Below are 216,551 nucleotides of genomic sequence, written 5' to 3'. Positions count from 1 at the left end.
TGTGTGTGTGTGTGTGTGTGTGTGTGTGTGTGTGTGTGTGTGTGTGTAGATTTGAAAAAAAATCCTTCTCTATCCTCATCTACTTTGAATTAACAGTCTCCACGTCTGGGTGAAAGGCTACCTCTTTGTTTTCTTCTTCCTCTCAAAAGCACCCCATTGTCTGTCCTGAGATCTGTCACAGTGGGACTCTGGTTGGTTGCTCTGAATTAGGTATCAGGCCTTCTGTACTTCTGGCTACCTAGGTCAGCTGTCAGTGGGTCAAAGGAAAATTATGATTTGTTTTCCCACTTCTGGGACTTGTCAAATGCCTCTAGGGACTGAGCATTTTTACTTCTATTCCAGTTAGTTTTACTCCATGAATCGAACGTATTGGGACAGTTTAAATCAACGGTTATAAAGGCCTTTCCTCATATTTGGAGTTAGGATCCATGTTCATTATCCTTTGAGTCCAACAGTTTTTCTTGAGCTGTTGGCATTATCCAGCCAACATTTGCTTCATCCAGCCTGTTTGTGGCTCACTAATCTACTTTGGCTTGTCTCTTGATCATCTGGGCCCCTACATGCTGTTGCACTGAGAGGGGCCTGAACCCTCTATTTGGGGAAGAAGTGTACCCTATACCCACCCTTAGAAAACCAGATCAGAACTAGAGAAATGGAGGTCTGTGGGCTGCAACTCCAAGACTTCCAGAGAATCTCTCTTTTTCTATTTTTCCTTTTGGGTTATCATACCTCCTTTCCATGAGTGGTGGGTCCAGGGGAATCGGGCCAAGAAGATGATTTTGCCAAATTTCTCTCCAAGCCACCCAACTTGCTTCTAGCCTAGACAAATGGACTCCTTTAGGTCTTTAGGTATAAGGGTGTAGAATCAATAACCAGTTAGTAAGAAAAGGCAAGTGTATGTTTAGAGTCATCTTCATTTTTTCCTCCAGCATCTGTGGTCAGTAGAGATGTCAGTAATCTGGGATCATCAATCTTCAATCCTCTACCATCTTTCCCCCTTTCCCTCTTCTTTTCTCTCCCTCTCCCGTTTTCTTCTCCCTCTCTCTCTTTCCTTCATCACTTAGAAACATGGCTCACCCAATGTATCATAATCCTTCCCAGTCGTGCTCCTCCTGTATTGCCTGTCACAGTAAATGGCACCACCCTTCTGCCCAAACCAGGCCCTGCATATTATCCATTCCTTTTCCCTGCCCACGTCTTACTCTTTAATCATCAAATCTCATCAATTTTACCTCATCTTTAACTCTTACACCCTATACCTCTCTCATTTCTACCAGCTCCCATTTCTAGTTCATTTTCTCTCCCGCCCACAATAGCTTCTGTCCTGCCCTGCCCTTACTCATCCTTCAGGTCTCCATTACTCAGGAAATTCATCCCATTCCTGCAAGACACTTAGGGGACTCTTGTCTGTGCTTCTACAACATCCTGTACTTATTCATTTTATAAGTAGAGTTTCTTCCCCCACTGAACAGCAAGCTCTTTTTTTCTCCTTCACCCTTGTATCCCTAGTGCCCAGCCCAGATCTGACACACAGTAGATGCTCAATAACTCTTTGATAAGTGAATGAATGAGATATATAAAAGAAATTTGGAAAGTTGTGCTTTTAACTGCAGAGAGATATTGAGGCTAAGATAGTTTGTAATGTTTTTCTTTGCACAGATTTTGAGACATTATTAGCATTTCTACCTGTCTTTATTTTTTTTCCAAGTTTTACACCATTGTATGGAACTGATACTTTTTTATACTTATGAAGTGCTTTGTTGGTTGTTTTTCATTCTGTAATCCACATTTTATTGAAAGAGACACTTGGAAAGAAAGCATGTGTTTTGAATTCCCTTGATTCCCATGTGACTTTCATGCTGTCTTCCGCAGTGCCAGGACCAAGGCTGGCTTGATCAGATCTGGGCAGTGGAGGAGAGTTGGCTCTTGGAGGAATTAGCCAGCTTTCTGGATTCACTAGGTGAGAATGGTTCTTAGTAAGGATGCCAGTAAATGTTGGAAAAAGATCAGTGCTGTGGAGCCAAAGTGGAGACAGCAAGCCAGGAACTGGGAAGGAGATGGACCACCTCATGCACACAAGGCCTCTCAGAGATTCGGATTCAAACAATAGCAGCAGGGATTATATGACAGGGTCAGTGAAAGGATCTCATATCTGAACCAGGATTAGGCTGTACACTTTGATGCTGGTTTATGCAAATGCTAAGGAGTCTTTTAAAAGCGTGGCCCAGGGAAGCCTGCCTGGCCCTGTCCAGTCTTAAAAGAGCCTATTCTGAGGATGGCCAGGGATTTCCAACAGGTCTGTACAATTTGTTCTATTTTATTAGATGCCATGTTCAGATCTGCATTTATACTGATTTATTTTTTATGATATACTTTCAAAAAAGGATTTGAGGTGGCTTAGAATAAAAGCACAAATACACTAAGACAAACAACCAATAATACAGCTTAAAAGGCAGAAATACAAGTAAGAGGGGGAAAATTAATACTATATTAAAAAGTTGTGGCTGAAGAAAAATGACATCATTAAGATCAAAGTTTGGCCCTGAGCTTTTTTTTTTTTCTTTTCCCTTCCTTTTTTTTTTTTTAAAGCTATTGCATTTTTGGACTTCGCTGGTGGCGCAGTGGTTAAGAATCCGCCTGCCAGTGCAGGGAACACGAGTTCGATCCCTGGTCCGGGAAGATCCCTCGTGCTGCAGAGCAACTAAGCCCATGCGCCACAACTACTGAGCCTGTGCTCTCTAGAGCCCGTGAGCCACAACTACTGAAGCCCGCACGCCTAGAGCCTGAGCTCTGCAACAAGAGAAGCCACTGTAATGAGAAGCCCAAACACCACAACGAAGAGTAGCCCCCACTCGCTGCAACTAGAGAAGGCCCGTGCACAGCAACAAAGACCGAACACAGCCAAAAAATAAATATAAATAAATAAATAAGCTATTGCTTTTTTCATTTATTTATTTATTTAGGCTGCGATGGGTCTTCGTTGCCACACGTGGGCTTTTTCTAGTTGTGGAATGAGTGGGGGCTACTCTTTGTTGCTGTGTGTGGGCTTCTCATTGTGGCGGCTTCTCTTGTTCAGTAGTTGTGGCTCGCGGGCTCTAGAGCACAGGCTCAGTAGTTGTGGTGCATGGGTTTAGTTGCTCCACGGCATGTGGATCTTCCTGGACCAGGGATCAAACCCTGTCCGTTGCATTGGCAGGCGGATTCTTAACCACTGCGCCACCAGGGAAGTCCCTGGCCCTGAGCTTTCTAGTAGCTGCAACAAAACAGGAACTACATGGATTTTGTATTTTAAATTGTTCTGAAATAGCACTAAAGTTTTGTATAACTAAAAAAGAGTATCTGTTCATCAGGAGAGGAAATTCTGTCTTGGGTGTGAGCTCTGAGAGGAATTTGCCATGCAAATCTTTAAGAGGCACTGAACGATATAATAAATTATTCGTATATAATACATGCAGTATCCTTATTAATGCTCAGTCTTTTTGAGAGTGTTCTGAAACCAGATGATTAAAATCTTGGCTGAATCTTGATCATGGTTACATTTCTACTTTATTTTTATGTTTTTACTTTAGGTATTTATTACTATATTTGCAACATACATTCAGGATTTTTTTTTGCATTATTTATTATGGCTTCTATTAGTATTAGGTCCTTATTTATTGCGCTAAGTGCTGACTCTCAATGCTTTTTGCTATAAAATTGACATTATCAAATATGATAATTAAACCCTTAAATTGTCATTATGAGTTTGCTTAAGTTAGCCATGTTTTACGTAATTATTATCACAAATATTTGCTCAGTTGGTTTGATTCTCTTCTGTTCCTCCCATCGATGTTTTTAGATTTTATACCGTCTTTATATGTACATTGCTATCATTCATTCCTGCTGCACATTTCAGGTTTATGAACTTTTAGTGGCTCTTGAACTATGTATTTTCTAGATGGACTCTGCCAGTTAAACTAGGATTGTATGTACCAGCTTCAGGCAAAGTTAATTTAGAGTGAAGCTCTGAAATTCCTCTTCTATTCTCCTTGGTTTATATATGATCTGAAAAGTTGATGCTAAAAGTGAACTGTGTTTTGTAATAACTCCTATTTGCCACCGCTTCTACAAATGCCTCACCAATGAGTTTTTCAAACCTCTGGCTGCTAATATTTAAATTCCTAATTGTAATCATTACTGGAGACCTCATGCATTTTGTTTAAGATCCTTTGGAACCAGAAGTCTCTGCATCTTCTCTGTCAACAAAAGTGTGTGATGAAATCACTTTATTTATAAATAACTGGTATCATTTTACAATTCATTTCCTTGCGAGTCTTAAATATACTTTTTCAACTTTATTACTGCTCGATATTGGGAAAGGGAATGATTTTGACATCAGTAGCAAAGCTATCAAGATCTTGTATAATTTATTCTTGTATTATCAGGCACAAGTCTCACTGAAATGTTGATAGTTATATTTTATATACTGCAACCAAGATGTGGAATTAACTTTAGCTCATTAAATGGATATTTCTGGATCCATACTCAGATCTACAGGAACATGTGAAATCAGACAAAAACGGAAGTGATAATAGGAAATATTCAGTAATTCAAGGTAGCTGATGATAACATCTGGGCCTTTGGAGGAAGGCCATGGAGGAATGTTTTATTAGGCTGAAGAAATATAGGTAATGAAAATGTGAATGGATATAAAGACCTTCCTAATAATGAAGGTTGTTAAGTCTTAAAATCACTTTTTAAGTACTGATGTAATTTTCTTTGTTAAAAGGATAGATACATAACCGGCCAGGATGAGTCTTAGGGAGTTGCTACTCAAAGTGTGGTCCACAGACCAGCAACACTAGTACCACCTGTGAACTTGTTAGAACTGTGGATCCACCACAGGTCTACCAATCAGAATCTGCATTTTAACAAGATGTCCAGATTCTTTGTATGCACATTAACATCTGAGAAGCAAATTGCCTTGGAGCACTCTTCCCAAACTTTGCTGCATATAGGAATAAACTGGGGAGGTTTAAAAAATACTTATGCCGGGACTTCCCTGGTGGCACAGTGGTTAAGGATCTGCCTTCCCATGCAGGGGACACGGGTTCTATCCCTGGTCCGGGAAGATCTCACATGTCACGGAGCAACTGAGCCTGTGTGCCGCAACTACTGAAGCCCATGCGCCTAGAGCCCATGCTCCGCAACAAGAGAAGCCACTGCAATGAGAAGCCTGTGCACCACAACAAAGAGTAGCCCCTGCTCGCCACAACTAGAGAAAGCCCGTGCACAGCAACAAAGACCCAATGCAGCCAAAAATAAATAAATAAATAAATTTATTAAAAAAAAAAAAAACTTATGCCAACCTCCAGAGATTCTGATTGACTAGGTCTGAGATGTGGTCCTGACAGTGGGAATTTTAAGTGTTCCCCAGATAATTCTAATGCGCAGCAGTTTCCACTGCCTTAGAACTATTTTAGTGGCATATGGAAATTCACTGAAACCCTGGACTCAGACATACTAATTTTTTTTTAATTGTGGTAAAAAAATACATAACATATAGTTTACCATTTTAAGTGTAAAATTCAGTGGCATTAAGTACCTTCACAGTGGTGTGTAACTGTCATCACTATCCATTTCCAGAACTTCTTCATCATCCCAAATAGAAATTCTCTACCAATTCAGCACTTATTTCTCATTCTCACCAACCCTTATTAGTCTTCTGTCTTTCTGTATTTATTATTCTGGAATGTTTCATATAAATGGAATCACACAGTATGCAGCCTTTGTGTTTGACTTATTTCACTTAGCATAGTGTTTTCAAGGTTAATCCATGATGTAGCACATACCAGAATTTTGTTTCTTTTTATGGCTGAAGGCCACTCTCCCCGCTTTCTGATAGCAGTGTTCTGAACCTCCACAAGGCTGAGGTTGCATGGGAATTTCTTTAAGGTTGGAGACTGCTTTACCTGGTTGGGGCCCAGCAGCCTGTGATGCAGATACAGAGTGATTGGTCTTTTGTTCACAAGGAGACTCACTTGAATTATCACAAGTAAGAAGGAGGGCATTTTAAGGACACGAGAGATTGCATCCTTCACCATTCAAGGGAAAACAAGACACCTTGATCCTTGGGGAGACAAGAGCTTTGGGTTGGTTCTGCATCCCGAGAGGCTCTGGAGACCTCTCTCTTGAGTGAATGGAGCTTTCCTCTGGCGTGCCATCATCAATGGATCCTAGCTACTCTTTGTATGCCTGCTTCTTTCACTTGTATTCTTTCATTTTTTGATGACGATATTTCCTCTACCGCAACTTCTGCTTCTTACAAATTCATTTTGCATAAGGCTTACCAAGGCTTCTTTGAGCTCCTACAGCTGCCATTGCTAACCACCTCGTTCTCTCCAGCAAAATTCTCTAGGGATACCAGAAATCTGATTGGTCCAGCTCAACTTTCTGTACCAGATAATGTCCATCACTGTCAAGCAGTGGTCCTTCTGGTCCAGTGGTTGTTTCATAGTCTCCTTGGGCGGGGGTGGGGTGGGCTGTATAGGGCAGTTGTACTTGGAAGTTGCTGGGGTGGAAAGGCAGACACTATTGGTGTGTCTAGAATAGCATGTGACTCGGAGTTGGCCTCTCTGTACTTATCACTTGTGTGCTCAGGTTGTTAGTGAACATATTTTTACATGGGAAAGTACTGGTTAATCATGAAGCCTGACTTTCCTACCCAGTTGTAAAGGCAAGTGTATTCTTGAAAACATATTTAAGAAACAGTGAAAATAAGACACAGGACGCTTCGTTAAATTTGACCTTCAGGTAAACAATGAATAAATTTCAGTTGAGCAACATCAGTGTTTGTGACATACTCACACTAAAAGATTATTCATTGTTTTTGTTGTTGTTGTTTTCTAAATCAGGCAACCCTAATGACAGATTTTTCAAAGGAAAAGCTATTCCTCAGGTATGTTATGATAAAGTCTGAGAATTAGGAAATGGTCTGTGTCTGAGATATTCCAGCTACGTTCTGCAGGTAGGGGAATGTATTGCATTACACTGTGTAGTTTGCAGTGTCTGTAAAATTCATTGGGTGCTTAACTTTATGCTCCAAATAATCTTAACTATGGCTGCTGCTGCTGCTGGGGTTGCTACTGTGGTTCCCTGGCTATTTTATCACATGATGCACGCCAGCTGGGTAATCTAATGAGCGTTTAACAAAGGGGCTATTTACAGTCCTGTGGGAAGTGTGTAGGAAACCACGAGGGAGACTGCAGTAACCCCAGGCAGGCACGGTAACCTCATCTAGGCCTGATGGCTGTGTGAACAGGACCACTTCATAGGCTTTGTGGCCACCTGTCAAGGGACCTCGACAGCCCCATGGCTACCCTGCAGGTAGGGACCTGGAGAATATACATCTCACCTTCACTCTCCTTCCTTCCTTCCTCCCTCCGTTCCCCTGCCAGGGCTCTCAGGTGACTAAATCCAGGCAGAAGGCACACAGGCCAGCCTCCCCAGTGCACAGGGCGGGTGGAGAGGAGCACAGAGTGTATGGAAGGGCAAATGGAAGACTCAAGCTCAAATGCTTCCTCTGCACAGACCCTGTTAATCATTTTACGTAGTCACCTCACTTGATCTCACAGCAGTTTTATGATGAAAGTACTATTAGTGCCCCTGTTTTACTGATGTGGTTAAAGGATTAGTAATATTGAATAACTTGCTCAGGGTCACATAGCTAGTAAACAGTGTGAGAATCTAAAACTATCTATTCACCTCCATTTCGCCGTACAAGACTTCCTGGTGACATCTTTTCATTGTTATTCTTTTTTTTTTAACTTTCATGGTGTTTAAAATTTTCATTGTTCACATGTCATGTTGCCAACTATTGAAAAATCCCCCCAGATCTAGTTTAGCAGCTTGTATACAAAACGTGGTCACTCAATGTTTGTTCATTTTCTGTTTGACTTCTGGTTTGGGGTGGCAACAGAATCAGGGAGCCCAGGTTTAAGAGTTGGGTCAGTAAGTTGTTTACTTGCAGGAAAGCTGATAAAAGAAGACACCTGACTCAGAATCCATGGTTCCTGTGGCACAAGTGAAGTCCTGACAAGTCAAGACTCTCAGACATCCCAAAGAGTAATTTTACAGAATCTTAGGTTTGGAAGGGCCCTTAGAGGTCACCTACAACCTCGACCTAATGTGTGACTCCTATTCAAGATTCAGTCCATCTCTTCATCCCTAGGGTTGTCCTCTAAGTAAACACATCAAGAGAGTGTCTGACCAAGAGATTTTGGGAAGAGTCCATAATTCCCTTGAGTGATTCTTTTTTTACTACCTAAGAGTTCCATTTCACTGCTGAACTTTGAACCTTGGTTTGCCCACTGATAAGACAGTGGTGGGTAATATAAAATATAATAATCTCCTTAGTCTCCTTGAAAATTTGCGGTGCTTCCTGAAGAAAGTGCCAAGTTGTGCTGTTGAAATAAGTAGGAGCAAACTTAGACTCCCTAAGTTAATTTAGCTAAATTCCTGATATATAAAAGTCAGGAGAAGGAAATGTGGGTTCGAATTTTAATTATGAGACAAAACATGAAAGATGATTCAGTTAGTGTATAATGTAATTCAAAAAGTGGAAATAATGGACTAGAGACAAGTGTTTACTTCTGGAAAGTGAAACAGAAAGAGATAAAAGCCAAATGACTTTTTTTCTGTAAAAAGCCAAGCCCATTACTCTCAAAAGCTGAAATCTTCCCATTTATTTGGATTTTTTTTTGTTTGTTTTTTGGGTTTTTTTGCGGTACGCGGGCCTCTCGCTGTTGTGGCCTCTCCCGTTGCGGAGCACAGGCTCCGGACGCGCAGGCTCAGCGGCCATGGCTCACAGGCCCAGCCGCTCCGCGGCATGTGGGATCCTCCTGGACCGGGGCACGAACCCGTGTCCCCTGCATCGACAGGCGGACTCTCAACCACTGCGCCACCAGGGAAGCCCCGTATTTGGATTTTTGAATCATTACACCCCTAGAGAAATAGTTTTTGAGTTTGCAGTTCCCATAGGATTGCATAAGTTATTTACACTATTAAATTTACTTTAATTTTATATAATTTATATATATATTTTTTCTTCCAACTTGTATGTTTAGGGTTTTTCTAATAGTCAAAGAAGGTAGTTTTAGTTTAAAACTCGGTTTCAGAGGAAGGTTAGGTTAAGTGGGGAGAATTCTGCTGTTAGGATATGGCTTTCTCGCTCAGTCTATTATAGGAGCACAGGTGTCGTGGGCCTAAATTCTGTGTTTGCCGTGACTATCCTGCCACTCCTGACTTCCCTCAGCTACTATCTACCGGGGTTCCCCCTTTCTGCTCCTGTGACACCTTAGGCATGCGTCTTTATGGTACTTGTATAGGTCCTTGTACTTGTACAGTACTTGTAGAGGGTCGTGTGTGTAGAAAGGGCATCTCATTGATCTTAGTAACCGCATGTAGTAAATGCTTAACAAATGCTTGTTGAAAGAATGAATGGATTCTTTCACTCTCTAATGAAGCCTTCCTACCTGCAGGAGCTCCACAGTACCCTCTGCATGATTGCGGGGGGTGGGGTGGGGGTGGGGGAGGTAGTTGCCTGAGTGAACCTGGGCCACTGCAGATTTTCTGCTGCCAGTACCTGTGCCTGAAATTTCTCCCTTTGTTTCTATTTTCTTTGACTTAAGACAAATAGAAGCTTTAGTCCCACTTAAAATGCATATGTCCTTTGAAGAGGTAACTCTTTAAACTTTATAAAGATGTAAACCTCATTCTAAACCTTACAATTTAGTGTAAGTCCACTTGTGACCTCCAGTTCCTGGAAGAGGGTTTGTTCTAGGAGACAGGAGAGGTAGAATGAAGATACCAACAGCCTGAAGAGGGTACAGAGAAGGGGAGGCTGGGGATACAGAGGGAAACCTCTAAATAATTTTGTGTCATCCTCACCAGACTGGTTTTTTATGTTTTTCAAAAGGTTCTTTGGGTTATGCGATAAGAAGAAAGTCCTAAAAGCATCTTCCTTTCCACGTTTGGGCTTTGTAGCAAAGTCCTTCTAAAGATAATGCCTGGGCCTTTGATGTCTAATTCTAGTTGAAAAGAAAAATAATGTAAGGAATGACTCTAATGGGTGGAAATTGCATGTCAGTAAAGAGGATAGTGCTATTAGAGTCTGGGGTAATTTGGGAGACAGAAAGGCCTTTCTGATAGCTCTTAAATTGTACGAAGTCAATGGCAGTTAGCTTAATCTGCCTGCTTGTAAGATCGGCCCTGGATAATGCCGTGACTTATTGGTGGGAAATAAGTAGAATTGTCTTGGCTTGTCTGGGACTGTCTCCATTTTAGCACTGAAAGTTTTCCGTATCTTGGGAAACCCCCAGTACAGGTCAAACCACAGCATTTGGTCACTCCAAAGGACTCAAATGTGAAGGTGCATTATGGTCTCTTAATCTTAACATTAATACAGCTTCTAACTTGGTCTCCAGTACCTGTGGGAAGAAGATAACATTTTTAAATAAGTAAACAAGTCACACAGTTTGGGAGGATGTCAGCTCTCCTATCTCATTTTGATAAGGCAATCTCATAATCAGCAGAGAACTCCCAAATGTGGCTATAAAAATAACAACAGTTACATAATTATACTTACCTGGTTTAAACCACTAATAAAACATTGCCAAGTTTTAGCTTAGTGTGTGAAGAGAAATATTTTTATCTGCAAAGATAAATGTCTGCAGATGATACACCTTCATCTGCGAAGATGTTGCATTACATGCACAAGAAGAGCTTTATTTTTCTGGCTTAGCATACTTTTGTTTTAATTATGGCTTCCATCATTTTTCACCACATTAACAGAACACAGTTGATTTATTGTTGCAGGATATAATTTCAACGGACACCTATTGCTTTTGTTTACTGAAAGCACTATACTGTGTTATTTATTTTTAAAATATATTTAATGAGGCATCCTCTCATTTATAGATCACCTGTACTTAATATAAACTTTTAAGAGTTAGTGTCATTTACAGAGCTCTAAATATGTAGAGAAGAAATAGAGAGGGGAGAGAGAGCCACCAGATGCCTGCTGCCTTCTAACACCTAAAGTGCTACATTTATTTATTATGTGAATATAGAGACAGTAAGACTATTCATGAATCACAAATCAATAGTATCCACCAAAGCCATGCATTAAAAACAAATTGGGCTTCCCTGGTGGCGCAGTGGTTGAGAGTCTGCCTGCCGATGCAGGGGACACGGGTTCGTGCCCCGGTCCAGGAAGATCCCACATGCCACAGAGCGGCTGGGTCTGTGAGCCACGGCCCCTGAGCCTGCGCGTCCGGAGCCTGTGCTCCGCAGCGGGAGAGGCCACAACAGTGAGAGGCCCGCGTACCGCAAAAAAAAAAAAAAATCAAAACACATTAGTAAATAACTCTTGGGTTAAGGAGAAAATCAAATGGAAATTAAAAATCATGTAAAGATGAATGGACACAGAAGCATTACAAAATCTGTGTAAAATCTTTACAAAATCTGTGGTTTATAGTCAACATGCTACCCAGAAGGAAACCTATAGTGTTATGTATATAGAAAATAAGGGATATTGAAAATAAATTAAGGGGACTTCCCTGGTGGCGCAGTGGTTAAGAATCCGCCTGCCAACGCAGGGGACATGGGTTCTATCCCTCGTCCAGGAAGATCCCACATGCCGCAGAGCAACAAAGCCCATGCACCACGACTACTGAGCCTGCACTCTGGAGCCCACGAGCCACAACTATTGAGCCTGTGCACCACAGCTACTGAAGCCCGTGTGCCTAGAGCCTGTACTCCGCAACAAGAGAAGCCACCTCAGTGAGAAGCCCACGCATTGCAATGAAGAGTAGCCCTCACTTGCCGCAACTAGAGAAAGCCCGTGCACAGCAACAAAAGTAAAAAATAAATAAATAAAATAAATAAATTTATTTAAAAAAGAAAATAAATTAAGCAAACTTTCAAATCAAAAGTTAACCTCCCAATTCAGCAGTCAAACAAACAAACAAAAACCCCAAAATGAACACAAAAGAGAATGGAAAAATGTAAAAAATGTAATGGCAGAAAATAATGCAATAGAAAATGATAGTAGAGGCAGCTGAAATTGAGAAAGTTCTCCTTTTACATTAGAATCTCAGCTGCCTGTTCTCTGATTTGGATACTCACCTCCCGGGCCAAGGAATATGGATTATGGACATTGAAACAGAAACAGAAGAAAGAGAGCAGGAAATCCATGATTACCTTTTTCTGGGAGACTGCAGAGGGGAGAAGAATAACTAACATTTACTAAGATATATGTCAAACATTATGGTATGCAGGTTATCTTACTCATTTACAGATGAGATGAAGCTCAGAGTGGCTTAGTAATTTCTTCAACTTGACCAGACAGTAAGTAATGGTGCTTGAACTTGAATTCTAGAAAGGTTATTAATTGGAGTTTAATTTACCAAGTGTTGTCAGTTAAAGATGCCATTGGTTTTAGAAACACCGTGTTTTGAAAACTCATATCTGTCTGGGAAGGTCATGGGGCTACCAGTCATTCACATTTTAGAGTGAAGTGGTTTAAACAAATTGCTTTCCTCTCAACACTTAGCTGAGGTTAGCTTAGCTGTATTAAAAGAATGGGACATTTGAAATGGTTGGAGAGGGAGGAGTAATGAAGTAGGAGTGGTCCTGCTTGGAGGCTGAGGTCTGGATGAGACTGTAAGCAAAAGTACAGAAAGGGAAGTGGGAAGATGCCAACGATAGAGTCTGACTATTTCAAAATTCTGGCTAGGGTCAGCCCCACCCACAAGAAGAGCAAGATAGGTTCTTCCTCTTCTCTCTCCTATACAAATCAGTCCCTATTCCTGGGACAAGAGGTCCAGGTCCAAGGGCTGCTCTAGGGAAAATAGAGTCGGAATGGACTTTAGAGGCTATGCATGCTACTCCCCATCAGGCTTCCCCCACACCTATACAGTACCGCAAACTATCCCAGACATCCTTGCTGAACAAGAGTGATAAGAAACTTGCTCCCTCAGAGGACAGCTCATATCCACTTTGAGTTTGAGTTTATTGTTAGAAAATCCTTCCTATCATTAGCAAAAATCTTGTCTCCCTTCAGCTTCCCCTCATTGGTCTTACTTCTGCCCTCTGGAATTGCCCAGTCTGTGTGGTATTTGTTCAAATGGAATTTGATCTGTCATGTACTGTTGTTTTTGGCTGATTTGCTAAGCTGATTAGATTCCTCTATAAACTCAATGTTTCAGATCAAGGTAAATGTGGTAAAATGTTCTAGCAATTATTTTTTCAGAAAGACTGCCACTGCTTTCTTAAAATAAGAATGCTCCCAATTTACAGATTCATTTTGTGAGAACAGGCTTATATACAAATCCATAGACTAACCCACATAAAGCATCCACATAAAGAAACAATCAGTATATTTTTCCTGTTGATAGGCACTGCCTGAAAGCTACCCCTGTTCTTGTGTGGCAAGGTAAAATAACTAGATATTGAGAAGAGATCATCTAGTTAACCAGCTTGGGAAAATGTTCCACTTCACTTTTGATTTTAAAAAGTAACAATTAAAATGATAATGAGGTACCTTTTTTCTTCCATTCATTTAGCTACAAAACAAAGCAACACCCATAGTAATATTTAATATTTGTTGGGAAGAAGTAAAATTAGTACTCTCATCCATTACCATTAGTATTGTAAAAATCTTCTAGAAATCAATTTAGTAATATCTGTGATTTAAAAATATCAGATCCTTTGGCCCAGTAGAATCTTCTGGGAATTTGTACTAAGGAAATAATCAAAAGATTTAAAAATATGTGATGAAAATTTGCAATCTGTTACAGAACAATTATTTGTAATGGCAAAAAATGGTTCACAACGTAAAAATCCAACAATAGGAAATGGTTAATTCGATTATGGCACATCCGCTCAGTGGGAGATTAGGCAGCCATTACAAGTAATGATTACAAAAACACCACTTGGTGTAATCCACATGGTCCTAGAGGAAAAATCTTGAGTAAGTCATTGGGGTGGAAGCAGAAAAATGCTGAGACTCACTAGTTTGTAGCCACATAAAAAATTCTTGCAGTATATAAAAAATCATGTATACAAAGAAATACACTGAAATTATTTTTATGATAGAAAGATGAGAGAAGAGTTTTATAATTAATCAAGATAATGACCCAGTGCCTCATTTTTAAACCAAAAAGTGCTGTATAAATTAATTTTCATCTGGACTGTTGCCAAGAACTGCGTCACTAACCTTGAGCAGCAGAAATATATAACTATTACTATAATCTTTTGGGGGATGTGTCAAGAATATAAATGTAAAAGCCTCTCTCTGAAAATAAGCATCTTAGGTATATACCCAACCCCTTATTTCTTCCTGTGCTACTCCTCTAACAAAACTGGAGGAGACCACAGTTTAGAAAAGGAGCTTTTCCAGAAGCAGAATTTTGAAGTATCAATAAGATGCTAACAGATAAACCCCTTCTCCTCTTCTCTAGGATACCCTGCTTACTGCCCTGAGCTCTGGGAGGAAAAAGTACTAATGTGGCTAGTTACAAATGAAGGAGAGGAAAAGGGAGGAGTTGCTGGTAGAGTAAAACACTCCGGGTTCTCTGACACCCAGAGGAAAATTCAGAGCTGGACTACATTGCTGATTCTTTGGCCAGTGGAGCGGAAGGCAGATTGCTTGGTTAAATACAAACTTTCTTTCCTGCTCTTGCTGTTTCTATTGGACTTTTATAGAAGCTAGGATTTTTGCACATTTTGGCTGACTTCTTTATTCTGTTTTTCTTCTCCAACTTTATTATGGAAGGTTGTCTAGTGTTTCCTGTTTGTCTGAGGTCCCCATTGGTAGTAGTAAGAAACACTAGTTATTGGGATGTGCTTGATTATTTGAGTCTCCAAAGCTCCTGGTCATTGCAGATTGTGGGACCAAGAGTTAACACAAGGATATGACTGTCAGTCAGTTTTCAGATACGTGTGTGCCACTGGGCACGCCAAAATGTGGGATATATTAGTCAGCTGTTGTTACACTAAAGCTGAGTAACAGCCTCACAACTTAGTGGCTCATAAAAAACAAGAATTTATTTTCCTTGTTCATGGCTCATAGATGAGCTAGCACTGCCCTGTTTCTGCAGGTCAGCTAGGCTTGTATCAAAGCTTCAGGTTGGGATCAACTGTGCTCCATGTGTCCTCAAAATCCCATTAACTACATGAGGTACATTCTTTTCCTGATGGATCACCAAGCACAAGAGGCAGGCCAAGTCAAACCACTCATTTAGGGCCTGTACTCACATTTGCTGTTATTCAGTGGCCAAAGCAAGTCACATACATGACTATACCCAACGTCATTGGGATGGGGAAATAACTCTCATTAGATTTTCATATGGCAGAGGGAGGGGGTGAAGAATTGAGAACAATTATCTAATTTACTATAAGGAACAATGTGTAAACAGATTAATTCAAATACTTCAAAAGGAAAACCCACTGACTTGCAGAATAAATAGCATTATTGCCATGTGTGAAAAATATTCCATTTTTCTAATTAGACTAATGAAAACAATAAAATATCTCAGTTACCTCATATTTCTTTTAAAGAATGTACAGGCTCACTACATTTTAATGACTATTCCTGCTTATGACTATGTTGGGTGTCTGGCTAAGTAGGAGTTGGTTCACTTGTAGGTGAGTTTCTGATTTTCGATTTTACACACACCAACCCACCCACAAACACACACACACACACACACCCCACTTGTTTTTAGGAGTTTGTAATCAGTGAGTAAAATGTGCCCTGAAAGGAAATCACTTGGTAAGAACTGCTATATGGTAAGAAAAGGTGACTCAAGAAAGGAAGTTCCTTGTGGTTGTAAACTTTACTATGTTGTGGATCTCTACAAAAATAAGCCTTCTTTTAAAACAGAAGCTGATTTAAGGCAAAAGTTTTAAACTGGAGGTTTCTGTTTTAATTTTTCAAAATGAGAACACTTCTTAAATTTTTGTATTTGTTTTATTGTAAAAAGCAAAGGCAAGGGATAAATAAAATCTGAGTTCAAGCTAGATAGGTTTCAAAAACAACTATATTTATTATTTTTTTGAAAGCTAAATTCTTTTAAGATATTTTATTTGTTTATTTATTTATTTATTTATTTAGGTTGCGTCGGGTCTTAGTTGCAGGCACATGGGACCTTCGTTGAGGCATGCGGGATCTGTTTGTTGTGGCGTGCGAGCTCTTCCTTGAGGCACTTGGGCTTCTCTCTAGTTGTGGCGCATGGGCTCCAGTGCACATGGGCTCTGTAGTTTGCGGCTCTTGGGCTCTCTAGTTGAAGCTCAGTAGTTGTGGCACACGGGCTTAGTTGCCCCGTGGCATGTGGGATCTTAGTTCCTGACCAGGGATCAAACCTGTATTCCCTGCATTGGAATGCGAATTCTTTACCACTGGACCACCAGGGAAGTCCCACAACTTTAAACTCTAGGGAAAAAGAGCTGATAGCTCAGAGTAAAAGCAAGTAATAGATTCAAGGAAAACGGGTTAGGGAATTTTTTTTTTGTCTGATTTTTTTAATTAACAGTGGCCTTTCTCCATATTTTTCCTGTTTTTTTAGATTCAGATTAGAAGTTGTATAGATATGAAGGATTAGAGAATTGGTCAATAACAGAGAAAGATGGAGTAATTTCAGTTTCAGAAAGTTCATCTAGCTTTGCCTAGATGGATAAATGGGGCCACTAAAGCATGAGTCTGACATTTCTTGTCCCAGCTTAGTGGACTTCCTCCTGAAATGGAACTGGCACTTTAAAGCATATCTCTTTGCCTTTTTTCTAAAGAAAAAGGAAATTACATATTCTAATTAACCAGCAATTATCCCTCATTAATGAAGAAAGCACAATTTTCAACACTCCCGCTACTTGGCACTCTGGAAGCAATCAAGTGAGGCAAGACCCCTATAGCCTTAAGGGCTTTTTTTTCTTGAACAGACAAAACTAGGGTAATTTAACGAGTAATAGCAATCATTTTTTACAATCAAAAGGATTGCAGGATTTAATTAATTCTTTGACTAATGCATAAAAGTAATATTTATGCTTTTCCAAAGGCCAGTATTCAGCATGGACTAAGAGAGGAATGTGTTTTAATAACGTCTCAGCAGAGTTTTATGACTTTAATTTTTTAAAGTGTCTTTATATCCATCATTCTATTTTATTTCATAGTATTTTGGAAAGTGAGTCAGGCATTTTAATAGCCATTTTAAAGATATCTCTAATAGGTTACATTTTCTAAATAAAGTGGCAACTGCTTAGTATTAGCGCCATAGTCGGAATGTGAAGCTCTTGAGGACATCTAAACTCTGACCCCTGAAATTCATATAATGCCCTATGACTGCTCAAAGAAAATGTGCTTCAAGTAATTTATCCTTATTAAAATGATTTAACTGTGACAATAAAGTTCATTTTCTCATGTCTTTAACATTTAAAATGGATTAATTGTTTAACTAGAAAGTTGTATTCCCCTGATTAGTATAGGATGAAAAAAACACCTATTTGTTTCTTCCTCAAGGAAATGTAGGAAGTTTTAAAAATACGAAGTACATTTTTTTGTTTAAGATTAATATGCAACGTTATAAATAACTTGAAGAGTCTTCCAAAGTTGCAACATCTGAATTCAATTGTGTGTTTCCTATCAGACTTTTTCATACATAGTTTTTTTCCAACATTTTATTAGGAAAATTGTCAAATATACTGAAAAACTGAAACATCTACATGGTGAATTATATATACTCGTCAACTAGATTCTACAATTAGTAGTTAATTTGCTTTATCACATATTTATCCAACCATCTATTTATTGATCCCTCCATCCATCAATCTATCTTATTTTTTGATGCATTTCAAAATAAGTTTAAACATCAGTATACTTCAGCTAATACTTCAGCATACATATTATTAATGAGTTCAATATTTATTTATGGGGTTTTTTTAGCTAAGATTTACATATTGGGAATTCACCATCTTAAGTGTACCACTCAATGAATTTTGACAAATGCATATGCTTGGGTAACCTAAACCCCTATCAAAATATAAAATATTCCCACCTTACCAGACAGTTCACTCATGTTTCTTCTCAGACAATCCCCACATACCTATCCCTCAAAAGGCAACCACTACTACGATATTTTTCAACACAGCTTAGTTTAGTAGCAGTATATAAGCGTTTCAGTTGTTATACATCTTCACTGATATTTGGTATTGTCAGTCTTTTTATTTTAGCCACTCTTATGCATTTAGAGCAGTATATCACTGACTAATGATTTTGAGCACTTACTCATGTATTTATGGCATTCCTATATCTTCCTTTGTGAAATCTCAGTTTAAATCTTTGGTCATTTTTAATTGGGTTGTTTGCTTTTTTAATATTGAATTGTAGGATTTTATATATTTTGGATAAATCTTTTGTCAGATATATAATTTGCACATCTTTTCTCCCAGTCTGTATCTTGCCTATTCATTTGCTTAGCAGTGCCTTTTGATGCAGAATATTGGTTTATTGATTTATGTAGATCTTTCAAATGTTGACACATCTGATTATACAAAATTTAAAAGATGACATTTATTCATAGTGCTATCAATCTTATCAGAAAAGTTTTTAAGTATTGAAAAGCTGTCAAGCTAATAATGTTGGCAGATACTAGGGTTCCAAAATTCAAGAAAATGTCTGCCATTACCCAATTCCAAATAACCATAGTTTATTAGTCATTCATTTTTTTATATACAATTTTATTTTATTATTATGTTTTTGGCTGCGTTGGGTCTTTGTTGCTGCGTGTAGGCTTTCTCTAGCTATGGCGAGCAGGGGCCCCTCTTCGCTGTGGTGCACGGGCTTCTCCTTGCAGTGGCTTCTCTTGTTGCCAAGCATGGGCTCTAGGTGCGTGGGCTTCAGTAGTTGTCCCGCACGGTCTCAGTAGTTGTGACATGCGGGCTCTAGAGCACAGGCTCAGTAGTTGTGGCGTACGGGTTCAGTTGCTCCGCAGCACGTGGGATCTTCCTGGGCCAGGGCTGGAACCCATGTCCCCTGCATTGGCAGGTGGATTCTTAACCACTGCGCCACCAGGGAAGCCCTGATTTCTTTTTTGATGTAAGCATTTACAGCTATAAATCCTACCCTAGGTCGGGCACCCGCTCTGTGGCTGCTCCCCCAAATCCCAGGGAATTCCTAGCTACCAGCCAAGGTTCTGATGGCCTTGGTAGGAGAGGGATACAACTATTTTAGATTGACAGAAAAATTGAGTGGAAAGTACAGAAATTTCCCATACACCCCTGTCCCCATATAGGCACACAAAACCACCCCATTATCAACATCCCACACCAGAGTGATGCATTTATTATAATCAGTGAGAATACATTGACACATCATCACCCAAAACCTATAGTTTACCTTAGGGATAACTCTTGGTGTTATACATTCAGTGGGTTTGGACAAATATACAGTGACATGTATCCACCATTTTAGTATCAAACATAGTTTCACTGCTCTAAAAAAAATCCTCTGTGCTCTGTATCTATTCATCCCTCCCCCTACAATCCCCTGGCAACCACTGATCCTTTTATTGTTTTGTCTTTTCCAAAATGTCATATTGTTGGAATCATACAATATGTAGCCTTTTCAGACTGGCTTTTTTATTAGTAATATTCAAAGTAATAGTAATTTCATTAGTAAAATTCATTAGTAATATGAATTTAAGTATCCTCCGTGTCCTTTCAGGGCTTGATAGCTCATTTCTTTTTATCACTGAATAATATCCCATTGTTCCAATGTACCAGTTTATTTATTTATTCACCTACTAAAGGACATTTTGGTTGCTTCCAAGTTTGGGCCATTATGAATAAGGGTTCTGTAAACATTTGTGTGCAGGTTTTGGTGTAAATTTTCAACTCATTTGGGTAATACTAAGGGTCATGATTGCTAACTATTTGGTAAGGGCATGTTTAGTTTTGTAAGAAAATGCCAAACTGTCTTCCAAAGTGGCTGTTCCATTTTGCATTCCCACAAGCAATAAATGAGAATTTCTGTTGCTTCACACCCAGTATTGGGTGTTGTTAGTGTTTTGGATTTTGGTCATTCTAAAAGGTGTGGAGTGGTATCTCATTGTTGTTTTAATTTGCAATACCCTAGTAAATCTATGTGTCTTTGGATTTAAGATGGGTTTCTTGTGGACAGCATACATTGGATCTTGTTTTTTGGTCCACTTTGACACTGTCTATCTTTTTAATTGGTATATTTATACCATTGATGTTTAAAGTTATTTTTGATATAGTTATATTAATATCTACAATATTTGTTACTATTTTCCATTTGTTGCCCTTGTTCTTTGTTCCTATTTTTGTCTTCCATTCTTTTTCTGTCATTTGTGGTTTTAACTGAGCATTTTATATGATTCCATTTTCTCCTCTTTCTTAGCATGTAGGTGGAACTTTTTTTTTAAACTATTTTTAGTGTTTCCCCCTAGAGTTTGCAGTATACATTTACAACTAATCCAAGTCCACTTTCGTATAACATACCTCTTCATGTGTAGTACAAGTACTTTGTAATAACAAAATAATCCTAATTCCTCCCTCTCATCTCTTGTATCATTGCTAGCATTCATTTCACTTATACATAAACATGCATAAGGATATACATATATATGTCCATATATTACATATATGGACATATATATTCAAATACACTGTTGCTATTTTTATTTTGAACAAATTATCTATTAGATCAATTAAGAATAAAAAAATTAAGTTTTTATTTTATTTTCACTTATTCTTTCGCCAGTGCTCTTTCTTTCCATATGTAGATATAAGTGTCTGACATATATCATTTTCCTTCCCTCTGGGGAGCTTCTTTTGACATTTCTTGCAAGGCAGATCTGTTGGTGAAAAATTCCCTCAATTCTGGTTTGTCTGAGAAAGTTTTTATTTCTCTTTCACTTTTGAAGAATAATTTCACAGTGTACCAAATTTTTAGCTGGTGGTTGTTTTCTATTAACACTTTAAATATTTCACTCTACCCTCTTCTGCTTCAATGGTTTCTTTGGCAAAGTTGTATATAATTTTAATATTTGCTCCTCTCTATATAAGGCATTTTTTCTTCTGGCTTCTTGTAAGATTTTGTCTTTATCTTTGATTTTCTTCAGTTTGAATATGATATGCCTGGGAGTAGGGTTTTCTTGTTTATTTACTTGTTTGTTTTGGCATTTACCCTGCTTGGTATTCTCTGAGCTTCCTGGATATGTGATTTGGTATCTGACGTTAACTGAGGAGAATTCTCAACAATTATTGCTTCAAATAATTCTTCTGTTTCTTTCATGTGTTATACCTTTTATAGTTGTTCCACAGTCTTGGCATATTCTGTGCTGTTTTATTTTTTCCAAATCTTCTTTTTGTCTTTGCTTTTCCATTTGGGGAGTTATACTGACATATCCTCAAGCTCAGAGATTTTTCTTCAGCTGTGTGCACCCGACTAATGATCCCAGCAAAGACATTCTTCAATTCTGTTACAGTGTTTTTGATCTCTAAAATTTCTTTTTGATTCTTTGTTACATTGCCCATATGTTCATGCATGCTGTCTACTTTATCCCTTGGAAAAATGCTGTCTACTTTATCCTTAGTGTATTAATCATAATTATTTTCAATTCCCAGTCTGGTAATTCCAGCATCCCCACCATATCTGAGTTTGGTTCTGATGCTTGCTCTGTCTCTTCAAACTGTGTTTTCTGTCTTATAATATGTCTTATAATTTTTTGTTCTTGTTGTTGACAGCCAGACACAATGTATTCGATAAAATAATCTCTGGTAAATAGGGCTTTAGTGGTGTGGTGGTAAGGTATGGGAGGAGGGGAAGCATTCTATAGTCCTGTGATTAGGTCTTAGTCTTTTAGTGAGCCTGTGCCCCTGGACTGTGAACCTCACAAATACTTCCCAGTCTCTCTCCCTACTCCTGCCATGTTAGGTGGGACAGGATGGCTAGAGTGAGCTAGAATTGGGTATTTCCTTTCTCCCACGTGGAAGGCTACAATGGATTGGAATTGGGTATTTCCCTTCCTCAGGTCAGTTAGGCTCTGATAAAACCCCCGTAGTTTAGGCTCTGGTAAAATAGTTCCTCTTGAGGGTAGGCCTTGTTAGGAACAGTAGAATGCTGTGCCGTATTTGAAAATGGTTACTTTCTACCTGCCAGAAGCTAGGGGGGACTTTTCTCCAATATTCGCTGTGAGAACAAAGTTAAGCTCTTGGAGGTAAAACTTGCGAAAATGTGGTGGCCCCCTGACTGAGTTTTGTCTCTCAGGCTTGTTCACACCAAACCTCCAGCAATTTGTCAGTTACAGTTTAGGTTTTCCTAACCTGGCACTGGTTCCCTTGAAGGTTTCTACTTGAGAGTTTCTTCTCTAGTAAGCTTTGATTGTCTGTATCTGCCACTCTGTCACTCCAGTGTTTTGGGTGGCAGTTTGCTCTGTGAGTTCACTTCTCTGATGGGTCAAAGAAGAGTTGTTGGTCTTTTGTTTGTTCAGCTTTTTACTTGTTGTTAAGATGGAATGAGGACTTCCAAGCTCCTGGAAGTTTCTCTTTCATTTTTGAAGCATAGTTTTGCTTTTTCTTCCTTTCAGCACTTTAAATATGTCATCCCACTGCCTCATGGCTTCATGGTTTTCAGTGGAAATCAGATTATCAGATTATTATGGATTCCTTGTACATAATGAGTTTCTTCTCTCTTGCTGCTTTCAAGATTCTCCCTTTATCTTTGGCTTTTGACAATTTGACTCTAATATGTTTCTGTATGGAACTCTTTAAGTTTATCCCACCTGGAGTCACTGAACTTCTTGGATGTGTGGATTCATATCTTTCATCAAGTTTAGGAGGGTTTTAGCCATTACTTCTTCAAATATTCTTTCTGCACTTTTCTCTCCTCTCACTCCAGGACTCCTATTATGTGTACACTTGATGCTCCACAGGTCCCTTAGGTTCTGTACATTTTTCATCATCCTTTTCTCTTTCTGCTCCTAAGACTGGATAATTTCAAATGACCTATTCAAATTCACTAATTCATTCTTCTTCCAGTTCAACTCTGCTGTTGAACCCTTCTAGTGAATTTTTCATTATGGCTATTTTAGTTTTTAGTTCCAGAATTTTAACTTATATTTCTGCTATGAATTGAATGTTTGTATTCTTCCAAAATTCATATGTTGTAATGGAATCCCCAATGTGATGGTATTTACAGGAGGGGCCTCTGTTAGGTAATTATGTCATGGGAGTTGGGCCCTGTGAATGGGATTAATGCCCTTATTAGAAGAGGCCAGATAGCTTGCTCACTCTCTTTCTATCATGTTGAGGATACAATGAGAAGTTGGCAGTCTGCAACCTGGTAGAGGTTTCTCACCAGAACCTGATCACGCTGGCACCCTGATCTCAGACTTCTAACCCTCAGAACTGTGTGAGAAATAAATTTCTGTTGTTTATAAGCCATCCAGTCTATGATACTTTGTATAGCAGCCCAAACTGACTAACACAGTTTCTTTTTATAGTTTCTACCTCTTTATTGAGAGTCTCTGTTTGGTGAGAAATCATTCTCCTAGTTTTTTTTTAGCAATTTGAGCATATTAAGATGTTGATTTAAAGTCTTTGTCTAGTAAGTCCAGTGCCTGGGCTTCTTCACAGACAGTTTCTATTAATTTCTTTGTTTCCTTGAATGAGCCATACTGACTTGTTTCTTTCATGCCTCATAATTTTTAAAAAATTAATTAATTAATTTATTTTTGGCTGCATTGGGTCTTTGTTGCTGCATGCAGGCTTCCTCTAGTTGTGGCGAGCAGGGGCTACTCTTCATTAGGGTGCACAGGCTTCTCATTGCAGTGGCTTCTTTTGTTGCGGAGCACAGGCTCTAAGTGCACAGGCTTCAGTAGTTGTGGCACATAGGCTCAATAGTTGTGGCTTGCAGGCTTTAGAGCGCAGGCTCAGTAGTTGTGGCACACGGGCTTAGTTGCTCCGTGGGATATGGGATCCTCCTGGACCAGGGCTCGAACCCGTGTCCCCTGAGGCTTCTTACTGCATCTGTGAGGTGGAGGTGGGAGAGAGGCAGGTGTGTCTTTGGAAGGCACTTTTGTCCTCTTTCCCTTGGAATTAGGATGGGAGGGGAAAGGAGAGGATCCTAAATAATCCCTCCCAGTTTGCTGTGGAGGAAGAGCAGGCTCTTTTCCAGCCTCTTCTCCCAGGCCTCAGGGCCTCAGCTTCTGATTTTTCTGGAACTCACGCATGCCACATAATTTTTTTTGTTGAAAACTGGACCTTTTGAATATTATAATATGGCAACTATAGAAATATGATTCTACCCCCTCTCCAGGGTTTGTTGTTGTTCTTTGTTATGGGTTGTTGTTATTTGCTTATTAACTGACTCTTCTAAACTATTTTCTAAAGTGTGTATTCTTTGTCATGTATGGCCACTGAAATCTGTGTTCTGCTACCTAGTCATTGGTTGTGTTTTTACAGAATTACCTTAAGTGCCTGGAACCAATGAAAGAAAAAAAGAGGGAAAAAGTCCTCTTCTAGTCTTTATAGATTGGCTCTGTGTTGGGGCACTCTGTCAATGCCTTGCCACATGATTTATAACCCTGCCTTAGCCTTTAATTTTTGCTTGCATAGAATTTGCAGGCCAGCTAAATGTGAAAGCTTTGGATCTTCTTGGGCCTTTCCTGAGCATGTGTCTTGCCCTGTGTATGTTCATGGTCTTCCTGATTCCCCAGTATACATGGGAGCCTTTACAATCCCTATTCTCCTATGTATCTCCTTTCCCAATCCCTTTCTTTCCATGGCTCTCATTCTATTTCTTACCCCAAGTGTTGTCCCTTTCTCAAGGTTGCTGTGTCTAATACCTTTGACTTTAAATGCTTTCAGCAAAAACTGCCCACGAAGTGGCCCCAGCCCAGGGAATGCTCTGAGTAGGATGAAACAAAGGGAAGCCTTTGTGTAGGTCCTTGATGGAGCTATCAGAGAGGTCAAGACCAATAACCATAGAAGTTTGAGAATAAGGTTTATACTGCTCCCTCTGGCACTAGCAACCTGCCATCCTCACCACCATTTTTCATTTGTTTGTTTGTTTTCTTTGTGGAAAGACTTTTGAACTCCAGATTAAATTTTGTATGGACATTGGACTATTCGGTTTACTCCTTCTTGAGTGACTTTTGGTAATTTTTTCTGTTTCATCTAAGTTATCAAAATTACTGACAGTATGCTGTTCATAATATTCTCTTAATACCCCTTTAACTATATGGTATGCAGTGATGTCCCCTTTCTTATCAAAATATTGGTAGTTTTTGTCTTCTGTTTCTTCTTTTTTATTCAGTCTAGCTACAGGCTTATCAATTTTATTTATTTTTAAAAATAACCAGCTTTTGTGTTTATTGGTTTTCTCTGTAGTCTTCCTATTTTTAATTTCATTGCTTGAGAGTCTTATCTTTATAACTTTCTACCTTCTGTTTGCTTTGATTTTAATTTGCTCTTTTTTTCCTATTTTAATAAAGTGGAAACTTCTATTATTTTTTATTATTTTTTTAAAACTATAATTTTTCTATTCACAATCAGATTTTTTTAAAATAAATTTATTTATTTTTGGCTGTGTTAGGTCCTTGTTGCTGCACATAGGCTTTCTCTAGTTGCAGCGAGTGGGGGCTACTCTTCGTTGTGGTGCATGGGCTTCTCATTGCAGTCGTTTCTCTTGTTGTGGAGCATGGGCTCTAGGTGCACAGGCTTCAGTAGTTGCAGCACATGGGCTCAGTAGTTGTGGCTCGTGGGCTATAGAGCACAGGCTCAGTAGTTGTGGTACATGGGCTTTGTTGCTCTGGGCATGTGGAATCTTCCCTGACCAAGGCTCGAACCCGTATCCCCTGCATTGGCAGGCAGATTCTTAACCACTGCACCACCAGGGAAGTCCCAAAACTTCTGTTATTTATTTGAGACCTTTTTTCCCCCTAATATAATCAACTGATGGTATAAATTTCCGTCTAATAACTGCATTCGCTGTACCCCACAAATTTTGATATGTAATTTTAATTTTCAGTCATTAGGTTATTTTCTGATTTCCCTTGTGATACTTTTCATTGACCCATAGATGTACTTAAAATTGTGTTTGTTGATTTCCAGTTCTTCAGTGGTTTTCCAGATAGTTTTCCGTTACTGATTTTTAGTTTTAATAGTTCAAAGCTTATTGATTTTTCTTTATATGAGAGAAGGGTGTGGGTATGTAGGCACGATTTCATCTGTTCACAGGGGATGCCGATCACCATGTACACATCTATCCCACCAAGGAAGACTCTCTCAATTTCCTACTGATCCTCAATCATTTATCACTGTTATTCTGGGGCATGGGGTATGGTTGATGGGCAATTTAAAACATTGCAGCACTCTCAACATAAAGGAGCAACTTTTTTCTTCACTAAGTTTTCTGATTGTTGTAAGTTTTTGACTAGGTTACAGAGTTCTGCAGAGGTTGATTATGACTGTTATTTTTTTAAGATTTATTTTTTACTGAGGTAACATTGGTTAATAACATTATATAAATTTCATGTGTACATTATATTTCTACTTCTATATACACTACAGAATGCTAACCACCAAAAATTTAGTTTCCATTCATTAACATACAGTTAGTCCCCTGTACCCCTTTCAACCTATCTCCTCCCCTGCCCCTTCCCCTTTTGTTCTCTGTATCTATGTGTTTATTTTTGTTTGGTTTGATTAGTTAATTTATTTTGTTTTTTTGTTTTTATATTCCACATATGAGTGAAATCGTGTGATATTTATCTTACTTCATCTGACATTTAAGTTAGCTTAATACCATCAAGGTCCATTCATGTTGTTGCTAATGGCTGAGTAGTATTCCATTGTATATGTATACCATATCTTCTTTATCCATTCATTTATTGATGGGAACTTAAGTTGTTTCCATATGTTGGCTATTGTAAATAACACTGATGAACATATAGGAGTGCATATATCTTTTCAAATTAGTGTCTTTGTGTTCTTTGGATAAATACCCAGAAGATAGTGGTCTAGTTCCTTCCATCCATCCTTCCTTCCTTCCTTCCTTCCTTCCTTCCTTCCTTCCTTCCTTTTTTTCTTCCCTTCCTTCCTTCCTTTCTCTCTCTCTCTCTCTCTCTTTTTTTTTTTTTTGGTATGTGGCTGTCAAGATTTTCAACACCATTTACTGAAGAGGCTATCCTTTCTCCATTGCATTTGCTTTGCTCTTTTGTTGTAAATTAATTGTCCATGTATGTGTGGGTTTATTTCTGGCCTCTCAATTCTGTTTCATTGTTCTGTATATCTGTTTTTCTGCCAATACCATGCTATTTTAATTGCTATAGCTTTGTAATATAGTTTGATTCAGGGAGTGTGATACCTCCAGCTTTCTTCTTTTTTCTCAGGATTGCTTTAGCTATTCAGGGTCTTTTGTGGTTCCATATAAATTTTAGAATTTTTTGTTCTGTTTCTGTGAAAAATGTCCTTGGATTTTGATAGAGATTGCATCATATCTATAGATTGCTTTAGGTAATATAGACATTTTAACAATGTTAATTCTTACAATCCATGAGAACAGAATATCGTTCCTTTTATTTGTGTCTTCTTCAGTTTCTTTCAACAGTGCCTTGCAGTTTTCAATATACACGTCTTTACCTCCTTGGTTAAATGTATTTCTAAGTACTTTATTCTTTTTGTTGTGATTGTCAGTGGGATTGTTTTTCTAATTTCTCTTTCTGCTAGCTCATTGTTAATGTATAGAAATGCAACAGATTTTTGCATGTTGATTTTGTGCCTTTATTATATGCATTTATTAATTTCTAACAGTTTTTTGATGGTATCTTTATGGTTCTCTCTATATAAAATCATGCTATTTACAAATAGTGATAATTTTACTTCTTCCTTTCCAATTTGAGTGCCTTTTATTTCTTTTTCCTGCCTAACTGCTCTGGCTAGGACTTTCAATACTAGGTTGAATAAGAGTGGCGAGAGTGGACATCCTTGTCATGTTCCAGGTTTTCGAGGGATAACTTTCAGCTTTCACCATTGAATTTGATGTTAGCTCTGGGCTTGTCATATACGGCCTTCATTATGTTAAGGTATATGTCAAACTTTGTTTTTTTAATTAATTAATTAATTTTTGGCTGTGTTGTGTCTTCGTTGCTGCCCACAGGCTTTCTCTAGTTGTGGCAAGTGGGGGCTACTCTTTGTTGCGGTGCATGGGCTTCTCATTGCAGTGGCTTCTCTTGTTGCGGAGCACGGGCTCTAGGCACACGGGCTTCAGTAGTTGTGGCATGCAGGCTCAGTAGCTGTAGCTCATGGGCTCTAGAGCACAGGCTCAGTAGTTGTGGTGCATGGGCTTAGTTGCTCCTTGGCATGTGGGATCTTCCTGGACCAGGGCTCGAACCCGTGTCCCCTGCACTGGCAGGCAGATTCTTAACCACTGGGCCACCAGGGAAGTCCCTGTACTCATTTTGTTATTGAGAGTTTTTGTCAAAAATGTGTGTTGAATCTTGTGATTCTGACTGTTTTAGCCAGCTCATAAGTTGCTTTTGCAGAAGGACAGAATCCTGGAGTTCTCTACTCTGCCATTTTCACTCCATGATATATATTTTAATGAACAGAATTTTGGTTGTTGAATAATATTCTATCTGGTAGATTGCCATAATTTATTTATCATTATTCTATTATTGGATTGGACTTTTAATTTGTTTCTAATTTTTTGCTGTTTTAGATATATCTACAAGGAACATCTTTTGTACATAAAGCTTTTATCATTTCACTGGATTCTTTCTTTAGGATACATTTCAGAAGTGTAGTTACTAGGTCTGCAAGTATAACCATTTTAACATTCCTGATACTATTACTAAATTGTCAAAAGGATTATACTAATTTGTACTCCAACCTCATAAGTAATTTTAAACTTTGAATTTTTCTGCAGTGGTTCTGTAACTGACAAAAGACTTTTCGAGAAGTAATATATACTTTTACTTTCTCTTAATGTTTTAGAGAAGTGCTTCTCAAACTGCAAAAATGTGCCTAAAAGTTACCCCCAGATCTTGTTAAAATGTGAAACCTGATGCAGTACACCTGTGTGGAGACTAAGACCATGTTTTTCTAACAAGTTCCCAAGTTGTTCTGATGCTGCTGGTCTGATCCCACTGTGAGTACTAAGGCTTGAGGCTTAAGCTGTGACAGAAAAGGAAGTAGGAGAGCCTTTCCTGAGTTTTAAAAAATAACAAGTTTGAAAAATCTCATTTAAGAAAATGTTCCAAAGAAAGTAATCTCCCCAAATTATCTAAATTAGTTTGAAGATTAGGAACAGGATGAAAGTTTGTTATTGATATTAGTAAAGGCAAAAGAAAAAAGAAGTAAAATTAGACACACTGCCTGTGGTTATGACTAATAAACCCAGCTTGAGAGCTCCTCTCTTTAAGGAGTATGTTGAGGCTTAAAGCCTGATATTAAAATTAACGTTAAAGATAGTCTTTTATCCAGATAAGCAATATTTTCAGTTTTGTCATTCATGTGCATAGGCCTCTTTGGTATCATGGATTTCTCTGCAGAAGTTTCACGTAGTATACAAATGTGTCTAAGAATATCTTTTCCATATTAAACATGTGTTCATCAACACCTTTTTTTTCATTAGGTCAATTTTAAAGATTACTGCTAGTCTAAATAAACTCAAATTTCTTAATAGGTATTTAGATATTTACTCAAGGTATACAACCCACCCTCACTCAAGACATTGGATAATTCAATCATTTACTTAATGTCCTGGAAAATAAAGGATAAAAGTATGTAGAAAATTATTTTAAGTTTATATAATTAAGCCTCATAATTTATTTATCCATTATCATCATTAACATGATAGAGGAACTTTCTTTTTTGTCCTCCCTGATGGGAGTGCTGGAAGAGTCGGGTAAAAGAGTTCTGGACATGCCATTTGGCTTTTCTGTATCTCAAGTCAATTCAATAAGTATGTATTGAGAGAGTGTTTATTGTTCTAGCTCTGTGAGAACTACAACAACTATAAGATAAAGTCCTATTTTTCAGTTGCTTCCAAATTACTTTGTGAAATAATTACCATGTATTCTTGTTCAGAGAGGAACTTGGCAAACAAATCGCTGTGACAGTCCACCTTTCAGTATTCTACAAGTTGTTTTAGGTTGGGATTTATATGAAGCACTAGAGATTTCAAGGTGAAAAAAAATTGAATGCCACTCTTTACTAGCCATATTTCTGATCACAAAAACAAATGTCAAATGTTCATTCAAGAAACAAGAAATCTATTCTGAGAAATGTCTATTTAGGTCTTCTGCCCATTTTTGGATTGGGTTGTTTGTTTTATTGTTATGAGGTGCATGAGCAGCTTATAAATTTTGGAGATTAATCCTTTTTCAGTTGCTTCATTTGCAAATATTTTCTCCCATTCTGAGGGTTGTCTTTTGGTCGTGTTTATGGTTTCCTTTGCTGTGCAAAGGCTTTGAAGTTTCATTAGATCACATTTGTTTATTTTTATTTTTATTTCCATTTCTCTAGGAGGTGGGTCAAAAAGTATCTTGCTGTGATTTATGTCATAGAGTGTTTTGCCTATGTTTTCCTCTAAGAGTTTGATAGTTTCTGGCCTTACATTTAGGTCTTTAATCCATTTTGAGCTTATTTTTGTGTATGGTGTTAGGGAGTGATCTAATCTCATACTTTTACATTACCTGTCCAATTTTCCCAGCACCACTTATTGAAGAGGCTGTCCTTTCTCCACTGTACATTCCTGCCTCCTTTATCAAAAATAAGGTGACTGGGCTTCCCTGGTGGGGCAGTGGTTGAGGGTCCACCTGCTGATGCAGGGGACATGGGTTCGTGCCCCGGTCTGGGAAGATCCCACATGCCGCGGAGCGGCTAGGCCTGTGAGCCATGGCCGCTGAGCCTGCGCGTTTGGAGCCTGTGCTCTGCAGCGGGAGAGGCCGTGGCGGTCAGAGGCCTGCGTACTGCAAAAAAAAAAAAAAAAAAAGATAAGGTGACCATATGTGTGTGGGTTTATCTCTGGGCTTTCATCCTGTTCCATTGATCTATCTTTTGGTTTTTCTGCAAGTACCATACTGTCTTGATTACTGTAGTTTTGTAGTACAGTAAGAAGTCAGGAAACCTGGTTCCTCCAGCTCCATTTTATGTTCTCAAGATTGCTTTGGCTATTTGGGGTCTTTTGTGTTTCCATACAAATTGTGAAATTTTTTGTTCTAGTTCTGTGAAAAATGCCACTGGTAGTTTGATAGGGATTGCATTGAATGTGTAGATTGCTGTGGGTAGTAGAGTCATTTACACAATGTTGATTCTTCCAATCCAAGAACATGGTATATCTCTCCATCTGTTTGTATCATCTTTAATTTCTTTCATCAGTGTCTTATAATTTTCTGCATACAGGTCTTTTGTCTCCTTAGGTAGGTTTATTCCTATATATTTTATTCTTTTTGTTGCAATGGTAAATGGGAGTGTTTTCTTGATTTCACTTTCATATTTTTCATCATTAGTGTGTAGTAATGCCAGAGATTTCTGTGCATTAATTTTGTATCCTGCTACTTTACCAAATTCATTGATTAGCTCTAGTAGTTATCTGGTAGCATCTTTAGGATTCTCTATGTATAGTATCATGTCATCTGCAAACAGCGACAGCTTTACTTCTTCTTTTCCGATTTGGATTCCTTTTATTTCCTTTTCTTCTCTGATTTCTGTGGCTAAAACTTCCAAAACTATGTTGAATAAGAGTGGTGAGAGTGGGCAACCTTGTCTTGTTCCTGATCTTAGTGGAAATGCTTTTAGTTTTTCACCATTGAGGACGATGTTGGCTGTGGGCTTGTCTTATATGGCCTTTATTATGTTGAGGAAAGTTCCCACTATGCCTACTTTCTGCAGGGTTTTTATCATAAATGGGTGTTGAATTTTGTTGAAAGCTTTCTCTGCATCTATTGATATGATTATATGGTTTTTCTCCTTCAATTTGTTAATATGGCGTATCATGTTGATTGATTTGCATATATTGAAGAATCCTTGCATTCCTGGAATAAACCCCACTTGATCATGGTGTATGATCCATTTTTTTTGTTTGTTTTTTGTTTTTTGTGGTACGCAGGCCTCTCACTGTTGTGGCCTCTCCCGTTGAGGAGCTACAGGCTCTGGACGCGCAGGCTCAGCGGCCATGGCTCACGGGCAGAGCCGCTCCACGGCATGTGGGATCTTCCCGGACTGGGGCATGAACCCGTGTCCCCTGCATTGGCAGGCGGACTCTCAACCACTGCGCCACCAGGGAAGCCCTATGACCCTTTTAATGTGCTGTTGTATTTTGCTGAGGATTTTTGCATCTATGTTCATCAGTGATATTGGCCTGTAGTATTCTTTCTTTGTGACATCTTTGTCTGGTTTTGGTATCAGGGTGATGGTGGTCTCGTAAAATGAGTTTGGGAGTATTCCTCCCTCTGCTATATTTTGGAAGAGTTTGAGAACTATAGGTGTTAGCTCTTCTCTAAATGTTTGATAGAATTCGCCTGTGAAGCCATCTGGTCCTGGGCTTTTGTTTGCTGGAAGATTTTTTAATCACAGTTTCAATTTCAGTGCTTGTGATTGATTGGTCTGTTCATATTTTCTATTTCTTCCTGATTCAGTCTTGGCAGGTTGTGCATTTCTAAGAATTTGTCTGTTTCTTCTAGGTTGTCCATTTTATTGGCATAGAGTTGCTTGTAGTAATCTCTCATGATCTTTTGTATTTCTGCAGTGTCAATTGTTACTTCTCCTTTTTCATTTCTAATCCTATTGATTTGAGTCTTCTCCCTTTTTTTCTTGATGAGTCTGGCTAATGGTTTATCAATTTTGTTTATCTTCTCAAAGAACCAGCTTTTAGTTTTACTGATCTTTGCTATTGTTTCCTTCATTTATTTTTCATTTATTTCTGATCTGATTTTTATCATTTCTTTCCTTCTGCTAACTTTGGGGTTTTCTTGTTCTTCTTTCTCTAATTGCTTTAGGTGCAAGGTTAGGTTGTTTATTCGAGATGTTTCCTGTTTCTTAAGGTAGGATTGTATTGCTATAAACTTCCCTCTTAGAACTGCTTTTGCTGCATCCCATAAGTTTTGGGTCGTCGTGTCTCCATTGACATTTGTTTCTAGGTATTTCTTGATTTCCTCTTTGATTTCTTCAGTGACCACTTCGTTATTAAGTAGTGTATTGTTTAGCCTCCATGTGTTTGTATTTTTTACATATCTTTTCCTGTAATTGATATCTAGTCTCATAGCGTTGTGGTCGGAGAAGATACTTGATACACTTTCAATTTTCTTAAATTTACCAAGGCTTGATTTGTGACCCAAGATATGATCTATCCTGGAGAATGTTCCATGAGCACTTGAGAAAAATGTGTATTCTGTTGTTTTTGGATGGAATGTTGTATAAATATCAGTTAAGTCCATCTTGTTTAATGTATCATTTAAAGCTTGTGTTTCCTTATTTATTTTCATTTTGGATGATCTGTCCATTGGTGAAAGTGGGGTGTTAAAGTCCCCTACTATGAATTTGTTACTGGCGAATCCCCCTTTTATGGCTGTTAGTATTTGCCTTATGTATTGCGGTGCTCCTATGTTGGGTGCATAAATATTTACAATTGTTATATCTTCTTCTTGGATCGATCACTTGATCATTATGTAGTGTCCTTCTTTGTGTCTTCTAATAGTCTTTATTTTAAAGTCTATTTTGTCTGGTATTAGAATTGCTACTCCAGCTTTCTTTTGGTTTCCATTTGTATGGAATATCTTTTTCCATCCCCTTACTTTGTCTGTATGTGTCTCTAGGTCTGAAGTGGGTCTCTTGTAGACAGCATATATATGTGTCTTGTTTTTGTATCCATTCAGCCAATCTGTGTCTTTTGGTTGGAGCATTTAGTCCATTTACATTTAAGGTAATTATCAATATGTATGTTCCTATTCCCATTTTCTTAATTGTTTTGGGTTCATTTTTGTAGGTTTTTTCCTTGTCTTGTGTTTCTTGCCTAGAGAAGTTCCTTTAGCATTTGTTGTAAAGCTGGTTTTGTGGTGCTGAACTCTCTCAGCTTTTGCTTGTCTGTAAAGTTTTTAATTTCTCCATCAAATCTGAATGAGATCCTTGCTGGGTAGAGTAATCTTGGTTGCAGGTTTTTCTCATTCATCACTCTAAATATGTCCTGCCAGTTCCTTGTGGCTTGCAGAGTTTCTGCTGAAAGATTAGCTGTTAACCTTATGGGGATTCCCTTGTGTGTTATTTGTTGTTTTTCCCTTGCTGCTTTTAATATGTTTTCTTTGTATTTAATTTTTGACAGTTTGATTAATATGTGTCTTGGTGTATTTCTCCTTGGATTTATCCTGTATGGGACTCTCTGTGCTTCCTGGACTTGATTAACTATTTCCTTTCCCATATTAGGGAAGTTTTCAACTATAATCTCTTCAAATATTTTCTCAGTCCCTTTCTTTTTCTCTTCTTCTTCCGGAACCCCTATTATTCGAATGTTGGTGCGTTTAATGTTGTCCCAGCAGTCTCTGAGACTTTCCTCAGTTCTTTTCATTCTTTTTTCTTTATTCTGCTCTGCAGTAGTTATTTCCACTATTTTATCTTCCAGGTCACTTATCCGTTCTTCTGCCTCAGTTATTCTGCTATTGATCCCATCTAGAGTATTTTTAATTTCATTTATTGTGCTGTTCATCGTTGCTTATTTCATCTTTAGTTCTTCTAGGTCCTTGTTAAATGTTTCTTGCATTTTGTCCATTCTATTTCCAAGATTTTGGATCATCTTTACTATCATTATTCTGAATTCTTTTTCAGGTAGACTGCCTATTTCCTCTTCATTTGTTAGGTCTGGTGGGTTTTTATCTTGCTCCTTCATCTGCTGTTTGTTTTTCTGTCTTCTCATTTTGCTTATCTTACTGTGTTTGGGGTCTCCTTTTTGCAGGCTGCAGGTTCGTAGTTCCCGTTGTTTTTGCTGTCTGTCCCCAGTGGCTAAAGTTGGTTCAGTAGGTTGTGTAGGCTTCCTGGTGAAGGGGACTAGTGCCTGTGTTCTGGTGGATGAGGCTGGATCTTGTCTTTCTGGTGGACAGGTCCACGTCTGGTCGTGTGTTTTGGGGTGTCTGTGGACTTATTATGATTTTAGGCAGCCTCTCTGCTAATGGGTGAGGTTGTGTTCCTGTCTTGCTAGTTGTTTGGTATAGGGTGTCCAGCACTGTAGCTTGCTGGCATTGAGTGAAGCTGGGTGCTAGTGTTGAGATGGAGATCTCTGGGAGATTTTTGCCGTTTGATATTATGTGGAGCTGGGAGGTCTCTTGTGGCCCAGTGTCCTGAAGTTGGCTCTCCCACCTCAGAGGCACAGCACTGACTCCTGGCTACAGCACCAAGAGCCTTTCATCCACACGGCTCAGAATAAAAGGGAGAAAGAATAGAAAGAAAGAAAGAAAGAAAGAAAGAGAGAGAGAGAGAGAGCGAGGCAGGGAGGAAGGGAGGGAGGAGGGAAGGAAGGAAGGACAGAAAGAAAGAAGAAATAAAATAAGATAAAATAAAGTTATTAAAATAAAAAATAATTATTAAGAAAAAAATTTTTTTATAAAGAAAAAAAAAGGGCAGATAGAACCTTGGGACAAATGGTGGAAGCAAAGCTATACAGACAAAATCTCACACAGAAGCATACACATACACCCTCACAAAAAGAGGAAATGGGGAAAAAATCATAAATCTTGCTCTCAGAGTCCACCTCCTCAATTTGGGATGATTCGTTGTCTATTAATGTATTCCACAGATGCAGGGTACATGAAGTTGATTGTGGAGTTTTAATCCACTGCTTCTGAGGCTGCTGGGAGAGATTTCCCTTTCTCTTCTTTATTCTCACAGCTCCAGGGTCTCAGCTTTGGATTTGGCCCCGCCTCTGCGTGTAGGTCGCCTGAGGGCGTCTGTTCTTCGCTCAGACAGGACGGGGTTAAAGGAGCAGCTGCTTTGGGGACTCTGGGTCACTCAGGCCGGTGGGAGGGAGGGGTACGGAGTGCGGGGCGAGCCTGCGGAGGTAGAGGCCCTCGGGACGTTGTAGCAGCTTGAGGCATGCTGTGTGTTCTTCCGGGGAAGTTGTCCCTCGATCATGGGACCCTGGCAGTGGCGGGCTGCACAGGCTCCCGGTAGGGGAGGTGTGGATAGTGACCTGTGCTCGCACAGAGGCTTCTTGGTTTAGGCAGCAGCAGCCTTAGGGTCTCATGCCCGTCTCTGGGGTCCGGGCTGTTAGCCGCAGCTAGCGCCCGTCTCTGGAGCTCCTTTAAGCAGCGCTCTTAATCCTCTCTCCTTGCGCACCAGGAAACAAAGAGGGAAGAAAAAGTCTCTTGCTTCTTCGGCAGGTCCAGACTTTTCCCCGGACTCCCTCCTGGCTAGCTGTGGTGCACTAATCCCTTCAGGCTGTGTTCACGCTGCCAGTCCTCTCCCTGCTATCGGACCAACCGAAGCCCGAGCCTCAGCTCCCAGCCCCCGCCTGCCCCGGCGGGCGAGCAGACAAGCCTCTCGGGCTGGTGAGTGCCGGTCTGCACCGATCCTCTGTGTGGGAATCTCTCTGCTTTGCCCTCCGCATCTCTGTTTCTGTGCTCTCCTCCACGGCTCCGAAGCTTCGCGCCCTCTGCCACCCGCAGTCTGCGCCCACGAAGGGGCTTCTTAGTGTATGGAAACCTTTCCTCCTTCACAGCTCCCTCCCCCTGGTGCAGGTCCCGTCCCTATCCTTTTGTCTCTGTTTATTATTTTTTTTTTGCCCTACCCAGGTACGTGGGGAGTTTCTTGCCTTTTGGGAGGTCTGAGGTCTTCTGCCAGCGTTCAGTAGGAGTTGTTCCACGTGTAGATGTATTTCTGGTGTATCTGTGGGGAGGAAGGTTATCTCCGCGTCTTACTCTTCTGCCATCTTCCCCTCCAGCACTGATATTTTTAAAAAGCTCCTAAAGTGACTCTCACATGCAACCACACATTAGGAACCTTTAATTTAGAGAAATGATTCTCAAACTCAGCTGCACATTAGAATCACCAGGGGAATTTAAAAATATCCAGATACTCAGGCTTCATCCTGGGCCAGTTGAGTCAGAATCTGTGGGAGTGAGACCCAGGCATCAGTATTTTTTTTTTGCTCTCCCCAGATAATTAAAATGTGCGGCCAAGTTTGGTGACCTTTTGAAAACATCCTCCTCTTCTCTATATAAATTAGTTCACGCCTAATATGGATATGCTCTTTGCTCTGAATTAATTATATCAGTGCTTCTCAAACATATATGTTCATACATGTTTGTTCATATGTTCATATATGTTCACATGTTCATGTATATATACCTTGGGATCTTGTTAAAATGCATATTCTGAATCAGCAGCGGTGGCCCTGAGATTCTGCATTTCCAACGAGATCCCAGGTGATACCAGTGCTGCTGGTTACGTGGACCACACTTTGAGTAGCAATGAGTCTTGCCATTGTATGGACATCTGGATGAAACTTCAATCAAAAAAATAAAAAGATAGAATATAGGATTTTATATAGAGGTCCATACTTTAAGATAGTTAATAATAATTAATTAGCCTACACTTAAAATTCTGGTAAATGATATTTTATTTGGGAAACTTAATTAAACAGCTAGGGAAAAATGTGTTGTCCCAGATAACATTGAAATATTTCAGATAGAACCACTTGTCAGACAGGTTTTAAAAAAGATTCAAGCATTGGGTGGTTCACCGTACTAGAGCAGTGGCAAAGTTCTTTAAAAATTTATCTGCAAAACCCATTGTATAAAGCAGACATAATAATTATACAAATTTTACAATGCTGTTTAAATTTTTTTTCTTTGATGGGAAGATATGCCACTGTTTCTGGAAAGCCTGAACCATTTCCATACAACCTCTGATCCCTCTGAGCACAGACTGGAATCCTTTGATTCAGTGTACAGCGAATACAAGAAATCTATTCTGAGGAATTCAGTTAGGCTTAAGTGGAGCATACATTTGGAAATCTTCATTTATATAATAGCTTGTAGCCATTAGGTAAATTTAGTTGTTCGTGATTTATTAAAAAAACTTTCATTGTTGACTTTTTATGAGTCAGCCATAATTCTATGAAATGGAAATACCAGTGAGAAGATCTATTCAAAATTAACGGAGAAAATAATTTTTATTCCCAAATTGAAATATATGTGATTATGCAAAAATTCAGAAGAACTTGCATTAAAGTACAAGGTGAAGTAGAAAGCACTGATGTAGAAGCTGCAGCAGGTTATCCAGATCTAGCTAAGATGATGGTGGCTACACTAAAAAACAGATTTTCAATGTAGATGAAACAGCCTTACTTTGGATGAAGATGGCATCTAGAACTTTCATAGCTAGAGGGGAGAAGTCAATGCCTGGCTTCAAAGCTTCAAGGACAGGCTGACTCTCTTGTTAGGGGCTAATGCAGCTGTTGACTAATTTGAAGCCAGTCTTCATTTACCATTCTGAAAATCCTAGGACCATTAAGAATTATGCTGGGGACTTCCCTGGTGGCACAGTGGTTGGGAATCCACCTGCCAATGCAGGAGACACAGGTTCAAGCCCTGGTCTGGGAAGATCCCACATGCCGCAGAGCAACTAAGCCCATGTGCCACAACTACTGAGCCTGTGCTCTAGAGCCTGCGAGCCACAGCTACTGAGCCTGTGCGCCACAACTACTGAGCCTGCATTGTAGAGCACAGAAGCCACAACTGCTGAGCCCGCATGCCACAAATACTGAGGCCCGCATGCCTAGAGCCCATGCTCCGTAATGGGAAAAGCCACCGCAATGAGAAGCCCATGCACCACAATGAAGAGTGGGCCCCACTCACCACAACTGAAGAGGGCCCGCACGCAGCAGTGAAGACCCAACACAGCTAAAAAACAAATAAATAAATATTTATCTCTCAAACCTATACACTTAAAAAAAAAAAGAGTTATGCTAAATCTACCCTGTCTGTGCTCCATAAATGGAACCACAAAGCCAGAACAATAGCACGTCTGTTCACAACGTCATTTACTGAGTACTTTAAGCCCTCTGTGGAGACATACTGCACAGAAAAAAGATACCTTTCAAAATATTACTGCTCATTGACAATGCAGCTGGTCACCCCAGGAGCTCTGAGGTACAATGAGATTAATGTTGTTTTCATGCCTGCTAACACAACATACATTCTGAAGCCCATGGATCAAGGAGTCACTTTGACCTCAAGGCTTATAAGAAATACATTTTGTAAGGCTATAGCTACTCCTCTGATGGATCTGGGCCAAGCCAACTGAAAACCTTCTGGGAAGGATTGACCATTCTAGATGCCATTAAGAACATTCATAATTCATGGGAAGAGGTCAAAATATCAATATTTACAGGAGTTTGGGAGACGTTGATTCCAACCCTGATGGATGACTTTGAGGGGTTCAAGACTTCAGTGGAGGAAGGAACTGCAGATGTGGTGGAAGTAGCAAGGGAATTAGAATCAGAAGTGGAGCTTGAGGATGTGACAGACATGCTGCAGTCTCATGACAAAACTTTAATGGATGAGCGCTAGCTTCTTATGGATGAGCAAAGAAAGTGGTTTCTTGAGATGGAAGCTACTCCTGGTGAAGGTGCTGTGGAGATTGTTGAAATGACAACAAAGGACTTAGAATACTATACAAACTTAGTTGATAAAGCAGCAGGGTGAGAGGATTGACTCCAATTTTGAAGGAAGTTTTACTGTGGGTAAAATGCTATCAAACATCATTGCGGGCTACAGAGAAATAGTTCGTGAAAGGAAGAGTCAATCAATGTGGCAAACTTCATTGTTGTCTTATTTTAATAAATGGCCACAGCTGTGCCAACCTTCAGCAACCACTACCCTGATCAGTCAGCAGCCGTCAACATCGAGGCGTGATCCTCAACGAGCAAAAATATTACGACTTGCTAAAGGTTAAGATGATGGTTAGCATTTTTTAGTGATAAAGTATTTTTTAAATAAGGTATATACATTGTTTTTTTAGACATAATGCTATTGCATAATTAGTAGACTCCAGTATAGTATAAGCATAACTTTTATATGCGCTGGGAAGCCAACAAATTTATGTGACGTGCCACCACAGCCAAAACCTCAACATCTTAGAGGTATGCCTGTAATCGTGAAGCAAAAATATGAGGAGGGACTGTGTGAGAGAAGACTTCTCGTGGCTGCTGAACTCAGACTAGGTCAGCAGACGATAGTCCTCCAAAGCATGAGGCACAGGCAAAACCTGTTTGGAGTATAGTCGGCCCTCTGTATCCATCGGTTCTGCATCCGTGGATTCAACCAACCGCGGATTAAGAATATTAGAAAAAAAATACCAGAAAGTTCCAAAAAGCAAAACTTGAATTTGTCACATGCAGGCAACTATTTACATAGCATTTACACTGTATTTATAACTATTTACATAACATTTAGATTGTATTAAGTATTATAAGTAATACAGATGATTTAAAGTATACAGAAGGGTGTACATAGGTTATATCCAAATTCTATGCCATTTTATATAAGGGGCTTGAGCATCCACAGATTTTTGGTATCCGAGGGTGTCCTGGAACCAATCCCCCTTGGTTACTGAGGGATGACTGTAATAGGAATAGAGCTGGAAAGCTGACAGCAGAAGCTTCCCTGAAACCCTACTACCTTCTGTAGTTCCACCTCCTCTGTTTCTAGGTCACTCTCTCAGGTACCCTAACTCCAAGAGTCCTTCCAACAATCCCCTACTGGACAAACCACTAATTCTTTTCTGTTGCTGTCACCTACCTCATATCTTCACTTCCTTGCTTACCGAATTAAAATTCCATGATCAACTATTATAATCAGTTATTTGCATACACCCTCAACTTCCTTGCCTCTTTTTCACTTCCTCTTACTCATCCAGGAAAACTTCAACACTGTTTTAATTAAGCTTTCTCTATTCTGAGCTTTGTCTCATGCAGCTGAATGTGGGTGGAGAAAAACCCACAACCATGCTGATGAGTCTAACTTTGAATTCTTGCCGTCTAGTGGGCTCTTAACACTGCCTGGTTCTCAAACTACATCTCCTTGGTCTTTTCATCCTTCTATTCTTGCAGATAACTTCTTCATGCCTTCTCTTTTATCTTCAAACCTCAACATCTCTACCCCCTCCCACCCAAATTCACTGTCGGTTGATGATCTTGCTTCCTATGCATAGGAAAAAAAAAAAGAGAATCAGTTGGTGAACAGAAGCCTCAGCTGTCCATATTGTACCCATGTAACCTGCTTTCTTTTACTTTGGGCAGCCATGGAGGTGCTCTGCTGAAGGGAACCTGCTGGGAGGTGTGGAGTTGGCTTACGGCCTCCAGTTGGTCCACTTTTAGTTTTACTGCAGAGTTGACACTGAGAGCCCTCCCCCCAAGCTCTCTCAGGCTTCTCCTAGCCAGTGACTCAGCATGGTAGGAGTACCAGAGATGGGTCATTTTTGCTCCACGTGCAATTCCTCTAACAGGCAGTCTCTGCTTGAAGACTCCCTATTGACCCGGTCAAGACTTTCTGAGTGGTACTGCAGTTTTGAGTCTTGCTACCCAATCCTCTATTTTTCTTTCTCATTTAAAAAATCTTTATGGGGCTTCCCTGGTGGCGCAGTGGTTGAGAGTCCGCCTGCTGATGCAGGGGACACGGGTTCGTGCCCCGGTCTGGGAAGATCCCACATGCCGCGGAGCGGCTGGGCCCGTGAGCCAAGGCCGCTGAGCCTGCGCGTCCGGAGCCTGTGCTCCGCAACGGGAGAGGCCACAACAGTGAGAGGCCCGCGTACCGCAAAAAAAAAAAAAAAAAAAAAAAAAGTCTTTATGGAGATATAATTCCCATACCATACATTTCACCTATTTACAGTGTACAATTCGATCATTTTCATTCTATTCACAGAGTTGTACAACCATCACCACAATCAATTTTAGAAAATTTTCGTTACCCCCCGCAAAGAAACCCATACCCTTTAGCTGTCACTCTCCAAATTCCCCATCCCCCACAGCCTTAGACAACCATTAATTTACTTTTTGTCTCTATAGATTTGCCCCTTCTGGATAATTCATGTAAGAGCAGTCATATACTACGTGGTCATTTGTGACCGGCTTCTTTCCCTTAGCATGTTTTAAAGGCTCATCCATGTTGTAGCATGTAGCCATACTTCCTTTTTATTGCTGAAAATATTTAATTGTAGGGATGCACCACAGTTTATTTATTCACCTATCAGTTGATAGACATTTGGGTTGTTTACACTTTTTGCCTATCATGAATAATATTTTTGTGAACATTTGTGTACAAGTTTTTGAAAGGATATTTGTTTTCATTTCTTTTGTGTCTATACCTAGGAGTGGAATTGTTGGTCCATATAACTCTGTGTTTAACCCTTTGAGGAACTACCTAATCCTCCTTTATTCCTTCTATTTTTTTTTTTTTTTAAAGAGAGTCATCAGTAGTGAATTCCCCTCTTTATTTTATTTTTTAATTTTTTTATTATTTTTTTTTACAGAATGGTTTTTAATTTAATTAATTAATTTATTTATTTATTTATTTATTTATTTATGGCTGTGTTGGGTCTTTGTTTCTGTGCGAGGGCTTTCTCCAGCTGCAGCAAGTGGAGGCCACTATTCATCGTGGTGCGCTGGCCTCTCACTATGGCGGCCTCTCTTGTTGTGGAGCACAGGCTCCAGACGCGCAGGCTCAGTAGTTATGGCTCACGGGCCTAGTTGCTCTGCGGCATGTGGGATCCTCTCAGACCAGGGCTCGAACCCGTGTCCCCTGCATTGGCAGGCAGACTCTCAACCACTGCGCCACCAGGGAAGCCCCATATTCCTTCTATTTTTCACCAGGTCTCAGGCTTTCATCATTGTCTGAAGGCTCTTCCCATCTACTCCTGCTCTCTTTTCCCTTTACCCTTCACAAATGTTTCTCCTAATAAATCTCTTGCACATCTAATTTTATCCTGGCATCTGCTTCTCATAGGACCCTAACTTATATATCCTAGTTCCCCTGAGCCCTTCTAGGGTGTTTTTTTTTTGACCACACTGCACAGCTTGCAGGATCTTAGTTCCCTGACCAGGGATTGAACTAGGCATCAAACCTGGGCCCTGGCAGTGAAAGCACCAAGTCCTAACCACTGGACTGCCAGGGAATTCCCTCCTGAGCCCTTCTAGAAGAAACTGAAGGATGAAGTGAGAGATGAAGAAACTATAGCAGAATGAGTGATGAATGTTGAATCTCTTTTACTGTAGAACTAAGAATAGAGTAAACATGAAGGTTATAGCTACAGAACATAATGTAAATTTTTAAAAGAAACAATATAAGTTATGAAAATAGTCCAGTACTACCCACTTTTTAAGCTCAAATGACATCCAGTTTAAGAGGACATCTTTGTGAGGAGGCAGAGCTAGCTTCAAATAGCAACTTTAATATTGGGTTGGCCAAAAAGTTCGTTTGGGTTTTTCCGTAAGAGGTTATGGGAAAACCCGAATGAACTTTTTGGCCAACCCAATACTTAGTGGTTATGTTGCTTTGGGCCACTTAACTTTGCTGAGTTTCATTTCTTGTCTGTAAAATAGAGATATTACTTACCTAATAGAATGTATAGCAAAAATATACATGAATGAAAAGTCCACTCATTCAATAGATATTTATTGGCACCTACTATGTACCATGCACTGTCCTAGGTGCTAAGGCATATAGTATGAATATAACAGACATGGAACTCACTTTCTACTTGAGGGAAGACAGACAAACAAATAAATGAAATATATTGTATGTGAACTGGTAATGAGTGTCATGGAGAAAAACAAATCAGGGTACTGGTGTAGGGAGTGCTGGGGGCTGGGAGATATTGCATTTTCAATTACATCTCACCTGAAGGACATGATGGAGCAAGACATGTGGATATAGGAAGGTAGGGAGGGGCTCAGGGAAGGTCACTACCCCGATTCCTGGCTGCAGCTATGGTTACTGTTGTAGCTCTTGTAATGACCCATTTTGGCTTCCCTGAAGCAGCAACTCTGACTTCTACAACTTCAGACCAGGGTCTTCCAGTGGGATATCTCCCTGGTTGTGATCTGTAACTGAGCCACTAAAAGCTCTACCTTGAGCTTTCAGATTCTTATAAAAGCCCTGGATATATAAGTATTTTATTTGACATGTTCTTGATTACAGTCCTCTCTCTCCATTCCCTTCCTGACTGTGACACAGGTGCTGGATGGCTGGGCTGGAGGGCAATCTAGAACAACAGCATCCTGTGCTTAACTCAGTTATCACTCATCACACTTCCTGATACTCCGTCATTTTCTCCAGACTAAACTTCTGAACCTCAAATTCTTTCCTTAAGGTGAGTTACTTCCATATCCAGACCTCTGCCCAGGGAGTAAAGTGGTAACTTTTTTCCTGTTAGCTTAGGGTATTATTGGTACAGAGGATTTGGTCACTGAACGCTCATATTTGTCCTGCCATTGTTCTTTTTCATTAATTCACTTATATGACAAGATTTATTTAGCACCTATGACATGTCAAACTTTGATTGATACTGGATGTGTGGTGGGGAAAGAAACAGATATATTTCCTGCCTTCACAGTCTACAGGTGTACCTTTGAGTGCTTATGCAATAGACTCTTCCTACCCTACTGTCAAAAAATAGGTACATTGCTTGGGCTGCATCATCTTTGCAGCCTCTGTAACTTGTAGAATATGATATTTAGACTTGATGATTGTATCTTCTCAGTGATCTATATGATCTGTAAGGTTATTCAGCATCAACGCTTTCTGATTTTAGAATTTGATTTGTATTGTTTACTCAATGCTATTGATTTAAATTCATTGCATTATAACAATGTAATCTTAATAAAACTAGGGGCTCCTCTATGGTCTAGGCAGTATATAGTAACTATATTCAAATAAGTACAAGTTAATAGCCAAGAGTAATTGAAGAGAAAATTTGAGGGTTTTTTTAAGGGTATGAAAGTGTACCCAATTTATAACATAAAGCAAAATGTTTTGAAATTCTCTTTGCCATCCATCTCTTATTTCCTTCCACATACTATAGAAACTTGAAATAAAGATCTCTTCTTTTTGTTCATCCCTCAAGTCAGATACTATACCTGAGCCTCATGCATCTTTCATCTTTCCCCGCTCCCTCTCTTCTGTGCATGACTTATTATGAATGTCATCCTAAGCTCTCTGGCTTACTTTTTTTCTTTCCATTTCACCCATTACATGGATTCTCTACAATAGTGGTTTTGTTTTGTTTTGTTTTGTTTTGTGTTTTGAGTGGAGAAAGCATTGCTTCCAATGCTAAGCAAGGAGAACAGAACAGCTCATGCTCAAAAGACCTGGACTCAGTGGTTCTTAACTTTAGCATGCCTCAGAATCATATGAAAGTCTTGTTTAGAACACAAGTGACTGGGCCTCACCTCCAGAGTTTGATACAGGAGGTCCGAGTTGGGGCTCAAGAATTTACATTTCTAACAAGTTCCCAGGTAGCACTGTTACTGCTGGTCCAGGGATCACATTCTGAGAACTAGTACTCTACAACATAGGAGCCAGCAGCTGTTCCAGCAAACAAGAATTTATCCCTGGGTAAAGAAGACTTTGTTACACATTATATATAAATAATGTTACCTGATTCCTTATATGTTAATACAAAGCTTAAGAATTTAATGATTCTCAAACTCTTCCAAAATATAGCAGAGGGAGGAACACTCCCAAACTCATTCAACAAGGCCACCGTCACCCTGATACCAAAACCAGACAAAGATATCACAAAGAAAGAAAACTACAGGCCAATATCACTGATGAACATAGATGCAAAAATCCTCAACAAAATACTAGCAAACAGAATCCAACAGCACATTAAAAGGATCATACACCATGATCAAGTGGGGTTTATCCCAGGAATGCAAGGATTCTTCAATATTTGCAAATCAGTCATGTGATACACCATATTAACAAATTGAGGAGAAAAACCATATGATCATCTCAATAGATGCAGAAAAAGCTTTCAACAAAATTCAACACCCATTTATGATAAAAACCCTGCAGGAAGTAGGAGGAGGCCATAATAAAGGCCATATTAAAGGCCATATGACAAACCCACAGCCAACATCGTTCTCAATGGTGAAAAACTAAAAGCATTTCCTCTAAGATCAGGAATAAGACAAGGTTGTCCACTCTTATCACTATTATTCAATGTAGTTTTGGAAGTTTTAACCACAGCAATCAGAGAAGAAAAAGAAATAAAAGGAATCCAAATCGGAAAAGAAGAAGTAAAGCTGTCACTGTTTGCAGGTGACATGATATTATACATAGAGAATCCTAAAGATGTAACCAGAAAACTACTAGAGCTAATCAATGAATTTGGTAAAGTAGCAGGATACAAAATTAATGCACAGAAATCTCTGGAATTCCTATACACTAATGATGAAAAATCTGAAAGAGAAATTAAGGAAACACTCCCATTTACCACTGCAACAAAAAGAATAAAATACCTAGGAATAAACCTACCTAAGGAGACAAAAACCTGTATGCAGAAAACTATAAGACACTGATGAAAGAATTTGAAGATGATACAAACAGATGGAGAGATATATCATGTTCTTGGATTGGAAGAATTAACACTGTGAAAATGACTATACTACCCAAAGCAATCTACAGATTCAGTGCAATCACTGTTAAACTACCAATGGCATTTTTCACAGAACTAGAACAAAAAATTTCATAATTTTTATGGAAACACAAAAGACCCCAAATAGCCAAAGCAATCTTGAGAAAGAAAAATGGAGCTGGAGGAATTAGGCTCGTGGACTTCAGACTATACTACAAAGCTACAGTAATTAAGACAGTATGGTACTGGCACAAAAAGAGAAATATAGATCAATGGAACAGGATAGAAAACCCAGAAATAAACCTACGTACATATGGTCACCTTATTTTTGATAAAGGAGGCAAGGATATACAATGGAGAAAAGACAGCCTCTTCTATAAGTCGTGCTGGGAAAACTGGACAGCTACATGTAAAAGAATGAAATTAGAACACTCCCTAACACCATACACAAAAATAAATTCAAAATGGATTAAAGACCTAAATGTCAGGTCAGACGCTGTAAAACTCTTAGAGGAAAACATAGGCAGAACACTCTGACATAAATCACAGCAAGATCCTTTTTGACCCACCTCGTAGAGAAATGGAAATAAAAACAAAAATAAACAAATGGGACCTAATGAAACTTCAAAGCTTTTGCACAGCAAAGGAAACCATAAACAAGGCCAAAAGACAACCCTCAGAATGGGAGAAAATATTTTCAAATGAAGCGACTGACAAAGGATTAATTTCCAAAATTTACAAGCTGCTCATGCAGCTCAATGTCAAAAAACCAAACAACCCAATCCAAAAATGGGCAGAAGATCTAAATAGACATTTCTCCAAAGAAGATATACAGATTGCCAACAAACGCATGAAAGGATGCTCAATATCACTAATCATTAGAGAAATGCAAATCAAAACTACAGTGAGGTATCACCTCACACCAGTCAGAATGTCCATCATCAAAAAATCCAGAAACAATAAATGCTGGAGAGGGTGTGGAGAAAAGGGAACACTCTTGCACTGTTGGTGGGAATGTAAATTGATACAGCCACTATGGAGAACAGTATGGAGGTTCCTTAAAAAACTAAAAATTAAGCTACCATATGACCCAGCAATCCCACTACTGGGCGTATACCCTGAGAAAAACATAATTCAAAAAGAGTCATGTACCACAATGTTCATTGCAGCTCTATTTACAATAGCCACGACATGGAAGCAACCTAAGTGTCCATCAGCAGATGAATGGGTAAAGAAGATGTGGCACATATATACAATGGAATATTACTCAGCCATAAAACGAAATGAAATTGAGTTATTTGTAGTGAGGTGGATGGACCTAATAACTGTCATACAGAGCGAAGTAACTCAGAAAGAGAAAAACAAATACCGTATGCTAACACATATATATGGACTCTAAAAAAAAAAAAACGTTCTGAAGAACCTAGGGGCAGGACAGGAATAAAGACACAGACGTAGAGAATGGACTTGAGGACATGGGGAAGGGGAAGGGTAAGCTGGGACGAAGTTAGAAAGTGGCATGGACTTATATATACTACCAAATGTAAAATAGATAGCTAGTGGGAAGCAGCCGCATAGCACAGGGAGATCAGCTCAGTGCTTTGTGACCACCTAGAGGGCTGGGATAGGGAGGGTGGGAGGGAGATGCAAGGGGGAGGAGATATGGGGATATATGTGTAAGTATAGCTGATTCACTTTGTAATAAAGCAGAAACTAACACACCATTGTAAAGCAATTATACTCCAATAAAGATGTTTAAAAAAATAAATAAATAAAAGTAAAAAAAAAAATTGACCAGAATGTAAAAAAAAAAAAAAAAAGTAGGTGTGGCACATATATACAATGGAATATTTCTCAGCCATAAAAAGAAACGAAATTGAGTTATTTGTATGAGGTGGATGGACCTAGAGTCTGTCATACAGAGTGAAGTAAGTCAGAAAGAGAAAAACACATACCTCATGCTAACACATATATATGGACTCTAAAAAAAAAAAAAAAGGTTCTGAAGTATCTAGGGGCAGGACAGGAATAAAGATGCAGATGTAGAGAATGGACTTGAGGACATGGGGAGGGGGAAGGGTAAGCTGGGACGAAGTGAGAGAGTGGTATGGACATATATACACTACCAAATATAAAGTAGATAGCTAGTGGGAAGCAGCCCCATAGCACAGGGAGATCAGCTTGGTGCTTTGTGACCACCTAGAGGGGTGGGATAGGGAGGGTGAGAGGGAGACGCAAGAGGGAGGGGATATGGGTCTATATGTATTCATATAGCTGATTCACTTTGTTATACAGCAGAAACTAACATACCATTGTAAAGCAATTATAGTCCAATTAAGATGTTAAAAAAAAGAATTTAATGAATCATCTTCTATCAGCATATTTAACATCCTGTAGGTAGGGATGTGTATCTCATAGACTCTGGTATAATGCTCGAAGAATAAAGGAAATAATATTTATTGCTTGATTACCTCTACAGGAGACAGTATAGTGGAGTTGGTATGAGAGTTATCTCTGAAGCCAGGTCTTCTGGGATTCAGTCTTGCCTCTGCAGAGTTTCCGGAAGGCCCTGGGAAAGTTCTTCTCTGGTCTCAATTTCTTATTTTTGAAATGAAGATAATAGAGGTAGCCATCTCCTAGAGTTGTTGTGAGGCTCAAATGAGTTAATACCTATAAAGCTCTTGAAGAATGACTGGCGTGTTGCACGCACTCTGACGTTACCTGTTACCATCAGGAATTTGTTGTTTTCTCTATGTTATCTCATTAAAACCTGAAATTAGTTCTAAAAGGTAGGCACTCATATTATTCTCATTGTGGAGACTAGGAAACAAAAGTTCAGAAAGGTTGAATAAAGAATCCCCAGCTAGGGGACTTCCTGGTGGTCCAGTGGTTAAGACTCCATGCTCCCAATGCAGGGGGCCCAGGCTCGATCCTTGGTCAGTGAACTAGATCCTGCATGCTGCAACTAAGATCCTACGTGCCACAACTAAGACCCGGCGCAGCCAAATAAATAAGTAAATAAATATTAAAAAAAAAAAAATAGAATCCCCAGCAAGTAAAAATCTCTGGCCTTTGTTATTTCACCAGCATTTTCCCAAAGGAATTAATTTTCTCCCATAAGAAAAATGGTACAAGGAAGCTAATTTCAAAACTATATTTGAATATGATTGAATAATTGCTTGATCAAGATAGTTGGTGAATTTTATAATTTAATGTTATGTCTACTTTAAAATGTATTAAAGAGGCAAGGATAGGTAGAATAGTGGCTCTGTAACAAACTAGTGAGTGTCTAACATTTGCAGACTACCTGTCATATAATAGGTGTTTTAAAAAATATATGTTGTTCGACTGGAATGAATGTTATTTGGAATTTAAAATACCTAAAATTAAAGATTCATAATATCCAGAGTTAGTGAGATTATAGAGAAATGGGCATTGATATACTAGTATGAGATTTTTGAAAGTCTATTTGGCAATAGCCACCAAATTTTTTTTTTTTTTTTTTTGCGGTACGCGGGCCTCTCACTGTTGTGGCCTCTCCCGTTGCGGAGCACAGGCTCCGGACGCACAGGCTCAGCGGCCTTGGCTTACGGGCCCAGCCGCTCCGTGGCATGTGGGATCTTCCCAGACCGGGCACGAACCGGTGTCCCCTGCATCGGCAGGCGGACTCTCAACCACTGCGTCACCAGGGAAGCCCCAATAGCCACCAAATTTTAAATATATATTTATTTTGGCTCAGAGAGTCTACTTGCCTATCCTAGGGAATACTTTTGTGCCCATGGAATGTATGTACAATGACGTTCAAATTTAGCACTTTTTAAAACAAAAAATTAATTATTTATTTTTTATTTTTGGCTGCATTGGGTCTTTGTTGTTGCACGTGGGCTTTCTCTAGTTGGGGCGAGCAGGGGCTACTCTTTGTTGTGGTGTGCGGGCTTCTCATTGCGGTGGCTTCTCTTGTTGTGGAGCATGGGCTCTAGGGATGCGGGCTTCAGTAACTGTGGCAGGTGTGCTCAGTAGTTGTGGCACATGGGCTTAGTTGCTCCGCGGCATGTGGGATCTTCCTGGACCAGGGCTCAAACCCGTGTCCCCTTCATTGGCAGGCGGATTCTTAACCACTGCACCACCAGGGAAGTCCTAGCACTGTTTTTAATTGTGAAAATTACAAACCTAAGTGTTCATAAATGGGGGAATTATGTGGTAAGTTATGATGACCCATTTTGTTGAACACTGTGTAAAAAGTTTAAAAGAATGAGGGAAAGCAATAAATGTTGAAATGAATGGTCTCCAGAAGGTGTTAAGTGAAAAAATGGTAACACAAAAAGTATAGAATTATCTATTTGGTTTATAGAGTTCAAAACTAAATCTATAGGAAATAAGTAGGAAAATGCTTAGAAAAAATTCTGAAAAGTTACACATGAAATAGTTATCAGTGGTTACCTCTGGGAAGTAAAGAGGGCTAGGAAAAGAGGATCAAGAGGAACTTCCACTTTGTATACTTTATCTTCCATATTAGTTGGATTTACCACAAGTAGTATGTATTAATGTTTACTTTGGAATCAAAAAGGAAAAAAGTAGCTTGCTCAACAAATATAAGCCCTTTAATGAGGATAATAGATGCTAAAATGTACAAGACAACCTTTCAAAAGCCTTAAAACATGTCTATTCCAGTAATTAGCAGTTATTTAAAAAATTTTCCAAAGTTATCATTCCTACTAAAAACTTTATCACTTGTAGTGCTGTTGATCCCCAGAGCATTTCCTGTGGGTAGTAAAAGAGCTGAATTGGTATCTAAGTGGAAAGCACTCAATACTAAAATTCTTGTAGCATTAGAATACCTAGCCAGAGAGTTTGCCTGAGGACTATTACATCATTTCATGCTTGATTTATAACAGATGAAGGCGACAGAGGAAAAAAACCAAACCAAAACAAAACAAAAGTCAAAAAAACAAAACCACTATTACACAAAAGGAGAAACCAAAGAAATAGTATTTGTTTTTTTTCTCCAAATGAATGGTTATATCAGTGTTCAGTGGGAGACAATATTAGGTGTGGATGAAAGAAGAAAGTTATTCTCCTGGTTTTTCTCAGTTTCAGTTTGAGGAATGTAGGGTAGTATATTAGTATATAGGAGTGGAAGTTAAAATTGAGAACTATGACATGCAGCATTTTCTGGTCCATTTATGTATTTCATAGGTAACACTGAAATTCAGAGTATTTAACCACATCATTATGATGCTTTAATATCAAATCAGATTTTCCTTTGGTCAGTAGTGTAGATAGCGTGGAGTGACCACAGCAATTATTATAACTATGGCCCAGAAGACTCATAAAATTATTGTTACAGAGAAGGTAGAGTGAAGCAACTTAGAAAAGAAAATTGAACAGTGGTGACAGGAGTGATGTTTTATAGGAGTAGGTATCTTTATTTTCTGCTAACCCACGGGTTCTGTGTAATGTTTTAGATTGTGACTAATACTTGTATAGTTATGCTTGACCTTATGATTGAAGATAGAATTCCAAAATTCGTGGGTAAATTGGATTTTTAAAAGACACACAGTACAGCACATGGAATATAGCCAACGTTTTATAATAATTTTAAATGGAGTATAATCTACAAAAATTTTGAATCACAAAAAAATAAATGAGAGGAGCTCATATTACAAAAAAAAAGATATACATTTTCCCTGTTGTAATTTGAAGAATATTTTTTTCTTTTCTTTTTCTTTTCTTCTCATCAGTGTACTATAATATCTGTTTCACTCCAGGTTATTTCATTGCAAGTACTCTGACACTACTAGATCTGACACTACTAGATCTTGTTCAGGTAAAAAGGGGAAATTTGTCATACGGAAGTATTTTCAAGATACCAAATACAGGAAGTTTCTTTGGGCCTTATAAGGAAGAGGAAGCTGAAAAGCTAAGAGGATTCATTCCTGGTGAACTCTTTTTTTTTCTCTCTTCTGTCTGTGTCAATTCTTTTCTCCCAAAGCAAGTCAGCTTTCTGTGCAACTCCATGTATATGAATACAGATGACAGCCATAATTTTAGAGCATGCGTAACTTCACTTTAAGAGAACAAAAAAGTCTGAGCAACTGTCTTTGAATCCCAGTTCCAACTTCCTCAGGAGGGAGATCATGAATGGCTCAGCTTGAGTCAGGTGACAGCTCATGGTGCGATCAAGGAGTGTGGGTAGCAGGGTCACAAACCGTAACACAGGGGCTAGAGGCTGACTACTCTGGGTGAAGAAGGTAGTTCTCAAAGAAAGAAGGCAGAATCCTTAATCTAAATAAAGACTCAGGAATTAACGCTCTGTACACTGATAATTATGTGAGGGGAATTTCTATTTTGAAGAGTGAATCTTGGTATGGATCCTTTTATAAAGAAAAATAGTTTTAGTGAATTGGTACTATACCTCAAATGTTTTAAGTTAAATTTTTTTGTAAAGTACAGCATAATTATAATAGACATTTTGCATATTTTGCCAAATAATCGTCCTTACCTGAAGGAGGTTATTAATTCCTGGCTTACAGATGGGGAAATTATTTTAGTTTTTATGCACCAACATTAAACTTATTCAGTTTATCTCAAGGGAAGGAGGGACCTGCTTGCCAGGAACACCTTTTTCTTTGGGACTATAATGAAGAATGAAAGAATTGATGTAGAGATATAGATATGATAAAGGGCAGAGGAAATTTTGAAAAAATTTTTTGCCATATCCAACCTAACTTTGAAATGAATAGTCCTAAAATATCTGGATGATTCAAAGTAAAAAACATTGCTTGCTTGTCTGTCTACCTGATTCACACTCCGGACTTTGTCTTTCGGTTTATATTACTAGACCTGGGATAAATTAGCCTCTCTCCATAGCTGATGCCTTCAGAAAAGTACATCTTCTCTACCCTGGAAGGAAACAATCTAACTTGTGGATCTATCCCCAGTCTTTTGCTTGAGCCTGTTTCCCCTTCCAAGGGGAAGGACTTTCCTATATCTTTTTCTGCTCTCACATTTATGCTCCTCTTGAGAATGTTTTCATTATTTCATCAGTTAATGGCATAGTTTTGTTTTTTAAAAAATACAATTGCAGGTCTTTGCGTTTATCTCTGTTACAACCCAGCCCTTATCATTCCTGCCCACACAGTTTCGTGTCACACAATAAACTGTGACAAATGCTTCAGGATTACTGAGAAAATCCAGCGTATTTCACATACCCCCCAGCTTGGGGATATCTATAAATTGTCCCCACCACAACCATAATAGGCATTTAATAACTGTGCTAGGGGTTTAAAAATACTTTTTCATCTAATCTTCAAAACAGCTCTTCAAAGAAGATATTCTTATCCTCATTATACTGATGACAAAATGGAAGCTTAGAAAATTTAAATGACTTCCTTGGTGAAAACAGTGATTCAAACCTGAGTCAGCCAGACTCTCAACCTTAAGTTCCTAAACGCTGAACCATGGATTTCCAACCTTTGCACTGAAACCACTTAAGGACTTTAAAAAGAAGTGAATGCCAAAGCCCTATCTAACACATTCTGTCAGTCTTGTTGCAGGTGTGGGTTAGGAATGGCAGTCAGGAGCCACTGCCACCATATTCTACTGCAGTAGAACGACAGAACTTGTGGCACAACACCCCATACTTGACAACTGGCTGCTAATTTTTACTTCGAGATATGGCCATACAATCAGTTTTGAATCTAAATGTTTTATCATCCAACCCAACTCACATTTCTTGTTTCTCCATGTTGTGTGAAAGAATGTCTTGAAAGACTTGGTCAAATGTCTTGGAATCCTCTTTTACCATTATCAAAGAATAGAGGAAACTTTCTGAAATATTCGCCCTGGGAGCAAATTTCTAGCTATGTCACTACCAGGGATCACATAAAGAGTTAAAAAGTTCTCCAAAGAGTGAAAAGAGCTAAACATTCCAGGGTAATATTGGCTTAAAATCATAGTATTTTTGGTAAGGAGAGAGGCTTTCACTAGTAGAATGACACTAAGCAAGTCACCTTATCTCTCTGTATGGGTAGATTGATTTCTCGTCTACAAGCCTGTGATTAATATATTTCCCTTGCCCACCCTGTCTTCCCTATCCAAATCACTATTATAAAAAAGAATCCCTTCCCCCACAAGAAACCCTCAATATTTACTATTTCCAAATGGCCTTTCCCTGCAAAAAGGCAGTGGAGTAACAGATACCATGCCTGGTTGAATAAACACATCATTACAAAATATAGAAACGTCATTTACTACAATGAATGTATCTGTACTGTTTAGAGTTCTTAAACAGGCTTTTGCCCCCCACCCCTCCCAAAGAGAATGCTTCCATTTCCACAGCTCAGACGACTTTCATTTTAACCCTAACATTAAAGCCACCTTCAGCACTTCATGTTCTTTACGTGGGTCTGTGTTCTGGTTTCTACTCCAGTTAACAGTTTTTGTTTGCAGGAAAAGGGAACTCTCATGGTGGTTGCTGCTTGTAATTTCAACCTTAACATTCTAAGCAGATTTTAGATTTGCTGTTGAGTCACAACTCCTATTTCTAATTTCTTTTTAGAAATTAAACAACGACAACCACCACCACCAAGAACTCTCCAGCATATTTTGCTTGTCAGACAGTAGCCATAGGAATGCAGTTTCCCTGTAAATCCCTTCTTAGGAGAAAACAGGGCTCTAGTTCACTACTTACTTTAAAGAAGTCAGTGTGAATTCAAGTCATTTCCGATCCTGCTATCATTTGCTCAAAGACCTTTTGCAATGGGTCTTATGTAAGAAGAAATGCAGGAGTTGCTTTGGTGAGGTTTATTTAAAGAAACCATTAAATACAAGCTTGACCTGAATCACAGCATCATTTGTATGGGGAAACAGGGGCTATAAATGCATGTTTTTTTTTTTTTTCAGATTGACAGAAAGAAGGCTGATGATGAGTGAAAAAGGCCCTACACAGTTGGGTCACAGGCTACTTCTTCGGCCTCACCTCTTACCACTGCCCCTTCCTTCACTGTCCTCCAGCCAGTGACCTCTTTCTCGGTCCTTTGAACTTGCCAAGCACCTTCCCTTCTCAGGGTCTTTGCCTTTGCTAGTGTTTCTGCATGAAACTCTTTTCCCAGATAGCTCATTCTCATCCTTCGGATCTCTGCTCAAACGTTAGTTTCTCTGGGAGGTCTTTCCTGGCCACTATAACTAAAATAGCACACTGCCTCCTCACTTCCTGCTCCTTTACTTTTCCTAGCGGCAGTTATACTCTGGCACATTATACTGATAAATTAAAAGCATTTTTGTCGCGTTATCAGAATACAAGCTCCCGTGGGGCAAAGAGTATGTGGGTTGTGTTCACATATCATCCTTGGGGTCCTACAGCCTGGCACACAGTAGATGCTGTGTAGATATTTGTTGAATGAATGAATGAGGCTCTTTGGGATGGTGGAAGTTGTTTCTCCTCCTTTGCCAGGCCTTGCCGCCATTCCACAGGCATCTGGGCACCTCATTCCACTCTCACCCCTTTCCAGCAGAGGTGACTGGTTGGAATCAGGCGCACGGAATTGCATTGGCGCGAAACGGTGCGTATGAACGCGTTGCCCCAACCCTCGGCGCTACTTCTCTCGGCCTAGCGGCCTGGACTGTGGAGGGGCAGGTTTGCTGCACCCCGAAAGTGGGAGCAAAAGCAGAAAAAGACAACAGTGTGCGGGAGGGGAAAGTCTCTGTGCGGTGCCAGGTTGTGCGCCGAGGGCGCCTTCCCGGCGTGGCTTACTCATTCCCAGCCGCCTCCGGCCACGCACACGGCCATCTGCGGAGGGCCCAGCCCAGCTCAAGTCCCCCCGCCCGCTCACGCCCAGGGGCCACCGCGGGAATCTCCGCGCACGCTCGCCGGCTTCCCGAGAAGCCACGGTCTTGCGTAGCCAGTCCCCGTCGGCCCCTCCGCGCGCGCCGGGGAAAGCGCGGCCTGGGTGGAGAGGCACACGCGCGCACGCGCAGACCGGGGGCGCACGCCAAGCGCCCGCGCCCGCCCCCGCCCCGCCCCCGCCCCGCTCCGAGGCGGCCTCAGCCAGCCGTGAACCGGCCGCCGGACCCGAGGCCAACTGGGAGGCTGAGTTGGACGTAAATAGGGCGTCCCAGACAGTGTCGCCTGCGGCGCTGAGAAGACGGTGTGGCTTGGAAGAGGGTGGAGACGACGACTGTGACGGGCTTCCCGGCTGCCCGAAGTGGGAGTGGTGTGGGCTGCCGGAAGGAGAGAGGAAGAGGAGCAGAAGGGGGCAAGCAGCGGCCTCCGCTAACGGCCTCCCGGGGCGCTGAGAGGCTGGGCCGGCTACCGGCTCGCTCGTCAGTTCGTGCCGCCGCCTCGGCCCCTCGGCCCCGGGGCCCGGACTTGCGGCGCGCGTCGGGGCGGAGGGCTGCTATCGCCGCGCAGGGAGAGGCCCGGTCCTCGCCGCCGAGGGATGTGAGTGGGAGCAGAACCCGCACGGGAGGGCCCCCGAGGGCCCAGCCTGGCGGACGCTCGGACCCTTGCCCGCTCCAGGGGCTTCGAAGATCGTGGCCAGGCGGAGGCGCCGGGTAGGAGCAGTCCCTGCGTCCTCGGGGCGCGTCCTCGTCGCCTGATCCGTGCAGCGGTGGGTGTTATTGCTGCCTGGGCTCCGGCAGCAGTTCTCTCTTCACCCTCCCTCCCACCTCCTGATCCCCGCTTTCCCCTCGCTAGTGGCAGTAAACTTCTCGGCAAGAAAATCCTCCTCTTTAAAAGGGAACCTACAACGGAGTGTCTTGCGTTGATATTTGCATTCTTATGTGTCTGATATTCCTCCTCCCCCTTTACTTATTCCTCTTTAAAATTTTCTAGACATTTGAACAGCCTAGAAAAGAGCATCAATTTCCCCTGGATTTCTGCGGTACTAACTGCTGCTTTTTTTTTTTTTTTTTTAAGGTTTCGGAAGCAGGCAAGGCAACAAGATGTGACCTGTTTCTCTTCTGCAGAAGAGGCCCTTCCTCCCCTTCCCGCGAAGGTGGGTATGCGATCCTGGCTGCTGTATTTTTTCGCTGCAGTAAAGACGAGGGTGTCTCGAGCTGTTGTGCGTAGGAAGGTTGGAAGCGTGTGTCGACGGGCAGGGCTCATTGTTGCTTACTCCTTTGAAAATGGCAGTACTGAACTTTGAATATTGCTCTGGGAGGGTAATTTTGGGGGTTATTGTTGCTCTTGGATCCTTTAAGAAACGTTAATTGTTTGTTTCTCTGCTGATTGTACATTGTCTTTCTTTGCAGAGAAAACGTTTTCCGTTACCCTTTCTCCTCAAGCAGCCAAAGATTGTTAATCTTTGAACGAGGAACATTTTCAAGTAATAAGAGATACCTATTGAGAGGACACGTTAGCTGCTCTTGCTGGGGTTTCTGCGACCACACTGAATGCTTCGTGAATGGTTTTATCTGCTTAAGTTTGCTGTGTCGGTTGAATTTACCCATTTTGCTTTCCGGTGGTTATTAATGTGTCAGAAGAAACTCCTTTTCTCTGAATGAAAGGATAGAGGCAGCTGAGTATGTCACAGAGGGGAGGAAAAATGTGGAGAAGGAAACTACAAGTGGGAATAAGAGCGATGACGATTGCTTTTGGTTTCTTAATAGGTTTGTACAAGTGAGTTGTTGGGCTATTGCAGGTATTCTGATATAACACCCAGTAGATATGAAGATGAATAATCAACCTTTGGCCTATCTTTCCCTACCCCCTTCACCTTTTACCACTTTAGGTATGAGAATCGCTTGCTTGTATGTGCACATATCTTTTAGTGTGTAACATATCTGCAAAGCAGATGTGTCCAACATTTGCCTTAACAAGTATTTACCTGTACAGGAAAGCTACAGTACTTGCTGACTAGTTAAGCATATAATGCTTGTTTTGGCTCTGAGTGTCCTGTGTTTGGAGTTATTTAGCATGTTTTAGGGACCTGTAAGGAATAGTTTGTTTCATTTACTGGTTTTTCCTAGTGATTTGAGACAGGTGTTTCAGGTATAGGATGGGAACATGATCTTTTCTGTACTTCACCTGGTTATTGCTGAAAGGTGAGATACTTTTGAGGCAGAATAGGGAAGGACATTGGCTTTGGGGTCAGATCTGGGTTTGAATTCTGGTGTTCCTGCCACTTAATAGTGGTATTATTTAAAATCTCTTTGAGTCTCACTTTCTTATAAGATTGTTGTGAGGATTGAATAAGATTATGCATGCAAAGTAGTACATTGCTTGGCTACTGTGAAAGTCATGGCTGGGCAGGCAAAGGATATTCAGAGAAGGGCACAATGACTGCATAAGGTGATCTGCCAGTGACCAGTGTTTCTTCCTCTTTAGTATAAGGAGAAAAAGGACTTTTATGTCTTGAAGTGGTTAAGGGATCTTAGAGCATTTTTATGGAAAGGTTTGACCCTTATCATCTCTCCGCACCCCCCTCCCCCCCACATTTGTGCCGCCCCTACCAACTGTTGTGCTGCCCTCTTGTGGTTAACCATGCTAATAACTTTCTTTTGCTCCTCTCCCATTATTTTTTATTCTTCTCTTTTTTAGGCCCCTTCCCTTTGCTCCCAGTTTCCCAAACTGTGTGCTGAGGTGGCCCAGAGTGCCATTGAACCCAAGCATGAACTGATAGTTTGAGGTAGTTCACAGTTTCAACATTAGATTGACACATTCCTTTCTACAATGTCATGTTTTTGCAAAGCTGTATTTTTAGAGGTTGCTCTGATAAAAAGCAACTACTGTATGAAACAGGATACTACAGTATCATGTTGTCCAATTTGATTCCAGGTTTGAGAGTTTGTACAGTGTCCAACAAGCACTAAGTTATAAGGACATTAACACTTAAGTGGTTTGAACCCAGCTACTTAAGTATTTCTTTTGGCCTAAGGGTGCTATGAAAAAATTACTAAGACTAAGAATTTCCTAAATGGAGAAAGTTTGGGAACCTTTGCCTTAGCTTTTGGTTGGCTTTTCTGATAAATATTTTTAAATGGGAAAACTGCATTTTTTAATGTTGGTCACTAATTGATTCCCCTCCCCACCAAAATTATTGATACAATTATTGATACAGCCAGTTATCAATTTATTGATAAAGCCAGTACTAGCTGATCATAGCTTAGTATATTTACTCTCCTATTTAATATCTTTATAGCTTCTGTCTAGCTTTTTCGTTTTAGGCTAATCCTATTGATTGTCATTCTAGTTACTTTCTGGTTTTTCCAGTACTGTTTTTCTACTAGTATTTTTGACCATCTCCTTAAACATAACATACCTTAAATGAAAATCATCTTTTTATACCCCTTTGTAATTTTCTTCTCTCCTAGCCATATAGGCTTTAAATTAGATGTCATCTTTAAACTACCTCTTTCATTTACCTCATATATTAATCCATTCAACATGTCCTATTCATATTTATTTTGTCATTCATATTTCTGCTTCCCCCACTTTTACCACCTGAATTCCGGGACTCTTATCCTCAGCCTAGAATATTGAAAGTCATATCAACCTCTTAGAATCCAGAGTAGTAAGAAATCAGGTTGAAAATGTGGATTGGAATTAGATTATGGATGGTTTCAAGTGCTAGGATGAGAAGAATGTATCAGCACTTTGCTTCGTAGGTAATAGACAAACTTTAAAAGTTTCAGATTGAGAAGGAACTTGCTTAAAAAAGTATTTTAAGAAAATCACAGTGGCACCAGCACTGGGTAGAGTATGAGTTGGAAAGAGAAGTGATAAAGCTAGGAAAATAATCTGGGCCTGAGGTAATGAGGATTTGGCTTTAGTGAAAATAAGACTGGAGAGATGTCACACAAGGCTTAATTCTGGACTGAATAAGAAAGGAGGATGTAGTGCGGGGAGGGAGAGGAGTAATCAAAAATGACTGAAGTTTTGATCCTCAGTGACAGAGGAAATCAAAGAGTGTTGAAACTCTTAAGATATCTGAGAACATGTGCATTAGGAAACCCAGAGAGGTTTAAAAATGTGGCCAAAGTTACTCACCTAGTTGGTGACAAAAAAGAACTAGGGTTTTATTAATGACAGTACTGACAGAAATAGGTATGAGGTATTAGTAGCTGGTTGACGGGATACAGACAACTGGGCTTATATTTTGGATATGTTGAGTTTGAGGTAACAGTGGGGTAAGTAAGTGAAAATAGATAGCCAGACAGTGGGACAATATGACTAGAACGTAATAGAGAAATTTAAGGCTGGAATTGTGCTTAGAGAGAAGAGCAGTGCATCTGAGATTGAGCCTTGGGAACTGCACATAATTAGAGAATGGGTGAAAGAAGAGGAATTGGCAAAGGCGACAAAGATGGAGCAGTCAGTGTGTGAAGCAGGTGGGTGGGTAGGTTAAGAAGGTGGGATTGATTAACAAGTTTACCATTGTTGATCACTGCCAAGAAGTGAGAAGAATCAGAATTTTAAAAGGTCTTGGGACTTCTCTGGTGGCGCAGTGGTTAAGAATCCGCCTGCCAATGCAGGGGACACGAGTTCGAGCCCTGGTCCGGGAAGATCCCACGTGCCACAGAGCAACTAAGCCCGTGCGCTACAACTACTGAGCATGTATCTAGAACCCTCGAGCCACAACTACCGAGCCCACGTGCCACAACTACTGAAGACTGTGCGCCTAGAGCCCGTGCTCCGCAACAAGAGAAGCCACCACAATGAGAAGCCTGCACACCACAACGAAGAGTAGCCCCCTTTCACCACAACTAGAAAAAGCCTGTGCACAGCAACGAACACCCAATGCAGCCCAAAATAAATAAATTAATTAATTTTTAAAAAAGAAAGAAAAAGGTCTTAAAAATGTGTACTGCTGTCTAATATAAAACCTAGAAAAGCAGAAGAAAGAAGAAAATTGCTTATGGTTTCCCCATGCAGAAATAACCATTGCAAATATTTTGTTCTCTCTAGTATAACAAAAAACCGTTGAATTTGACTTTTGGTTGATCAGTGGAGACTTCTATTCAAAGCTCTCCATCCCTGGGACTAATGATGAGAATTTTAGACACAATAAAGACTAGGAGGTATTTTTTGACAGAATGTTTGTCATTCATCTGTGTCGTCTCATATCATACTACACAGGGACCCATATTCCTTATGGGCATTAGCCCTGCATTTATATTATTTGAATGAGTAGACATTCAGTGGTTAGCATTAGACATTCATTGGTCTGTCAGTTTAGACAACTAACCTCTAGGTGCAATTGTACTGGTAAGATCTGAATAAAATGATAAGGTATTAATTGCTAAAAGGAAAGAGAAATTCTTGGTTGATAACTTATAAAACTGAAGGTAGCATAATTAAGAGTATTCAGATTAGGAGAATTGGAAAGGACAAAGGAAGTGTTATCTGTTTTTGAAGCCTGTACAGTATAGCTATTCTAAAGGTGAATGAGGTAGAGATAGTCCATGGGCTATTTGTTTTGCTTGAATGAGTATTTTGATCTTCACAAGGACACTCTTCTGCCTTTTTTGGTATCAGTCCTTGAGAATAGGGCATTCGTTATTGCTTACTAGGTTATTTTAATAAATTCTGATTATGAAATATGCCAGTAGGTAATATTTTTATAATATAAAAGGTAGTGTGATGTGAGGAAGTACACTGTTTTGGAAGTCAGGGGATCAAGGACCGACTGCTGTCAATATGGTGTGTGATTTTGAGCAAGTCACATAATCAGTGACTTGTTTTTTCCTCATTTGGAAAATGAAGTAGTGGACTAAATTTTTAAAAAAACTGTTTACTTTAAAAAGGTGAAATCACATGGTAAAGTGTGTATAAAGTTTAAGAAGTAAATGGTTTAAATGTTTATAACAAAAAACAGCAGCCCCTTGCCTCTGCCCCCCTCCCCACATCTCTGATTCTTGTTCTTCAGGAAACCACTTTCAAATCTTAAAACAGTGTCTTCTGGTACTTAGCTCCATATGTGTAAATAACACAATCCACCATCAATAGGCCCCTTTCCTCCAATTCTGTATCTGTACCTGTACTCTGCCCTCCTTTACAATGTATGTACTATTCAGTGTCCCATGTAAGACTTCTTCATCTATTTGGGTAGAGGAAACCATCCCCTTTTGCCTTCAAGGACTTTAGCACTGTATTTCTCTCTCCTTTTCTTGCATTCTCAATTTTTCCCTCTACCGGATCATTTCCATTAGTATGTATTTTAGTTGCTATTACTTTGTGACAAAACCACCCCACAACTTAGTGATGAAAAATAACTACTTTATTAGACTCTTATTACGAGTCAGTATTTCAGATAGGGCACACCAGAGATGACTTGTTTCCACTCTACAGTGTCTAGGACCTCAGTTGGGAAGAGTTGCTGGCTGGGGGTAATTTGGAGGTAGAAGGCTAGAATCATCTGGAGGTGTCTTCACTCACATGACTGGTAATTGACACTGGCTGCTGACTCAGATCTCAGCTGGGGCTCTTAACTGGAACATGTACATGCGGCTTGGACTTCCTTAAAATATCGGGGCCTCAGGGTAGTTGGCTTTCTTACCTGGTGAGTCAGGGTTTAAAAGTGAGTATTTCAGTGAACATGGCGAGGTGGGGGTGGGGAATAGACTGCTTCTTGTGTTACCGAACCAGGTTCCTTTGCCTGATGTGCAGGAAGCCACATGCTGAGATGCTGAGGTTTGCAGCAGAGAAAATGTTTACTCATGGGGCAGCCAAGTGAGGAGACTGGAGAACAAATCTCAAATCTGCCTTCCCGAAGGTGAAGCGCTTGGGATATTTATGGAATAAAGGAGAGCGGTGGTCTGAGGCATGGGGAAAGGTGATTGGAAGCAGGAAAAAAGTGCAGTAATTGAAGTTCTGCACAGGCACAACTGAGCTACAGGCTTCTTCATGGGGTGCATGTTCAGAAAATGGTGGCATTAGTATGATCTGAGGGTGGAGCTTTGGGTCTTCTGACATGAAAAGGTGATCCATTGGACAATCAGGCAGTCCCAGTTGAATGCGTGGTAGTCTCAGCTGGGTTGAGCTGGTCAAGAACTAGCTCCTGAAAAACAACTTAGGCAAGCATTATTATAGTGACTTATAGTCTAAGGTGTTATCTATGAGAAAGCTATTGGGAGTTTAGATATATTGCTTGGCTAATGACTGTTAGCTATATGGATTTTAAAATCAACTAAAGGCAGGCGATTAAAAGCAAGTGAGTCAGGTTAGGTTTGGTGGACCTAATCAGGTTAGCCCTCGGTATAAACTGGGGAGTGGCAAGGTCACATTGTGGAAGAAAACATGGGATAGGAGATTTTGTTATGGCTGTCTCTGGACAATATTATTGCCATAATTGCCATTTTGCCACACTTCACATCCCTCCTATGTCCAAAATACACTAACCCCTTCCTCAGAGACCTCTAATTCACATCCCATAATGACATGGCTCAAAATCCAGTATCTCATCATTGAAATCACGTCCAGATGAAGATGAGGTTCCTTGGGTATGGTTTCTTGAGAATGATTCCTCTATAACTGAAGACCTGTGAAAAGACAAGTAATATGCCCCCACATAATTAAACTACAAGATTGGAAAGACATGCATTAACTGCATTAGACATTCCTGTTCAAAAAACAGGGAAAAAAGGAGTCACACGGCATTCTATAGCAATTCCAAAACCTGGCTATGTGCATGATGGCATTTCCTTGATTAGAGTTCAGTCCTGTTCCCTGGAAGTTGTTCTTAGTGGGCCGTGGCATCTTCTTTTGGTCTTTGGCTTCACCTTCTGAATCATTTTTTTTTTCCCCAGAAGAACTGATCTTGTTTGCCACTGAGTAAGTTTCTGAGCTTGCTTCCTGCCTGTAGTAGTTTGGGGTCCAAATGCCTCCTTTTATTTTATATTATTACTGTCTCTTTCATTCTAAGCTAATGTGACTCCAGTAAAAACTGTGGACTTCCTGTGTGTCAGTTCATAGTCTACTCCATCAGACAAAAGTCATACCCACAAATCTGTTTTGAGAGGAACTTTTTGCTACCTTAGGCTTCTGTGAAGCTGCTGTAGAACAATATCCTTAAGATCCTAAGGTAATCTTTGTTTGAAAGGATCTGTGAGGTACTGATTCAGATCTTTCTGAGGTCTGAACAGTGGTCCCACTCTAGATTTGGTTTTTGCTTTGAGGCCCTTTCTTTAAGAACATTTTGCTGGCTGAAAAGACTGTTTTTAGCCCTTTTACATTTCATTGAAATTCCACTCAGAAAGCGAATAGCTCATTTTTTATTTCCTCTTGCTGCTCTTCTACTTATAAAGGCAGATAGAAGAAGCTAGCTGTTTCTTCAACATTCTACCTAGAATCTTCTTAATTTATTAAGTATATGTTTTATTTTCCATGTTACCGTAGGTGATAGTTTTGCTAAACTTTACTATATAACAAGGATCTCCTTTTATTTAGCTTTCAATAGCATTTTCCTCATTTTCCTTTAAGCCCTCACTGACAGCCTCCTTGAGGCCAGTTAAGTTTCCATTAAATCTCTTCAAGGCCCTTTAAATTTGTGAACACAAACTCCAGATGGGTCCCTATCTGTTCCTGTCCTTACTAGAACCGTTCCCTTACCCAGTAGTTCTTTTTTTTTTTTTTTTTTTTTTTTTGCTGTATGTGGGCCTCTCACTGTTGTGGCCTCTCCCGTTGCGGAACATAGGCTCCAGACGCGCAGGCTCAGCGGCCATGGCTCACGGGCCCAGCTGCTCCGCGGCATGTGGGATCTTCCCGGACCAGGGCATGAACCCGTGTCCCCTGCATCGGCAGGCAGACTCTCAACCACTGCGCCACCAGGGAAGCCCCCCCAGTAGTTCTTAATCAGAATTACCTAGAGGTCTTGTTTACACACAGATTGCTGGGCCCCATGCCCAGAGTTTCTGATTCAGTAGGTCTGTAGTGGGACCTGAGAATTTGCATTTCTGATAGGTTCCCAAGTGATGCTGATGATGTTGGTTTGGGTACCAAACTGTGAGAGTTACTGATTTAAACCAGGATTTGGCAGTATTTCTCTTAAAGAACAGAGAGTAAATATTTTGGGCTTTTCAGGCAAGATTGTCTCTGATGCAACTACTCAACTCTACCATTGCGGTGCAAAAGCAGCCATAAATGAAGAGACATGTAAAGCTTTATATACAAAACAGGCAGTTTTGTAAAGCTTTCTTTACAAAAACAGGTAACTGTCTGAATTTGACCTGTGAGCTGTAGTTTGCCAATTCCTAATTTATACCATTACTTGACTCCATATTGTCTTCAAGCTACTGCCCCATTTCTACTGCCTTTTGGAGCAAAGCTCTTTGGAAGAGTTGTCTCTATTTGTCTCTTCTTTTTATTCTCTCTTAAAATGTTTATGTCCTGCTACCTGACTCTTTGGTGGGGCTAATGGTGGACTCTGGGAGGGCTCACGCCAAGGAGTACTTCCCAGAACTTCTGCTGTCAGTGTCCTTGACCTCACAGTGAGCCACAGCCACCTGCCACCTCTGCAGGAGACCCTCCAGCACTAGCAGGCTGCACCACAAGACTTGCAGGATCTTAGTTCCCCCACCAGGGATTGAACCTGCACTCTCTGCAGTGGAAGTGCGGAATCTTAACCACCGGACTGCCAGATGAGGACACCACGTTAGTTAAACTGGCAAAGAAGGATTCAATCCCAGACAGTTGACTCAGCAAGGTCACCCACCATCCTAGAAGTCTTGCTCCTGGTAGCTGCCAAGCCTACATCTGACTAAATTTAATTCATCTTCTAAAATCTTTTTTAGAAACTCTGAGCCCTGGTCTTGACTATGATGGACAAGCCTTCAAGGAGGATTCCAAACAGAACTGATACGGCACTCAATCTCAACTTAAATATAGAAATGAGCTGAAAAATGGTTCCAGTAAAAGGATTCTTCATGTTGAATAATCAAGCCATTATTATAGCATTATGACAAAATGAAGACTCATCTTGGTCTAATATTTAACTGAAGGTAAAATCAGAATATTTATGATGACTGGAAATTTATTATATCTAATTTTTTAAGTACTAGGTTCCCAGAGTTCCTTCAATAATTTTTCTGGGATAGCCTCATCCACCAGAGGGCAGACAGCAGAAGCAAGAAGAACTATAATCCTGCAGCCTGTGGAACAAAAAACATATTCACAGAAAAATAGACAAGATGAAAAGGCAGAGGGCTATGTATCAGATGAAGGAACAAGATAAAACCCCAGAAAAACAACTTAATGAAGTGGAGATAGGCAACCTTCCAGAAAAAATTCAGAATAATGATAGTGAAGATGATCCAGGACCTTGGAAAAAGAATGGAGGCAAAGATCGAGAAGATGCAAAAAATGTTTAACAAAGACCTAGAAGAATTAAAGAACAAACAATACAATAAATGAAATGAAAACTACACTAGAAGGAATCAATAGCAGAGTAACTGAGGCAGAAGAATGGATAAGTCACCTGGAAGACAGAATGGTGGAATTCACCGATGGCAACAGAATAAAGAAACAAGAATGAAAAGAAATGAAGACAGCCTAAGAGACCTCTGGGACAACATTAAACAGCAACATTCGCATTATAGGGGTCCCAGAAGGAGAAGAGAGAGAGAAAGGACCCAAGAAAATATTTGAAGAGATTATAGTGGAAAACTTCCCTAACATGGGAAAGGAAATAGCCATCCATGTCCAGGAAGTGCAGAGAGTCCCACACAGGATAAACATAAGGAGGAACACGCTGAGACACATAGTAACCAAATTGGCAAAAATTAAAGACAAAAATTATTGAAAGCAGCAAGGGAAAAACAACAAATAACATACAAGGGAACTCCCATAAGGTTAACAGCTGATTTCTTATTAGAAACTCTAGAAGCCAGAAGGGACTGTCATGACATATTTAAAGTGATGAAAGGGAAGAACCTACAACCAAGATTACTCTACCTGGTAATGATCTCATTCAGATTCGATGGAGAAATCAAAAGCTTTACAGATAAGCAAAAGCTAAGAGAATTCACCACCATCAAACCAGCTCTACAGCAAATGCTAAAGGAACTTCTCTAAGTGGGAAACACAAGAGAAGAAAAGGACCTACAAAAACAAACTGAAAACAATTAAGAAAATGGTAATAGGAACATACATATCGATAATTACCTTAAACGTGAATGGATTAAATGCTCCAGCCAAAAGACACAGGCTTGCTGAATGGATACAAAAACAAGACCCATATGTATGCTGTCTACAAGAGACCCACTTCAGACCTAGGGACACATACAGACTGAAAGTGAGGGGATGGAAGAATATATTCCATGCAAATGGAAATCAAAAGAAAGCTGGAGTAGCAATACTCATATCAGATAAAACAGACTTTAAAATAAAGAATGTTACAGGAGACAAGGAAGGACACTATGTAATGATCAAGGGATCAGTCCAAGAAGAAGATATAACAATTATAAATATACATGCACCCCACATAGGAGCACCTCAGTACATAAGGCAACTGCTAACTGCTCTAAAAGAGGAAATCGATGGTTAACACAATAATAGTGGGGGACTTTAACACCTCACTTACACCAATGGACAGATCATTCAAACAGAAAATTAAGAAGGAAACAAGCTTTAAATGAAACAATAGACCTGATAGATTTAATTGATATTTATAGGACATTCCATTCCAAAACAGCAGATTACACTTTCTTCTCAAGTGCGCATGGAACATTCTCCAGGATAGATCACATCTTGGGTCACAAACCAAGCCTCAGTAAATTTAAGAAAACTGATACCATATCAAGCATCTTTTCTGACCACAACGCTATGAGATTAGAAATCAATTACATGGAAAAAAATGTAAAATACACAAACACATGGAGGCTAAAAATACGTTACTAAATAACCAAGAGATCACTGAAGAACTCAAAGAGGAAATCAAAAAATACCTAGAGACAAATGACAATGAAACCACGATGATCCAAAACCTATGGGATGCAGCAAAAGCAGTTCTAAGAGGGAAGTTTATAGCTATACAAGCCTACTTCAAGAAACAAGAAAAATCTCAAACAATCTAACCTTACACCTAAAGGAACTAGAGAAAGAAGAACAAACAAAACCCAAAGTTAGCAGAAGGAAAGAAATCATAAAGATCAGAGCAGAAATAAATGAAATACAAACAAAGAAAACAATAGCAACGATCAATAAAAATAAAAGCTGGTTCTTTGAGAAGGTAAACAAAATTGATAAACTGTTAGCCAGACCCATCAAGAAAAAGAGGGAGAGGACTCAAATCAATAAAATTAGAAATGAAAAAGGAGAAGTTACAACAGACACCGCAGAAATACAAAGCATCCTAAGAGACTACTACAAGCAACTCTGTGCCAACAAAATGGACAACCTGGAAGAAATGGACAAATTCTTGGAAAGGTATAACCTTCCAAGACTGAACCAGGAAGAAATAGAAAATATGAACAGACCAATCACAAGTAATGAAATTGAAACTGTGATTAAAAATCTTCCAACAAACAAAAGTCCAGGACCAGATGGCTTCACAGGTGAATTCTATCAAACATGTAGAGAAGAGCTAACACCCATTCTTCTTGAACTCTTCCAAAAAATTGCAGAGGAAGGAACACTCCCAAACTCATTCTGTGAGGCCACGATCACCCTGATCCCAAAACCAAACAAAGATACTACAACAAAAGAAAATTACAGACCAATATCACTGATGAATATAGATGCAAAAATCCTCAACAAAATACTAGCAAACAGAATCCAGCAACACATCAAAAGGATCATACACCATGATCAAGTGGGATTTATCCCAGGGATGCAATGATTCTTCAATATACGCAAATCAATCAATGTGATACACCATATTAACAAATTGAAGAATAATGACCATATGATCATCTCAATAGATGCAGAAAAAGCTTTTGACAAAATTCAACACCGATTTATGATAAAAACTCTGCAGAAAGTGGGCATAGAGGGAACCGACGTCAACATAATAAAGGCCATATACCGCAAACCCGCAGCAAACATCATTCTCAATGGTGAAAAACTGAAAGCATTTCCTCTTAAGATCAGGAACAAGACAAGGATGTCCACTCTCACTGCTGTTGTTCCACATAGTTTTGGAAGTCCTAGCCATGGCAATCATAGAAGAAAAAGAAATAAAAGACATACAAATTGGAAAAGAAGAAGTAAAACTGTTTGCAGATAACATGATAATATACATAGAGAATCCTAAAGATGCCACCAGAAAACTGCTAGAGCTAATCAATGAATTTGGTAATGTTGCAGGATACAAAATTAATGCACATAAATCTCTTGCATTCCTATACACTAATGATGAAAAATGTGGAAGAGAAATTAAGGAAACTCTCCCATTTACCATTGCAACAAAAAGAATAAAATACCTAGGAATAAACCTACCTAAGGAGACAAAAGACCTGTATGCAGAAAACTATAAGCCACTGATGAAAGAAATTAAAGATGACATAAACAGATGGAGAGATATACCATTTTCTTGGATTGGAAGAATCAATATCGTGAAAATGACTATACTACCCGAAGCAATCTACAGATTCAATGCAATCCCTATCAAATTACCAGTGGCATTTTTTTACAGAACTAGAACAAAAAAATCTTAAAATTTGTGTGGAGACACAAAAGACCCCGAATAGCCAAAGCAGTCTTGAGGGAAAAAAATGGAGCTGGAGGAATCAGACTCCCTGACATCAGACTATACTACAAACCTACAGTAATCAAGACAATATGGTACTGGCACAAAAACAGAAATAAAGATCAATGGAACAGGACAGAAAGCCCAGAGATAAGCCCATGCACCTATGGTCAACTAATCTATGACAAAGCAGACAAGGATGTACAATGGAGAAAAGACAGTCTCTTCAGTATGTGGTGCTGGGAAAACTGGACAGCTACATGTAAAAGAATGAAATTAGAACACTCCCTAACACCATCCACAAAAATAAACTCAAAATGGATTAGAGACCTAAATGTAAGCCCGAGCAGTATGAAACTCTTAGAGGAAAACATAGGCAGAACATTCTTTGACATAAATCACAGCAAGATATTTTTTGATCCACCTCCTAGAGTAATGGAAAGAAAAAGAAAAATAAACAGATGGGACCTAATGAAACTTAAAAGCTTTTGCACAGCAAAGGAAACGATGAACAAGACGAAAAGACAACCCTCAGAATGGGAGAAAATATTTGCAAATGAGTCTTCAGACAAAGGATTAATCTCCAAAATATATAAACAACTCATGCAGCTCAATATTAAAAAAACAACCCAATCCAAAAATGGGCAGAAGACCTAAATAGACATTTCTCCAAAGAAGACATGTAGATAGTCAAGAAGCACATGAAAAGCTGCTCAACATCACTAATTATTAGAGAAATGCAAATCAAAACTACAGTGAGGTATCACCTCACACCAGTTAGAATGGGCATCATCAGAATATCTACAAACAACAAATGCTGAGAGGGTATGGAGAAAAGGGAACCCTCTTGTACTGTTGGTGGGAATGTAAATTGATACAGCCACTCTGGAGAACCATATGGAGGTTCCTTAAAGAACTAAAAATAGAATTACCATATTACCCAGCAATCCCACTACTGGGCATATACCCAGAGAAAACCACAATTCAAAAAGACACATGCACCCCAATGTTCATTGCATCACTATTTACAATAGCCATGTCATGGAAGTAACGTTAAATGCCCTTTGACAGACGAACGGATAAAGAAGTTGTGTTACATATATACAATGGAATATTACTCAGCCATAAAAAGGAACAAAATTGGGTCATTTGTAGAGACATGGGTGGATCTAGGGACTGTCATACAGAGTGAAGTAAGTCAGAAAGAGAAGAACAAATATCGCATATTAATGCATAGATGTGGAACCTAGAAAATCGTACAGATGAACCGGTTTGCTGAGCAGAAATTGAGGCACAGAAGTAGAGAAAAAAGTAGAGACAGCAAGGGGGGAAGTGGTGTGGGGTGGGGGTTGTGGTGTGATGAATTGGGAGATTGACATGTATTCACTGATGTGTATAAAATGGATGACTAAAAAGAAAAAAATAAATTTTCTGATCTTAAAAAAAAGTTATGTGCTTTTTGAACAGGTAACACATTTAAATGTTTTAAAATTCAAAAAGTAGTATCTTTGTACATAAGTCAGTTTGTGTGTATGTGACCATAAATATGTTAAATAAATAGAAGAGGAATTGCTTATTTAAAAGTGGTATGTGTTATTAATTTCAATAAATATTGCCAAATTTATCTCTATAGAAATGCCAATTTATACTTTCCTACACTTTTCAGATGGTTTGATCTTTGCCAATCTGAGATGTGAAAAATGGAATCTCATTATAATTTTAACTTTAAATTTTCTTTTTCTGGGAGCTGTTCACTCTCATCCTGGCTCATTTTCTGTTGGGTTGTTGACCTTTTACTTTGATTTGTGAGAGTTTTTTTTATACTCGGGAAAATAGCTCTGTGTTTGGGAAATGCATTGTAAATATTTTCTCCACGTTGTATTTTTATCTTTTTTGCCTCTCTTTATAGTGTGATTTCTTTTGCCATGCATATGTTTTTTTTCATTTTTTTCAGTCCTTTCTGTCAGTTACCAGTCTTTTATTTTGTTTTTAATCATACTTCATTAGGTCCCTCTCATCCCTGAAATCATGTTTTTGAAACTTTCCCATGTTTTCTTGATTCAGCTGGTATTTATATTGGTGCATGGTATAAGGTGGAATCCAACCTTTTCCTTCAGTTCATTGTCTGATTGTTCCAACACCATCTGTTGAATAATCCATCTTTTCTCTGCTGTTGTGAAATGGTAGTGTTTTAAACTGTGTATATAGTTGGGTCTATTTCCTGACTTCGTTTGTTTCAACAAAGGCTCCTGTGAAACTGTACTGTGAGTTCTAGCTCAGGGAATATTTCTATTAGTTTCTTCATTTTCAGGTCCTATATAGTATTTGGCATGCAGGAGGTATTCAAATGTTTGAAAATAAAATGAAGAAGTCAACAATTTAGAGACATAAGCAGATCTTTGTGTCAATTATGCAATTTAATTATTCTATTTAATTTCCCTTTTTATTGTTTTTTTTTAATATTTATTTATTTATTTGGCTGAGCCACGTCTTAGTTGTGGCACACCAGATGTTTGTTGTGGCATGCGGGGTCTTTAGTTGCAGCATGTGGGATCTAGTTCCCTGACCAGAGATCAAACCTGGGCTCCCTGCATTGGGAGCGTGGAGTCTTAGCCACTGGACCACCAGGGAAGTCCCGTTTTTCGTATTTTTAAACTTGGATCTGAGTTTGGTTTTTCCGTTTCTCTTTTACCTTTTTTTTTTGGCTTTATTGTGAGGTCTTATTTTTTATATTTGATGAATGGATTTTTGCCAACTTAAGATCTTTTCTTCTTTTCCTAATCTATTTTTGGCCTTTAATTGTTAATAATTTAACAATGGTTAAATTGTGGTTTTATCTGTATCAAATTTGCATACCAAGAGAAGTTTGTCACTTCATAATGGCAGTCCATAGCCTAGGGTGAATCATTTGAGAACTGGAATACCCAAGGAAAAATTAATTTAAGGGCTGATTATTACATCTGTGGATAATTGACCAGAACAGAAAAGATAGAATTAAAGGTGAGCCTGGATTTTATAACTTAATATTTTGAAAAACTGAACTTAGAATAATGTTTTTTAAGCTTTTGTAATGGATGGATACTACTTTGTATATAAAATATATTTAAACAAGAGAATCAGAGTAGTAGCCTGTCCTGTTAAAAAATATTATTCCTGCTTTTACCCCCAACTCTCCTTCCCACAGACTTTTTTAAGGCAAATATTCAGTGATAATTGGAATATATGTATTACCTGGAACATTTTAAATTATTAATAATAAAATAAGTACGCCTTTCATTGTAATAAGTTTCACAGTGTGGCTGATTATGGTGGTCAGTAAAAATAACATTGTATTAGGAACAGTCTTCGTGGTTGGAGTTATCTCTCTCCTTTGATACTACTTTCCTTCCTCTACCTCTCACCCTTTGTTTATAGGCAACCATTAGATATATTGGTTTAACAAAGGTTTAACTTGGAAAGATTTGTTCGGAGAGGATTTCAGTACTTGGGGAATGACCAGAGAAGAAAATAGTAAATTATGGTACAAGTTCGTTTGATTTATGATGGCTAATGTGGAAGTGGAAATCCATCCAAAATAGAAAATACTTAAGTGTCTAGAAAATTAAATTTCATTTCCAGGTTTATGTATTCCTGATTCTTGTTTATGCATAAGTGGTTTATTTTTTATCCGACGCATTATAATCTTTACAGAATTATTTCATTAGAATGTCTAAAATAGTATTCTTCTAAAATGATAGTATTTTAAAAATCAGTATGAAAAATTCATACTGATTTAAATAACTTTAGATTTTTTGAATGTCAATAGCAAAAAATAGTGTTAAGTACTTCAGTAGTAGAATTAGTTAAGTATCCTGTGCAATTTTATTTTCTATAGGCAAACTCATCGCTTGTTAATATAAAAAAATTTCTTGGTAGTATAAGCTTGGAGTATGATGGTTTTGAAATGAAATCTTAAGGGTCACTCCTCCCCTCCCCCACGATCCACAGCACTTTCAGAGATCTATTCAAAGACTTTCCCCCATCTTTATTTTCACCTTTTCCTATGTAGTCATCATGAAGCGTGATTCTGAGGAGTGGCTCAAAATGTGTTCCTAGGACGAAAAATAGGGGAAGGAGATAAATTTGCTGAAGAATTTACGTTTTCTCTGCTTTCTATTCATATATAATCCATGGCATCAAGTTTCTTAGGAGATCTTTTAAATTATTGCTTGTCATGCATATATTTCTGTGACTGGTCCAGGGTAAAATGATGAAGTTTGACTTCATTGTCCTTTAAATGTGTACCTGTTCTCATCCTTTTCTTCTCTAAAACCTCAAAGTTGAGTAAGTATTCATCTCAAATCCCTTGCTTCTTATGTGAAAGAATCATGATGTTGTTTTAAAATATATACATTTGCATATATTTTATGTATGGTTTTAAGAGTCAATATTAGAGTAATGTACATGTGTTGAACAATATCTCTTCAAGCAGAAAAAGTCAGGTGCATAAACGTGGTCATCTAAAAATTACATTCATCAATCAAAGGGGAAAAAAAGATTACAGGTCCTTTAGTGATTGGTTTAATAAATTGCTTAATAAATTTTAGTATCTTTCTGGATGTTTAATTTAATTTAATTTTTTTGCACTTAATGGTTTTTTAAAAAAATTTTATTGGGGATATAGTTGATTTACAGTGTTGTGTTAGTTTCAGGTGTACAGCAAGTGAATCTGTTATACATATATCCACTCTTTTTTAGATACTTTTCCCATATAGGCCATTACAGAGTATTGAGTAGAGTTCCTGTTCTATACAGTTGGTCCTTACTAGTTATCTGTTTTATATATAGTAGTGTGTATGTGTCAATCCCAATCTTTCAGTTTATCCCTCCCCCCTGCCTTATCCCCTGGTAACCATAGGTTAATTTTCTACATCTGTAACTCTATTTCTGTTTTGTAGATAAGTTCATTTGTAGCCTTTTTTAGATTCCACATATAAGTACTATCATATGATATTTGTCTTTCTCTGACTTACTTCACTCAGTATGACAATCTCTAGGTCCATCCATGTTGCTGCAAATGGCATTATTTTGTTCTTTTTTATGGCTGAGTAATATTCCATTGTATATATGTACCACATCTTCTTTATCTATTCCTCTGTTGATGGACATTTAGGTTGCTTCCATGTCTTGGTGGCTATTGTAAATAGTGCTGCAATTAACATTGGAGTGTGTGTATCTTTTTGAATTATGGTTTTCTCTGGGTGTATGCCCAGGAGTGGGATTGCTGGATCATATGGTAGCTCTATTTTTAGTTTTTTAAGGAACCTCCATACTGTTCTTCATAGTGGCTATACCAGTTTGCATTCCCATCAACAGTGCAAGAGGATTCCCTTTTCTCCACACCCGCTCCAGCATTTATTGTTTGTAGATATTTTGATCATGGCCATTTTGACTGGTGTGAAGTGATACCTCATTGTAGTTTTGATTTGCATTTCTCTAATAATTAGTGATGTTGAGCATCTTATCGTGTACTTTTTAACCACCCGTATGTCTTCTTTGGAGAAATGTCTATTTAGATCTTCTGCCCATTTTTTGATTGGGTTATTTGTTTTTTTGATATTGAGCTGCCTGAGCTGTTTGTATATTTTGGAGATTAACCCTTTGTCGGTTGTTTCATTTTCAAATATTTTCTCCCATTCTGAGGGTTGTCTTTTCACTTTGTTTATGGTTTCTTTTGCTTGCTGTGCAAAAGCTTTTAATTAGGTTCCATTTGTTTATTTTTGTTTTCATTTTCTTTACTCTAGGAGGTGGATTGAAAAAGACCTTGCTGCAGTTTATGTCAGAGGGTATTCTACCTATGTTTTCCTCTAACAGTTTTGTAGTATCTGGTCTTACATTTAGGTCTTTAATCCATTTTGAGTTTATTTTTGTGTGTAGTGTTAGGGTGTGTTCTAATTTTGTTCTTTCACATGTAGCTGTCCAGTTTTCCCAGCACCACTTATTGAAGAGAGTGTCTTTTCTCCACTGTATATTCTTGCCTCGTTTGTCTTAGATTAAGTAACCGTAAGTGTGTGGGTTTATTTGTGGACTTTCTATCCTGTTCCATTGATCTGTATTTCTATTTTTGTGCCAGTACCATGCTGTCTTGATTACTGTGGCTTTGTAGTATAGTCTGAAGTCTGGGAGCCTGATTCCTCCAGCTCGTTTTTCTTTCTCAAGATTGCTTTGGCTATTCAGGGTCTTTCGTGTTTCTGTATAAATTGTACAATTTTTTGTTCTAATTCTGTGAAAAATACATTGGTAATTTGATACGGATTTCATTGAATCTGTAGATTGCTTTGGGTAGTGTAGTCATTTTGACAATATTGATTCTTCCAATCCAAGAACATTGTATATTTGTCCATCTGTTTGCGTCATCTTTTATTTTTTTCATCAGTATCTTACAGTTTTCTGAGTACAGGTCTTTTGCCTCCTTAGGTGGGTTTATTCCTAGGTATTTGATTTTTAATGTGTCAAGTACAGTTTTAAATTAATAGGGTCATCCCATTAATTCTGATTTGTGCCATTTTAACTCAAGAGTGTGTATTGTAGAGACTTTTCCATTTCAGTGATTAGAGATTCATTCATTAATTCATTTATTCACTTAGTCCTTTCCTTATTCAGTCAGAGGGTCACTCAACTCAGTCTGTCACTCATTTGGTTAGTTGATTACTCTCTTGGCTCATCATGCACTCACTCACACATTCATCCTATCAGTCACTTATTCAGCGGGTCAGTCAGTCATTCAAGTCACTCAGTGGATCAGTTGGTCACTCAGTGTCAATCAGTCCCTCACCCACCTATGCACTCAACCATATCAATCAACATTTAATCAATCATCCATTAAATAAATAATACAGTCAATCATTCAGTAGATACTTAGTGTCCATTTTAAGCTATGCACTGCATATAATGCTAAGGATAAGTCAGTGGACATCATTTTTAATGTCCTTACAGTATTCTCTTCGCTAAGTATACCATAGTTAATTGATCAGATCCCTTTAAGGTCATTAAAACTTCTTTTCATTATTATAACCAGTGTTTCATAGAATTCTTTGTATGCATATTACTGCTCTTGTCCTTTTTAAATGGAAAAAATTCAGATATTATTGTTTTTAATATCCTTGCCAACACTGGGTATTGCAGATCTTTTTAATCTATGCCATTGTGATAGGGAAGAAACAGTACCTCATAATTATTTACTTTTCTCTGATTATTAATCATGTTGACCATGTTTTCAGTTTAGGGAATATTTGTGTTTCTTTTGTGAAATGACTGTTCATGTTCTTTGTCCATTTTCTTACTGATTTGTAACAGTTGGTTGTATAAATACATTAAACCTTTGTAACACGTTTTTCTCTCAATTTTACAAAAACTTTTGATTATGATATTTATAATTTTATGTAGTCCAATTCTGTATCAGTCTTTATTTCCTTTATTTCATTTTTTTTTGCTTAGATGTTGGGTTTGGAAAGGATGTACACATGTGAAAGATTTTTGGGTAAGAAATAATTAAAGTGGTAAGGTAGATAGCTAGTGGGAAGCAGCCGCATAGCACAGGGAGATCAGCTCGGTGCTTTGTGACCACGTGGAGGGGTGGGATAGGGAGGGTGGGAGGGAGGGAGACGCGAGAGGGAAGAGATATTGGAACATATGTATATATATAACTGATTCATTTTGTTGTAAAGCAGAAACTAACACACCATTGTAAAGCAATTATACTCCAATAAAGATGTTAAAAAAAAAAGTGGGTGGATTTAAAATACACCAAAGAAATTAGTGGAAATGTCCAACTTAAAATGTGTAAGGGTACGAAGAAGAACATGAGGAAGAGTAAATAGCAATGATTTTTTTTTTTTTTTTTTTTTTTTTTTTGCAGTACACGGGCCTCTCACTGTTGTGGCCTCTCCTGTTGCGGAGCACAGGCTCCAGACGCTCAGGCTTGGTGGCCATGGCTCACGGGCTTAGGCGCTCCGTGGCATGTGGGATCTTCCCGGACTGGGGCACGAACCCGTGTCCCCTGCATCGGCAGGCGGACTCTCAACCACTGCGCCACCAGGGAAGCCCCCCCTCACTGTAGTTTTGATTTGCATTTCTCTAATAATTAGTGATGCTGGGCATCTTTTCATGTGCCTACTGGTGCTCTGTAGCACATACATATTTTTATGTAGTGGCATTCTTATTTCATCCTAGACACTGTTCCTCTTGATTAATCCAAAGAAGAAGTTCTTTTGCACTATTACAGCATTTTGTAGGTGAATTTCAGATGAAGAAAGAGTCTGTAAATGCACAAGTAAAGAAAGATTAGCAAATAGCCTACTGCTTTCTGTGTAGCATCTTTTGGTTTAAGGTATCAACTTCACAGAGAAACGTTTTCTTTAGCAAACACAAGTTTTGGATAATGAAAGGATATAGCATTTCCCCTCCCACAACCAAATTACTTTTGTTTTAAAGCATTAAAAACCCCTCTGTTTACAAATTTTAGCCTATGGCTTTAGACTAAATGTGCCCCTACATGTGGAGATCCTGACTCTTGATCAGTGATGCTTTCAAGGAAAGATTTTCATCAAAAGGGGAAAATGTGGAATAAATTAAAGAAACTTGAGCTAAAATTGGGACAGGCCTGTAGGGGGAGCTCTCAGGCCCTGCCTTCCATCTACCCAGGTAAAGGGAAAATTGTATGCCCCGTTATTTACACTATTGATAACTCCAAAGACATGCCTATTTTTTTGTTTTTTTTTGCGGTACTTGGGCCTCTCACTGTCGTGGCCTCTCTCGTTGCGGAGCACAGGCTCCGGACGCGCAGGCTCAGCGGCCGTGGCTCACGGGCCCAGCCAGTCCGCGGCATGTGGGATCTTCCCGGACTGGGGCACGAACCTGTGTCCTCTGTATCGGCAGGTGGACTCTCCACCACTGCGCCACCAGGGAAGCCCAAAGACATGCCTATTTTAATGAAACCAACAACCTTAAGCTGGGTTTCATTAACTAAAATTTAATCCTAGATCATGTGAACTTTTAAAAAAAAATTATTTTATTTATTTATTTTTGGCTGTGTTGGCTCTTCATTGCTGCATGCGGGCTTTCTCTCGTTGCGGTGAGCGAGGGCTACTCTTTGTTGAGGTGCGCAGGCTTCTCATTGCAATGGCTTCTCTTGTTGCAGAGCACAGGTTCTAGGTGCACGGGCTTCAGTAGTTGTGGTACATGGGTTCAGTAGTTGTGGCTCGCAGGCTCTAGAGTGGAGGCTCAGTTGTTGTGGTGCATGGGTTTAGTTGCTCCGTGACATGTGGGATCTTCCCAGACCAGGGCTTAAACCCGTGTCCCCTGCATTGGCAGGTAGATTCTTAACGGCTGTGCCACCAGGGAAGCCTGATCATGTGAATTTGAAAAGGTTTTGGGTTGGTTTCTGTAATATTTCTTTAATTCATATAAGTGCTTGTTTTTTGGGTTTTTTTTTTAGCATCTTTATTGGAGTATAATTGCTTTACAATGGTGTGTTAGTTTCTGCTTTATAACCAAGTGAACCAGCTATACATATACATATATCCCCATATTTCCTCCCTTTTGCGTAAGCCAATTAAATAGAACTCTTTTACAAGTAAATTTTAGCAATACCTTCTGAAGGTAGAAAAGAAAAAATACAACACGTTTTACAGCATGTGTGTATATACACGTGTTGTAAAGATACATATTTACAATATGTATATACCCACATGAACATGCAGGCAGATGCAAACAGGGACCATGTAATTTCATTAAAAATTTTATGTGTGCTGATACAATTTGTATTTGTGTGCTGTAAGGATCTTTTTAGAGCTGTTTTTGGAGTCAATTTGTCTTTTACAAGCTTCTGCTTACCAATCAAAAAATGCATTACATTGTCTCCCAAGAGGTTTGGAATCCTCTCTTTTAAGGGTGCCTCTAAAGGTGGACTTATTTAAAACAAGTGTTTCCCCTTTTGAACAGGTTGGGTGACTTACCAAAAGACTTTAACAAAGAGAAACAGAAAGCAAGTTTTCTTCTAGGAGTTTTGGAGTATATTTGCCTATTACCAAAAATCTGGGGCAATTACTGTTTGAAATTTTTCTTCCAGTTGTTTATTTGCTCAAGTTAACTTAGAAACAGTAATTAGGAGTCTAGCATTTGGATCTTCAGAGGGTCCAATTTTAAAGGGGTAGGTTTTTGAAGAGGAAGAAAGAGAAAGATGGCATGGGGTTGGGGCTGAGCACAAGATGGCTGCTGGGGTGGAGTCTGAGACAAATGGGTGGTCAGGGAAGACACACAAGGTCGCTCCTGACACAAAGAAGTTGGGGGAGGGGAACACAAGGAGCATGAGGCTTCAGAAGCCATTTTGTTCTTTTTAATTTTTTTTTGTTTCATCCAATTTAGAAATGCTGTCTTGCAAAGTGGAAATTTTAGAGTTTTGTGCACATTTGGATATATTTTGTTTAATTTTAGAAAGGCAGTGTTCCAATTTAATCTGAAGAAATACAAGTTTGGGGAGATTGAATGTTCCCTATACTGGCCATTGTAATTCCAATTACTTGTAGTTTGTTCAGGTTACTTAGTTAAAAATGTGCATGTTGGGGGTCCATAGTTTTTAAACATGAAACTGGCTGGAGTCCTCAGAGGGCTCTGCTCAGAGCATTTAGATAACCAGAATCCCATTTCCCTAATATGACCTGAGAACCCAAGAAGTTTGAGAGTCCTAGCCAAGACTCCAAAAGGAATAAAATAAATTCTTGGATCCCAGTTACCTTGATCCTGCCCTCCTCCCCCCCAAAACCCCTCACTACTACACACTGCAGAAAGCAACTGAGTACTCACCAAAGTCAGAGCCTTGAACCAGAAAGGACCAAGCCTTTCTAGATCCTGAGTAAAGTCAGAAAGCTCAAAATGCAAAAAGAGCAGAGCTTGGAATTTGAGAGGAGACTTAGCAAACTGAAAACTTGTAGCAGCTCACGACAGCGATGAGCACAAGGGGTTGGTGTTGGTACCTCTCTTGATTCTGGGAGTCATCGTCTCTTGGGGTTCACCTTGTTTGGGTCCTACTTCTGACACCAAAAATGTCAGGTTTAGTCATACAACGTCCATTTATTTTACCAGCAAAAGTTGGTTTATTTGGGAAGAGGAATTACAGTTTGGGAAATGCAAGCTGTGGTGGCCCATGGGCAAATCCAGAGAACAAAAAAGGGGAACTTACTTTTATAAGGAAAAGGGGGAAGCTGGGCGGGACTGTGTTAACCAAAGAGTCCATTGATAGAAGCTGGGAATGCAAAGTATGATTCTCATTGGTTGGGCTGCTACAAGTCTGATTCGCTGAGCTTTGGTGGAGCACAGAGAAGTTTTCTTCTTCCTGCTGGATAGTAAAGTAGAGGCACCTTTCTGTCAGAAATACAGGCATATGGCTTCCTGTTCAGAGCAATTGATGATGCATGGCAGGGCCTCTACAGGCCTGTCCCTATTCCAATTATAGCTGAGATTTCTTTAGTTAATTGCACACTTAATATAATAGTCTATGCCATTTCTAGCAAAAAGATTTTTAATGTTTTTATTCAAACAATGTGTGCAGCATAATGGATTAGATGATGTGAATGTAAGATAAAAACATTAAAAAACCTATCTCTTAAAAAAATTTCCTTCTAAATTTTCCTCGTATATCTAGAGTCCATTTTTCTTAGGTTGTGTGAGGAGGACATTCCATTTTTGACAAAAGAGAAATTCTCAAAATCTCTTTAATGATCACACGAAATACTTGGAATAAAAAGAAAACATATCTTCATTCAGTTTAATGTAATTAAAATGAATGTAACTCAGTGTTTAAGTGAAAAATTGAGGAAGAACAAGTTCTAGACTAATTAGCCAGTAGAGCTGAGACCATATCGCCTGCTTTTGTTCTCTTTAAATAACAGCCTAATTGTACATACACTATGGCACTGGTAGCTGATGCTGTTACTCTGAAACTTCCCTGGAAGTTTCACATATTACAAGGTGAGCTGGTAGATTGCTTCATTATTTCATTTCATTAATCCCTTAGTCTTGAAAATAGGTCAGTTCAGCCAAACAGTTGTGTCTCATTTTAGGAGGTGGTGATGCAGCTGGGCTCCCAAAGTTAGTCTTATATTGTGCAATAAATCAGATATTTAATAAGACATTTCTGTTGAAACAAAAGAAAAACAATGGTTAATGATTAGAGCAGACTATAAATCCTGGTTCTGAAGGCAGTCATTTGAGAAGATTTCTTGATGTCTGGCTGAAGTATCTTCAGATGGAGTAAGGGTAGACAGTGGCAATGTGATAGATTTTCCTAGTTTTCAGTTTGAATGTCTCTGGTGATCTTTCTGAGTGGTCATATAGCAACAGGCATGAAGATTGTCTATGAAAATTAAGCTGTTGTGTTGACTGCTGTGAAGTTTATATCAAGTTGTCCAAATTTAGTCTGTATGGCCTTGGATGCTTCTAAGTCAGAAGGGTGGGAGAAAAAATCAGAAATGTTAATTTGAAGCGCTGTAGCCAAATACTGGAGGAACTGAGAATTCAGGATTTAGTCCAGTTTACAGGTAGAGAACAAAACCTAAAAGACAATTAACAGAACTAGAATCTAATATCCACAAGTGTGTAGTATAGTTTCTACTGAAACATAATTTTTTCTCTACAGTCACCCCCTCCTAATTCTATTAAAGATAACCGTAGTAAGACTAATTTTTTTGCAAATTAAGTCTAGTTTCAATAAACTTCGCTTATTTACATAAGAGCAGCAAGAATAGCGGTCGACTATATAGGCTCTTTTAAGTCTGCTTTGCTGGAACTTTTCATAAAGAATCTGAGATTGAACTTTTAAACGTCTCTCATGGCTAAGAAGTTGAGCCAAGAACTTGCCATGAAACTTGGCTTGCAATACCTATAGATTTGGGTGACTTTCTCTCTTCTCAAGGTCCCCCAAATATTCTGAGGTTTTTGTACCTGCCAGGAAGTGACTTTTTTACTCACCTGGTAAGGCTGCTGGGGATTGTGTAAGCAAGGTAGAAGGTTGATTTTTTTTTCCAGAGGGCTTTATTGACTCCATAAAGTCAACCATAGTTCCTTAAAGCTATCTAGTCAAAACTTGGTCAATGCGTATCTTTCTCAAGTATGACCAAATATTACCAGTTAAAGCCTTGGTAACATGACCAATGTTTCTGATTGTATCCTGCTACAAGATCCTTGTAGACCAGATCCTTATTGAACTCATGCAGAGAACTATATTGCCATGAAAATAAGTATACTCACTGAGAGTTTCTAAATTCTGGAGGGATGAGGTAGGAAGAAAAAGGTAAGTGTGCCATCTTTGCTTACAAAGGTGTATTTTATCAAATTGTTGTAGGCCAAAATAGTTTAAGAGAAAAGAAGAAGGTTTTCTTAAATCTGAGAAAACAAAACATTAAAGAGCAATATTTTAAACAAAAAGTCATAAATATTATAATCATCCTCCTTAGTTTATTCAGTCCTATTTAATTTTTGTTGATCTTGATCTTTTGTCAGCAGTTTCATGAAGCCACCATTGTCTCTATTAGACTTATGGAAATTCTTACCCAGTTCAATGGTATGATTTTTAATTTTATTTATTTATTAATGGTATGATTTTTAAAAAATATTTATTTATTTATTTGGCTGCACCGGGACTTAGTTGCGGCACACAGGATCTTCGTTGTAGCGCTTGGAATCCTTGTTGCTGCACACGGGATTCTTTAGTTGTGGCATGTAGGATCTTTAGTTGCGGCATGTGGACTCTTTAGTTGTGGCATGCGAACTCTTAGTTTCAGCATGCATGTAGGATCTAGTTCCCTGACCAGGGATCGAACTCGGGCCCCCTGCATTGGGAGTGCGGAGTCTCAACTGCTGGACCACCAGGGAAGTCCCAATGGTATGATTTTAAAGTTACCAGAAACTTGTATTCTAGAGTACTTGTCAGAGTCCTTTATATGAATCTCTGTGAAGGTGAAACACTTTTACAGGAACACTAAAAACGTAAAAGAGTAAAATGATAACTGTACATTTTAAAAAAGACTTAAAAATGCCCATGGTTAAAGATTTGATGAGAGTGTATTATGCAATTGACAAGGAAATTTAGTCAGTTTTGTGACATATGTTTTAAGATAGTAAATAGAATTACAAGTAATAACTATACGAGTACATATCAGATTCTTTTTTGAATTTCATATAGTCATTGAACACTTGTAGTAATAACATTTACACATACAATATAAGCTAAGAAGGTTTATCATCACTTACTTGATAATGTCTGCCATGTAATTTAATAACCAAATAAGCTTAATTAGTTTAATATTTCCTTTTATAAGGAGAGAGAACAGATCTTTTGAGATGTTCCAGGGGACTCTCTGAAAAATCCGAAGTTTGTTCAAGGTCAAATAGACTATTTAGAATTTGAATTTTGGGAATTTTTCCAAAAATACTAAAAGGTTTTAAAACACTAGATTAAATAGGATCATAGGTCACTGTGAAATAATACTTAGTTATCCATCTAACTGCAGTGACAATTAAAAGATTTCAAAGGCAAATACAGAATGTTACATAGTTGTAAAAAAGCTTAGCTCTTTTAATAGAGAAGCCTCAGTTATTTTTTTAAAAGTAATCCAAGACCTGATAAAACAACAAGAAGCACAGGAAATTATTTTGATAAAACTCAGAATCTTTGTTTCCTATGCAGATTACTTAAAGGTAAAGAAAAACCTTTCTTTACCCTTTTTTTTTTCTTTAATTCAAGTATAGTTGATTTACAATATTGTGTTAGTTTCAGGTATACAGCAAAGTGATTCAGTTTTATATATATATTTTCAGATTATTATCTAGTATAGGTTATTATAAGATATTGAACATAGTTTCCTGTGCTATACAGTGAATCCTTGTTGCTTATCTATTTTATGTATAGTAGTTTGTATGTGTTAATCGCAAACTCCTAATTTATCCCTCACCTCCCTTTTCCTTTTTGTAGCCATAAATTTGTTTTCTATGTTTGTATGTTTCTGTTTTGTGCATAGGTTCTTTTGTAATTATTATTTAGATTCCACATATAAATGACATCTATGATATTTGTCTTTTTCTTTCTGACTTAACTTAGTATGATGTTCTCTAGGTCCATCCATATTGGTGCAAATGGCAATATTTCATTTTTTTTAAGGCTGAGTAATATTCCTCTGTGTGTGTGTGTGTGTGTGTGTGTAATCTCACATCTTAAACCAGTTGTTGAATGGCACTTGAGTTGTGTTAATGTATTGGCTATTGTAAATAGTGCTGCTATGAACATTGCAGTACATGTATTTTTTTGAATTAGTGTTTTCATTTTTTTCTGGGATATATACCCGGAGTGGAATTGCTGGATCATATGGTAGTACTATTTTTGGCTTTTTAAGGAACCTCCATACTCTTTTTCATAGTGGCTGCACCAATTTACATTCCCACCAACAAGCATATGAGAGTTGCCTTTTCTCTACATCCTCTCCAGTATTTGTTATTTATAGCCTTTTTGATGATAGCCCTTCTGACAGGTGTGAGGTGATACCTTATTGTGGTTTTGATTTGCATTTCTCTCATAATTAGTGATGTTGAACATCTTTTCATGTGCTTATTGGCCATCTGTGTGTCTTCCATGGAGAAATGTCTATTTATGTCTTCTGCCTGCAGACCAATAGTCTAGGAAAGCTTGGTTCTTTTAGAAAACCAAAACCTAGTTTTCCACCAGTATACTTTTGTTATTAAAATTCATTCATTTTTTAAACTCAGTTAAATCCATCCCAATCTTAGCCAGCTTGAGCACACATAAAATTCCTTTTTCAATATTCCTTTTCCACACACCTCTGCACCTTTCTGTATCCACTCAGCTTTTGTCCTGTCTTTTTTCTTTCTTATTCTGGAACAGTCATTTTACTTTAGTTCAAAATTGCTTTCTTTTTTCTTCTCCTTTACCAAAAATCCATCTCCATTCTTTATACTTTATTTTATTGTAAACACACATTCTGCGTTTCATATACAGCCATTTTCTCTTACCCTTAGTATTTCTAGTAGTTTTGTAAAAAAAATGTCAGGTCTTTTACAGATCAGTTTTGACAGGGGAAGTTCTATAGCAGTCTGTATTTTTTTAAAAGCCTATTTTTTTCCCTGAAAATTTAAACCTTATTAGTTCAAATATTATTTTCTCAATTTCAGAAGCTTACGAAGCTTATGTGCAAAAGAAATTATGCAAGGCAGTTGATACCGAATAATTACAGATTTAGAGGATAGCATAATTGACTATGTGCTACATTAAATGAGTATAAACTGCTTCTATATAATATAATTAAAACGAGCCGTATGCTTTTTGGAAATTACAATATGAGATTCACTCCTGTCTACAGCTTCATCCTGACATTGCTCTACTACACTGTGATATTATAGAACAGGCAGGGGCAACAGGATCCCCATATTATTGCTGAAGACAAACTCTAAGTTGAATAGGCAGAATAAACATTTGAAAGATGGGACAACAACTTCTAAACTGATGGCAGAGCTATGAATATCTGGGAAGCCACCATCAGAATTCCCAGTCTTGCAAATAGTTGTAAGAAATGGAGGAAGGTCTTTTAAGCAAAGATTGCTGCCTGATTGCAAATCTGAAAAGACAAGGTGACAAAGTATGAGCCTATCAGAGAATGATAACAGCCTGGCCTTAAGGAGTTATCACTGTGTCTGTACCTAACAGGAAGGGTGATCTTGTCCTGGCCTTTCAGCTGGCTGCATAGACCCTTTTGTTGTTCAGTTTACTGTGGTATAAGAGCAGTGGCTTTCAAACACGTTGGGTCATTCCACAGTAAGAAATACACTGTATATTATGGCTCGTCACACACCTACACATGCAAAACCATGTAAGTAACTGAAGTAAAAGTTTAATAAACTGACATGTATTTCCTATTTTAAGTATGTCATGCATGCACTCTATTTTACACTTTGTGAAACTATTCTATTTGTATATAGATAATAAGGGCTTATTTTACCTATCTACAAATTATAGATAAAATTGAAGATATATATTATCCATTTATCTATATAAAATATAGATAACCTGTGCATTTTTTTCAAATGTTAATCATAACTCACCCATATTCCATGACCACAGTTTGAAAAAGTTACATTAAAATTATAGAAATTAGAGTAAATCCTTCCACAGTAGGAGAAGGCACTCATGGGTGCTCCACTGCTTCTCACCTTCCAAAGATGGCACCTACTCTGTTGCATGCATTCTTTCAGCACCAATGCACACAGTCTGTGTAGAGTTAATTTATGCTTATTACTCTGTGTTCTGACATTTTCTCTTTGGTTCACTTTGTAGTCTTAGCTGTTCTTCCAACCTTTTAAACTATTTGTAATCTTTGCTTTCCACTGAAAACTAGGAAGCAGGCACTTGTGAAATATCCTATATTAACATCCTGTAGTAGTTTAGATTAGCAAAGTTATAAATTAAAAAATTTTTAGAAGTGTATTCTTATAAGAAATTTTTTTCATTGTGGCCTAAAACGTATTTATTAATGGACTCAAGTATCCTTTGCCTCTGCAAAAATTAGGAAGTCAAAACTAGACAAACTGTGTTTAGCAATCGATATCTCAGTATACCATCCTATCTGGAATATCCATTATTTAGTTAACTAGGTATAAACTCTTATTTAAATTTATTTAAAACTTGGATTTGCTTGGATTAGACATTAAATAGTTAACCACCAACTTAAGTTATTTTTCTTGACAGATTTTGAAGACATGCTTGCTTTTCTTAAACCAATAAACTTTTTTTTTAAATTAATTTATTATTTATTTATTTATCTTTTGGCTGTGTTGGGTCTTCGTTGCTGCACGCGGGCTTTCTCTAGTTGTGGCGAGAGGGGGCTACTCCTCGTTGCGGTGCGTGGGCTTCTCACTGTGGTGGCTTCTCCTGTTGAGGAGCATGGGCTCCACTAGTTGTGGCATGCGGGCTCAGTAGTTGTGGCTCACGGGCTCTAGAGTGCAGGCCCAGTAGTTGTGGCGCACGGGCTTAGTTGCTCTGCAGCATGTGGGATATTCCCGGACCAGGGCTGGAACCCATGTCTTCCAAATTGGCAGGCGGATTCTCAATCACTGCGCCACGAGTGAAGCCCTTAAACCAATAAATTTAAGCCAGCTTTTATTATCAAAGATTATCCCAGATCATATGAACATGAAAAACATTTGGGTTAGTTTCTGTATATCTGAGAGTATATTTGGTTTACATAAATGCTTACTTTTCTCTAAATCAATTACATAGAGCTCTTTACCAATTAATTTTGGCAGCACCATCTGGAGGTAGAAAAATACACTATAATGTACGTACATAGATCAAATATACAGACTGACACAGAGATCTTAGAGCTTTATTCCAAAACTTTAGCCATGAATCAAGTGACTAAAACAAAACTAATTTATACATAATTGTGTCTCTTGTGGCACAAGTTCAAGTTACCTGCTTTAAAGCTTTTTGTTAATGTTTATGAAGAATACTTTTAAGATTTGTATTTGTTCTTGACAAGTGATCTTAAGGAGGCTGCGTTCTAGAGTTTGGGCAAGAGAACTCTTTTAGCAGTTTGTATTTTAAAAAGTCCTCTTTCTCTCTGTAGTCTCAGGTGAGTTGGGCATTGTTTTATACACCTGGGATATTTCATTCCAAAGATATAGTAAGGTTTACATCTTTAAGGGACGGAGAAAGAATGCAGGTTTTCTCTTGGGAGTTTTGGAGTGTATTTGCCTCTTACCAGAACTCTAAGGTAATTACTATTTAAAATTTTACGTCTTACTGCATAATATGACCTTAGTCCAATTCACTGTAGGGGAGAAATCCTCTAATATCATTCCTATCATGCCTTGAATATTAGCCTCTAGCTGAGTCATTTCCTGGTCATTTGCAGGCAGTCCTGGGAGAGGTTCTGGCTATCTCTTTCCTCCATGAGGGGTGGTATTTAGACCATTGTCCCATAGACCCAAATGGTCTTCCGGAGGGTCAGGGATAGAGCTGGGGACAAGAGGTGTGTAAGACGGAGGAGAAGGGAGATTTATGTCAGATTTGATTTTTAATTTTGTTCTGAGTTTAATTTCTGTTCTTTTATCTCGTTAAAGGAGTACCTAAGGCTAGTCGTTATACTTCTTTGTATGCACTTTTAACTTTGGTCTTTCCATAGGTACCAATAAGACAGTTAAGATGAGAAAACTTAGAAGTTTTTCCAGTTCAAAGGATCTACTGTCTGGGCTTTGACAAGTAGGATCTTCTTAATAGCAACTTAAACCATAAATAAGCATTTTTATGGCTTAACTATGGATGCAAGAGGTGTCCCCAAAGAGAGGGCAAGAGATGCAGCTCTCACATTATCCAGAAAGTTCATACCCTCAAGATAGTCTAAGAAAGCAAAGTCCTTTGTTGCATAGGTGTAAGAATTGTGTAGTGAAAACTGTATCTCTGGTTTCCCCAAGAATGTGAGACACCTCCAATTACAGACCTGCTAAACTGTAACACTAGGCGGGTGTTACTGGAATGGGACTTTTCCAGCACTAACAAAACAACAAAGGTTAGATGACAAAGGCCTCTTATGGACTGGGACCCCTTATGACAGATTACCCTGAGATCTCACACCGCTGGACAGAGTGCTGCTTGTGACTTCATGTCTCAGCACCTCAGTATGTTTGATTGGTCACCTTGGTACACCCTGGGAAGTGTACCTTTCAGATGGTAGAGATAAGAGAGAATATTTTCATTGGACACAAAGCCAAGCTCTCAGGATGTAGAACAAGGTGAAATGAAAAACCTCATCTGGTTTTTACATAGGGAACCCACAGCAGAGTTTGTCTAAACAGATACTGGTCTGATGAGAACTGAACTCACTAGTCTGTGAAATCTGGTTCAAATAACAGGCTTATAGGGCTTATGCCTATGTTCTAGCCTGTGGATTTTCCTCCTTAGTACAAATGACACAACAGAGACAAATAAAAATGGTGACCATCTCTGGGAGGAAAAGGATCAATAAAAACCAAAAGTACTCATATTAAATTTACCAGAGTTTCTATGCCAAAGACACTTGTTACACAAATATTTTCTTCTGTTAATCTAAATTTAGAAAGAAAAGGGCTGTCACCACTTTTGCTTTCATTGGAACCCTACAGACAGAGATTCAGAAGGTGGACATGGTAAGAATTCTTACCTGCTGTAAGCTCTTATCAAAGGTGTCAGGATTTCTCAACTGTAGCAGTCCTGGGAACAGGCAGTTTTCCAGCAAATGAAGATCCTACTGACTATGCCAAAACTGTTGAGGAAGGTAAAATTTCCCCTTTACTTCTCTTGGTTCTTTTGGCTGGTCTAATAATTAAATTGCTCAAGAGGGATTAACAGGAGAAAAACAAATTTTATTTGATACATATGGAGGTCCCATAGATACGGGACCTAAGAAGTGACCAAAGAAGGCTGTTGATATACCCTTTTAGACAAAGAAACAATTATTTGTGAAGTTTTGGGACAACAAAGGGATTTGAGCTTGGGATAGCAAATTAATGAAGTAACTGAGTTTATATAGCTTTCTCAATCTTGAATTCCCTGTCTCTGGTGATAAGGATGCCTTCTATCCTCCTAGTGTATGGAGGATACCTTCACATGGGAGATTTATTTCCCGCTTTCAAGAAACAAAGGTGGGTCAGAATGTTCTTCTTATACCAGCTGTTTCTTAAGTAACTTTAATTCAAAATAATCAGTATGCCAAAATGGCATATTTTGGGGTGGCCTGCCTTGAACCCTATTATAGGTAAGAAGCAATCAAACACCCTCTCTTCTTACTCTTATATGAAGTTTCGGTTTCACATATTTCTTGAGGTGTTTTCCCCCCTTCACTTAAAAACACCTGTCATTACCTAATACCATTTACCAATAATTTATCAATTTTGGTGCTTACTGCTGAACCTTAAATGCTTTCTGTCTGAATTCTCTTCTTATTAAAATGTATCTTTTAATAGTTCCTTTAGTCAGAATATGTGTGTAGTTTAACATTTTGTCTTTATATTGCTTTGAAATGTCTGAAAATACCTTTTTTTCACTCTTAAAAAATAGTTTCCTTGATGGTTTTCCATGTCTCTTAACTATATTTTCATTTTTATTGTCTTTATCGTTGCTTTCTGGTTGAATTTCTTAGTACTACCTTCCAATTTACTACTCCTCTCTTCATCTTTTTCTAGGTTATCATTATCCCACACATTCTGCTGAAATTATTTTCTTTTATAGTTCTTCTTTTCATGAATATTAATCTTTCCCTTGTATCTTTGATCATGACTAATAATTATTGTAAAGTTTCTATGAGACCATCATATCGTTCCTTTGATCTCAGGCACTGGTATTTATAGAGTTCCCAGTGTTATTCTAACTTGTAGCCAGGGTGAGAACCATTGTTTTAAATTATTTCAGTACAATGTACAGTGATTGTATCATTATTTTAAAGATGAAGGAAGTCAAAGAAGAAATGTGGTGAACAATGTGATGAGATTAGACAAGGGACAAGAATTGGGATTAGTAATTCTTAAACTAGATAATAAATTAAATATTTAAGTATAGTCAGGGAAAAGTTTAAAAAGGTATCTTTCGTAAGTTCTTACAATGCTTTTTTTCTTGCAGATTATTTAATACAAACTGGTTTTGTAAAGGAGAGTGTTAAGTTTGATCAGATATTTTAGAAATACAATGGTGATAGTACTGAACATCTTAAAAATATCCTGTTTGGGGCTTCCCTAGTGGCGCAGTGGTTGAGAGTCCGCCTGCCGATGCAGGGGACACGGGTTCGTGCCCCGGTCCGGGAAGATCCCAGATCCCGCGGAGCGGCTGGGTCCGTGAGCCATGGCTGCTGAGCCTGCACGTCCGGAGCCTGTGCTCTACAACGGGAGAGGCCACAACAGTGAAGAGGCCCACGTACCGCTAAAAAAAAAAAAAAAAAAATCCTGTTTGGGATATTTTTAAGGATAATTAGAGGCACTGTTTTTTTGTCTGAATAGAAGTAAATTAAACTTTTACTGCATTTAGAGATCAGTATCTTTAAAAGATAGCTTTAGCAAATTTTACAGAGTTCTTTAACACCTGCATGAGAGGTGAATTATAAAATACAAAATAAAATCTGGAACTTTATATTCTGAAATTTTCTTATTGAATAACCTGAAAACACTCTTCTTAAGAAATGCTAGATAAAATATAACAGACATCCTTTAAAAAAATCTTTTTTGTTAGGGAGAATTTTAAACATAAAGAAGTGGAGATAATGTATAATGAACTCTCATACTTTTATCACTCAGCCTCAGTAGTCCTTATAACCTGTGGTCAGTTCGGTTCTATCTATTTTCCCCACTACTGCGTTATTTTGAAGCACATTGTAGACATCATATTTTTTTTCCTTAATATTTCTTTACGTACCTCTAAAATATAGGAACTTTTTTAAAAATAAAGGAATCACAATTCCTTAATATCTGTAGGTATTTAGCAAGTAATTAAATTTCTAATTGATATAAATGTTTTTTCTTTTTTATAGTTTCTTTAAAAATACTAAGATCCAAATAGGTCTACAGCTGTGACTTTACAGTTTTTTTTAATCTATTGATATATGTTTCCTTCATCTCTTCTCTTTTTTGCTTTTTTTTTTTTTTTTTTTTCTGTACGCGGGCCTCTCATTGTTGTAGCCTCTCCCGTTGCAGAGCACAGGCTCCGGATGCGCAGGCTCAGTGGCCATGGCTCACGGGCCCAGCTGCTCCGCGGCATGTGGGATCTTCCCGGAGCGGGGCACGAACCCGTGTCCCCTGCATGGGCAGGCGGACTCTCAACCACTTTGCCACCAGGGAAGCCCTTTGCTTTTTTAACTATGTTGGTTCTGGTTTCCCACAATGCAGGTTTTGCTGATCATATCCTCATGGTGTAATTTAATGTTTTCCTCTGTTCTCTGCATTTCCTGTAAATTGCTATTTTACAGGCTTGATTGAATTCAAAATTCTCATATACTGCCAGAAAATATTTTACATATTATGTCTTCTTAATACTTAGTCCTTTCTATAAGGTCCTTCCAAATTCCTTATTCCCTTATAAATTGGATATTCTGTAGCATCATTTTTCTTCTGCTTTCTTACCTTCATTGAATGTTGCCTTGCCTAAAGATATTGCATTACATCTACCCTAGGGTCTAGAGGAAGTATTTACACTGCTATTTCTATAACATCTACTATGCTAATACAAAAACAAAAAATCTTGTCCTTTGAAATGATTATGATGCAGCTTATATCATCCTCAGTCTACCCTGATGTTTTATGCTACTCTTCACTTGTCTACTCCCATGTCATTAATTGAGAATTTTTGGCATCTAACTTAGTTTTTCTTTAAACCACTTCTCCTAACATTATCATAGTTCATTTCATTATCTGCTGAAGAACTCACCCAAGGACACCTTACAGTTTCTGTCTTTGACTCTGCAGTGTTGTCCATACTTTACAACAGTAGTCCATCTCTGAAGTTGTAAACTGTTAATTATACCACTCTGGTTATATCCTCCTGTTTTTAGCTTTCTTTTTGCACACTGTGCTCTTGATCTTGTTCCTTTCTATCTTTTCTAGGGCTAACACCTCATTCCTTTGTTTGTTTTTCACCACTTTCTTTGGCATTATCATTATTTTCCCCCTCTAGTAGCTCAAGAATATGTTTTAGCTTATTTTTATATTTTCCTTTGATCTTTAACTATCAGCAGTTATGTATCCTTTTTCTTTTCTGCTCTTCACCCTTAAGAATAGCCTTGCCACCTTGATTTTCTTATTTCCTAATTACTCTCTTATTTTTTTTCCCTAGATGTTTCATTTACATTGGTTTAAAAAGTCAGATCACACAGAAGAGCTAATAATCCACAACAGTCCAGTTGCAATGAAAAGCTCTGTTCTTCCAACTTTCATCCTTTTCTCCAGAGGGAGACCATTTTGACCCTGTTAACTTCTGGTATTTCAATCTCTTTGTTACCTATACCACTGTGTTCCTCCTCTTTTCCTCAGATTACACATTTCACTATTTTATTTCTTATATTAGCTATCATTGTAACTTAGGGTAATATATTTGTAACTTTATTTCTTGTTCCAGCAACCATTGGCAATATTTGTTGATTTCTCAATTTCTAAGGTTAACGCTTCTCTCCCAAGTTTCTGTTTAGCTTCCCTCCTTGCTTTCACCTCTCAGCCTCTAAAATTTGTACTTTTATGTTAAGACTAACATCTATGTTCTGTTCAGTAACCATACTTAACAGTTTAGTGCTTTGTAGGTAATTTTAAATTTGAAAAACAACAATGCTTATATTGAGGATTTTTTGGTATATTATATCTCAAGAAAGTAACTTCTTAAATGCTGCTTTTGAGGTAAACTTTGAATCTTCAAATGTTTGGGAATGCCTGTATTCTTCTGGGTAAGAATTCTAAGTTGAAAGCCTTGCTTGAGATGATAAAACTCAAAATAATGAAACCAAATGAAAATAAAAAGCCATTCTTACCCTTCAGATCCTTTCCCTATAGGTAGTCTTTACTAACTTCTTAATTACCAAGTACAGTGAATTTTTTCCCTTCTGTTTCTGTCTTATTTAACCTCTTCATAATACTTGATAACTCTTCTCATAAAGCTCTCTGCTCTTCTTTTCTTTTCTAAGGGAACCTTATTTTTATTAAAATACAAAGAAAATGCAGTAATCAATGAATTTTTACACAGTTAATTCTAGTTTTCCTCTTATTTCTGTCCGTTTCTTTTCTTTTGCTACATTCTTCTTTATGCCCTCCATGCTTGACATTTCTGAGTAGTCCTTAAATGTGTGACCTCAAGGATTTGATCTATGACCTTCTTCTCGTCCTACCTTATACCTTATATCTGGGCATCATATATATCTATGATTATAGCTACCTTCTTTATGCATAATGACTATGAAATCTGTAGCAAAAGCACATTATGTTCCCCTTAGCCTTCATAAATCTAGTGCCTATAGGATATCTCAGTCTGGATATATTATAGGTAACTCATTTCAGAATGTGCCAAATTGAATTCATCATTCCTCCAAAACTATCCTTGTTCTGTATGTCCTATTCTGTGAATTGTAATACTGGATACCCAGCCTCTCAAATCCCAAATCAAGAAATCCTAACTACTCATATAGCAAGCTGATTACTACAAATCTTCCTTTTAATTGTCTTGTAGGTGCCTCTGACTCCAAATATCTAAAATTCATCTTTCCTTTCAAGCTTATTCTTCTTCTGTGTCTTGGTGCTTCCTATATACCTACACAGTAAGAAATCTCAGATTCAGGATGGATTCCTCAGGGATCAAGGTATGCAGTGCACAGCCCAGTCATTTTCACCATATATATTCTATTATAGTTTCTGAAATACTTTATGTATTGTTTCATATCTGAGACCTTTTTAAAACAATAGTTACTGAAAAGTAGATCCAAATTCTTATTCACTGATGATTTCTGTTGAAAACATGATGTTCCCATTACCATTGACAAGAAGCTCAAACTGGACTGTCTCTGCCCTTGTGCAATTTATGTTATGTAATTTTCTTGGCTCTCCCCATACTTGGTTGTTTGGTCATAGTTTAGGGAGATATTGCATTCGATATGATTGACCAAATGTGAACTGAAAAGTGTGTTTGGCTAGCCAAATATGTGGTAGAAATGGACAAACTTAAAGTAGAAATGAGAAGAGATAAAGACAACAAAAGTTTAGTTGTTTTGATGCTAAACAGGTATCTGGGGTAATTGTTTAACATTTCTGTTTTTCCTAAAAATACACATACTCAAAAAAAAAGTTTTATTGAGACATAATTCACATACCATATGATTCCCCCCAGCCATACATTTTAATTTTAAATTGAAGAAGCAAAACTAGAATCTGTATGAGCATGAGTAGGGAGAAATTGTATTCAGATATTATTCCCAACACCTTTAATAATAGAGTTTATATTTTTCTCAAACCATTCTCAAAGAACTTTTTAGGTTTAGTAGTTGAGGGTGAGGGATTATGGAAAAGACAACCATTTGTCTTCTAGAATGGTGTTAGGGACAAAGGAACGGAAGGAAAGGATTTTCCGTGTTACAGATTTTCCAGTCATAACTTTTTCCTCACTAGTTTCTGTGATTTTGCAGTAAATATTTCTGTGCTGTGCTTCAGCAATTTCTTTTGCTTCTGTTATCAGAAACTGCTAAAATCAGACCTCAGGATGGAAATTGGTGAGAGAATGCCTTTTTGAATACATTTCTTTTAAAAAAATAAATGTACTTTTGTGTGAAATCCTTTTGATTTAATCCTGTACTATCTTGAAGATAACATATCTTCTTGACTAGGTTTGAATACAAGTAATATTTAGCATAAATGCAAGATAGAATCCTGGAAGGGCAGCAATTCAAAGAAAAGATTTACTTATTTATTGAAATGTCTTAGGTTGCATGAAGAGTTGAGAGTATATCTGGAGAAGTATATCAGTTAGGATTTGGTTTGGCTGCATATTACCAAATATACAAATAATAGTGGATTTATGTTTCTCTGAAGTAAAATAAGTTTGAAACTGTATAGATTATGCTGGACTTGGTGGCTCCCTGGTTGTCAGGAAGCTACTTACTTGTGCTCTTTCTCTTCTTCCAACCTTTGCACTGACTTCCATTCTCAGGGTCACCTATGGTTGCAAGATGGTCATTGTATAGCTTCAGCTACTGTGTCTTCATTCTAGGTAGCCTGAAGGAGGAAGGGGCAAGGAAAAAGTATGCACTTTATAGCTAAATCACCAAGGAGTAGAATTGTTGAATCATAGTGTGAATGTATGTATAACTTTGTAAAAAAGTGCTGAACATTTTTGCAAAGTGGCTGTTCAGTTTAACATTCCTACCAGCAATGAGAGTTCCAGTTGCTCTACAACTTTTTAAACATTTGGTATTGTCAGTTTTTAAAAAATTTTCCATTTTAATGGGTGTGTGAAAGTATCTTTGGTTTTAATTTGTATTTCCCTAATGATTAGTGATATTCAGCTGTTATTCATAAGTACTTTTGGGCAATTTTATATCTCCTTTTTAAGTTTGTTCAAATGTTCCCCACCTCTTTTTTTTTTTTTTTTTTTTTTTTTTGGCGGTACGCGGGCCTCTCACTGTTGTGGCCTCTCTGTTGCAGAGCACAGGCTCTGGACGCGCAGACTCAGCGGCCATGGCTCACGGGCCCAGCCGCTCTGCAGCATGTGGGATCTTCCCAGACCGGGGCACGAACCCGTGTCCCCTGCATCGGCAGGCGGACTCTCAACCACTGTGCCACCAGGGAAGCCCCCCACCTCTTTCTTTATTACTGAATTAGAGGAGTTTCTGTTGTCATGAAGATATCTCCATTTTTCTTTGGAATCTTTATTCCAGAAAAATGTCTATTCCTTGTTTATTCCTTGTACATATATTCATTTGTATTGTTTTTTAGATTCTACATGTAAGTGATACCATACAATATTTGTCTTTCTCTGACTTATTTCACGAAGCACAACTTTTTCTAGGTCCATCCACATTGCTGTAAATAGCAGAATTTCATTTTTTTTTTTCTCGCTGAGTAACATTCCATTGTGTTATATACCACATCTTTTTTATCCATTTATCTGTTGCTGGGCATTTGGGTTGCTTCCATATCTTGACTGTTGTAAATAGCGCTGCTGTGAATGTAGGGGTGCATGTAGCTTTTCGAATTAGTCTTTGTTTTTTCTGAGTATATACCCAGGAGTGGAATTGCTGGATCATGTGGTCATTCTATTTTTAGTTTTTTGAGGAAACTCCAAATTGTTTTCCATAGAGGCTGCACCAATTTACATTCCTACCAACATTGTAGGAGGGTTTTCTTTTCTCCACATCCTCTCCAACATTTATTATTGGTAGACTTTCTGATGATAGCCATTCTGACAGGTGTGAGGTGATATCTCATTGTTTTGATTTGCATTTCTCTAATAATTAGCAGTATTGAGTATCTTTTCATGTGCCTGTTAGCCATCTCTATGTCTTCTTTAGGAAAATGTTTATTCAGGTTTTCTGGCCTTTTTTCTTTTCTAACAATGTTTTAGTAGTTTTTATTGCAGAGTTCTTGTAGATATTTCAATAGATTTGTTCCTAGATATTTGACTTTTTGTTTAGTGTTGTTTACTGTTATAAATTATATTGGTTTAGAATGTTCATTTTTTAATTGTTTCTGGTATATGGTATTACAATAGATTTTTATATATTGATTTTGTATCTTGCGACCTTACTAAATTCACTTAGTAATTTGTATTTTTTTTTTTAAGGGAACTTTATTTTTATTTATTTATTTATTGGGTGCATTGGGTCTTCGTTGCTGCCTGGGCTTTCTTTAGTTGCAGCGAGTGGGGGCTACTCTTCAGTTGAAGTGTGCGGGCTTCTCATTGTGGTGACTTCTCTTGCTGTAGAGCACAGGCTATAGGTGTGTGGGCTCAGTAGTTGTGGCTCACGGGCCCTAGAGTGCAGGCTCAGTAGTTGTGGCCCACAGGCTTAGTTGCTCCGCGGCATGTGGAATCTTCCTGGACCAGGGCTCAAACCTGTGTCCCCTGCCTTGTCAGGTGGATTCTTAACCACTGCGCCACCAGGGAAGCCCACTTAGTAATTTTTAGATTCTTTTAAGTTTTCTATGTACACAGTCATATCGTGTGTGAATAATGATAGTTTTACTTCTTCCTTTCTAATCATTATACTTTTAATTTCTTTTTCTTGCGATATTGCACTGGCCACGACCTCCACTAGAGTGTTGAATAGAAGTCTGGATTTTGGACATACATATTAAGTTTTTGAACTCAAGAAGAACAAGATGTATATTTTGCCATTAAGTAATTAATTTTAGGTCTTTTGTAGTTACTGTTAATCAGAATGAAGAAGTTTGCTTTTATTTCTAGTTTGCTGAGTTTTTTATCATGAACTGTTTTATAATTTTAATAGAGGCAGTTTTGGCATTTATTGAAATAATCATGTTACTTTTCTCATTTATTCTAATAATGTGGTAAATTATATTGATTGAATTTTGATTGTTCAGTTAACCTTGCATTTCTGTTGTAAATAACTCAGTCGAGGTTTTTTCAGTTTTTTGGTTTTTTTTCCTGCACCACATGGCTTGCAGGATCTTAGTTCCCTGACCAGGGATTGAACCTGGGTCCTGGCAGTGAGAGTGAGTGCCAAGCCCTAACCCCTGGACCACCAGGGAATTCCCAAACTCAGTCAAGGTTTATTATTCTTTTAAAAATTACTGGATTCAGTTTGCCAGTGTTTTTTTGTTGTTGGTTTTTGTTTTGGTTTGGTTTTTTTTTAGTATTTTTTCTTATATGCTTTATGAGAGTTATTTAGCCACAATTTTCTTTTCTTGTCATGTCCTTATTACATTTTGGTATCATGTTTGTGCTCTCTTAAAATGTGTAGAGAAATGTTTTTTAATTTTTGTTTACTGAGTTTGTGTAAGCTCATTGTTTATTTGTTCATCAGATGTTTGGAAAAATTCACCGAGAATGTCACTGGGCATTCATTGAATATTCTTTGTAGAAAAATTTAAAATTATACATTCAACTCATTTAACAAATATTAAAAATTTAGAATTTTATATTTTTTCCTGTGTCAGTTTTAATAAGTTGTGTTTCTAAAGAAACTTGCCCAATTTCTTAGAATTTTTCAAACTTATTGCAGAATGTTTTTACACTCTTAAACATTTTTAATATTTAAGTTTTGGTAATGATGTCAACTTTTCAATTCCTGATTTGGGTAATTTATGTTTTCTCTCTCTTTTTTCTTTATCAGTCTTTCTAGTATTTAAAAGCAGTTTATTAATGCTTCTAAAAAGCCAGCTTTTAAAGTTTTCTTTGGTCTATTTTCCTTTTCACTGATTTCTGCTTATATATTTTTCCTTCTGTGGTCCTTAGCTGATTTGTTGTTCTTTTCCTAGCTTGTTGAAACAAAAGCTCATTAAATAATTTTGTTCAGCCTTTCTTTTTAATTGCATTTCACTCATTTTTTGGTTTTCATTGAATTTAAAGTATTTTCTAACTTCTTCTTTGTCCCATGGATTATTTAAAATTATGTTGCTTAATTTCTGAATATATGGGGATTTTCTAATTATTTTTCTGTTATTGATTTTTAGTTTAATCCCATTGTGATCAGAGAACATTATGGAAAATAAGTACATGTTATGATACTTTTATCAGTGGCCATATTTTTCATAATAAATTTTTAATTTAAGTGCCATTGGTAAGTTTACATCAGTTCAAATGCAGATCTTTATATTTTCAGTGTTGTTTGTTCTTGTTGAAGTATTAAAAATAGCACAAATTTACAGAATACTGAGTATTATTGACTTTTGAAAAATAATTTAATATACTTTGTAACTGGAAAAATTTTCATCAAACTGTTAAGAGTGTTGATACACACTTTGCTGCACAGCAGAAATTAACACAACATTGTGAATCAACTATACTTCAATAAAATTTTTAAAAAAGAGTATTGATTCAGAGAATGAAAATAAATTTTTAAAAAAGAATGTTGATTCAGAGAATGAAAAGAACAGGTAGTGATAAAGCTGACTTTCACATTTTTCCGTGGTCCTCTTCAGTGTTCTTATTTCTTCAATATTTTAAAGAATTATGTAAGTTAATCATGGTCTCTAACATTTAATCAACATTATGGGTCTTAAATAGATAAAATAGTTGCTTGCTCCATTGTTTATATTTTGAATGGAAATCATATAGAGTATGATTCCTTTAGTATTTGTTGATAATTGCTTTGTGGCCTAACATGTGGTGTACTTTCATAAATATTTCAGCCACATTTGAAAAGGATGTATGTTCATCAGTTGTTAGGTGTTTCCTTTTGATTGCTTGTATTTCTCAGTGAAATGTAGGAAGTGGAAGTTAAGAATGGGGATTGCAGTTTTGGTGATTGAGGAGACAGGAAAAGGTATGAGTTGTCTAGAATGAGGGTAAATGAACTAAGGAAATATAAAATGATAGGTGAGCAGCACTAAAGACCCATTTGAGGTTATCATTTATGAATTTAAAGAGCGATCAATCTGAATTCATGTGTGTTTCCATCAGCCATAATTATATGTGTAAGTGGAAAATCTGAATAGTCAGAATTAAATTGAACTCTTTTAGAGTTTCCCCATTGTCTTTGGTGTTTAACCCTTTCCTTTGATCTGTGCAAGTGTAAGTCTTTTTAAAATTAATCTTTATCTCAGAAGATTCTTTTAATATGAGCCGAGGTATCTTTAACACCAATTAAGTTTCTTCTTTTATTAAAAAATTTTTTTCTTCACTGTGTTCTTTTTCTTTCTCTATCTAGAGCTCTTAGAGTTGTACTTTCTGTGTTGATCCTCTACATTTCTTAGTTTTTTGCCTCTCTTTCTCTCTATCTCTGATACAGGAAACTGGGAGTTTGTCTTGACTTTGTCTTCCAGATTATTACTTGTTCTCTTTAGTTGTATTCAACCCTTTCATTGAAATGTAATTGTTTAAAAAATGTAAACTGTTTTTATTTTCTGCTCCTTTTTGATGATCATCTAATGATACTTCGTATTTTCAAAATCTTCTGCAATCTCTCTGAGGGTAACAAGTAGAATATTTTTTAAAAAGTTCTGTTCCTGTATTATCTCTGTTTCTTTTGGGGTCAGTTCTGTTCTTCATTTAAAAATTTATTTATATTATTTTTATTTTTGGCCATGTTGGCCAAATATTATTTTGCTGCGTGCGGGCTTTCTCTAGTTGCGGCGAGTGGGGGCTACTCTTTGTTGTGGTGCACAGGCTTCTTATTGCAGTGGCTTCTCTTGTTGCAAGGCACAGGCTCTAGGCACACGGGCTTCAGTAGTTGTGGTACATGAGCTCAGTAGTTGTGACTCGCAGGCTCTAGAGCACAGGCTCAGTAGTTCTGGCCCTCGGGCTTAGTTGCTCAGCGGCATGTGGGATCTTCCTAGACCAGGGATCGAACCCATGTCCCCTGCATAGGCAGGCGGATTCTTAACCACTGTGCCTCCAGGGAAGCCCTGCTCTTCATTTTGATTTGACTTTTTTATGCTTCCTTCCTCTACCCCAGCTCCTAGTAGATGATGATCTTTGATTATCTTTGGATATTTGTGTTTTTTGTATGTGTGCAAAAAACTTTTTTTATGCTTGTTGATGCTTTCTTCTTTGTACTTTAAATAGAGTGTATTTCCTCCGCTCTCTGTCACCTGTTCTTATCTATTTTTAATCTTTCAGGAATTCTTCTACATTTCTGATTTGCTGCTGGCACCTTTTCTTCTTTTTCCAAGCTATCATGAATTTATTTGTATAAAGATTTTGTTTAATTCCTTTTCATCCTTTAGCTATTGATGTCATCTGTTTTACTTTGACATGTATTATAAACTACATCATACCTTATTATCATTAATGCTTTAAACAGTTGTCAGTTGTCCTTCAAAAATTTTAAGAAACGAAAGGAAATAGTCTGATTATCCACATATGTATTATTTTGGGGTTCTTCATTCATTTTTGCAAATATGAATTTGTATCTGGTATCATCTCCCTTTAATCCAGAGAATTTCCTTGAGCATTTCTTGTAGTTTGGGTTTTTTGGTGGTGTGTTCACGCAGCACATACCAAAAATAATGTTTTGCCATAAATTTTGAAGGTTATTTTTTGTGGGTCATAGAATTTTAGGCTAACAGCTTTCTTTCCTCCCTACCAGCACTTTGCCTTCTGACCTCCAGTCTTTCTGAAGAGATGTCAGTTGTATTTCTTATCTTGGTGTTACTGTATGTTTGTGGCTGCTTTAAGATGTACTCTTTGCCTTTGATTTTTAGAAGTTTGATTATGATGTAACTAGGTATGGATTTATACTGATTGGGGTTAGGTAACTTTTTTGGATTAGTGGACTGTTGTTTTTTTAAGAACTTAGAAAAAAACTGGCTAATATTTTTCAAATATTTCTTCTGTCTGTATATATTTTCTCTACACATTTTTCTTTTGATGTTAAGTAAGTTTCAGCTGATGATTGTCTACTGTGGGTGATATATTGTATAAGCTCTGGATAGTGTAGATTTTAATTTTTCTCTAAAGTATTGAGTTTTGTTCTAGTAGGCAGTTCAGTTAAATCTACTGGCAGATTGCTTGATCCTATGGAAACTGGTCTTTTTCAGTTTTGCCTTTAATTCTGATGTGGTTCTTATTCCTCAAGTATGGCTTTTCTGGAAGTTTAAATGGAAAGCCTGAGGTATTTACCTTTTAACTCCAAATTCTGCCTTTCCAAGGACTTAAGCAGCTGTTGAAATCTCTTCACAACTCTTTCAGGTTTCCAGTTACTGCCTCTCCCTGGGCTTCTTGGATTTTCATCTCATACACAGAGGGGAGTTCAGGAATCAGCCCACCATGTCTCCCTTTTTTCCACCCTGGGATTTCTGCTTTCAATTTCTACCTCTTTTAGCAGCTCCAGAGTTCATTCCCTAATACTTCTGCCCAATAAGACTACAGCTTTGTACAAGAGCCCTATCCTCTTCTCCAGTGCCTACATATGCATTACACAGACTGTATAGTCCCCTCAGGATAAAGATGGATAAATGTGGACCTCATTCAGTGTGATTTCATTCTTTCAAGGATCAGTTCCCATCAAGTTTCTCTCTGCTTTTGTTTGCTTGCCAATGCCTTCAAACAGTGTTTTTAAAGATAGTTTTCCAGAGCTTGTAATTCTTCTCAACAGGAGCATTAGCCCAGGATAAATTACTCTGTCATTACGGGAAGTCTGTATTTTTTAAATGATTTAAAATTATCATTATTATTATTTACCATTTCACTGGTGTTTGGAGCTGAAGGGGAACGCTCATGATTGTTTCAAATTTCTGTTTAAGGGAATCAATACAGTCTTGGTCTTGAGACCTTATCCTTGAGTTTTCCACACACCAAACTCCTGTAATTGTACTGTATGAAATTAATTCATGATTATGAGCATGGTATTCATTCATTAAATATTTATTAAGATCTACGTTTCAAGACTTTTCTAACTGCTGAGAACTGATTGTTGAACAAGGCAGATGAGACCTTTTTAAATATTACAAGGTATCAAAACCTATAATTCAGTGGTGAAAGGAGCATGTAAGAAGAGATACATGGTGAATTGAAGACATAGGCAGCAGACAGGTAATGTAGGATTCATAGAGTTTTATTCTAAGTGTAATGGAAAGCCATGAGTGCATTTACAGGACCCCCTCCCAACCCCTGCCTGTAGCTTTAGACACAGGTCTAGTGCAGCGCAGGCAAAAATGCCTGTGCTCCTTTCTCCTTGGAAGGGGCTTAATACATACTTTTCCAGATGTTGCCTGAGGGTCTGGCTTCTAATCATCCTGCATCTAGGGCCTGAATGCAGTATTCCTCTTTGAGACATGATGAGTCTTAGCATACCCTCAAGTACTGGGAACCACTAGGAACAAAGAAGGTGACTTGGACAGCCACAAAGGTTTGAGAGACATTAAGGAGCTTGGGCTGGGCTGATTGATGAGGTTCATCCCCTACACTAGATTGATCTGTCAAGACTGGGCGAGGTGGCTGTTTTATCCAATGCACAGAAACCAACACAGAGTCAAGGAAAATGAAAAAAGCAGAGGAATATGTTCCAAACAAAAGAACAAGATAAATCTCCAGAAACAGATCTTAATGAAACAGAGGTAAGTGATTTACCTGATAGAGAGTTCAAAATAAGTCATAAAGATGCTCACTGAGGTTGGGAGAGCAGTGCATGAATGAAGTGAAAATTTCAACAAAGAGATCGAAAATATTAAAAACTACCCACAGAAATCACTGAGCTGAAGAATGCAATGACTGAACTGAAAAATTCAATAGAGGGATTCAACAGCAGACTAGATCATGCAGAAGAAAGGATTAGTGAACTAGAAGACAGGGCAGTGGAAGTCATCCAATCAGAGGATCAATTAAAAAAAAAAAGTGAATATAGCTTGCGGGCCTTATCAAGAAGACTACTATATACATTATAGGGTTCCCAAAAGGAGAAGAGAGAGAGAGAAAGGGGCAGAAAGCGTATTTGAAGAAAAAATGGCTGTAAACTTCTAACTTGAGGAAAGAAACAGACATCCAGATCTAGGAAGCCTGAGAATATCAAATATGATGAATTTAAAGAAGCTCATACTGAGGCACATTATAATTAAATTGTTAAAAGTTAAACACAGGCAGAGAATCTTAACAGCAGCAAGAGAAAGCAGTTACCTAAGAGGGAATCTGTATAAGGTTATCAGCAGATTTTTTATCAGAAACTTTGCAGTCCAGAAGAGAGTGGTCTGATACATACCAAGTGCTGAAAGAAAAAATAAAGCCAACCAAGAATACTCTACCCAGGAAAGCTGTCCTTCAGAACTGAAGGAGAGATAAAGAGTTTTTCATACAAACGAAAACTAAAGGAATTCGTTACCACTAGACCAGCCTTACAAGAAATATTGAAAGGAGTTATTTGAGCTGAAACGTAAGGATGCTAGTTAGTCACAGTAAAACATATGAAAGTATAAAACTCACTGGTTAAGATAAATACCTAGTCAAGTTCAGAATACTGTAGTGTTGCAAAGTTGGTGGGTAAATCACTTATAACCCTAGTATGAAGATTGAAAGAAAAGGATTAAAATAACTAATATGTTAATGGATACACAATGTAAAAAGATGTAAATTGTGACATTAAAAACATAAAATGTGAGAGGGGGAAAGTAAAAATGTAGAGCCTTTGTGTGCATTAGAAATTAAGCTGTTATCAGCTTAAAAGAGACTGTTACAAAAATAAGATATTTAATTTAAGCCTCATGGTAACCACACAAAAAAACCTATAGAATATAAACAGAAGAGAAAGAGAAAGGGATCAAAGCATTTCACTACAGAAAATCGTTAAATGTCAAAGTAAAAGAACATGAAAGGAACAAAGGAATTAGAAAATGACCAGAAAACAATTAACAAAAGGGAAATAGTACATTCATACTTTTCAATAAATACTTTAAATGTAAATGGACTAAATTCTATAGTCAAAAGATACAGAGTGGGGCTTCCCTGGTGGCGCAGTGGTTGAGAATCCGCCTGCCGCTGCAGGGGACACGGGTTCATGCCCCAGTCCGGGAAGATCCCACATGCCGCGGAGCGGCTGGGCCCGTGAGCCATGGGCACTGAGCTTGCGTGTCCGGAGCCAGTACTCCACAACAGGAGAGGCCACAACAGTGAGAGGCCCGCATACTGAAAAAAAAAAAGATATAGAGTGACTGCAGCAAGAGAGTGGCAACTGAGGAGCAGATCACTTCACCATTGAACTGACAGAGAACTTCCAGCAGTTCCAAGCTGAGCATGACAAACAGGCTAAGGAACTGTTCCTATTGAGGAAGACCTTGGAGGAAATGGAGCTGAGAATCAAAACGCAGAAACAGACCCTCAGTGCCTGAGATGAGTCTATTAAAAAGCTTCTTGAGATGTTGCAAAGTAAAGGTTTGGTGTCCAAAAGTCTTGAGGATGACAGTGAATGGACACGTAGGATGGCAGAGGCTGAGTCTCAAGTCAGCCACTTGGAAGTGATTTTAGACCAGAAAGAGAAGGAAAACATACATCTTAGAGAGATGAAGAAGCCAAAGATCAGAGAGAGGAACTAAGCTGCTCAAGGTCATGAAGTAGGAGCTGGTAGAAGAGCTGATTGACTCTAGGGTGCAAGAGCCTACAGTATGCATGGGTGTGCCCAGTGTTTTCTGTTTCCCCCTTTGCACTGACATTCCTTTAACTCAGTTGTTCTCGCCCCTGGAGCTTATGAGAACATTCCAAGAAGCTTAAAAATGCATGCAAGTTCCACCCCCAGGTCTGATTAATTCAATTAGAATCACTAGAAAGGAGACCCAGGTGATTCTACTGTGCAGAGAAGGTTGGCCAAGAATTCCTCTCCTCTCTGCCCTTTATTCCTGGTCAGTTTTGTTTTGTTTCATTAAAATAGATAAATTTGTTTATTTATTTAAAAAAGGAAACTCATTTCAGCTTTAAAGACACACCAAACTGAAAATTAAGGGTTGGGGAAAATATTACATCAAATGGTAGCCAAAAGAAAGCACGGATAAGTATACTTACATCAGACAAAGTAGACTCTAAACCAAAGACTGTACCAAGAGATAAAGAAGGTCATTGTGTAATGATGAAGGGGTCAGTTCATCAAGAGGAACTAGTAACTACTTATGTACCCAAAAGAGGAACACCTAAACGTATGAAGCAAACATTAACCGATCTGAAGGGAAAAATATATAGCAAATACAAAACTAGTAGGGGACTTTGATACCCTACTTTGAACAATGGATAGGTCAGACAGAAAATCAATAAGGAAATACGGGAATTAAATTACAGTTAGGTTAAGTTAGATCATATAGTCATCTCAATAGAGGCAGAAAAATCATTTGACAGAATTCAACATCCATTTACGATAAAAACTCTCAACAAATTGAATATAGAAGAAATGTTCCTTAATTATAATGTCATGTATCAGAAGCTCACATCTAACATCATATTCAGTGATGAAAAGCTGAAAGCTTTCCCTCAAGATCTGGAACAAGACAAGGTTACCTATTTTCACCACTTTTATTCAAAATAGAACTGGAAGTTCTAGCCAGAACAATTATGCAAGATAAGAGAAATAAAAGACACCAATATGAGAAAGGAAGAAGTAAAAATGTCTCTATTTGCAGGTGACATGTTATTATATGTAGAAAACCCAAAAGACTCCACCAAGAAACTGTTAGAACTAATAAAGAAATTCATTATAAGTTGCAGGATATAAAGGCAGTATACAAAAATCATTTTTGTTTGTATACACTAAAAATGAACTACCAGAGAAATTAAGAAAAACAATCCCTATTACAATAGCATCAAAAATAATAAAATATTTGGGAATAAATTTAAGCAAGGAGTTAAAAAACTGTACACTGAAAACTATATGACATTGATGCAAGATGTCAAAGAAGACACATATAAACAGAAAGATATGCTGTGCTCATAGATTGGAGGAATTAATACTGTTCAAATGTCCATGCTACCCAAAGTGATCTGCAGATTCAATGCAGTCCCTATCAAAGTTCCAATTGCATTTTTCACAGACGAAGAACAAACCTAAAATGTGTATGGAACCACAGAAGATTCCAAATAGCCCAAACTGTTTTAAGAAAGAACAAAGTTGGAGTCATCATAATTCCTAATATTAAACTATGTACAAAGCTGCAGTAATCAAAACAGCATGGTATTAAACAAGCAAACAAACAGTATGGTATTGACATTAGAAACAGATGCATAGATCAGTGGAATGGAATAGGAGAGCCCTGAACTAAACCCATGCATATATGGTCAATTAATTTTTGACAAGCAAAGTCTATACATGCGGAAAAGATGGTCTCTTCAATATATGGTTTTGGAAAAACTTGGTAGTCACATGCGAAAGGGTAAAACGAACCATTATCTTACACCATGCAGAAAAATCAACTCAAAATGGATTAAAGAGTTGTACTTAAGACCCAAAACATAAGGGTTTTGCTCTGTTGCGTTCGTCTTGGCAATGATTTTTCTTTTTTTGATTTGACACAAAAGCAAAGGAAACAAAAGTAAAAATAAGCAAGTGGGACTACATCAAACTAAAAAGCTTCTGCTTAGCAAACGAAACCATCAACAGAATGAAAAGCCAACCTGGAGAAAATATTCGTTAACTACCCATCTGTTAAGAGGATAATATCTGAAATACATAGGAATTCAAACAACTCAATAACAACAAACCCCCAAATAACCCAATTAAAAAATGGTGGCGGCTAACAGCGCGGACCCCAGAGACGGGCATGAGACGCTAAGGCTGCTGCTGCCACCACCAAGAAGCCTGTGTGTGAGCACAGGTCACTCTCCACACCTCCCTTCCAGGGAGCGTGTGCAGCCCGCCACTGCCAGGGTCCCGGGATCCAGGGACAACTTCCCCGGGAGAACACATGGTGCGCCTCAGGCTGGTGCAACATCACGCTAGCCTCTGCCACTGCAGGCTCACCCCGCATCGTTCCCCTCCCTCCCCTCGGCCTGAGTGAGCCAGAGCCCCCGAATCAGCTGCTCCTTTAACCCCGTCCTGTCTGAGCGAAGAACAGACGCCCTCAGGCGACATACACGCAGAGGCAGGGCCAAATCCAAAGCTGAGCCCTGGGAGCTCTGCGAACAAAGAAGAGAAAGGGAAATCTCTCCCAGCAGCTTCAGGAGCAGCGGATTAAATCTCCACAATCAACTTGATGTACCCTGCATCTATGGAATACCTGAATACACAACAAATCATCCCAAATTGAGGAGGTGGACTCTGAGAGCAAGATTTATTATTTTTTCCCCTTTTCCTCTTTTTGTGAGTGTGTATGTGTATGCTTTTGTGAGAGATTTTGTCTGTATAGCTTTGCTTTCACCATTTATCCTACGGTTCTATCCATCCGTTTTTTTTTTTTTTTACTTATAAAAATTATTTTCTTAATAATTATTTTTTATTTTAATAACTTCATTTTCTTTTATCTTTATTTTATTTTCTTTTATCCTCTTTCTTTCCTTCTACTTTTTCTCCCTTTTATTCTGAGCTGTGTGGATGAAAGGCTCTTGGTGCTGCAGCCAGGAGTCAGTGCTGTGCCTCTGAGGTGGGAGAGCCAACTTCAGGGCACTGGTCCACAAGAGACCTCCCAGCTCCACGTAACATCAAACGGCGAAAATCGCCCAGAGATCTCCATCGCAACACCAACACCCAGCATCACTCAACGACCAGCAAGCTACAGTGCTGGACACCCTATGCCAAACAACTAACAAGACAGGAACACAACCCCACTCATCAGCAGAGAAGCTGCCTAAAATCATAATAAGGCCACAGACACCCCAAAACACACGACAAGACGTGGACCTGCCCACCAGAAAGACAAGATCCAGCCTCATCCACCAGAACACAGGCACTAGTCCCCTTCACCAGGAAGCCTACACAACCTACTGAACTAACTTTAGCCACTGGGGACAGACACCAAAAACAACAGGAACTACGAACCTGTAGCCTGCAAAAAGGAGACCCCAAACACGGTAAGATAAGCAAAATGAGAAGACAGGAAAACACACAGCAGATGAAGGAGCAAGATAAAAATGCACCAGACCTAACAAATGAAGAGGAAATAGGCAGTCTACCTGAAAAAGAATTCAGAATAATGATAGTAAAGATGATCCAAAATCTTGGAAATAGAATAGACAAAATGCAAGAAACATTTAACAAGGACCTAGAAGAACTAAAGATAAAACAAGCAACGATGAACAGCACAATAAATGAAATTAAAAATACTCTAGAAGGGATCAATAGCAGAATAACTGAGGCAGAAGAACGGATAAGTGACCTGGAAGATAAAATAGTGGAAATAACTACTGCAGAGCAGAATAAAGAAAAAAGAATGAAAAAAAAACTGAGGACAGTCTCAGAGACCTCTGGGAAAACATTAAACCCACGAACATTCGAATTATAGGGGTTCCAGAAGAAGAAGAGAAAAAGAAAGGGACTGAGAAAATATTTGAAGAGATTATAGTTGAAAACTTCCCTAATATGGGAAAGGAAATAGTTAATCAAGTCCAGGAAGTGCAGAGAGTCCCATACAGGATAAATTCAAGGAGAAACATGCCAAGACATACATTAATCACTGTCAAAAATTAAATACAAAGAAAACATATTAAAAGCAGCAAGGGAAAACCAATAAATAACACACAAGGGAATCCCCATAAGGTTAACAGCTGATCGTTCGGCAGAAACTCTGCAAGCTAGAAGGGACTGGCAGGATATATTTAAAGTGATGAAGGAGAAAAACCTGCAACCAAGATTACTCTACCCAGCAAGAATCTCATTCAGATTTGATGGAGAAATTAAAAACCTTACAGACAAGCAGAAGCTGAGAGAGTTTAGCACCACCAAACCAGCTTTACAGCAAATGCTAAAGGATCTTCTCTAGGCAAGAAACACGAGAGAAGGAAAAGACCTACAATAACAAACCCAAAACAATTAAGAAAATGGGAATAGGGACATACATATCGATAATTATGTTAAATGTAAATGGATTAAATGCTCACACAAAAAGACACAGACTCGCTGAATGGATACAAAAACAAGATCCATATATATGCTGTCTACAAGAGACCCACTTCAGATCTAGAGACACATACAGATGGAAAGTGAGGGGATGGAAAAAGATATTCCATGCAAATGGAAACCAAAAGAAAGCTGGAGTAGCAATTCTCATATCAGACAAAATAGACTTTAAAATAAAGACTATTACAAAAGACAAAGGAGGACACTACATAATGATCAAGGGATCAATCCAAGAAGAATGTATAACAATTGTAAAAATTTATGCACCCAACATAGGAGCACTTCAATACATAAGGCAAATACTAACAGCGATAAAAGGGGAAATTGACAGTAACAAATTCATAGTAGGGGACTTTAACACCCCACTTTCACCAATGGACAGATCATCGAAAATGAAAATAAATATGGAAACACAAGCTTTAAATGATACATTAAACAAGATGGACTTAATATTTATACAACATTCCATCCAAAAACAACAGAATACACAGTTTTCTCAAGTGCTCATGGAACATTCTCCGTTGTTCTCCATGGAACATCTCTCTTGATTTGGGTCACAAATCAAGCTTTGGTAAATTTAAGAAAATTGATATTGTATCAAGTATCTTTTCCGAACACAACGCTATAAGACTAAATATCAATTACAGGAAAAGATCTGTAAAAAATACAAACACATGGAGGCTAAACAATACACTACTTAATAACGAAGTGGGCACTGAAGAAATCAAAGAGGAAATCAAGAAATACCTAGAAACAAATGTCAATGGAGACACGACGACCCAAAACCTATGGGATGCAGCAAAAGCAGTTCAAAGAAGGAAGTTTATAGCAATACAATCCTACCTTTAGAAACAGGAAACATTTCGAATAAACAACCTAACCTTGAACTTTAAGCAATTAGAGAAAGAAGAACAGAAAAACCCCAAAGTTAGCAGAAGGAAAGAAATCATAAAAATCAGATCAGAAATAAATAAAAAAGAAATGAAGGAAGCGATAGCACAGATCAATAAAACTAAAAGCTGGTTCTTTGAGAAGATAAAGAAAATTGGTAAATCATTAGCCAGACTCATCAAGGAAGAAAGGTAGGGAGAAGACCCAAATCAATAGAATTAGAAATGAAAAAGGAGAAGTAACAACTGACACTGCAGAAATACAAAAGATCATGAGAGATTACTACAAGCAACCCTATGTCAATAAAATGGACAACCGGGAAGAATTGGACAAATTCTTAGAAATGCACAACATGCCAAGGCTGAATCAGGAAGAAATAGAAAATATGAACAGACCAAACACAAGCACTGAAACTGAAACTGTGATTTAAAATTGTCCAACAAACAAAAGCCCAGGACCAGATGGCTTCACAGGCGAATTCTATCAAACATTTAGAGAAGAGCTAACACCTATCCTTCGCAAACTCTTCCAAAATATAGCAGAGGGAGGAACACCCCCAAACTCCTTTTACGAGGCCACCATCACCCTGTACCAAAACCAGACAAGGATGTCATAAAGAAGGTAAAGTACAGGCCAATATCACTGATGAATATAGATGCAAAAATCCTCAACAAAATACTAGCAGACAGAATCCAACAGCACATTAAGAGGATCATACACCATGATCAAGTGGGGTTTATTCCAGGAATGCAAGGAATCTTTAATATACGCAAATCAATAAATGTGATACATCATATTAACAAACTGAAGGAGAAAAACCATATGATCATCTCAATAGATGCAGAGAAAGCTTTCGACAAAGTTCAACACCCATTTATGATAAAAACCCTCCAGGAGCTTCCCTGGTGGCGCTGTGGTTAAGAGTCCGCCTGCAGATGCCGGGGACACGGGTTCGTGCGCCGGTCCGGGAAGATCCCACATGCCACGGGGCGGCTGGTCCCATGAGCCATGGCCGCTGAGCCTGCGTGTCCGGAGCCTGTGCTCTGCAACGGGAGAGGCCACAACAGTGAGAGGCCCGCGTACCACCACACACACACACAAAACCCTCCAGAAAGTAGGCATAGAGGGAACTTTCCTCAACATAATAAAGGCCATATATGACAAACCCACAGCCAATGTCGTCCTCAATGGTGAAAACCTGAGAGCATTTCCTCTAAGATCAGGAACAAGACAAGGTTGCCCACTCTCACCACTCTTATTCAACATAGTTTTGGAAGTTTTAGCCACAGCAGTCAGAGAAGTAAAAGAAATAAAAGGAATCCAAATCGGAAAAGAAGTAGTAAAGCTGTCACTGTTTGCAGATGACATGATACTATACATAGAGAATCCTAAAGATGCTACCAGAAAACTACTAGAGCTAATCAATGAATTTGGTAAAGTAGCAGGATACAAAATTAATGCACAGAAATCTCTGGCATTCATATACACTAATGATGAAAAATCTGAAAGTGAAATCAAGAAAACACTCCCATTTACCATTGTAACAAAAAGAATAAAATATCTAGGAATAAACCTACCTAAGGAGACAAAAGACCTGTATGCAGAAAATTATGACACTGATGAAAGAAATTAAATATGATACAAATAGATGGAGAGATATACCATGTTCTTTGATTGGAAGAACCAACACTGTGAAAATGATTGTATTACCCAAGGCAATATACAGATTCAATGCAATCCCTATCAAACTACCACTGGCATTTTTCACAGAACTAGAACAAAAAATTTCACAATTTGTATGGAAACACAAAAGACCCCTAATAGCCAAAGCAATCATGAGAATGAAAAACGGAGCTGGAGGAATCAGGCTCCCTGACTTCAGACTATACTACAAAGCTACAGTAATCAAGACAGTATGGTACTGGCACAAAAACAGAAAGATAGATCAATGGAACAGGATAGAAAGCCCAGAGATAAACCCACGCACATATGGTCACCTTATCTTTGATAAAGGAGGCGGGAATGTACAGTGGAGAAAGGACAGCCTCTTCAATAAGTGGTGCTGGGAAACCTGGGCAGGTACATATAAAAGTATGAGATTAGATCACTCCCTAACACCATACACAATAATAAGCTCAAAATGGATTAAAGACCTAAATGTAAGGCCAGAAACTATCAAACTCTTAGAGGAAAACATAGGCAGAACACTCTATGACATAAATCACAGCAAGATCCTTTTTGACCCACCTCCTCCAGAAATGGAAATAAAAACAAAAATAAACAAATGGGACCTAATGAAACTTAAAAATTTTTGCATAGCAAAGGAAACCATAAACAAGACCAAAAGGTAACCCTCAGAATGGGGGAAAATATTTGCTAATGAAGCAACTGACAAAAGATTAATCTCCAAAATTTACAAGCAGCTCATGCAGCTCAATAACAAAAAAACAAACAACCCAATCCAAAAATGGGCAGAAGACCCAAATAGATATTTTATACAGACTGCCAACAAACACATGAAAGAATGCTCAACATCATTAATCATTAGAGAAATGCAAATCAAAACTGCAATGAGATATCATCTCACACCAGTCAGAATGGCCATCATCAAAAAATCTAGAAACAATAAATGCTGGAGAGGGTGTGGAGAAAAGGGGACACACTTGCACTGCTGTTGGGAATGTGAATTGGCACAGCCACTATGGAGAACAGTATGGAGGTTCCTTAAAAAGCTACAAATAGAACTACCATATGACCTAGAAATCCCACTACTGGGCATATACCCTGAGAAAACCGTAATTCAAAAAGAGTCATGTACCAAAATGTTCATTGCAGCTCTATTTACAATAGCCAGGAGTTGGAAACAACCTAAGTACACATCATCGGATGAATGAATAAAGAAGATGTGGCACATATATACAATGGAATATTACTCAGCCATAAAAAGAAACGAAATTGAGTTGTGGTGAGGTGGATGGACCTAGAGTCTGCCATACAGAGTGAAGTAAGTCAGAAAGAGAAAGACAAATACCGTATGCTAACACATATATATGGAATGTAAGAAAAAAAAATGTCACGAAGAACCTAGGGATAAGACAGGAATAAAGACACCGATCTAATGGAGAATGGACTTGAGGTTATGGGGAGGTGGAAGGGTAAGCTGTGCCAAAGTGAGGGAGTGGCATGGACATATATACACTACCAAACGTAAAATAGCTAGCTAGTCGGAAGCAGCTGCATAGCAGAGGGAGGTCAAGTCGGTGCTTTGTGACCACCTAGAAGGGTGAGATAGGGAGGGTGGAAGGGAGGGAGACGCAAGAGGGAAGAGATATGGGAACATATGTATATGTATAACTGATTCACTTTGTTTTAAAGCAGAAACTAACACACCATTGTAAAGCAATTATACCCTAATAAATATGTAAAAAAAACAAACAATGGTCAAAGGATCTGAATTTTTTCCAAAGACATACAAAAATGGCCAACAGGTACATGAAACTGTAATTAGTGTCATTAATCATCAGGGAAACGCAAATCAAGACCATAGTGAGATATCACCTCACACCTATGAGTATGTCTATCATTCAAAGGACAAACGATAAAAAATACTGGAGAGGATGTGGAGAAAAGGATCCCTTGTAAGTTTTTGGTGGGAATGTAAACTGGAACAGCCACTATGGAGACAGTATGGCATTCCTCAAGAAATTAAAAATAAAGCTACTATATGATCTAGCAATCCCACTTCTGGGTATATGTCCAATGGAAATTTAAACATTATTCTGAAGAGATATCTGTACGTCCACATTCATTGCAGCATCATTTGCAACAGCCGAGGTATGGAAACAACCTAAGTATCTGTCAGCAGACGAATAGATGAAGAAAACGTGGTGTATGTATATGTGTGCGTGTGCACACACTCGCACACGTACACAGAGGAATATTATTCAGCTTTTAAAAAGGAATACTTGTCATTTGTGACAACGTAGATGAGCCTGGAGTACATCATGCTAAGTGAAATAAGCCAGTGAGAACCACAAATCCTGCATGTTATTACTTATATGTGGAATCTTAAAAAGTTTAGGAAACAGACAGTGGAAAAGTGGTTGCCAGGGTTAGTGGAAATAGAAATGGGTAAAAGGGTAGATTTTCACTTATAAGTTCTGAGGATCTGTGTATAACGTGACTGTGGTTGATAGCACTGTGTTGTAGAATTGAAATTTTCTAAAGAGTAGAATTTAAATGTTCCCTCACCCACCCGGTAAATTCATGAGGTTGATGGAGGTGTTGACTTAATGGGGGGAGCCTTTCACAATGTATATATATATTAAATCATCATGTTTTATACTTTAAATATTTTATTTGTTAATTATACCTTAGTATAGCTGAAGAAATTTATTTCAAAGACTACAACAGAAAAACCCTTAATGCCTCATTGAGAGATCTACTAAAATATATATTTCAATAAGAAAAAGTGAGTCTAAAAGGAAGGCATAGGATCCAAAATAATGGTAAGCACAAACTGATGAAATTCTAGCATATTTGCTCTTTAATGGCTAAGAATTCATCTGATGGCTTTCTATAGCTGAGTAATAGAGATAGTGTAATAGAGTACGAGAAATATTTTTTAAAATTTCTATTTTTGAACAAATTAAAATTGTTTAATTTTGCATATCCAAATGCAGAGGAACTTCAAAAATCTGGCAGTTTTGCTCACAATTGCCAGTTTTTTGTTTTATTTTTACACACTGATAGTTTTATATTACTTGAATAAGTATTAACTCTTTCTCTTAATAGAATAAGGTTCTTGTAGTTGAATGTAGAACTGTGTTTCATATTGCAGTTCACTTAATAATCACTTTATTTATTTAATATCTGTATTTAGAATGGTGCCTGGCATATAGTAGATGCTGTGCAAGTGTGTTTGCTATTATTCCCGTCCTCTTCCTTCACGTAGCTCATGATTTAAATGATTACGTCTGTGAGGAAGGTTGTCAAATTTTCAGGTCTTCCAAATATCAGTCTCATGTTTTAGCTGCCAGCTAGATTTTGGTCTAATTGCCCTGCTTTCGTTCCTAATAAAAGTCTGTAAAACAGTAGTCTTTATTCTCCTCACCTTCCAAAGTCAAGGGACAAAGTCCTTCTAATAATGGTATTACAGATCTCCCAAGTTTGAAATCCTCATACTATCTTTTACTTCTGGAGTCTATATTCAGTTAGTCCTCATGGTGCATCAAGTCTTCCTCTTTTATTACCTCTAACCATCCAACTGTTGCTGTTTCAGTTCAGGATCTTAGTGCTGCCTAGGTTATTGTAATAGCTTTCTAACTATACCACTTCACCTTTCTGATCATTATTGACTGTGGGATAAAGTTTAAACTCTTTGGTCTGACATTTGGACCTTCTTTTATTTCGTACTGTATCAGTTAGGATTGCACTTACTTATACGTAATAAGGTGTCTGGTGGTTGGTAGGGGATTCCTGACATTGATTCAGTACTTAAGGTTACCGGGTCGTTTATTCTCTTGGCCTTTCCTTCATGGTTACATGGTGTTAAGGTGACTGCCCTACCTATTTTATACTTAGATTCACACAGAAGGTGAAGGGGGAAAAGTAAAAGGAGACATGACAGCTACGTCAGCCTTTTTTTAAGGAGTGGTCCTGAAAGTACCACCCAGCAACTTTCACATAAATCTCATTTGCTTAAACTGGTTCACATGGCTATCCATCTGTGGGGAAGTAGAGGTTTTTTTGGGGGGTACATTGGTATACCCCCCCATTTGGGCTTTTGTATCAAGGAAGAAGGGGAAAATGCATACTGGGTATGTAGCTGCGGTTTTGTTACAAGTATCCAGGTCTTAGTTGTGGCGTGCAGGCTCTTTGTTGCAGCGTGCAGGCTCCTCTCTAGTTGTGGCGTGCGGGTTTTCTCTCTCTAGTTGTGGTGCACAGGCTCCAGGGTGCGTGGGCTCTGTAGTTTGCAGCACACGGGCTCTCATGTTGAGGCGTGGGAGCTCGGTAGTTGTGGCGCGTGGGCTTAGTTGCCCCGCAGCATGTGGGATCTTAGTTCCCTGACCAGGGATTGAACCAGCGTCCCCTGCATTGCAAGGCAGATTCTTTACCACTGGAGCACCAGGGAAGTCCCTATCCATCTGTATTTTTAATCTTTTCCTAAATGGTATAATTTCTCAAATACTTCACTCAGACCAATAAATTATTGAACATATCTTGTATCTTTCTACTCTTCAGAACAGTTCCACTCTTCCAGAACGTTCTTTCTCTTCCATCCATCAAAATCCAATCCATGCTTCAAGAACAGTTTTAAATATGACCTCCTCTAATAAAGCTCATCAGTTAATCCCAGCTTGAAATGTTATTTTTCCCTTCCAGATTCCAATAAGCAGTTGTCAGAGTAATCTGTTGAGAAATCATATCGCTTTGTGGAATCTCTTCTTCTGTTGTCTGTAACTGATTTTGTTTGTTCTGTTAGTGTTATATATTTATATTGTGGTTCCTCAGTGTATAAGCTTCAGTTTTATTGTCATTGTCCACAGGAAGTTTATAATTTTGATATCTCTCACTGTGCTTTGTATATAGTAGTATAGGCATACCTCATTTTATTGTGCTTCCCCGATACTGGTTTTTTACAATTGAAGGTTTGTGGCAGCCCCGTATTAAGCAAGTCTATCAGTGCCAATTTCCCAAAAACATTTGCTCACTTCACGTCTCGTTGTCACATTTGATACTTCTTGCAATATTTCAAACTTGTTCATTATTATTATATTTGTTCTGGTGATCTATGATCAGTGACCTTTGATAATACTATTGTGAAAAGATTACAAATCGTTGAAGGCTCAGATGATGGTTAGCAATAAAGTATTTTTAAATTAAGGTATGTACAATTTTTTTTTTAGACATAATGCTATTGCATACTCAGTATACTACAGTATAGTGTAAATATAACTTTTATAGGTACTGGGAGACCAATAAATTTGTGTGACTTTATTGCACTGGTCTGGAACAAAATGCTCAGTATCTGTCTGAGAAATGACTGTACATGATACTTATTCAGTTAATGGATTTGACAGAGTCGTTGCTGTCAGTGAAGACTTCTTTATATATGAAGGATAACTTATGAATATCACTTCCATTTGTAACTTTGGTTTCTCTTACAGGCAAATGTTCTGAAAAAAGACTGCATGGGAATGGCATGCCTTACAATGACAGAAATGGAAGGAACATCCTCATCTCCTGTACATCAGAATGGTGATATTCCTGGAAATGCTAATTCTGTGAAGCAAATAGATCCAGTCCTACAGGTCTATCTTTATCATTCCCTTGGAAAAGCTGAGGGGGATTATCTGAAGTTTCCAACTGGGGAGTATGTTGCAGAAGAGATTTGTGTTGCTGCTTCTAAAGCTTGTGGTAAGTGTTAAAAAGCAGTGTTTTTCTTCTTATTAATATATCCGTGCTTTAATTATGCTACTCTTAACACAATGTACATGTATAATGTATTTTTATGCTTCTGTGACTGACAAGTGTTTTCATATGCATATAAAATGAGAATATCACTAAAGTAGAATTTAAGGTAAATTCTGTGTTGAGCTAGTGGTATAGACTGAATGTTTGTGTTCCCCAAAATTCGTGTTGAAACCTACTCCTCTAATGTGATGAATTTGGAAGTAGGGCTTTCGAGAGATGAATCAGTTATGAGGGTGGATTCCTCATCAGTGGGACTGGTATTTTTGTTAAAGAGACCACTGAGAGTTCCTTTGCTCCTTCTACCATGTGTGGACATAGCATGAAGATGAATAAGAAGATGAACTATCTATGAACCAGGAAATGGGTCCTCATTAGACACCACATCTGCCAGCACCTTGATTTTGTACTCCCAAACCTCCAGAAATGTGAGAAATACATTTCTATTTTTTTTGATAACCCACCTTGTCTGTGGTATTTTTGTTACAGTATCCTGAATGAACTAAAACAAAAATTGGTACTGAGAAGTGGAGGGGTGCTGTAATAAATTCCTAAAAATGTTGAAGAGGCTTTGGAACCTGGGTAATGGGTAATGGAAGAGTTTTGAGGTGCATGCTAGAAAAAGCCTACATTGTTGTGAACAGGAGATTCTGGTGTGGACTCGAAAGGAGGAGAGGTGTACAGAAAAACCTCAATCTTCTTAGAGAACACCTGTGTAATCCTGCGCAGAATATTGGTAGAATTGTGTACTGTAAAGACCATTCTGATAAGATCTCGGGTGGAAATGAGGACTGTGTTATTGGAAACTGAAAGAAAAGTGATCCTTGTTGTAAAGTGTCAGAGAACTTGGCTGAGTTATGTTCATGTTTTAGTGCTTTGTAGAATGTAGAACTTGTGAGCAATGAAATTGGATATTTACTTGAAGTAATTTCTAAACAAAGGTTTGAAGGTGTGGCTTGAGCCCTCCTAACTGCTTATAGTTGTAAAAAGTTAATAAACAGAAACCTCAATAAAATAGAATCAGGAGACCAGAAGGGGGAGTTCTCATGGTCTGCAAGGATACCAGAGCCCAAGGGGAAGAAGACTCCTCTTCTTTCCTGGCAAGGACTCAAACAATGAAAAACCTTGGGCTTCTTGTTTACTGTAGCCCTCCCCTCTAGGACAGTGTTCTCCTTCCCTTGCCTTGGGGGAGCTTCCATGTGGCTCACCATGATTGCAGACCCCAGATTGCAGTTCTCTGCTGATCCCAAATAAATCCACCTTTTCTGGAAAAATACCTGGCAGCCTGTTTGTTTTAGGTCAACATAGTATAATTAGAGAGAAATAACTTACAGGCATAATTATAAATGTTAAGCAAAAAGGAAGCAGGACTTAAAAATTTGGAAAATTCCCCACCTATCCAAAAGATGAGAAAGCCTGTTCAGTAGAGAACACCAAGGGTGTGGCCAAGCAACCATTTGTTAAGATTAGTGTGGATAAGCCATCTCAACAGGACCCAGATGCTGCTACCTAAAACAATGGAAGAATGACCCTGAAGACAGTTCAGAAACCACCAGGGCTGCTGTCTTAGCACAGGGCCTGGAGGCAGAATGATTTCAAAGGAGGAGGTGCCAGTGTTTGGAGACCTTGAGCTTGCTGCTTGGTGCTACCTCACCTTGAGGGCTCTGCTGGTGCACTGCTGGTGCTGAGCTCCTTGGCTGCCCCAGGTGTGATTCTGGCAGCCCCTGGTGCAGCAGCTGCCTCTCAGCAGGGTGCAGGCAACAAACTGGTGGAATAAGCCATCTCCACTAGTGGAGAATGCACAGGCCCAGGGGGCATGTCTGACTCCACCTAGATTTCAAAGAACAGGAGCCACCCAAATCCACTAGGGCAGGGCTGCCAGGAGCCTTAGGTGCCCACCCTCTGCCCAGCAAAGCTGAAGGGGCAGGAATGCTGCCCCAGTGGGTCCTGTAGGTAGGACCTCTGCTTCAGTGGGCCTGGAGGGCAGAGTATCAAGTTAGAGGATTATTCATGGACCTTAAGGTCTAATGGAATTTGCCCTGTTGGGTTTTAGACTTGCTTGAGACTTGTCACACCTTTCTTCTAAATATCTGTTCTGTGCCTGTTCTGCCATTGTATTTTGGAAGCACATAACTTCTTTAATTTCACAGGTTTACAGCTGGAGAACCTCAGGATGAATTGTACCTTGAGTCTCATCCACATCTGCTTTAGATGATATTTAGATGAGACTTTGAACTCAGACTTTGAGTTGATGTTGGAATGAGTTAACACTTTTGGGGCTGTTGGGAATAGAATGAACATATTTTGAATGTGAGAAGGATATTATTTTGGGGGGTCCAGGAACAGAATGCTGTAGATTGAATGTATCTCTTCTCCCTCAAATTCATATGTTGAAACCTAATCTCCCAGTGTGATTGTATTTGGCGGTGGGGTGATCAGGTTATAAGGTTAAGTATCACCTTATCTCAGTTGCTTTTCTACCCATTTGTGGCTCAGTTATAGAACTTGTCTCTTTGGATTATGGATATTCGTGTCTCTTTTTTCAAGATACAGTCAGTTGTGGTATAATGTGAAATAGGTGTTCCTAAAATGCACTATGCTCTGCAGAATTGTGCAGTAAAAACCATAGGGCTTAGAGGAAAAATGAGATTAGTGGCATAACATTCTAAACTTCGTGACATTAAAAAAAACAATAAAAACAGCACGTGTTAAATGGTAACAAAATATATAAAATCTGAAATATATTTGGCACTTTACCTTAAAGTCTTGAAGCTTGCTTGTGGAAGTGGGCGCTGGAAAGGTTGCATCTTGTGAGTTAGTGTGAGGCTGTAGAAGGAAAGTATCCGAGATCACATGAGAAGTTGTAACACCACATATAGATGGCTGTGGCTCATAACATACATGGTAAACTGTATGTTCCATGTACGTTCTCAGTTTGGATGCCAGGCTGAAGGAGTACCCCCTATATGAGACATGATGTTCTCCTGGTAAAAGGCAAAAGAGCATGAGGGCTGCTGGAAACGAAATACCTCCCTACTGCCTCTGCTTAGAACTAACACACTCTCAGTTCTGCTCAGATTCCATTGGCCAAACCAAGTCATATGGCCAAGCCAGTGTTAGTCAGATGGGGTGGTCCTCTCAGGGACTGGGAAGAGAAAAGTGAGTATTTGTGAGCAGTAATGTAGTCTGCTACACTTTTCCCTCTTGACCACAAATAATTTCTTTCTTCAGTATTAAGAATAAATTTTCTCCTTCCCCAGTGAGGATACCCAAAGGTGTCATTGAATCAGGCTTAAAATCCAGGCTCTCCCTGTATTCTCTCAGTCGTGTCCAGATGTTATTCTGCTTGATTCAGAGAATCTGTGAACTGAAAAGACAATTATTCTGATATCATATCTACAGCCTTGACAAGTTATATTTCAAAGATATGATATGAGATAGTTTTCCCTAGCATAGAGACAGCAAGGTTTAGACAAAATAGCTATGTAGAGTTGTCTTTTGGAATCCTCCCACCTCTCTCTGAGCTCTATGCCAGTTACTCTTTCTTGACTGAGGTACTCACGTATCTAGTATCCTCATATTCCTTTCCATTCCCATCCCCAAATGCCCTTTATTGTATCTAGCTGCAATCAGAACTTATGTTGATGACCCTTTGTTAAGTATGGTTTTGATGATAAAATAATTTGCAGTAAGTTATAAATGACAAATAGTTTTAATATTGAGATATTTGTATTTAATGAAGAATCTTGATCTGTAGTAACCTCTAATTGTAAAAAATGTTTAGGGGAAATGTATTCCTTTAAAATGACCTTTATTCTTTTCTCAATCCCCAAAGAGTAGAATATGGAGTTAATGTTATAGCTGTACCTCATTCACCTCTTTCAGCTAGCTAAAATTTATTGACACTGTGTTAAGTCCTTTATGTGTGTTACTCAATTCTTACAGCAGCACTAGGGTGTGTAGATGTTGTAGTAGTGTAAGCACCTGACAATTAGCTTTTTAAAAAATTTTTTACTTTATATTGGAACATAGTTTATTAACAATGTTGTGTTAGTTTCAGGTGTACAGCAAAGTGATTTAGTTATACATATACATGTATCTATTCTTTTACAAATTATTTTCCCATTTAGATTATTACAGAATATTGAGCAGAGTTCCCTGTGCTATACAGTAGGTCCTTGTTGGTTATCTATTTTATTTTATTTTAAAAATTTATTTATTTTTATTTTTGGCTGTGTTGGGTCTTCATTGCTGTGCATGGGCTTTCTCTAGTTGCGGCGAGCGGGGGCTATTCTTCATCGAGGTGTGCGGGCTTCTCATTGCAGTGGCTTCTCGTTGCAGAGCATGGGCTCTAGGTGTGTGGGCTTCCGTAATTGTGGCGCATGGGTTTCCATAGTTGTGGCTTGTGGGCTCTAGAGCACAGGCTCAGTAATTGTGGCGCACAGGCTTAGTTGCTCTGTGGCATGTGGGATCTTCCCAGACCAGGGCTCAAACCCGTGTCCCCTGCGTTGGCAGGCGGATTCTTAATCACTGCACCACCAGGGAAGCTCGGTTGTATATTTTAAATATAGCAGTGTGTACATGTCAATCCCAAACTCCCAATCTATCCGTCTCCCCCATCCTTCCCCACCGGTAGCCATAAGTTCTCTAAGTCTGTGAGTCTGTTTCTGTTTTGTAAATAAGTTCATTTGTATCATTTTTTTTTAGATTCTGCATATAAGTGATATCACATGATACTTGGCTTTCTCTGTCTGACTTACTTCACTTAGTATGATAATCTCCAGGTCCTCTATGTTGCCACAAATGGCATTATTTCATTCTTTTTTATGGCTGAGTAATATTCCACTGTATATATGTACCACATCTTCTTTATACATTCCTCTGTCAATGGACATTTAGGTTGCTTCCATGTATTAGCTATTGTAAATAGTGCTGCAATGAACATTGAGGTGCAGGTATCCTTTCAAACCATGTTTTTCTCTGGATATATGCCCAGGAGTGGGATTGCTGGCTCATATGGTAGCTCTATTTTTAGATTTTTAGGGAGCTTCCAAAATGTTCTCCATAGTGGCTGTACCAATTTACATTCCCACTGTTGTTTGCACAACAGTGCAAAAGAGTTCCCTTTTCTCCATACCCTCTCCAGGATTTATGGTTTATAGATTTTTGGATGATGGACGTTCTGACTGGTGTGAGGTGATATCTTGTAGATTTGATTTGTATTTCTCTAATAATTAGCAATGTTGAGCACCTTTTCATGTGCCTCTTGGCCATCAATATGTCTTCTTTGGAGAAATGTCTATTCAGGTTTTCTGTCCATATTTTGATTGGGTTGTTTGCTTTTTTGATATGCATGAGGTGTTTGTAAATATTGGAGACTAATCCTTTGTCAGTCACATGGTTTGTAAATATTTTCTCCCATTCTGTGGGTTGTCTTTTCATTTTGATTATGGTTTGCTTTGCTGTGCAAAAGCTTTGAAGTTTCATTAGGTCCCATTTGTTTATTTTTGTTTTTATTTCCATTTCTGGAGGAGGTGGGTCAAAAAGGATCTTGCTGTGATTTATGTCATAGAGTGTTCTGCCTATGTTTTCCTCTAAGAGTTTGATAGTGTCTGGCCTTACATTTAGGTCTTTAATCCATTTTGAGTTTATTTTTGTGTATGGTGTTAGGGAGTGTTCTAATTTCATTCTTTTACATGTAGCTGTCCAGTTTTCCCAGCACCACTTATTGAAGAGGCTGTCTTTTCTCCATTGTATATTCTTGCCTCCTTTATCAAAGATAAGGTGATATGTGCGTGGGTTTATCTCTGGGCTTTCTTTCCTGCTCCCTTGATCTATATTTCTGTTTTTGTACCAGTACCATACTATCTTGATTACTGTAGCTTTGTAGTAGAGTCTGAAGTCCAGGAGCCTGATTCCTTGAGCTCCGTTTTTCTTTCTCAAGATTGCTTTGGCTATTGGGGGTCTTTTTTGTTTCCATACAAATTGTGAAATTTTTTGTTCTAGTTCTGTGACAAACGCCATTGGTAATTTGATAGGGATTGCATTGAATCTGCAGCTTGCCTTGGGTAGTATAGTCATTTTGATAATATTGATGGGTCCAGTCCAAGAACGTGTTATATCTTTCCATCTGCTTGTATCATCTTCAATTTCTTTCATCAGCATCTTAATAGTTTTTAGAGTACAGGTCCTTTGTCTCCTTAGGTAGGTTTATTGTTAGGGATTTTATTCTTTTTCGTGTGATGGTAGATGGGATTGTTTCTTGAATTTCTCTTCCTGATCTTTCGTTGTTAGTGTATAGAATGCAACAGATTGCTATGTGTTAATTTTGTATCCTGCAACTTTACTGAATTCATTGATGAGCTCTAGTAGTTTTCTGGTAGCATCTTTAGGATTTTCCATGTATAGTATCATGTCATCTGCAAACAGTGACAGTTTTACTTCTTCTTTTCCAACTTGGATTCCTCTTTTTCTTATCTCATTGCTGTGGCTAGGACTTCCAAAACTATGTTGAATAAAAGTGGTGAGAGTGGACATCCTTGTTTTGTTCCTGATCTTAGAGGAAATGCTTTCAGGTTTTCACCATTGAGTATGGTATTATCCGTAGTTTTCTCATATATGGCCTTTATTATGTTGAGGTAGGTTCCCTACATGCCCACTTTCCAGAGAGTTTTTTATCATAAATGGGTATTGAGTCAAAAGCTTTTTCTGTGTCTATTGGGATTATCATATAGTTTTTATTGTTCAATTCTTTGATGTGGTGATTCACACTGATTGATTTGCGGACATTGAAAAATCTCTGCATTCCTTGGATAAATCCCACTTTGGTCATGGTGTATGATGTTTTTAATGTATTGTCGGATTAGAATTGGTAGTATTTTGTTGAGGCTTTTTGCATCTATGTTTATCAGTGATACTGGCGTGTAATTTTCTTTTTCTGTGGTATCTTTGTCTTGTTTTGGTATCATGGTAATGGTGGCCTCATAGAATGAGTTTGAGAGTGTTCCTTCTGCAGTTTTTTGGAATAGTTGCAAAAGGTTAGGTATTAACTCTTCTGTAGATGTTTGATAGAATACGCTTGTGAAGCCATCTAGTCCTGGACTTTATTAGTTGGGAGTTTTTAAATCACATTTTCAATTTCAGTACTTCTGATCCATCTGTTCATATTTTCTATTTCTTCCTGGTTTAATTTTGGGAAATTGTACCTTTTTAAGAATTTGTCCACTTCTTCCAGGTTGTCCATTTTATTGGCGTATAGTTGCATGTAGCAGTCTCTTATGATCCTTTGTATTTCTGTGATGTCCATTGTAACTTCTCCTTTTTCATTTTATTGGTTTGAGCCCTCTCCCCCTTTTTCTTGATGAGTCTGGCTAAAGGTTTATCAACTTTATTTATCTTTTCAAAGAACCAACCTTTAATTTCATTGATCTTTTCTTTTTTCATAGTTTCTATTTCATTTCTTTCTGCTCTGATCTTTATGATTTCTTTCATTCTACTAATTTTGGGTTTTGTTTGTTCTTTTTTCTGTAGTTGCTTTAGGTGTAAGGTTAGGTTTTTCATTTGAGATTTTTTCTTGTTTCCTGAGGTAAGATTGTATTGCTGTAAACTTCCCTCTTAGAACTGCTTTTGCTGTGTCCCGTAGGTTTTGGATTGTCATGCTTTTGTTTCCATTTGTCTAGGTATTTTTTGATTTCCTCTTTGATTTCTTCAGTGATCTGTTGGTTGTTTAGTAGCATATTGTTTAGCTTCCACGTGTTTCCGTTTTTTACAGTTTTTTTGGTCTCATAGTTAATTTCTAATCTCATAGCATTGTGGTCGGAAAAGATGCTTGATATGATTTCAGGGTTCTTAAATTTACTGAGGCTGGCTTTGTGGCACAGCATGTGTTCACTCCTGGAGAATGTTCCATGTGCACTTGAGAAGAATGTGTATTCTGCAGCTTTTGGATGGAATGCTCTATAAAAATTAAATACATCTGGCCTAATGTGTTATTTAAGTCATGTGTTTCCTAATTGATTTTCTGTCTGGATGATCTGTTCATTGATAAAAGTGGAGTGTTCAAGTCCCCCACTGTTATTTTGTTACTGTCGATTTCTCCCTTTATGGCTCTTAGTACTTAACCTCCTTTAATGAGGTGCTCCTGTGTTGGGTACGTATATATTTACAATTGTTATATCCTCTTTTTGGATTGACCCCTTGATCATTATGTAGTGTCCTTCTTTGTCTCTTGTAACAGTCTTTATTTTAATGTCTATTTTGTCTGATATGAGCATTGCTCCTCCAGCTTTCTTTTGATTTCCATGTGCATGGAATACCTTTTTCCATTCCCTCACTTTCAGTCTGTATGTGTTCCTAGATCTGAAGTGGACCTCTTGTAGTCAGCATATATACGAGTCTAGTTTTTGTATCCATTCAGCTAGTCTTTCTCTTCTGTTTGGAGCATTTAATTTGTTTACATTTAAGATAATTATCAATATGTATATTCTTATTGCCATTTTGTTAATTGTTTCGGATTTATTTTTGTAGGTCTTTTTTCTTCCCTTACTCTTTTGTTCTCTTGAGATTTGATGACTAACTTTAGTGTTGTGTTTGGATTCCTTTCTCTTTTTTTTTACGTGTATCTATTGTAGATTTTCAGTTTGCAGTGGTCATGAGGTTTTGATATAGCAGTCTGTATATAAACAAAATTGTTATAAGTTGCTGATCTTTTAATTTCAAATGCATTTCCAGTATCCTGCAGTTGTGCTCTCCTCTTCTCACAACTGCTGGTTTTGATATCATATTTCTGTGTGGATGACTTCCTACCTTTACTGTATGTTTGCCTTTACTGGTGAGCTTTTCCATTCGTAATTTTCTTGTTTCTAGTTGTGGACTTTTCTTTTCAGCTCTGAGACGTTCCTTTAGCGTTTGTTGCAGAGCTGTTCTGGTGGTGCTGAATTGTCTTAGCTTTTGCTTGTCTGTAAAGCTTTTGATTTCTCTGTCGAATCTGAAGGAGATCCTTGCTGGGTAGAGTGTTCTTGGTTGTAGGTTCTTCCCTTTCATCACTTGAAATATATTGTGCCACTCCCTTCTGACCTGCAGAGTTTCTGCTGAGAAATCAGCTGATAACCTTATGGGAGTTTCTTTGTATGTTATTGGTTACTTTTCCCTTGTTGCTTTTAATATTTTTTCTTTGTCTTTAATATTTGTCAGTTTGATTACCGTGTGTCTCGGCGTGTTCCTTCTTGAATTAACCCTGTATGGGACTCTCTGTGCTTCCTTGAGTTGGGTGGCTGCCTACTTTCCCACGTTAGGGAAGTTTTCAGCTATTACTCTTCAAATATTTTCTTAGGTCTTTTCTCTCTCTCTTCTCATTATGGGACCCCTATAATGTGAATGTTGGTGCGTTCAGTGTTATTCCAGAGGTCTCTGAGGCTGTCCTCATTTCTTTCATCCTTTTTACTTTATTCTGTTGTGAGGCAGTGATTTCCACCATTCTGTCTTCCAGCTCACTTATACATTTTTCTGCCTTAGTTATTCTGCTATTGATTCCTTCAGGTGTATTTTTCATTTCAGTTATTGTGTTGTTGATCTGTTTGTTCTTTAGTTCTAGGTCTTTGTTAAACATTTCTTGTATCTTCTTGATCTGTGCTTCCATTCTTTTTCCAAGATCTTGGTTCGTCTTCACTATCATTACTCTGAATTCTTTTTCTGGTGGATTGCCTATGTCCACTTCATTTAGCTGTTCTTCTCGGGTCTTATCTTATTCCTTCATCTGGGACATATTCCCCTGCCATCTCATTTTGTCTAACTTTCTGTGATTGCAGTTTCTTTTTCACAGACTGCAGAATTGTAGTTCTTCTTGCTTCTGCTGTCTTCCCTCCGGTGGATGAGGGTGTGTAAGAGGCTTGTGGGAGGGACTGGTTCCTGCCCATTGGTGGGTGGAACTGGGTCTTGTCCCTCTGGTGGTCAGGGCCATGCTCAGAAAGACTTTAAACCCTGTCTGGTGATGGGTGGGGCTGTGTTCCTGACCTGTTGATTGTTTGGCCTGAGGCATCCCAGCATTGGAGCCTTCAGGCTGTTGGGTGGTGCTAGGTCTTGGGGAGAAAATGGCAGCGTGCAGGAGGGCTCACATGGATGAGTACTCTCCAGAACTACTGCTGCCAGCATCTCTGTCCCCGCAGTGAGCCACAGCCACCCCTTGCTCTGCAGGACACCCTCCAGTACTAGCAGGTAAGTCTGGCCTGGTCTCTTATGAGGTTACTGCTTTTTTCCCTGGCCCCTGGTATGCACGAGACCTTGTGTGCACCCTTTAAGAGTGGAATTTCTGTTTCCCCTAGTCAAACCCCACTGGCCTTCAAAGCCAGATTCTCTGGGGGCTCATCCTCCCATTGCCTGACCCCCAGATTGGGGAGCCTGACATGGGGCCCAGGAGTTTCACTCCTGTGGGAGAACTTCTGTGGTATAATTATTTTCCAGTGTCTGGTTCGTGCACCTGGTGAGTATGGGATTTGCTTTTATTGCGATTGTGCCCCTCCTGTCGTCTTGTTGTGGCTTCTTCTTTGTCTTTGGATGGAGGGTATCTTTTTTGGTAGGATCCAGCGTTTTTTTGTCAATGGTTGTTCAGCAGCTAGTTGTGATTTTAGTGTTTTCGTAAGAAGGGGTGAGTTCATGTCCTTCTTCTCCACCATTTTAAGACTTTCCCGGGAAGATTAATTTGGAAGAGGGTTCATCTTTAGGAAACTTCTTGCATGAATGGCTACCAGCAGAGAAGAGCTTTCTGCTCACCACACTCCTAGTTAGTACTGTAGCCAGGAATTCCAGCTGTAGCTATTTCTTGGAAACCACAGTGAGGCCGAAAGTCAGGGTCCTGAAGGATTGTTTGCTCCTGGAGTTATCCAACAACTAGCTTTGTTGATTGCAGTGTGTCTGGCATTAAGCTTTTGATTGTCTAGGTAGCCACTTGAAAGACATCCATTTCAAATAAACAAATTGTCAGCTCTAGGACTAGATAAAGAGCCAGGCCACCCCACCCATGAAGTTCCTTTTTTTAAAGAGGTCTGACTTAGATAACTTAGATACTGACCATTTGACCTCTTGCTTTTCTCTTCTTGTGCTTCTTGTGTTTTCATTCCTGCTTTATGTTTTAAATTCATCAATAAAAAGAAACCTGTGAAACCCTAGGCACTTCACTCTCAACCCCAGGAAAGACAGAACCCCGGGTTTGCATTCACTAGCTCTCTACGTGTGACCTTGCTGTGTGGCCAGGAATTGTGAATAATAAACGTTGTTTATTTTTCACAGTTCCCTGGTGGTTGTTGCTGAAGTACGTCTTGTAATCATAGTAAGATCCATAAGGGCTAGTCCAGCGACAGTATTGATTCTGGAAGGGGAAATGTCTGTGGGGGTTACCTTAGTTCTGGGTGGGTCTTTAGGTACTTCTGGCCAGTAGCAATGTTATTGCTAGGCTGAGACTGACACAGAACAAGGTACTATGTTTATCTCTCTTTTAAAGTGAGGAAATTGACCAAATGACTTTTATTCTTTAATTTGATCTTAGAATTCCTTTTGGAAGTAGAGTTTTCAGGGCCCTAATCTTTCTTTTTTTTCTTTTTTTTTTTTTTTTTTGCGGTACGCGGGCTTCTCACTGCTGTGGCCTCTCCCATTGCGGAGCACAGGCTCCGGCTGCACAGGCCCAGCGCCCATGGCTCACGGGCCTAGCCGCTTTGCGGCATGTGGGATCTTCCCGGACTGGGGCATGAACCCGTGTCCCCTGCATCAGCAGGCGGACTCTCAACCACTGCGCCGTCAGGGAAGCCCCTGGCCCTAATCTTAAATACTGAAAAGTGTGACCAGTCAAGAGGTGGTTCAGGCATTCATTCAGCCAAGCCAACACCCATGGAGCCGTCTAACCCTGAATCATACCCAGTGGGTGTGAAGTAGTATCTCATGTTTATTTTTTGTAAAAGCTGTATTGATATGTAACTCAATATCATACATTTCAAGTAATACATTTCATATATTTTTGCAAAAGCTTTATTGATATATAATTCAGTATCATACATTCCAAGTCATATATTTCATGTTTTAAATATGTACAATTCAGTAGTTTGTACTATCCTCACAGAGTTGCCCAACCATCACCACAATCAATTTTAGAACTTTTTCTTCTCCCCCAAGAAAACCCTGTGCTTATTGGGTATCACTTCCCAACTCTCCATCCCTCCCCAGTCTTAGGCAACCACTAAACTACTTTCTGTCTTAGTAAATTTGCCTTTCTGTCTCAATAAATTTGGATTATATAATATTTGGCCTTTTGTTACTGGCTTCTTAAACTCATATAATGTTTATAAGTTTCATTCATGTTGTATCATTTATCAGTACTTAATTCTTTCATGGCTGAATAATATTGTGTTGATATACTACATTGTGTTGTGTTGATATACTTCTTGTTTAACCACTGATCAGTTGATGGATATTTGGGCTGTTTCCAACTTTTGGCTATCATGAATAATGCTTCTGCGAACATTTGTATACAAGTTTTTCTGTGGACGTATGACTTCATTTCTGTTGTGTATAAATCTAGGATTGCTGGGTCAAATGGTAATCTTTTTTTTTTTTTTTTTGTGGTACGTGGGCCTCTCACTGCCGTGGCCTCTCCCGTTGCGGAGCACAGGCTCCGGACGCACAGGCTCAGCGGCCATGGCTACTCCGTGGCTTGATAGATCCCCTATCAAGTATATTATTTGGATATGTTTTCTCCCATTTTTGTATTTTGTCTTTTCATTATCTGGATCTGGATGGTGTCCTTTGAATCAAATATTTTTAATTTTAATGAGGCCCAGTTTATCAACTTTAGTTATTGTTGCTTGTGTTTTTATGTCATATCTAAGAATCTATTTACCAAATCTAAGGTCATGACAAATTCCCCTTGCATTTTCTTTTCTAGGAGTTTTACAATTTTTGCTTTGATTCATTTTGAGTTGATTTTTGCAGATGGTATGAGGTAGGGATTCAGAGTTATTCTTTTGCATGGGAATATCCATTTATTACTGACTTATTCCATTTTGTATGGTGTTTATAAAGTTCATCCATGTTGTACCATATATTAGTACATCATTCTTCTATGGCTGAATAATATCAAATACATGGTACAACATGGATGAACCTTACAAAAATTGTGTGAAGTGTAAGATGCTAGTAACAAATAAATGTTTACATGTAGATCACAGCACTCTTTGATGAAGAGACTTTGATTTCCCCACTCAGTAGTCTCAGATCACTTGGCAAAATCTCGTTGGTCCATAGACAAATTGGCTTATCTCTGGATTTTCAGTTCTATTCCATTGGGCTGTATTTCTCTCCTACTGCCAGTACCACACTGTTTGGATCATTATAGCTTTGTAGTAAGTTGGTTTTTTTTTTTTTTTTTTTTGTTGCCCATTTTTGGATTGGGTTGTTTTTTTTTTTTGATATTGAGCTGCATGAGCTGCTTGTATATTTTGGAGGTTAATCCTTTGTCAGTTGCTTCATTTGCAAATATTTTGTCCCATTCTGAGGGTTGTCTTTTTGTCTTCTTTATGGTTTCCTTTGCTGTGCAAAAGCTTTTAAGTTTCATTATGTCCCACTTGTTTATTTTTATTTCCATTTCTCTAGGAGGTGGGTCACAAAGGATCTTGCTGTGATTTATGTCATAGAGTGTTCTGCCTGTGTCTTCCTCTAAGAGTTTTAAAGTGTCTGGCCTTACATTTAGGTCTCTAATTCATTTTGAGTTTATTTTTGTGTATGGTGTTAGGGAGTGTTCTAATTTCATTCTTTTACATGTAGCTGTCCAGTTTTCCCAGCACCACTTATTGAAGAGGCTTTCTTTCTTCCATTGTATATTCTTAGCTCCTTTATCAAAAATAAGGTAACCGTATGTGCGTGGGTTTATCTCTGGGCTTTCTATACTGTTCCATTGATCTATATTTCTGTTTTTGTGCCAGTACTGTACTGTCTTGATTACCATAGCTTTGTAGTGTAGTCTGAAGTCCAGGCGCCTGATTCCTCGAGCTCCGTTTTTCTTTCTCAAGATTGTTTTGACTATTGGGGGTCTTTTTTGTTTCCATACAAATTGTGAAATTTTTTGTTCTAGTTCTGTGACAAATGCCATTGGTAATTTGATAAGGATTGCATTGAATCTGTAGATTGCTTTGGATAGTTTAGCTATTTTCACAATGTTGATTCTTCAAATCCAAGAACACGGTATATCTCTCTGTCTGTTTGTATCATCTTTAATTTCTTTCATCACCATCTTAATACTTTTCAGAGTACAGGTCTTTCATCTCTTTAGGTGTGTTTATTCATAGGTATTTTAATGTTTTTGATGCAGTGGTAGATGGAATTGTTTCTTGAATTTCTCTTTCTGACCTTTTGTTTTTAGTGTATAGAAATGCAACCGATTGCTGTGTGTTGTTTTTTTTTTTTTTTTTTTTTTTGTGGTATGCGGGCCTCTCACTGCTGTGGCCTCTCCCATTGCAGAGCACAGGCTCCGGATGCGCAGGGTCAGCAGCCATGGCTCACGGGCCCAGCCGCTGTGCGGCATGTGGGATCTTCCCGGACCGGGGCACAAACCCGTGCCCCCTGCATCGGCAGGCGGACTCTCAACCACTGCGCCACCAGGGAAGCCCTGTGTGTTAATTTTGTATCCTGCGACTTTACCGAATTCATTCATTAGCTCTAGTAGTTTTCTGGTATCATCTTTAGGATCCTCTATAGTATCATGTCATCTGCAAACAGTGACAGCTTTACTTCTTTTCTGATTTGGATTCCTTTTATATCTTTTTCTTCTCTGATGGCTGTGGCTAAGACTTCCAAAACTATGTTGAATAATAGTGGTGAGAGTGGACATCCTTATCTTCTTCCTGATTTTAGAGGAAATGGATTCAGTTTTTCACCATTGAGAACAATGTTGGCTGTGGATTTGTCATATATGGCCTTTATTATGTTGAGGGAAGTTCCCTCTATGCCTACTGTCTGGAGAGTTTTTATCATAAATGGGTGTTGAATTTTACTGAAAGCTTTTTCTGCATCTATTGAGATTATCATGTGGTTTTTATCCTTCAGTTTTTTAATATGGTGTATCACATTGGTTGATTTGTGTATATTGAAGAATTTAGGATAAACCCCACTTGATCATGGTGTATGATCCTTTTAATGTGTTCTTGGATTCTGTTTGCTAGTATTTTGTTGAGGATTTTTGCATCTATGTTCATCAGTGATATTGGCCTGTAGTTTGCTTTTTTGTGACATCTTTGTCTGGTTTTGGTATCAGGATGATGATGGCCTCATAGAATGAGTTTGAGAGTGTTCCTTCTGCTATATTTTGGAAGAGTTTGAGAAGGATAGGTGTAAGCTCTTCTCTAAATGTTTGATAGAATTCACCCACATGTGAAGCCATCTGGTCCTGAGCTTTTGTTTGTTGGAAGATTTTTAATCACAGTTTCAATTTCAGTGCTTGTGATCGGTCTGTTATATTTTGTATTTTTTCCTGGTTCAGTCTCAGAATGTTGTGCTTTTCTCAGCATTTGTCCATTTGTTCCAAGTTGTTCATTTTATTGGCATATATTTGCTTGTAGTAGTCCCTATGATTCTTTGTATTTCTGCAGTGTCAGTTGTTACTTCTTCTTCATTTCTGATTCTGTTCATTTGAGTCTTCTCCCTTTTTTTCTTGATGAGTCTGGGTAATGGTTTATAAATTTTGTTTATCTTCTCAGAGAACAAGTTTTTAGTTTTATTGATCTTTGCTATTGTTTCGTTCATTTATTTTCCATTTATTTCTGATCTGATCTTTATGATTTCATTCCTTCTGCTAACTTTGGGATTTTTTAGTTCTTTTTCTCTAATTGCTTTAGGTGTAAGGTTAGGTTGTTTATTTGAGATTTTTCTTCTTTCTTGAGGGAGGATTGTATTGCTATAAACTTCCCTCTTAGAACTGCTTTTGCTGCATCCCATAGATTTTGGGTCGTCGTGTTTTCATTGTCATTTGTTTCTAGGTATTTTTTAATTTCCTCTTTGATTTCTTCAGTGATCTCTTGGGTTTTTAGTAGCGTATTGTTTGGCCTCCATGTGTTTGTATTTTGTACAGTTTTTTTCCTGTAGTTAATATCTAGTTTCATAGTGTTGTGGTCAGAAAAGATACTTGATACCATTTCAGTTTTCTTAAATTTACCCAGGCTTGACTTGTGACCCAAGATATGATCTATCCTGGAGAATGTTCCATGAGCACTTGAGAAAAAAGTGTATTCTGTTGTTTCTGGATGGAATGTTGTCCTCTAAATATGAAGTCCATCTTGTTTAATGTGTCATTTAAAGCTTGTGTTTCCTTGTTTACATTTTGGATGATCTGTCCATTGGTGAAAGTGGGGTGTTAAGTCCCCTACTATGAATGTGTTACTGTGCATTTCCCCTTTTATGGCTGTTAGCATGTGCCTTATGTATTGAGGTGCTCCTATGTTGGGTGCATAAATATTTACAATTGTTATATCTTCTTCTTGGATTGACCCCTTGATCATTCTGTAGTGTCCTTCTTTGTCTCTTCTAATAGACTTTATTTTAAAGTCTATTTTGTCTGATATGAGAATTGCTACTCCAGCTTTCTTTTGATTTCCATTTGCATGGAATGTCTTTTTCCATCCCCTCACTTTCTATCTGTATGTGTCCCTACGTCTGAAGTGGGTCTCCTGTAGACAGCATCTATACAGGTCTTGGTTTTGTATCCATTCAGCCAGTCTATCTTTTAGATGGAGCATTTAATCCATTTATATTTAAGGTAATTATCGATATGTATGTTCCTATTACCATTTTCTTAATTGTTTTGGTTTTGTTATTGTAGGTCTTTTCCTTCTCTTGTGTTTCCTGCCTAGAGAAGTTCCTTTAGCATTTGTTGTAAAGCTGGTTTGGTGGTGCTGGATTCTCTTAGCTTTTGCCTGTTTGTAAAGGTTTTTATTTCTCCGTCAAATCTGAATGAGATTCTTGCTGGTTAGAGTAATCTTGGTTGTAGGTTTTTCCCTTTCATCACTTTAAATATGTTCTGCCATTCCCTTTAGGTTTGCAGGGTTTCTGCTGAAAGATCAGCTGTTAACCTTAGTGAGATTCCCTTGTATGTTATTTGTTGTTTTTCCCTTACTGCTTTTAATATTTTTTCTTTGTATTTTATTTTTCATAGTTTGATTAATATGTCTCTTGGCATGTTTCTCCTTGGATTTATCCTGTATGGGTCTCTCTCTGCTTCCTGGACTTGATTAACTATTTCCTTTCCCATATTAGGGAAGTTTTCAACTATAATCTCTTCAAATATTTTCTCAGTCCCTTTCTTTTTCTCTTCTTCTTCTGGGACCCCTATAAGTCAAATGTTGGTGTGTTTAATGTCATCCCAGAAGTCTCTGAGACTGTGCTCAATTATTTTCATTCTTTTTTCTTTATTCTGCTCTGCATTAGTTATTTCCTCTATTTTGTCTTCCAGGTTACTTATCCATTCTTCTGCCTCAGTTATTCTGCTGTTGATTCCTTCTAGAGAATTTTTAATTTCATTTATTGTGCTGTTCATCATTCTCTGTTTTCTCTTTAGTTTTTCTAGGTCCTTGTTAAACGTTTCTTGTATTTTCTCCATTCTATTTCCAAGATTTTGGATCATCTTTACTATCATTTCTCTGAATTCTTTTTGAGGTAGAGTGCTTATTACCTCATTTGTTTGGTCTGGTGGGTTTTTACCTTTCTGCTTCATCTGCTGCGTACTTCTGTCTTCTCATTTTGCTTAACTTACTGTGTTTGGGGTCTCCTTTTCGCAGGCTGCATGTTCATAGTTCTCGTTGTCTGCCCCCAGTGGGTAAGGTTTGTTCAGTGGCTTGTGTAGGCTTCCTGGTGACGGGACTGGTACCTGTGTTCTGGTGGGTGGGGCTGGATCTAGTCTTTCTGGTGGGCAGAGGTGTGTCTGGTGGTGTGTTTTGGCGTGTCTGTGAACTTATTATGATTTTAGGCAGCCTCTCTGCTAATGGGTGGGGTTGTGTTCCTGTCTTGCTAGTTGTTTGGCATGGGGCATCGAGCACTGGAGCTTGCTGGTTGTTGGGTGGAGCTGGATCTTAGCATTGGGACAGAGATCTCTGGGAGAGCTCTTGCCAATTGATATTACTTGAGGCTGGGATGTCTCTGGTGGTCCTATGTCCTGAACTCAGCTCTTCCACCGCAGAGGCTCAGGCTTGACACCAGGCTGGGGCACCAAGATCATTTTGGGAACTCTGAGGTCTTCTGCCAACCTTCAGTAGGTGTTCTGTAGGAGTTGTTCCACATGTAGGTGTATGTTTGATGTACTTGTGGGGAGGAAGGTGATCTCACGTCTTACTCCTCCACCATCTTGAAGGTCCCCCCGATTCTTTTTTAATATAGGTGTTTACAGCTATAATTTCTCCTCTATCCTCTGGTTTTGCTGCATCCCAGAAGTTTTGATATGTTGTGTTTTTGTTTTCAGTTGTCTCAGTGCTTTTTTCAATTTCTTTGATCCATGGTTTCTTCAGGGTGTGTTACTTAATTTCCACATATTTGTGAATTTTCCAGTTTTCCTTCTGTTATGATTTCTACTTTCATTCCATTGTTATCAGAGAAGATATTTTGGATGATTTAATTCTTTTTAAATGTGTTGAGATTTTTTTTGTGACTTAACATATGGCCTACCCTGGGAAATATTCCATGTACATTTGAGAAAAAAATGTATGTTTTGCTATTTTGTGGTCGTGTTCTGAATATGTCTGTTACATCTAGTTGATTTATAGTAATATAAATCCTCTATTTCTGTATAGTTTTTCTGTCCTTTATTAGGAATGGGGTATTGAACTCTCCAACTGTTATTGTTGAACTGTCTGTTTCTCCTTTCAGTTTTCAATTTTTAGTCCATATATTTTGGGGCTCATTTGTTAGATATGTATATGTTTATAATTGCTGTATCTTCTTGAAGGATTGAGAATTTCATCTATACATAATGCTCTTCTTTTTCTTTTTTAACAGTTCTTGACTTAAAATCTATTTTGCCTGATATTAGTATAGCCATCCCAGCATTCTTTTGCCTGCTCTTTGCATGGGTTATCTTTTTCTGTGCTTTCCCTTTCAACTTAAAATGTCTTTAGATTTAAAATGAGTCTCTGGTGGACAGCATATAGTTGGGTCATTTTCTATTTTTTAACCCATTCTACCAATCTCTGCCTTTAATTGGATAGTTTTATTCATTTATGTTTGTAGTAATTCCTGGTAATGAAGGCTACTTTCTGCTATTTTGCTCTGTCTTTTATATGTCTCAGATGTTTTTTACTCCTTGGTTCCTCCATTATTACTTTCCTTTGTGTTTAATTTTTTTATTAGAACATTTTGATTCCTTTCTCATTTTCCTTTCTGTGTATTTTTTAGTTATTTTTTTAGGGGTCACCCTAAGTATTTTAATTAATCTCTTGAAGTATGATAATCTATTTTTAATTAATACCACCTTAGCTTCAATACTATGCAAAGACTGCTTACATACACCTCTGTCCCACCTCCTTTTTGTTGTTGTTTTACAAATTACATCCTTATATATTACATGCCCGTTAACATAGTTTTGTAATTTTGTAATTTATGTAATTTGTAATTTATGCATTTTTATTGTAATTTATTGTAATTTATGCATTTTATTGTAATTTATGCATTATTTTATATTGTAATTTATGCATTTTTATATTAGAGCATTAAGGGTTAAAAGAGGAATTACCACTTAAAAAATACAGTAATATTGGCTTCTGTATTTACATATAGATATCTTCATAACAGTTTTAAAATTTTTTCTCATGACTTTGAGTTACTGTCTGATATGTTATCATTTCCACCTGAAGAATACTTTTTAGCATTTCTTGTGGGGCAGGTCTATTAGCAGTGAACTCCCTCAGCTTTTGTTTATCTGAGAATGTCTTCATTTCTGCTTCATCTTTAAAGGATTATTTTGCCAGATGTAAAAGTCTTGTTTGACATTTTTCTCTTTGAGCCCTTTAATTATATCATCCAGTTTCCTCATGACCTCAGTGGTTGCTGATGAGCAATTGGCTGTGAGTCTTACTGAGACTGCCTAATTGAGGATTCCTTGTATGTAATGAATCATTTGTCTCTTGCTGTTTTCCAGATTCTCTTTATCTTTGGCTTTCGGTGGTTTGATTTTAATGTGTCTCAGTGTGCATCACGTTGCATTTATCATCTTGGAACTCACTGAGCTTCTTAGATTTATGGGATTTGTGGTTCTCATCAAATTTGGGGAGTTTGGAGCCATTATTTCTTCAGATATTCTTTCTGTCCGTTTCTCTACTTTCTCTCCCTCTGGAACTCCCATAATGTATATGTTGATACACTTGAAGGTATACAGGTGTGTTAGTTTTCTCCATTTTTTTTCCTTTCTATTTTCTTTTTCCCCCCTGCTCTTCCGAGTAGGTAGTTTCAATTGACTTGAATCAGAATCAGTTAGCTGATTCTTCTGTTTAAACATGCTTTTGAACCCCTCTAGTGAATTTTCAGTTTCAGTTATTGTAGTTTTTTGCTCCAGATTTTCTCTTTTTATACTGTTCATGTCTTAGTTGATTACATCCTTCTCCTGGTTTCCTTCAGTTCTTTGTCCATGGTTTCCTTTAGCATTTTTGAGCACGTTGAAGGCAGCAAATTAAAGTCATTTTCTAGTAAAACCTACATCTCTGTTCCTCAAGGTAGTTTCTCTTAATTTCTTCTGTGTATGGGAATTCTTTCCTCTTTCTTTGCTTGCTTCATAATTTTTGATTGAATATTCAACAAGTTGGATCTTTCAAATCTATAATGTAGTAACTGGAAATTTAAGTCTTCTCTCTTCTGTGTTTTTTGTTGCTTGCTTTAGGTGGCAGTTGTTTGTTTACTGACTTTTCGAAACTATATTTATAAAGTCTGTATTCTTTGTCATGTGTAATTCTGAAGTCTCTGTTCCTTTAGCTTGTGGTCAGGTTTTATTATCAGAGATTTCTTTGAATTCCAAGAACCAAAAGAAAAGAAATGAGGACCAAAAACTCTCCCAGTCTTTGCAGATTGGCTCTCTGTTTGATCATTTCTTCAGTGTTTATTCAGTCTGTGTACAACTTTGCCTTAGCCTTTTCTTTCTGCTTGTGCTGAGACTGAAGATCAGCCTGAGGTGAAAGCTTTAAGGGTCTTCTCTTAACTGTCCTTCCTCGGGCATCAATATGGCTTTCCTCTTCTCCAGTATATAAAGGTGGTTTTCAATGCTTTAATTCCCCAAAGAAACTTTCTCCCCATCATTTTCTCTTTAGCTTTCAGCATGTCTGTTTTGGGCCTCAACTTTAGAACTTTTGCCCCAGGTGGCAGCACATTGGTCATTTGCCTTACAACATTTTGGAGGAATTACCTCTATGAAGCTGCTTTTCTGCTCTGAGAAAGTTCCAAATTTGGTGAAACATAGGTATGTTCTTGTAACAATTCTTCTGTCAGTTTCCAGTCAGGTCAAAAGAGACAAAAATCAGTTCCTTGAGATTAAGGTTGGCTCTCTTCACTCCAGAGCCATGAACCAGAGTTTCACATTGGGAATACCAGCTGCCATCTCTAAGCCCTTCATGAGCAGAGAGGAACGTAGAAATGCTGCCAATTTTTCCTACCATTTTAAAATTGTCTTTTTCCTGACTCAACAATTGCTTGGTTGTTGCATATCTTTGACTGTTTTCCAGAGTTCTCATGAAGTTGATTCTGACAGTTTTTACTCAGTTTTTCTTGTTGCTGTATAGGGATATTCCATTTTCACTGATGTCACTCTTCCTTTACTTCTGTAATCATGGTTTATTCTAGTTCTTTGATCATATTTATAATGACTGCTTTGAAGATTTTGTTAAATCTCACATCTGGGTCTTCTCACAGGCAGTGTTTGTTGCCTTCCTTTTTTCTTGCCCAAGGATTACACTTTCCTGTTTCTTTGCATATCTCATAATCTTTTTGTTAAAAACTGGACATTTTAGGTAATATAGGAGATCTGGATTCTGATTCTTTTTGGGGATTTTAAAATTATCCATCTGTTACTGATTTTTTTGTTTGTTTAATTTTCTATGGTCATAGTGTATACTCTGTATAATTTCAATCCTTTGAAATTTTTTGAGACTTTCATTGTTACTTAGGTTATCAACTGTCTTGTTTAATATTTCACATGCATTTAAAAATGGTGTGTATTCTGCACTTGCTAGGTGTAGTGTTCTCTAAATTTGAATTGGTTAGTTTTTAAATTTTATGTCCTTTTATTTTTATTTTTTTGTCTTTTCTCAGTTTCTGAGAGATTTTGAATGTGTTTCTCCTTCTGGTTCTATGTTTTTTTGCTTCATGTATTTTGTAGCCATGTTATTAGTTGTACACACATTTAATATTATTATGTCTTCCTGTTGAACTGACCCTCTTATCACTGTGAAGTGTTCCTTTTTATCACAACTAATGCTTCTTCCTAAAGTTTATTTCATCTGATGCTAATGTTGACTCATCACGTTTGTTTTGGTTTGTGTTTGCGTCGTATATCATTTTCTTACTTTTTAGCTTCAGCCTATCTGTGTCTCACATTTAATGTATCTCTTGTAAATAACACAAAGGTTTTTTTTATAATCCAGACTGATAGAGTATGCATTTTAATTGGCTCATTTACATTTATGTAATATAATCAGTAACTACTGATGTATTTGTGTTTAAATTTATTATCTTGTTTGTTTTCTGTTTATCTGCCTTCATTTTGTTTTCCTTTTCTACGTTTTTTAGGTTGATCAAGTATATTTCGTTTCTTTACTTCATCTCTTCTATTGGATTTTTTGTACTAGTTTTGGTATTTTTCTGTTGGTGGCTACCCTAGATATTATAATGTACATTTTTGGCTTATTACAGTCTTAAATTAGTATGTTATTTTTCAAACAGTTCAAGAACTTTATAACAGTTTAACTCCTTCTTTTCACATTTGGTGCTATTGATATAGTATATTTTACTTTTGTATACATCATAAACACACAGGGCACTTATATTATTATTGCTTTAAATAGTCATTGTTCTTTTATCTTTACCCTTTCCCATGTTCTTCATTTTTCCTACAGTTCCATGCTTTCATCTGTCATTATTTTCCTTCAGTTTAAAGAACTCCTTTTAATATTTCTGGTATTGCAGATCTGCTGGTGACAAATTCCTTCAGCTCTTGTTTATCTTTACTCCTCTTGAACCTCTTGATAAATTTTTTACCTCTGTTAAAGGAAACCAGAGCCAAACGAAAGTTAAAGTGGTAAAGATGGACTTTATTTAAACAACTATTGTAGTAGGGGAAGCTACTCCAGTAGAGGAGTGGGCTTAATTCTAGATACAGTCTGAACAAGTGGGAATTTATAGCCAAGGAGCAAGTAGGGTGGGGGCATTGGTGAATGGAACATTACTAGAGGAGACATCAAAGTCTGGGAATATTTTTGGCTGAACCAACCTAACAGAGGATTCTTGCTGAGCAGGCCAAGGTGATCATCTACCACCTGGGGGATGGTAGGGGTGAAGAATTTGATCAGATATCAAAGGTGGCGAATTCTTGCTAAAAGGACTTAAGCAGGATTCCTGCTTAAACTGGATTCTACAAGGAAATACATGGTTGGGGCTTGTTAGGGAGAGGGTTCAGAGGAGCCTGACTAAAATTTGGTCAAGCGAAGAATCTTTGTCACCGCTCTGTACTTTTGTGTTTTCTTGTTGTCTTTACTGTCATTGCACTTAATTCCTTGAATTGTAATTCTCTAATGGCTTCTCTGTGTCATCTACTACACTGTGAGATCCTTAGAGTTAGGCACTATTTTCATTTTGGTATTTTCCATACCTATCTTGTGCATATTATAGAATAGGGACTCTGTTAATATTAGTGGAATGATGACTAGTCTTGGTCTAGAATGATACAGAATTGAATCACAATTCTGGTAATGGCTTGAAAAAGAAGAAACATTTGAACTAATTAATACTATTTTATTAATAAATAAAAATAAGAATAATTTGGACTTGGTGTGTAGGGAAAGAAAGGGAGTTAAAAATGACTTTGAGGTTTCTTTGAGGTCCAATCTATTCAATATAATGTATATCTCAAACACAGTATCACTGCCTTTTCTTCCTTCCTAAGACAGTCCAATTAACATGAACTAGTAAGAAAAACATGAAATAAGTATTAATATATAATTGCCATTTTGGAATAAGGTAGTGTGACTAAACATGACTATAAGCACTGTCTTCTGCTTTTTTTTTTTTTTTTTTTGTGGTACGCGGGCCTCTCACTGCCGTGGCCTCTCCCGTTGCGGAGCACAGGCTCCGGACGTGCAAGGCTCAGCGGCCATGGCTCACGGGCCTAGCCGCTCCGCAGCATGTGGGATCTTCCTGGACCGGGGCACGAACCCGTGTCCCCTGCATCGGCAGGCGGGCTCTCAACCACTGCACCACCAGGGAAGCCCATTGAATCCATTTTTTAAAGTAATGTAGATTTTCAGAAATTGTCCAGTTGTCTACATTTTCAAATTTACTGCCAAAATTTATTCTAACACTTTTTGTCTTTATAACATATACTTGTAATTATACTTTAAAAAATTCTTAATGTTTATCTATGCCTCCTTTTTTTTTTTTTTTTTCTTGATCAGGCTGGACAAAGGCTTATTTATTTTGTTAGTAATTACAAATAATCAGATTTTATTTTGTTGGTTCTCTTTATTGAATCTTTATTCTCTGTTAACTTCTACTCTATCATGTCCTTCTTTCACCTGTCTTTGGGATTAGTCTGTTGTTTTCTAAGGTATTGAGTTAGATAATTTAGGTCATTATCTGTGATTTTCTAATATAAGCAGGTTAAAGCTACAATTTTCCCTCTTGAATATCACTTTAGTTATATTCCATCATTTAATACATGGTATTGGTCATCATTCATTATAAGTGCTTTTTAATTTCTGTTATAATTTCTCCTATGACCTGTGTGATATTTAGAAGTATTTGTAAATTCAAAAATGATGCAAGGATACAGTTTCAAAGATGTTGCTGAATAATGTTTTTATATATAACTAGTTGAAATTGTTACATATTTATGAGTAGACAGTTACGTTAATAACTTAAATAAAAAATTTAAATCATCATTGTCAGTGTATCAGGTTGGTGTCATTTTGCCTACAGTGGAAAAGAATGAAAACATCAGTAGAGTAAACATACTTTCTGTGAGGCTTATGTTTACAAATATATAGGATTAAAAAATTTTTCCTTAGTATTCATTTCTGATTTAATTGAAGCGTGATTAGAAAACATGGTATGTATGATCATTCTCTGGTATTTTTGGAGACTTGTTTTTAGTCTCCATATGATTGGTATTTATTTGGGTGAATGTACGTGTGAATGTTCTGTATGTGCTTGGAAATAATATGCGTTATTTAATTGTGTGACTTAGGTGTTCTGTATGTTTTTTTAAAAGTCCGCTGTCCTTCAGCCTTTTGTTAATGTACCTCCTAAAATATCTTTGAAAACAATTCTTGCATTTTAAGTTGATGTTTAAAGTATTTCATTGTAAGTTTAAATAGTGCAGAGGATATAATGACTGGTATATTGTGTAAAACTTGACATTTAAAAATAAAACTGTTTCACTGTTCTCTTTAAAGCATCTGATGACTCCTAAATATTTTAGTTATTTGGTACCCTCATGATTATTTAAAACACACGTAACTTTGTATCAACCTTACTGTACAGGACAACTAAAAAACTAGATAAAATATATTTTATAATGTGCTTGAAAGAATCGTAGCAATCAAATTTTAAAATATAGGGGAAAATATATTTAATTAAGAATTCAGTTGTAAGTCGTGTTGAACGAGAAGATTTTGACTGCTACTGCATTTTGTGCTGATTTTAAGTGTTGTTACTTCAGCCCCATTGCAGATTATAGATGTTATGTAAATGTACTTCACTATCTAATAATTTTTTTTCTGCTTCTTTCCTAGGAGTCACACCTGTGTATCATAGTATGTTTGCTTTAATGAATGAAACAGAAAGGATCTGGTATCCACCCAACCACGTCTTCCATATAGATGAATCAACCAGGCACAATGTACTCTACAGAGTCAGGTACTTTCTCCAGTAAAGTGACTAATTAACTTAATAGTAAAAGGGCAAAGTGGGAGAAATTATCAACCATATTTTTAAATTGCAAGGTCTTTAATATCAGAGACCAGAACCAATTAGCATCTAATCTTCTTCAATTAAGACTCTCTTTCCCCACTAGAGAAAGTGTTCATACATGTTCTTCAACTAGAATGCTCTGAGAATAAAGCTGTCCTGGTGAGATGCTACTTTACCACTTAAGATTATAGTTAAATTTTGAACAGGGCAAGAATGGCCTTTACTAGCAAAATCCTAAATGTTTGGAATATTGATAGTTTCCCAGGAAATTTGATGTTTTGTTCAATAATATGTAATCTCACATTTTTTCTTTTTAATAACTTTTTTTTTAAGTTGAAGTGAAGGAAAGGTAAGATTTTGCCAGTGATTATTTACAACCTCAAATTATAAGTTACTTTATTGGATAATCTTTGGTAATATGTAGTACCAATTTAGAGAAATCCAGAGGTACTTTTCCATTCAAAAGGATGAAACAAATAAGTTTGCTCTGGCTCTTACTTATGAAATAGATCCATTCCATACAGAGTCAGTGTTGCATAGTAAAAAAGAAAATGGACTCATTCATGTTTTTAAAAAGAAAAAAGGAGACCGTAATAAACTAAGACTTAAGAGAGGCATCCTTACCACGACAAAGGATATCTGCAAAAAACATGTGGCAAATAATATTCTTAAATGGTAAAATGTTAGAAGCATTCTCTTTAAAATCAGGAACAAGATGTATAGAAAACAAAGATAGCCGTGATCACTGCTTGTATGTAGGATTTTGGTGGAGCTCCTAACCAGTATAGTAAGACAGGAAAAATAAATAAAATATTTCATAATTGAGAACAAAAAAGCAAAAAGTCATTATTTGGGGATGATATGATTGTTAACATAGAAAATATGAACAAATCTACAGGCATCAATAATAATCATTCAGCAGAAGGCTAGATTTATGTGATCAGTATGTTAAAAAATTAACTATTTCCATACACCAAAAACAAACAGAAAGAGGTCACTTAAAATAATGACTAATAACAACAAAAAACATAAGGGACCTAGGATTAAATCTATTCAAAGTTATGTAAGAGTTATGCAGATTTTAAGACTTTTCAATTTGTGTTATTTAAAGAAGCAGGTAATATGCATATGTTTCACAAAATATCAGTATCTTATTAAGAATATTTTCTTTATCACTTTCTATAATTACTGTACTTTCTGCAATCAGCAAGTAGTATATCTTTTTATTTTAAAATGTTTGTAGAGCAGTGGTCTGCAGTCTTTTTCTATAAGAAGCCAGTTAGTAAATATTTTAGGCATTGCAGGCCATACTGTCTCTGTTGTAGTTATTCAACTCTATTATTATAGTGTGAAAGCAACCATAGACAGTAAGTAAATGAATGGCCGTGACTGTGTTCCAGTAAAACTTTATAAAAATTGGTAGTGGACCAGATTGGGCCTGTGAGCCATAGTTTGCTGACCTCTTCTTAAAAATTAAAAAATATGTCCCTTATCAAATTCATGACTTTCTTGTATTTTTAAAGTAAGGGGGCACATATCCATTGCTACCTATAATCAAAAGTTCCAAGGATAGTCTAACCAGAAACTACCCAAAAGGAGATTTTATATAATTAAAAAAAAAATTCCACCTGCCTTTTATTCAGAGGCTATTCTTCATTTCCTTTATTACATATTTATGGGTTATTTCAAAATCAACATAAAAGAGCAACAATTATAAAACTGTGTTGGAGGGCTTATAATGTATAAAGATGTAACTTTTATGACAAATATAGAATAAAGGGAATGGAACAGAGTTTCTGTATTTTATTGAAATTAAGTTGATATGAATAAGAACTAGATTGTTTAAGTTAAAGTGTCTGTTGTAATCCTCTGGGAGACTCCTATGAAAATAACTCAAAAATATATAGTAAAAGGTAAAACAAGAGACTTAGTGTATGTAATACACTAGAAAATATCTATAGCAATAATGGAGGAATATATGAACAAAAAATCGACAAAAAGCCTAATAGAAGCAAAATGACAGACATAATAAATACTTTATTAACAGTAATTGCCTTAAATGTAAACGAATTAAACACTCAGGTCAAAAGGCAGAGATTGGAGGACTGAATTAAAAAAAACATAAATTACATGCTGTCTATAAGAGGCACACTTTGCATTCAAAAACACAAATAACTTGAAAGTAAAGGATTGAAAAAGATAAAACAGGCATTCAGTAACTGACAGAGAGCTGGAGTAGCTGTATTAATTCAGACAAAATTGTCTTTAAGATATATATTGTTGCTAGAGACAGAGGAGGGACATTTTATAATTATCAAGGAGTTAATCTGTTAGGAAACATAATAACATTTGTTTAAAATTGTTATAAGTTGGATCCAACTACAGAGCTCCAAAATAAATGAAGCAGCAATGAAAGAATTAAAGGGAAAACTAGACAATTCAACAATAATAGTTGGAGACTTCAATACGTCACTTTCAGTAAGGGACAGAATAACTAGACAGAAGATCAGCAAGGAAATAGAAGACTTGACCAACACTGTAAACCAGCTAGACATACATACATAGAACACTGCACCCAACCACAGCACAATACACATTCTTTTCAAGTGCATATGGAATATTCTCCAGGATAGATCATATGTTAGTCCACAAAATGAATCTCAATAAATTTACAAAGATTGAAGTCATACAAAGTATGTTCTCTGACCACAGTGGAATTAAATTAGGGATCATTAACAGAAGGAGATCTGGAAAATTCACAAATACATGGTAATTAACAACACATTTCTAAATAACTGAGGGGTCAGAGAAGAAATCACAAAGGAAAATGGAAAATACTTTGATATGACTGAAAATGAAAACAGATCATATCAAAACTTATGGTATGCAGCTAAAACAATGCTTAAAGGAAATTCATAGCTATAAGTGCCTATATTAAAAAAGAAAAAAGTTCTCAAAGCTATTAACATTCCACTTTAACAAAGTAGAAAAAGAAGAGTAAATTAAATTCAAATCAAGTTGAAGGAAGGAAATAATAAAGATCAGAGTAGAAATAAATGAAATAGAGAATAGGAGGACAACAGAGAAAATCAAGAAACCAAAAGCTGGTTCTTTGAAAAGATCAACAATATCAGTAAACCTTTGGCTAGACTGACCAAGATAAAAAGAGAGAAGCTTAAATTATTAAAATCAGGAATAAAAGAGGTAACGTTACTGTGACCTTACAGAAATAAAAAGGATTATAAGGAACAACTGTATGCCAACAAACTACATAACCAAATGAAATGGACAAATGTTTAGAAAGACACAAACTGTAGAACTGACAAAGCAAGAAGTAGAATGTCTGAATAGACCTTAGCAAGTAAAGAAACGGAATTCAATTAGTAATTTAAAAAAACTTTCCTGGGCTTCCCTGGTGGCGCCGTGGTTGAGAGTCCACCTGCCGATGCAGGGGACACGGGTTCGTGCCCTGGTCTGGGAGGATCCCACATGCCGTGGAGCGGCTGGGCCCGTGAGCCATGCCTGCTGAGCCTGCGAGTCCGGAGCCTGTGCTCTGCAACGGGAGAGGCCACAACAGAGAGGGGCCCGCGTACCTCAAAAAAAACAAACAAAAACTTTTCCACAAAGGAAAGCCCAGGCCCAAGTGGCTTTACTGGTAATTCTATTAAACTTTTAAGGAAGAGTTGATACTAGTTATTCACAAAAAGTGAAAAGGAGGGATCACTTCCTGATTCATTCTGTGAGTTCACCATTACCCTGATACCAAATCCAGACAGACATCTAAAAGAAAAGAAAGCTACAGACAAATATCCCTTATAAACATAGTTGTAAAAATCATCAAGAAAATACTAGCAAACAAAATTCAGCAATATATAAAAAGGATTAAATATTGACCAGGTGGACTTTACTCCAGGAAATACAAGGTTGCTTTAACATATGAAAATCAATCAATCAATATAATGTACCATATTAGTAGAATAAAGAATCAAATCTTATTATCATCTTAATAGAGACAGAGATAAACATTTGACAAAATCCAACATTCTATCTTGATCAAAATATTAAACATAATAAGGATGGAAGGGAACTTAGTCTGATAAAGGGCATCTGTGAAAAACCCAAAGCTAACCATATGCTTGATAGTGAAAGGCTGAATGCTTTCTTCCAAAGATCAGGAACAAGACACAAATATCTGCTCTCACCACTTCTGTTTAACACTGTACCATAGATTCTAGCCAGGGAAAATAGGCAAGAGAAAGAAATACAGGGCATCTATATTGGAAAAGAAGTGGTAAAACTCTCTGTTCACAGATGATATGATCTAGTATATGAAAAATCCTAAGGAATTAAGAAACTATTAGAACTAATAAATGAGCTCAGCCCAGTTACAGGATAGAAATACAAAATCAGTTGTATTTCTATATGCTAGCAATTAGAGAAGAAATGTGAAATTAAGAAAATTCCATTTACCATTGCATAAAAGAATACTTAGGTATAAACCTGACAAAAGAAGTGCACAGTTTGTGTACTGAGAGATATAAAATATTATTGAAAGAAATTAGAGAAACACCTAAATAAATGGAAAGATAATATAGGAAGACTTAATATTGTTAAGATGGCAATGTTCCCATAATTAATCTGTATATTCAATGCAATCTCCACTGAAATTCTAGCTATCTTTATTGCAGAAATTGAAAAATTTGTCATAAAATTCATAAAAAATCAAAGGGACTTGGAATAGCCCAAACAGTCTTGAAAAAGAACAAAGTTAGAAGATTCACACTTATTTCAAAACTTCATCCACAACCACAGTAATCAAGACAGTGTGGTGCTGACTTAAGGTTAGATAATAGATTAATGGAGTAAAATTGAAAGTCCAAAAATAATCTCTCATACTATGGTAATAGACTTTAGACAAGGGTGCCAAGACAATTCATGGGGAAAGAATAGTCTTTTCAACAAATGGTGCCGGGACAACTGAATATCCAAATGTAAAGTAATGAATTTAGGCAACTCACACTTTACAAAAAGGTAACTTAAAATGGATCATAGACCTAAATCTAAGAGCTAAAACTATAAATTCTTAGGAGAAAACAGGATCATGTGTTTGTGTACTTAAATTAGGCAGTGATTTCAATATGGCACCAAAAACCTAAGCAACAAAAGAAAAATAGGTTAATTGGGATTCATCAAAGTATATGTTTGTGCATCAAAGGATACTGACAAAAATGTGAAAAGACAACCTATAGAATGGAAGAAAATGTTTGTAAATTATATATCTGACAGATGTCTTATATCCAGAATATATAAAGAACTCTTACAGTTCAGTACAGTGACAACTAACACAATTAAAATAGGGGCAAAGTTTTGAATAGCCCTTTCTCTAAACAAAACATACAACTGATAAATAAGCATGTGAAAAGATACTCAACATCTTTATTCATTAGAGAAATGTAAATCAAAACCACAATGGGATACCATTTTACCCACTAGGATGGCACGCATTAAAAAGATGGACGATAACACATTGTTATAAATTTGTCAAATTAGGGACTTCCCTGGTGGTCCAGTGGTTAAGACTCCATGTTGCCAATGCAGGGGGCACGGGTTCAATCCCTGGTTGTGGAACTAAGATCCCACGTGCTGCGCGATGTGGCCAAAAGATTAAAAAAAAAAAATTGTCAAATTACCTCTTATTAAGTGGAACATAGGGTGCCAGACGGTGAGCCACATTTCAACAACAGACTACAAGAGGAATTGAAGTAGAAAAAAGTTTATTACTCACAGGTTCTTGAGGAAGTACCCGCATGCCTTAAGGGGTCACATGGAGAGGTCAAGGCACAGTGCATATAGAGAGAGTCAGGACCTGGAGCACGTGCCTTTATTAGGGTTTAAGTGTAGAGTGCCTTGAGGTTCCTGGACTAAGGCCAGACTGGTCAATTCAAAAGAGTTGGGTTTTGGTAAGCCACGTAGGGATCTTATTGAAGAGGTGCATAGGACTAGACACTGGGAGGCAGGGATGACTGTTGATCACAGAGGCTGTTGGGGAAGTTGTATAAGGAACTTAACATTTGCTTGTGACTCTGCAAGTTGTTCTCTAGGGCATGCGTTTGTGTGGGAGCTAATGTCAGTTTAAGGTCACTACAGGACTCTTGATGAAACAAAATGAACGCTGAGTCAGCAGCACCATAGAGTGACTTAGCTAAACTCTCCACCCAAGTGTTGGCAAGGATGTGACCTATTGGGACACTCATACATTGTTAGAAGTATAAAATAGCGCTGCTTTGAAAGACAGTTTGGCTACTCCTTTAAAAGATAAACATAGAATTATCATATGATTCAGCAGTGCCACCCTAGGTATATATGCAAGAGAAATGAAAACATACTTCCACAGGAAAGAAAACTTGTATATGATTATTCATAGCAACATTATTCATAATAGCAAAAAGATGGAAACAAACCAAATGGCCATGAAGTCATGAATGGTTAAGCAGACTGTGGTATATCCATACAATGGGAATTTAATTGGGCAATAAAAAGAAATGAAGTACTGATACTGCTATAAATGTGGATGATCCTTGAAAACATTATGCTAAGTGAAGGAAGGTAGAAAAAGCCACATATTATATGATTCCATTTATATAAAATATCCAGAATAGACAAATTTATAGAGGTAGACTAGTGGTAACTTAGGGCTGAGGAGTAGATAAGGGTGGCTTGGGTAGGGAATTTCTTTTATGGAAGATAAAGATGTTCTAAAGTTAGGTTGTGGTGATGTCTGTACAGTGCTTTGAATATACTAAAAACATTGAATTGTATACTTTAAATGAGTGAACTTTATGTGAATTATATCTCAGTAGAGCTGTAAATAAAAAAAGCAATATAGAATTTTTTTGTTTCTCTGAAGGACAAGTTTGTAACCTCCATTTTTTTTAACTGAAGTATAGTCGATTTACAATGTTGTGTTAGTTTCTTGTGTACAGTAAAGTGATTCAGTTATACATATTTATATATATTCTTTTTCATATTCTTTTCCATTATAGCTTATTACAGGATATTGAATATCCCTGTGCTATATAGTAGGACCTTGTTTATCCATTCTATATATAATAGTTTGCATCTGCTAACCCCAAACTCACAATCCAACCCTCCCCCACTCCCCTTCCCCTTTGGTGACCACAAGTCTGTTCTCTATGTCTGTGAGTCTGTTTCTGTTTCACAGATAAGTTCATTTGTGTCATATTTTAGATTCCACAGATAAGTGATATCATATGGTATTTGTCTTTCTCTTTCTGACTGGCTTTGCTTAATATGATAATCTCTAGGTCTGTCTGTGTAGCTGCAAATGGCATTATTTCATTCTTTTTTATGTAATCTCTGTTTCTTTAAAGAAGAAGCTATTATTTGTTTTCACACCAAATTAGCATTTTCAGATTCCTCTACTGATGTTCCTAGAATTACATTAAAAAATTTTTTTTGAATTTTATTTTTTTAATATAGCAGTTTCTTATTAATTATCTATTTTATACATATTAGTGTATATATGTCATTCCCAATCTCCCAATTCATCCCACCACTACCACCCCGCTGCTTTCCCCCCTGGTGTCCATACTAAAATTTTTTTTGTTAATGTTTTATTTCTGCATTTCTCTATTTTCTATTATTTGCTTCTATGTTCTGTTCATGGAAGAAGGCAGAATATGGATTTTAAACTTATGTTTCTTGTATTTTCTGGCTGTATTATTACCATGGCTTTACCCATATTTCCTTTTGTCCTCACTTTGTATTTAACACTGTTAGTTGTGTTTTCTGATTATGGGATAATACTTTTTGGTAGATCGGAAGTGGTTATATATATACAGTATGTTTATATTAGAACTGTTGGAGGCTGACTGATTGTTTTAATTGTCTTGTAGATTTTACTTTCCTTACTGGTATTGTAATGGCAGCAACAGAACCTATAGGCATGGAATATCTCGAGGTGCTGAAGCTCCTCTTCTTGATGACTTTGTCATGTCTTACCTTTTTGCTCAGGTATGTACATGTGTTAAATGATAAATATCTGGCCATGTAAATGTATCTCTTAATCAGAAAAATACTCACATATGGGAAAATTGATGTTCTGTCTGCATAGCAGGTGCAGAAAGGTAACAAAATTGAGTCTTTTATCACTAATTTTTAATCCCATGGTTTATGGATAATAGAGTCTATCTTATAAAGATTCCTAGAATTGCCCCTTTTGAATTTTCTTTTTATTTTAGTGCTTTAGATCATTTTAAGGATTTCACAAGTTTAGACTGAGTTTTACAACATGATTCATGTAGACCTAAGTGGCTGGAATATAGGACAGTGAAATTTCTTTAGAGAAAAATTTTTTTTAATTCCTAAACAATTTCAGACTTAATCAGTGGGTTGTAAAATGTGAAGAAAGTAAGTAATTGCATAAAAAGTGAACTACAGTAGTTTGTGTAGCCCCTCATAGGAGGGTGGCTGGTTGTTGATACTTAGTCTGAGAACTGTGTTCCAGTTGTTTATTAATATTGTTAAATTTTTGTGGTGTTTTTGAACATTTTTAAATGCTTTTATTGCCTTGATTAGTGCTTTTGTGTAAAGATACACTCTTGATATCCCCAAGGTATCAGATCAAGGAGTTCTAAATCAGATCTGCTAATATCATGGGAAATAACCTCACAGATCCTCATAGCTCACATTTCTAACATGTGTAGTAGGGCTAGTTCAGTTTGTGAGCAACAAATTGAAAAATATTTCTCTTTTGCAATATGAGAGCAACCAACTTTTTTGTGTGTGAGGGGGTAAAATATACTTAATAAAATTTACTATTTTAACCTTTTTTTTTTTTTTGCGGTACACGGGCCTCTCACTGTTGTGGCCTCTCCCGTTGCGGAGCACAGGCTCCGGACGCGCAGGCTCAGCGGCCATGGCTCACGGGCCCAGCCGCTCTGCGGCATGTGGGATCTTCCCGGACCGGGGCATGAACCCGTGTCCCCTGCATCGGCAGGCAGACTCTCAACCACTGCGCCACCAGGGAAGCCCTGCATGTATCTTTTTGAATTATAGTTTTTTCCAGATATATGCCAGGAGTGGGATTGCTGGATCATATGGCAACTCTATTTTTAGTTTTGAGGTGCCTCCATACTGTTCTCCATAGTGGCTACACCAACTTACATTCCCTCCAATAGTGTAGGAGGGTTCCCTTTTCTCCACATCCTCTCCAGCATTTGTTATTCGTAGACTTTTTAATGATAGCTATTCTGACAAGTGTGAGGTGGTATCTCGTAGTTTCGATTTGCATTTCTCTCACAATTAATGATGTGGAACATCTGTTCCTGTGCCTGTTGGCTATCTGTATGTCTTCTTTGGAGAAATGTCTATTTATATCTTCTGCCCATTTTTCAATTAGGTTATTTGTTTTGTTGTTATTGAATTGTATGAGCTATTTATATATTTTGGAAATTAAGCCCTTGTTTGTCACATCATTTGCAGGTATTTTCTCCCATTCTGTAGATTGTCTTTTCATTGTGTTATGGTTTCCTTTGCTATGTAAAAGCTTGTAAGTTTGGACTAGGTCCCAGTTGTTCGGTTTTGCTTTTATTTCTATTGCCTTGGTAAACAGACCATTGGTATGATTTATGTCAGAGAATGTTTTGCCTATGTTCTCTTCTAGGAGTTTTCTGGTATCATGTCTTATATTTAAGTCTTTAAGCCATTTTGAGTTTATTTGTGTATACAGTGTGAGGGTGTCTTCTAATTTCATTGATTTACATGCAGCAGTCCAACTTTCCCAACACCACTTGCTGAAGAGACTTTTTTCCATTGTATATTCTTGTCTCCTTTGTTGAAGATTAATTGACTGTAGGTGTGTGGGTTTACTTCTGGGCTCTATATTCTGTTCCACTGATCCATATGTCTGTTTTTGTACCAGTACCACACTGTTTTGATTACTGTAGCTTTTAATATTGTCTAAAGTCTGGGAGGGTTATGCCTCCTGCTTTGCTCTTTTTCCTCAGGATTGCTCTGGCAATTCTGGGTCTTTTATGGTTTCATACAAATTTTAGGATTATTTGGGAATTCCCTGATGGTCTAGTGGTTAGGACTTGGCACTTTCACTGCTGGGGCCCAGGTTCAATCCCTGGTCAGGAACTAAGAATCCTGCAGGCTGCACGGCACAGCCAAAACTAAAATACAAAAATTAGGATTATTAGTTCTAGTTCTGTGAAAAATGTTATGGGTAATTTGAAGGGATTGCATTAAATCTGTAGATTTCTTTGGGTAGTATGGCCATTTTAACAATATTAATTCTTCCAATCCAAGATCATGGGATATCTTTGTATTTCTTTGAATCATCTTCAGTTTCCTTTATTAATGTTTTATAGTTTTCAGCATATAAGTCTTTCACCTCCTTGATCAGCTTTATTCCTAATTATTTTATTTTTTTGGATGTGGTTTTAAAAGGGATGTTTTTTTAACGTTCCTTTTCTGATATTTCATTTTTAGTGTAAAGAAATGCAACCGTTCTGTATGTTAATTTTTTATTCTGCTACCTTGCTGAATTCGTTTATCAGTTCTAGTAGTTTTTGTGTGGAGTCTTTAGGGTTTTCTGCATCTAGTGTCATGTCACCTGCATATAATGACAGTTTTATGTGTTGAGGTAATTTTTGTATGGTGTAAGGTAAGGGTCCATCTTCATTGTTTTGCATGTGGATATCCAGTTTTTTCAGCACCATTTGTTGAAAAGACTATCCTTTCTCTGTTGAATGGTCTTGTTGCTCTTGTCAAAAACCATTTGAAAACCAACCAACTTTTTACAGCTTCCTTTGTTTCAGTAGTCATTAAGAAAAGAGAGAGGGCTTCCCTGGTGGCTCAGTGGTTGGGAGTCTGCCTGCCGATGCAGGGGACATGGGTTCGTGCCCCGGTCCGGGAGGATCCCGCATGCCGCAGAGCGGCTGGGCCCGTGACCCATGGCCGCTGAGCCTGTGCGTCCAGAGCCTGTGCTCCACAACAGGAGAGGCCACGGTGGTGAGAGGCCCGTGTACCACATTTAAAAAAAAAAAGAAAGAAAGAAAAGAGACAGGCCTCTGAGAATAGTGTACTATGAAGTTATGACTTTATACTGCTTTTAGAATTATATTATTGCATCTATTCTGCAGATCTGGTTTATTTTGATGGAATGCTAGTTAAGTTCCATTAATAAGGCAAGTTTTCCTAAACTATTCATTGATCTACTTTACCCTAATATTAGTACTATGACATCTCATACTTCTTTTTCTTTTTTTTTTTTTTTAACATCTTTATTGGGGTATAATTGCTTTACAATGGTGTGTTAGTTTCTGCTTTATAACAAAGTGAATCAGTTATACATATACATATGTTCCCATATCTCTTCCCTCTTGCGTCTCCCTCCCTCCCACCCTCCCTATCCCACCCCTCCAGGCGGTCACAAAGCACTGGGCCGATATCCCTGTGCCATGCGGCTACTTCCCACTAGCTATCTACTTTACGTTTGTTAGTGTGTATATGTCCATGACTCTCTCTCGCCCTGTCACAGCTCACCCTTCCCCCTCCCCATATCCTCAAGTCCGTTCTCCAGTAGGTCTGTGTCTTTATTCCTGTCTTACCCCTAGGTTCTTCATGACATTTCTTTTTTATTCTTAAATTCCATATATATGTATTAGCATACGGTATTTGTCTTTTTCTTTCTGACTTACTTCACTCTGTATGACAGACTCTAGGTCTATCCACCTCATTACAAATAGCTCAATTTTGTTTCTTTTTATGACTGAGTAATATTCCATTGTATATATGTGCCACATCTTCTTTATCCATTCATCCGATGATGTGTACTTAGGTTGTTTCCATCTCCGGGCTATTGTAAATAGAGCTGCAATGAACATTTTGGTACATGACTCTTTTTGAATTTTGGTTTTCTCAGGGTATATGCCCAGTAGTGGGATTGCTGGGTCATATGGTAGTTCTATTTGTAGTTTTTTAAGGATCCTCCATACTGTTCTCCATAGTGGCTGAACCAACTCACATTCCCACCAGCAGTGCAAGAGTGTTCCCTTTTCTCCACACCCTCTCCAGCATTTATTGTTTCTAGATTTTTTGATGATGGCCATTCTGACTGGTGTGAGATGATATCTCATTGCAGTTTTGATTTGCATTTCTCTAATGATTAATGATGTTGAGCATTCTTTCATGTGTTTGTTGGCAGTCTGTATAAAATATCTATTTGGGTCTTCTGCCCATTTTTGGATTGGGTTGTTTGATTTTTTGTTATTGAGCTGCATGAGCTGCTTGTAAATTTTGGAGATTAATCTTTTGTCAGTTGCTTCATTAGCAAATATTTTCCCCCATTCTGAGGGTTACCTTTTGGTCTTGTTTATGGTTTCCTTTGCTATGCAAAAATTTTTAAGTTTCATTAGGTCCCATTTGTTTATTTTTGTTTTTATTTCCATTTCTGGAGGAGGTGGGTCAAAAAGGATCTTGCTGTGATTTATGTCATAGAGTGTTCTGCCTATGTTTTCCTCTAAGAGTTTGATAGTTTCTGGCCTTACATTTAGGTCTTTAATCCATTTTGAGCTTATTATTGTGTATGGTGTTAGGGAGTGATCTAATCTCATACTTTTATATGTACCTGCCCAGGTTTCCCAGCACCACTTATTGAAGAGGCTGTCCTTTCTCCACTGTACATTCCTGCCTCCTTTATCAAAGATAAGGTGACCATATGTGCGTGGGTTTATCTCTGGGCTTTCTATCCTGTTCCATTGATCTATCTTTCTGTTTTTGTGCCAGTACCATACTGTCTTGATTACTGTAGCTTTGTAGTATAGTCTGAAGTCAGGGAGCCTGATTCCTCCAGCTCCTTTTTTCGTTCTCAAGATTGCTTTGGCTATTCGGGGTCTTTTGTGTTTCCATACAAATTGCGAAATGTTTTGTTCTAGTTCTGTGAAAAATGCCAGTGGTAGTTTGATAGGGATTGCATTGAATGTATAGATTGCTTTGGGTAGTAGAGTCATTTTCACAATGTTGATTCTTCCAATCCAAGAACATGGTATATCTCTCCATCTATTTGTATCATTTTTAATTTCTTTCATCAGTGTCTTATAATTTTCTGCATACAGGTCTTTGGTCTCCTTAGGTAGGTTTATTCCTAGATATTTTATTCTTTTTGTTGCAATGGTAAATGGGAGTGTTTTCTTGATTTCAATTTCAGATTTTTCATCATTAGTATATAGGAATGCCAGAGATTTCTGTGCAATAATTTTGTATCCTGCTACTTTACCAAATTCATTGATTAGCTCTAGTAGTTTTCTGGTAGCATCTTTAGGATTCTCTATGTATAGTATCATGTCATCTGCAAACAGTGACAGCTTTACTTCTTCTTTTCCGATTTGGATTCCTTTTATTTCCTTTTCTTCTCTGATTGCTGTAGCTAAAACTTCCAAAACTATGTTGAATCACAGTGGTGAGAGTGGGCAACCTTGTCTTGTTCCTGATCTTAGTGGAAATGCTTTCAGTTTTTCACCATTGAGGATGATGTTTGCTGTGGGCTTGTCATATATGGCCTTTATTATGTTGAGAAAAGTTCCCTCTATGCCTACTTTCTGCAGGGTTTTTATCATAAATGGGTGTTGAATTTTGTCAAAAGCTTTCTCTGCATCTATTGAGATGATCATATGGTTTTTCTCCTTTAATTTGTTAATATGGTTTATCACATTGATAGATTTGCGTATATTGAAGAATCCTTGCATTCCTGGAATAAACCCCACTTGATTATGGTGTATGATCCTTTTAATGTGCTTTTGGATTCTGTTTGCTAGTATTTTGTTGAGGATTTTTGCATCTATGTTCATCAGTGATATTGGCCTGTAGTATTCTTTCTTTGTGTCATCCTTGCCTGGTTTTGGTATCAAGGTGATGGTGGCCTCGTAGAATGAGTTTGGGAGTGTTCATCCCTCTGCTATATTTTGGAAGAGTTTGAGAAGGATAGGTGTTAGCTCTTCTCTAAATGTTTGATAGAATTCCCCTGTGAAGCCATCTGGTCCTGGGCTTTTGTTTGTTGGAAGATTTTTAATCACAGTTTTAATTTCAGTGCTTGTGATTGGTCTGTTCATATTTTCTATTTCTTCCTCATTCAGTCTTGGCAGGTTATGCATTTCTAAGAATTTGTCCATTTCTTCCAGATTGTCCATTTTATTGGCATAGAGTTGCTTGTAGTAATTTCTCATGATCTTTTGTATTTCTGCAGTGTCAGTTGTTACTTCTTCTTTTTCATTTCTAATTCCATTGAGTCTTCTCTCTCTTTTTCTTGATGAGTCTGGCTAGTGGTTTATCTATTTTGTTTATCTTCTCAAAGAACCAGCTTTTAGTTTTATTGATCTTTGCTATTATTTCCTTCATTTCTTTTTCATTTATTTCTGATCTGATTTTTATGATTTCTTTCCTTCTGCTAGCTTTGGGGATTTTTTGTTCTTCTTTCTCTAATTGCTTGAGGTGCAAGTTTAGGTTGTTTATTCGAGATGTTTCCTGTTTCTTAAGGTGGGCTCTTATTGCTATAAACTTCCCCCTTAGAACTGCTTTTGCTGCATCCCATAGGTTTTGGGTCGTTGTGTCTCCATTGTCATTTGTTTCTAGGTATTTTTTTATTTCCTCTTTGATTTCTTCAGTGATCACTTCATTATTAAGTAGTGTATTGTTTAGCCTCCATGTGCTTGTATTTTTTGCAGATCTTTTCCTGTAATTGATATCTAGTCTCATGGCATTGTGGTCAGAAAAGATACTTGATACAATTTCAATTTTCTTAAGTTTACCAAGGCTTGATTTGTGACCCAAGATATGATCTATCCTGGAGAATGTTCCATGAGCACTTGAGAAAAATGTGTATTCTGTTGTTTTTGGATGGAGAGTCCTATAAATATCAATTAAGTCCGTCTTGTTTAATGTATCATTTAAAGCTTGTGTTTCCTTATTTATTTCCATTTTGGATGATCTGTCCATTGGTGAAAGTGGAGTGTTAACGTCCCCTACTATGAATGTGTTACTGTCGATTTCCCCTTTTATGGCTGTTAGTATTTGCCTTATGTATTGAGGTGCTCCTATGTTGGGTGCATAAATATTTACAATTGTTATATCTTCTTCTTGGATCGATCCCTTGATCATTATGTAGTGTCCTTCTTTGTCTCTTCTAATAGTCCTTATTTTAAAGTCTATTTTGTCTGATATGAGAATTGCTACTCCAGCTTTCTTTTGGTTTCCATTTGCATGGAATATCTTTTTCCATCCCCTTACTTTCAGTCTGTATGTGTCTCTAGGTCTGAAGTGGGTCTCTTGTAAACAGCATATGTAAGGGTCTTGTTTTTGTATCCATTCAGCCAATCTGTGTCTTTTGGTGGGAGCATTTAGTCCATTTACATTTAAGGTAATTATAAATATGTATGTTCCTGTTCCCATTTTCTAAATTGTTTTGGGTTTGTTATTATAGGTCTTTTCCTTCTCTTGTGTTTCTTGTCTAGAGAAGTTCCTTTAGCATTTGTTGTGAAGCTGGTTTGGTGGTGCTGAACTCTCTCAGCTTTTGCTTGTCTGTAAAGGTTTTAATTTCTCCATCAAATCTGAATGAGATCCTTGCTGGGTAGAGTAATCTTGGTTGCAGGTTTTTCTCCTTCATCACTTTCAGTATGTCCTGCCAGTCCCTTCTGGCTTGTAGGGTTTCTGCTGAGAGATCAGCTGTTAACCTTATGGGGATTCCCTTGTGTGTTATTTGTTGTTTTTCCCTTGCTGTTTTTAATATGCTTTCTTTGTATTCAATTTTTGACAGTTTGATTAATATGTGTCTTGGAGTATTTCTCCTTGGATTTATCCTGTATGGGACTCTCTGTGCTTCCTGGACTTGATTAACTATTTCGTTTCCCATATTAGTTAAGTTTTCAACTATAATCTCTTCAAATATTTTCTCAGTCCCTTTCTTTTTCTCTTCTTCTTCCGGAACCCCTATAATTCGAATGTTGGTGCATTTAATGTTGTCCCAGAGGTCTCTGAGACTGTCCTCAGTTCTTTTCATTCTTTTTTCTTTACTCTGCTCTGCAGTAGTTATTTCCACTATTTTATCTTCCAGGTCACTTATCCGTTCTTCTGCCTCAGTTATTGTGCTACTGATCCCATCTAGAGTACTTTTAATTTCATTTATTGTGCTGTTCATCGTTGCTTGTTTCATCTTTATTTCTTCTAGGTCCTTGTTAACTGTTTCTTGCATTTTGTCCATTCTATTTCCAAGATTTCGGATCATCCTTACTATCATTATTCTGAATTCTTTTTCAGGTAGACTGCCTATTTCCTCTTCATTTGTTAGGTCTGGTGGGTTTTTATCTTGCTCCTTCATCTGCTGTGTGTTTTTCTGTCTTCTCATTTTGCTTATCTTACTGTGTTTGGGGTCTCCTTTTTGCAGGCTGCAGGTTCGTAGTTCCCGCTGTTTTTGATGTCTGTCTCCAGTGGCTAAGGTTGGTTCAGTGGGTTGTGTAGGCTTCCTGGTGGAGGGGACTAGTGCCTGTGTTGTGGTGGATGAGGCTGGATCTTGTGTCTCTAGTGGGCATGTTCACGTCTGGTGGTGTGTTTTGGGGTGTCTGTGGCCTTATTATGATTTTAGGCAGCCTCTCTGCTAATGGGTGGGCTTGTGTTCCTGTTTTGCTAGTTGTTTGGCATAGGTTGTCCAGCACTGTAGCTTGCTGGTCGTTGAGTGAAGCTGGGTGCTGGTGTTAAGATGGAGGCCTCTGGGAGATTTTCACCGTTTGATATTATGTGGAGCTGGGAGATCTCTTGTTGACCAGTGTCCTGAAGTTGGCTCTCCTACCTCAGAGGCAGAGCCCTGACTCCTGGCTGGAGTACCAAGAGCCTTTCATCCACACGGCTCAGAATAAAAGGGAGAAAAAGTAGAGAGAATTAGTAGAAGTATGAAGAAAGAAAGAAGGAAAGGAGGGAAGGAAGGAAGGAAGAAAGAAAGAAAGAAGGAAATAAGGCAAGAAGGAAAGAAAGGAGGCAGGGAGGGAGGGAGGAAGGAAGGAAGGAGGGAAGAAGGAAGAAAGAAAGAAAGAAGATACAGTAAAATAAAATAAAGTATAATAAAGTTATTGAATTAAAAAATACTTATTTAAAAAAAGAAAAAAAAAAGGGACGGATAGAACCTTAGGACAAATGTTGGAAGCAAAGCTATACAGACAAAATCTTACACAGAAGCATACACATACACCCTCACAAAAAGAGGTAAAGGGGAAAAAATCATAAATCTTGCTCTCAGAGACCACCTCCTCAATTTGGGATGGTTCATTGTCTAAAGGAGGGAAGGAAGGAAGGAAAGAAAGAAAGAAAGAACGAAGGTAGAGTATAATAAAGTTATTAAAATTATTAAGAAAAAAATTTTTTTAAAAAAAACCATGGACGGATAGAACCCTAGGACAAATGGTGGAAGCAAAACTATACAGACAAGAACTCACACAGAAGCATACACATATACATTCACAAAAAGAGGAAAAGGGGGAAAAATCATAGATCTTGCTCTGGAAGCCCACCTCCTCAATTTGGGATGACTCGTTGTCTATTCATGTATTCCACAGATGCAGGGTACATCAAGTTGATTGTGGAGCTTTAATCCGCTGCTCCTGAGGCTGCTGGGAGAGATTTCCCTTTCTCTTCTTTTTTCGCACAGCTGGGGGGCTCAGCTTTGGATTTGGCCCTGCCTCTGCGTGTAGGTCACCTGAGGGCGTCTGTTTTTTGCTCAGACAGGACGGGGTTAAAGGAGCCGCTGATTCGGGGGCTCTGGCGCACTCAGGCTGGGGGGGGGGTTGGGGAGGGAGGGGCACTGCGTGCGGGGCAGGCCTGCGGCGGCAGAGGCCAGCGTGCGTTCTCCCGGGGAAGTTGTCCCTGGATCCCGGGAACCTGGCAGTGGCGGGCTGCACAGGCTCCGCGGAAGAGCGGTGTGGATAGTGACCTGTGCTCGCACACAGGCCCCTTGGTGGCGGCAGCAGCAGCCTTAGCGTCTCCCGCCCGTCCCTGGGGTCCGTGCTTTTAGCCGCGGCTCGCGCCCGTCTCTGGGGTCCGCGCTTTTAGCCGCTGCTCGCGCCCGTCTCTGGGGTTCGCGCTTTTAGCCGCGGCTCAAGCCCATCTCTCGAGTTCCTTTAAGCAGCGCTCTTAAACCCCTCTCCTCGCACACCAGGAAACAAAGAGGGAAGAAAAAGTCTCTTGCTTCTTCTGCAGGTGCAGACTTTTCCCCGGGAAAGCCGCCAACCCCAGCCCTCTCCCTGCGCTCCGTCCGAAACCGAAACCCGAGCCTCAGCTCGCAGTCCCGCCCACCCCGGCGGGTGAGCAGACAAGCCTCTTGGGCTGGTGAGTGCCGGTCGGCACCGATCCTCTGTGCAGGAATCTCCCCGCTTTGCCCTCCGCACCCGTTGCTGTGCACTCCTCCGCGGCTTCGAAGCTCCCCCAGCCGCCTCCCGCAGTCTCCGCCCGCGAAGGGGCTTCCTAATGTGTGGAAACTTTTCCTCCTTCACAGCTCCCTCCCACTGGTACAGGTGCCGTCCCTATTCTTTTGTCTCTGTTTTTTCTTTTTTTCTTTTGCCCTACCCAGGTACGTGGGGGAGTTTCTTGCCTTTTGGGAGGTCTGAGGTCTTCTGCCAGCGTTCAGTAGGTGTTCTGTAGGAGTTGTTCCACGTGTAGATGTATTTATGGTGTTATCTGTGTGGAGGAAGGTGATCTCCGCGTCTTACTCTTCCGCCATCTTCAAGGTCCCCCCCTCATACTTCTGATCTAGAAAAATTATGGGTGATTTCCAGTTTTGTCTTCCTAGGAGGGATTTTCTTATTTAAGATGGCAAAATAATTTCACAGTAGAATCCTAAATTGTGTCTAGACACTACCACATGCAATTTTCTATTACTTAATGTTTCTATTTCTCTAAATCCATGCCTAGAAAATAAATAAGGCAATAATTAACTTATTCTCAGATTGTATTGATATCAGGTTAAACTTTATGCATATTATAGACTAAATATAGCAAATTTGATCAGTGATATCACCAGATTGTAAGAAAACGTTGACATTATAAAATAACTGAAAAAATAGTTCAGCCAGTAAAGTTTTTAAAGCACAGTATAAAAGACAGTATTGTAGAAAGATAGATTTGGAAGCAGTAAGCAAATAAAAGCTAAAAGTGAGATGGCCCTTTTTGGCTGTGTTGGGTCTTCGTTGCTGCATATGGGCTTTCTCTAGTTGTGGTGAGCTGGGGCTACTACTCATTGCAGTGCACGAGCTTCTTATTGCAGTGGCTTCTCTTGTTGTGGAGCACGGGCTCTGGGCGTGCAGGCTTCAGTAGTTGTGGTTCACAGGTTCTAGAGCACAGGCACAGTAGTTGTGGCTCACGGGCTTAGTTGCTCTGTGGCATGTGGGATATTCCCAGACCAGGGCTCGAACCCGTGTCCCCTGCATTGGCAGGCATATTCTTAACCATTGAGTCACCAGGGAAGTCCTGAGATGGCCCTTTTAAATTCATTTTTCTACTGAAGATTGTCTTTATATCATCAACTTTGTCTACTCAGCCAATAAATATACTGTTGCCATGTGAGTAACCTTTAATTAATTCATGTATGTTCAGCTAAAAAGTGGATATTTACTTTGTGTTCTTTCTTGGTTCATCTTTGATTCTGTGACTGTAACTGTTTTCTTATTTTTCTGGCTGAATGCAGATAAAATTTCTTGGTTCAAATGTTGTTTTTAGCTACCCATATGAAAAACTACTTTTCTACAGTTTTATTTAAACAAAATTTTTATTGATACATACTGTAGGAAGTAGGAAGGCTGGTTTAAGATAATATGCTTTGGCATTTGGGACTGTATTTCATTTGTAACTTTTCTCTAATGGATATTTGGTTGATTATGTTGTTAGCACTGCTCTCACTAATTTTATCTTTGGGTCATGAGTTCCACAGAATATCCTCATAAACAGAATTTATTATCCTCTGGTCCTACATAGTATATGAAACAAAAGCAAGCTATTAAAAATAATCTACCTAGTCATTACTAATCTGTAGCTCTTTCTTAATCAGAATGACTTACTTGCATATTTTCAAATATGTGGTGAAATAAGTATTTGAAATTGAGCAAAAAGAAATCTAACTCCTTCTATGAATTAATTTTGTATGACAAACATTTAGGCCTTTGGTTAATACTGGTTATTTCATGGTTTGTGTCTTTTAAGTAATATATTTTCTTATACAAAAATGTTTCTAATTTGTTAATAGAAAGTTAAATATATTAAAAAAATTTTTTTATTGGAGTATAGTTGATTTACAATGTTGTGTTAGTTTCAGGTACAGCAAAGTGAATCAGTTATACATATACATGTAGCCACTCTTTTTGGATTATTCTCCCATATAAGCCATTACAGAGTATTGAGTAGAGTTCCCTGTGCCATACAGTAGGCCCTTATTAGTTATCTATTTTATATATAGTAGTGTGTATATGTCATTCCCAGTCTCCCGTATTATCCCTCCCCCACTTAGCCCCTGATAACCGTAAGTTTGTTTTCTACATGTGTAATTCTATTTCTGTTTTTGTAGATAAGTTCATTTGTACCCTGTTTTTTAGATGCCACCTATAAGCGATATCATATTATATTAAACAAATATACTTTTAAATGCATATATATTTCTTTTAGTAAAATTTTTTTAATTCATGTAAAACTTTAATTTCATGAGGTGTTTTCATAGCAAAGAAGGGAGATACCTATATAAAATATAGAAGATCCTTTATTTCTCTTATTTAGTTTAAACCTTGGTTGGTATTTCAGCCAATATTATGGCTTTTACCTTTCTTATAAAGAAAATTGCTATTATTTTTAGAATATTGGTGCTTTTAACCTTCTACCCCTTTCTTTCTCCCCATTACATGTCCAGTCTGATTTTATCCATGTCCCTAAATCATCCAGATCAAAATCTTGGAACTTCTCTTTTCTTCATTCTTTATATGGAATTAGGAAGTTAGCAGTTTTTTCAGACTCTTTTACTGTCTTCTGTTCTCTACATCAGATCCCTACTATCTCATATCTGAACCGTTACTGCAGCCTCTTAAAGAGTCTCCTTGAATACTTTAGTTTCTTAAAGCACTTCTGTCATTGCTACTTCTACCAATGAAACAGGCTTGATGCTTTAAGAAAAGATTCTTTAGAAACTGCTGCTTTGGGGATTCCCTGGTGGCACAGTGGTTAAGAATCTGCCTGCCAATGCAGGGGACACGGGTTCAAGCCCTGGTCTGGGAAGATCCCACATGCCGTGGAGCAGCTAAGCCCATGCGCCACAACTACTGAGCCTGCGCTCTAGAGCCCACGAGCCACAACTACTGAAGCCCGCACGCCTAGAGCCCATGCTCCGCAGCAAGAGAAGCCACCGCAATGAGAAGCCTGTGCACTGCAACAAAGAGTAGCCCCCGCTTACCGCAACTAGAGAAAGCCCGCATGCAGCAACGAAGACCCAACACAGCCAAAAATAAATAAATAAATTTATTAAAAAAAAAAAAAGAAACAGATGCTTTTAAGAAAATGGTTCTGTGTTGCTTCTAGGATCAAGTCATTGAAGGGTATCTGCAGTGTGACCCCAACTTACTTTTCCAGGTTTTAATTCACTCTGTTCCCTTACAGTTGTGTGCCCCAACCAAACTACTTCACATCTCTGAACATGCCTTGTGCTTTCTTTTTGTGTCATTTCTTCTATTTCCTCATCCTCTTTTGTGCTCATCAAAAATGTCTTCATGTTCAAAGAATACATGAAATTTAAAATTTTCTGTGAAACCTTCCCTAATTACCCCTACTGGATATAATCTCAATTTCTTTTATGTTCCTAAAGTATCTGTTGTGTGGTACTTACTATACAGTGTCTGCCATTATAATTTTTTGTTTACTTGTTTCACGTCCCTCCTACATTTTAGTCTCCTTGGAGGCTGTGGCCACATGTTACTAAGGCCAAAACAGTCCTTAGTAGAATGCTTTGAGCATATTTGGAACTCAGTACATATTTAATTAATATCTATTTTAATTTAGGTAATTTTGTTGTAGAAGTTATAATTGAAAATATAAGCAGTGAATAGATTGATGTCATATATATATTCTATAATTGGGAACCCAATTTAAATCAGTTTCAATTTGCAAAAGAACTTATACTAAAATTTTATGGCAAAATGTTTCAAAATCAAGGGAGGAGTTTTTGTTCTTTTTAAATGCATATATTCTGGAAATTACGTTATAGGTTAAAATACAACAGTAGATTAAAATGTGTTAGTGAAACTAATGAGATATTTTCTTCTAAATTTCTTTTCTTTTTACTTTAGTGGAGGCATGATTTTTTGCATGGATGGATAAAAGTACCTGTTACTCATGAAACACAGGAAGAATGTCTTGGGATGGCGGTGTTAGATATGATGAGAATAGCCAAAGAAAAGGATCAGACCCCCCTGGACATCTATAGCTCTGTCAGGTAATTTCCTTATGTAAATCCATATTCATAAATATGAACAGTTACAGTTTTTATATAAGTTATTTGTGTTTTTTGTGTTTGCCCATACTTTTTTTTGGTGTGGGTTGTTTTTGTTTTTATTGAAAGATTCTTTAAATTCTATAGTGCTTTACAATTTTCAGAAGTTCCAAACACATGATTTCATATAATCCCATAATCATTTTTTTCCCTCTACCCCTATAGTATCCCCTCCTCCTTTCCCTCTCCCAACTGGTAACCACTAGTTTGTTCTCCGTATCTGTGAGGCTGCTTCTTTTTTGTTTCATTCACTAGTTTGTTGTATTTTTTAGATTCCACATATAAGTGAAACCATACCGTATTTGTCTTTCTCTATCTGACTTATTTCACTTAGCATAATGCTCTGCAAGTCCATCCGTGTTGCTGCAAATGGCAAAATTTCATTCTTCTTCATGGCTGAGTAGTCTTCCATTGTGTGTATGTATGTATGTATGTATATACCACATCTTCTTTATTCATTGACCTGTTAATGGACACTTACATTGCTTCCATACCTTGGCAATTGTAAATAATGCTGCTGTGAACATTGGGGTGCATGTATCTTTTTGAATTAGTGCTTTTGTTTCTTTTGGCTGTATACCCAGGAGTAGAATTGCTAGGTCCTATGGTAGTTTTAATTGTAATTTTTTGAGAAGGCTCCATACTGTTTTCCACAGTGGCAGCACCAATTTACATTCCTCCCTCTCCAACATTTGTTATGCGTTTTTTTTTTTTTTTTGGATGATAGCCATTCTGATGGGTGTGAAGTGATATCTCATTGTGGCTTCGATTTGCATTTCCCTGGTGATTTGCAATACTGAGCATCTTTTCATGTGCCTGATGGCCATCTGCATTTCCTCTTTGGAAATATGTTTATTCAGTTCTTTTGCCCATTTTTTAATTGGGTTGTTTATTTTTTGATGTTGAGTTGTGTGAGCTGTATATATATGTTGGATGTTAATCTTTCATCAGTCATATCATTTGCAAATATCTTGTCCCATTCAGTAGGTTGTCTTTTCATTTTGTTGATGGTTTCCTGTGCTGTGCAAAAGCTTTTAAGCTTAATTAGGTCCCATTTGTTTATTTTTGCTTTTATTTCCTTTGCTTTAGGAGATGGATCCAAAAAAATATTGCTGCAATTTATGTCAGAGACTGTTCTGCCTACGTTTTCCTCTAGGAATTTTATAGTATACGGTCTTACATTTAGATCTTTAATCCATTTTAAGTTTATTTTTGTGTGTGGTGTTAGAGAATGTTCTAATTTCATTCTTTTACATCTAGCTGTCCAGTTTCCCCAGCACTGCTTAGAACTGTCTTTTCTCCATTGTATAGTTTTGCCTCCTTTGTCATAGATTAATTGACCATAAGTCTGTGGGTTTATTTTCGGGCTCTCTATTCTGTTCCATTGATCTCTGTGTGTCTGTTTTTGTACCAGAGCTATACTGTTTTGATGACTGTAGCTTTGTAGGATAGTCTGAAGTCAGGTAGAGTGATTCCTCCAGCTCTGTTTTTCTTTCTAAAGAATGTTTTGGGGGCTTCCCTGGTGGCGCAGTGGTTGAGAGCTCGCCTGCCAATGCAGGGGACACGGGTTCGTGCCCCGGTTCAGGAAGATCCCACATGCCGTGGAGTGTCTGGGCCCGTGAGCCATGGCCGCTGAGCCTGCGCGTCCGGAGCCTGTACTCCTCAATGGGAGAGGCCACAACAGTGAGAGGCCCATGTACCGCAAAAAAAAAAAAAAAAAATGTTTTGGGTATTTGGGGTCTTTTGCGTCTCCATACAAATTTTAAAATTATTTATTCTAGTTCTGTGAAAAATGCCATTGGTATTTTGATAGGGATTGCATTGAATCTGTAGATTGCCTTGGGTAGTATAGTCATTTTAACAGTATTAATTCTTCCAGTCCAAGAACCTGGTGTATCTTTTCATCTGTTTGTCATCTTCATTTTGTCTCATCAGTGTTTTATTGTTTTCTGAATACAAGTCTTTTACCTCCTTAGGTAACTTTACTCCTAGGTATTTTATTTTTTGATTTTATAATAATTTAGTATTGTATGAGTAACTTTTCTTCCTTATGTAACGCGTACTTTGTGAGATAAAAGAAATCATTATTTTTTCCTTTTTCTTTTTCCTGTTTTATTGAAATATAGTTGACATATAGCACTGTAACAATGTAAGGTATACAGCAAAATGACTTACATCATAATGAAATTATTGTCACATTAGATTTGGTTAACATCCATCATCTCATGTAGATGGAAAAAAAAGAGAAAGAAAATATATCTTTTCCTTCTGATGAGAACTCTTAGGATCTACCTTCTTAATAGCTTTCAAATAATACCATACAGCAATGCTAACTGTAGTACATTACATTCTGAGTACTTATTTATTGTATAATTAAAAGAAATTACTGAAAGAGTTGGAGTACTACAGAAAATATCATAGTGTTAACTGAACTTGGGTTTGGCTGCTTGCTGCTTGAAAGCCAATACTTGAGAGACGAGTGCTTGTAGGAATGGAAAGATTGCTTTATTCTGGAGGCCAGCAACCTGGGAAGAATGCAGATTCGTGTCCCACAACCACCTCCAAATATTCTGCTTGGCCGTGAAAGTTTTTAAAGGGAGAAAGGGGAAGTAATCTCAGTCTGGCATTGAGGCAGGAGTCACATTCTTCACCATCTCCCACTGCATGTGAGTTTGTCAACTCCTAGTGATCTTTCTTTAGATGCTATCTTTTTCACACAGTTTGCTCATGAGATTACTGAAGGGGAAGCTGGGGAAAAGAGCTTATCATCTCTTAATTACTTGTTCTTCATTTCTTCTTAAATCTAAGAAAAGTATCAACAGGTTAGGCGAGGCATTGGGTGATCAAAAGATTTGAAAGATGTGCTTGGGCCGGAGGCTAGTTAAAATATAGCTTTGCTAAAGTGACAAGACAAAAGGGGTCCCCTGCAGAGAGCTGCTTCCTGCAAAGGGTTGCTTCCTGCAAAGAGCTGCTTACAAATCCCCAGTCAGACATCATTCCATTTCTATGGGATTATGGGTGAAGGTCTGTCTTCTGTAACTTCTTCATGCTGACATAGGGTGTGCTGTATTCTTAGAGTAGAAGATGTCAACATGGGTCCGTAGCATCTCTTTGCTGGCAATTTTAGTTGCCCACTTACATATATGGGTTGAACAAGCTACAATTATTTTGAAGCCCACAAAGATACAGATTATTAAGAGCAATAGTGTTATTCCCATTCTCTTGAGGCTGGTTCTTGGAATTGTGCTAGCCGTAGATTCAGTACTTCTCAAGATGGAGCAGCTTATGTCATGGTCACAGTCTGGTCATCATGCAGTTAGCTCTTCCCCTCTGGTGGCAGTTATAGTATCTGTACAACTCAGGAATGTACATCAGACACTGAAAGGTTCTGTGACTCTATTGTCCTAATTATTAATTTCTTGGGCCTGCTCTTTGTGACTGAGGGAGTCCTGGGAGACTTAAGCTTTTTTATATACAAGAGGAGCCTTTGTACTTGGGTGGGAGCCCACAAGGTTCTGCTTGGTTTTAATAGGTGTTCAACACCTACTTATTATTTAGTTCATTCATTCTGAAAAGACTAGGTAAATTCAAAGGAATGAAAAAAACACCTGGAGACATAATTTCTGGTAAGCACAAATTGTATAAATAATTGAGTCAGTATTTCTCCTTATTTTACTTGAATTAGTATCACCTGAGGTGCCTGTTAAAACAGAAGATTCTTGGGCTCTAACCCAAGAAGTTGGAGTTAGTAAATCTGAGGTGATGCGTACAAATATGAATTTTTACAAGTGTTGTAGGAGATTTTTTAAAATTTCAGCTTTATTGAGGTGTATTTGACATATAAAATTGTAAGGTATTTAAAGTGTACATCATGGTATATATACATATGCATTGTAAAACGATTCCCTCTATCTAGTTTATTAACACATCCATCACCTCACATATTTTTCTTTTTTTTTTCTTTTTGGTGAGAACATTTAAGTTCTACTCTCTTAGCAAATTTCAGTAGTAGACTACGGTATTATCAGTTATAGTCACCATGTTTTACATTAGCTCCTCAGACTTTATTCATCTTATAACAGATCCAGCAGATTCTTATACAAGTGATCCACATTCTCCAAATTATTCTTCTGCAAATTGAATTCTGACAGTCAAGCCTATATGATTTTTTGAAACACTACTCCTACAGCCCAGCTTTAATGGCTATAAAACTTCCACTCTTTTTAAAGGTATATATGACTATTATAAGAATGCTTTGATTGTTTTTTTGAAGTTTGAAGACTAAACATTTGTTTTACATATTATATGCTTACCTGATTAGAAGTTTGAGGACGTCATGATCTGGTTAAAATTCCTTTTATTCCTAGAAATCCTTTTCTCAATAACTGGCTTCAGTCCCTCCTTTGCTGAGTGCCCTCAAAACAGTTAAATACCCAATTTACAGGTTATCAGTTTCTGTGTTTCCCTCTTTGGTTTTAGGTATTCTTGTTTTATTTTCAGATGTCTGGTAGTCCTTAACCTAAGGGTGCAGGCCATAGGGTATGATTTCAGGAACTCACTGAGGTGTCTTGAAGATTCCAACATCTAAAGGAAAAACGAAAACATTTCTGTTTTCCACTAATGCCTTGATCTTTATTAAAATACAGACAAACACCTCTTAGGATAGTAACTTATTCATTCGTTCATTCATTCATTCATTTAACAACTTTTTATTGAATACCTGCTACAGCAAGACCATAGTAGAATGGAGTGAGGGAAGGAGTATCTTAGATGTCGTTAATAGAAACTGAAGGGGCTTTGCTGGTGGTGCAGTGGTTGAGAATCCGCCTGCCAATGCAGGGGACACGGGTTCGTGCCCCAGTCCGGGAAGATCCCACAAGCTGCAGAGCGGCTGGGCCCGTGAGCCATGGCCGCCGGGCCTGCGCGTCTGGAGCCTGTGCTCCGCAATGGGAGAAGCCACAACAGTGAGAGGCCCACGTACCGCAAAAAAATAAATAAATAAATAGAAACTGAAGGAATTGAAAGGAACACAGTTGAAGAACAGAGAAGCTTTGAGCCACTGAAAATGAGTTTTTAAATATGAAGCCATCTTCTAGGCTTAAGCTATGATAGAACACTTATGCTTTGGAGACCATAATATTGTCCAAAGTCTAGTGTCCTAAAACAAGTGAATATTTAAAAATTGTATTTCTCTGATTATCTTTACCAGGATATAAATGCATCTGCAAAATTCTGCATCATTTTTCCTTTATTTTACTTTTAAAACTGTGAAGATATTCATTATATTGATAAGATTTCATGATATTTTAAAACAGTTTTATTCAGGTATAATTTACATATCCTAAAGTTCACTCATTTTAATTGTACAGTTCAATATTTTTTATTGAGTTGTAAAGGTTCTTTATATATTATGAATACAGGTCTCCAGATATAGGTTCTCCTATTTATGATTTGCAAATATTTTTCCCAACCTGTGGATTCTTTTCAGTTTCTTGAAAGTATTATTTGCAGCACAAGAGTTTAAATTTTGAAGTAATCTAATTTATCTGTATTTTCCTTTGTCTTTGGTACTATGATATTTTAATATTAGATAAATAATTTATGCCTCTACTGAAGGAAAAACATGCCTGATTTGCTTGACTTCTTAATGTAATTTAACTCACTGATGTTTTCCGAATTTTCACTTCCAGCTCATTTCTGAGAAATAATCAAGGAACTATACTAATTTTTAAAATTTTCAGGAATAATGGAAGAACAGATGAATGATTAGTTCTTGGCAGAATGAAATAAGCTTCTTTGTTCCTAGAAATATCCAGTAGAGTATGGATCTCTGACTAGTATAACTAAAAACATATTCTTTCCCAGACTTAAAAAAAAATACGTGTAAGATAACATCTCTTTGTGTCTGTGCCTGTGTGTTAGGTGCATCTGTGTCTGTGAGCACATGCCTCTGTGTGTACATATGTACCTGTATATATCAATATGTCTTTGTACATCTCTTTGTGCATGTGTATGCATAAGATACTTACTCTTTTGTATGCCAGTTCCTAATTGGACATTGTGGCTTAGGTATTGGAGTGCAGAAAATAAAGGAAACAAATAAGATTTTTCTGTTTTCATTCTCCATCTGCTCTTTAAAATCCTAGGTTTGCTAAAGGGTGGGAAGAAGAGAGCTGGAAAATGGAAAGAGTTTAAAGGAGACCCTGCTGAATTTGCAAACACTAGGCCAGGGCCAAGGCCACTTACATAGCAACTGAGGTATATTATATACCTCATATCACTAGACTCCCTTTCTAGACAACTAAGCAAATATTAGAGTTTCCAGTGGCCTACTCCAATTGTAATAATAAGATGCAGATTTCATTTTATGGTACAAAAATAGTATAATAAGGCAAGGCTTAATTTCAGAACTTTTAGAGCCTGAATTTTAGGCTACTTTAAAAATTCAATATAAGAAAAACATAAGGAAAAATGTTTTTATGCTTCAAAAGTTAACAACTATGTCTCTTGAAAAATTTTAGTGTTTCTAACAAGTCTGGTTCGGATAGCATGACATCAAAGTGGATTCACTATATTTAAGAAATCATACATTACTGTGGTGTTAGCAAAGGATGTATGTCTGGTCCTTTATTCCAGGGATCAAAGTGGAAAGACTTGTAGTTTGTTATCTTAAACTCTTCTTTTTATGTCCAGATAAGCTTTCAAAGCCTTGTTAAATCAAGTAGCCATTGGTGTTTATGTAAATTGTAATCCAAATTTATTAAGGCTCTTGGTATAACTAAAGTTTTTGACAGAAGTAGATAAAGTAGGAATCATTTGTATTCTGATTGTATTTTTAAACCTTTTCAGTTTTTTTTCCCTACACTTACTGAGGCTCTCCTATATCCTATCAAGACTTTCATTAAATTTTACATATCTGTTTATCTACAAATATATAATTGCCATGAAAAGGAAAGGAGTGTAACTTTTGATATCTGAAAAATGAGTAGAATTTAGTGGGTAGAGAGAGGTAAGTGATGGAGGTGGAGAGTAGAGGCTCATGGAAGAGGCCTTGTAGCAGAAGGGACCATAGGAAGAATGAAGAGAGTCAGTATGGCTAGAGCTCAAAGAGTTAGTAGGTGATGAGGCAGGGACTAGACTATGTAGAACCTTAGCAACATGTTGATAAGGGTAAGAACACTAAGAAACTAAGAGTATTAAGCAAGGGTAAAAAGATTAGATTTGTGTTTTTAAAAGATCCCCATGACTACACACCAGTGTAGAAAACAAATCAGAGGGTTGGAAGAGAAAATGGAAATGTGGGTCAACCAGAGAGTAAGGCCATTGCAGTAGTTCCTCCAGGAGATGCAGTTGATTGGGTTAATAATGAGAAAAATGGGCAAATTAGAGAAATATTTAGAAGGTAAAATCAAAGGAAAATGGTGATGGATTGAATAGTGGGGGTTGATAGAGAGGTGGTATGAGGGTGATTCCTGAGTTTCTAGGGCTTGTGGAAATAGGGGAACTGTAGTGCTGTGTACTCGGATAGGGAATGCTGTAAGAGGATCTTTCAGGGGAGGACGTTAGGGGGACTCATGAGTTTGGTTTGACACATTGTTTGAGGCACTTTTGAGACATCCATATTATAAGGGTAAATTGACTTGACTGTGGAAGATATGGGTCTGGAGCTTAGAGATCTGGGCTACAGCTAGAGATATCACAGTCATTTGCATATAGAGTATCTAGTGCGAAAGAAAGTGTAGATAAGAAGAGAAGAGGGCCCATAATTAAGTCTGGAGGAACTCCAACAATTATCACCAGCTAAAGGGGATTGAACCTGTAAAGAAGATTGACGAGTAGCCAAAGAGATGGGAAGAAAATCAGGAAAGCTAAGGGGAGACAGTTTCAAGGAGAGCATGATCAACAGTGTTGGATGCTGCTGAAAAATGACAAGTAAAATGAACAAGGAATTTGGTTTTAGCAACATGGAAGTTTTTCTTGATTTTAACAAGAGAAGTTTCTACGGAATGATGGAACAGAAGCCAGATTGGGGTGAGTTAAGGAGTAAATGGAAGGAAGGAAAATAGAAATGGCTATATAAACTTTAAAAAGAAGCCAGATAGGCTGTAGCTGGAGGAAGATGAGGGATAAGGAAATTTTACATTTAAGATAGGAAGAACATTAGTATTTTTAAAACTTGTGGATAGAAGAGAAATAATATATAGGGTAAAATTCCCCAGAGGGTGGATATATATTAGAGGAAAAGAGGGGGTATAGGTAAGTACATGTCAAAGGAATGGCTTTAACAGATTTATACCTTATTTATTGTAACAGGTGGGAAGGAGGAGAGAATGAGTGCAGATGTATGAAAGTTTGCTAGCAAGATACTGAGAGAGCTCTGCTTAGAGAAGCTTTTTTTACTTTTTCCCCCTAAGAAAGAGGTGAAGTCATTTGCCGAAAGTGAAGAGAAATGTAGCTGAGGTTTAAGGCAAAAGAAAGGTAGGAGGTTTGAGGATTTTGGAGAGGGTTTGACATAGTTGTGGGACTTGGGAAAATTAATTAAACAGAGAAATGTCATAAAAGTGAAGGCAGTGATAAAAGCCTATTTGAAATTGGTGATTACGAATTTATGATGCAACCTATCTACCTTGTCAAATGACTTTCTCCAGCAGCTTTGGCTACTTGAGTACAAAACTGAGAGTTCCTTAAGGGGATTAGGGTAGAGAGGGAAAGGGAGTAAATAAGCAGTGGTATGCAGGTAAATGTTTAACAACCAGTTCTTAAAAAAAAAAAAAAGTCTGATTTGTTTGTAATTTTTGCTGATATCCATGGTTTAAAAACCCTCTCTGTGGCCAGTTTCAGAGTATCAACCTGACATCACTGAATGCGGAATTGAAAAGAGATGAGGAATAGCAAACCTTTTCCACCACTCGGATGTGATAGACATTTATAACCTCAAAAGCATAGATAGTAGCAAAATGTAAAATAAAATTAAAAATGTAAAATAATTAGGAAGTGATGCCTTTTGAGTAATCGTTACCTATATTTTAAATATACTTAATTTGTAAGTTTAAAGTTAAATTTTAATGATCACTGTTTAATAATCAGTGCTATTTAACAAATAATCCTTAAAATGTAACAATAATCTCTAAACATTAGCCAGCTCCATCACTCAGGTACGGTAGAATGTGGTAAGTGATATTATGGAATGGTGCACAGAATGCTGTCATACAAAAGGAGTAGCATCTAACGTGGTTATAGAGGTCCAGAAAGGTTTCCTGGATTTGATGATGCTTGAGCTGAGACTTGTAGAATGAGTAAGAGCTAACCAGATAAGAGATGGGTGATGGGAAGAAGGATTAGCATATGTGAAGGCATGGAAATTTAGTATAGTTGTACCTTCAGAAATAAAATGTTTTTCATTTGTGAGACATTGGAGCAGGAGAGAAATAAGTTATCTACCTTCCTTAGGATATTTTACATAGAGATGGAAGTACAAAAGATTCAGAACATTTCCAAATGGAATGTTTTGATTGCAAAGGAATTATTAGGAGTTATTGAAGCTTGCCTGAGAAAAATAATGCATACAAAAGAAGTGTGTTTACCTAATGTATATCAGTAGCATCTAACAAAATGTAACAATTTCCAGAATTCAGATACATTTTAGAGTACAGCCATAAAATGGTATATAAGATAATCAGAGAAAATAAATTTTTAGACTCCAATGTTAACTAGACTATGTCTTCATTTCATTACGGAAGAAAATTAACATCTCTTGCTCTAAAAATTTATGGTGACTCAGAATTTGTAAATGCATTCACATCATCAAACAAAACCTTAAGTTTTTATACTATATGGATGGTGGCTGTGTCACTTTTTTCCATTTGACTGCTGTGCTGTTTACTTATTATGGAGAAAGTTGGTGACTTCTCTTTTAATTTTGTTTTCCAATTTGCTCTGCTCTTGTGTGTGCTCTTTACCCCTAGCTACAAGACATTTTTACCAAAATGTGTTCGAGCAAAGATCCAAGACTATCATATTTTGACAAGGAAGCGAATAAGGTACAGATTTCGCAGATTTATTGAGCAATTCAGCCATTGCAAAGCCACTGCCAGAAACTTGAAACTTAAGTATCTTATAAATCTGGAAACTCTTCAGTCTGCCTTCTACACAGAGCAATTTGAAGTAAAAGAACCTGGAAGAGGTCCTTCAGGTGAGGAGATTTTTGCAACCATTATAATAACTGGAAACGGTGGAATTCAGTGGTCAAGAGGGAAACATAAAGAAAGTGAGACACTGACAGAACAGGTAATCCTCAATGATATGTTCTCATTCTTTGTTAATTTAAGTAGAATGGCAGTAGAAGCAAAGTACTTTGAGTCATTTGAAACATGGTCTTGCACTTCTCTTCTCCCATTGATACAAATGGAAGTTTTTAATAACGTGATGCCAACAAGGTCATACCTTATTGTTCTTAAATGGCATTTTATTAATTTTTTATGACTAAATAATTAGTAATGGTGTTCTTGTAGTTTCACTCTTGAATTCTAAGAGTGATGTTTAAGGTCGTTTTGCTTCCTTTTTTCTTTTTACTATTATTGATAATATGAAGCACAATCATGAAATTTAATTAGTTCGAAAAGATTAATTTTCATTGATTTTATGATGTATACTTGTTAAATAATTTAGTTTTTGTTTGCATTACAAATTTTAAGTTTGTTCATATCTTTGTGGTTCTTAGGATGTTATCTGATATATATATATTTTTATCTTCATTCTTTGGTAAACTTTCAATTTTCTGGCAATGGTTTCTATTAATGTTGATTGGATTGAAGGGTACTATAGCACACTTTAGATTCCTGGCACCCTTTAATGCTCTCATTTTTAAGTGAAAGCAAGATACAGTGTAGTTTTAGGGTTACATTATTGGGGGAGAGAATCCCATTTAATGCTTATCTATTGGTATCAATATTTTTTAAAAAGAATTTGGAATGAAATCTCCTTCATAAGAGTCTTGTTTTAAAATGGCTCCATAAATTCTACCTGTTTTTAATATCAACTGCTCTTAATTACAGGATTTACAGTTATATTGTGATTTTCCTGATATTATTGATGTCAGTATTAAACAAGCAAACCAAGAAGGCTCAAATGAAAGCAGAATTGTAACTATTCATAAGCAAGATGGTAAAAGTCTCGTAAGTTTGCTTTATCATTAATAATGGTTATGTTTTACAGTTGTCAGAAATAAGTACTTCAGAATCTTAATACCAAAGTTACTTTCCAAAGTTATAATAGTTACAAAGTTCCAAAGTTGTAATACCAAAGTTACAAAGTTACCGTAGGGATGTTGATTATAGTTTTAAATAGAGCTGTAAACATAAACAATTTAGTAAGCTTTTTGATTACATCTAGCTTTTTGTATCACTACCAACACTATCTTCCCATAGAGTATCTTGTACATTAATGTATTTTTCAGTCATTTTCATAATTAGCAAAAGCACCAGTTACCTCCTGCCCTCTCCTCCCCTACCCCCAGCCTCAGTTGTGCTAGTTCCCTGTTGTAATGCTCATTCCTCACTACAGTCGACCCTCTGTATCTGTGGGTTCCATATCCAGAGATTCAACCAACCGCAGATTGAAAATATTCAGGAAAAAAAATTCCAGAAAGTTCCAAAAAGCAAAACTTGAATTTACTATGTGCAGGCAACTATTTACATAGCATTTACATTGTACTTACAACTATTCATATAGCATTTACATTATATTAGGTATTATAAGTAATCTAGAGATGATTTAAAGTATATGGGAGGATGTAAGTAGGTTTTATGCAGATAATATGTCATTTTATATAAGAGACTTAAGGATCCACGGATTTTGGTATCTGTGGAGGGAGAGATAGATACAGAGGGATGGAGGAACAACTGTATAATCTTTTTTACCAATAGAGATGTACGTAATTCTAGTCATACCACCTCTTTATGTAACAAAATGTAAACCAATCCCAAGTGATCCCTACGCAAACTGTGAGACATGTTTGACTCTAAAAGATTAACCCCTTCTCTTTTTTAAAATAGCTTCAGAGGGAATTCCCTGGCAGTCCATGGTTAGGACTCTGTGCTTCCACTGCCGGGGTCATGGGTTCAATACCTGGTTGGGGAACTAAGATCCCCCATGCTGCATGGCGTAGCCAAAAAAAAATAATAAAATAAAACAGAATAGCTTCAGACATCCCACGTACTTTAATTGAAAGGGAAGAAATGAATTCCTTTATACTCTGCTCTTAAATTGCTTATTTTTCTGGCTCTGTTTTCTTTCTAACTCAGATATTTCTTGTACTTGGGGCTTAAACGTCATATTAATGTTATTTGTTTATTTAACTTAAGTATCTATATGACTTACCTACCAGGCCATTTCAGGGTTTTATGACCAAAATTATAAAACTTGCAACTCACTTTCATCAGCATGCCTTCCTTTTCTTAGGTATTAATCCTTTGTTGTACAGGTTTGCAGTTTGCCAAGTCTTTTAACATTGTTTATGGTATCTTTTATAGTACCTATTTTTATGGCCTACTTGTGTTAGTTAGATACCTTTTATAGTTCAGATACCTCACACAGTTCTCTCCTTATTATAATTTTTGATATAAGTCCATACTCTGTGTTCTCATTGTGACTAAATATTGCTGAGCCAAGCATTATATCGTGATCACATGTCCATTCTTGTACATACAACTTTTTGTTTTTCTGGGAGTTGATCATACCTTCAACTTTTTTCAGTATTTCTAATTAATACAAACTTTTATATCAGATTAGATAGATTTATAATTAAGATGACTAGCACATTTGTCTAATGGGTGTATTGGAAAATACAATAAAATTATGGGTGTAGAGTGAACTATAACTAGAAAGGCATGATAAACTCATATTTGAGAGGGTCTTAAATATCAGACACAAGAATTTGTAATTCACTTTGGGTAATTGGGAACCTTAAAAGACATTTGAGCAATTTAGAAGAAAACTAATTTAGAAGAATTATCTAACAACATGGAGTGAAAATAATTTTCTTCTTTTTCTTTTCTCCTCTTAGGAAATTGAACTTAGGTCATTAAGAGAAGCTTTGTCTTTTGTGTCATTAATTGATGGATATTACAGGTTAACTGCAGATGCACATCATTATCTTTGTAAAGAAGTAGCACCTCCAATGGTGCTTGAAAATATACAAAGCAACTGTCATGGCCCAATTTCGTGAGTAATACAGACTTTAAAAGTAAAATTTTTTTAAAGTAAATGAGGTATTTACATAGAAGAGTTTACACAACAGAATGATATACCTAGGTTTAGGAAGTTTAGGAAAGAAATATTATCTTAATCTGACGGAAATTGTTTTTCTTTTAATGAAAGCCTATTTCCAATCAGACTACATAATAATTAGAATTATTTAGAATATAACTTACCATCTGTATCCCAATCTATAATACTAACTTGCTGTATAAGTTTGATATTTAGTTCCCTAGGTGTGTTTAATTAATTCTTCAGTGTTAATTTTTTTTAAAACCTTCCAATTTATGTTTCATTAATTTGGAAATACTGCAGAGGAGCCACAGTGCAAAATTTGATAATCATCATTATTTTTGGATAATCCATCTCCTTCTACTGAAAGCTTTGAACACAAAATGTATATGATGTCCATATTTCTAGACTAGCTCTGTGCAGTATGTTCCACGTTGATGAAAATGAAAATGTTCTATATCTGTGCTGTTTAATAATTGCTGCTAGCCACATGTGGCTATTTAGTATTTAAAATGTGGCTAGTGCAACTAAGGAACTGAATTTTTAATTTAATTTAATTTTAATAACTTTACATTTACAGTTGACCCTTAAACAACACAAGGTGTTAATCCACATATAATTTATAGTCCATCCTCTGTATCAGTGGTTCCTCTGCATCCTTGGATTCAAACAACCACAGACTGTGCAGTACTGTAGTATTTACTATTGAAAAATATCTGCGAATAAGTGGACCCTCGCAGTTCAAACCCACGTTGTTCAAGGGTCAACTGTAAATAGCTTCATGTGGCTACTAGCTACCGTGTTGGTACACACAGTTGTAAACCTTTACTTTAACACTGATAAAGCCAGCTATCATGCACAACATCTATTTACCCCAAGTCCTAGTTATCTTTCAGCCAGGATGTGCTTTATGATTGGCACCAGGTCTGAAGGACTTGAGCAGAAGAAACAATCTGGGATTTTGAGCATACGTTTTTTACCTTAACCTATCCTTAACTATTTGAGAAATCATGTCCTGACTGGTATTTAAGACTGATTTGGCCTATACCTAATGTCTGTTTAAGAAATACGGTTGATATGAAAAAGTTGCACTACTTGAACATTCTATAATTTACAAATTCAATATTTTTAAAACTCCTACATCCATTCATTCATTATCCATTCATTCATTATCCACCCATCCATTCTTTCATTTATTTGTAGAACATTTACTGAGTACCTAATATGCACCAGTCACTGGTTTAGGTATGAGAAATACAGTGATAAGTGAAACAGATAACTCTTGCTTTCATGTAGATTGCATTTCTTTCAAGATGTGCAGCTTCAGTTAAACATGTAGCAAATTTTAAAAATTTGTAGTCTTTGTTGCTTGCCATGGGTCTTCTATTAGACTTTGGTATTATATTAAATATTAAAGATGCACAAATTTTTATATTAGCAATTGCTGTGGTAGAAGAGACATGATATTGTTTGTATAGTTTATGGGTTTTTTTTGTGGTACGCGGGCCTCTCACTGTTGTGGCCTCTCCCGCTGTGGAGCACAGGCTCCGGACGCGCAGGCTCAGTGGCCATGGCTCACGGGCCCAGCCGCTCCACGGCATGTGGGATCTTCCCAGACTGGGGCACGAACCCGTGTCCCCTGCATCGGCAGGCGGACTCTCAACCACTGCGACACCAGGGAAGCCTGAGATTATGGTTTTTAAAATACTAAATTTGAAATCAGAAGGCAGAAAATTCATATGAATGAATTGTTCTTTGTGATTTTGTATGTCTTATAATACCTTTTGTTTTTAAAGCAATATAATTGCCCCTTGAATCGGTTTGAATTTATTGCAAAATAGCTTGGTACTTTAATATTTTTCCTTGTAAGATTATTGATAAAAATATAAAGTAGAGGAGACTTCTAAAAATTCTGAGAGTTTTAGATTTGACCTTCGACTTTTAGATGACATTTTGGTCATAATGTCATGGTTCTTGCTACATTATCATGCAAATTACTTCTTTACCTTCAGAATGGATTTTGCCATCAGTAAATTGAAGAAAACTGGTAATCAGACTGGACTCTATGTACTTCGATGCAGTCCTAAGGACTTTAATAAATATTTTCTGACTTTTGCTGTTGAGGTTAGTATGTCACACTAATTAATGGTAACATCTTTATTTAGTGCATATAATTTCCCTTTTGTAATATCTACCATATTTCCTTTTTAATACTCAAATGATGGCTTTGGATATGATAACTAGCAATTAAGTAAACTTAATTTACCTCAGCTATTCTTCATAAACAAGATATAATTTCTAGGACTTATGTTAAAAATTATTTGTAATATCTTACTATCTTCTGGAATTTGTTTTTTTGATGTTTGGGTGTTACCAGTGTGTTAACTTTCATCAAGTCTCTTGAAGTCTCTTTTTTCACAAAAATGCATATCTTTACCAAAACATGTAGAACTAAATAAATCAGAAGTAAACTTTCCTTTTACAGATAATGGTTATAGGATTAGAGTGAAATAGGGTAATAACAAAGAAAGAGACATTATTGCACTTTTAACTAGTGGTTTTCCAATATTAAGAATAATGATCTACAATGTATGTTTTAACTGTAAAACTGCAAGGAAATCTCACTGTTAATACAGATCATTTTGGATCTCAGCTAAGATTGTTTACTATCCAAAATTATCTAAAAAGATACTATCACTTATAAGGCAGTTTCATGGTATAAATCTTGAGAAACTTTGTAGCTGCTTACAAAATTTATCTTTTTAAAATTAGAGAATGTAAGGATTGTGTTATTAATTTTTATAAAAAGCAGTCATCTTATAGTTAGCATATGTAAAGTGGAGTAATTGTCCATAAATACAATACATAAAGTAGGTTGCTCCATGACTTTAACGTTGTAAAATACTGATAATCTATCCTAATTTCACAGTATCTTTACTGTCATATATGACAGTCTATTATATTCAATTATCATATCAAAATGCATATATTTTTTATATTTACTGTATTTGCCCAGCATAATATGAGGGCTAAATATCAGGGAGTCTATGCTATAACCCTGCTTAAAGAAATTTATCTTTTGGAAAAACAAAAATAAAGTATACCAGAAAATACTAAATCGAGTATTGTTTATTACCCAGTATATCCAGTATAAGCAAATATTGACAATAAGAGAAGGGATTACAATTATTAATAAAGGTCCTCTGGAGTAGGAAGCACTTGAGACTGACTGGAGATAATGAGTCAATTTTATAAAAATGGTTCTAAGTCGGTTGAATATGTTTATAAGAAGCAGTTCAAAAAATAGATGGTTGAGCAAGTTCATAATAGAGCACATAAGACAAACATTGAAAAACTGAAAAATATTAAAATTGCCATATTAGACATCATTAACAAATACAGTAGAGGCACAATAGGTAGTCACCTTTGCTTATGGAATGGGGTCAGAGTTAGGGAGGGCTTCACAGAAAAAGTGGAAATTGAACTGAGTTTTAAGGATTGAATAAAAAGTACATTGCTCAAAAGGAAAGGATGTACATTCTGTAGAGAGACAGCACATACAGTTATCAAGGCATGAAACGGCATGGCATTTGCTTGAAAAATTTTAGGTCACCTAATGTAGCTACAGCGTGGGTTGTATGTTGAGAGTGGCAGGAGTTGAGGTTGGGGATGGAGGCAGAAGCCAGCTTATGGAAGGCCTTATATGCTAAAATAGTTTTAGACTTTATTCTGTAAATGGTGGAATGCTGTTAAGGATGGTATTATTATTGTTTATTATTATTGCTTTCTTCCTTGCCTTTCAATAAAATAACTTTTAAGCCATTTCTGTAGGCTAGGCAGTTGTAATTAGATGCCTTTTTGAGGAACCAAACACCTCTCTCACCTTATGCTGGTAATCATGGTTCAAATGTCTAAATGTTCTTTTAGTTGTTTTGTGATATCATTTTTGTCACAGTAATCACTATTATGTCCGTTGTGATTTTTCCTTCCCTCTCTTTATAATTAAACTTACATAGAGAGAAAACGTCATTGAATATAAGCACTGTTTGATTACAAAAAATGAGAATGGAGAATACAACCTCACTGGTACTAAGAAGAACTTCAGTAATCTTAAAGATCTTTTGAATTGCTATCAGATGGAAACTGTTCGCTCAGACAGTATAATTTTCCAGTTTACTAAATGCTGTCCCCCAAAGCCAAAAGGTAAAATAGATTTCTAGTTATTTTTAAAATATTGGCCATGGATGGTGTATATGGTGGGAGCTATTTTCAGCATGTTGATTTCAAAAGAAATAGGAAAGAAGAAGCTCCAAAAACAAATTAATTTTTTCCTGATATGTTGTACAGGCATCCTCTAATAGAATTGTTCAGTTTGGTTTATGTTTTCTAGAAGTGACTTAAAGTTTTGTAATTCTAAAATGTACTTAAAAAAAATAATTTCATGGTATCAATAAGTCACTTATTTATTGAACTGAAAGACCTCAGTACCAAATTCTCATATGTTATTCTAAGTAAAAACTTTCAGATTCTTTTAGAATTTTAATTTCTTTTAAATTATCTTTTAAAATAAAAATAAGGTTGGAAATCCTTCAAAGTAACAGGCATATTAAAATTATTATTAAAATTCCTGAAAAATTATACTAGTTAAGGAAGGGATTATAATTTTGAATATATAAAATAACTGTTTAGAGTACATCAAAGTTCAGTGAATAAACTCCTAAAATAATTTTCTATGAAAAAAAATGAACAATAAGAGGCTGTTAAGCATTTCTTGTACATAGAACACATTTTATTTTATCCCTTTGGAGCAATTTATATCCTCAGTGTGTTTTGATTTTATATATATATATTTTTTTCATTCATTCTATCCTTTTTTTTAAACAGATAAATCAAACCTTCTAGTCTTCAGAACCAATGGTATTTCTGATGTACCAACCTCACCAACATTACAGAGGCATAATAATGTGAACCAAATGGTGTTCCACAAAATCAGAAATGAAGATTTGATATTTGTAAGTCATTAGATGCTGATTATTGTCTTTTTGTCTTTTTAAAACAACAACTGTTTTCTTCATTTTCTAACCCACATTACATTCATATGACATTTGGAACTCTTTTATTATAACCTATGTTATAAAAATTTTATAGCAGTTCACATATTTTTATTTCTTGTGAAAATGTGATACTGAACTAAGAATGGAATTGTATTCTCTTTTCAGGAATTAAAAAATATTTTAATAAATTAAAAATTAAAAGTCTTCCTCTAAAAAAGTATTTTAATTCTCAAGCTCTCAAGAAAGTAAGGGAAGTTCAAAGAAGGTACTGAAAACAAAGTAGTACATAAGAGCTGATGTTTGGCCACAGAACATTTTGGGGGATCAGGATTACCAGGACCCTCACGTAAATACATCCTCAGTGAAAAATATTTGGATTGTGAAAAATTCACCTGCTAGCAAAAAGAGAAGAGTGTTGTATGTTTTAGTTGAGCTCTTAGTTATGAAAAAGTCTGTCCTGAGAATTTGTAATTATAAACTTTTGAGTTTGGCTTTCTTTATATCACCTGCATGGTTTGAGAAACCCTAAGCCAATAAATTAAATTAACAAGTGGTATTCCCCTAGTAACACCCTGTGGTGGTTGGCAGAGCAAATATAAAATCTTTTTGGAAGAATATACTCTTAATCTAGGCCACCGAAGATTCCCAGTTAAAATGACTCCAAACATGAGCTTTTAATTGTAAATTTTAAAACATACAGAGAAATAATCCCAGATTAAGCAAGAGTCAGAAGACCGACAAATATCAAATTATACTTCAAGAGCTTCATATAACAGACTTTTCAGATAGAGATTATAAAATACATATATATATGTGTGTGTGTGTGTGTGTGTGTATGTATATATATATATGTTTAAAAATAAAAAAGGAGTTGAAAACATGGGAAAAACCAAGACATCAAAACAGCCCAGAAAGATTTGGGGGGGGGAGTATAGAAATGAAAAATACACTCATTGACATTAAAAAAATGAACAAATTAAAAAGCAGTTACTCATAGTTGAAGAGAAAACTAGTGAATTGAAAGTTAGATCTGAAAATTATTCAAAGGCAGCAGAGAGGGAGAAAGAAATGGAAGTTATGAAACAGAACTTAAGGGACATGGAGAGTAGAATGAGAAAAACCAACTAATGTCTGAGTTCCTTAAGGAGACAATAGATAGAATTATCCAGAATTATAAAGATATGAATCCTTATGTGAGTAACAAGAAGCAGAGAGTTGCCAGGTAACCTGACTAACGTTACAAAACTAATAGTAATAGATTGCAAGCAGCCCTGCTGAATTCAGAGTGCAGTCTTTCAACAATTATTCTGTAAAGATATGCAAGAAGTACTAGTGGATTTTTTTAAGACTGTTTGTCATTGAACATATTTCCTTATTCCCACTTCTTTCTCCATCTTTATTCATTCTTTCTTTCCATTTTTTCTGTTAAAGCATGAAAGCCTTGGCCAAGGAACTTTTACCAAAATTTTTAAAGGTGTAAGAAGAGAAGTAGGAGACTATGGTCAACTGCATGAAACAGAAGTTCTTTTAAAAGTTCTGGATAAAGCACATAGAAACTATTCAGAGGTTTGTATATTCCTTTTGTAGTTCATGTAGTTTATGATATTTAAAGATACGCTCTCATATGTACACAACACATTCATGTATGCAGCTTTTCAAAATTGTAATTTTTATAAGTATACATGTCAAGAACCTTTCTGAGGATGTATTCTGGTGGGTCTAAAAAAATATGGAATTATTTCATAATAACTAATTTCCAAACTAAATATTAAGCATTGTGTTATGTGTATTATTACATCTTTGTATATACTAAAGCAGTGGCTTTTAAATTTGGCTCCCCAGAGCTTCATGGGTTCCACAGGTTTCCTCTATAATTTCGCCTACTTAAAAAAAGTTTGAAAGGCAGTGTACGTGAGGAGCACTCTAGGTGAAATGTTGTTACCTCTGGGCATCATCCAAAGATGCTAGCCAGCAGAAACCCAGCTGCCAGTTGCCAAAGTCCTTAGTATAGTAAGATATCACCAAACATGATGTAACAAACATTTATGATACTTAAAATGTCTTAAAGGATATTAGTAGAAGATAATGTGAAACATAGGAGCCGAAGAGTTGTTCTAATCCAGAACACCACAGTGTTGGTGATTGTGATCTTCAACAGCCATACCCAGAAGTTCAAGGCAAAGTTTAGTTGAGTTAGAGTGATGTTAATACCATGCCAGTTTCCTGACATAGTTGTTACACTATTTTATCTGCACAGCGATCATTCTTAATTTTTTAGGAAGTGTTACTTGAAGCTCCCATCCATTTACTGCAGTCCCACATCACTGTCTTTGGTGTCTGTCTCTGTTCGTACCTCTGTTCTCTATTCTAGGTGCTATGGGTCTAAGCCTGTTAATCTTGCATCATTCATGTTGCTCTGTACCAACCACTATTGTTCTTTCACATTGCTGTCTGCTTGAACCAAGCTTTACTCAAGGTTTTCCTGAGAATGAATTCTAACATCAAGGTTGATGGCAGTTGTAACTCCATCTGAAGGGACCAAAGCGCATTGTAACCTTATCTATAGTCCTGCTAATAGGAGAAAGTGCATTTCTCTTATGGCAGAGAGAATCTTGCTGAACTATGAATGCTTTTAGACACAAAAAATAATTCTTTTGCATCTTTTGTATATTTTTCTTTTCCTTAGTCTTTCTTTGAAGCAGCAAGCATGATGAGCCAGCTTTCTCACAAACATCTGGTTTTAAATTATGGAGTATGTGTCTGTGGAGAGGAGAGTAAGTAAAACGACTGGCTTCCTTATGTTAATGTTATGCCTTTTTCAGAACATCCATTTTTATTTATATAGAAAATTCAATTTCAGGATAATAGATATCAATATAAACTATAACAGGAATTAAATATTGTTGAAACCAAAAACACTGTGGAACTGTTCAGTTATATCTTCTTATAAAGGAAACCAATGAATGAAATTAAAATGCAGTAAACAGTTTAATATGGCTTATGTTAAAATGCCAGAACAGTACAGTATTATAGTAAACAAAAACAACCTTTTCTGTTAACCATAGCAATACAGATTATGGCTGGTTCAACATAACATTGTAATAACTGGCCATTTCAGTACAGATCTCTTTGAAATTATTAAGACAAAGCATATAAATGTTAGATTGAATTGTAATGGAACTGACTGAAATGATTGGATGTTGATATAGGTATAATTTATGGCTAAATTTAAACTGTTCATAAAAACTCTCAAAAGTTTACATTCAGAAATTACTTATGTAATTAATTTCCCATTTTCCATTAGTAATGTGATTAAATATGCATCCATACTTATATAACATTTTTTCATGTTTTTGAAAATTGATAGTCTTTTCAGAGGCAGTGGTTTTCAAATCTGTTCTGTAGAGGTATCTCAGGGGACTGATAAAATGGGAGTAAATCTAAATGCAGAGTGGAGAGTTCTGCCTCTCACCGCCAACTAAAGTGGTTCTGTATTTCTCTTTTTTATTTATTGATGTTTCCTGTAAATTTTCATCTAGGGGAAAAAAAGAATATACTTCTTTACAAAGTTTGAAAACAATGTTTTAGAGCAAATAATCCCAGATCTAACATTTGCTTTTATACTTATTTCATTGATTCTGTGATACATTTTTTTCACATTAAAAATATCTGAAATTAGGAAGTGTGATATAATTGATGGCATTTCATAATTTAATTGGCAATTTTTAAAATTTTATGACACATAATAATGGGACATATGACAGTCAGTGGTATCTGTGAAATATAGTAGGTCTTACATGCCACATAAAAAAGTTTTACTAAGCCCTTGCTCATTGTAACTCTTAGATCTTTTTTTTGACACTTGCCCTGATGTAAATTTCCCTGCAGTCAGTTCTTTATTATTGACATGTTGACTGTTCTCCAAATTAACTATAGGCATAAAAACTTTCATAACATTTGTTTTAGTTACCCAGCAAGGTCCAAAGGTAGTTTTGTCACCAAAAGTTGTTGTATATCATATGAAAACTAATTTTAATATTAGATGAAGCGGAATCACAATTTGGGATTCGATCTACATACATCTACATATTATTATACATAATGTACAATTATATATAATATTGTTTATATGTAATTGTTTAGACTTTACCCCTTTCTGTTGTGAATGAACTAAAACCCCAATATACATTTTATATAGCTGTTAACCTTTCTTTAAATTAGTGAATTTTACATAGCTTAATCTCTTTACCTATAATATCACATATAACTATAAATATAATTATAAAAGTTTAAAATTATATATATTTTACTGTACAGTACTTGAGCCTTATTATTATCATTATATTTTAATGCAGATATTCTGGTTCAGGAGTTTGTAAAATTTGGATCACTAGATATATATCTGAAAAAGAATAAAAATTCTATAAATATATTATGGAAACTTGAAGTGGCTAAACAGCTGGCATGGGCCATGCATTTTCTAGTAAGTAATTATTATATTCTTTTGTCAACTTACTGTTTTAGATTATGAAGCAATGTGAAAGGATCTTGATGTGGGACCAAGAAATAAATCTGTAAATGGATGCTGAGTCATTTAAAATAATCTGTGTTAGTTGATGAAAGGGATTATTTTAGGCGTATATTTATGTGAAATCAATTTTGAAAGAAATAGTTTTGTCATCCCATCAATCTCTTAGAACTGCTGATAGTCTGTAGTTTGTGTATCTTGGCTTCAGAGAATTTAACGAAAAATTATCAAAAAAATGTTGTGCTAACTATGAATAGCAAAAAATCCCTGCAGAAAATACCTTGTTATGGTATTTGTGGGTAATTGGACATTATGTCCATTGAGAAAGCAGTTTTGCCAGAGAAGCAGAATACCAGAGGGCCAGCTAGTGATCAGATCCTTAAGAATGCACCTACTGAACAGAAACAGTATTTCTTGCTGTTAACTACCACCTACAAATATATACTATTTAAAATCTCAGCTTAATAAAGTGAACTGGCATTAAGTAGTTGTAAAAAGTATTCGTGGGACTTCCCTGGTGGCGCAGTGGTTGAGAACCCGCCTGCCAATGCAGGGAACATGGGTTCGATCCCTGGTCCAGGAAGATCCCACATGCCCTGCTCAGCAGCTAAGCCCATGCCACACAACTACTGAGCCTGCGCTCTAGAGCCCGCGAGCCACAACTACTGAGCCCACGTGCCACAACTACTGAAACCTGTGCGCCTAGAGCCTGTGCTCTGCAACAAGAGAAGCCACCGCAATGAGAAGCCCACTCACTGCAATGAAGAGTAGCCCCCGCTCACCGCAACTAGAGAAAAGCCTGCGCACAGCAACGAAGACCCAACGCAGCCAAAAATAAATAATAAATAAATAAATAATTTTTTTTTTAAGTATTTGTTTCTTCGTGGGTATAGAGCATTGTTTCACTTAAAATGTAAAACACAAAGCACGGTGATGCCATAAAATTTCGTTTTATTTTCTCAAAGTGTGCCTCCAATTAATGTTTATTAATACTGTTTTCTTATTTTTACTTTTTAAATCCATTTTGGGGTCTTGGACATATTAAGTGCTCAAATTATTTGTGGACTAATATTTGAATGTATATGCATTTAACTTTAATAGGAAGAAAAAACCCTTATTCATGGGAATGTGTGCACCAAAAATATTCTTCTTATCAGAGAAGAAGACAGGAAGACAGGAAATCCTCCTTTCATCAAACTTAGTGATCCTGGCATTAGTATTACAGTTTTGCCAAAGGACAGTAAGTTCTACAGGGATCGAATTTAACTTTATTAAGCTTTGCTTAGAAAGAGGCATAAAGATCAGGCTGTTAATTTTTCTCAAATTCTATTTTATTGACATGTTCTTGATTAATAATAAAATTTAGTTACCATTTTTAGCAATCTAAATTAAGTTATAGTTACATCCTAGTCTCTGTTTCTCCTTTCTTATAAGCATGTTTCTATGTACTGTAAGATGATTTTTTTAAAACAGTGTTAATCCCTAATTATATATGGAATATTGGATTTTATCCAGTTTTATTGTGAAATTTTTAAATATCATTCTTTGAGCCACAAGTAAATTCTTCTAAATTTTTCTTCCCTTTAGTCGTTAAATAAAAATTTGAGAAGATATATTATCAAGTTTGAATTTTTTATTTAGTTTAATTATTCAGCTAATTATGACTTCTTAAAACTTTTGTGTTGATAACCTTCTCCTTAACACAATTAATTAAAGTAAAAAATTCAGTCAGATAATTGAGAGGCATTTTTTTGATCCAAATAGTGTTGTAATTGTATTTCATTACATTAGCTAATTTCTCTAATTGTATGTCTAAAGTTAGAATCCAAATTGATCAACTTTTGTACACTGATGCATGGTTTCCTATTTCAGCCAGTAGTACTTAAACTTGGTGCCTTTATATGAAGTGAAGACAGAGACTATAGGGCAGAAAATGTTATAGGATCTTAGTTAGATCTGATACTCAGGGGGACTTTACCCTTTGGAATGGGATGTGAAGAAAGAGAATATATATTCATATGGTGAAGGAGAAAGGACTCTGTACTCTCTTAATTATACAGCAAAAATTATTAACATATATAAGAATTGTTTAATTGTGGGAACTCTTTAACCATACTTTGTTCCTATCATTTGAAAGTTCTGCAGGAGAGAATACCATGGGTACCACCTGAATGCATTGAAAATCCTAAAAATCTAAATTTGGCAACAGACAAATGGAGTTTTGGTACCACTTTGTGGGAAATCTGTAGTGGAGGAGATAAGCCCCTGAGTGCTTTGGATTCTCAAAGAGTAAGTTCATGTAAACGGTGAAGTTGGAATTACCTTGTGATCCCTGATATTTTTTGCACATGATTTGATATTCTTTAGCCCATTTTATGTAAAAAAGGTTGATACGGCATTTATAATTTATTATCAACATGTGGTTCTTTAATTATAGAAACTACAGTTTTATGAAAATAGGCACCAGCTTCCTGCACCAAAGTGGACAGAATTAGCAAATCTTATTCATAATTGTATGGATTACGAACCAGATTTTAGACCTTCTTTCAGAGCCATCATACGAGATCTTAATAGTTTGTTTACTCCAGGTACGTATTGATGGAGCAATCTTAATGAGTCTCCAGCTATCTTTCTATCTTTGTTATATTTAATAAATCCTTACTAATTTTGTAATCCCCTCTGGAAAGTTCCCTGATATCTTTTTGACCCTCTTAATTTCTTACGTTCATTTGACTTTTCCTACTTTATACATTTTCTGGTCTCACTGATTGTGAAGTATTTCCATTTTTAAAAAAGGCTTTTTCCCTTTTAATAACCTCATTTTAGTTTGCCAGTTAATGAATAGTAAACTATAGAAGTTTATTTGACTTATTTGACTTTTTAAAAACAATTCTTTTGTTTTTTTAACTAGTTCTCATATATTCTGTAATTGATTAATTTTGTAAACATGAAGTATATTTGTTTTTCCTCTCCTCCTTTAAAATACATAGCTAAATATACATGTGTCTGACCTATAAGTATTTCCTGTTCCAATACTATTATCTCTTCTCACCACAAAAATCGGCATATAATCTTACTTTATAACTATTAAAACTACCTATTTTGGAAAGTATTCATTTATCCTTTGCAAAAATCTTTACTGAAAACATGTTAGATTATGGGTTATAATTCAAGGCTTCCATTAACATAATCAAAACTATTAGAGTTGCCCTGTATTGATTTGTATTTAGTATTTCTAACTCATTCTGATTATTTTGGTCAGCTTGAATATGTATTATTTTAACCTAGAGAATGGATTTGCCAGGTTATGGTAGAAATATTCTTTATTTCTCCAGATTACGAACTATTAACAGAAAATGACATGTTACCTAATATGAGAATAGGTGCCCTAGGGTTTTCTGGTGCTTTTGAAGACCGAGACCCTACACAATTTGAAGAGAGACACTTGAAATTTCTACAGCAACTTGGCAAGGTAAGATGTTAGAAGATTTTTAAATAGTTGAAATATAATCGTAAAACATTTTATTTAGGGAAAAAAAGGCTTAAGAGATTCTCTAAAGTTCACTTTCCACAAAATTTTAAAGACTGTTTGTATAACCAACAAGGATCTACTCTATACCACAGGGAACTCTGCTCAATATTATGTAACAACCTAAATGGGAAAATAATTTGAAAAAGAACAGATACATGTATAACTTTACTCTACACCTGAATCACTGAATCTACACCTGAATCACTGAATCTACACCTGAATCACTTTACTCTACACCTGAAACTAACAAACATTGTTAATCAACTATACTCCAATATAAAATAAAAAGTTTAAAAAAAGTGTTTGTAGAAAAAAGGTTTAGTTGTCAGATGTTGAAGAAATGCTGTGTTAAATAAACAGCTGTCTTTACTGAAGAACTTCTCAGAACCTTTAACATGTACTGTGCATTGAACATTTTCAAGAGATGGATAAATTAGGCAGTATTTTCCCCAATTAATTTGACCATGAGACTCTTGGTAGAGGGCGCTTTGGTTGTGAGATACAGAAAGGAACAATTAATTAAGCCTCTCCACCGATGTCCTTTTTCAGTCATCTCAGAGAGAAATAATTAATCTGCTTGTTCAGAGTCTAGATGTTGACTGGACCATGTTTACTAGCAGACAGTCTCTCCCTGCTGAAAGGTCACACAGTCATGCATAGCCTACATATTTTAAGTAAGACCAAGAAAACCTTAGTTCTTAGCAGGTCCAATCATAGTGGTAAATCCCTCTTTCTTCCTCTAAGCTTGCTAGTATAGGGCTCTGTACCATGTAGCTTTATGAACTGGATTTTGGCTTGGATGTATTATGAAGGCCTCACTTAGGTATTGAATCTAAACTAAATGTTCTGATCCAGCTTTACCAGAGCTAAACATTGGGTGTTATATTATGTATTGGCTTAGTTACATTAATACTTTGCTGTCATTCCTGGTTTGTAAAATAGTCTCGGGAATGTTTCAAAGTATGTAGCAATGACAAAAAAAAAGTATGTATTTGGGTGTATTAGTTATCTGTTGCTGTGCAACAGATCACCCTGAAACATAACAGCTGAAAACAAAAAAGCATTTATTATCACACAGGTTAGGTGAGTCAGGAATCTGGGAGTAACTTAGCTGGGTGGTTATAGCTCAAGGTCTCTCACTAGACTGTAATCAAGGTGTCATCCAGGTCTTGCAGTCTTCTCTGAAGGCTTGACTAGGGGAAGGCTTACTTCCAAGCTTACCACGTGGCTATTGACAAGGCCTCAGAATATCTGCTTCCAAGCTCACTTACACGGGCCTCTCCACAGGCTGCCTCACAACACGGGAGCTGAGAGCAAATACCCAAGATCGAAGCCATTGTGTTTTCATATCCTAATCTCAGGAGTGGCATCTTATCACTCCTGCCATATTCTGTTCATTAAAAATGAGTTAATAAATCCAGCCTACACTCAAGGGGAGGGGATTTTAAAAGAGCTTGAATGTCAGAATGTAGAGAACATTGGGAGATAATCACAGAAGCTGCCAACCACACAGGCTGACCTTGGCTTAAACAGCAGACATTTATTTCTCATAATTCTAGAGGCTGAAAAGTCTAAGATCAGGGTTCCAGTAGGGTTCAGTTTCTGATGAGGGCTCTTTTCTTGGCTTGCACATGACCACCTTCTCACTGTGTCCTTATATGGCAGAGAGAACTGGTGTCTCTTCCTCTTCTTATAAAGGCACCAGCCCTATTGGATGAAGGACTCACCCTTATGACCTTATTTAATCTTTATCACCTCTTCACAGTTTTATCTCCAAATACACTCACATTCAGGGTTAGAGCTTTATCATATGAATTTGGGGGGATGGGCATGGACATATTCAGTCTGTAACATACCCTTATTCCATATAGCTCACTGACAGTGACATCAAAGGCTATATTGTGAAGAAGAAAAGTTCTTCCTGGAAGTTAGTGATAGAAATTTAGGAATTCCCTGGCATGTCCCTTGGCTTATCTTAAAAATTAATGTTAATGATTTGTTTAAATGCTTTTTTGAAGTTTTTATATTTCAGCCTGTAATTCCTTTTGAAGAAATTAAATATTTAAGTTTACTACTCACCTATTGAAATATTATCTCCTTTTCTTGTTCTGAAAGTTGTTTAATGTGAGTTTCGAGATACATCTTCTAGCTGCTGAAAATTGCCTGTATAATCAGAATTTATTAGTACTTTTTCTAGAAAACTTGCGATTTCTATCTTAATGTGATGTATTATTTAGGGTAATTTTGGCAGTGTGGAGATGTGCCGGTATGACCCTCTACAAGACAACACTGGAGAGGTGGTGGCTGTGAAGAAGCTCCAGCACAGTACTGAAGAGCACCTCAGAGACTTTGAAAGGGAAATTGAAATCCTTAAATCCTTGCAACATGACAACATTGTAAAGTACAAGGGAGTGTGCTACAGTGCTGGTATGTTGCCCATTGATACCTTTTTTGAACTCAGGGTATGTCTTTGACATCCTGGGTAATGTTGTAGAAACTTATAATGCCTCCAGATCTGGACTTAAAATATTCCAGTACCCAGAGAAAGAAGCATTCTGTATGACTGGAGATTGTACTTGGTGTTAGGAAATCCTTGACTACTTGATTGATCATTCTCTTCACTGAGGATGGTGGTTACCATTCTTGCTTAAACTTACCAAGGGAATGTCATTTTTAAAGAAAGAAATTTTCTGTGAAAATATTATTTTTTTAAATTAGATGCTTTTTATTCAGTATAGATGAAGAGAAAGGAAGTTTTCTCATCAGCTTATTTTGGTTTGCATAATGGGTTACAGAAGATTAAAACATAACTATTTTTAAAACTTCTATTCAAATCTTCTTGATTCAAAAAGTCATTGTTCTTGGGCTTCCCTGGTGGCGCAGTGGTTGAGAGTCCGCCTGCCGATGCGAGGGACACGGGTTCGTGCCCCGGTCCGGGAAGATCCCACATGCCGCGGAGCGGCTGGGCCCGTGAGCCATGGCCACTGAGCCTGCATGTCCAGAGCATGTGCTCCGCAATGGGAGAGGCCACAACAGCGAGAGGCCCGCGTAATGCAAAAAAAAAAAAAAAAGTCATTGTTCTTAACTACTACATCACCTTTAATTTTATAATCAGGTTTTGTCATCTTAGACTCAGATTTTTTTTTTTATTAATAACTCCAGGACTTCCCTGATGGCACAGTGGTTGAGAATCCACCTGCCAGTGCAGGGGACGTGGGTTCGATACCTGGTCCAGGATGATCCCACATGCTGCGGAGCACCTAAACCCGTTTACCACAACTACTGAGCCTGTGCTTTAGAGTCCGTAGCCACAACTACTGAGCCCACACACCACAACTACTGAAGCCTGCACACCTAAAGCCCGTGCTCCACAAGAGAAGCCACCGCAGTGAGAAGCCCATGCACTGCAACGAAGAGTAGCCCCCGCTCACTGCAACTAGAGAAAGCCCCTACGCAGCAATGAAGACCCAACGCAGCCAAAAAAAAAAAAACCTCCAGTCATGCTTTATTACTATTATTTTTTTTTTTTTAGGTTGCACTGGGTATTAGTTGCGGCTCCAGGGCTCCTTAGTTGTGGCACACAGGCTCCTTAGTTGTGGCATGCTAACTCTTAGTTGCAGCATGCATATGGGATCTAGTTCCCTGACCAGGGATCAAACCCGGGCCCCCTGCATTGGGAGTGTGGAATCTTATCCAGTGCACCACAAGGGAAGTCTCTTAGATTTTATATATCTTTTAAGTCTTTTTTTTTTTTTTGCGGTACGCGGGCCTCTCACTGTTGTGGCCTCTCCTGTTGCGGAGCACAGGCTCCGGACGCACAGGCTCAGCGGCCATGGCTCACGGGCCCAGCCACTCCGCAGCATGTGGGATCTTCCCGGACCGGGGCACGAACCCATGTCCCCTGCATCGGCAGGCGGACTCTCAACCACTGCGCCACCAGGGAAGCCCTTTAAGTCATTTTTATACAGTTTTTTTCTAATAGTTCATCAGTAAAGTATAGCAGAGTAAAACGTTATGTTCTCATTTTTGTGTTAATAGGCCGGCGTAATCTAAGATTAATTATGGAATATTTACCATATGGAAGTTTACGAGACTATCTCCAAAAACATAAAGAACGGATAGATCATAAAAAACTTCTTCAGTACACATCTCAGATATGCAAGGTACCTAATATCCTGGCTGTTTGTTGTAGATGAAGAGAATATGTTGAAGTAATTATTAAGAAATCCTCTAAGGTTTTTCTTAGATAATTAAGGGAGTAGAAAGATACAAGACTATTTAAATTGTTTATGTTTATAAAGCTAGCTGAAAGAAAAATGTTATTTTATTCATAGGGTATGGAGTATCTTGGTACAAAAAGGTATATCCACAGGGATCTGGCAACGAGGAATATATTGGTGGAGAATGAAAACAGAGTTAAAATAGGAGATTTTGGCTTAACCAAAGTGTTGCCACAAGGCAAAGAATACTACAAAGTGAAAGAACCTGGTGAAAGTCCCATATTCTGGTGAGTCTATTTTAGTACAGTAAAATGAAGTTTTGGAGCACAAACTTCAAACTTTATTTTTACTATTAATAGTTTGTCATTTATATATTTATAGTAATAATCAATGAAGTTATTTCCTATGTTTTCCTCTGGGAATTTTATGGTTTTAGGTCATACATTCAAGTCTTTAATCTATTTTGAGTTAATTTTTGTATGTGGTATAAAATAGTGGTCTAATTTCATTCTTTTGCACATGTTTGTCCAGTTTTCCCAACACCCTTTATTGAAGAGACTGTCCTTTCTCCATTGTATGTTCTTTGCTCCTTTATTATAATTTAATTGTCCATATATATATGGGTTTATTTCTGGGCTCTCAATTCTGTTTGGTTGATCTGGTGTCTGTTTTTATGCCGGTACCAACCTGTTTTGATCACTGTGGCTTTGTAGCATATCTTGAAATCAGGGAGCATGCTACCTCCAGCTTTGTTCTTCTTTCTCAAGGTTGTTCCCTTTCTCAAGGGATCTTTTGTGGTTTCGTACAAATTTTAAAATTTGTTCTAGTTCTGTGAAATATGTCACTGGAATTTTGATAAGAATTGCATTAAATCTGTAGATTGCTTTGGGTAGTATGGACATTTTAACAATATTAAGTCTTCCAATCCATGAGCATGGACTGTCTTCCCATTTAATTGTGCCTTCTTTGATTTCTTTTATCAGTGTCTTAAACAGTTTTCACTGTACAGGTCATTCACCTCCTTGGTTGAATTTATTCCTAGATATTTTATTGTTTTTGATACAGTGGTAAATGGGATTGCTTTAATTTCTCTTTCTGTTAGTTTGCTATTAGTGTATAGAAATGTCACTGGCTTGTGTATATTGATTTTTTTGTTTTTGGTATCCTGTGACTTTACTGAATTTATTAGTTCTAAAAGTTTTTTTTTTTATTTCATGGAGTCTTTAGGGTTTTCTCTATATAGTATAATGCCATCTGCAAAGAGTGACGGTTTTACTTCCTCCTTTCGAATTTGGATGCCTTTTCTTTCTTTTTCTTGCTTAATTGCTGTGACTAGAATTTCCAATACTGTGTTGAATAAAAGTGGTGAGAGTGGGCATCCTTGTCTTGTTTCTGATTTTAGAGGAAAGGCTTTCAGGTTTTCATTGTTGAGTATGATGTTAACTGTGGATTTGTCATATATGGCCTTTATTATGTTGAGGTAGGTTCCCTCTATACCCACTTTGTTGAGAGTTTTTGTCATAAGTGGATGTTAGAATCTTATCAGTTGCTTTTTCTGCATCTGTTGAGACAATCGTATGGTATTTATCCTTCATTTTGTTCATGCAGATGTTGAACCATCCTTACAGCCTTGGAATAAATCCCACTTGACCATGGGATATGATCCTTTTGATGTATTGTTGAATTCAGTTTGCTAATATTTTGTTGAGGATTTTTGCATCTATATTCATCCAGGTATTGGCCTGTAATTTATTTTTTTGCGGTGTCCTTGTCTGGTTTTGGTATTAGGGTAATGTTGGCCTCATAACATGTTTAGATGTGTTCCCTCCTCTTCAGTTTTTTTGGAAGAATTGAGAAGGAAAAGTATTGAATCTTATTTGAATGTTTGGAAGAATTCATCAGTGAAGCTGTCTGTTTCCTGGACTTGGCATTTGTTGGAAGTTTTTTGATTACTGACTCAGTCTCCTTACTATTCAGGACTATTCAGGCTTTCTATTTCTGTTTCTTCATGATTCAGTCCTGGTAGATTATATGTTTCTAGGAATTTGTTCTTTCTGGGTTGTTCACTTTGTTGGCATATAATTGTTTGTAGTATTCTCTTATTATCCTTTGTATTTCTGTGGTATCAGTTGTGACTTGTCCTCTTTCGTTTCTAATTTTATTTATTTGAGCCGTCTCCTTTTTTTCTTGGTTAGTCTAGCTAAAGGCTTCTTGATTTGTTTATCTTCTCAGAGAACCAGCTCTTGGTTTCATTGATCTGTTCTATTGTCTTTTTAGTCTCTATTTCTGCCCTCATCTTATTATTTCCTTCCTTCTACTACCTTTGGGCTTTGGTCTTTTTCTAGTTCCTTTAGGTGCAAATTCAGGTTGTTTATTTGAGACTTTACTTGTTTCTTGAGGTAGGCCTGTATTGCTATGAACTTCCTTCCTAGAACCACTTTTGCTGCATTCCATAGATTTTGGTGTGCTTTATTTTTGTTTTTATTTGTCCCTAGGCTTTTTTTCTTTTTTCTCCTTTGATTTCTTCATTGACCCATTAGTTGTTTAGTCGCATGTTGTTTAATCTTCATGTTTTTGTGGTTTTCCAGTTTTCTTATTGTGATTCCTAGTTTCATACCATTATAGTTGGAAAACATGCTTGATATGATTTCAGTCTTCTTGAATTACTGGGACATGTTGTGGGCTAACACATGATCTATCCTGGAGAATGTTCCATGTGTACCTTAGAAGAATGTGTATTCTGCTGCTTCTGGATAGAGTATTCTGAACATATCTGTGAACTCCATCTTATCTAATGTGTCATTTAAGGCCAAATGTTTCCTTTTTGATTGATTTTTTTGTGAATGATCTATCCATTGCTGTAAGTGGGGTATTAAAATCCCCTACTATTATTATATTGCTTTTAATTTCTCCCTTTAGGGCCAGTAATATTTGCTTTATATATTTTGGTGTTCCTACGTAGTGTGCATATATATTTATAAATGTTTTATCTTCTTGCTGGATTGACCCCTTTATCATTGTATAGTGCCTTTCTTTATCTTTTATTACAGGCTTTGTTTTAAAGTCTGTTTTATCTGCTGTGAGTATAGCTACACCAGCTTTCTTTTCATTACTTTTTCCTCACATCCAGTCTGTGTGTGTCTTTACTTCTGAAATAAATCTCTAGGCAGCATATAGATGGGTCTTGTTGTTTTTTTTTTTAATCTATTCAGCCACTATATGTCTTTATATTGGCTAATTTAGTCCATTTACATTTAAAGTAATTGATAGGTATGTACTTATTGCCATTTTGTTTATTGTTTTCTGGCTGTTTTTATACTTCCTCTCTGTTCCTTTCTTCTGTCTTCCCTTTGGTTTGCTGGATTTTTTACAGGCCAATACCTGGATGAACATATATGCAAAAATCCCATGTGGTTTGCTGGATTTTTTTAGTATTATGTTTAGATTCCATTCTCCTTTTCTGTGTGTACTGTAAGGTTTTTCTTTGTGGTTACTGTGGTGTTTACATATAACATTGTATGTATATAGCAGTGTCTTCCAAGTTGATAACAACTTAAAATGTAAAGCAAAGCTTTACATTTTTACTCTCCCCCCTGCCACATTTTATATTTTTGATGATGCCTTTTTATTTTATTTTATTTATTTATTTATTTTGCAGTACGTGGGCCCCTCACTGTTGTGGCCTCTCCCGTTGCGGAGCACAGGCTCCGGACGTGCAGGCTCAGCGGCCACGGCGCATGGGCCCAGCCACTCCGCGACATGTGGGATCTTCCCAGACCGGGGCGCGAACCCGTGTTCCCTGCATTGGCAGGCGGACTCTCAACCACTACGCCACCAGGGAAGCCCTGATGATGCCTTTTGCATATTCTTATTTTATGCTTCCCTTAAGTATTACTGTAATTTGAGTTAACTTTACTACTTTTGTCTTCATACTTGCTTTATAAGTGACTGAGCCACTACCTTTACTATATGTTTTCCACTGAGATTTTCATTTTCATATATTTTCTTATTATTAATTAGTGCCATTTCTTTTTTAGCCTAGAGAAGTCCCTTTAACATTTCTTATAAGGCCAGTTTAGTGGTGATGAAATCCTTTAGCTTTTGCTTATTTGTAAAATTCTTCATCTCTTCTTCAGTTCTGATTGATAATCTTGACTGGTAGAATTGGTAGAGAATTCTTGGTTGGAAAGTTTTTCCTTTCAGCATTTTGAATAGGTCATCCACTTCTTTCTGGCTGATAAAGTTTCTGCTGAAAAATCTGCTGATTTAGGGATTTCCCTTGTACTTAATAGGTAGTGTTTTGGGGGTTTGGGGGGCTTTTTGTTTTTGCTGCTTTTAAGATTCTTTATCCTTAACTTTTACCATCTTAATTGTAATGTGTCTTGGTATGGTTCTCTCTGGGTTCATCTTATTTGGAACTTTCTGAAATTCTTAGACCCAGAATGTCTGCTTTCTTCCCCAGATTAGGGAAGTTTTCATTCATTATTTCTTCAAAATTTTTCTGACCTTTTCTCTCTTTCTCTTTTCCTCTGGGACCCCTATAATGTGAATGCTGTTCTGCTTGATGTTGTTCCAGAAGTCCCTTAAGGTATATTCACTTTTTTAAATTCTTTTTTCATTTTGCAACTGTGTCTGGGTGATTTCTATTTGTTTCATTTTCCAGCTTGCTGATTCGTTCTTCTGCTTCATCAAGTCTTCTGTTGAAACCCTCAAGTGTATTCTTCAGTTTAGCTATAACTTCTATTTAGTACTTTCTTATATTTTCTACCTCTTTGTTTAAGTTCTTGCTGTGTTTATCCAATCTTCTTCTGAGTTCAATGAGCATTTTTATGACCATTGCTTTGAACTCTTTGTTGAGTGAGTTGCTTAGCTCCATTTCATTAATGTCTTTTGTCTTTTTCTTTGGTTTGGAACATATTCCTCTGCCTTCTCATGGTGCATAACTTTCTCTATTTGTCTAAATTCATTAGGTGAAACAGCTACCTCTTCCAGTCTTGTTCTTGTGTAGGAGATAATCCATAGGGCCCAGAAGCACAATCTCCCTGGCCACCAGACCCAGGCACTCACGGGTGTTCTTCACGTGGACTGTGCACACCTACAAGCTGTGGTGGGGCTGCTGCTATGATGTGGGATGTGTGGGATTTGGGGTGCTCACCTGCTGGTTGTAGTGAGCTGTTGCATAGTGTGGACTGGGTTTGGGGCACTTGCTCATCCCAGTTATGGTGCAGCTATTGTGTGGGGAGGGTGGGGTATATCGTGTGTTTGTCCAGCCCAATTGTGGTGTGACATCTGCACTGGGTAGGCAGGGCACTCAAGGTACTCGCTTTGGCTCAGTTGTGGTTCGGGGTGGGAGGAGCACACCTACTGGTGCTAGGAGGCTAGAAGAAGGGCACCAAAAATAGTGCCCACTAGCTGTATCACCAGCAAGTTAGAATGAGATTTCAAAGATGTCATCTACCAGTGCTTTTGTCTCCAGAGAAAGTCCCGTTAGGTTCCTGCCTCTCTAGCAGCTGCTCTAAGACCAGTAAGTAGGTCTCCCTCACTTATGGTGTAGGTGTTTTCACACTGTTGCTTTTGTGCTGTTTCTCATGGTAGATGGGTCTGTGTGAGCTCTTTAAGAGCGGGTTCTTTGTTCCCTACAGTTATGTGGTTCTCCTGGACTTAATCCCCATTGATTTTCAAAAACAGATGTTTTAGGGGCTCGTGTTCCCAGTGCTGCACTCAAGGGTTGAGGTACGTTATTTGGAGCTCAATCCCTTTACTCCCTCTTTTTTTTACTCCAAAAGGTTACATATTTTTGTGATCCTTCTGATTTGCTCCTGGGATGGGGTCCTGGGTGGGACTGTCTCTCTGCCTCTCCTGCCTGTTTTAATGAGTCTCTTTTATCTTTTGTTGTGGAGGTGCTGTTCATCTAGTTATCATACACTTTTCAGAGGAAAAGTACTTCATGTGTAGCTGTAAATTTGATGTGTCTATGGGAGGAGGTGAGCTCAGAGTCTTCTTAGGCTGCCATCTTGGACCCCTTACACAGGAGAATGATTTATAATGGCATTGTGAATGTGTTTTAAAGAAGACTGCTTATGTTTTAGAGATGCATACTGGGATAGTTATGGTATGAAATATGGTTGAAATACTGTCATATCCAGAACTCATTTCATATAAATACTGTTGTGTGCAGGTCGGGAGTAGTAGATAAAACAAGGTGGGCAATGAATTTAGCTAAGTGACAGGTACATGGTTGTTCATTGTTCTCTAATTTGTATATGTTTGAAGTTTTTTATAATACTAGAAACATTTTAAAGGAATATCCTGATGATAATTATGAGCATTAGCATTATCTAATTATTTTTAGGGTTTAAGTGAAACTAGAAAATAAGACTTATCTGAACTTGACTGTCTTATTTTGGTCATGTCCCCAGTGATACATGAATTTCATTCTGTTTTTCCAGAATGAGAAATTAGAGAAGTTAAATGGAATTAACTAGCAATCCATAATGATTAGTTATATGGATTTCCAGTGATTTTGGCATACTTAGTGAATACAATTTAATAAATACTTATTAAGCACCTACTTATAAAGCACCTACTGTGTTCCAAACACCATACAAGGAAATTGGAATAAGAAGATAGGATCAGCATCAGAAAAAAAAGAACTGTCCCTTACAAGGAAGGCTGAACTAAGTGGAAAAGTTTGATACGGCGTGGAAATTCAACTGACAGGTCCACTATCCATAATCCTTTGCCTTTTAAGGTCTCTTACTTTAGGAAAAATCAAATGTGTAATCCAGTCATTGCAATGTAGTATGTAAGTGCAATAATGAAGAAGATGATGCAAAAACATTAGAGTGCAGTAATTCTGCTGAGGGTTTAAATTAATCAGAGAAAACCACAACTAAAAGATGACATTTCAACTATTGATTAATAGTTCACCAGATGGACAAGAGGAAGGGTATTCCATGAGGAGGATGACAAGAACAACAGGATAAGCAGGGTTGTAAGTGAATGGTGTTACCACAGAACAAACGGAATAATACTGCGTTCTGTGTGCCATGTTAGTGTGTTCAGACATTATTCATTAGACAGTGTGCAGGTGGGATATTAGAGGCTTTATCCAGGAATAATGGTGAGATTCATATTTTAGGAAGATAGCTCTACTTTTGGTGGAGAACAGCAGTTCTCAAAGTTTGAGGACCTCTGGTACACCCTTTAGGGAGTCTGTGAGGTCAGAAGTATTTTTATAATAATACTAAGATGTTATTCCCCTTTTTCACTCTCATTTTACATATACAATGGAATACTACTCAGCCTTAAAAAATAATGAAATTTTGCCATTTGCAGCAACATGGATGGACTTAGAGGGTATTGTGCTGAGTGAACTAAGTCAGAGAAAGACAAATACTCTATGACACCACTTATATGTAGAATCTAAAAAAATACAACAAACTAGTGAACATAACAAAAAAAGAAGCATACTTACAGATTTAGAGAACAAACTAGTGGTTACCAGTAGGGAGGGGCAATATAGGGATGGAGGAATGGGAGGTACAAACCATTGGGTATAAGATAGACCAGCAGTCCCCAACCTTTTTGGCACCAGGGACCGATTTCGTAGAAGACAGTTCTTCCACGGTCGGGGGAAGGCAGTGGATGGTTCAGGCAGTAATGGGAGCAATGGTGGGGATGGTTCAGGCAGTAACGCTAGTGATGGGGGATGGTGAGGAGCGGCAGATGAAGCTTCACTCGCTCACCTGCCGCTCACCTCCTGCTGTGTGGCCCGGTTCCTAGCAGGCTGCAGACCGGTAGTGGTCCACAGCCCGGGAGTTAGGGCCCTTTGAGATAGGCTACAAGGATGTATTGTTCAACATGGGGAATATAGCCAGTATTTTGTAATAACTGTAAATGAAGTATAACCTTTAAAAATTGTATAAAAACTTTTTTAAAAAAACCACTCACAGAAAATGTCTTCTATTAAACCAACATTAAACTTACAAAAATGTAAAACATACTATTCTAAATACAAAATTTTTTGTTTTGGAAAATAGTTATTTTTTTATAAAAATGTTATTTATGCTAACATTACTGGGTTTATACTTTTACATTTCCTTAATTTTGAAATCTAATATAGTAAATATTGGTAAATACAACCCACATAAATGAAAGCTTTTGGGGCACTTCAATAACTTTTAAGAGTATAGGGGACTTCAGACCAAAAGTTTTGAGAACTAGAGGTATAGAGGGTACATTGTATTGAGAAGAGGCTAACAGCAGAGAGAAGACTAGTTAGGCAACTTTTGCAGGAATCTAGGTCATTGATTTTCAAACCCTTTGTGCATATATACCCATTGAAAGAATTATCAAAAGCTATATTCTTTCTGGCACATTTTTAAATTGATAGCTGATTTTTTCCTTTGTAAATTTAGATGGTTGTAAATAATATATTTTATAAAGTATTGTAAATAATGACATTGAAGTATGGTACATCAATCTTTTAGATGTATACAAGGAAATCCAGACACCACAGCAATTTGATACCCATTGTCACCCACTTAAAAATGTATAGGAACAGACATTCTTCTTGATAGAAACTTTGCATTATTCCTTTTTCTTCTTAAAATTATATTTCCACTTCCCATCTCAAAATTTTGTATAATGTATTATATTTTGTACTTGGAAAATCTTTTGATTACCTATCTCCGTTGTAACCAAAATACATATATAAATTTAAATTAATTTTAAAATTTCCTATGACCACAAAAAAAGTATTCACCTTTTTATTCCAGATTAAGTTATCATCGAAGTTACCGCCAGGATGAAATTTCCAAAGCAATATAAATGAATTACTGATTTGAATAATTCTTTAAAATTTTTTATTGGAGACATTTCTTTTTTAAAAAATTTTTTTAACATCTTTATTGGAGTATAATTGCTTTACAATAGTGTGTTAGTTTCTGCTTTATAACAAAATGAATCAGCTATACGTATACATATATCCCCATATCCCCTCCCTCTTGCATTGGAGACATTTCTTAATAAATGGAGCTTTTCTTTCCCCTCCAACTAGTCCATATATCCTTAGATAAATATTATTTACTTCTATAATGGGACCAGATTCAACATAAATTCTAATTTTATTTCTGTATTTGTAAACATGGAGAAAACTTTTTTGTATAAGTAAGGAGATGGGAAAGAAAGAAAGGAGTTTTGTCATAACAATGTCACTCATTTCTGTGACTCCTGATATGTACGTAGCAAAACAGTATATAGTGATCTACCAGTAAAATTTGTTAGCTGGCAATTTCATTAGATCCATTCTTTTTTCAGTTTCATTGAAAACGAAGAATTAAACCCACTTGATTTTCAAAAGTGGATTTACTACCCAATCATTAGAGTCATTCATTTTCTGTTTCTGGGAAGTATACCAAAAATCTTTTAAAATTAGTTCAAATTATGATATTACTCTCATTTAGAGGCATCTTGTTTAAACTGATACATTTATAAAATAGAATATTGTTAGTTTAAATATGGTAGTTTTTAATAACATCTTTTATCACATTTTAAATATGTGATTTAAATATGGCAAACCCTTGCACTGCCTCAAAGATTGAGTCACTTAATGAAGAGTGTCCTTCATTACAATCTATTTGGCAATGCCAGGCCTCATAAACAAATACACTTAATTTCCAACAGAAAAGGTCTTACTTCATTTTCAATTCAAGTAAGTATATTAATGTTATGAAATGTTATTTTAAAAAACAGATATAAACTGCAGAACACATGTGCCAGAGGCATGTTTACAATGAAGCTAACAAAGCATATCCACCAGAGTGCCTTCCTTTCAAGATTCCTTCTTTTCTAATTTTAAATATTCGCTTTCACACCTCATTTTATATTTTTTGTCATAAAGAAAGCCCCTAAAACTTTGGGCCCAGTATTTCTCCCTGCATATCTGTAAAGATTAACCACAAGGGCAGTCAGGATAAGCTTAAGATGCTATATATCTAATATAAATAATTTCATAATTAAGTTATGAAAATAAGGTAAACCACTTCTCATTACTTAATTTCTAATAAATAATACAGAATAAAATATAGTTAAGATTGTAGTTTATGAAGTAAGGAATATGGTAAAAGGCCTGTTATTCCTTCACTAAATGTTTTGGGGAGATTGAACTCTGATGTTTGACTTTGGGGAATCACTAATAAGCTTGTATAAAAATCAGAAAGAACATTTTCATCTTGGTCAAAATTTTCTTATGTATTTAATGAAAAAAGAAAGCTGTATACTGCTAAAAACTAATCAGATGGAGAGTTGACATACAGTTTTATTTTTACATTAGCAAGTAAAAAAAATATGTTTTATATAATGAAATGAGGTTAACTAATTTTTATATAAATATTTCAGAATGAGTTGATAGATTTTACCTAACGTGGTGAGTAACAAACACTAAATCTGTAGTCTGAAAGAAATCACATAATTTTTATCCATAGGATTTAGCCATCATATCTTTAAAAAAATACAGTTTCACTTAAAAGAATCACTGTCATCTATATTGCTTTTATTGTTCAAAAGTATTCTTTGTTTAGCTAACAGCATGTCCTGTGGGGTGGTATTAAGAAGAACTGCAGGGAAAATGCTTCTGCTAACGTATTTTTTTTAATTGTTCAGGCAGGGTTTTGGACTCATGGAGAATCCTTATACGGTTCTTGCTGTAGAGCCCCTTGGAAAATCTTTGTATATCCTTGGGCTTATTACTCTTCACCTGGTTTGAAGATCTCTGTACTAGTCATGAGATAAGGATCTAACCTAAGACTGTAATAGCAGTATTGGTTAGGAGACTGATTTGAGACATTTTTAAGACATACTTTAGCAGCTCAGTAGACTTGGGAGTGAAAGATGAGTCAAAAATAATTCTTAAGATTTCCATTTTGGGGAGTTAGATAGATTGTGATACCATTCATTGCATAGAGAAAATAAAATAATCAGCAAGTGTCAGAGAGGTGGGGATGGAGTTCTTTTTGCCTGTGCAGAACTTTAATATGGAAATGTTCAATAAGTCTGAAACACAAAAGAAAGGTCAAAGATAGGGTGGTTATAAATTTGGGAGACTGTAGTATGTAAGTGAATGATACTACCTAAGGGAAATTTTTTTAGAGAGGAAGAGATCTGGTGATGGAACCTTCGGGGAAAGGTTAACACAGGAAATGAACCTCTCCACAAAAGCAGAATAGAAAGAAAACAGTTTCATTACTGAATAAGCAGTAATCCAGAAAGTAATGTGCATCATAAGCAATCTGCTAGGAGATTACAAAAACAGAAAGAAATCTCACCCTTTTATAAAGTGGCCAAACAGATTCAACCCGTTACATACATGTTCTCAGGATAAACAATAACTAGTCCTCAAGTAAGAGGACTTGACAGCACCATCTGTCACACATTGTTCATCCTAAATTCACTTAGTAATAGGAGTGCCCATCTGTGTTAGCTAATTGGCTTTATCCAAAAGAAAAATAAACTTCTCATATCTTTATGATAGGAGATAGTTTTGCAACTTGAAGGATACACCTGCCCAAGTTAGGCTCCTGCCCTGCCATTGAAACTGGGCGGTAAGGGCATGATAATCCTTAATGATTACATTCCAAAGAGGTAGTTCCCAGGTTCTTGAGAAAGACATTCCTGTATGTAAACCTGGCAAGAGGCTTTTAAGCAAAAGCTTTTAAAAAGATTTTTACATAAATTTCAAAGAGACAGAGAATTCACAATTTTAAATTTTCTAAAGTAAATGCTCTAAGAAGAGAGTCTTTTCTCTCCTTTTCCACGTGGACTTTTTCTTTTTTAACTTTGTATTTATCCTTACATAAGTAATGGGAAAGAGAAAAACAGCCTTGGAGATGAAGGGGGAAATTACAAAGAGTGCTTTCATGAAAGCCACAGCAAGAGAATATTTTTCAAGGGTTGAGGGAGTAGTACTGCCTTCAAGGAGGTTATATTCCATTTGTGGGATAACACTAGCATATATTTTAAAATAACATAAACATGTAACTTTTTAAAAAAACTAAATATAAAAAGAATATAACATTACATGGTTAATTGTATAAGTATAGACTATAAGTACTTTAGAATTTCAGTAGCATGAGGTCATTATGACCTTAAGTAGTCAGAGGAGGATTTCTGGAAGTTGGATTTTGAAGAAGAGGTTCATTTTATGTAATTCATATTTTAAACCTCAGTCTAAAACAGATCTCCATTGCAATTCTCTATAATAGGATAAATTTAGCAATGGTACCATGATATTCATAATCCATTGGCCAAAATTCTCAGTTGGGTAGTGTTGATACTTGAGTAGAGGATGACACCATTTTCCCCTATGACTTTCTATTTTCTGTGCTCCCTCTCACAATCACCCCCTTTCAGATTAACAGGTTATTTCTTTTATATGTTAGTAGCTTCAAGTCTTCTCCAGCTTAAAAGGCACTTCTTCTCTAGGATTCTTATCTGGATTCATTTTAAGCTTAACTTGCAAAGATCAGCTATTTTTCAGTTCTTGGAAGGTACTTTGCAGTTAACCCTGATGTTACTGAGACAAACATTATTTTTTTTGGATTTTAGTTATCTTTGTGTTTTGGAGGTTCCCAAGCCCACCCTCAGGTTTGATGATTCACTAGGAGGACTCATAGGACTCAGCGTACAGCCATAAGCATGGCTATGACTCATTATAGGAAAAGGATGCAAAGCAAAATCAGCAAAGAGAAAAGGCGTCTGGGGGAACACCTGGAAGAAACCAAGCACAAGTTTCTAAGTGTCCTCTCCGAGTAAAGTCATATGGGACACACTTAATTCCCCCGGCAATAAACTGTGACAACATGTGTGAAATGTCATCTACTAAGGAAGCTCATTAGAGACTCAGTGCCCACAGTTTTTATTGGGACTGGCCATGTAGACATTCTCTGCCTGGCACATTAACAAGATTCTAGACTCATTTGTTTGCAGAAATGGTTTAGGTACAGTGAGCCACTTTTATTATCATTTAGGGAATTGTGGAAACCCTCCTGAAATCTAAGATCCCAGGTACCGGTCAAGTGTCAACACTGCAAACAGACCTTTTTGAAGATGGCAGCCTCAGGCCTGCTGTGTTAACCCTTTTCTCTACAGCTTTTTTTTTTTTTTTAATCCAATGATTTGCAGATAAAATCAAGAATTGACACATCAAGTAACTGTCTTTTAAATATACTACAGGTATGCGCCAGAATCACTGACAGAGAGCAAGTTTTCTGTGGCCTCAGATGTTTGGAGCTTTGGAGTGGTTCTGTATGAACTTTTCACATATATTGAGAAGAGTAAAAGCCCACCAGCGGTCAGTTTGCTTTTTATTTACTCTCAAGGTTTTTTTTTAACATGAGAAAAGCTTTTTCCAAAGAATAATATAGTAAGCTTAGGGTTATTTTAGAGCTCCTATTGCTTATTTGTAAGACAGCATCCAACAAAATAATCCCAAACTTACTCATTAAATTAACTTGATGTTTTAAAAAGTGGGGATTGGAGTACTATTTAGTATATTCTCTTAATATTATCTTCAGTAAATCCGATAAACTCATTCATTCCAGGAATTATTGCAAAAGTTAAACCTTTTAAAGTAATATTTTTTCTGCTCATTGTATAATTTTAATATAGGAAAGTATAAAAAAAGAAAATAAAAATCTCTAATTCAACTACTCAGAAATAACCACTTTAATACCACTTTAATAACCACTTTAATGTTTTCTTACAGGCTTCTTTTAATTTTATATGTAAAAGCGAAATTTTATTAAAAAGATTTCTTTTATAACAGGTCATACTGTACAGTTTGCTATCCTGCTTTTTCATTACATATTATAGCATGGATATTTTCCTATATTAGTAGATATTTACTGCAAATATGACTTCTAATTCCTTGGTAACATTTCATCATAAGGATATAATTTCTGGACAATTATTTTCCATTTTTCAGTCTTTTAAGTAACACTTCATTGAACATAGTGCACATCCTTATATATATTTATGTTCATCTCTGGTTGTCATCTTAGAGAGTAAAAGTATAATTATAGGTGAAACGTTATGAACTCTTTTATAGGATTTTCATTATTTCAAAATGCTTTCCAGGAAAGCTGTACCAGATTAGACTCTCAGTAGCTGTGCATAGGGGTATACGTTTTATCATTTGCCAGTGTTGACTATTATATTTCTACACAGTTTTGCCAGATTGATGGGAGAGAAGGTGTACCTATTGGATTTTAATTTGCATTTCTGCTATTAGTGTGATTGAATACATATTTATTGGGTGTTTGGGGTGAGTCTGTGCGTGTGTGCATTGTATCTTCATGTACTTTGCCCATTTTTATATTGGTAATTTTTCTTACAAGTATATAAGAGCTCTCGGTGTTTAAATAAACGATGTGTTCATTGTAAATACTTCTCTAGCTTATGGTTCAGACTTCAATTTTATGAATTTTAAACATAGAACTTCTTCTCTCCGTTCCATTTATGCTTAAATATTCATTCTGTATTTTCTTTTTATTATGTCTTCTTTTACATTCAACTTTTTATTTCACCTGAAATGTAATATGATGTGTTAAAACAAAGTAAGTGTTTTTAGTTCACTGGTTTTGAACCTTTTCAGGGAATTTGTGCTGAGTATGTTACAGTTATGGAAATGGCATTATAGACGTTCCACATTTAACAATCTTTTCTGAACTGTGACTGAAAACAAAGTTTTTGAAGTTAAAATAGTCTGTTTTTAAAATGTTTCAAGGTAAGGAAACATACAGGATTTTTCCCATTTACTGGAAGAAGTTGAGAAAGAATTCTGATTCAAATTAAATGTACCAAAAATGTGTCATTGAAAAGTGGGTTTGTGTTTCAGGAATTTATGCGTATGATTGGCAATGACAAACAAGGACAGATGATTGTGTTTCATTTGATAGAACTCCTGAAGAATAATGGAAGATTACCAAGACCAGATGGATGCCCAGATGAGGTAACAAAAAATTTTTTTTATCCACAGTAATCATGCATTTTCTTTCTCTCTTTACCCAAGGATTTCAGGTCAGTTTATGTAATTTAATTTGCTGAGGTTGTAGAAAAATAGCATAATCATGACTGTGGATATAGGTATATCCATGACACATGCCTGTACAGGCAAATTAAGTGGGAGTTCTGAATTTATGTCTTCACCAATTAAAAGATGGCACTTTGTGTTCATTGTAAGTTTGGTTTATTTTCCCTTTTACAGATTTATGTAATCATGACAGAATGCTGGAACAATAATGTAAACCAACGCCCCTCTTTCAGAGACCTAGCTCTTCGAGTTGATCAAATAAGAGACAGCATGGCTGGATGAAAGAAATGAACTTCACTCTGAGACCAAAATAGACTTACAGAACAAAGTGTTGTATTTCACATTACTGTGGACTGTTACTACATATATCATTATTATGTATATCATGACTTTAGCCAGCAAAAGTGTGGAAATATCTGCTCAGAGCTTTCAAAAGTTTAGTGAGTTTTTCTTCATGAGGACACCAGCCAAAGACACTGATGAAAAGTCCTTAGCAAAGAGTTTTGTAAAAAGTTTCGTGAACCTAATCAGTCAGTTAATATCACCTTTGGCAAAAGAAGAAACTTAGACTTTTTTCAACTCAGAATTATGAGAGATGAAAAAATTGTAAATGTTTAATATGCACAGAATACGTATGTACAGTTTTTACCACAGTGAATGTATAATACCTTGGCATCTTGTGTGATGTTTTACACAAGAGCTGGTATTCATAAATAATGTTTTCTAATTTTTCCATAGTTGATCTGTAATAACTTCACTGTACAAATTAAGATGCTCAGATAATTGAATAAGCACCTTTGTGTCCTTGTTCATCTATATCACTGGCCAGCAATATAAGCAGGAGTATACTTTTAGCTTGTTGTTCTATGTACTGTAAATATTTTTCAAAGCAAAGGAACAAATGTTTAGTTTTATTTGTATAGGGAATTTCCCTGACTCTAAAGAATACATTTTGAAATGGAACAAGTTTACAAAGATATAACACAATCTATTTTCTTATTTCTCTCCCTTGTATCTGTTTGTGGTGAGTATGTTTTTTAAATAGAACTATCTCCAGGCTTTTCTAAGACTACAGTGAACAGTTTTCTTTTAAAATTTTGAGATGACGAATGCCAGGAATATTGTCATCCCTTGAGCTACTGGCTGCCAATAAGACTCTTCAATCCCTGGGACCTATAGTCATGGATTAAATTTAAGTGTAAGCCATAAAATAGATTGTTTTTCATATATATATAAGCCTATTAAGATGCACAGTGGGTTAGGAATTTTTTTCTAAAGAATGTATATTTTAGGGATTTCAGAAATCTATTGCCGTTATAAAAGAGATTTTCTTTTGTTAGATTCTTACAAGGGAGAAATAAGAGTAAATTGGTAAAAAAAAAAAAAGTATGCTTGTTAATTTTATTCAAGAATGCCAGTAGAAAATTCATAATGTCTTGAAGAAAAATCAGCATTTTTCAACTGAGTATACAGGGTCGTTTGTTACTGTTGTCGTTTGTTTTAGTGCTACTCCATTTTAGACACCATACCTAAAATTTGGTGGGGTTTTTTGTCTGTGTGTTATTTATACAAGGTTTAAAATACTTGGCATTTTGGTTAAAAAGAAAATAGTTTATTTTCAATGCTGTATGCTTTTTTTCTTTTAACTTCAACTTAAGACTTTTGATTATCTTTCTATTTTTTGGAGCTGGTTTTAAAATGAATATTATATAAGAAAAAAATGCCTCACATATAAAGTTTGAGTTTTTTGTTGGAAGGAAAGGGAAGAAATGCTTTTTGTGCTATCTTTAAAGCATTTTACCAAATAGTAGTTACACCAAATGCACAAATCATCTAAAATAATATATTAGATTTTAAAAGATTTCTAGTAAACATTATATTTTGATGAAAGTTGAATATAATTTTTGTTTAATTTGTAAAGACTCCTCCAGGATCTCTGTATGTAATGCATTTAAGAGATCTTCTGTTCTGCTACTTTTCATGTCAAAAGTAGCATATCATATAATGTTTTATTGCAGATTTTTGTACTAAAACTTAAGTACCTAAAAGTAGATTCTTAAAGGTTGATAACATTTTGTTTATAAAAACAAGGATGTTAACTAGGTTTCTTTTTTAAAAGTTTTTCTTTTAATGTTTCCATTTTTAGTTTTAGGAGAAAAATCCCACATAAACATCTTAAGTTTTTAGAATGG

At 37.2% G+C, this 216,551-nt stretch overlaps 1 protein-coding gene across 3 annotated transcripts; it reads left to right on the top strand.

Moving 5' to 3' along the window:
- The first annotated feature begins 56,939 nt into the window (after nucleotides 1-56,939).
- On the top strand, nucleotides 56,940-215,771 carry JAK2 (Janus kinase 2). Of its 3 annotated transcripts, none has more exons than XM_029201382.1 (25): nucleotides 56,940-57,237; nucleotides 57,602-57,680; nucleotides 119,596-119,845; nucleotides 145,906-146,029; nucleotides 154,000-154,117; nucleotides 168,466-168,611; nucleotides 178,634-178,955; nucleotides 179,723-179,842; nucleotides 181,732-181,889; nucleotides 183,947-184,058; nucleotides 185,951-186,137; nucleotides 186,819-186,946; nucleotides 188,420-188,554; nucleotides 189,675-189,762; nucleotides 191,344-191,471; nucleotides 192,618-192,756; nucleotides 193,654-193,805; nucleotides 193,954-194,104; nucleotides 194,852-194,988; nucleotides 197,286-197,475; nucleotides 199,087-199,211; nucleotides 199,383-199,555; nucleotides 212,502-212,619; nucleotides 214,165-214,278; nucleotides 214,534-215,771. In XM_029201382.1, the coding sequence occupies exons 3-25, from the start codon at nucleotides 119,620-119,622 to the stop codon at nucleotides 214,639-214,641; spliced, it is 3,399 nt and encodes a 1,132-aa protein (XP_029057215.1). In that variant the 5' UTR covers nucleotides 56,940-57,237; nucleotides 57,602-57,680; nucleotides 119,596-119,619; the 3' UTR covers nucleotides 214,642-215,771. The 3 variants fall into 3 exon arrangements, with proteins under 3 accessions (XP_029057215.1, XP_029057217.1, XP_029057216.1); XM_029201384.1 differs by having other exon boundaries at nucleotides 214,226-214,278; nucleotides 214,534-214,636; XM_029201383.1 differs by having other exon boundaries at nucleotides 57,005-57,293.
- The last annotated feature ends 780 nt before the right edge of the window (nucleotides 215,772-216,551 follow it).

Source organism: Monodon monoceros, unplaced genomic scaffold (assembly GCF_005190385.1).
Source record: "Monodon monoceros isolate NGI ecotype Baffin Bay Population unplaced genomic scaffold, NGI_Narwhal_1 Super_Scaffold_5, whole genome shotgun sequence".
NCBI lineage: Eukaryota > Metazoa > Chordata > Mammalia > Artiodactyla > Monodontidae > Monodon > Monodon monoceros.
The sequence above is the reverse complement of the archived record's forward strand: the minus strand, read 5'-3'. Positions and strand labels throughout refer to the sequence as shown.

What these genes read in the sequence shown, in the direction of transcription:
- JAK2 (XM_029201382.1), top strand. Translation starts at nt 119,620, where the DNA reads ATGGGAATGGCATGCCTTACAATGACAGAAATGGAAGGAACATCCTCA. An exon ending in GACATCTATAGCTCTGTCAG is followed by an intron (nt 168,612 to 178,633) that starts GTAATTTCCTTA and finishes CTTTACCCCTAG; the next exon opens with CTACAAGACATTTTTACCAA. An exon ending in GGTGAAAGTCCCATATTCTG is followed by an intron (nt 199,556 to 212,501) that starts GTGAGTCTATTT and finishes AATATACTACAG; the next exon opens with GTATGCGCCAGAATCACTGA.